Below are 270,491 nucleotides of genomic sequence, written 5' to 3'. Positions count from 1 at the left end.
GTGTGTGTGTGTGTGTGTGTGTGTGTGTGTGTGTGTGTGTGTGTGTGTGTGTGTGTGTGTGTGTGTGTGTGTGTGTGTGTGTGTGTGTGTGTGTGTGTGTGTGTGTGTGTGTGTGAGTGTGTGTGTGAGTGTGTGTATGTGTGTGTGTGTGTCTGTGTGTGTGTGTGTGTCTGTGTGTGGTAGAAGGTGACCATGGTGTCATTGGGTTCTCTGGAGAGAAAAGGACCAACAATGCATACAAACAGAATTGGTTCAGAGTTTGTTTTTTGATTCATAAATACTTTGTGTCTATGGCTAGACATTACTGTAAATGTTTTATTTATCAGATAATCTCTATCAATGTTATCTATGCAGTGCAGTAAGTGCCATGTTCATTTGGATAGGAGCTAAAATAGTTGGTTGAAAACATTCTAGTTAAAAATTAACCTGACCCACCCCTCCAATAAACATTTGATAAGAAATGCAATGCATTTTAAATTAACAATTTTCTGTTGTTTTTCTTGAAATCAATCAGCAAACATGACTTGAATTATTTGAGTTGGTAATCTTTTTAGCTAGTCAAACAGTTTTACCATGAAAACAAGTTACTTCTGAAAAAATGATTCAATCAGACCTTTAAGACAACCCCAATAGCATGAGAGAGAACAGGGCTTATAGAAATGAAATGCACATTTTATCTTGCTTAAACCATGTAAGTAAGTTGGAGGGAGGTGCATATGATAAATTCAATTTGCAACGATTGATGTCACCTCTTTAGTAAGTATGTGTTACACCTGTGCTGGCTTGTCCATTTCATTAGTCAGAAGGTGTTTCACCTGTGCTAGCCCAGATGATATTTAGTGTCTGGCCCAGTGCTTGAGAGCTTGAGAAATGTTGGGAGAGCTACACTTCACGTCAGCTGAGTTGCGATTTCGAGCTCAACCTATTTAAGTTTGAAAGACGCCGGATTTTTGTTGTTTCCCTTGATTGTTTTGCACCATATTCCAGTGTTGTGAGTTTTCCTTTTAGTTGCAAACCTAGTGGGTTTAGTGTCTTGGTGTTGGGTGTCCTTTAGAACCCCTTACTAGTGGCTTTGACAACTTTCAGTGGACACCCACATGGGTGCCATTCAGAACCCCTTTCAAACATCTTTCTGTTTTGTTTTGGTTGTCAAAGTAATTTTCTTTGTTAGTTCCCTTTGTTGTGAAAGACATATTGAGTTTGTCTTGTGGGAATATAACAATTGTACCTGAAAAAGGAGTGTGTGTGTGTGTGTGTGTGTGTGTGTGTGTGTGTGTGTGTGTGTGTGTGTGTGTGTGTGTGTGTGTGTGTGTGTGTGTGTGTGTGTGTGTGTGTGTGTGTGTGTGTGTGTGTGTGTGAGAGAGAGAGAGAGAGAGAAAAAGGGGAGGGAGAGAGTAAAAGAGAGAGAGAGTGACATGTAGCATCCTATCTCTGACCTAATACATTCATTAAATATAATTTAATAAATAAATAGTTAAATTAATTCTAGTTGACCAACTGCTATACAACAACATTCAGCTGGATTTGATTACCTACCTTAGGTTACCCTTCTACTTGACAGTTGTCAATCATGTTAGATTAGCTTAAAGCCTGAACACATATAAATAATCTCCCACATTTTCCACTACTGTTTCCCCCAAATGTAGCTGATTATTCCTGAAAACTCTGCATACATTTTTTATATAAAAGTATGATTGATAGAAAGGTCAAACAACTCCTGGGCATTTATTCATTGGTTTAATTTGCATAAGAACATTAGCTCTATGTATAATGAAGTATCATAAACTATAATTACTTTAGTGTTCTGTCATATTCACTGCCACATTTTCACATACTAATTGATGAAATCATTCTATAAAGTTAGGATAGGAGAGGAAATCCCTTCAGACTTTCCCATAGTCTGGTTTTATGACCAGTTGCAGAAACTCCGTTACAGATTTTTCAGAAATTCTTTTACGGATTGGTAACGGAATTTAGAGTTTTAATCGCTCAATAATTCATAAACAAAATTGATATCAGTAAAAACACAATAGCTAATTAACAGGTCTCCCTTTATTGTTACTTTTGTTTACTTTCATTATCCTCCCTCCACATGAGGGAGAGAAAATAGATTTTTGTAACGGAATTTCAAGGCAAAAAGCAATGTTTCTCCTAGAGTAGATGTCTGCATCTACACTGAAATTGAATTAGCATAATCAAACATCACCATCAAAATCTCTCTGTTTTTTACTTATCTTTTTTTATTTATTTTGCCTTTATTTAACCAGGTAGGACAGTTGACAACAAGTACTCCTTTACAACTGCGACCTGGCCAAGATAAAGCAAAGCAGTGCGACAAAAACAACAACACAGAGTTACACATGGAATAAACAAACGTACAGTCAATAACACAATAGAAAAATCTGTATACAGTGTGTGCAAAGGAAGTAAGGAGGTAAGGCAATAAATAGGCAAATAGTTGCAAAGTAATTACAATTTAGCAATTTACACTGGCGTGATATATGTGCAGATGAGGATGTGCAAGTAGAAATACTGGTGTGCAAAAGAGCAGAAAAACTAAAACAAATATGGGGATGAGGTAGGTAGTTGGTTGGATGCGCTATTTACAGATGGGCTTTGTACAGCTGTAGCAATCGGTAAGCTGCTATGACAGCTAACACTTAAAGTTAGTGAGGGAGATATAAGTCTCCAACTTCAGTGATTTTTGCAATTCGTTTCAGTCAATGGCAGCAGAGAACTGGACGGGAAGGCGGCCAAAGGAGGTGTTGGCTTTGGGGATGACCAGTGAAATAAACCTGCTGGAGCTTGTGCAACGGGTGGGTGTTGCTATGGAGACCAGTGAGCTGAGATAAGGCAGAGCTATACATAGCAAAGACTTATAGATGACCTGGAGCCAGTGGGTTTGGCGACAAATTTAAACTAGAGACTTCCGCTTGGGCTACGTCTCAATCCACCTCATCTACTGATGTCGGCCTTCTGAGTCGATATTCACGGAATAATAAGGAATTCCCCTCAACCACATCCACAAATTGGGGAAAACAAACATTCTTTCCCATTGAGCCCCAGGGTAAAAGAGCCAACTTCATCGTAGATTTTTTGTTATATAGAAATAACAAAACATGCCGAAAAGCTGCTGTATTGTTCAATGTACGTGTGACCAGGTAAAAAATTCTGACCTACAGTTCGCAATGCTCCCACGTAGGGAAATAGAGCCTGCGAGAAGAACCCTTCAGGCTATTCAGCGTGGGAGAGTGGGAAATGTGGGGACTTGGGGCCGGATTCACAAAACCTTCTTGATATTTCTCGTTTAAACACCTCTTAGGGATCCCTTCACCACCATTTCCGCTCGGATCCTGTTAACGGGATTGATTTGACAACATCCAGTGAAATTGCAGTGCGCACTAGCGACTCCTGTGGAGGGCTGGGCGCAGTGCACGCTAACCAGGTAACCAGGTGCACAGTGTTTCCTCCGACACATTGGTGCAGCTGGCTTCCGGGTTGGATGCGCGCTGTGTTAAGAAGCAGTGTGACTTGGTTGGGTTGTGTTTCGGAGGACGCATGGCTTTCGACCTTTGTCTCTCCCGAGCCCGTACGGGAGTTGTAGCGATGAGACAAGTTGGTAACTACTAACAATTGGATACCACGAAATTGGGGAGAAAAGGGGGTAATATTAAAAATGTAAAAAACATACAGGTGTTATATGTCAAAATACAGCTTAACTTCTTGTTAATCCAGCCACCGTGTCAGATTTCAAAAAGGCTTCACGGCAAAAGCAGACCATGCGATTATCTGAGGACAGCACCCCGCATACAAACACAAGGAAATACTATTTCAACCAGCCAGGTGTGACACAAAAATCAGAGATAATGATATAATTCATGCCTTACCTTTGAAGATCTTCTTATGTTAGCACGCCAAAATGTCCCAGAAACGTCATAAATGGTCCTTTTGTTCGATACATTTCTTCTTTATATCCCCAAAATGTCCATTTATTTGGCGCGTTTGATTCAGAAATACAGAAATATACGTTATTTCAACTCCCCAAATGCCTACAAAGTATCTAATAAGTTACCTGTAAAACTTGGTCCAAACATTTCAAACAACTTTCCTAATCCAACTTTAGGTAACCTAAAACGGAAATAATTGATACAATTTAAGACGGGATAAACTGTGTTCCTTCTAAACTGTGTTCCTTCTTCTTAGCAGCCGAATTGATGTCGGACCACTTCTTTTTAACGGTGTCACTGTCCTTTGCCATACACCCAACAGCAGAAACAGACTCGGCCAATCTCGCACATCTTCTCTTTTTAGAGTCTGCAGTGACCCCGCAGTTATCAAGTCTCCCCAACAGCAACCTTTTCCTGGCTGCTATTTCCTTCACCATCACTTCAAGCTCTTGTTTGCTGAAGTTTTTATTGCGCTTTCCTTGGTTATCCATTTTTGATTTTGATGTACAGTAGCTAATGTTAGTCTGCCTATAATGTGTGAAAAATAACTATTTTTTGTGTGTGTATAAACGGTTCATGAGCCAACTAAAACATGTTTATCCTCTAGACATAAAGCAAAAAAATAAATGTAATAAAATGTAAATATCAACACTTTATTATAGTGGGCCAAATCCTATCAACCCTGTCACATAGGCTTATTTATTAGTTTCAAGCACGTCACTAATGTCAATGCCACATAAGAAGATATTTACGAAGTTCTTAAGAAAGATATTTACAAAGTTCCTAAGATAACTACGAATTCCTAAGAACATTTTGAGGAATAGCATTTACGAACTATCTTATGAACTTCTCATTTTTTGTCTTAAGCGGCTTCTTAAGTTTTTTCTTAAGTAATGTTTTGTGAATCCGGCCCCAGGTAATGTGGAAAAGTCTTCTTTAGACATGTACTTTTGTTAAATGTAGTTTTGGAGTTGACTAAAATAAACAGACAATAAGAAAATTGCGTTTGAAAAAGGTTACATTTTTTGCTGTGAGCCAATGGGGTAACCTAGGTAACAACAGGTGGTTTTCCCCACAGGCGGGCAGGGCCTCGACATTCTATCTAATAACGACTGGGACTATGATGATAGACCAAAAATGCTTCTCCAATAGAAATTTCTGATCACACTTGTAAGCGATGTCATGTCAATGTTGGCTAGCTAAGCTTATGTGCAGGCAGTCAAATCAAAGGCACCCCTCCGATATAAATTTGTTTAAGACAAAAATTAAAACCCGTCAGTTTTTCACTTTCACGAGGTTGGAGTAATAACATGTTCAACTACTTACGTCATTGGCTCGAATCTAGGTTGTGCCTTTAGATATCGAGAAAATGAACAACTAAAGAAGATTTTTTCACAACTCTCATTGACTTCTCAAACCTCAAACCTCGGCCTGGTCTTCTCGGTCTGTTTCACAAGCGTTCCAGGAAGTTTCACGATGTCACGCCTCTGAGTTTCCAAACTCTGTGCTACAGCTGTGTTTGTCAGACAAGGAGACATCCCAAAAAAATCAGTCTTCTCACAAAAAGATCTGTCAATTCCGAATGGTTTGAGTTACAAAAGTCTCATCTGAAGTTCCTGATACTTTTTCCTATAGCTTTCCAATATCTCTTAGATGCATTTTAGACACCTCAAGCCATACTTCCTTTTGATTCATTTTTAACCATCTGTTTTGCCATGTATGAATGTGTTATTCAATATGTTGCTATGGGCTAATAGCAGTAAGGCCAAGCAAATTCAATGTTGCATCAAATAATTTCTAAATCTTTTTTTGGTGATACCTACAGGGGTCGTAAAATTCTAAATCAAATAGCTAAATGATCCATGCTATGACCGTTTTAAAACAGTTCCATGTTAGCTTAGTAGAGGCTTAGACTCTTAGAGTCCCCTGATTGATTATAGACCCATAAATTGAATAAATTGTTCTATTAAAATAATAACAAAGCTCATAAGCAATAGAATGGCAAAAGTCTTACCAGACTTGATACATATTAAAACAGACACTTATAAAACAAATACAAGAACCAGTAGTGGTGTGTGGGTAAAATCGCTGGGGAAGCCAATCCTGAAAAAGAAAGCCATATTACAACCTATGTGTGATAATTGCCTTGTTTGCTCTATAACCTGTTAGTTCATATGTCTTGCGACCGTGATAAATATGCCTAAAGCAGAGACAATAAGAAGAGACAGTGTCAGAATATATTCAACGGAACTGGAAAGCAACCTCTTTGTCCAGTGAAGTCCACAAAGCATATTGCGTTTAACAAACAGTTACCGCAGTTACAGCATAGTCAAGCAAGTTGTTTCTGACATTTTGGGACGACTAAATAACTCTTGATTAACTTCTTGGATATAGGGGGCGCTCTTTTAATTTATGGATAAAAAAACGTGCCCGTTTTAAGCGCAATATTTTGTCACGAAAAGATGCTCGACTATGCATATAATTGGCAGCTTTGGAAAGGAAACACTCTAAGGTTTCCAAAACTGCAAAGATATTATCTGTGAGTGCCACAGAACTCATGCTACAGGCGAAACCAAGATGAAACTTCAACCAGGAAATGGGCAGAATTTTTGAAGCTCTGTTTCCCATTGTCTACTTATATGGCTGTGAATGCGCCAGGAATGAGCCTGCCCTTTCTATCGTTTCTCCAAGGTGTCTGCAGCATTGTGACGTATTTGTAGGCATATCATTGGAAGATTGGCCATAAGAGACTACATTTACCAGGTGTCCGCCCGGTGTCCTTTGTCTAAATTGGTGCGTAATCTACAAGCTGCACGCAGTCATCCAGTGATTGAGAGGAGAGAGGAGGCTTTCAACGAACGATATATCATGAAGAGATATGTGAAAAACACATTGAGGATTGATTCTAAACAACGTTTACCATGTTTCAGTCGATATTATGGAGTTAATTTGGAAAAAAGTTAGGCGTTTTGAAGACTGAATTTTCGTTTTTTTTTGGTAGCCAAACGTGACGCACCAAACGGAGCAATTTCTCCTAAACAAATCATCTTTCAGGAAAAACTGAGCATTTGCTATCTAACTGAGAGTCTCCTCATTGAAAACATCTGAAGTTCTTCAAAGGTAATGATTTTATTTGAATGATTGTCTGGTTTTTGTGAAAATGTTGTCTTCTGATGCTAACGCTAAATGCTACGCTAGCCGCGCTAGCTGTTACACAAATGCTTATTTTGCAATGGTTGAGAAGCATATTTTGAAAATCTGAGATGACAGTGTTGTTAACAAAAGGCTAAGCTTGAGAGCTAGCATATTAATTTCATTTCATTTGCGATTTTCATGAATAGTTAACATTGTGTTATGCTAATGAGCTGCGGGGATAATTACACTCCTGGATACAGGTTTTTTTCGTAGCTAAACGTGACGCACCAAACGGAGCGATTTCTCCTAAACAAATAATCTTTCAGGAAAAACTGAGCATTTGCTATCTAACTGAGAGTCTCCTCATTGAAAACATCTGAAGTTCTTCAAAGGTAATGATTTTATTTGAATGATTTTCTGGTTTTTGTGAAAATGTTGCCTGCTAATGCTAATGCTAAATGCTACGCTAGCTGCGCTAGCTGTTACACAAATGCTTGTTTTGATATGGTTGAGGAGCATATTATGAAAATCTGAGCTTGAGGCTGTATTCACGATCCCGGATCCAGGATGGCTCGACGCAAGAAGTTAAAAACAACATAGATTTACTGCAAGTCGCAAAGAAAACAGGAGCTGCCTCCACTATTCCAGCACCATTTCAACTTCAACATTTCAACAACATAAAAAACCTGTGATGGAAATGGGCTTTTCTTATCATTCATTTCTGTGTTCTATTCATGTGTTGTTCTAATAACCAATTTCTGTATTCAAGTAACTGATTTAACTAAACCATGCAAACATTACTTGTCTGTGTATAGCCGTATATAAGACAACTGCTGGGACTTCCCAAGCAGAGCTCCTGATTGACATGTGTACTATGGTGCATTGAGTTGGTTGGAACCTCTCCATCGCGCTGACAATAAACAATGATTCATATTAAGATTTACTTCAAGTGTCCCTGTGTAAGAATTTCCTCAACTAACCTATGCTTAGTCTAATACAGTGACAACTAAAAGATACCAATAACAATTTAGTCCAATCATCGTAAGCTAAATATGATGTGGTTCCATGGTTCTGATTTCTGTGTGTGTGTGTGTGTGTGAGTGTGTATGTGTGTGCGTGTGTACATGCTTTCGTGCAAGTACAAAAAACATGTCGACTACCCCTACCTATAGAGAAACACTGATGCCATCCCCCTCTCTTTCATGTTGACAAAACGGTCTATGACTCTGTCATACAGTACACACTTTTATTTTTCGTTGTCCTAGGCTACCTGGCAAAAATGCTTGCTTGCTAGCCTAACTTCCTTTCATGGGCAACATTAACTAGTTATTGGATCAGAATCGCCACAATCGCCATTATAATCAGTGGCCAGTACGGAGAATTAAGTAAAAGTCCAAATCCTTATCTCCATTTATGGTTAATTTAGGAAAGGGACAATTTTAGCTACCGGAGGACAACAACACAACGAGATGCAACAATTCAAGTTGTTTCTGTCAATTACATATTGCTCTCGATGTGATGTGATTGGAGTGAAGCCAAATCCAAACTGGCTTCCCTTGGCACTTTTCTTGTTGCGCCCGGACCATTCACAGTTGAGCTCACTCAGTTCACCTCAATTCTGATTGGCTATTATTTTATTTAAAAAATGTATCAAGGGAAGCCAAGTGCTTGCTGTGTTCCCTTGAATTCAATGCTACAGGCGGCAACAATGTCATAGTCTTTTTGACCAGACAGCATTAGATAGATGGCCTACACATCGCTCAGATGGTTTTTCCGGTAAGAAACATTCAGCCTTTTGCGAATTGAAAAAAATGTATAAAACACAGATAGATGAAAAACGCATTATTTTCTATGTGTTTTCTTTTTTCTTGTTAATTTCTTTGGCTTCCCTTGGCATCCATCAATACATGCCACTGACAATAAAATGTTTCAGTTTAATACAATATGCAAAAAAACAAGATATAGATTTATCAATATTGGCTGTTGATGCCGAAAAGTCTTTTGACCAACTTGAATGGCCTTTTCTATTCAAAACTTTGGAAACTTTCAACTTTACAGCTTAAATAATACATTTAATAAAAATATTGTATAAATGTCCTGAAGCAAAAATATTCACAAATAATACATTATCTGATGTAATTGCTTTAGAAAGGGGCACAAGACGGGGATGTCCCCTCTCTCCTCTCCTGTTTGCAATGGCAATTGAACCGCTTGCAGAAAGAATTAGACAGGACCCAAACATAACAGGTATCAGTGTTGGTAAATATGAATATAAACTAAACTTATTTGCAGATGATCTCCTGATATATTGAAAACTCAATTACCCCTTCACAAAAAAATATTTCAAAATACAGGATATAAAACAAACATGAAATAAATAAATAATGGCTATAGGACGAAAAACAAATTACTCACAGCAATCCTTTAAGTGGACAACCATTTTATTTTTTAAATACTTAGAATGTTTCATAAGTGACAAACAACAAATATATAAAGACAACTTTATTCCATTACTCAACAAAATGTTAACAGATCTAATTAAATGGAGTAATTTTCCCATAAATCTTACAGGTAGAATATAATTGTATTTTTTTAGTGCTAGATCAGCTTAAATATTGCAGATAGAATATAGCTTCCATCAATGTAATTGTCTGCATAATTTCCAATCCCCCATATATTTTTGTAAATGTTTAATACTGCATATAAAATATCTTTAAAATATATTTTCCTTTATTATTTTCCTCTAACTCTACCACCCCTTCCCTAATTGGTGTACACTAATGGACAACAACACTTAGGCTTCTACTTCCAGCTTATAGAAACTCCATACATTTTATGAACACAATGTATTCTCTGAAGACTATGCATATATTTGCCATATATTTGTATCTGTTCTGTTTCACAAGAGTTCTGAACCTATATACATTTTACAGACACAGTATATTTTACATGAGTTATCTTGTTGTTTTTGTCCCACGCTTCAGCTCCACTCAACCACTCCACTCAACCACTCAGCTCCACTCAACCACTCAGCTCCACTCAACCACTCAGCTCCACTCAACCACTCCACTCAACCACTCAGCTCCACTCAACCACTCCTCAACCACTCAGCTCCACTCAACCACTCCACTCAACCACTCAGCTCCACTCAACCACTCCACTCAACCACACAGCTCCACTCAACCACTCCACTCAACCACTCAGCTCCACTCAACCACTCAGCTCCACTCAACCACTCAGCTCCACTCAACCACTCCACTCAACCACTCAGCTCCACTCAACCACTCCACTCAACCACTCAGCTCCACTCAACCACTCCACTCCACAGGTAGTCAGGTGGTCCCCCAAAAAAAGTTCGGACTCCGGCCGCAAAACCTAAACCTATAGGGGAGGGTCTGGGTGGGTGTCTGTCCGCGGTGGCGTCTCTGGCGCGGGACCATAGTCCTTCTCCGCCTCTTTACCCGCCTCCGTGGCCTCTTTAACGCGGCGACCATCGCCGCCGACCTCGGACTGGGGCCCCAAGCCACGGGTCCTGAATGGATGGGAGATTCCGGCAGCACCGGAAAGGCGGGAGACTCCAGGCAGCTCCGGACAGGCGGGAGACTCGAGCAGCTCCGGACAGGCGGGAGACTCTGGCAGCGCCGGACAGGCGGGAAAACCTGGAGGAAGGTGACGGAGAGACACAGCCTGGTGCGGGGGGCTGCCACCGGAGGGCTGGTGCGTGGAGGTGGCACCGAATAGACCGGACCGTGAAGGCGCACTAGAGGTCTCGAGCACTAAGCCTGCCCAACCCTACCTGGCTGGATGCTCCCCGTAGCCAGGCCAGTGCGGTGAGGTGGAATAGCCCGCACTGTGCTGTGCTGTTGAACCGGGGACACCATGCGTAGGGCTGGTGCCATGGCCCGAGGAGACGCACTGGAGACTGAGGTTCATGGAACCTGGCTCGATGCCCAACCTAGTCCGGCCTATACGAGGCGCTGCTATGTACCGCACCGGGCTATGCCTGCGCACCGGGGACAACGTGCGCCTCACGGCATAACACGGTGCCTGCCCGGTCCCTCTCTCTCAAGGGTAAGCACGGGGAGTTGGCTAAGGTCTCCTACCTGACTTAGCCACACTCCCTGTGTGCCAGCCCCCCAATACATTTTTGGGGCTGCCTCTCGGGCTTCCAACCGCACTGCCGTGCTGCCTCCTCATACCACCGCCTCTCGGCTTCCGCTGCCTCCAGCTCAGTCCCTTGCCGTCCAGAATCTCCTCCCATGTCCAGGAGTCCTGTGATCGCTGCTGCTGCTGCCCGTTACCACGCTGCTTGGTCCTTTGGTGGTGGGTGTTTCTGTAACGCTCATCCTCTTCTTCTGACGAGGAGTTGCAAGGATCGGACCAAAGCGCAGCGTGGTACGTGTTCATGACGATATTTATTCAACTCAGAACACTAAAACAAAAATAACAACGAGAATGATACGAAACAAAACAATCCTGTCTGGTGACATACACAAAGACAAAAATAAACACCCACGAAACACAAGTGGGAAAATGCTACCTAAATATGATTCTCAATCAGAGACAACGAATGACACCTGCCTCTGATTGCGAACCATACTAGTTCAGAAAAAAGAACATGGACTACCCACCCCAACTCACGCCCTGACCAACCTTAAACAAAGACATAACAAAGGAACTAAGGTCAGAACTTGACACATAGTGGCAAAAAAATGTCAATTTAGCAATTAAACACTGGAGTGATGGATGTGCAGAAGATGAATGTGCAAGTAGAGATACTGGGGTGCAAAGAAGAAAAAAAATATGGGGATGAGGTAGTTGGGTTGGCTATTTACAGATGGGCTATGATCTGTAAGCTGCTCTGACAGCTGATGCTTAAAGTTAGTGAGGGAGATATGAGTCTCCAGCTTCAGTGATTTTTGCAGTTTGTTCCAGTCATTGGCAGCAGAGAATTGGAAGGAAAGGCGACCAAATGAGGAATTGGCTTTGGGGTGACCAGTGAAATATACTTGCTGGAGCGCATGCTACGGGTAGGTGCTGCCATGGTGACCAGTTAGCTGAGATAAGGCTGGGCTTTACCTAGATAAGACTTATAGATGACCTGGAGCCATTGGGTTTGGCTACGAATATGAAGTGTATGAAGAATATGAAGGCCACATATGCTCTCTCTAATTCTCTCTTTCTTTCTCTCTCTCGGAGGACCTGAGCCCTAGGACCATGCCCCAGGACTACCTGACATGATGACTCCTTGCTGTCCCCAGTCCATCTGACCGTGCTGCTGCTCCAGTTTCAACTGTTCTGCCTTATTATTATACGACCATGCTTATGAACATTTGAACATCTTGGCCATGTTCTGTTATAATCTCCACCCGGCACAGCCAGAAGAGGACTGGCCACCCCACATAGCCTGGTTCCTCTCTAGGTTTCTTCCTAGGTTTTGGCCTTTCTAGGGAGTTTTTCCTAGCCACCGTGCTTCTACACCTGCATTGCTTGCTGTTTGGGGTTTTAGGCTGGGTTTCTGTACAGCACTTTGAGATATCAGTTGATGTACGAAGGGCTATATAAATAAATTTGATTTGATTTTTGGTTTGAAGTGAGGGCCAACGAGAGCATACAGGTCGCAGTGGTGGGTTGTATATGGGGCTTTGGTGACAAAACGGATGGCACTGTGATAGACTGCATCAAATTTACTGAGTAGAGTGTTGGAGGCTATTTTGTAAATGACATCGCTGAAGTCAAGGATCGGTAGGATAATCAGTTTTAAGGAAGGTATGTTTGGCAGCATGAGTGAAGGATGCTTTGTTGCGAAATAGGAAGCCAATTCTAGATTTAACTTTGGATTAGAGATGCTTAATGTGAGTCTGGAAGGAGAGTTTACAGTCTAACCAGACACCTAGGGATTTGTAGTTGTCCACATATTCTAAGTCAGAACCGTCCAGAGTAGTGATGCTAGACGGGCGAGCAGGTGTGGCAGCGATCGGTTGAAGAGCATGCATTTAGTTTTACTTGCATTTAAGAGCAGTTGGAGGCCACGGAAGGAGAGTTCTATGGCATTGAAACTTGTCTGGAGGTTTGTTAACACAGTGTCCAAAGAAGGGCCAGAAGTATACAAAATGGTGTCTTCTGCGTAGAGGTGGATCAGAGAATCACCAGCAGCAAGAGCAACATCATTGAAAAGAGTCGGCCCGAGAATTGAACCCTGTGGCACCCCCATAGAGACTGCCAGAGGTCTGGACAACAGGCCCTCCAATTAGACACACTGAACTCTGTCTGAGAAGTAGTTGGTGAACCAGGTGAGGCAGTCATTTGAGAAACCAAGGCTGTTGAGTCTGCCGATAAGAATATGGTGATTGACAGTCGAAAGCCTTGGCCAGGTCGATGAATACAGCTGCACAGTATTGTCTCTTATCGATGGCGGTTATGATGTTGTTTAGGACCTTTAGCGTGGTTGAGGTGCACCCGTGACCAGCTCGGAAACCAGATTGCATAGCAGAGAAGATACGGTGGGTTTCGAAATGGTCAGTGATCTGTTTGTTAACTTGGCTTTCGAAGACCTGAGCAAGGCAGGTTAGGATAGATATTCTCTTCTCATCATTCATCTTGAAAAAATGTATACTAAAAACGTAGAAATCAATAATTCTGCCATCATTAAGACAATGGACAAATCAAATGATTTATTATTCAAATATTTAAAGTGCGTGGGCTACGAGAGAAACAAAGTGGTCATGTGGAGGAAAGTGATGCAGGCCTAGAGATGGGTGTGTGTGCTTGTGGGTCTGGGTAGGTGTGATATAGTTGATGTTTGTATGATGTTGCCGTTTGTATGTGTATGTTTTGTATTATTTATAAAATATAAAAGAAAATCAGGGCTCTTTACTTTAACAATATTGTGTTTTGATATATTTTTCATACCTTCTAACACTTTTTCTGTTAGATGTTTTCTAAGACCCCTTTCCATGCCTTAATTGAAATAAAATATAGATTTAACTTTCATTTGAGTCCCAATTTGACATTCTCTTATTAACCTCAAATTGCTGCTCATGGGTCCTTTTACATGGAAATGACCATAACTCAAGTTAGTCATGGTGCAATGAGATGGGCTTTGAAATCAGAATATGCACATCATTCACTGAGTCAGGGCCATTCATATTCAACCCATAAGAGCTTTGGTCATCCACGGGTATATATGGCATTCCATGACTGGCATCCACAGATGAGTGGATGGAGAGGGAAATAGAGGATGCTACAGTGTATAACTAGACTACTACAGTGTTAACAAGACCACCATGATGATGATTAATTTAAAACCAGCCAGTTAACAATAGATAAGACGCTTGTAATAATTTCACTAGTTTGTTCTCATACAACACCAAGACAGCATCGCCCCTTATAATCCCAAAAGACACACTTCCTGCCTGCCTGCCCAGCCAATCAACACCTGCTCTGGCATTCACAGTCTGACCGTGTCTGTCTCTATGCAGCCCACAATCAATAAGGCCAACAGAAAACGTACATGGCATTTCCTCATCATCACTCGAGAGAGCAATGAACCGGACACTAAATCAATGCAAATGAAGGAGGCCACAGCACATCAGAATGAGAGATATGACAACTAGGCATCACACAATCACTAGGTCTCATTACAATAACTAATCTGCCCATCGAATTATTCAGCTCACTGGGACCAGATAGTAGACTTGTGTTTGGAAAGTTTCCATAATTATCCCAATCTTTTATTAGCAATTTTGAACTCCTCTGTAATTGTTAAAATGGCACCGGAGAGGAAGGCAGATGTTTGACATGTCCCCAACCGATTGTGTTTTTTGTTTGTTTATTTGCGTTGTTTGTAACTTATTTTTTTACTTATTTTGTACATAATGTTGCCGCTACCTTTTCTTATAACCGAAATACCTTCTAGACATCAGGACTGCGACTAATCACCACGGACTAGCAGAAAATATTTTTTTCCTTTCACGAGTCTGACGAGCCCAATGCGAAGGGTATACTGCTTTCTCGGGAACAGACCCAGATCCCCGGGATTTGTGTGAAGAGGAGGCGGAGAAAAAGGGGCCGAAGTGTGGGCTGACTTCTGAGAATTCGTAGGCGATCGAAGAAACCCCCACTTCCTTCCATGCTGCTAGCAAACATGCAATCTTTGGAGAATACAATCAATGACCTATGCGGAAGATTTAACTACCGAAGGGACATTAAAAACTGTAATATCTGAACAACGACACTATCAACTTACAGCTGGCTGGTTATACGCTGTACCAGCAGGATACAACAGCGGCGTCTGGTATGACAAGGGGCAGCGGACTATGTTTTTTTGTAAATAACAGCTGGTGCACAATATTGAAGGAAGTCTCGAGCTATTGCTCGCCTGAGGTAGAGTATCTCATGATAAGCTTTAGACCACACTATCTACCTAGAGAGTTTTCAGTCTGTGTTTTTCGTAGCTGTTTACATACCACCACAGTCAGAGGCTGGCACTAAGGCAGCATTGAATGAACTGTATTTCTCCATAAGCAAACAAGAAAATGCTCACCCAGAGGTGGCACTCCTAGTAGCCGGAGTCTTTAATGCAGGGAAACTTAAATCTGTTTTACCAAATTTTATTAGCATGTTAAATGTGCAACCAGAGGAAATACATTCTGGACCACCTCTACTCCACACACAGAGACGCATACAAAGCTCTCCCTCGCCCTCCATTTGGCAAATCTGACCATAATTCTATCCTCCTGATTCCTGCTTACAAGCTAAAATTAAAGCAGGAAGCACCAGTGACTAGATCAATAAAAAATGTTCAGATGAAGCAGATGCTAAGCTACTGTTTGCTAGCACAGATTGAAATATATTCTGGGATTCCTCCAATGGCATTGAGGAGTACACCACATCAGTCATTGGCTTCATCAATAAGTCCATCGATGACGTCACCCCCATGGTGAGCGTACGTACTGTGGCATACAGCAGGTCAGCCACCAGGGGGAGACTCGTTGAAGCCTGGTGACAGACGGAGTGTACATCATGAGGCGATGGCTCCATCTGCTGGACGTGTCAAGTCTCGACGGGATCTCCGGCCAGGACTAATTGGGGCTGATTGGGGATTGGTGAGTAATCAAGGGCTGATTGCTCACCAGCTATACAAGTCCCATAAAGCTGCCAGAAGGGCAGCACACAGGGGAGAGACTGTGGGAGGAAAGGACTCCCGTATAGTTGGGGACGGTACTAGAGGTAACAGGAGGGAGTACAGTTTTTGATCCCCACAGGATACAGCAAGACCCGAAGCCCAGAAGACGGTATCCCGGAGAGGGTCTCTTGGGGGAGACCTATTATTTTCTTTTGCACTATTATTTTAATAAACACCTTTGAAACTGAGCTAATCCTACTCTGTCCGTGTCTGATCTGTGTAAACGTTTTGACCCAACCCCCTGGTCTGCCACAAGTGGTGGAGAATGCGGGCACTCTGACAACGTGGTCAGATCAGGGTCGACATTTACGCAGCATCAGCATGGACGAGTTGATAGCTCAGTTCATCCGGGCCCAACAAGCCCAAGGGGCAGTGCAGGAAGGAACGCTGGAGGAACAGCGGCTACAAAACTTCCGCCTCATTGAGGAAATCAGGAAGCTACAAGGAGGAGCGTCTACTGAATCACATCCAAACCAGTTTTTAATCAAGCTAACAGAAGATGATGACATCAAAACCTACCTCTGTACTTTTGAACGGACAGCACTACGGGAAGAATGGCCAAAGCAGAAGTGGGCCAGTCTGCTGGCCCCGTTCCTCTCTGGGAATACCCAAAAGGCATATTGGGACCTGAACGATGAACAGGTGGCTAACTACGATGGATTCAAACGGAAGATACTCAGCCGCCATGGGTACAGCCTGGCCCATCGGGCTCAACTATTCCACAACTGAAGGTTCGTAGCCGACGCATCCCCCCGAGCCCAGACGAGTGACCTACTATGCGTCACCAGGGGATGGCTCCTAACTGACTTACCCACCCTCTCCATCCTACACAAAGTGGTCCTGAATCGCTTCCTACGGCCCTACCCCATGACATGAAGAGGGCAGCGAGTCTATGCGCACCCCAGACCTTGGAGGGCCTCCTGGAAGCAGTGGAGAGACGGCTGGGGTAGGGCCGACCCGCCACCGTCAACCCCAGGTAGATGGAGACCAAAGGCCTGGAATTGCCCGGCTCGAGAGGAGTCAATGCCATCAGCAAGCCCTGGAAGCGAGATGGGTCACGCAGTGAACTACATCACCTCCTGTTGGGCACACCACAAATCAACTGCACCCATGGTCTCGGTGAAGGTTGACGGACACGACACAGAAGCTCTATTAGACTCCAGAGGTATGGTTACTCTCATAACCACGAGCCTGCTGAACCAGGAGACCGAACGGGGTAGGGAGATGTCTATTCCCTGTGTTCACAGGGACACCAACCGTATGGGCCAACATCATGACGCCACAAGGGAACTGCCAGATGATGGTGGGTGCAGTACCAGAGTTGACGGTACCTCTCCTAGTGGGACGAGATTGTCCACCATTCGCGGCCCTGTGGGAGCACGAGCTGAGGAAGGAGGTACGAGCCATCCGAAGACGAGAGCAAGGACGACCCATCGCATGTGCGGCCCAGAATCAAACGGTTGACCAACCTGTATCTATGGGTCCGGAGTTGGAGGGGGTGCCGGAACCCGACCCCCCTGGGGAACCACAGGAGGAAGAGCCCAGCCTTCCCCTCCTAGATTTTGAAGGGCCAGTCGAGACACCCCCTGGGGGCCAACTGAGGGGACAATTTGGGACAGCCGAGTGGGAGGACCCTAACTTGAAAGCTTTCACAGCCCAAGTGATAGTGGTAGATGGACAGCTACTTCCGGGGGTGAGTGACTGGCGATACCCCCATTTCCAAATCAACAATAACCTTTTGTATCAGGTGTTGCGCCAACAGAGGGAACTTCGAGAGGCATTGTTTGTGCCCAGACAGTACGTGGGAACTGTTGTTCAGCTGGCCCACACCCACCTGTTGGGGGCGCATCTGGGAATGGAGAAGACCCGGGAACGGATCCCCGCCCAGTACCACTGGCCCGGGATGAGGAGGGCTGTGGAAGACTACTGTCGCAGCTGCCCGGCGGGTCAAATAACTGCCCCAAAGGCACACTTCCGAAACACACTGGTCCCCCTACCGATCATCGGGGTGCCCTTTGAACGCATGGCCATGGACATAGTGGGACCCCTGGTAAAAACAGCACGAGGACACCGGTACATCCTGGTAATAGTAGACTATGCCACCCTGTATCCCGAGGCCATTCCCCTACGGGCAGTGATGTCCAAGGGAATCGCACGGGAGCTGTTCCACCTCTTTAGCCGGGTGGGCATCCCGAACGGGATCCTGACAGACCAAGGTACTGAGTTTATGTCCCGTCTTTCACCCGCAGACGGATGGGCTCATCGAGCGGTTCAATACAACGCTCAAACAAATGCTGCGGAAGGTCATTAAGCAGGACAGGAAGAACTGGGACCTGCTACTATCCCACCTAATGTTCTCAATCCGAGAAGTACCCCAGTCCTCCACAGGGTTTTCCCCTTTTGAACTCCTCTATGGGAGGAGGCCACGCGGCCTACTGGACCTCGCCAAGGAGATGTGGGAAGCCCAACCGACCCTCTTACGCAGCGTGGTAGAGCACGTGGAGACGATGAGGGAGCGGATAACAGCCTTATGGCCAGTCGTGAGGGAACAAATGGAGAAGGCCCAATGCGCCCAAGCCCAGGTCTACAATTGGGGAGCCCAGCCCCGAGAATTCCAGGTGGGAGACAGGGTGTTGGTCTTGATCCCCACGGCCGAAAGTAAGTTCCTGAAAACATGGCACGGGCCCTATGAGGTGATCGAGAAGCTGGGACCTGTAAATTACCGCGTACGGCAGCCTGGGAGACGGAAACCACACAGATTTACCACGTGTTGAAGAAATGGCACAGGAGGACATCCTTGGCCATGTTATGGTCGGGACCCAGGACGCCAATGGTACCAGTGGTGGTCCCGAGCAATGAGGACCTCGACCTGGCCCAAAAGCAAGAGCTCAGGGAGCTAGTCAAACGGAAAACGCCGGTGTCCTCCGAGAAGCCTGGCCGCACGACCCTCATTGAACACCACATCCATACCCGAGCTGTGGAAACGGTACGAAAGAGGCCATATCGGATTCCGGAGGCCGTAAAACAGGAAGTGGAGGCTATGCTGAGGATGGGAGTCATTGAAGAGTCTCACAGTGCATGGTGCAGCCCCATCGCATTTGTGCCCAAATCAGACGGTAGCCTGCGCTTCTGTAATGATTGGGAAAGGCCCGGTACATCAGCACCCTTGACCTGACCAAAGGATATCGGCAGATAACGTTGGGAGCCTCCTCCCGGGAGAAGACGGCGTTTTCGACAACAGACGAATTGTATCAGTACCAGGTGCTCCAGTTCTGTCTCCACAGAGCCCCGCCCACATTCCAGCGATGTGATGAACAAAGTATTTTGACCACACCAGCAGTACGCAGCGGCATATTTGGATGATATCATCATCCACAGCCAAGGTTGGGAAGAGCACCTGACGTGCCTCCAGGATGTCCTGGACGCGCTCAGACAAGCCGGGTTGACCTCGGACCCCAAGAAATGCAAACTAGGGTTCAAGGAGGTGGAGTACCTGGGGTATTTGATCGGACGGGTAACCTCAAGCCCAGGAGAGGAAGGTTCACGCAATACGTGATTGGCCTGTTCCACGCACCAAGACACAGGTCAAGTCCTTCATGGGACTGGCAGGATACTATAGCCGGTTTATCCCCAACTTTGCGGCTATAGCTTCCCCCCTCACCAATCTAACCAGGGCCCGCCTCCCGAAAACAGTGAAATGGATGGACGAGACAGAAGCGGAGTTCAGCCACCTGAAGGAAGCGCTGTGCTCCCATCCGATTCTTGTAACGTCCGATTTCCAGGTGCCGATGTTGGTCCACACAAATGCATGTGACACGGGACTAGGGGCCGTTCTGTCCCAGATACACGATGGGGAGGAGAACCCCATCATGTACATCAGCCGAAAGCTGATACCCAGAGAGACAATATCTCTTTCATCGTCACTCTATGCACAGGTTTACCCCATTGTATTCACATCCTACCATACCTTTGTCTGTACATTATGCCTTGAATCTATTCTACCATGCCTAGAAATCTGTTATTTTACTCTCTGTTCTGAACGTACTAGGCGACCAGTTCTTTTAGCCTTTAGCCGTACCCTTATCCTACTTATCCTACTCCTCCTCTATTCCTCTGGTGATGTGGAGGTTAACCCAGCCACTGCAGTACCTAGCTCCACTCCTATTCCCCAGGCGCTCTCATTTGTTCACTTCTGTAACCGTAAAAGTCTTGGTTTCATGCATGTTAACATTAGAAGCCTCCTCCCTAAGTTTGTTTTATCCACTGCCCTAGCACACTCTGCCAAATCAAATCAAATCAAATTTTATTTGTCACATACACATGGTTAACAGATGTTAATGAGAGTGTAGCGAAATGCTTGTGCTTCTAGTTCCGGCAATGCGGTAATAACCAACGAGTAATATAACCTAACAATTCCACAACTACTACCTTCTACACACAAGTGTAAAGGGATAAAGAATATGTACATAAATATATATGAATGAGTGATGGTGCAGAACAGCATAGGCAAGATGCAGTAGATGGTATCGAGTACAGTATATACATATGAGATGAGTAATGTAGGGTATGTAAACATAAAATTGGCATTGTTTAAAGTGGCTAGTGAAACATGCATTACATAAAGATGGCAAGATGCAGTAGATGATATGGAGTACAGTATATACATATACATATGAGATGAGTAATGTAGGGTATGTAAACATTATATTAAGTGGCAGTGTTTAAAGTGGCGAGCAGGCCTTTCTAATTGACCTGGCCCGGGTATCCTGGAAGGATATTGACCTCATCCCGTCAGTAGAGGATGCCTGGTCATTCTTTAAAAGTGCCTTCCTCTTCATCTTAAATAAGCATGCCCCTTTCAAAAAATGTAGAACCAGGAACATATATAGCCCTTGGTTCTCTCCAGACCTGACTGCCCTTGACCAGCACAAAAACATCCTGTGGCGTTCTGCATTAGCATCGAATAACCCCTGTGATATGCAACTTTACAGGGAAGTTAGGAACCAATATACACAGGCAGTTAGGAAAGCTAAGGCTAGCTTTTTCAAGCAGAAATTTGCATCCTGTAGCACAAACTCAAAAAAGTTCTGGGACACTGTAAAGTCCATGGAAAATAAGAGCATCTCCTCCCAGCTGCCCACTGCACTGAGGCTAGAAAGCACTGTCACCACCACTAAATACACTATAATTGAGAATTTCAACAAGCATTTTTCTACGGCTGGACATGCTTTCCACCTGGCTACCCCTACCCCGGTCAACTGCCCTGCGCTCCCCACAGCGACTCGCTCAAACCTCTCCTACCTGACACTCCCCGTGTGCAACTCCCCCAGTAAATTTTTGGGGCTGCCTCTCGGGCTTCCAGCCGCGCTGCCATGCTGCCTCCTCATACCGCCGCCTCTCAGCTTTCGCTGCCTCCACTCTGCCTTGGGGCGGCAATATTCCCCAGCCTGTGCCCAGGGTCCTTTGCCTTCCAGGATCTCCTCCCATGTCCAGGAGTCCTGAGATCGCTGCTGCTGCTGCCCGTTACCACGCTGCTTGGTCCTTTGGTGGTGGGTGATTCTGTAACGGATTCTTCGTCCTCCGCCGACGAGGAGTATGAAATGTCGGACCAATGCGCAGCGTGGTATGTGTTCATGATGTTTATTAACTGAACAACAAAATACAAAATAACAACGTGAAATAAACGAAAACCGAAACAGTCCTGAAAGGTGCAGAAAACACTGGACAGAAAAGAATCACCCACAACTCAAAAGTGAAACCAGGCTACCTAAATATGGTTCTCAATCAGGGACAACGATAAACAGCTGCCTCTGATTGAGAACCATACCATGCCAAACACAGAAATCCCAAAACGTAGAAAAAGGAACATAGACAACCCACCCAACTCACGCCCTGACCATACTACAACAAAGACATAATAAAAGAACTAAGGTCAGAACGTGACACCCCCTCTATATACAGTAGTCTTGCTATTTTTGTTTTACTGCTGCTCTTAATTACTTGTTACTTTTATTTTTTATTCTTATCCGTATTTTTTTAAACTGCATTGTTGGTTCGGGGCTCGTAAGTAAGCTTTTCACTGTAAGGTTGTATTCGGCGCATGTGACTAATACAATTTGATATGACTTGATTTGAATTGGGTTCTGAGAATGCAATGTTGGCAAATACCTTTCTAGACCTATTATTATAACATCATGCATAATGCCTTACTCAGTACAGGCTGTGATTAGGCATAGACCGGTTTAGAATAAATTAGCATCTCTAAAACATTGGTCATATGCACGCTGTACTGTTTCTACAATATGAACAAAGGAAACATACTTATACTGAACAAAAATATAAACGCAACATGCAACAATTTCAATTATTTTACTGAGTTACAGATCATATAAGGATATCAGTCAATTGAAAGAAATGAATTGGGCCCCAGTCTATGGACTTCACATGACTGGCCAGGGGTGCAGCCATGGTTGGGCCTGGGAGGGCACAGGGCCACCCACTTGGGAGCCAGGCACATCTACTGGGGTGCTAGGCCCGGCCAATCAGAATGAGTTTTTCCTTACAAAAGGGCTTTATTGCAGAATGAAATACTCCTGTTTCATCAGCTGTCCGGGTGGCTGGTCTCAGATGATCCCACAGGTGAAGAAGCCGGATGTGGTTGTCCTGGGCTAGCGTGGTTACATGTGGTCTGCGTTTCTGAGGCCGGTTGGACGTATTGTCAAATTTTCTAAAACGATGTTGGAGGCGACGTATGGTAGAGAAATGGAAATTCAGTTCTCTGGCAACAGCTCTGGTGGACATTCCTGCAGTCAGCATGCCAATTGCATGCTCCCTCAAAATTGAGACATCTGTGGCATTGTGTTGTGTGACAAAACTGCACATTTTAGAGTGGCCTTTCATTTTTTACAGTTGCACCTGTGTAATGATCATGCTATTTAATTAGCTTATTGATATGTAAACACATTTGTGCACAAATTTGAGAGAAATAAGCTTTTTGTGTAAAATTTCTGGGATCTTTTATTTCAGCTCATGAAACATGGGACCAATACTTTACATGTTGCGTTAATATTTTTGTTCAGTATACATGGGAAAATCACTAGTCACATCAGTTAGGAAGCAATGTTTCCCCCGTCTATTGACAAACTTTCAGATTATTTAGATGTGCCATCATTATCTGAGGAAAATAATATTGAGATGTTTTTATCTCAAATATTGATCAGAGTATTTGAGTCTGGCAGTTTCATCATAACTTGGAAACATGGTAGATTCTGTTTGGTATCAGGGGTTGCACTGTATGTGCAAATAAAGGGAGGGAATTAGTTTAATATTATCTCAATGAGCTGTCAAAAGGAAAATTCTAACTCCCAAAAACAATACTTCCTTTGTATAGTCTGGCACCTTTCCCAGTAGATGAAAGCAGTACAGGGTGATTTGAATGAGGTCAAATAGAAAGAATTCTGTTTGATTTTACCGTTGTTTTCTTCTGCACATTTCTTTAGTGTCTCAACACTTCAGCTGGAGCGCTCACTAAACAGTTCTGACGCTCTTCCTCTCTCTCTCTCTCTCTCTCTCTCTCTCTTCATCTCTCTCTTCATCTCTCTCACCCTCTCTCTCACCTGCTCTCTCTCTTTCTCTCTCTCTTCCTCTCTCTCTTCCTCTCTCTCTTCCTCTCTCTCACTCTTCCTCTCTCTCTCTCTCTCTCTCTCTCTCCCTCTCTCTCTTCATCTCTCTCACCCTCTCTCTCTCTTCCTCTCTCTCACCTGCTCTCTCTTTCTCTCTCTCTTCCTCTCTCTCTTCCTCTCTCACTCTTCCTCTCTCTCTCTCTCTCTCTCTCTCTCTCTCTCTCTCTCTCTCCCCCCTCTCTCTCTCTCTCTCTCTCTCTCTCTCTCTCTCTCTTCATCTCTCTCTTCATCTCTTTCACCCTCTCTCTCTCTTCCTCTCTCTCACCTGCTCTCTCTCTTTCTCTCTCTCTTCCTCTCTCTCTTCCTCTCTCTCTTCCTCTCTCTCTTCCTCTCTCTCACTCTTCCTCTCTCTCTCTCTCTCCCTCTCTCTCTCTCTCATCTCTCTCACCCTCTCTCTCTCTTCCTCTCTCTCACCTGCTCTCTCTCTTTCTCTCTCTCTTCCTCTCTCTCTTCCCCTCTCTCACTCTTCCTCTCTCTCTCTCTCTCTCCCTCTCTCTCTCTCTCTCTTCGTCTCTCTCACCCTCTCTCTCTCTTCCTCTCTCTCACCTGCTCTCTTCCTCTCTCTCGCTCTTCCTCTCTCTCTCCCCTCTCACTTGCTCTCTCTCGCTCAGTTGTTCTTGATATGATTTTTGTACAAATATGAATTTGGACGAGTGATTTTTATGTTTCTGCACTTGCATCAGTGCAGGCTGTTAATAGACATCAGTTTTAGAGCCTCAATAGAGAGCCTCAACAAGAAAACCATGTTTCAAATGACTATTATTGACCTGTTTCTTTACTCTCCTCTCTATTTTGTCTACCAAACGCAGCTAACTTCACACAGTTGACTGGGGCGTTGTGAAATATTTATCATCATCATGGTAACTACCCCTGCTGAGCTTGTCAGCCCTTCACAGTGGAGAGGAGACATGTTTTATCTCTTTATCAGCAGTCTCATACACTGAATTGGAAACGGTTTACACACATACTTATAACAAATAAACAAGGCCAACAAACAACATACAGAATCTATGAAAATATGATTTACTAATCTGCAAATTGCTAAATTATTACAATGCAATGAAGCTCACTGAGATTCTGTGAAATTAGATGGCTGGTTTTGGCTGGTTACGTGTTCACCTTGATAACACGTTGCCTTCATTGCCTTCATTGCCTCTTCACGTCAACAGTGAAGAGGATTCTGGCCTTCTAGGCAGAGTTCCTCTGTCCAGTGTCTGTGTTCTTTTGCCCATCTTAATCTTTACTTTTTATTGCCAGTCTGAGATATGGCTTTTTCTTTGCAACTCTGCCTAGAAGGCCAGCATTCTGGAGTCGCCTCTTCACTGATGACATTGAGACTGATGTTTTGTGGGTACTATTTAATGAAGCTGCCAGTTGAGGACTTGTGAGGCGTCTGTTTCTCAAACTAGACACTCTAATGTACTTGTCCTCTTGCTGAGTTGTGCACCGGGGCCTCCCACTCCTCGTTCTATTCTGGTTAGAGCCAGTTTGCGCTGCTCTGTGAATGGATAGTACACATTGTTGTACGAGATCTTCAGGTTCTTGTCAATTTCTCGCATGGAATAGCCTTCATTTCTCAGAACAAGAATAGATTGACCAGTTTCATTAGAAAGTTATTTGTTTCTGGCCATTTTGAGCCTGTAATCGAATCCACAAATGCTGATGCTCCAGACACTCAACTAGTCTCAACTAGTTTTTAATCAGCACAACAGTTTTCAGCTGTGCTAACATAATTGCAAAAGGGTTTTCTAATGATCAATTAGCTTTTTAAACTTGGATTAGCTAACACAGTGTGCCATTGGAACACAGGGGTGATGGTTGCTGATAATGGGCCTCTGTACGCCTATGTAGATATTCTATAAAAAATCTGCCGTTTCCAGCTACAATAGTCATTTACAACATTAACAATGTCTACACTGTATTTCTGATCAATTTGATGTTATTTTAAAGGACAAAAAAAAAGTTTTTCTTTCAAAAACAAGGACATTTCTAAGTGACCTCAAACTTTAGAACGGTAGTATAAGTATAACTCAACTCAAATAACTCAATAGGTCTGCTTCAATAGCATTCTCCAGATTGACCAACAACCCAATAGTGAGATATTCTCAATTGGTACTTGGCCATTTCAGAATGCATCTTTGAGAGGAAAACATTCCTGAGTGTCTGACTAGCTAGTTAATCCACAGGGACAAAGAATGACTTTGCACCCCAAGGAAATGTTGATCTGTTGTAAGCTCTTGTATTAAGGGTCCACTGAGATTTTGCTCTCTAAAGTCATTATGTTTCTTCTTTGTATAAAATTGAACTCCACTCAACTGTGAGGCACAGAGCAAATTGACTGAAATATACACATTCAATCATAATGATAGATTGTGCAACACCACCTCCATTCTCAAATGGGAATTATAGTACACGTTCATTTTGGTTCCATTTTGAACATATCAATCCAAAAGCAAACTGTTTTTCTCAACATTGCTTGGTCCCTCCCTAGATCAAGTTATGGGAGTTGTTTCTTCTTCTGGTACTACTGGTGATTGCTTTTGAAAGGGGGTTGCCTCTCTCTGGGGTTTTTGTCTCTCTGTCACTCTGACAATGTGACAAAATTGTGAGACGTCTAAAACATGTCAAACTCAACACAATTTAAATTGAATTGAACATGTCCTTCCCTCCTCAGGGAAGTTTGATGAAATCAATCTTTAGCACCCATGCTATGGATGAATGTTAAGTTGGTGATGCGTCTTGCTTCATATTTCCCCAGTGAGATATCAGGTCCCAGTGGAACATATTGATGAAGCCCCTATGCCCATCTCACTCTCTATCCCTGTTCACATGTGCGTGCAGCCATTGATGATTGATAAAGCAATTATAGTTCAATCTGAACGATCCATCTGCCATACAAAAAAATAAAGAATAATCTTTCCAAAAAAAAGTAATGTAAAGTCACACAAAAACATTCAAGTGTAACAGTCTGTGATATGTGCGCTGTGTTGGAAGTGGATGGATTGGACAGTAAATAATGCCAAATGCCTCTAACTTATCCTAAACATGAATGACCTCATCTACAGCTGATGCTATATGGCATAAACACAACAGTCACAGACACTAAGTATTAGGGTTGAATATTTTCCTGGTACAAATGTTCAATTCCGAGAACAAACCGATAGTGTCATTCAAAAGCATTATAAAGCATATAAATGTCTGGATTTGACTAGAGCATTAAAACCTGATGCTACCTGAGCCTGATGAGACCTATATCAAATACTGTTATGAGCCCTACATTAACAACATTTAATGAGTCCTACATTAACATCATTTAATGAGCCCAAGTCCAAAAAAGCCCAAATGATCGTGCTGTTATCCAATACATGTATGATATAGGCTACTGCACATTACGCACTACAGAAAAACACAAGAGCAGAAGAGAACATGCGATTCTGCTGCAGCACATTCGGCATACATAGACACAGCTAGCTTCAGTTGAAGTAGGAAGTTACACCTTAGACAAATACATTAAACTCAGTTTTTCACAATTCCTAACATTTAATCCTAGTAAAAATTCCCTGTCTTAGGTCAGTTAGGATCACCACTTTATTTTAAGAATGTGAAATGTCAGAATAATAGTAGAGAGAATGATTTATTTCAGATTTTATTTCTTTCATCACATTCCCAGTGGGTCAGAAGTTTACATACACTCAATTAGTATTTGGTAACATTGCCTTTAAATTGGTTAACTTGGGTCAAAAACTTTAGGTAGCCTTCCACAAGCTTCCCACAATAAGTTGGGTGAATTTTGGCCCATTCCTCCTGACAGAGCTGGTGTAACTGAGTCAGGTTTGTAGGCCTCCTTGCTCGCACAAGCTTTATCAGTTCTGCCCACAAATTTTATATTGGATTGAGGTCAGGGCTATGTGATGGCCACTCCAACACCTTGACTTTGTTGTCCTTAAGTAATTTTGCCACAACTTTGGAAGTATGCTTGGTGTCATTCTCCATTTTGAAGACCCATTTGCGACCAAGCTTTAACATCCTGACTGATGTCTGGAGATGTTGCTTCAATATATCCACATCATTTTTCTTTCTTCCTGAGCGGTATGACGGCTGCGTGGTCCCATGGTGTTTATACTTGCGTACTATTGTTTGTACATATGAACGTGGTACCTTCAGGCGTTTGGAAATTGCTCCCAAAGAATGAACCAGACTTGTGGAGGTCTCCAATTGTTTTCTGAGGTCTTGGCTGATTTCTTTTGATTTTCCCAAAGAGGCTCTGCGTTTGAAGGTAGGCCTTGAAATACATCCACAGGTACACCTACAATTGACTCAAATGATGGCGATTAGCCTATCAGAAGCTTCTAAAGCCATGACATAATTTTCGGACATTTTCCAAGCTGTTTAAAGGCACAGTCAACTTAGTGTATGTAAACTTCTGACCCACTGGAATTGTGATACAGTGAATTATAAGTGAAATAATCTGTCTGTAAACAATTGTTGGAGAATTTACTTGTGTCATGCACAAAGTAGATGTCCTAACCGACTTGCCAAAACTATAGTTTGTTAACAAGACCTTTGTGGAGTGGTTGAAAAACAAGTTTTAATGACTCCAACCTATGTGTATGTAAACTTCTGACTTCAACTGTATACGCTCTCTTGGTTCAATAAATTAAACTTGCTCCAGTAGGCTTATCTTTTTGAGTGTATTACTGTACTGTATTGTATTATACTGTGTTATATGGGCTGGAATTACGCACATTGTTTAAACCATGATTAAGCAGAAGAGAACATGCGATTCTCCTGCAGCACATTCAACTTTAATTTTGAAATATAATAGGGCCTATTTATATATAAATTGTAGGCTGACGCATATATACCTTTCATAAAACTTCCCCTAATGTTATTAGCCTCCGTTTCTCTCTGTATTGTTGCTTCATTCTTCCTCGCTTTCAACAGTTAAATAAAATACGCTTTGTTGTCCTTGTCTTAATCATTCTAATGACATCCTTGAAAAATATAGGACTAGAATTATATGAAGAAGGCTTTCACTTCTCTTCACGAAGATTGAATGGTTATGGGTCTGAATAAATAACTGCTATAGCCTACCACGATCGGACATTCACTCTCTTTCAAACTACCCATAAGTTCTATTGGCTGCTGGATTTAACATTCAGCAAAAAGAGCTTGCGTCCCGCTTCGAAAAGTTTACTGGTTTAACAAATGCAACAACAACAAAAATGTCCAACAAGCTATTCTAGTCTAGCTTTTCCTGTATGGGACTCCAAGAGCTAAAGAGCGTTTTTTAAGGAGACACCAGCGGAGCACAGCATTCTTGCATATTGGGCAAGAGACAGAGGCTATAAATTAGAAGCTTATTATGCATAACCAGGGGCGCCACTTTGGCTTTAGAAGTGGAGGGGACATAATATATATATATATATATTTTATCCAGTGAATATGTACTAAAAGTATTTCAGCAGATTTTGTGCATTTTTGTGTGGCATAATTTGTGTTAAAATACACACGTTTTGTGCTTCTTAATTCGTAGAAAAATGCGTTTTAGAGGGGCAAACTTCGGAACAATCATTTCGAAAGTTATTGGTCAATGCATTTTGGGCAATGGTGTTCTACATCCAGGTTGTCACCGAAATACATAATATAATAATATAAATACTTAATATAATAGTAGCCTTAAGTTTTTTTATTTTATTATTAATGTCAATGCTTTTTTCTATGCTTGTTTTCACGTAATATTTTGGAATACTGGTTCTATGTTGGATTTTATGAGGGTTGCAAGATTGGAGTAAAAATCTGTATTTGCCTGTTGTTTTTTTGTGGTATCAATGAAGGAATTTGATTGGGGAATGGGGATACATTTTCATGATGGCAAATTAATTCATCAATAAATGTGGGAAACAGAAGACTGTTTAAATTCCCCTGGTGCAACTGCATGGTATTTGCAACTATAACAAGTCTGGATTATGATCAATTAAGCCATATCAATGCAGTTAAACAGGTTCAATAAAATAATGAATTATGTTGGCTTACACTTATGGCACTTCCAAGGCCATTTCATGATGATTATTACGGTCATATCAATCATGTTATGTACTTAGGCTGTTGTAACAAGGCATATGCCAGCATTGTAGGCCTACTGCCTCTGCCCAGAGGCCGACTGGGCTTTCATGTCAACGGCCGTTAGAGCTCACTTTGCTACGTATGAGCTCTGGTTAGAGTCCCTGTTGCAGCTTTCACTTTCTTCCGCTACATTGGTGGAAGTGTTGGGATCACGCCTAGCTCATGTCTAGTTATGTGATCTAGTGGTGGGAAGCATTCTGTTTTTCAACATTGTGTTGGGTTTAATTACATTGATATATCTAGTGAACAATGGATAAGCAACAATGGGCATGACGGATAGAAGTAGTCACTACAGATGTGATCAAGCCTTACATCAAAGTTGCCTGAAGCTGAATGGAAAGTGGTATGCCCTGACCAGTTATTCAGAAGAAAATCCTCTGTGATTGTCTAATTTACATAGTTAATTAACATACCAGCGTGGACCCAAAACAAACACATTCTACACATTTACAAACAATCTGTTTAAAGTGTTATTACAACCATGGTGTTCTTTTGTTACTGAAGCTTATACATCTAATAACCTGACAATGATCCACATCATATGAGTAGACAGATAATGTAAGTGTGTTACGCAGCAAAACACAACTAGCCTTTTTTTAGGATGCAAACCAGTAATATGTTGATCCATCCTGTTCTGATCTAATGAGATGGATGTGGGATCTTATATGGCCTAGAATCAAGACCAATCATAAAGGACGAAGCTAGGCCCCTCTTGGATCTCATTGGCGAAGACTGAACTCAAGTTAGGGGTTATATGTCAGACTCTCTTCTACCCCTTTGCCCAACATCTTATACCCCAGAGGTTATAAATACACCCTTTTTAAGGTGATAGAACTTGAATCATTATTATTGGGGTGGCAGGTAGCCTAGTGGTTAGAGTGTTGGGCCAGTAACTGAAAGGTTTCTGGATCGAATCCCTGAAGGTAAAGGTAAAAATCTGTCATCCAGCCCCTGATCAAGGTAGTAAGCCCACTGTTCCCCGGTAGGCTGTCATTGTAAATAAGAATTTGTTCTTAACTGACTTGCTTAGTTAATTCTCACCATTAATTTACGGAGAGCAAGTTGTGTCCATTTATTTACAGTAGTGTGTTGATAAATTATTGATTTTTTCAGTGGAAATACAGAATATGTATAAAATGACAAATATAGCAAAAGCTAATTCAAGCAGAGATTTACGACTGTTTAACCACGTTAATCATAACTGAAACATGCAAACTACAAACGTTAAACTAGATACAAATATTGAATTTAAAAGAGTTCATACAGGACCTCTCGAGTGGCGCAGCAATCTAATGCACAGCATCGCAATGCTAGAGGCGCCACTACACATGTCACGCCCTGACCTTAGAGATCCTTTTTATGTCTCTATCTTGGTTTGCTCAGGGCGTGAGTTGGGGTGGGCATTCTATGTTTTGTGTTTCTATGATTTTCTATTTCTATGTTTTGGCCGGGTATGGTTCTCAATCAGGGACAGCTGTCTATCGTTGTCTCTGATTGGGAACCAGACTTAGGTGGCTTTTTTTCCCCCACCGTTCTTTGTGGGAAGTTGTCTTTGTTTGCCTTTAGCTTCACGGTTTGTTTTGCATGGTTTATTGTTTTTTGTCGGCATCATTCTTTAATAAAGTAATATGTACGCTCACCACGCTGCACCTCACCCTTCAACAGCCGTGACAACACATATATAAAAAATATATAATTCATACAAAGTCAAGAGTTGACTATAACATGAGTACAAACAAAGTAAGTGTTTGTGTGTGTATTATAATTTCCCATGTATCCCCATTCCTTAATTTAATACCTTCATCGATACCACAAAATAAAAATCTGTCTTTTTCTCCAATCTGGCAACCCTCATAAAATACGACATAACCTTTTATAAAATGCATTATGAAAGAAATGGTGTAATGTACATGAAAAAGTGGAGCCTTGTATTAAAATATGTAGAAAGAAAATTGTTCCATGTAGGCTCCACAAAATATGAAATACTTTATGAAGAAAATTGTGTTGGCAACAGTGGCCTACTGTGATGGGTGTGTCACACTCTGACCATAGTTTGCGTTGTTTGTTTCTATGTTTTGTTTGGTCAGGGTGTGATATGAGTGGGCATTCTATGTTGTATGTCTAGTTTGTCTGTTTCTATGTGTTTGGCCTGATATGGTTCTCAATCAGAGTCAGGTGTTAGTCGTTGTCTCTGATTGGGAACCATATTTAGGTAGCCTGTTTTGTATTGTGGGGTGTGGGTGATTGTTCCTGTTTCCAGTGTTCCTGTGTTGGTATTCACGTTACGGGGCTGTTTCGTCTTCGTTCCTTTTGTCGGTTCATTGTTTTTGTTCGTTGTTTAAGTATCCCATTAAAAATGGATAATCATCACGCTGCATTTTGGTCCTCCTCTCATTCACCCAACGAAGATCGTTACACGGTGCGTGTTGGTGGCAAGGAAGTCAGGCGCAGGAGAATGAACTTGGTATAAAAGGAGTCATTTAATAAAAGTTAACAAAACTCCAAAAAACAAAATATATAAAATAATCAAAGTGGGTACAAAACCCGTCGCGTACCAACACATAACTTACACAAACATTACAATCAAACAATCACCGATAAGGACATGTAATTGATGGGATTGGAACCAGGTGTGATGGAAGACAAGACAAAACCAATGGAAAATGAAAAATGGATCAGTGATGGCTAGAAGATCGGTGATGTCAACCGCCGAACACCGAAAAATGGGCCTTTCTGACTACAAGTGCACCGGTATCCCAAAGTATTAAGAGAAAACAAGCAAAGAAAACAAATATGGGACACAATAAAAAAGCCAGTGTGGCACACCATTGCCCGTTATGCATTGCTCTAATAACTTTCAAAAGATTGTTCTGAAGTTTGACCCTAAAAACATTTTATTTTCCAACGAATTAAGTCGCACAAAAATGTGTCTTTTCGCACGAATTAAGCCACACAAAAACATTTGAAATCTGCTGAAATACTTTCTGCACAGATTTGCACGAATTGAGTGTGAGATTGTGTTGTTGTGTGACAAAACATTTTAGAGTGGCCTTTTATTGTCCCCAGTGCAAGGTGCACCTGTATAATGATCATGCTGTTTAATCAGCTTCTTGATATGCCACACCTGTCAAGTGGAGGGATTATTTTGGTAAAGGATTAATGCTCACTAACAGGGATATACAAAAATGTGTGCACAAAATTTGAGAAAAATAAGCTTTTTGTGTGTATAGAACATTTCTGGGATTTTATATTTCGGCTCATGGGACCAACACTTTACATGTTGCGTTTATATTTTTGTTCTAAATATAAGGCTAATACTGCATTGAATATATTACCTGAAAGAAGTATGCTAGGAAATGTAGGCCTATATATAGGGCTATAGTTTATTGATTATCAATCTAGAACACGATTATCTATTTTGGATGCAATTTGAATGGAGTTGATGGAGAAAGAGAAAGACTGTGAGAGAGTGCTCACACGTGCACTGATTTAAAGCAACCATATTCGAGTGATAGGCTGTTTTAAAACTCTACAGCTGCAAGGAAAAAATAATCTCTACAATTAAAAAACAAGGTGACCCCCGAAAACCAGATGGAGGTGGATAAATTAGACGCGCATTCAGTCTTTATATTAATGCAGCATAGGCTATGCTGCATCAAATCTAACCTACTTGTCACAAGAAAAAAAGTTATCATGAGATGATAGGTCTACATACTGTACATTGTGAACTGCACGCTCCATACTGTGATGGGTCTGTCCCCACAAGTGTTGATTCATCATGCAGAGGCCATAGAGAAGCCAGATTTAGACATTGCATAAAAGCTGTTTTCGAATACTCATACTAACCGTACTAATTGTGACTTGAATTGCGTATACTGTATACTGTATGGATATTGTTAGTATGCCAAAAGTTCCCGGATGTTGTACTAAATTCGCCAAAATATGAAGTATACAGGCAGAGGACACTATTTCCATACTTTAGGGCCCATAATGCAATTCTTCAGGAAATGGGCAGGGTTCACAACGTTTTCAGATTTGAAGAAAATGGCAGAAAATATGCAGCTGAAGTACAACGAGAGCAGATGCAAATTCATTGCTTTAACTAATAATGACAAATGTTAAGAAAATGTTGAGCAATGTAATATAGTAATGACTTCAAATAAGTTAACTTACACATTATGTTGGCTGACAATTTGATAGCTACGCTGTCCTTACAAAGCACATAGCATATCATTACAGCAGTATGTACCGGTATGTTAGCTAGCTACCTAATGTTAGTTGGCTACTTATACATCAAACTTGCCAGTATATTAACTATAGGCTATCTAATTACCCAATGTTTATCTTATCTTAGTTAAATGGTATAGTTGTTGTGCGTTTTTAATGGACATTCGGGTGCTTTTGTAAAGATCAGAATATTGAATTTACAGTGTGTCAACACCCGTTGAAAGAGGCCAGTGTCAGTAAATGATGGCAAAAAAAGCTAAATTAATTGTTGCCATTAGCACAGTTACAGTCACCAACGCTCTGGATAACATAAAACTGCCTAACCAGCTCTGCTAGGGCGAGTAAAATGGTCAGAGTGGTCTCTTTTGTGTCTGGAAGTAGCTTGCAAGCTAGCCAACTTTAGCTTGGATGCTTGACTGCCGTTGTAAGGCCAGAACACTCAAATCATCCCTTCTCCTTGGCCCAAGTGTCCCGAGAGCGAAACTCTCTGAATTTACAAGCTGACTCTGGCACTCCACATTGAATTTAAGAACACAACCGAAGTCCTAAAATGTCTAGCTAGTAATTTGTTATGCTAACTAACTAGCAAGAGGTTGCATAGCAGCAGCATCAACTTCCGGTAGACAGGCGAAGAGCTAGTACGCTCAACTGAAAGCATACTGTTCGTTATAGTATACTAAAATGAACTAATAGTATATGATATGTAGTATATACTCATGAAGTATGTAGTATACAGTATGTTAGTGTGGGTATTCAAACACAGCTATAATTTAACAGTTCCATTTCACGCCATGCTGTTCATATAAATCATTTATTATAATTGACAGGTTTCTTGCAGTTATTCATCCCGGGGAAAAGGGAGTTGTTTTGGGTAGTAAATCCTGGTACATATTGTTAACCGAGTTCCCGCCATTCAACCCTACTAAGCATACACAACCACACAATACTGAGTTACCATATTGCACCTGTAATTGCATCCTTTGAGGCGCTACCATAGAGAGCTCCTTATAAAACAACATTATCAATTGATTTGACTTGAAGATAACCTTGAGCTGCTCTGTGGCTGTGGCCATGTTCCTTTACTTGAATGGAAATGTAGGGGAAGATTTCAGAAAGGGACAGGCATGCACCCCCTAGATAAAGGTGACCTCAATTTATTAACTAAATGAACTTATAATAGTAAACTATTAATTAGAAACATGCTTTGCTTTAAGGTATGTAATTGTTGGCTGCCCAGACTCTATTCCCAATGGGAAGACAATAAAATACATTTAAAGGCAAATGAAATGCCTAAGCTAATCAGAGGTATCCATGGTTAAGACCAAAATAAGCTGCACATTTTTAATTACAGTTTTTACAACTGGTGTTAAAACTTTAAAACATAAACCTACAGAAGTTAGTTTTCTCTTCAGATGGGCCTGATCAAAGCATTCTGAGTTTAGTCTTAACGTTCTGATAACACAAATGTAACCTTTATTTCAGACTGATAATTGATTAATTATTTGTACAACAGATATATTAATCGGTTGAATTTCCAACCATCTTTATGTTGTTCTGGTTTACTAGTGTCCCACTTCTTATTGGGCTATATTTTCTCAGAATTTACTTGTCTATTATCCTAATAATTATACAAGCCTTATTCTTTCATTTATCCATTATAAAGGTACTCACACCAGATCTTAAGTATTATCATTCAATCTGAATAGCTAAATATTGACTAATATGAAACATCTTTATTAAAAACTGTGCTGTCCCAAATGCCACCCTATTCGCTATGTAGTGCAGTACTTTGACCAGGGCCCTGGTCAAAAATAGTGCACTACATAGGGAATTGGGTGCCATTTGGGATGCAGTCATGGATTTCTGTCAAATCTAGCATTTTTCCTTTCTCACCAGTCTCTTATTAAGTCTCTCTGTTAGAGTCTGTCACTCTTATCTCATACGAGACCAGAACTCAGTGATGGACAATACTGATAATGACACATCACAGGCCTCCTATGAGCCTCCTCAGTTGGTTTCAGCATATTCTCCATCCTTAATATCTGGATTCTTATCCGTAGGATAATGGTTTTGCCTGTATTATCCTGAATGGGATGAATCTGATGAGAACTGTCTATTTGCAGCTCTGCTGATGTGTTGTTTAGTATACTCTCAGTCCCAGCCACTGATGAGAAGCTCTGCTCTACAGGTTATTGGACCACACAGGGACTAGAAGTACTTCACAGTCACATACTGTATATATCATTTATTTTTGTAAATAATTGAGAACACGGTCAAGGGAGAGATTGCCTTAATCACTCTCTTATTACACACTACCAGTTTCGCTAATTCTGTTACCGTACAGTAGTCACATGAGAATATGCCACTGCACTTCATCAGTATTTTACACCCATCGTTCTTCATCAATCTCTCTCTCTCCCATCTCTCTCTCTCTCTCCCATCTCTCTCTCTCTCTCTCTCTCTCTCTCTCTCACCTAAGAGCAAATATGTGCCCTTTAGTGTTCAATATGTTGAGTTACAGTTTTTTTCAATTGCTAAAACACAATTTCTGAAACCTTGCTCCATTTCCTGAAAACGTTAAACACAAAACATCATCTTCAAGCACTATTTACATAACCTCTGACTCCTCTTGCAAAATTAAACATTCGCCTCAAAACAGTTTTACCTGTGTTCAAAATCAAACACTGCTCTCAAATCATAAACAAAGTGATCAAAATGATATACACTCTCAAGCAGTCAGTAAACAATACACCGAAAAATAGAAAACACATTGCTCAAAACATACAATTCTCAGGGAGAAGTACATTTTTAATCTAAAAAAATTCATATTTTTCCGTCATTGTCTTTTGATGAACGAAAACATGTTCTATCATAGTAGCTCAAAATTAATCAGAAATTACTACTCTGCTTTGCTCTTTGCAATTTTGTTTTTTGTTCTTCCTCCTCCTTGTACCCCTATTTTTACAGTACTGTACCCTGCATCTCACAAACTTGTCCTTTGTCTCTGTGATACTGTAATTCTTGTTCTTTGTTGATATGAACCTGCAACCAGTCAAAATCTATTGAGCAGTCAGTACTGTTAATAAATGGAAAGCACAATGTTCAGGGCCATACAATTTGTCCATTGTACAGTATACAGTCTACAATGCACTGTACTACAGTATCCATTCTCAGACTTTCCCCTTCCCACCTTCAACAACCTGTTTGCTCTCTGAACTGGCTTATATTGGTTGTGTCACATCATTTGAAACAAGTTGAAAACATTTTGAGTGGTTGTGTTCAATCAATGACATATGTTCTCTATTTGTATTTGATTGTTGGCACTTGTGTTTACCAGTATAGATGACATGTGCATTAGAGTGCAGAATGTGTTTTGAGAATGAGAATGTGTTTAGAGTTTTGCTGAGAAGTCTAAGTGAGATCTGCAAATTGTGTTTTACCATTTGAAATGGTTTAAGGTATTGACAACAGACTGCATAATTAGCTAAATGAGTCCAGGCAACTGAGAACTTTGTTCAGCCAATGGGTTTTAGTGTTTTAGTAATTGAGAAAAAATGTAATACAGATGGTTTAATATACTGTTATATATTTGCAATGGAATCATATTGTGGTAGGTTTGACTAGAATTGAGAACTAGACTTTAATATATTGAGGAAGCAAGCTGAAGGTGATGTGAATAATAAAGCTTTTAAACGGTTCATTTGTGACACATCAGTTAGCATATTGTTCACCTGACACACAACTCATATAGGTCTTTGTGCTACTGTATTAACATTAATATAACTTAATTGAAGTTGTCTGACAGGACATTAGAAATAGTTTAGTCTTTTATTCTGTGATGATCATTGAATTTCTCAGAAAAAGCATGAAAAGCTGGATAGACATAATTGATGGGGACAGAGCTAAATTCTAGAACACACCTTAGGTCTAGAAGACAATGAGTTCTCATTAGAAAATACAGCATCAGCAATTTGTTTGTATTATTACTGTTCGTTATGGAGGTGATTGACATTTTTTATCCATTTGCTATAGGCCTATATGGAGAGGACGATATTTGTATAGGCAGACACCTGATAGGATAAGATCAAAAATAAAACAATTGGATTAAAAAAATGCATGTGAGGATGATGAGGATGTGGATATGCTGACATAAGATGGTGTAGCTAGCTGACTTCAATGTAAGGGTTTTCCTCCTCTTCGTCTGAAGAGGAGGTGTAGCAAGGATCGGACCAAGATGCGGCGTGGTAAGTGTCCATGGTTGTTTATTTAAAAACATAAACTGAACACTCAATGAATACAAGACAATAACCGTGAACAAAACCGAAACAGTACCGTGTGGCGAACAAACACAGACACGGAAACAATCACCCACAAAACAACGGTGCAACCCAGGCTACCTAAGTATGATTCTCAATCAGAGAAAACTAACGACACCTGCCTCTGATTGAGAACCATACTAGGCCGAACACAGAAAACCAACCTAGAAACACAAAACATAGAATGCCCACCGAACTCACATCCTGACCAACTAAAACAAACAAATAACACAAGATCTAGGGTCAGAACGTGACATTCCAAGAGCAAAGTGACACATAAAGTACTTTGTCCATGTCCAATATCCATTCACTGGGAAATGAAATGTAATCAAGTATTACATAAAATACTTACAGGATCACTTAAAAGAAAAGCAGTCTTTTTCTGACTTCAAGTTTAAATTAATACTTTTGAAATGGGTACTGATTTCACTGACCTCTCTGTTTCAACATTTCAAACAAAGAGATTTGATCATAGTGCTCGCCTCCAAATAATTAATTCCTTTTAGTGTTTGACAATGCTTTCAGAGAAATTACCCATGACCAACCAATATCCAGCCACTGATGTTGCTAATGTGTCATCATGCAGCATGAACTAAAATACATAAAAAATATAACACATTAGGTAGGGGTTCTGTTCAAGTTAACACATTTGAAACAATGTAACTTTTCACACGCAAGCAAGCACGCATGCAAGCACGCACGCACACTCACACACACACACACACACACACACACAACACATACACACACACACACACACACACACACACACACACACACACACACACACACACACACACACACACACACACACACACACACACACACACACACACACACACACACACACACACGCACACACAGGTCCTCAGTACCTCAGTTGTTAGAGCATGGCCTTTGCAATGGCAGGATAGTGGGTTTGATTCCCAGGACCACACAGTCTTAAAAAATGTATTCACTCATGACATGACTGCAAGTTGATTTGGGATAAGGGAGTGTGGCTTAATTTGTGTGAAAAGACACATTTTTGTATGACTTCATTCACAGGAAAATGCATTTTTCTGGGGCAAACTTCTGAACAATCTTTTGAAAGTTATTAGAGCAATGCATGATGGGCAATGGTGTTCTACACTGTCTTTTTTGTGTCACACATTTAAATAAATAAATAAAAATATATTTTAACAACCCAATATTGTTAATCAACCAGGTTGTCACAGAATTACTTATAATGTAATAGTAGCCTTTTGTTAATGTCAATACGGTTTTCTATGCTTGTTTGTTTTAATACTTTTGGATACTAGTGCACTTGTAGTCACAAAGGCCCTTTTTTCATGTAGGCAACAGCAGGTCGACACGATTTTCTTCATAAAGTATTTCATATTTCGTGGAGCCTACATTACACCATTTTCTTTATAATGCATTTAATATAAGGCTCCCCTTTTTGTGTACATTACACCATTTATTTCATAGTGCATTTATACAAGGCTATGTCGAATTTTATGAGGGTTGACAGATTTTGTTTGGTATTGATGAAGGTATTTGATTGGGAAATGGGGATATATTTTTATGATGGGAAATTATAATACACACCATAATACACACACGCACACAAACACTTACACACATATTCACACACTCACTTTGTTTGTACTCATGTTATAGCCAACTCTTGACTTTTGTATGAATTCATTTTCATAAAACATTTGTATTTAGTTGTCATGTATTCATTATCTTCAACAGGTGAAATGTTAGTAGTTTGCATGTTTCAGTAATGATTAACATGGTTAACATGGCTTTTGGTATATTTAGCATATTTAGCATTTTTATACATATTCTGTATTTCCACTGAAGAAAGCAATCATTTATCAATACACTATTGTAAAACAATTGACACTACCGGTTATAAATTGGAAATTTCTCTCTGTAAATAAATGGTGAGAAATTCTGTCTGTAGCCACTCGGCTATGTGTTTAACAGCCCTACAGTTGCGACTGTCACACCAGCCTGCACTTTGGCTCCCCCTCCTGTTCGTGACTGAGGGTGATCTAGTTTATTTATTTCTAAGTGGTGTTCTAGTTTATTTTCTATGTTGGTGATTTGTATGATTCCCAATTAAAGACCGCTGGTAATCGTTGTCTCTAATTGGGGATCATATTTAAGTAGCTGTTTTTCCCACCTGTGTTTGTGGGATATTGTTTATGCGTAGTTGCATGTTAGCACGTCATTGTCGTCACGGTTCGTTTAGTCTTTATTGTTTTGTTGTGTGGTTCACTTATATCTAAATAAAGATGTGGAACCCAGATCACGCTGCACGTTGGTCCGAGTATGCTTCCAACGAACGTGACACTGTCCAGCTCAGGCATTCCCCTTATAATTTTATTCCCCTTATAATTTAGCCTACTGTTCTGACTTGGTGGTGCACATGTAGCCTATAGCCTGTTTCAGAGAAACGGAATCATTGAATATTGTAAGAGCCTTCATTGTCTGCATATATGCCCCCTTTATTTGTCCTACGGTTCTGACTTGGTGTAAAGGGAGAATGCTGTAAGAATGGCCCATGTTCTGAATTCTGTTGCTGTATATTTCAAAAGTGCTGAACAAATAATTTTATTGATTACGTTGTTCTAGCTTGTTCATTAATGTCTTAATCGAAATTACAGCTTGCCTTTTATCCACTCGTCATCCCCTTATGCCATAGTTTTTACATCTCCATTGTCAGTAGATATCACATTTGTTTAATATCAGCTATGTTTTTTTAAAGGCAGTAAATGAGGCTGAATGAACTGCTTCGCTGCCAGACAAGTCTCCGCTGATATCCAGGTATAGCAGTGGTAAGATGTTGGGACTGATGTTGGGACACTGCTGTTGGGACAGCTGTATGTAGGCCCTAACATTTTGTGGGAACCGTTTGTCACCGTTATAGTACAAATAATGTATTGTTTAGTACTGTGTTGTGTTGTATAGTGTCTTTGCTAGCATGTGCAAAATCTTGTTTTTTTTTGTTTGCCCCACCAAGGTTTACATGTTAAATCGCCACTGCAGCCCTATAATAATTATACAAGTAGGAGAGTCTGAAATGAATTAAATACCTTAACCCTAAGCTATGTTCAATGTCAGCAGCAATTCCCAGTGAGAAATGCTCAGTCTGAAGCCATTTGGCTATGGGTTTCACAGCCCAATGATAATGATGCAAGTTCTATCACCTTATAAAAATGGTTTATTTATAACCTCTGGGGTATAACATGTTGGGCAAAGTGGTATAGGAGAGTCTGACATATAACCCCTAACCTGAGTTCAGTTTTAGCCAACCAAGAGGGGCCTAGCTTGGTCCTTTATGACTGGGAAAGGACTTGATTCTAGGCCATATAAGATCCTACATCCATCTCATTAGATCAGAACAGGATGGATCAACATATTACTGGTTTGCATCCTTAAAAAAGGCTAGTTGTGTTTTGCTGCGTAACACACTTACATTATCTGTCTACTCATATGATGTGGATCATTGTCAGGTTATTAGATGTATAAGCTTCAGTAACAAAAGAACACCATGGTTGTAATAACACTTTAAACAGATCGTTTGTAAATGTGTAGAATGTGTTTGTTTTGCTGGTATTCACGCTGGTATGTTAATCAACTATGTAAATTAGAATGTCACAGAGGATTTTCTTCTGAATAACTGGTCAGGGCATACCACTTTCCATTCAGCTTCAGGCAACTTTGATGTAAGGCTTGATCACACCTGTAGTGACTACTTCTATCCGTCATGCCCATTGTTGCTTATCCATTGTTCACTAGATATATCAATGTAATTAAACCCAACACAATGTTGAAAAACAGAATGCTTCCAACCACTAGATCACATAACTAGACATGAGCTAGGCGTGATCCCAACACTTCCACCAATGTAGCGGAAGAAAGTGAAAGCTGCAACAGGGACTCTAACCAGAGCTCATACGTAGCAAAGTGAGCTCTAACGGCCGTTGACATGAAAGCCCAGTCGGCCTCTGGGCAGAGGCAGTAGGCCTACAATGCTGTCATATGGCTTGTTACAACAGCCTAAGTACATAACATGATTGATATGACCGTAATAATCATCATGAAATGGCCTTGGAAGTGCCATAAATGTAAGCCAACATAATTCATTATTTTACATGAACCTGTTTAACTGCATTGATATGGTTTAATTGATCATATTCCAGACTTGTTATAGTTGCAAATACCATGCAGTTGTGCCTGGGGAATTTAAACCAAACAGATTGTTTTTCCAGGTCTTCTGTTTCCCCACATTTATTGAGGAATTAACTTCCCATCATGAAAATGTTTCCCCATTCCCCAATCAAATACTGTAATCTATACCACAAAAAGACAGACAAATACAGGTTTTCAATCCAATCTGGCAACCCCCATAAAATCCGACATAGCACGAGTATCCCAAAGTATTAAGTGAAACAAGCATAGAAAACAGCATTGGCATTAATAAAACAATTATATGACATAAAGCTACTATTATATAATAAGTATTTCGGTGACAACATGGTTGATTAACAATATAGTTTTTTAAAATAGAAATCCATGTGGAACACAATAAAAAGCAGTGTGGGAAACCATTGCCCAAAATGCATTGCTCCAATAACTTTCAAAAGACTGTTCCAAGTTTGTCCCCCCAAAATGTTTTTTCCTGTAGTTGCACAAAAATGTGTCTTTTCGTATGAATTAAGTCACACAAAAACGTGCATATTTTCACCTGAATTAAGCCACACAAAAACAAACACAAAAACAAATCTGCTGATATCATTTTTGTACATATTTGCACAAATTGTGTGAGATTGCGATGCAATACTGCATCTGCTAAATAGAATATATTAACATATAACACACAAGATCATGGTATGCATTTATCAATAATGAAGGTATCAACCGGAGCCCGCGTTCCCACACATAAATCCAGTCTGTCAGATTGTTTGAGTCATGTTAAACTTTGTTAGACTTTTGTTTATTGTATTCTCACAAAATATTGCAGTAGTAGAAAAGCAGAGAAAAGCTTTTTTTCAGAAGAAAGATGAGAATTGGAAATGAGAAACAAATGATATTTTTACCTGCCCACAACATATCACATAATCAATGGAATTGAACAGAGGAAAAAAGAGGTCCCTTCAAAGTGCGGCTTATGCTGTTTGTAGCCTTTATTGTACTCTGAAGACTAGAGTTATGCGAGGGCACATGAATGAGTCATCACAGGCTTGTCTCTGACTTTTGAGTATGGGTATGGTTGAGCATGTATAACGTGTCTTCACATTCCCAGATGAGGCCTATCAGGGTTGGATTTGGTTGCTTTCTAAACGTAATACGTTACAGTTAATAGTTACCTGTCCAATGTTGTAATCAGTAATATAACTTTTGTATAACCCAAACTCAGCAACGTAATCTGATTACTTTCAGTTACTTTTGGATTACCTTCCCCTTAAAGGAAAACTCCACCCAAAACTATATTTTGGTGTTGGTTTCCTTCGTCCATGACATAGTCCCAAAATATTTTGTTTGTCAGCAAGCAAGTTTTCAAGATATGTTACTTTCAAAATACAGAACTCCTCCACATTTGATGCACTTTGCGCGTTTTGGGGAGGACGGGCTTGTGGTAACGACTGGAGCCGAATTGGTGGAATGGTATCAAAAACATCAAATACATGGTTTCCATGTGTTTGTGCCATTCCATTTGCTATGGTTCCGGCCATTATTATGAGCCTTCCTCCTCTCAGCAGCCTCCACTGTTTGAAACAACACCAGATCTTACCCATTATATCCACTATCAGAAAAAAACAATAGGCTGGGCAGCACCTTCTACTGGAGAGTTGATCTATATACAGATATCCATTTGGTCTCCCATCCAGGGTTTTAACCAAGCCCAGACCTGCTATGATATTTGTCTTTGACTACTACCACTACCAATGTGCTATCGTGATAATCGTTACTGAGAGATCTCTTAATAACTAAATAGATTCACTGTTGCCATCAAATTCAAATCAAATCAAATCAAACTTTATTTGTCACGTGCCGAATACAACAAGTGTAGACTTTACTGTGAAATGCTTACTTACAAGCCCTTAACCAACAGTGCAGTTCAAGAAGAAGAAAATATATACCAATTAGAATAAAATAAAAAGTAATAATAAAAAGTAACACATTAAGAATAACAATAACAAGACTATATACAGGGGGCACCGGTACCGAGTCAGTGTGTGAGGGTACAGGCTAGTTGAGGTAATCTGTACATGTAGGTGGGGGGGAAGTGACAATGCATAAGTAACCAACAAACAGCGAGTAGCAGCAGTGTACAAAAGGGAGGGGGTGATAGGGTCAATGTAAATTGTCCAGTGGCTATTTGATGAATTGTTCAGCAGTCTTATGGCTCGGGGATAGAAGATGTTGAGGAGCCTTTTGGTCCTAGACTTGGCACTCCGGCACCACTTGCCGTGCAGTAGCAGAGAAAACAGTCAACAGTGACTGGAGTCTCTGACAATTTTATGGTCTTTCCTCTGACACTACCTATTATATAGGTCCTGGATGGCAGGAAACTTGGCCCCAGTGATGTACTGGGCTGTTCGCACTACCCTCTGTAGCGCCTTGCGTTCAGATGCCGAGCAGTTGCCATATCAGGCGGTGATGCAACCGGTCAGAATGCTCTCGGTGGTGCAGCTTTAGAACCTTTTGAGGATCTGGGGATCTATGCCAAATCTTTTCAGTCTCCTTGAGAGGGAAAAGGTTTTGTCGTGCCCTCTTCACGACTGTATTGGTATGTTTTGACTATGATAGTTAATTGGTGATGGTGACACCAAGGAACTTGAAACTCTCGACCCGCTTCTCTACAGCCCAGTCGATGTTAATGGGGGCCTGTTCGGCCCACCTTTTCCTGTAGTCCAGGATCAGCTCCTTTGTCTTGCTTACATTAAGGGAGAGGTTGTTGTCCTGGCACCACACTGCCAGTTCTCTGACCTCCTCCCTATAGGCCGTCTCATCGTTGTCGGTGATCAGGCCTACCACTGTTGTGTCGTCAGCAAACTTAATGATGGTGTTGGAGTCGTGTTTGGCCACGCAGTCATGGGTGAACAGGGAATACAGGAGGGGACTAAGTACACACCCCCTGAGGGGCCCCAGTGTTAAGGATCAGTGTGGCGGAAGTGTTGTTGCCAACTCTTACCACCTGGGGGCGGCCCGTCAGGAGTCCAGGATCCAGTTGCAGAGGGAGGTGTTTAGTCCCAGAGTCCTTAGCTTAGTGATGAGCTTCGAGGGCAATATGGTGTTGAACGCTGAGCTGTAGTCAATGAACAGCATTCTCACATAGGTATTCCTTTTGTCCAGGTGAGAAAGGGCAGTGTGGAGTGCGATTGAGATTGCATCATCTGTGGATCTGTTGGGGCGGTATGCGAATTGGAGTGAGTCTAATTGAAGTGTCCGGGAGGATGCTGTTGATGTGAGCCATGACCAGCCTTTTAAAGTACTTCACGGCTACCAACGTGAGTACCATGGGCGGTAATCATTTAGGCCTAAATAGCATTTGCGAAGTCATCACCAGCTGTTGTTTCAATTCATCCCAGGGTTCAACTAAAAATAGACAATACATTCATGCCTCGGGTTTCAAGCTTTGGTTGTTGTCAAATGTAATCTTCAAGTTAATAACGAATATGTTGGATTCGCGTCTTAATTTCAACTGAAAATCTAAGTTAAAGAACAGGACAAAATCAAATATAAACTTTATTTAAAGTGAATTTAAAGTTTGATCTGATTTGATTTAGTCCTAATAACCATGTATCTGGTCTAGGAACAGATTTACAAAGTCCCAATCCTGAAAATATGAAAAAAACATGATCCTTCATCAGTGGTTATGATACACCATCCCCTGCAGATTGGAGGCCAACAAAAATTCCAGTAACTCATCAATATGGAAGTACCAACAGATATAATTGCCACCTACTCTGCAATCCCATCTGCTATCTTATCCATAGAGATGAAATGTTGATACAGTGGTTGCTACAAATGTGAAAGGTTGCTTTAAGATTTTGGTAAATACAATTCAAGAGCAAGCATGTAGCTGTGCCCAAAGGCATCATGCCCATAGGGGGCAAAAGGGCACCCCCTCACATTTGTCCTGTTAAAGAATACATACAGTACCAGTCAAACGTTTGCACACACCTACTCATTCAAGGGTTTTTCTTTATTTTTTACTATTTTCTACATTGTAGAATAATAGTGAAGACATCAACACGATGAAATAACACATATGGAATCATGAGGTAACCAAGAATGTGTATTTTAGATCTTAGATTCTTCAAAGTAGCCACCCTTAGCCTTGATAACCATTTTGCACACTCTTGGCATTCTCTCAACCAGCTTCATGAGGAATGCTTTTCCAACAGTCTTGAAGGAGTTCCTACATTTGCTGAGCATTTGGTGGCTGCCATTCCTTCACTCTGTGGTCCAACTCATCCTTAACCATCTCAATTGGGTTGAGGTCGGGTGATTGTGGTCAAATAGCCCTTACACAGCCTGAAGGTGTGTTTTGGGTCATTGTCCTGTTGAAAAACAAATGATAATCCCACTAAGCGCAAACCAGATGGAATGGCGTATTGCTGTAGAATGCTGTGGTAGCCATGCTGGTTACGTGTGCCTTGAATTCTAAATCACAGACAGTGTCACCAGCAAAGCACTCCCACACCATCACACCTCATCCTCCATGCTTCACAGTGGGAACCATACATGCAGAGTTCATCCGTTCACCTACTCTGCATCTCTGCGTTGGAACCAAAAAATCTCAAATTTGGACTCATCAGTCCACAGGGCAGATTTTCACAGGTCTAATGTCCATTGTTCGTGTTTCTTGGCCCAAGCAAGTGTCTTCTTCTTATTGGTGGCCTTTAGTAGTGGTTTCTTTGCAGCAATTCAACCACGACGGCCTGATTCACGCCGACTCTTCTGAACAGTTGATGTTGAGATGTGTCTGTTACTTGAACTCTGTGAAGCATTTATTTGGGCTGAAATCTGAGGCTGGTAACTCTAATGAACTTGTCCTCTGCAGCAGAGGTAACTCTGGGTCTTCATTTCCTGTGGCAGTCCTCATGAGAGCCAGTTTCATCATAGCGCTAGACGGTTTTTGTGACTGCACTTGAAGAAACTTCTTGAGATTTCCCATATTGACTGACCTTCATGTCTTAAAGTAATGATGGACTGTTGTTTCTCTTAGCTTATTTGAGCTCTTCTTGCCATAATATGGACTTTGTCTTTTACCAAATAGGGCTTCTGTATACCCCTCCCTAACTTTTCACAACACAACTGATCAAACGCATTAGGAAGGAAAGAAATTCCACAAATTAACAAATTTAACAAGGCCAACCTGTTAATTGAAATGCATTCCAGTTGACTACCTCATGAAGCTGGTTGAGATAATGCCAAGATTGTGCAAAGCTGTCATCAAGGCAAAGGGTACTCTGAAGAATCTGAAATATAAAATATATTTTGATTTTTTTAACACTTTTTTTCGGTTACTACATGATTCCATATGTGTTATTTCATAGTTTTGATGTCAATCAAGTTAGAATAGCTACCATAGTATGAATGTAAAATAGTGCAATAAGTGTACAAGCATGTAAAGTATGGTCTGCACGTGTAAAATATGAGTTGCACCTGTATAATCAGTTTTGTAGTTGCAAAAAAGATTTGCAAACATATATTTTCTTTTGAGAATAAATGCAACAACACTTGCAAGCACATAATGGGATGTGTGAAGAGGATGTGTGGACCGGGCAAAAGAAGATTCACAGAAGACGATTCACCAGTCGCAAGTTTAGTAAATTAATTGCATTCCTTCACAAATGTAGTTGCCTGCTTGTAAATCTTTCTGAACTCATTTACATATACACTTACATGTTTGCAAGTGTTGTTGCATTTATTCTCAAAAGATGATACATGTTTGCAAATATTGTTTTGCAACTACAAACTGATTATACAGATGCAACTCATATTTTAAATGTGCAGACCATACTTTACATGCTTGTACACTTAAGGCACTATTTTACCTTCATAAGATAGCTTGTATATATCTTAGCTGGCTTGCAATAAGTAAATGTACTGATATTCCTTTCAATCTTTTCCCCTATTTTACCAGAGATGCAGAGAAGCATATTTGATTTGTTTAAAGCAATAACCACCAGTCAGGAGGAAACAGACAGCTCAAGAGGTATGCTTATAAATACAGTATGTAGAAAAATACTGTATATATATATTTTTAGATATAATTAAGCAATTGATTACAGCTCTAGATTGCAAGATAAAGCTGTTTCATGTGTTTGAAATATGCAAAATTCCCCAATTCACGCACTAAGTGCCTTCTCAGATTTTTGGGTGCATGACACACCTGGCTGTGTCTCAACGTTTGTGAATGAATTACCAGTATTTGCAATGTAAGAATAAGCAATCAGCAAACAAAAATATCTGCTGAGCATGAATCAACATGAGAAACATTAAAACAAAGAGATGAATTTAAATTAAGTGAGTGGCTTGTCATACATCAGGAATAAACTGACAATCCCAGACAACATTCTGGAGAGATTGAAGACGTGAAACAAACATAATGACATTGCACATTAGCTGTGAATACTGAGTACAAATACCATATTTCTGAGGACTGTCGCATCTCACCAAAAAAAAAAAGATAAACTCCACTGCATTGTCCGTTAATCAATAATGTCTGTTATGTCCTTCATCCAGCTAGATCGGATCATTTGGATGCTTATGTTTTGACAGATTTACGATGCTAGACAGTTCTTCACCACCTGTTCAAACAACACAGCTGTGATGACGCCATTTTATGTCATTATCAGATTGTAATTTGGATCGGTATTTCAGTTAGTGTAATTTGGATTTATATTTCAGTTATCCATCACAATAATTGAGTGGCAAAGAATTACTTTTTTTTCTCCTCTGGTATGGCTGCTGCTGTGTGAGTGAGTGACTATGATTGTGTGGTAAGAGTGTTTGTGCTGTATGAGTGTGTTTGATTCAGAGGCATTCGCAGTAAGTTGTCCTGTATGGCTCAGTTGGTAGAGCATGGTGCTTGCACTGCCAGGGTTTGATGTTCACTTCAAGTGGCCACCCATGTGTTAAAATGTCTGCTAAATTGCATATATCATTATGAGGATACTACATATGGAAACGTGAGAGAAATTAAGAAATTATTTTTTATATAATGACATTGTTCTTGTTGTAAGGGGACAATGCACTAAGTGTATTTATGTATCAGAGAAACATTGATATTGAATTGAATTTAATCTTGGCTACACTCTTGATAATCTGAGGTAGACTTGTCAACGAACAGCAGTTATGTTTCTTCATATTCCACTGATTAGTAATTGGATGAAAACAATGCACATTTTCATTAGCTTTTTAATTTATGGACCCTATGATGGTGTCATGCGTTTTATTGTTTTGTTTTCAGACCAAATCAATGCTGCCAGTTAATTCAGTAGCAGTCTCTCTCGCTCATTCATTTGTCACTCCAAAGTAATTATTTTTTGGTAAAGCATGATAAGATTGCAAGGTTGTTTCAAACAGAGTGTGTCATTTATTAAATGGAAAATAGAATGCATTATCAGAAGGTAAGCTTTTTAGTCTCTTATTTAGAGTGCCATTTTGTCTCTCACTCTCTCTCACGTGTGTGTGTGTGGGTGTCAGACAGAAGTGGATGTTCATGTTGTTGGGATTTTTCAGATCCAGGGGTAAAGTGTAGAACCAGAGATGAGATCAGACAACAACATGAAAGAAAAAGTAAAGATTTAATGCATGGTAATGGAGAAAGTACATGGAACCACTATCTTTCAAGACAGCAGGACTGTTACAGTGGGTGGGTCTACAGTATATTTGTCTATGGATGTCTCTGTCTCAGGACTGCCCTAAATGTACCTTGTATTTATCATTGAAACCTATCAGTTTTCTATAATGAAAGTGTAGACAGCTGCTGCCCCCAAAAGACATCAAGGCAGCATTGCAGGAACATTGTAGATCCCTGCTGAATCCTATGGAAGCCCAGAGAAGACATAAAAAAACAATTCCCTTGTTATGTCGAGATCACTAATTATTTATCTCACGGTCACTACATAACATGACAAAAGTTGTTTTGTCGAGCACACAATATAAACTTTACTGGATGTACTGATGATAGATTGACAGTATGGCTGAGGCAGCTGAGACCACGGTAGATTAGCACATAAGTTTTATTGATTGCTACACTAAGGGATGGTACATTTCATGTTAACATTAGGCATTCATTTGTATTTATCAGTTTATAAGTTAGAATGTTAGCAAGCTAAATGTCCCCTACCTTGAGCTAAGAGTTCATGGGACAGCTAAGCTCTTGTGGGGCATTTAACCCCTGACACTGCCTGACGGGCAAACCAGTCTCCCAGGTTGTGTGCCACCCCCAAGACCACTGCCAATCGCATGCAAGCAACAACTCAGCTAACTTGGTAAATCTTGTGAGTGAGCGAGCTAGTTAGTTCGTTATATAGTCTTGTTATCTATTCTGGCTGTTTGCTTGCTTCACTGATATGTGTATAATTTAGTGGGTGAGCTCCATTCCTGACAGGCAGATCAGATTCAATAGCAGCCTCAGAGGCTGATAATTCACCATGCTGCCTTGTAGGATGTTTCATATGTAAAGCTCCTTGCATGCATTATGTATATGATCAAGAGAGGGTGTGATCTATTCCTGGCAGATGGATCAGACTCAATAGCAGCCTCAGAGGTGGATAAATCAGGATGCTGCCTACTGCAAGGAGCTTTACCTATGAAACAGCCTAAAAGGCAGCATCCTGACATCAGCTTTTTGAGGCTGCTATTGAATTTGATCAGCCTTCCAGGAATAGAGTTTACCCCCTGGATCATATACACATCTGCCAATAAAGCACTCTGACAGCTAATCTGCCTGCAAGAGGCCTTACCTACGAAACAGCCTGCAAGCATCCTGAAATTGAAGGCTGAAATGTAATCTGATCATCCTGTCAGAAATGGAGCTCACCCACTGTGAATGCAAATATTATCCACAAAATACAAAGTGACACATATCAGTTATGCAAACAACCAGTATAGATTTCAAGCTAGCTTGCTAGCTAACTAGCCAACAAGACTACCTAGCTAGCTCACAATAGCTGCGATGTGCCTTGCATGTGATTGGCTGTGGTCTTGGTGGTGGCACACAGCCTTGGAAACTTGGTTACCAGACAACGATACAACCATTAGGCTACCTACCGTCCTGAACAAATGAATGGCTGATGACAACTTTTGTTATGTAGTGATCATGAGATAAATGGGTCATGATCTCGACATTACAAGGGAATCGTTTTGTTTATATGTCATCTCTGGACTTCCATAGAATCCGAGATTCTCGACATGTTTATTTTCTGCAACAACTTGTGTGGCATTATACTACCACTAGATGGTAGCAGCAACTCAAAATGATATCTAAGTGCTGTTGAGTCGAGTGAGAAGCAGGCTCAATAGTAGTTCCTCGGTGCCTCTGTCCTCTGATTCTTCCTGTGCAAGGCCTGTCATATTCTTACGAGTTTTAATTAGGCTGAAACACAGAATTCAGACACAAACAAGAGAGTGGATGAAGGGGGATATAGTTTCAGTTGAATTGCCTTCAGATGTCTCATAGGTAGCTAGCTACATTGCTTTAAGATATTAAGATATTATATTAAGATATAACAAACACCAATGACAATCATAGTGGCAGTCTACTGTTTGGTGTAGCTTACAAAGTAGGGCATTGTATTTGGAGAAGGCCATAGGATGTCGGGACCATGGGCGTGATGAGGTCACATTCATTGCATTATGCTATGGGCATATTAACACAGTACCAGAAAATAAATTAATACAAAGAAGCTCATAAAAACATGAGATGCTCAAAGCTGCTAAGAGAACAGGTAATCTAGGCACTGAAAGATCAACTTAATCGTCTCTCTGTTTTGCCAGATTTGTTAAATGTTTCCCATATAGATTTCATGTAATGAAAACATGCGCAGGGCAGACCACACCAGTTGATGATTTCACATCGAAGTACCATAGGGTTATCAGTAAACTCTCAAAATAATATCCAAGCTACTTCACCAGTTCTGGATCGAACTGTAATGCATGCTTTTAACCTCTGCATTAACTGTGTCATGGGAGCCAAGCTTGTGTGCAAGTATTTTGGGCAACATTCATTATAAATGTAGGATAGAGCAGATTTGTTCCACAGAGGTCTATCTACAGCCGTGGGCCTGTATTCAAATGTAAGAGTGCTGATCTAGGATCAGGTCTCCCCTGTCCATGTAATCTTATTCATCATGATCTAAAAGGCCAACTGATCCTAGAATAGCACTCATACTTACGACGCTTTATGAATACGGGCCCTGGCACTGACCCTTTCACACAGCATCCATAAAGACAAACCCATGCTCTGTTTTCTAAGACGTCATCTTACCAACGGATACAATAGCTCTGGTAAGATGTAAAGCATTCACAGAATATCTGAACTGTTCTTTACACAACAACCCCAAACATGCTAGATAGGAGCAAAGGTGATGACATGTTTGGCATTATTATGGCTGACCAGTGAAACACTGGCCAACTATGTAGTGTAACGAAGAGCCCTCTGTCGACTGGGGTGATAGCTCTGGTAAGGGTTATCAGTAGGTAGCTTCCACCCGGTTACGTAACCCTGCAGCTTAAAAGCTGCTACCCTATATACATAGACTTGTAATCACTAGCCACTTTAATAATGGAACATTAGACACTTTAACATGAAAATACATAGTATAACCTCTAATGACATAAACATATATAACTCCTTGAGCTAGATACGACATCTCTAATTTGATGGTAATAACAAGCCAGTTGCAGTGATACCAGCTTCTCATTTCCTTTAAAGACTTAGGAGAATTGCGTTTGTGTTTGTGTGTGCATGCACGTCAGTGTGTGTGTGTGTGTGTGTGTGTGTATGTGAGACACAAGCAGTCTCCTCCAGTTCTCTGCCTCCCCAGATTAATATCAGGCCTGTACAAAGGGGCCCTCTATGCCCCGCAGGACGACTCCCAGGACAATGACTCCACTGTCTGACAACACCATCGCTAACTCCTGCTAACTGATACATGTGCCGATATCGCAGCTCTGAGATCACAGGGAATCTTATCCTTCAATTATACCTGTTCTTCCTGTGATACATAGTGATAACAAGGTTCATGATGATGGCGTGACCAAACCTTTCACTAGCGTATCAATTAATCAATTCGATTTGACAACAATACACGGAGCAAGTTGAATTATAGCACTTTGTGACATCTGCTGATGTAAAAGGGGCTTTATTAATACATTTGATTGATTGACTTTCTTTTTCATATGTATTACTTGTGCATTGTCTAGAAATATGAATTTTGAGGTGGAATAAGAGATGTATTCTGTTTTCTGTCAGAGATGACAAAGAGAAAGAATTTGACTTCACAGATGGAGATAAGATATGTCTATCTAACCATCTGATCTGCTTGAACTTCAGCTGCTGTATGTATGCCTGTTATGTTTAGGCTTTTACAGATGTTTTATTTTAATACAGCAGTCGTTCCCGAAATCAACAGTAGCTGTTGGAGAACGTGTGACAATCCTCCTTGTCTGCTCAGCAGCAGTAGCCTACACCTGCACACAAATCTACAAGAAATAAAGTGCATGAACTCAGAAAGTGTCAGTCTAGATCTTCCCTCTGTTAGCATCGTATCGCAGCTTTGTAGTTTGATTTGAAATTGATATTTTGAATACGTCAAAATGTTGAATAATGGTATGCCGATTCGAATAGACATTTAGTTTATGTTCGACCTATTTTGAATAAAAATGTAAGGTCCACGGACTACTGCGCATAGCGCACTATTTTACAGCAAATCCTTGTGATTCAGATTGGGCGGATTAATTCATGTGTGTATGGAGGCAGTGGCTTTGTCACTCATTCGTTGAACAGTGTGCTGGCGCAGGTCTTCTGCCTTTACTACATCGATAATAAACTAGAAATACTACCAATTTGCCATACAAAAAAATAAATAGCTAGCAATATGGGAATGTATTGTTTTTGAAAATATCAAGAACAACCACATACTACAGGGACCACATTCTTTATTAAGCCATTTGCGTGGTCTAATCAAGGAGTTGCAATGATCCACGCGAAAGATATCATTTTAGCCTTCCTTCTCGTGGGCTCTACAGGTAAGATGGCTAAGCTAATGTTACTGTTTTTCCTAATGGCTGCTATTCAGGCCAGGTATTTGATAAAATACTCGAATCGGGAAAAAGGTGGACTGTGCGTCCATGACAATCCCCATCCATTGAAGGACTGTGTACAGTACATGTGCCTCCCTCGGCAGTAGCAGGTGGATGGATGAAGGAAGATTGTACAATACAATACGTTTTTGAATGAGATGCTATTTTAATGTGAATTGGCTGGTTAGCTGCTGCCACGCAGTTAGGGATGTTGTTAACATATTCTGCCATGGTGTACACGATGAAACATTTTCTTAGTTAAGAATGCATGACTTTATTTGATATATAGCTGGTTGTTTTATCATATTCTTAGGACAATTGTAATTTTCACAACTGTTAGCTAACTAGCAACCCATCAGCATTGCTCCTTCCAGCAAGGCATTTACATTCTGGCATGCACGTGTGATAGGTTGAAGTTAATCTCATTACATTAGGGTTTATCTTTTATCGTCATATCACTGGTAATTGCATTGATATAGAATACAGTATGGATGTGTCTATTGGATGGATAGCGTTTAAGACACTGCTTACGTCCGTACATCAATGCATATGTTGCTACTCAGTAACTCCTCCTGGTCTTCTCTCCCAAACATCAGCATGACTCTGGTCCTCGAGCCTAGTATCCGTCCGTAGGCGGGAGAGCGACTGCACGCAAATTGAAATTTTGCCATCCTTGAAGGATTGTGTGAAATTGAGATTAAGCTACTGTCACAAGTGTGGCTACTTTCACTCACTAACATTTTATCAGCATCCATTTAACCTATGGTCCAGATCCACACCTGTGTGGTCCAGCCCTATCAGCAGTTTTAACAACAATTTCAAAGATTTACAGTTCATATAAGGAAATCAGTCAATTTAAAATAAGTAATTAGGCAGTAATATATCGATTTCACAAGACTTGGAATACAGTTATGCATCTGTTGGTCACAAATACCTTAAAGTAGGGGCATAGATCAGAAAACCAGTCAGTATCTGGTGTGACAACCATTTGCCTCATGCAGCCAGACACATCTACTTCGCATAGAGTTGATCAGGCTGTTACCTGTGGCCTGTGGAATGTTGTACCACTCCCCTTCAATGGCTGTGCAAAGTTGCTGGATATTGGCGGGAACTGGAACACACTGTCCTACACCTCAATCAAGAGCATCCTAAACATGCTCAATGGGTGACATGTCTGGTGAGTATGCAGGCCATGGAAGAACTGGGACATTTTCATCTTCCAGGAATTGTGTACTTATCCTTGCGACATGGATGGGTCATTGCATTATCATGTTGAAACATGAGGTGATGGTGGCAGATGAATGGTACAACAATGGGCCTCAGGATTTCGTCATGGTATCTCTGTGCATTTAAATTGCCATCAATAAAATACAATTGTGTTAGTTGTCCATAGCTTATGCCTGCCTATACCATAACCCTACCGTCACCATGAGGCAAACAGCGTGCCCACACAACGCCATCTGCTGTTGAGCTTCCCTGAGACGGTTTCTGACAGTTTGTACAGAAATTCTTCGGTTGTGCAAAGCCACAGTTTCATCAGCTGTCATGGTGGCTGGCCTCAGACGATCCCCCAGGTGAAGAAGCTGGATGTGAAATGATGTTGGAGGCAGCTTATGGTAGAGAAATGAACATTGAATTAAAAGGAAACAGCTCTAGTGGACATTGCACGCTACCTCAGCTTGAGACATCTGTGACATTGTGTTGTGTGACAAAATAGCACAGTTTAGAGTGGCCTTCTATTGTGCCCAGCTCAAGGTGCACCTGTGTAATGATCATGCTGTTTAATTAGCTTCTTGATATGCCACACCTATCAGGTGGATGGGATTATCTCGGCAAAGGAGAAATGCTCACTAACAGGGATGCAAGCATTTGAGAGAAATAATATTTTTGTGTGAATGGATCATTTCTGGGATCTTTTATTTCAGCTCATGAAACATGGTGCCACTTTATTTTTTTATTTATTTTTATTTCACCTTTATTTAAACAGGTAGGCAAGTTGAGAACAAGTTCTCATTTACAATTGCGACCTGGCCAAGATAAAGCAAAGCAGTTTGACACATACAACGACACAGAGTTACACATGGAGTAAAACAAACATACAGTCAATAATACAGTTTAAACAAGTCTATATACGATACTTTACATGTTGCGTTTTATATTTTTGTTCAGTATAGATTGTGAAGAAAAAAATTGTACTTCAATGGGTTGATATCACTCATGATGGTCAAGCAGAGATAACTCTTTCGATTTTACTGAGCTATGAATCCAGCAAGGCTTCTCATTCTCAACAAAGCAAAGCCCCTAAGATTACGATTAAGATCACTTTATTGGTCAATTGCACGCACACAAGGTCCAACAGAAATTTGACTTCAGCTTTTAACACACCCTCTCAGAAAGACACACATACTGTACACTACCGTTCAAAAGTTTGGGGTCAATTAGAATTTTCCTTGTATTTGAATGAAAAGCATATTTTTTGTCCATTAAAATAACATCAAATTGATCAGAAATACAGTGTAGACATTGTTACGGTTGTAAATGACTATTGTAGCTGGAAATGGCAGATTTTTAAATGGAATAACTACATAGGCGTACAGAGGCCCATTATCAGCAACCATCACTCCTGTGTTCCAATGGCACGTTGTGTTAGCTAATCCAAGTTTATCATTTTAAAAGGCTAATTGATCATTAGAAAACCCATGTTTGAAAACTGTTGTTCTGATTAAAGAAGCAATAAAACTGGCCTTTAGACTAGTCGAGTATCTAGAGCATCAGCATTTGTTGGTTCGATTACAGGCTCAAAATGGCCAGAAACAAAGAACTTTCTTCTGAAACTTGTCTATTTTTGCCTTACAAGTCTTCAACTGGCAGCCTCATTAAATAGTACCCGCAAAACACCAGTCTCAACGTCATCAGAGAAGAGGCGACTCAGGGATGCTGGTCTTCATTCAGTGGGGTGAAAATCTGTTCAAGTTAGTATACAGACACCCTTGTATGTTTTTATAGCCTACCCAATCTATTGGTGGTGCATAGGTGCAGGAATCCAAGTATTTCCCTACTTAATTACAAAACATGGCCGCTATTGTCTTGTGTTATAATAAAACATAGGCCTATGTATCGATAAATAGGCTTCTTATCTTGGGAATCTGTGATTGCATCTCTCTTTGTGTCTCACTTTGGCTATAAAATCATGTTTATGATGGTCATATACATGTAGCTAGAAGTGTAATAAATGCTTAGTGAACATACTAGATCGTTACTGAAGGTTTCAGTGGTAATGCTCACTCAACAGTACATGCTGTGTGTGACTCATCTCTGTGATGTCACCTCCTGATATGGTGACGAGTTACGGTCCTCAAGCTTTAGCTGGGATGGAGGCTGAGCCTGCTAATAATGCTGCATTCCTCCCAGGAGCAGAACACTGTGTTACTCCCCTGAGATTCTATAGTAGTGTGAGAAGGAGATGCTAATTGGAAATAGACCTTTGCTTATCATGTCAACAAGCAATGCTGTTGTTCCTCTCAGCATATCCGCCATTTGAGTATACATTTTGGCTAGAATATCCTCAAATGCTGTTAACTTTACTGTATCTTAAAAAAGTAGGCCTTTTGACGCTTTTCCACACCTGTCGATGGTTTTATATCAATCTAATCTCATAGTTTCACGTTGGAATTTGCTTTAATTGGATTTTTGAACGATGAATTATGCATGGTTACAGGGTTAATTCCATGTGGTTACAGGTAGGGATGCACGATATATCGGTGAACATATCAGAAATGGCCAATATTAGCTAAAAATGCCAACATTGGTATCGGCCGATGTCTAGTTTAACGCCCCGATGTGCAAAACCGATGTCAAAGCTGACGTAAAAATTTTGCTCTATATGTGCAACACAGCATTCCTAAACTAGGCCACATTGTCTGCTGTATGGATCGAGCAGTCAGCAAGTCAAGCAGTCATTTGAAAGAGTAAGAACATTTCAGCGAGACAACTCAAAGGCGAAATCCGTTAAAGCCAAGATAATGGCATTCATTGCCCTTGACAATCAACCGTTCTCTGTCGTGGGTGATGTTGGCTTTCGCCGACTGGTCGAGCACCGGTACACACTACCAAGTGAGCTATTTTTCAGATGCTGCCCTACCGGAGTTACACAGTAATAGCGTCACTGCTATTAGCTTCACAACATACATACTATGGTACGCCATTTGTGTCTTTGCGTGTCAAAAAAGATACAGTAGCACTGTCAAAGCTGTACAAAAAAGTCTGCAAACAAGCAAACACCGGCCACGAATGATGTGTTTACGATACCGCATTGGTAATAAAGCATCATTTGTTTGACCGCAACTTCTAGGGTAGCTAGTTTTAGCTTGGTACCTAGCTAGCACCAATACAACCCGCCTGAAAACAATGACCAGTGGAACCTGCAGTCATTTTCATTATTCTTAGTAATGATTTAGGAATCTTTGTGAGTAAGTACTCACAAAGTACTCACTTCAGTTCATGAAAATAAATAGCTAGTCAGCAACTTAACCCTGTTGCCCAAAGCTAACGTTATAAGCAGCCAGCTAGCTTCATCTGGCTAGTGAGGCTCGACCGCACTGGGTTTGTTGTTGTTGAAGTAAGCCACAATAAGGGTTAGCCACAATAGTGGAATTTGCAGTTTGCCTTCAAAATAAAAGCATGTCATTGACAGTGATGCAAATGAATACAAATTGTAGAATAATGCCATACTTTTATTTTGAAGGCTAACCACAAAGTCCACTATTGTGGCTAATCAAATAAGAACTGTCTTATAAATTAGTAGCTATAGTTAGCTAGCTAACAAGTCAAGGGGTCTGAACAATTTGAAAAGATGTCTCTGAATAACATCAAAAGCCAACTATAAGTCCAGAAAAGCGATCTTAATAGTGCAAGAATAAGTAATTGTGTCATCAGCATACAGATGGAGATTTGCAGAGTCAACAGTCTTCCCTATAGCTAGCTAACTATAGCTACTGAAACAGATGTTGTGTTATGTTGCATCTTTTTTGACATGCAAAGACCCAAACAGCGTTTGGGTCTGCATGGATGCAACTGAGGTGTGGATCTTCTGAGGCTGGCCAAATAATCCACAAGGAAATCCTGGTTGAGATTGAAACGATTGAACAAATGAACAACGAAACGACACACCAAGTAAGTGAAATAAATAGGTTTTGATTATGTTTTACTGGTAATGGGGACGTACGTAAATGCCAACAAAATAACTTTTGGTGTGTGTGTAACCTTTATTTAACTTGGCAAGTCAGTTAAGAACAAATTCTTACTTACAATTGATGGCCCGGACGACGCTGGGCCAATTGTGCGCCGCACTATGGGACTCCCAATCACGGTCGGATGTGATACAGCCTGGGTTCGAATCAGGGACTGTAGTGACACCTCTTGCACTGAGATGCAGTGCCTTAGACCGCTGAGTCCATGTGTGTGTTAACTATTTAACCGTACTAGAATGCTTAAAAGGCTGCTAAAATTGTAAATATCGGTATGTCGGCGAGGAAAATATTGGATATCGGTATCGGCCAAAAATGCCATATCGGCGCATCACTAGTTACAGGGTTAATTCCATGTGGTTGCAGGGTTAAAACAGAAACAACTCAGAAGGTTAAGTTTAGGTATTAATTCCAAGTGGTTAAGGTTAGGGCTATGGTTTGGGAAAGGTTTAAAACAAAATAATTGTTTCCATTAAGTACCATCAAGTACTTTCCCTGCTTGCTAGGGAGAGTGACCATCGGGTTCTTGGTCACCTCCGTGAGGCCATTCTCCCCGCTTGCTCAGTTTGGTTGGGAAGAGCTCTAGGAAGAGTCTTGGGGGTTCCAAACTTCTTCTATTTAAGAATTATGGAGGCCACTGTGTTCTTGGGGACCTTCAATGCTGCAGACATTTTTTGGTACCCTTCCCCAGATCTATCTGTGCCTCAACACAATCCTGTCTCAGAGCTTCTACGGACAATTTCTTCGACCTCATGGCTTGGTTTTTGCTCTGACATGCACTGTAAACTGTTGGACCTTATGTAGACAGGTGTGTGTCTTTCCAAATCATGTCCAATGAATTGAATTTACCACAAGTGAACTCCAATCAAGTTGTAGAAACTGCTCAGGGATGATCAATGGATACAGGATGCACCTGAGGTCAATTTCGGGCCTCATAACAAAGGGTCTGAATACTTATGTAAATAAGGCATTTCTGTTTTTATATTTTAATACATTTGGGGAAAAAAAATCAAAAAAATTGTTTTCGCTTTGTCATTATGGGGTATTGTGTGTAGATTGACGAGGAAAAATGTTTACTTAATCCGTTTTAGAATAAGGCTGTAACGTAACAAAATGTGGACAAGTCAAGGGGTCTGAACACTTTCCGATTGCACTGTAAGATGGAGAGAGGAGGTTGGAAATGACAGAAAGAGTCAATACGTAACCTGACTCATAATGCTTTTGGAGTAACATCTCCATTTCGAGGTTTGTGTTTAGATAAGTCAGCGGTATGGAGGTTGATGATTACAGTCCTGAACTTGGTGATGCTGGTTAGCCTTCTCTCTATCCAAGAAAGAATATCCAATAAGTAATATCTCAAAGTAGAATATTGGCAGAGGCAGACACAGATGTAGGCTATGCCTCATCTCTCCATGGACAATTTTAGTTCCTGCTGTGACTGTCTGCACTGTCTTTTGAGTGGTGATTATGACAACAACAACACTACAGCCAATCATGTAGGCCTAGGTCTATGTTTGTATTTCTGCTGGCTCCTGTCATAGGATGGTGACGACCCCAGCCAATCATGTGAGTGGATGTTTTTCTCCAATCTCAGTTGCCAGGGAATCATAGGATAATCTTTATTCAGATCATAGCTGACCACTTACCAGCATTATCTACTAAAGCTGTGTTTGTTTGTAAACACACTGAAATCAGGACGCAATGGCCAGTGCTCTTTCTTCATATTGAACAGCATGGACATACCTGCAGTGAGCTTTCACCCAGGGCTCCTCCATTACAACCTTCTCTGAGAAGAATAAGCATATGGACAGAACATTATAACACACTTACTAGCCTACACTTAGTTGCTGGACTGCTATCTTTAGTTCAGCTGGTGTTTGAATAGCATGTGTTACTTAAGCTGTTTATGGCTGGGATCCCTCTCAGACCAGCTGGTTGGCACCTTGGAGCACTTAGCATGTACAGTGAAACTTCTCTTTCAATATGGCTTTTAAGTAACGTTTATTAATCCTATTTTATGGCTGTATTATCAATATACCTTAATACCTGTATATTTGATGTTGTTGGATCAAGCCAAGATTCATATCTGCATTTTATCCTTAAAGCCCAGTTGGCATCTGCCTTTACTCATCCTCAACCCTGTATAGGCAGCTTTGAGTGTGTGTGTTTGTGCGTGCGTGTGTGCAACTGAGGTGTGGATCTTGTGAGGCTGGCCAAATAATCCACAAGGAAATATTTACCAGTACAAAATGATGATCTCAGATTGACAACCAGACCCAACTGGGATCATGGGGTGTTTGAATTCCTCTTGGATGGAGGAGCTACAGCAATGTATGGATATGGATGGAGGATCTAGGAGGACTGTATGGATGAAGGATTCATTAAAACCAGAGTATGCACTGTTTGATATTCTGGATATCCAGCAGAGCAGAGCCTCTCTCAGAGGGGTAGGAGAGGACTGCTGCAGCCTTCCTCAGCCTCCCCTTTGATGGTGAGTGGAGCAGACAGATCCGGGCCTCTGAGAGATGAGAGATGCTTGGCCCTAGGGGACTAAAAACATGACGTTACACATGCACACTAACTCAGTGTTCTGACTAACTCAGTGTTCTGACTACACACAAAACAACACTCACAGTGACTAGGGCTGTGATGGTCATTGGATTTTGGATGACAGTTATTGTTCAGTCAAATGATCGCGGTCACCGTTATAACCGTTAGAATAGCAAAGATGCACATTCTCTCCTCTCCTTCGCTCCTGACTGCATGTGCTGCTGCTGCAGGGAGTTTTTTTTGCCTAGGCAACCAAATACTCATTTGCTACAACACCTTGCTTGTTTCAGCAAGGAGCAACAAAGTTTCATCACGTTGTTAAGATTCCATGTTACCGCATAAACAGACTCAACCGCACAAATGCCATCCCATCTTTAGTCAGCTGTTTGTTTCACAAAACAATATATATATATAATGGAGGTCGACTGATTAATCGGAATGGCCGATTAATTAGGGCCGATTTCAAGTTTTCATAACAATCGGTAATCGACTTTTTTGGACATCGATCATGGCCGATTACATTGCACTCCATGAGTAGACTGTGTGGCAGGCTGACTACCTGTTATGCGAGTGCAGCAAGTAGCCAAGGTAAGGTGCTAGCTAGCATCTTATATAAAACAATCAATCTTAACATAATCACTAGTTAACTACACATGGTTGATGAAATTACTAGTTTATCTAGCTTGTCCTGCATTGCATATAATCGATGCGGTGCCTGTTAATTTATCATTGAATCACAGCCTAATTCGCCAAACGGGTGATTTAACAAGCGCATTTGCAAAAAAAGCACTGTCGTTGCACCAATGTGTACCTAACCATACACATCAACGCCTTTCTTAAAATCAATACACAAGTATATATTTTTAAACCTGCATATTTAGTTATTATTGCCTGCTAACATGTATTTATTTTAACTAGGAAAATTGTGTCACTTCTCTTGCGTTCTGTGCAACAGAGTCAGGGTATATGGAGCAGTTCCTAACAAAGACAGCCAACTTCGCTAAATGGGGGATGATTTAACAAAAGCGGATTCGCAATCGTTGCACGAATCTACCTAACCATAAACATCAATGCCTTTCTTAAAATCAATACACAGAAATATATTTTTTTAAACCTGCATATTTAGTTAAAAGAAATTCATGTTAGCAGGCAATAATTGAACTAGGGAAATTGTGTCACTTCTCTTGCATTCATTGCACGCAGAGCCAGGGTATATGCAACAGTTCGGGCCACCTGGCTCGTTGCAAACTAATTTGCCAGAAGTTTACGTAATTATGACATAACATTGAAGGTTGTGCAATGTAACAGCAATATTTAGACTTATGGATGCCACCCGTTAGATAAAATACGGAACGGTTCCGTATTTCACTGAAAGAATAAACGTTTTGTTTTCTAAATGATAGTTTCCGGATTTGACCATATTAATGACCTAAAGGCTCGTATTTCTGTGTGTTATTATATTATAATTAAGTCTATGATTTGATAGAGCAGTCTGACTGAGTGGTGGTAGGCAGCAGCAAGCTCGTAAGCATTCATTCAAACAGCACTTTACTGCGTTTGCCAGCAGCTCTTCGCAATGCTTCAAGCATTGCACTGTTTATGACTTCAAGCATATCAACTCCCGAGATTAGGCTGGCAATACTAAAGTACCTATTAGAACATCCAATAGTCAAAGGTATATGAAATACAAATGGTATCGAGAGAAATAGTCCTATAATAACTACAACCTATAACTTCTTACCTGGGAATATTGAAGACTGTTAAAAGGAACCACCAGCTATCATATGTTCTCATGTTCTGAGCAAGAAACTTAAACTTTAGCTTTTTTACATGGCACATATTGCTCTTTTACTTTCTTCTCCAACACTTTGTTTTTGCATTATTTAAACCAAATTGAACATATTTCATTATTTATTTGAGACTAAATAGATTTTATTGATGTATTATATTAAGTTAAAATAAAATTGTTCATTGTTCATTCAGTATTGTTGTAATTGTCATTATTACAAATATAAATATAAAAATCGGCCGATTAATTGGTATCGTTTTTTTTGGGGCCTCCAATAATCGGTATCGGTATCGGCGTTGAACAATCATAATCGGTCGACCTCTAATATATAATGGTTATGGCGGTTATTTTATTTTCATGATGGTTTTCATCCAAAGTCCTCGGTTACACGTTTATATGGTAATTGTACCAGTCCTAACAGTGACCCTCTCAGTAGTGATGGGGGAAAACAATGGATTCTGTTACATATTGGGATATTATTTTTGATGATATATCATATCGTTTTGACAATACCACATAATAATGCTTGGGCTAATTGGCTGTACCGGCACCAAAACAGTATTTTTCCATCACAGCTTGTTCTCCATCTTCTTTAAGTAGGGAGCCAATTTGTTTTCAGCACTTTTATTTCCATGATTGACCAAAACTAGTTTTCTCAAGGGTCTCTCTTGTCCTTCTGCAGCAGATACAGTGCATTTGGAAAGTATTCGGACCCTTTGACTTTTTTCACATTTTGTTACGTAACAGACTTATTCTAAAATTGATTAAATTTTAAAAAATCCTCATTAATCACACAATACCCGATAATGACAAAGAGAAAACAGGTTTGATATTTCTTTGCAAATTTTTCGAAAAACAACAACACAGAAATACCTTATTTACATAAGGTCCCACAGTTGATAGTTCACGTCAGAGCAAAAACCAAGCCATGAGGTCGAAGGAATTGTCCATAGAGCTCCGAGACAGGATTATGGAAAAAGTCAAGTGGTCTGAATACTTTCCGAATGCACTGTCTATGACGAGCAATATGTTTGAAACATTGAATCTCAATAAAATCACAGTATCGGCGCTAAGGTATCGTGATAATATCATATTGTGAGGTCCCTGGCAATTCCCAGCCCTACCTCTCAGACACTATCAGAGGGATGACTTCTGACCCCCAGGGTTGCTGTGTGCTACACAGTGCCTGCTGCTTTTGTCACTGATTAGAATAAGAATAGTCTAATCAGTGACTAATCCCCTGTCATTTTCATTAATAATATTATATAGCAAGGGCTAGTTTTCCATTGATCAGCAGCTATTATAAATACAATTTCTTGTTGTACTATTTTCTACCTTTCTACATAGTTGTCTTGTTTCACTGTTTGCCCTTCAGGCTGAAGGGAACATAATGTATATAAAAGCTGTCTGACTTGGTCGATGTTTTGTCAAAGCAGCAGCTGGCTGCCGATATAGTCTAGTTGGAGCACAGATTGGGTTTTAGCGCTTCAGATAATACAATTAGACATAAACGTATAATGGTATTCGCCATTTCACAAGTAATGGTTACCTTGGTATTGGCAGATCATTTGGCATTAGATCAGGATTTCTAATCAGACTTGGCAATGGGGCGAAAACAACCTGTCTTTTCAGAATAGCCACTTTCTTATTACCTGTTTGAGCTGTTGATTAGATGGTATTCTTATCCGATGTCAACATAACTCAGTGACGGTGTCAGTCAGATTGGTCATGTTCTTGAGCTTTGGGTTAGGGTCCACCACCAGCTCTGTCCTTTTGCGGCTTGTTTTGATGAGAGCATCCCATTAGTCCATAGTACATAATCGTATGATGATGGTTGTTATAGAGGAGCAATTAGAGAAGTATGGGCCATGATTAGGGCTGTTGCGGTGACCGGGTGGTGGTGACCGTATTACCGGCGCACCAGCAGTCATGAGTCATGACCTCAGTATAATTCCACGTGACCATTGAGTCATGGTAATCTCCTTTTATGCACCCTGGACATGCTTTGGTAGTACCCAACTTGCTAACTACCATCAGCTCCTAATGGCCTGCTACTCAGTTCTCTATTGTCCCTCTAACCACTCTGACATCAATGCAAATTAAATGGAAAATCACATCAAACACTCATCAAAACAGCAGGCCTATCAAACTCACCTCACTGTGATGATCAATTTGAAGAAAGCAGTTCAAAAGCAGGTTTAAATGTTGTGGATGTATTTTCAAACCACAACCCAACGAAATGGACAACGCTTTCTAAGGTGATGATTATTTCAAAACAGCCATATGCATATTAGAGCTTATGCATAGACTTATGATCCCAAGCCCCCAAAAATGTCCCTGAATTAAAATTAGGATTGTGCCCTTTTACCATACATAACCTGCCGCATATTGCGGATGGCAGAAAAACATAAAACAAAACTGATTTAAGAGGTATTTGGTACATAATTAGTCTAGCCTTTGAGTGTGGACTGTATTATTATGTACACTGGATGGACTGGTTACCTTATGCTACACTCCAACATTTCTATCCATGAGTCTGGGAGAGAACGTATAGCCCTAAGCGATGCTGTTGGTTCAAATTTGTATTTGATTTTGAATAGCCTAGCAATAGGGATTAAAAAAAATATTTTAATAATTAATTGGGTGACACATTACCTTTAGCTGTACAGAATATCTCAACACTGTGCATTTCCATCTCCTCTCTCTCTCCTTTATTCCTTTCTCAAGCGTGCAGACGGTCTGTCAACAATTTATGAAATGTGTTTCTTTGAGAAAACATGTTACTATCAATGTTCCCAAACAGATTTCACTTGGTTTCCTAAATTAAGCACTGGGTAGCTGCAGGAACAATGTTGGAGAGGTCATGGCATACATAGTTTGGGTGGAATATCACCTGTCGGGCAGTGAGAGCATGTTCCTCAAACAGGAATATCACCTGTCGGGCAGTGAGAGCATGTTCCTCAAACAGGAATATCCCCTGTCGGGCAGTGAGAGCATTCTCCTCAAACAGGAATATCCCCTGTCGGGCAGTGAGAGCATTCTCCTCAAACAGGAATATCACCTGTCGGGCAGTGAGAGCATTCTCCTCAAACAGGAATATCCCCTGTCAGGCAGTGAGAGCATTCTCCACAAACAGGAATATCCCCTGTCGGGCAGTGAGAGCATTCTCCTCAAACAGGAATATCCCCTGTCGGGCAGTGAGAGCATTCTCCTCAAACAGGAATATCACCTGTCGGGCAGTGAGAGCATTCTCCTCAAACAGGAATATCCCCTGTCAGGCAGTGAGAGCATTCTCCACAAACAGGAATATCCCCTGTCGGGCAGTGAGAGCATTCTCCTCAAACAGGAATATCACCTGTCGGGCAGTGAGAGCATTCTCCTCAAACAGGAATATCATCTGTCGGGCAGTGAGAGATTTAAATCTAACTAGGCAAGCCAGTAAAGAACACATTCTTATTTACAATGATGGCCTACACTGGCCAAACCCAGACAACACCCTATGGGACTCCCAATCACAGCTGGTTGTGATACAGCCTGGATTTGAACCAGGGTGTCTGTAGTGACACCTCTAGTACTGAGATGCAGTGTCTTAGACTGCTGCACCACTCGGGAGCCAAGCAGAGAGGAAGTCCAGTCCAAATCTCAAAAGTTTTTCAATAAAAACTTCAGCGGCAGTCTCAGTTTCTCTCTGAGCTGACATAATAATGACTGTGTGTCTCATCTGAGCTAAAATAATCCAGTGGGCTAATCTCCAGGTTGATGATGAGCGTTATGCGTCATTTATGTGGTGCTAGGTAGGGCTGGGAATTGCCAGGGACCTAACGATACTTAGGTGCCGATTATGATAGTATTGCGACTCTCAAGATTCTATAAGTATTGCGATCAAAGTTCCCTCAAATTTATTTCGGCACTGAGCCTAATGTAGGCCTACCAGAGTGGCCTAACATCAAAAACAATGGAGAAAATGCATCCCATAACCTTTTAACATGGAAATAGCTGTTCTATAGCCATTCAACCTACAGTAGCCATTCAACCTACAGTAGCCATTCAACCTACAGTAGCAGCAAATGTGTGGTGCTCAATGTAGGCCTATATGCCATGAGACTTTGGAAAAAAACATGCAGGGCTTGACATTAATCTGTTTATCCCACGTGTCCTTCAGACAAGAAGGTGACAGAAAATGTAGTTGTTTGATACAAGAAACCAGTTTACAAAATAAAGTGCATTATTATTCCCATACCATTATTACATTGCCTATTAAAAAACTTAGATTATTCAAGCCTGTCTCAAAATACAACACTGCCGCTTTATGACAGAAAAAAGCTTTTTAACTGACTTGCTTTTCAAAGATGTCTAGAAATATACACGCTTTGTGCTGTAGTAGTAAGCAATCCCTCCCCAATTGCTGACTACAAATGATCTATAACTGGGATAATAACTCACTAACTAGCAAAAGATATGAAGAAAAATTTGCACGTGGCTACATGAAGCTCTCGCTTTGATCTCAAAACAAGCGCATCTACTCAAGATCACAGCTGTAAACACAGTCCAGTTCAAAGTAAATGGCACAGATCCATATATGGCAATGGTCTATTTGTATATAGGCCTACTAGGGTTGCCCATTTTGGGGAATATTCAGAGGTGGAAACTTTCCGTGGGAATTAACGGGAATATATGGGAATTAAATGGATTATATGGGAATTTACGTGAATATATTGGAAATAACGGAAATATATGTAAATTAATAATAATTCTATTGAAATGTTCATGTTTTTTTGCATTGGATATATTTACCATATCATATGGAGACAGAAACATAAACATTTTACCTTATCATAAGTACACATACTTGCAAATGATTAAATTCTTCCAATAGAAATTTTAAAAACAATTTAGTTACAAATTGAACTTCAATTAAATGAGTTGACTCTTCACAATGGATGATTTCACTGAACAACAAAAGAAAATTAATATTGAATGATCCCCAATGATCCATTGCATCTCCCCCCAAAAATTTTTTAACATGAAAACTAAAATGAAACTAAAGAAACTGAAGCTTTGGTTGTCTTCCCCATGTCTTCTCCCTGGACCTCCTCAATGTCCACCTCTTGAACATCAGACTCTGAGGCCTCACCTTCACTGTCCCTTTCCAACCTTGTTGAGGATGCCTCGTTGTCATGCTCAAAAAGCCTCAAATTTACACTGATGGCCACCAATTTTTCAACCCTTGTATTGGTCAGCCTATTGTGTGCTTTGGTGTGTGTGTTTCCAAACAAGGACCAGTTGCGCTCTGAGGCGGTTGATGTTGGTGGGATTTGGAGGATGATGAAGGCAACAGGGGAAAGAGCCTCAGATCCAAAAAGTCTCTTCCACCAGGTGGCTGATGAGATATGTTGGCACGACTGCCATAATTACATCTCCATCCCAAAGCCCTTGCTTGGAGGTGTACTTCGCCAGACTGCCAAGAACCTTGCCCTCATGCAAGCCAAAGTGGCGAGAAATGGTAGTGATGACACCATAGGCCTTGTTGATCTCTGCTCCAGACAGGAAGCTCTTGCCAGCATACTTGGGGTCCAACATGTATGCTGCAGCGTGTATGGGCTTTATGCAGAAGTCTTCACGCTTTTTGATGTATTTCAGAACTGCAGTTTCCTCTGCTTGGAGCAACAATAAAGTGGGCAGGTCAGTACGGATTTCTTCTCTTACATCTGCAAGCAGAGTCTGAACATCAGACAGGATGGCATTGTCTCCCTCAATCCTTGCAATGGCTACTGCTATAGGTTTCAGGACTGTCAAAAATGATGACAGTGTCATTCTTCTCACTTTGCTTGGTGAGGTAGATTGCTGCTAGAACTGGATGACCCTTCTTATACCTAACCATTTCCTTGGCTCTCTTGTAGAGTGTATCCATTGTTTTTTGTTCCATGATGTCCTTGAGGAGCAGATTCAATGCATGAGCAGCACAGCCAATGGGTGTGATGTGAGGGTAAGACTCCTCCACTTCAGACCAAGCAGCCTTCATGTTCGCAGCATTGTCTGTCACCAGTGTAAATACCTTCTGTGGTCCAAGGTCATTGATGACTGCCTTTAGCTCATCTGCAATGTAGAGACCGGTATGTCTGTTGTCCCTTGTGTCTGTGCTCTTGTAGAATACTGCTGGTTGAGGGGTGGCGATGATGTAGTTAATTATTCCTTGCCCACGAACATTCGACCACCAATCAGAGATGATTGCAATACAGTCTGCGTTCTTTATGATTTGCTTGACCTTCACTTGAACTCTGAACTCTGCATCCAGCAAATTAGTAGATAAAACATGTCTGGTTGGAGGGGTGTATGCTGGGCGAAGAACATTCAGAAATCTCTTCCAATACACATTGCCTGTGAGCATCAGAGGTGAACCAGTTGCATACACAGCTCGAGCAAGACATTCATCAGCATTTCTCTGACTACGTTCCTCCATTTAGTCAAAAAACATCTAATTCCAGGAGGACAATGAGCTGTAATTTTCACCTCGAATAGAAGTAGAGTGACTTTTTTCAGAGATTGCTTGTTGTGAGCGCTGAGAGAACTTTTTAAAAACCCTAGAAGAACAAAACCAACCCTAGATGAACAAATCTAGAATACCCACTCTAGTCACACCCTGCCCTAACCAAAATATAAAGAAAAACATAAATATCTAAGGTCAGGGCGTGACAGCGAGATCTTGAGAATCAGCTGTGCATGTGATGGAAGAGTGCACTGTGCATGCAGAGGGTTGCAATTCCATTGAATTGGGATAGTTTAACCAAAATATGCCACCAGACCTAGAATTGCTTTGTGTATCCCACAAAAAAAGGTTCACTGTTATAAGATAACTTTTTTGATGAATTTAAGCAAAATTCCCATAGAAAATGTCCATCTGATTTGGTTATGCTGCACTGGTCTGTGTAGAGTACGGGCAGAGTCGTGCACAAAATAATCCTACTCCGGTGTGTTCTGCTTACCACAAAATCTCTTGAAATGTTGTTTTGTTTTGGTACAGTGATTGCTCCACTAAATGTTTTGTGATTATGCTGCGGTACTTAGAGGTAATTTGTTGTTTAGTACGGTACCCTGCGTCACCACTTCAATGCTCCAGACCAGCGCAAGGGGTAGTTAGAGCTCTGATTATGCTTTTGGGTCCTACTGTGTCTCTAACTGACAATGAATGGGTGACATAAACCTAAATAGAAACTGATAATTGTGCACGACTTCAGTATTACTTCTAAAACTGTTGTTACACTAAGGTTTTTATTATTTTATTTTGTTAGGATTATTTTGCTCTTACTGTAGTACTGTAGCCCACTCCCGATGGGTCACGTTGTACAGCAGCATACCACCCTGCATACCACTGCTGGTTTACAGTGACAGAGGGTCACAATGGTCTAAGACACTGCAGAGTGGTACAAGCTGTGTTGCTACAGATGCTGGTTCAATACCTGTGCTGGCCTTGACTGGGAGACCCATGAGATGACTGGAGGGTTTTGGTTTCTCTCCCTCTAAAAACATAAATAAATTATTCTAAATAACAAACTGGTTTTATTTACAAATTAGAAACAATGTCTCACCCCATGTTCAAGAATGGCCTTTTTCTCGCTCATTTGACATTATTTGAAAACAAAATAATCTCCAAAATATGATTCTTATTAAAAAAAAACGATATTTATTATTATTGTTATTATTAATTTAGAATGATATAAAATCCCCTTGGATATTCTCACAGATATATTATTAACCCTGTTATTAGCATGACAATATATATTGGTCATGGCTTCCAGGTGGTGCACAATGGGATTGCCTTGCAGTTCTCCAGCTGTATCCAATGAAAGTGAGCAAGGATCAAGGTACGAGGGCAGGGGGCACGGGATGGGCCACAGAGCCGCGCACAGAAGACAGACTTAGCCCATGGGAAACGGAGGAGGAGGGAGGGAGGGGGGTGGACCCCCACCCTGCCACACTAGGTAGCACAGAGCAACACTTTAAGGGGCATTGCACTAATAATGTTGCTGACTAGGGAAATGTTCCCGCTGCTCTAGCAGGTAGCAGGACAATATGGTTGATTGATTGGGAGTCCCATAGGACGGCGCACAATTGGCCCAGTGTTCCTCTCCCTCTAAAAACAGAACAAAAATGTTTTGGCCTTTATTCAGATTACAATCGCTCACAGTCATAAAAAAAAAAAGTTTTAAAATACCTAACGTTTTATTACAAAAGTAGTTTGAAATATTTTGGCAAAGTTTATAGGCAACTTTTGAAATATTTTGTAGTGACGTTGCGTTTTTGTAAGCTGTTTTTTTCTGGATTTATAAATGGACATTTTCAATATATATGGACGGAATTAATCGAACAAAAGGACCAATTGTGATGTTTATGGGACATATTGGAGTGCCAACAAAAGAAGCTCGTCAAAGGTAATGCATATTTTATATTTTATTTCAGCGTTTTGTGTAGCGCCTGCTATGCTAGCTCCTTTGTTTACTGCTGGTGCAGATGGCGCAGGCTATCAGATAATACCTTCTTATGCTTTCGCCGAAAAGCATTTTTAAAATCTGACATGTTGGCTGGATTCACAATGAGTGTAGCTTTAATTGAGTATCTTACATGTGTGATTTAATGAAAGTTTGAATTTTATAGCATTTTATTTGAATCTGGCACTCTGCACTTCCCCCAGCAATTGGCCAGTTGAGACGCTAGCGTCTCCCCTATCCATAAGAGGTTTTAAGAACAAAGTCTTATTTACAAGGACAGCCTACTCATTCCTCCCCATCAGGGAAATGAATCCCGGTCTCCCGCATGCCCACGTACGATACAGGGATTCTTTGGCTAAATAGCCCAGTACTGTGTAGCCTATCCCGACCGTCACGTTGTACAGTGCCATATTTTACATTCCATCCTAATGGAAACCCAGAGAGTTTTTCGTTTTTATGGAATAGAAACACCATAATATTAATCAAATGAATCCCAAACTCTAAAAGTAATTGGAAAGGTAGATACAAATTATTTGTGACATAATAAGAATATAAACAAGATGCTGTGTTTTTATTTATAGTCGTGATGGACAGCTGGTGGCATTTTGAAAACAGGTTTTCAAACACTTGTAGCCTAATTAGCAGAACAATACTCTTTCTATCCCGGCAACTGTATGTGAACATCCCCCTACCTGCAATTCGATGCTTAAGTACTCTGAAGTCTAACTCAAAACAGCGGTACAGTATTTCTTCATCAACATCTCTATGCTTTCGTTAATAAAATAACTAGAAAATAGACATTCAAAATGCAGATGGTTATTTAACTGCCTACTAACTGTTAGCTTGTTAGCACAGGCCTGCTAACCGTCTGAATCGCCGCGTCCCAAACACTCACTGGACCCATATTTACTTTCAATCTCTTTTCGATTTTTAATTTGTTTATACCTTCCGGTAACCTGCCTCACCCAATGTGATACGGAATCGCTATTATTTTTAATTTTTAGAACACACTCAAGAACCTCCAGAAGCTAACCAGCTAACTAGCTACAAGCTATTTAGTCATTGTTAGCCACTGCTAGTGGCTTTTACCTTACCTGGATAATACTCGCCAGTCCAGCTTCCCTGCTCCATCCACCGCTGCCCCCTGGACACTGATCACTTGGCTACATAGCTGATGCATGCTGGACTGTCCATTAATCACGGTACTCCATTCTGCTTGTTTATGTTTTATCTGTCGGCCCCAGCTGCACTCAGGTTCTGTGTGTAGTTAATCCGACCCCTCCCTGCCTAGTCATCGCCATTTTACCTGCTGTTGTTGTGCTAGCTGATTAGCTGTTGTTGTCTCACCTACTGTTTTAGCTACTGTTTTAGCTAGCTCTCCCAATTCAACACCTGTGATTACTGTATGCCTCGCTGTATGTCTCTCTCAAATGTCAATATGCCTTGTATACTGTTGTTCAGGTTAGTTATCATTGTTTTAGTTTACAATGGAGCCCCTAGTTCCACTCTTCATACCCCTGATACCTCCTTTGTCCCACCTCCCACACATGCGGTGACCTCACCCATTACAACCAGCATGTCCAGAGATACAACCTCTCTCCTCATCACCCAGTGCCTGGGCTTACCTCCGCTGTACCCGCACCCCACCATACCCCTGTCTGCGCATTATGCCCTGAATATATTCTACCATGCCCAGAAATCTGCTCCTTTTATTCTCTGTCCCCAACACTCTAGGCGACCAGTTTTGATAGCCTTTAGCCGCACCCTCATTCTACTCCTCCTCTGTTCCGCGGGTGATGTGGAGATAAACCCAGGCCCTGCATGTCCCCAGGCACCCTCATTTGTTGACTTCTGTGATCGAAAAAGCCTTGGTTTCATGCATGTCAACATAAGAAGCCTCCTCCCTAAGTTTGTTTTACTCACTGCTTTAGCACACTCTGCTAACCCTGATGTCCTTGCCGTGTCTGAATCCTGGCTCAGGAAGGCCACCAAAAATTCTGAGATTTCCATACCCAACTATAACATTTTCCGTCAAGATAGAACTGCCAAAGGGGAGGAGTTGCAGTTTACTGCAGAGAGAGCCTGCAAAGTAATGTCATACTTTCCAGGTCCATACCCAAACAGTTCGAACTACTAATTTTGAAAATTACTCTCTCCAGAAATAAGTCTCTCACTGTTGCCGCCTGCTACCGACCCCCTCAGCTCCCAGCTGTGCCCTGGACACCATTTGTGAATTGATCGCCCCCCATCTAGCTTCAGAGTTTGTTCTGTTAGGTGACCTAAACTGGGATATGCTTAACACCTCGGCAGTCCTACAATCTAAGCTAGATGCCCTCAATCTCACACAAATCATCAAGGAACCCACCAGGTACAACCTTAAATCTGTAAACAAGGGCACCCTCATAGACGTCATCCTGACCAACTGGCCCTCCAAATACACCTCTGCTGTCTTCAACCAGGATCTCAGCGATCACTGCCTCATTGCCTGTATCCGCTACGGAGCCGCTGTCAAACGACCACCCCTCATCACTGTCAAACGCTCCCTAAAACACTTCTGTGAGCAGGCCTTTCTAATCGACCTGGCCCGGATATCCTGGAAGGACATTGACCTCATCCCGTCAGTTGAGGATGCCTGGTCATTCTTTAAAAGTAACTTCCTCACCATTTTAGATAAGCATGCTCCGTTCAAAAAATCAAATCAAATCAAATTTATTTATATAGCCCTTCGTACATCAGCTGATATCTCAAAGTGCTGTACAGAAACCCAGCCTAAAACCCCAAACAGCAAGCAATGCAGGTGTAGAAGCACGGTGGCTAGGAAAAACTCCCTAGAAAGGCCAAAACCTAGGAAGAAACCTAGAGAGGAACCAGGCTATGTGGGGTGGCCAGTCCTCTTCTGGCTGTGCCGGGTGATTATAACAGAACATGGCCAAGATGTTCAAATGTTCATAAATGACCAGCATGGTCGAATAATAATAAGGCAGAACAGTTGAAACTGGAGCAGCAGCACAGTCAGGTGGAAGTTGAAACTGAAGCAGCAGCATGGCCAGGTGGACTGGGGACAGCAAGGAGTCATCATGTCAGGTAGTCCTGGAGCTCAGGTCCTAGGGCTCAGGTCCTCCGAGAGAGAGAAAGAAAGAGAGAAGGAGAGAATTAGAGAACGCACACTTAGATTCACACAGGACACCGAATAGGACAGGAGAAGTACTCCAGATATAACAAACTGACCCCAGCCCCCCGACACATAAACTACTGCAGCATAAATACTGGAGGCTGAGACAGGAGGGGTCAGGAGACACTGTGGCCCCATCCGTGAAAATGCAGAAATAAGAACAGATACAGCCCTTGGTTCACTCCAGACCTGACTGCCCTCGACCAGCACAAAGATATACTGTGGCGGACTGCAATAGCATCGAATAGTCCCCGCGATATGCAACTGTTCAGGGAAGTCAGGAACCAATACACGCAGTCAGTCAGGAAAGCTAAGGCCAGCTTCTTCAGGCAGAAGTTTGCATCCTGTAGCTCCAACTCCAAAAAGTTCTGGGACACTGTGAAGTCCATGGAGAACAAGAGCACCTCCTCCCAGCTGCCCGCTGCACTGAGGCTAGGTAACACGGTCACCACCGATAAATCCATGATTATCGAAAACTTCAACAAGCATTTCTCAACAGCTGGCCATGCCTTCCGCCTGGCTACTCCAACCTCAGCCAACAGCTCCGCCCCCCCCGCAGCTACTCGCCCAAGCCTCTCCAGGTTCTCCTTTACCCAAATCCAGATAGCAGATGTTCTGAAAGAGCTGCAAAACCTGGACCCGTACAAATCAGCTGGGCTTGACAATCTGGACCCTCTATTTCTGAAACTATCCACCGCCATTGTCGCAACCCCTATTACCAGCCTGTTCAACCTCTCTTTCATATCGTCTGAGATCCCCAAGGATTGGAAAGCTGCCGCAGTCATCCCCCTCTTCAAAGGGGGAGACACCCTGGACCCAAACTGTTACAGACCTATATCCATCCTGCCCTGCCTATCTAAGGTCTTCGAAAGCCAAGTCAACAAACAGGTCACTGACCATCTCGAATCCCACCGTACCTTCTCCGCTGTGCAATCGGGTTTCCGAGCCGGTCACGGGTGCACCTCAGCCACGCTCAAGGTACTAAACGATATCATAACCGCCATCAATAAAAGACAGTACTGTGCAGCCGTCTTCATCGACCTTGCCAAGGCGTTCGACTCTGTCAATCACCATATTCTTATCGGCAGACTCAGTAGCCTCGGTTTTTCGGATGACTGCCTTGCCTGGTTCACCAATTACTTTGCAGACAGAGTTCAGTGTGTCAAATCGGAGGGCATGTTGTCCGGTCCTCTGGCAGTCTCTATGGGGGTGCCACAGGGTTCAATCATCGGGCCGACTCTTTTCTCTGTATATATCAATGATGTTGCTCTTGCTGCGGGCGATTCCCTGATCCACCTCTACGCAGACGACACCATTCTATATACTTCCGGCCCGTCCTTGGACACTGTGCTATCTAACCTCCAAACGAGCTTCAATGCCATACAACACTCCTTCCGTGGCCTCCAACTGCTCTTAAACGCTAGTAAAACCAAATGCATGCTTTTCAACCGTTCGCTGCCTGCACCCGCATGCCTGACCAGCATCACCACCCTGGATGGTTCCGACCTTGAATATGTGGACATCTATAAGTACCTAGGTGTCTGGCTAGACTGTAAACTCTCCTTCCAGACTCATATCAAACATCTCCAATAGAAAATCAAATCAAGAATCGGCTTTCTATTCCGCAACAAAGCCTCCTTCACTCACGCCGCCAAACTTACCCTAGTAAAACTGACTATCCTACCGATCCTCGACTTCGGCGATGTCATCTACAAAATGGCTTCCAACACTCTGCTCAGCAAACTGGATGCAGTTTATCACAGTGCCATCCGTTTTGTCACTAAAGCACCTTATACCACCCACCACTGCGACTTGTATGCTCTAGTCGGCTGGCCCTCGCTACATATTCGTCGCCAGACCCACTGGCTCCAGGTCATCTACAAGTCCATGCTAGGTAAAGCTCCGCCTTATCTCAGTTCACTGGTCACGATGGCAACACCCATCCATAGCACGTGCTCCAGCAGGTGTATCTCACTGATCATCCCTAAAGCCAACACGTCATTTGGCCGCCTTTCGTTCCAGTTCTCTGCTGCCTGTGACTGGAACGAATTGCAAAAATCGCTGAAGTTGGAGACTTTTATCTCCCTCACCAACTTCAAACATCTGCTGTCTGAGCAGTTAACCGATCGCTGCAGCTGTACATAGTCTATCGGTAAATAGCCCACCCATTTTTACCTACCTCATCCCCATACTGTTTTTATTTATTTACTTTTCTGCTCTTTTGCACACCAATATCTCTACCTGTACATGACCATCTGATCATTTATCACTCCAGTGTTATTAATCTGCAAAATTGTAATTATTCGCCTACCTCCTCATGCCTTTTGCACACACTATATATAGACTCCCCTTTTTTTCTACTGTGTTATTGACTTGTTAATTGTTTACTCCATGTGTAACTCTGTGTTGTCTGTTCACACTGCTATGCTTTATCTTGGCCAGGTCGCAGTTGCAAATGAGAACTTGTTCTCAACTAGCCTACCTGGTTAAATAAAGGTGAAATAAAAAATTTAAAAATACATTTTAGTTGCACTTCCACCCTGCTCCACGACCACAGGTAAAACCTTGCTGAGATGATCAATGTATAATCGTCAATTTCTCTAGCCAAAACATCTTGATGGCCTCAAAAGTTTGGACACCTACTCATTCCAGGTTTTTTTTCTTTCCTTCCTCCACGTCAGGGAATTGAACCCCGGTCTCCCGTGTGCTCGAACAACAAGGGGATTGTTTAGTTAAATATCCCAGCACTGTAGCCTATTCCCGACCATCACGTTGTACAGCGCCATCTTTTCCATTCCATCCTAACGGATATCCAGAGGGTTTTTCATTTTCTTGGAATAGAAACACCATAATATTCATCAAATTAATTAAGCAAAATGTCTTAAAATCAGTCCCATATACTATGTTCTTACAAAAAAGGTTTTAAATTCTCAAGTACAGCCACTACTGAAGGCTATCAAATGCTTCTCAAAGATGCCCTCTGGTGGTCAAACTAGCACCAACGAGCATTAATGGTACCAGTGGTTGGCACTTAAATAACGTGCCATAGAATTCTGTGGCACCACGCAAGCTGTGCTGTGGTACACTGCAATATTTAAAGGACGAAACACTGTATGTTGCATTGGAAGTGGCTAATATTGCTTTGATTCCTTCAAAATTGCCTCAGTTAAGGGAAACGTTTATAGTGTTAACTAACAGGGAAAACTCTAGAAAGTTAAGTGAAGTTCTATCTTGTGCTTCTCTCCATGGGCTGATATTTGTTCGGAGCTCTGCGGCAGTCCTCTGAGGGAGCTGCGTGGCTGTCTCTGGCTACTGTGCATGTGCAGCTTAGAGGGAACATTGATTGCGATTCGATACTGTGATTTTTTTGCGATTCGATGTTCCAAACGTATTGTTCACCATGTGTGTGCTGCTGAGGTACAAGAAAGATCCATGAGCAAATTGGCTCCCTATTTAAAAATAACATGGAGAACAAATTATGAAGGAAAAATACTGGAGTTTTGGTGCAGGTACAGCCGACTACTGTCTTTTGTATTCATGCATCCATGCACAATACTGCTTTTATGCATTTAATAATAAAACACTATAGAAGATAGTACTGCCAGCCCAGCTGCCTGTACACAGGAAACATGGAAAATAGGGATTGTTCCCCCTCAGGCAGTTACACAGCAACATCCTACCCATCATCCCAGAGCTAAGATTAAACCTTTAGTCATCCCTTGTCAATGTATATTTCCTGTATATATACTGTAAACTAGCCATCCTAAACATGTTCAGGATTTTGCAAAAGGCTTATGCTAAACCCTGAACATGTTTAGCATGACTAGTACAACATTAGAAAATCAGTGAAGCTGAAAGCGCATATTAACTAATGGAAAATAACAGTGTATGTGGGCGATGTTGGGCCCTAATAATTAGGGTTTATTAGAGCTGCTGGGGTCTGGGAAGGCCATTCTAGGTGTTGACAGACAGGGCATTATCTCCAGAGGAGCAATAGTGTAGAGACTCTGCCCATCATTAAACATTAAAACACAATTATCCTGGCACACTAGTCACTCCAGCTGAATCCTAAATGAGTGTAAAGCTTAATAAGAAATCACATTAACATTAAGCCTGGTGTCTTGGAGAGACTTGGCAACTAATAATCCTGAAAATCTTAGCAGGTCAACTCCTGATTTAACTCAATAATAACAGTGAAAGTAATGATTAGGCCCCCCCCAAAAAATGGCACAGTAATTTATTCACAGTTTAATTATTCACACGTTTCAGTAAAACATTCTTCAGCATTTGGTCAAACTTCATCATGACATAACCGCCGTAGACCTTCAGGGTCCACTTTGCCCTTTTCGTTTCTAAAACACAACCATAGCTGTTGTGTTCCCAATGAATAATGAATGACTAATGAAACGGTTGTGGTCCTTCTCTCTCTCACCACCACCACTGTTTGCCTCTGTGCTTGACCACTCTGCAATGTTCAGGAGAAATACTGCTGTCACACTGAAGCTGTACGAAAGCCCTGTTGTTACTCACTGCTTCTTCATTTCTCATGCAAGCCAAGTGTGTGTATCAGCGTTTAATGCTCTTAGGAGAGTTGTGTAAAGCTAGGTGCCAGAGAATAACAAGGTCCCTAAAATAAACGCAACGTTACTTTGCGTCTGTACGCTGTGGCATTTCATATTTTTGCTACATCTGACCTTGCACACTCCATTAACAACATATGATATTGTTGAGGAGAAAGAATGGCTTTGAATAAATGAAACAAACAAATGGAAAAGTAACTTTTTTCCATCCGCCTGAAAATTGGATGTCCATGTGGAGGCTTTGTAGGGCTGATGAGGTGTTCATAGTTCTGCTCCACACACCAATGTTTGGCTGACTCAACCTTTCATTTGGCAGCTGAACCTCATGAATTATGAAGTGATGCTGGAAGTTCATGGCAGCTAAATGAAAGGAGAGAGGGAGATGTGGGAGAGAGACATAAGGAGAGGGGATGCTCTCAGAGAAGGATAAGAAAGTGGTAAGCCCTACACTGGTAAACCAGCTAGCATGGAGTAGATAGATGGAAATCTTCTCCAATCCAATCTTCTCAGACCTCTGATATCTCAACCAACCGGACTATTCTAAACTAGCATATTATGTTGTATATGCTTACAGTACTGTGGTTTGTGTGATACAGTACACAGCATTTATTTGACAGGAAAAGCATAGCATCTTTTAATGCCTTTTTAACTCTGAGAAATACTTGCTTAAACTCTGGAGCAGACATCCTCTACTTTAACGTGGGTTCTGGGTTTTTGCTGTATAGATGACAAATGCCTGCAGCATTCAAATCGCCGTGCAAGAAGTGGAATGTGATCTCTCATCTGAGTCATACAGGGCCAATAAATGCAGTATCATTGTCTTATCGCTAAAGGCCAAACATCTAACTTAACCTTTACTTTCATGTGTATATTTATTGATTGAGTACAACTCCCCTGAGAGGTATTTTTAAGTTAATATATGCCAAGTCTAGAGGAGAGCATCAAAGCATCTTGTCTATTAGTTATTCATGTTAATAACACATCACACAATTTGGTTCCATGCAGGCTTGAATGAACTGTGGTCCCCCAAACTAGATTAAAAAAGCTTTATCATGATGACCAAACCAATGTAATATTCTCTATGAGGAGTGAGATGATGTCTGAGAGGTTTTTAGTGACACTGCTTGATGGGCATTAAAGTCTGTTTTTTCTGCCTGATTATAGGATGATTCCATGTTTTTCATAATACTAGTTCCCTATTTTGACTAAATAAATTATTTGTTCAGCTGGCATGCCTCATCACCCCTCTTTTCCCCTCTCTCTCTCTTTCCATATCTCTCTCCCTCTTCCTTCTCTCTCTCTCTCTCTCTCTCTCTCTCTCTCTCTCTCTCTCTCTCCCCCTGAAGAGTCTGTCCTCAGTGTGACTCATTGCCCTACTCTGCCTGGAAGCCCTCTTGCTCTCCCCTCGCTCTCCTCTTGCTCTCCCCTCGCTCTCCTCTTGCTCTCCCCTCGCTCTCCTCTTGCTCTCCCCTCGCTCTCCTCTTGCTCTCCCCTCGCTCTCCTCTTGCTCTCCCCTCACTCTCCTCTTGCTCTCCCCTCGCTCTCCTCTTGCTCTCCCCTCGCTCTCCTCTTGCTCTCCCCTCACTCTCCTCTTGCTCTCCCCTCGCTCTCCTCTTTCTCTCCCCTCGCTCTCCTCTCGCTCTCCTCTCGCTCTCTTCTCGCTCTCCTCTCGCTCTCCTCTCACTCTCTCCTCTCTTCTCGCTCTCCTCTTGCTCTCCTCTCATTCTCCTTTCGCTCTCCTCTCACTCTTCTCTCCTCTGGCTCTCCCTTCCTCTTGTTCTCCCCTCGCTCTCCTCTTCTCTTGCGCTCCTCTCACTCTCCTCTCGCTCTCCTCTTATCTTGCTCTCCTCTCGCTCTCCTCTTCTCTCCTCTCGCTCTCCTCTCGCTCTCATCTTGTCTTGCTCTCCTCTCACTCTCCACTCCTCTTCTCTCCTCTTGCTCTCCTCTTGCTCTCCTCTCACTCTCCACTCCTCTTCTCTCCTCTCGCTCTCCTCTTGCTCTCCTCTCCTCTTGCTCTACTCTTGCTCTCCTCTCCTCTCACTCTACTCTCGCTCTCCTCTCGCTCTCCTCTCGCTTTCCTCTCGCTCTCCTCTTTTCTCCTGCCGCTCTCCTCTCCTCTTTTCTCCTCCCGCTCTCCTATTCTCTCCTCTCGCTCTCCTCTCACTCTACTCTCGCTCTCCTCTCGCTCTCCTCTCGCTCTGCTCTCGCTCTCCTCTCGCTCTCCTCTCGCTTTCCTCTCGCTCTCCTCTTTTCTCCTGCCGCTCTCCTCTCCTCTTTTCTCCTCCCGCTCTCCTATTCTCTCCTCTTGCTCTCCTCTCACTCTACTCTCGCTCTCCTCTCGCTCTCCTCTCGCTCTGCTCTCGCTCTCCTCTCGCTCTCCTCTTTTCTCCTGCCGCTCTCCTCTCCTCTTTTCTCCTCCCGCTCTCCTATTCTCTCCTCTCGCTCTCCTCTCCTCTTCTCTCCTCTTGCTCTACTCTTCTCTCCTCTCGCTCTCCTCTTGCTCTCCTCTTCTCTCGCTCTCCTCTCGCTCTCTCGCTCTCTTCTCCTCTTCTCTCCTCTCGCTCCACTCTTCTCTCCTCTTGCTCTCCTCTCACTCTCCTCTCGCTCTCCTCTCACTCTACTCTTCTCTCCTCTCGCTCTCCTCTTCTCTCCTCTCCTCTCGCTCTCCTCTTCTCTCCACTCCTCTCACTCTCCTCTCACGCTACTCTTCTCTCCCCTTCTCTCCTCTCGCTCTCCTCTCATTCTCCTCTTCTCCTCTCCTCTTCTCTCCTCTCCTCTCGCTCTCCTCTTCTCTCCACTCCTCTCACTCTCCTCTCACGCTACTCTTCTCTCCCCTTCTCTCCTCTCGCTCTCCTCTCATTCTCCTCTTCTCCTCTCGCTCTCTTCTCCTCTCCTCTCGCTCTCCTCTCGCTCTCCTCTTCTCTCCTCTTGCTCTCCTCTCGCTCTCCTCTCACTCTACTCTTCTCTCCTCTTTTCTTCTCTTCTCTCCTCTCGCTCTCCTCTCGCTCTCCTCGCTCTCCTCTTCTCTCCTCTCGCACTTCTCTGTTCTCGCTCTCCTCTCGCTCTCACTCTCCTTTTTTTTCGCTCTCCTCTCACTCTCCTCTCGCTTTCCTCTTCTCTCCTCTCACTCTCCTCTCCTCTTCTCTCCTCTCGCTCTCCTCTTCTCTCCTCTTCTCTCCTCTCCTCTCCTCTCGCTCTACTCTACTCTTCTCTCCTCTTCCCTTCTCTCCTCTCCTCTCCTCTTCTCTCCTCTTGCTCTACTCTTCTCTCCTCTTGCTCTCCTCTACTCTCGCTCTCCTCTCACTCTCGCTCTCCTCTCACTTGTTCTCCTCTTGCTCTACTCTTCTCTCCTCTTCTCTCCTCTCACTCTCCTCTCGCTCTCCTCTCGTCCTCCTCTTCTCTCGCTCTCCTCTCTCTCCCCTCTTCTCTCCTCTCGCTCTCCCCTTGTTCTCGTTCTTCTGTTCTCCTGTTCTTCTGCTCTTCTGTTCTTCTCTCCTCTTTTCTCCTCCCGCTCTTCTCTCCTATCTCTCCCCTCTTCTCTTCTCTCGCTCTCCCCTTGTTCTCGCTCCCCACTCCTCTTGCTCTCCTCTTCTCTCGCTCTCCTCTCACTCTCCTCTTCCTCGCTCTCCTCTCACTCTCCCTCTCCCCTCGCTCTCCTCTTGCTCTCTTCTCCTCTTCTCTCGCTCTCCTCTCGCTCTCTCGATCTCTTCTCCTCTTCTCTCCTCTCACTCTCTCCTCTCTTCTCGCTCTCCTCTTGCTCTCCTCTCATTCTCCTTTCGCTCTCCTCTCACTCTTCTCTCCTCTGGCTCTCCCTTCCTCTTGTTCTCCCCTCGCTCTCCTCTTCTCTTGCGCTCCTCTCACTCTCCTCTCGCTCTCCTCTTATCTTGCTCTCCTCTCGCTCTCCTCTTCTCTCCTCTCGCTCTCCTCTCGCTCTCATCTTGTCTTGCTCTCCTCTCACTCTCCACTCCTCTTCTCTCCTCTTGCTCTCCTCTTCTCTCCTCTCGCTCTCCTCTTGCTCTCCTCTCCTCTTGCTCTACTCTTGCTCTCCTCTCCTCTCACTCTACTCTCGCTCTCCTCTCGCTCTACTCTCGCTCTCCTCTCGCTTTCCTCTCGCTCTCCTCTTTTCTCCTGCCGCTCTCCTCTCCTCTTTTCTCCTCCCGCTCTCCTATTCTCTCCTCTCGCTCTCCTCTCACTCTACTCTCGCTCTCCTCTCGCTCTCCTCTCGCTCTGCTCTCGCTCTCCTCTCGCTCTCCTCTTTTCTCCTGCCGCTCTCCTCTCCTCTTTTTCTCCTCCCGCTCTCCTATTCTCTCCTCTCGCTCTCCTCTCCTCTTCTCTCCTCTTGCTCTACTCTTCTCTCCTCTCGCTCTCCTCTTGCTCTCCTCTTCTCTCGCTCTCCTCTCGCTCTCTCGCTCTCTTCTCCTCTTCTCTCCTCTCGCTCCACTCTTCTCTCCTCTTGCTCTCCTCTCACTCTCCTCTCGCTCTCCTCTCACTCTACTCTTCTCTCCTCTCGCTCTCCTCTTCTCTCCTCTCCTCTCGCTCTCCTCTTCTCTCCACTCCTCTCACTCTCCTCTCACGCTACTCTTCTCTCCCCTTCTCTCCTCTCGCTCTCCTCTCATTCTCCTCTTCTCCTCTCGCTCTCTTCTCCTCTCCTCTCGCTCTCCTCTTCTCTCCTCTCGCTCCACTCTCCTCTCGCTCTACTCTTCTCTCCTCTTGCTCTCCTCTCGCTCTCCTCTCACTCTACTCTTCTCTCCTCTTTTCTTCTCTTCTCTCCTCTCGCTCTCCTCTCGCTCTCCTCGCTCTCCTCTTCTCTCCTCTCGCACTTCTCTGTTCTCGCTCTCCTCTCGCTCTCCTTTTTTTTCGCTCTCCTCTCACTCTCCTCTCGCTTTCCTCTTCTCTCCTCTCACTCTCCTCTCCTCTCCTCTTCTCTCCTCTCGCTCTCCTCTTCTCTCCTCTTCTCTCCTCTCCTCTCCTCTCGCTCTACTACTCTACTCTTCTCTCCTCTTCCCTTCTCTCCTCTCCTCTTCTCTCCTCTTGCTCTACTCTTCTCTCCTCTTGCTCTCCTCTACTCTCGCTCTCCTCTCACTCTCGCTCTCCTCTCACTTGTTCTCCTCTCGCTCTACTCTTCTCTCCTCTTCTCTCCTCTCACTCTCCTCTCGCTCTCCTCTCGTCCTCCTCTTCTCTCGCTCTCCTCTCCCTCCCCTCTTCTCTCCTCTCGCTCTCCCCTTGTTCTCGTTCTTCTGTTCTCCTGTTCTTCTGCTCTTCTGTTCTTTTCTCCTCTTTTCTCCTCCCGCTCTTCTCTCCTATCTCTCCCCTCTTCTCTTCTCTCGCTCTCCCCTTGTTCTCGCTCCCCACTCTTGCTCTCCTCTTCTCTCGCTCTCCTCTCACTCTCCTCTTCCTCGCTCTCCTCTCACTCTCCCTCTCCCCTCGCTCTCCTCTTGCTCTCTTCTCCTCTTCTCTCGCTCTCCTCTCGCTCTCTCGCTCTCTTCTCCTCTTCTCTCCTCTCGCTCCACTCTTCTCTCCTCTTGCTCTCCTCTCACTCTACTCTTCTCTCCTCTCGCTCTCCTCTTCTCTCCTCTCACTCTTCTCTCCACTCTACTCTTCTCTCCCCTTCTCTTCTCTCGCTCTCCTCTCACTCTCCTCTTTTCTCCTCTCGCTCTCTTCTCCCCTCCTCTTCTCTCCTCTCGCTCTCCTCTTGCTCTCTTCTCCTCTCCTCTTCTCTCGCTCTCCTCTCGCTCTCTTCTCGCTCTTCTCTCCTCTCGCTCCACTCTTCTCTCCTCTCGCTCTACTCTTCTCTCCTCTTGCTCTCCTCTCGCGCTCCTCTCACTCTACTCTTCTCTCCTCTTCTCTCCTCTTCTCTCCTCTCACTCTCCTCGCTCTTCTCTCCTCTCGCACTTCTCTGTTCTCGCTCTCCTCTCGCTCTCACTCTCCTTTTTTTTCGCTCTCCACTCACTCTCCTATCGCTTTCCTCTTCTCTCCTCTCGCTCTCCTTTTGCTCTCTTGGCCAACATGAACCGGATGTGTCATGAACCCCATTGATCTGCCTTTGCACAGATGCCATGGAGTGCAAGATAGGCTGATGACAGCTGACAGCCAGGGCCATCTGAGGGAAATCAAACTATCTTACAGACAGTCACAGATCAAGCGACCACTGAGAGATGCCAGGGTCACTGCCTTTTGTCTTAGACGAGTGGAGCTCAACACAGTGAGCCCTAGTGTTACTAAGGCACTCTGAGATATGCACTAAGTGGGAAAGTTTCCCACAAGTTTCCCTTTTTTTCTCCTCCTCACATCTTTTATTATGGAAGCGAGTTGGTTTGAGGGAGCTGTTTGCGGCAGTCACAAATGTGCTTCTTGGTCTGCTGCCAGCGTAGTAGGAAGCCCTTCCATTTCTATGAATGGCCACCCGGAGGTCCCTACATCCGCTGCCACGAGAGGTTCCTTGGTTCATCAGGACCAACCCACATCCCCATCAAGAGGCAGAGGGACAGGAAGTATCCACGTCAGTCCCTTTCTGACCAGATCTAGTACAGCAGTCAGAGCACAGTGCTGCTCCTTCTGCCTCACTGCCCAGACTTTTGCACAGTGGAAACTTAATATAACTGAACAAGATCAACTTTATTTCTCCTTGACTAGAGTGTTGATGATGTAGACAAAATGTTGGGCATGGTTTATGCTACTGAAATGCTATGAATTCATATGGAGGAGGATGCATTGTGTCTGTAATGTGGCTATTTATAAGTCTAGATGCATTTGGTCATTAAACGCAATGAAAAAACCCTGGCATCACAGCATGAATGCATTTGAGGCATATGCTTGAGACCAGAGCATATATGTATGGTTCTACTTAAGACTAGCTTCTGTTGTGACTATCCTGCTGGGTAGAATCTCTCATATGGAATATTGGAATATTGTCTAGATATGGGAAATTTTTTCAGCTACCAGACCCATGTGACAACCACGACCCTCTGAAGGCGCCTCTCCTCTCCTGTATAGAATCTGCCTGTCTGCGTAAGGCAGTGCGGTCATGATACATGGCACCATACAGGCATGCCAAATGCCAAGATTTACTGTGGTACCATATAAGGACATTTCTGTACTGGTGCCCAGGTACAATGCTGTGCCAATGTGGGAAGGAATTGAAAAGGATTCTCTCTTTGTGGCCCAGACTCATGATAGTTGCTGGGGATTTTAGGTTGGTCTTAAAAGGGTCTGTGAGGTGATTTTAGACTGCAGTTTGTTTGATGTACGAGGACTCTGTATGAAACTTCAAAAGCAAAGCTTCACATCAAAGTCAAAATCAAGTAGCAACCAAGAGAAATTGGGGAGGAAAAACCTGTTTAAATGAATATCTTGCTACATGATGCGTTGGTTATTTGTTGTTTTTCACAGCTGAATATGGAAACAGGCTCTGAGATCCGTCGTTTGATCGAGGCAATTACAAAAATCACTTCTGAAATGGAACAGAACTTCAATTTCCAAACTTTGTGTTGTTGACTAAAGCCTCCTCATGTTTCTTTACCTTCTGAAGTTTTAGTTTTTTAACATGCAGCCCATGACTTTTTCCTTACCCACCTGCTTTTCCCTCTCGCTGTAATGAGCTCAGAATGTGTGTGTGTGTGTGTGTGTGTGTGTGTGTGTGTGTGTGTGTGCGCGCGTGTGTGTGTGTGTGTGTGTGTGTGTGTGTGTGTGTGTGTGTGTGCGCATGCATCCCGGCGTGCATATGATCTCTGCTGTGGGCATTGTGTAATCCTCCTTCTCAGGCACATCTTTTTCTTATTCTGTTTGATCAGTTTATATTGGCTAGCTCCTACAATAAGCAGAGCAGACCCATACTGCTGCTATGAATCCTAGCAGGCAGCAGTCTAATCCTGGGATAAAACCACCTCACAGACCTCCCCACTAAGACCTCCAATGTGTCAGTTGAGTCATCACGCTGCTCTGTAGTAGACTCACTAGACTAGTCAGTCAGTATTAGACTGATGTGCAGCTCAAATGGCACCCTATTCCCTATGTAGTGTACTACATTTGAACAGGGCCCACAGGGTTCTGGACAAAATAGTGCATATATACGTGCATATATACCGAAGAGTAGTGATGCACCGATATGATATTTTTGGCCGATACCGATATCCAATATTTTCCTTGCCAAAAAAAACGATACCGACATTTAACATTTTAGCGGCCTTTTAAGCATTCTGGTACAGTTAAATAGTTAACACACACATGGACGCAGTGGTCTAAGGCACTGCATCTCAGTGCAAGAGGTGTCACTACAGTCCCTGGTTCGAATCCAGGCTGTATAACATCCGGCTGTGATTGGGAGTCCCATAGTGCGGCACACAATTGGCCCAGCGTCGTCCGGGCCGTCATTGTAAATAATAATTTGTTCTTAACTGACTTGCCTAGTTAAATAAAGGTACACACACACGCACACAGACACACACACACACACACCACACTGACCAAAAAGTTATTTTGTTGGCATTTACGTACGTCCCCATTACCAGTAAAACATAATCAAAACCTATTTCTTTCACTTACTTGCTGTGCTGTTTCGTTGTTCATTTGCTCAGTCGTTTCATTCTCAAGCAGGATTTCTATGGAACGCCGTTTGGGTCTTTGCGTATCAAAATAGATATCAAATAAGCTTGTTGACCAATCAGGACCTGAATATAAATGCACGTCACATAATAATTTGACGCGTTCATACATTTTTACATAGTTATTACACATTGATTACACTACAACTCGTATTGTATATGTCACAGCGATTCATCGATACGTATGCTATGATGCTGGTAAAGTTGTCTCGCGCACCTACAGTGCTGGTCATAAAAAAGCTAGCTAGCTCATAGATGCAAACAATGTTCTTCCCCAAAAACATAGCAAAACTACATAATCTAGGTGTCGTCATCTAAAATAACCCTAATTTATAAGACAGTTCTTATTTGATTGATGCCACAATAAGGATTAGCCACAATAGTGGACTTTGCGATTAGCCTTCAAAATAAAACTATGGCATAATTCTACTATATGTATTAATTTGCATCACTGTCAATTACATACTTTTATTTTGAAGGCAAACTGAAAAGTCCACTATTGTGCCTAATCCTTATTGTGGCTAGCTTCACAACACATAACCCGGTGCGGCCGAGCCTCACTAGCCAGATGAATCTAGCTGGCTGCTTATAATGTTAGCTTTGGGCAACAGAGTTCAGTAGCTGGCTAGCTATTATTTTCATGAACTGAAGTTCAATTTCAATAGTCGAACAACAAGTGGCAACCTAGCTAATACTTACTCACAAGGATTCCTAAATCATTGCTAAGAATAATGAAAATGACTGCAGTTTCCTGGTCATTGTTTTCAGGCTGGTTGTGTTGGTGCTAGCTAGGTACCAAGCTAAAGCTAGCTACCCCAGAAGTTGCGGTCAAACAAATGATGCTTTATTACCAATGCGGTATTGTAAACACATCGTTCGTGGCCGGTGTTTGCTTGTTTGCAGACTTTTTTGTACAGCTTTGACAGTGCTACTGTATCTTTTTTGACACGCAAAGACACAAATGGCGTTCCATAGTATGTATGTCGTGAAGCTAATAGCAGTGACGCTATTACTGTGTAACTCCGGTAGGGCAGCATCTGAATGATAGTGCACTTGGTAGTGTGTACCGGTGCTCGACCAGTCGGCGAAAGCCAACATCACCCACGACAGAGAACGGTTGATTGTCAAGGGCAATGAATTCCATTATCTTGGCTTTAACGGATTTCGCCTTTGAGTTGTCTCGCTGAAATGTTCTTACTCTTTCAAATGACTGCTTGACTTGTTGACTGCTCGATCCACACAGCAGAAATTGTGGCCTAGTTTAGGAATGCTGTGTTGCACGTCTAGCGCCAAATTTTACGTGGCGTCATTATGTCATGTACCTACGTTATGTAGGCACGCACGGTAACTTTGACATCGGTTTTTACATCGGTGTTAAACTAGACATCGGGCCGATACCGATGTTGGAATTTTTTGTGAATATCGTACGATTCCGAAATGTTCACGATATATTGTGCATCCCTAGAGAATTTTATTTTATTTATTTTTTATTTCACCTTATTTAACCAGGTAGGCCAGTTGAGAACAAGTTCTCATTTACAACTGTAACCTGGCCAAGATAAAGCAAAGCAGTGCGACACGAATGACACAGAGTTACACATGGGATAAACAAAACGTACAGTCAATAACACAATAGAAAAATCTATATACAGTGTGTGCAAATGTAGTAAGATTAGGGAGGTAAGGCAATAAATTGGCCATCGTGGCGAAATAATTACAGTTTAGCATTAACACTGGAGTGATAGATGTGCAGAAGATGAATGTGCAAGTAGAGATACTGGGGTGCAAAGGAGCAAAATAATAAATAACAATATGGGAATAGGGTACAATTTGGGACGCACCCTCAGACTTTTTAGTCAGTGACTGGAGAGACAGTTGATGTAGATCTGACTACAGACACAAGCCCAGTGCGACCTAGAGTGTAGCCTACAACTCTCTGGAGGAAAGCCTTGTTCCCATTACAGACTATTTTTATCGCCCAGCTTCTGATTGGTCAGTAAGGTGTGTGTGGCTCATGTTGTGTGATGAGGTGCTTCTCTGCCATCTGTCGTCCTGCTCTCAGCCACACTGACAACAGACCATGCCTAGTCAGTCAGTCTCAGACCTGCAGGGAGGGCAGGGAATCTTTTTGGGTTTCCCTTGTTACTTGTTACAATCATTGTATTAAGAAGAGTGTAGAACAATTTAGTATTGTAACGCTCATGGCAAGGTGATGAATGTTACAACCCCATGTCACTCAATATCATGATATGTTTGGCTTGACAATAACAGCAATGGAGTAATCAAGAGCAGGAAAGATCTGGGACCAGGCTAAGGTTTAGCTGCTTATTATAAGCCAACCTGGGGTTTGTTTGGCAGTGACCGTATATTACAAAGTTACAGTAGATGTCTTACATTATACTACAGCATGTCTAATCCAGACAGGGACAAAGAAACCTCTTCTCAGTAGCACTGCATTGATCTTCAGATGAAGGAGGATGGAGGATGGAGGGCAAGGCAAGCCATCTGGTGCACTAACAACAGAGCAGCTCAATATGTTCCATCTGTAGCATGCTGCCATTTTGTACACACAAAGGGATTAGAAACCTTAACCCCAGCATGACTTCACTGAATCTCTATCACAATGAAACTATTGTTGCATTCTAACCAGCAAAATAGATACACATTTGACGTTTTAGTAGATGTTCTTATCCAGAGCGACTTACAGTAGCATTTAGGGTTAAGTGCTTTACTCAAGGGTACATTGACAGTGTAGGCCGTCATTGTAAATAAGAATTTGTTCTTAGGGCTGCAATCCCGTTAACGGGATTGATATGACAACAGCCAGTGAAAGTGCAGAGCGCCAAATTCAAACAACAGAAATCTCATAATTAAAATTCCTCAAACATACATGTATTTATACCATTTTAAAGGTAATCTTGTTGTTAATCCCACCAAAGTGTCCGAACAAAGTGTCCCGCCAAAGCACCACAAACGATTATGTTAGGTCACCGCCAAGTCACAGAAAAATTCAGCCATTTTTCCAGCCAAAGAGAGGAGTCACAAAAAGCACAAATAGAGATAAAATGAATCACTAACCTTTGATGATCTTCATCAGATGGCACTCATAAGACGTTATGTTAAACAATACATATATGTTTTGTTCGATAAAGTGCATATTTATATAAAAAATCTCAGTATACATTTGCGTGTTACGTTCACTAGTTCTAAAAACATCCGGTGATATTGCAGAGATCCACATCATTTTACAGAAATACTCATAAATGTCGATGAAAATACAATTGTTAGACATGGAAATATAGATACACTTCTCCTTAATGCAACCACTGTGTCAGATTTCAAAAGAACTTTACGGAAAACCAAACCATGCAATAATCTGAGTACAACTTTTAGACAACAAAGCAGCCAAAAAGATATCCGCCATATTGGGTAGTCAACAGAAGTCAGAAATAGCATTATAAATATTCACTTACCTTTGATGATCTTCATCAGAATGCACTCCCAGGAATCCCAGTTCCACATTAAATGTTTGATTCAGTTCAATAATATCCATCATTTATGTCCAAAGAGCTACTTTTGTTAGCACGTTTGGTAAACAAATCCAAAGTCATGAAGCGCGCTCCCAAGTTGCAGACGAAATGTCAAAAAGTTCCGTTACTGTCTGTAGAAACATGTCAAACGATGTATGGAATCAATCTTTAGGATGTTTTTAACATAAAACGTCAATAATGGTCCAACCAGAGAATTCCTTTGTCTGTAGAAAAGCAATGGAACGAGAGCTAACTCTCTCGTGACCTCGCCTCAGACCCTGTGGCAATCTGCCAGACACCTGACTCATTCCTCTCTCATCCGGTCCCACTTCACAGTAGAAGCCTGAAACAAGTTTCTAAAGACGGTTGACATCTAGTGGAAGTCTTAGGAAGTGCAACATAACCAATCCCACTGTGTATTCAATAGGGGCTGGGTTGAAAATCGACCAACCTCCGATTTCACACTTCCTGTTTGGATTTCTTCTCAGGCTTTTGCCTGCCATATGAGTTCTGTTATACTCACAGACATCATTCAAACAGTTTTAGAAACTTCAGCGTGTTTTCTATCCAATACTAATAATAATATGCATATATTAGCAACTGGGACTGAGGAGCAGGCCATTTACTCTGGGCACCTCTGGGCAACTTTCATCCAAGCTACTCAATACTGCCCCTGCAGCCATAAGAAGTTATAACTGACATGCCTAGTTAAATATTATTTTTTATTTACAAATTTTTCACTTAGTTGGCTCAGGGATTCAAAACAGAGACCTTCTGTTTGCTGGCCAACCACTGTAACCGCTAAGCTACCTGATGCCCACACACAACACAGCAGCTCTGTTGACCCAAGCTACCTACGATTAAAGGGATATTTCAGGATTTTGACAATGAGGCCCTCTATCTACTTCCCCAGAGGCAGATGAACCATGTTTATGTATCTGCGTGCAATTTGAAAGAAGTTGCTAACTAGCTCTAGTGCAATTAGCAGATTAGCATACCCATGCCAAATATTTCCAGTCATTGCACTAACGCTAGTTAGCATTGGCTCACAAACTACCTCTAACTTCCTTCATACTGGACACAGAGACAAAAATTGTATCCAGGAGTTCAGCTGACTCTGGGGAAGTAGATAAAGGGCCTCATAATGGGCAATCTGCAGTTGCCACATCCATTATTCAAATCAAATCTAATTGTATTTGTCACATGCGGCGAAAACCACAGGTGTGGTATTCACTTTACAGTGAAATTCTTACTTACAAGCCCCTAACCAACAATGCAGTTTTAAGAAAATACAAAAAAAAGTAAGAGATAAGCATAACAAATCATTAAAAAACAGTAGTAAATAACAATAGCGGGGCTATATACAAGGGGTACCGGTACAGAGTCAATGTCAATGTGCAGGGGCACTGGTTAGTCGAGGTAATTGCGGTAATATGTACATCTAGAGTAGAGTTATTAAAGTGACTATGCATAGATAATAACAGAGTAGTAACAGGTTCTGGGTGTGGGGGGGGGCAATGAAAATGGTCTGGGTATCCATTTGATTAACTGTTCAGGAGTCTTATGGCTTGGGGGTAGTATCTATTTAGGAGCCTCTTGGACCTAGACTTGGCCTTCCGGTTCTGCTTGCCGTGCGATAGCAGAGAGAACAGTCTATGACTAGGGTGGCTGGAGTATTTGACCATTTTTAGGGCTTTCCTCTGACATCGCCTGGTATTGAGGTCCTGGATGGCAGGAAGCTTGGCCCCGGTGATGTACTGGGCCATTCGCCCTACCCTCTGTAGTGCCTTGTGGTCGGAGGCCGAGCAGTTGCCATACCAGGCAGTGATGCAACCAGTCAGGATGCTCTCGATGGTGCAGCTGTACAACCTTTTGAGGATCTGAGGATCCATGCCAAATATTTTCAGTCTCCTGAGGGGGAATAGGTTTTCTCGTGCCCTCTTCATGACTGTCTTGGTGTGCTTGGACCATGATAGTTTGTTAGTGATTTGGACACCAAGGAGCTCTCAACCTGCTCCACTACAGTCCGGTTGATGAGAATGGGGCGTGCTCGGTCCTCCTTTTCCTGAAGTCCACAATCATCTACTTTGTCTTGATCACGTTGAGGGAGAGGTTGTTGTCCTTGCACCACACGGTCAGGTCTCTGACCTCCTCCCTATAGGCTGTCTCATTGTTGTCGGTGATCAGGCCTACCACTGTTGTGTCGTCAGCAAACTTAATGATGGTGTTGGAGTCGTGCCTGGCCGTGCAGTTTTGTACTTAAATTAGTGGTAGGGTTAGGGTTGGGCGGTATCTAGACCTTAGGGTTGGGGGGTATCTAGATTTTCATACCATCATACTGTTTCTGTACCATACTGGGGTATACAGTATTAAGGGAAGTGCACACAAGGGGCGCTATAAAAAAAATAGCGCCATAATTTTTCTCCTACTGTTAGGCAACAGGGATTTAGGCAACAGGGATCTTGATCCAGGAGGGGATTGAATGTCTCTGCTGTGACCAAGAAGATTCATCTTAACATTTACACACTTACTTAGCAAGTGGGCAAACCTGAGCTGGATATAATTTATTTGACACATTTTACTTTTCTTATAGTTATACTTAACTTATAGTTATAAGAAGTGGCGTAGTACTGTTTTTATAAATAAAAGGGTATTGAAAATCATACCGTCGGTATTTAGAAATACCTGGGTATACGGTAAAAATGGTATATGGCCCATGCCTAATGTACCCATTGATTCTTAAATAATCTATTTTACACTATAATGTACACTGAGTATACAAAACATTAAGAACACCTGCTCTTTCCATCACATAGGTTGATCAGGTGAATCCAGGTGAAAGCTATGATCCCTTATTGATGTCCCTTGTTAAATCCACTTCATTCAGTATAGATGAAGGTGAGGAGACAGGTTAAAGAAGGATTTCTAAACATTGAGACTATTGAGACATGGATTGTGTATGTGTCAGATGGTGAATGGGTAAGACAAAACATGTAAGTGCCTTTTGAAGGGGGTATGGTAGTAGGTGCCAGGTGCACCGGTTGTGTCAAGAACTGCAACGCAGCTGGGTTTTTCACGCTCAACAGTGATTGTACTGTATGTTTTTCAAGGTGACGCCAGTGTCACTGGTGGCTAATCAGTCCGAGCTCAACACATTTTTGAGGAGCATTGCAAAGTGGCCTAAGAGCACACATGGCCTGCTGTTGGGGATTAGCATAATGAGATGTGGCTTGGATTAATGAGGGTTGTCAAGGACAGGCTCAATTAATCCAGTGCAGGCAGCAGGCTAAGGTAACATGCTAGCTACAGTGTCACTCCAGTAAAAGTACAACAACACTAGAAGACATAGACGTTAGCTGATTCATAGCACAGAATAGTGTAATAATCAGTTGGTGTTAGCAGCAGGCGAACATGCTACAGTAATAGGCTGCATCATGTATTACAGTACAACAACACTAGGGCTAACCCCAATTACTCAACTGGTCTATTGTTTGGTCGACCAATATTTATTTGGTCAAGCAGTAGCAAATATATGTATTTTTTTATGGCACTTGAGACACTTGTTTGAATCGCGTCCATCTCAGTCAACTAATCCATTGCGGAGACCGAGACGAATCCATTGCGGAGGCTGCTGGGATGGCACAGTCCAAGCAGAATGGGAGTGTGGCTAAGATGTACAATGCATGTCTCTCTCCAGAATGTGCTCTCTCCCGCTAATTTGTGCACATTCATTGTTTCATAACTTCATTGTGTGAATTGTTTGCGTATTATTGTTAGTGTCTATTAATTCCCTGTTACATATATCACTAGCAGTACATCTATCATTCATTCCTATCATTTCTAATCTACAATGTTTGTTTGGTTACACAAATGTATGTTAATGCTTCAGTAAATTACTATTCCAGTCTTTTGCAGTTCTCATTGTCTGATTGGACACGTTGTTTTCAGAGTGCACAACCTATGCTTGTTGGAATCACGTTTTGGTTTATTTTATTCCATTTACTAGTTTTGTCCATTTAGTCATTGTCGTTTGTTTGGAGCGCTCCTGTCAAGGACGTGCATCTGATTACGCATAGAAGTAGGTATATAGGCTACCTGGGTACCTGGCTACATGGCCATTTATAGGCTACCTGCACATTTAGGGATCTGATAGTATTTCTGATTGGCTTAATGCACCACCACTAATGAGCTGTGGAGCACCTCAAAGTAATGTTTTCTTCACCTCAAACAGCAAGCAAACAAAGTCTGTTTTTACATCCATTGAGAATGACAATAGTTCCTCAAAGTATTTAAAACATCTTTCAAGCTCTCTCCCTTTCGATAACCACTCAGCATGAATGTGAAAAACGTCATGCTCTGATCCAGTGGAAACGTCATAAAATAAACCTAGCTTGATGACGTCTTATCCCTTGCGCAAATAGCCGAGAAACTCTGGTCCAGTCTAGACTTGACAGTTCATGCAGATTTTGTATTCTGATCATAGAGTTCTGATCATGGAATTCCGAATGAGTCATGCATCTTAACCTACATTTAAATCTGTCTACCATGTCCACAGTGTGTCCGGATTCCCCTTTTCCCGTGCTATGTTCATATGCATTCTACAAATGGTGGAATAGGCTAAATATGATAATAACAGAACAACAACTGATAGCAGTAGCTAACTACTGTAGCTAACTAGCCAGCTAACCTCTGTAGCTCCAGCCAAACATTTTTTTTATTCAAAATTTTAGCTAGCTGGCTACCATTGTTTGAGGCCAGCAAACACTTTCCTCACACACTATGAACGTATTTCCACCAACATTATAATGGGACCTCTCGGGCCCAAACACACACGTTTTCTGGAGACTTGTGGGAGGAGTGCTGATGATGTCATCCACTGTATACTCTTTCGGTAGTCTGAATGCGTCCAGACTGAGGATAAATCCATACACAATGCATCCCTGACCACCTCCTGAAGTTGTCAGCCAGATCTGAACACAATCAGACCACAAAGCGACTTCTGCGTGTATAGACCCGTCTTTTCAATGCGATCTTCATATTCTGATAGCAGAAGTCGCATGTAAGTGTAGACATGACCTCTGACTGAAGGCCCAGAATATTTCATACAATGTTACAAGTTTGCTAGTGCAAATTTCCAGCCAGGCCCAAGTTGATAATTGATACAATGTTTAAAGTTCATTGCAGGCAGGCCATGCGAAGCCAATGCGATTTATAGGATATCTTTTTTTATCGGGATATTTTCTACCTGCGGGCTGCAATGTTTTTATTTATTGGCTTTTTGTCTGCTATTTTTTTTACATAGTTGTCAATGGCAATAGAAGTACTTTTTAGATTTGTATCATTTTAATTTAGATTTGGATCGAATTTTGATTAAATGAAAGGTTCACACATTTTGAGTGTTATATTGTTTTTGTGCATCTCTGAGTGATGTTCTATCGATTCCCTGGGTCATTTCATGTTTTCATGTGTATCTGAGTTATTGTCGTTCAAAGCAGGCAGAAATCCGGCCGGTATGACTTAGCACTGTGATAACGTCGCTCTCACTACACTGGAAGTTATTAGGTATACGACTTTTAGATCTTGAAAACGTCTTATCATACATATCTTCTCTCGAATGAGCAATTGATCATATTTTTGTGATATTCTTACCTCGAGAAATGTGAAATTTAATGGAGAGTCTAGCACATTTTTCCTATTTGTCTGCCTCTTTAGTCCAGGATGCATTGCATGGTGCCATTGCCAGAGATATTATAGAAAGGAGATAGGAATCCAATGAATGAAGGAACTGATAACGCCCCACCCAGCAGACTGTCGACCGATTACGTTCACGTTGTCAAACTGCGTCACACGGTTGCTAAGCTAATCGTCATGCAATCCCTTCTCAAAGTCAGTGTATACAGTGCCTTCGGAAAGTATTCAGACCCCTTGACTTTTTCCACATTTTGTTACGTTGCAGCCTTATTCTAAAATGGATCTAGTAAAATAAAAAAACTCAGCAATCTACACACAATACCCTATAATGACAAAGCGAAAATTGTTTTTTATTTTGCAAATGTATTAAAAATAAAAAACTGAAATACCTTATTTACATAAGTATTCAGACCCTTTGCTTAGATGCATCCTGTTTCCATTGAACATCCTTGAGATGTTTCTACAACTTGAGCACAGCCAAGACATTGCAGGAGTGACTTTGGAACAAGTCTCTGAATGTCCTTGAGTGGCCCAGCCAGAGCCCGGTCTTGAACCCGATCAAACATCTCTGGAGAGACCTGAAATTACCTGTGCAGCGACTCTCTAATCGCTGCCAAAGGTGCTTCACCATAGTATTGAGTAAAGGTTCTGAATACTTATTTAAATGTGATATTTCAGTTTTTTATTTTTAATACATTTGCTAAAATGTCGATTTTTTTTTTTTGCTTTGTCATTATGGGGTATAGTGTGTAGATTGATGAAGGGAAAAAACAATATAATACATTTTAGAATAAGGCTGTAATGTAACAATTTTGGAAAAAGTTAACTGAACACTTTCCGAATGCACTGTATGTCGAGAAAAGTGCCAATTTTTCTCAAAAGAAACAATGTCACGATTCCAGAGCTGACCGATACTACAGATAGCAAGTTAATTGTCTCACATCTCGGAAAATATTTATAATGTTGTACTTCTAGTGGACGGAATTCGTACTAATGATGGGGTTTTGAGCTAGCAACCGATCCTTCCATTCACTCCTTGAAGGAGAACACTCCTTGTCCTAGAATCGCCCAGAATGCACTGCACGACCCATTGACATAATATGGGCAACGTTAGACTCCACTTTGTGAGGCACATTGATCTCCAGGTTGAACCTGGTGAGATTGTAGAATCCTAAATTGATAGTGCAGTTTGTTTAGGCAATTTTACAGCTTACTAACTTCATTACATGCTGATATTGTCTTTGATATTATTGTGTGTAGCGACATTTTCTAGCTAGCTAGCCAAGCAGCCCATAGAGAGAGCATTGCATTGTGGATGTTGTAGTCGACTTGAGCTGCAACAGATTTCCAAACCGATTTTTGCTTTAACCACATGACAATGATTTTGAGATATGAAGACTGTTCCATGAAAATGTGCCATACCATAACTGGAATGCAGATTGGTAGAAATTGTAAGATAAATTGAGAAAGGTTGCCGACTCCTCGTGTAGCCTATTACCGGAAACTTCAGGAGAGTAACGGCAGAATCTTCGAAAGCCAGCCGGAGCAAGAGGAGCATGGTTGGGTCAAGTTACATTTTTTTTTTTTCCGGTTATCTTAATCTTTGGCTCCCTCTTCAGTCATTTGTGTCTTATTTCATCAAACAGTGCTTAAACCATCAAACAAGCTCAATACATATAGTTGATTTTATTAAAACACATAGGGTGTATCTATATATAGAAATCGGTTGGTCAAAGGAACAGACGACTTTCGGTCAACCAAGATTTTTTTAGTCGGGGACAGCCCTAAATAACACACATAATTACAACACAGCATGTAGTAATCAATTGGTGTTATGCTCCATGTTTGCAACATTGTGTCACGCTCTGACCTTAGAGAGCCCTTGGTTCTCTATGGTGTAGTAGGTCAGGGCGTGACTAGGGGGTGATCTGGTATATCGATTTCTATGTTAGTGCTAATGTGGTTCCCAATTAGAGGCAGCTGTTTATCGTTGCCTCTGATTGGGGTTCATATTTAGGTAGCTATTTCCCCATCTGTGTTTTGTGGGATATTAATTGTTTGTTAGTGTGTTTGGGCACTACGTCCTCACAGTCTTTGTAAGTTTAGTTATTTAGTTTTGTTAGTTTCATTTTAACTTCTTACGGCTGAAATTCCGATCGTTTTGACAACAGCCAGTGAAAGTGCAGGGCGCGAAATTCAAATAACAGAAATCTCATAATTAAAATTCCTCAAACATACAAGTATTATACACCATTTTAAAGATAAACTTGTTGTTAATCCCACCACAGTGTCCGATTTCAAAAAGGCTTTATGACGAAAGCATACCATGCAATTATGTTAGGTCAGCGCCTAGTCACAAAAACCACAGCCATTTTCCAGCCAAAGAGAGGAGTCGCAGAAATAGAGATAAAATGAATCACTAACCTTTGATCTTCATCAGATGGCACTCATAGGACTTCATGTTACACAATACATGTATGTTTTGTTCGATAAAGTTCATATTTATATCCAAAACTCTCAGTTTACATTGGCGCATTATGTTCAGTAATGTTTTGCCTCCAAAACATCCGGTGATTTTGCAGAGAGCCACATCAATTTACAGGAATACTCATCATAAACATTGATGAAAGATACAAGTGTTATGCATAGAATTAAAGATATACTTCTCCTTAATGCAACCGCTGTCAGATTTCAAAAAAGCTTTACGGCAAAAGCACACCATGCAATAATCTGAGTACAGCGCTCAGTCACCATACAGATACCCGCCATGTTGTGGAGTCAACAAAAGTCAGAAATAGCATTATAAATATTCACTTCCCAGTTCCACAATAAATGTTTGTTTTGTTTGATAAAGTCCATCATTTATGTCCAAATACCTCCTTTTTGTTCGCACGTTTAGTCCAGTAATCCAAATGCACAAGGCGCGAGCACTAAGTCCAGACGAAAAGTCAAAAATGTTATATTACAGTTCGTAGAAACATGTCAAACGATGTATAGAATCAATCTTTAGGATGTTTCAACCGGACAATTCCTTTGTTTTTAGAAATGAAAAGGAACAGAGCTCGTGCTCACGGCCGTGCGCGTGACTAAACTCAAGGCTTTCTATCAGACCCCTGATTCAAATGGCTCGTATTCTCTCCCCCTTCACAGTAGAAGCCTGAAACAACGTTCTAAAGACTGTTGACATCTAGTGGAAGCCTTAGGAAGTGCAATCGTACCAAATTTACACTGTATATTGGATAGGCAATCACTTGAATAACTACAAACCTCAGATTTCCCACTTCCTGGTTGAATATTTCTCAGGTTTTTGCCTGCTATATGAGTTCTGTTATACTCACAGACATCATTCAAACAGTTTTAGAAACTTCAGAGTGTTTTCCATCTAAATCTACTAATAATATGCATATCTTAGCTTCTGGGCCTGAGTAGCAGGCAGTTTATAAGAGGTTAATAAATATGTGGAACTATACTCACGCTGCGCCTTGGTCCGCTCATTTCCAAGATCGTGACACATTGAATGATCTCTGTGACATTTACAGTATTACCCACATCATGTGCTACAGTACACATACAACAACACTAGGAGAAATTACACACAGCGGCACAAAACAGCATATAGGAATCAATTGGCGTTATGCTCCATGTGAGCAGAATAGAATGGTCCCCTGTGACTACTATTTGTTCCATAACCTTGAGATGCTATAGCAAAGCCACAAGCCACCAGCAGTGTGTCATACTGTGTAGGCCCATACTGTATAGGGGCTATATAGAGTTTTTTCCTGGTTAGGTCACGTGTGTAGCCAGGAACAATTGAGACCCTGTACAATTCTGAGTGAAGATATTACATGTACCGTACAGAACTGTGACTGCTCATTTAACAGTTAGCTTTTCAATGTGTTTAAATCTAATGGATGTTCTGTTTTAATGGTGGAAGAGATGAGCCCCATTGGAGATGATCCGAGATCTGAGGGCCAGCGTACGGTACTGTGGTACAGTGAGACTCAGTCTGCCTCCCAAATGACACCCTATTCCCAATTCAGTGCACTATTTTTTACAAGGGCCCATAGGGCTCAATTCAAAAGTAATGCACTATATACGGAGTATAGTGCCATTTGGGACAGAACCTGAGAGGCATATTTCGAGGCTTATAGATCCAGAGATCATGAAGATGAATGGAGCTCATTAGAGAGGGACTCCACGACTCTGTAGAGATGGGGAGATTCTCTTCTCTGCTCTGCTCTGCCTGAGGTGAGACTATCATTGGCCTCAACTGCCGGCAGAGGAAATGCAGCATCTCTGCCTCAGAGACGGGGTGTCAAATCTAAAATCTATATCAAACATGAATCTCTAGCAGGGAAGCGAACAGAAACAACGCGTCACATTACCTCATATTGCGGGGGGTTTTAGGTGGGAATGAGGATTGATTACTGACTAAGTAGGATCGTACACTGCTAGAGCTGTCAGGTTTTTTACTATGTTTGTCTTTTATCTCTCAAATTGCACCACAGAGAATTGACATGCCAGACATTGACATGCCTTTCGTCTAAAATTGAAACACGGCAGATGGTTCTCCCTTTCATTTTGATTACCAATCTGTTCACCTCCATCAAAATCAATTGTTGCGTTTGCAGTGGATGAGTCACGGCATTAATAATACACATACACTGAGTGTACAAACATTAGGAACACCTGCTCTTTCCATGACAGACTGACCAGGTGAATCCAGGTGAAAGCCAGGATCCTTTATTGATGTCACTTGTTAAATCCACTTCAATCAGTGAATATTAAGGAGAGGAGACAGGTTAAAGAAGGATTTTTAAGCCTTGAGACAATTGAGACATGAATTGTGTATTTGTGCCATTCAGAGGGTGAATTGGCAAGACAAAAGATTTAAGTGCGTTTGAACAGGGTATGGTAGTAGGTGCCAGGCGCAACGGTTTGATTGTGTCTAGAACTGCTGGGTTTTTCACGCTCAACAGCTTCCCGTGTGTATCAAGAATTGAGGCTGTTCTGATGGAAAAATTGGACGCAACTCAATATTAGGAAGGTGTTCCTAAAGTTTTGTCCACTTTTGTGTATTTAGCAAGTGTGCTCTGCTCTGCTAGATCTGGCCTTTAAGATGGTTCTCTTCAGCGCTTCATGTTCTTCTTCGCTCCTTGAAAAAGGGATTCCGTTTGCTCTTCAGTTGGCTACCTAAGTGGCATTCAATGATTCACCAATGACTGCTCGCAGTCAATCATCTTTCATCACAATTGAAGCACTGTTTAGGACTAATATGAAAGTATGACTCAGGCAGAGAAGCAGCAGACTGTGAAACCTTGAACTGAACTCTTGTTCTAAGGCAGACTGTGATGTTGTTCTTTTTTTAATTTAATTTTTTTATTTCACCTTTATTTAACCAGGTAGGCTAGTTGAGAACAAGTTCTCATTTACAACTGCGACCTGGCCAAGATAAAGCATAGCAGTGTGAACAGACAACACAGAGTTACACATGGAGTAAACAATAAACAAGTCAATAACATAGTAGAAAAAAAATATCTATATACATTGTGTGCAAAAGGCATGAGGAGGTAGGCAATAAATAGGCCATAGGAGTGAATAATTACAATTTAGCAGATTAACACTGGAGTGATAAATGATCAGATGAACATGTGCATGTAGAAATACTGGTGTGCAAAAGAGCAGAAAAGTGAATAAAATAAAAACAGTATGGGGATGAGGTAGGTAAATTGGGTGGGCTATATACCGATGGACTATGTACAGCTGCAGCGATCGGTTAGCTGCTCAGATAGCAGATGTTTAAAGTTGGTGAGGGAGATTAAAGTCTCCAATTCTCTGCAGGCAGCAGAGAACTGGAAGGAAAGGTCGGCCAAATGGGGTTTTGGCTTTAGGGATGATCTGTGAGATACACCTGCTGGAGCGCGTGCTACGGGTGGGTGTTGCCATCGTGACCAGTGAACTGAGATAAGGCAGAGCTCTACCGAGCATAGACTTGTAGATGACCTGGAGCCAGTGGGTCTGGCGACGAACATGTAGCGAGGGCCAGCCGACTAGAGCATACAGGTCGCAGTGGTGGGTGGTATAAGGTGCTTTAGTAACAAAACGGATGGCACTGTGATAAACTGCATCCAGTTTGCTGAGTAGAGTATTGGAAGTTATTTTGTAGATGACATCGCCGAAGTCAAGGATCGGTAGGATAGTCAGTTTTACTAGGGTAAGTTTTGCGGCGTGAGTGAAGGAGGCTTTGTTGCGAAATAGAAAGCCGACTTTAGAATTGATTTTGGATTGGAGATGTTTGATATGAGTCTGGAAGGAGAGTTTGCAGTCTAGCCAGAAACCTAGGTACTTATAGATGTCCACATATTCTAGGTCGGAACCATCCAGGGTGGTGATGCTAGTCGGGCGTGCGGGTGTAGGCAGCGAACAGTTGAAAAGCATGCATTTGGTTTTTACTAGCGTTTAAGAGCAGTTGGAGGCCACGGAAGGAGTGTTGTATGGCATTGAAGCTCGTTTGGAGGTTAGATAGCACAGTGTCCAAGGAAGGGCCAGAAGTATACAGAATAGTGTCGTCTGCGTAGAGGTGAATCAGGGAATCGCCCGCAGCAAGAGCAACATCATTGATATATACAGAGAAAATAGTCAGCCCTGTGGTACCCCCATAGAGACTGCCAGAGGACCGGACAACATGCCCTCCGATTTGACACACTGAACTCTGTCTGCAAAGTAGTTGGTGAACCAGGCAAGGCAGTCATTAGAAAAACCGAGGCTACTGAGTCTGCCGATAAGAATATGGTGATTGACAGAGTCGAAAGCCTTGGCCAGGTCGATGAAGACGGCTGCACAGTACTGTCTTTTATCGACGGCGGTTATGATATCGTTTAGTACCTTGAGCGTGGCTGAGGTGCACCCGTGACCAGCTCGGAAACCGGATTGCACAGCAGAGAAGGTACGGTGGGATCCGAGATGGTCAGTGATCTGTTTGTTGACTTGGCTTTCGAAGACCTTAGATAGGCAGGGCAGGATGGATATACAGTAAGTCTGTAACAGTTTGGGTCCAGGGGGATGACTGCAGCAGCTTTCCAATCCTTGGGGATCTCAGATGATACGAAGGAGAGGTTGAACAGGCTGGTAGTAGGGGTTGCGACAAAGGCAGCGGACAGTTTCAGAAATAGAGGGTCCAGATTGTCAAGCTCAGTTGATTTGTATGGGTCCAGGTTTTGCAGCTCTTTCAGAACATCTTCTATCTGGATTTGGGTAAAGGAGAAGCTGGGGAGGCGTGGGGGGTAGCTGCGGGGGGGGAACTGTTCGCCGAGGTTCGAGTAGCCAGGAGGAAGGCATGGCCAGCCGTTGAGAAATGCTTGTTGAAGTTTTCAATTATCACGGATTTATCGGTGGTGACCGTGTTACCTAGCCTCAGTGCAGCGGGCAGCTGGGAGGAGATGCTCTTGTTCTCCATGGACTTTACAGTGTCAGAACTTTTTGGAGTTAGAGCTACAGGATGCAAATTTCTGCTTGAAAAAGCTGGCCTTTGCTTTCCTGACTGACTGCGTGTATTGGTTCCTGACTTCCCTGAACAGTTGCATATCGCGGGGACTATTCGATGCTATTGCAGTCCGCCACAGGATGTTTTTGTGCTGGTCGAGGGCAGGTCTGGAGTGAACCAAGGGCTATATCTGTTCTTAGTTCATTTTTTGAATGGAGCTTGCTTGTCTAAGATGGTGAGGAAGTTACTTTTAAAGAATGACCAGGCATCCTCAACTGACGGGATGAGGTCAATATCCTTCCAAGATACCCGGGCCAGGTCGATTAGAAAGGCCTGCTCGCAGAAGTGTTTTAGGGAGCGTTTGACAGTGATGAGGGGTGGTCATTTGACCCCGGACCTGTAGCGGATACAGGCAATGAGGCAGTGATCGCTGAGATCCTGATTGAAGACAGCAGAGGTGTATTTGGAGGGCAAGTTGGTCAGGATAATGTCAATTAGGGTGCCCATGTTTACGCATTTAGGGTTGTACCTGGTGGGTTCCTTGATGATTTGTGTGAGATTGAGGGCAGTTCTAAGGCAGACTGTGATGTTGTTCTAAGGCAGACTGTTCTATTGTTCTAAGACAGACTGTAGACCGACTGTGATGTTGGTCTAAGACAGACTATGATGTTGACCTAAGACAGACTGTGATGTTGTTCTAAGACAGACTGTGATGTTGTTCTAAGACAGACTGTGATGTTGTTCTAAGACAGACTGTGCTGTTGTTCTAAGACAGACTGCTGTTGTTCTAAGTTGGGTTGCACGTTTTGAGGAATATTCAGAGGTGGAAACTTTGTGTGGGAATTAACGGTAATATATGGGAATTAACAGACATATATGCAAATTAATATTAATACTATTTAAATGTAGATGTTTTTTGTATTGGATGGTCCATGGTCATTGATGACTGCCTTCAGCTCTTCTGCAATGTAGAGACCGGTGTGTCTGTTGTCCCTTGTGTCTGTGCTCTTGTAGAATACTGGTTGAAGAATAGCGATGATGTAGTTAATTATTCCTTGCCCACGAACATTCAACCACCCATCAGAGATGATTGCAATACAGTCTGCGTTCTCTATGATTTGTTTGACCTTCACTTGAACTCTGTTGAACTCTGCATCCAGCAAATGAGTAAATAAAGCATTTCTGGTTGGAGGGGTGTATGCTGGGCGAAGAACGTTCAGAAATCTCTTCCAATACACATGGCCTATGAGCATCAGAGGTGAACCAGTTGCATACACAGCTTGAGCAAGACATTCATCGGCATTTCTCTGACTACGTTCCTCCATTGTGTCAAAAAACTTCTGATTCCAGGAGGACCATGAGCTGTTGCTATCGATAAGGTGTCTGATTCATCATTTTCACCTCAAATAGAGTATAGGGACTTTTGTCAGAGGTTGCTTGTGAGCCTGTGTCATTTTCTTGTAAAGATTACAGGAAAATTTTGTTTTAAAAAAACAAATACAATTCCATGTACAGATAAATATTTAAGCAGTTAGATTAAACAACTGCTTTGAAAGATAAATGTTTTAAAAGGAAACATGTATGGAAACAGGCGAATTAACTATCCTCAGATAGCGGGCTCAAGCAAGCTAAAAACCCACATGGTAGCAGAAATTGTTAACAAGTTAGAAATGATTTAAACACACTTTGCTGTAGGCTACTATTTACTAGTTAACAACAAATCATGTATTTCGTATAAAATATATTCACCCCACTCAGTATTGTAATCAAAACTTACCAGAAAGTATGTAGTCCTAGGCTCAGACAGTAGTGTGGGCTCAATAGCATCTCAATGGTGTGCAAGATCTTGAGAATCAGCTGTGTATGTGATGGAAGAATGCACTGTGCATATTTTAATTATTATAATAAAAAATAAAAAATGACTTCCTTTTTTCTCTCCAATTTCGTAGTATTAAATTGTTTTTAGTAGTTACTATCTTGCCTCATCGCTACAACTCCCGTACGGGCTCGGAAGAGACGAAGGTCGAGAGCCATGCGTCCTCCGAAACACAACCCAACCAAGTCCGCACTGCTTCTTAACACAGAGCGCATCCAACCCAGAAGCCAGCCGCACCAATGTGTTGGACGAAACACCGTGCCCCTAGCGACCTGGTCAGCGTGCACTGCGCCTGGCCCGCCACAGGAGTCGCTAGTGCACGATGAGACAAGGATATCCCTACCGGCCAAACCCTCCCTAACCCGGACGACACTAGGCCAATTGTGCGTCACATGGACCTCCTGGTCGCGGCCGGCTACAACAGAGCCTGGGCTCGAACCCAGAGTGTCTGGTGGCACAGCTGCGCCACCCTGGAGGCCATCACTGTGCATATTTTAACCAAAATATGCCACAAGACCTAGAATTTTCGTATGTGTATCCCACAAAAAAGGTTCACTGTTATAAGCTAACTTTTTTGATGAATTCCCCAAATTCCCGGGCTTAACTTACCATGGAAATTTACTGGAAAGTTTCCGACCCTTTGGGACACTACTTCTTCTGTTGTTCTAAGACTGGTCTGTTGTTCTAAGGCAGACAGTTATGTTGTTCTAAGACTGGTCTGTTGTTCTAAGGCAGACAGTTCTGTTGTTCTAAGACTGGTCTGTTGTTCTAAGGCAGACAGTTCTGTTGTTCTAAGACTGTTCTGTTGTTCTAAGGCAGACAGTTCTGTTGTTCTAAGACAGACAGTTCTGTTGTTCTAAGACGGGTCTGTTGTTCTAAGACAGACAGTTCTGTTGTTCTAAGACTGGTCTGTTGTGCTAAGGCAGACTGGTCTGTTGTTCTAAGACAGACAGTTCTGTTGTTCCAAGACTGGTTTGTTGTGCTAAGGCAGACAGTTCTGTTGTTCTAAGAAAGCGTAGAGCAGCAGCAGCAGCCAGAGGGGAGAGTGTGTCATGCTACACCCCATAATGAGTGCTCAAGTGCTCCACTGCCTTCCCATGCCCTCCACAGTCCCCTCCCTGCCCGCCTCCGTTCTCTCTCTCTCTGTCTGGCTACATCTGAATCAGTGCTTCCCCTCCTATTGATCCTCTCTCTGGTGGAGTCCCAGGCTGGCTTAGCCGACACGCCCCATCCTCCAGCTTCCCTGCCTGCCTGCCTGCCTGCCTGCCTGCCTGCCTGCACACTCAGAGAGCCATAAATGGTACCATGTTCCCTACATAGTGTAGGGACTAGGGTGCCATTTGGGATGCAGGCAAGGCAGCTTGTGGCTGAGTGGTCATTGTCCTTTCGCTCTCTCTCCCTGTCTCTCTGTGTTTTTGTTAGTCACCAGAGGTACAACAGAAATCTAAATGGCTACCTCAATGGCTACCTCAGCTGTCCTCAAAGAGAGGACAGCTGCTGCGTGGGCTCATGGTTTTGCCCATGTGATGGTGTCGTGACTCATGAAGAGGGACACTTTGATTACATTTTGGCAATGAAGAATCAGATGAACATTTTTATGTCTCTGCGTGCAATTTGAAGGAAGTTGCTAACTAGCGTTATCGCAATGACTGAACGTCTATAGTAACTGCTAGCATGCTAGTAGACACCAAAGACTTCCAGTCATTTTGTTAACGCTAGTTAGCAACTTTGTTCAACTTCCTCTAACTTTCTTCGTACGGGATGCAGCGACATAAAAATAGTATCCATGAGTTTATTGGATTCTGGGGAAGTAGATAAAGAGCTTCATTGCCAATATACCGAAGTATCCCTGTAAACCTCAGAATGACTCATCTTCTATAGCCAGAACAGATTTGAGCCGGCAAGGTGAACAAATGTGCTGTCCTACCCTTGAGCAAGGCAGTTAACCCCCAACAACAACTGCTCCCTGTGCGCCGATGACGTGGGTGTAGATTAAGGCAGCCCCCCACATCTCTCTGATTCAGAGGGGTTGGGTTAAATGTGGAAGACACATTTCAGGTGAATGCATTCAGTTGTGCAACTGACTAGGTCTTTCCTTTCAGGAGCTCTATCTCTATAAGTGCCATTTCCTGCCTAGCCTACCTATCATGGCCTGTAATTCAGCCTACTAAATGTTTTCTCATTACAGAAGAGCTCATCATGCCATGATGGGCTACAGACACTCTGCTCTCTCCCTGCTCTCTCCCTGCTCTGTCCCTGCTCTCTCTCTGCCTCCCTGGGCTTTTGTTGTGCTGTGCACAGCTGAGGCAGATGCTGAGGGGCACTCACACTAAATTGCCTGATTATTGGTGAATCTCATTGGCTACAAGCAGCAGCTCACAGGGCATTGAGTCACTGCTAATCTTCAACAACGAGGAGAAAAATAATCTGGCAATTATTCAGAGACTTCGAGGGGTATTGCTAGCTCTGATTTCTGTTAGTTTATTTGAACCTGGTCTGGCTCATGATACACTACGCAGCCAAAGTATGTGGATTCGGCTATTTCAGCCACACCCGATGCTGACATGTGTATAAAATCGAGCACACAGCCATACAATCTCAAAAGACAAACATTAGCAGTAGAATGGCCCGTACTGAAGAGCTCAGTGACTTTCAACGTGGCACCGTCATAGGATGCCACCTTTCCAACAAGTCAGTTCATCAAATATCTGCCCTGCTTGAGCTGCCCTGGTCAACTGTAAGTGCTGTTAATGTGAAGTGGAAACGTTTAGGAGCAACAACGGCTCAGCCGCAAAGTGGTAGGCCACACAAGTTCACAGAACAGGACTGCCGAGTGCTGAAGCTAGTTGCACGTAAAAATCGCCTGTCCTCGGTTGCAACACTCACTACTGGCTTCCAAATTGCCTCTGGAAGCAACATCAGCACAAGAACTGTTCATCAGGAGCTTCATGAAATGGGTTTACATGGTTGAGCAGCCGCACGCACACAAGCCTAAGATCACCATGCGCAGGGCCACGCGTTGGCTGGAGTGGTGTAAAGCTTGCTGCCATTGGACTCAGTGGAAAGAGTGATTTATCTGGCAGTCTGACGGACAAATCTGTGTTTGGCGGATGCCAGGAGAATGCTACCTGCCCGAATACGTAGTGCCAACTGTGAAGTTTGGTGGAGGAGGAATAATGCTTTTCATGGTTTGGGCTAGGCCCCTTAGTTCCAGTGAAGGGAAATCTTGAATCTTGAAGGCACTGCAGGAGGTTTATGATACAAGCGGATAAGGCTGGGAATTTCCAGGGACCTCACGATACGATATTATCACAATACTTAGGTGCAGATACGAAATGTATTATGATTCTCACGATTCTATATGTATTGTGATTTGATATTGCGATTTGATGTTCCAAACATATTGCTCACTATATGCCTGCTGTAGAGGGACAAGAGAAAACGAGTTTTGATCAGTAATGGAAAACAAAGTGCTGAAAACAAATTGTCTCTTAATTTTAAAAGAAAATTGAGAACAAGCTATGAAAGACAATGCTGGAATTTTGGTGCAGGTACAGCCGACTAGTGCAAAAATAACGTGTTTCATCCCTACATCCAGATCTACTGTTTATGCTCACCTTGTAGTGATGAGGTAAAAAGTCGATACAGTTACATTTCGGCATATTATTTTTAACAGTATATATTTCATTATATCGTTTTGACAACATTGCAATATTATTTTTGCACCAGTTGGCTGTACCTGCACCAAAATTCCACTATTTGTCTTTCATAGCTTGTTCTCCATCTTCTTTTTAAATAGAGAGACAATTTGTTTTCAGCACTTTTATTACATTTTTGAGATTTGACTGAGAAGGAATGGCAATAGAAATCAAATAGACAATCCTACACAATGATAGGGCTCAAAATGGTCCACATTGGGGCAGAGCAGTGCTTGGTTTTGACCCTCTTCCTTATTCTAATGTGCACAGCTAGGTTACATAACCTATACATATGCTGCCCTGTTATGTCAACTGTTGTTTTTATGCTCTCGTTCACTTACAGTACATGCAACATCCAGCTGCTACTGCAAACAAGATTGGTTGTCTGCTGATGATTGTAGTAGAAAATAATCTCTCTGAATGTAGTATTTTCATGTGTAAATATGAAAGCTTTTTCATGATAATGGATTTACTGTTAACAAATAACGTCTTCCTGGAATGAGCAGGCTGGGAAGCCTTGGGCGGTTGCTTTTATCTGTAATGACATTAAAGAGATTTGTTCTCTGTGCAAAGCTGTCATCAAGGCAAAGGGTGGCTATTTGAAGAATCTCATATATAAAATCAATGTTGATTTGTTTAACCTCTTGGAACCTACCCATCCCGGATCCGGGAGAATTGTCATCAACTACACTAATTAGCATAGCGCAACGGTCAAATAATATTACTAGAAAATATTCATGAAATCACAAGTGAAATACAGTGAAACACAGCTTAGCCTTTTATCAATCACCCTGTCATCTCAGATTTGGAAATTATGCTTTACAGCCAAAGCAAGACAAGCGTTTGTGTAAGTTTATCGATAGCATAGCATTATGTCCAGTTACCAGCAGGCTGCTTGGTCACAAAAATCAGAAAAGCAATCAAATGAACCGTTTACCTTTGATGATTTCGGATGTTTTCACTGACGAGACTCCCAGTTAGACAGCAAATTTTCCTTTTGTTCCATAAAGATAATTTTTTATACCCAAAATCCCTCCGTTTGTTTGTTACGTTATGTTGAGAAATCCACCAGAAAAAGCGGTCACGACAACGGCGAAAAAAAATTCTAATTATATCCATAATATCGACAGAAACATGGCAAATGTTTTTCATAATCAATCCTCAAGGTGTTTTTCAAATATCTATTCGATAATATCAACCGGGACAATTGGCTTCTCAGTAGGAGCGAGAGGAAAAATGACTACCTCTGTCTTTTACGCAATAATCACTCTGAGAGCCCTCAGCTGGCCACTTACGCAATGTAGTCGTTTATGCTCATTCTTCAACATAAAGGCGTGAAACTACGTCAAAATGTTGTAGACACCTTAGGGAATACGTAGAAAAAAGGAATCTGGTTGATATCCCTTTCAGCGGCCAATAGGGGTGCATAGGAACACAACGGTTTCAAAACAGGAGTCACTTCCTGATTGGATTTTTCTTAGGCTTTCGCCTGCAATATCAGTTCTGTTATACTCACAGACAATATTTTGACAGTTTTGGAAACTTTAGAGTGTTTTCTATCCTAAGCTGTCAATTATATGCGTATTCTAGCATCTGGTCCTAAGAAATAGGCGGTTTACTTTGGGAATGTTATTTTTCCAAAAATAAAAATAGTGCCCCCTAGTTTCAAGAGGTTAACACTTTTTTGGTTACTACATGACTCCATATGTGTTATTTCATAGTTTTGATGTCTTCACTATTATTTTACAATGTAGAAAGTAGTAAAAATACAGAAAAACCCTTGAATGAGTAGGTGTTCTAAAACCTTTGACCGGTAGTGTATATTGTTATTATTTAAATGTTGTTTACAGATTTTCTTCTCAGCTTCTGACTGCATGTGCTGCTGCAGTGACGGGGGCATTGCCTAGGGAACCAAAGTCTCAATTGCTACAACTCCTTGCTTGTTTCAGCAAGGATCAACAAAGTTTCATTACGTTGTAGAGTCCATGTTACCGCAGAAACAGCCTCAACTGCACCAATGCTCGGCTGTTCCTTCTTTAGTCAGCTGTATGTTCCACACACAAAAAAGAATGGTTATTTATTTTTTTGTTATTTTACCAGGTAAGATGACTGAGAACACATTCTCATTTGCAGCAACGACCTGGGGAATAGTTACAGGGGAGAGGAGGGGGATGAATGAGCCAATTGTAAAACAGTTATTTTATGTTATGGCTGTCTTCATCCATAACTGTCGGTTACATGGCTATAGTTATAGAGTAATTGTCCCGGCCCTGTTAATGCCGCTCATATTAGAAACCCAGTTATATGTTCTATCCTGCTTTCTGTTGTGCCACTTCTGTTTTTGGCTCAGAGTAAATGCACTAATTAAATGTCCTGGGTGTGTTTTGAGCCTGGTAGATATTGATGCCTGTGATTTCAACTGAATGGCACAGTATGTATTGACAGCACCGGCTGAGCCTCAAATGATACGTAAAGTATTGTACTTAAATTTGTGACTTCAAAGCGCATCGCACCCAGATTACATGTTCTTCAGAGTAATGGACCAGTGTGTTTTCTCCTGATCAACTTGTTCATACTTTGGACCATGAAACAACCCAATGCCCCATGATATTGACCACATGAATGTGTGTTAGATACTGCACACATAAACACACACTATCTACTAACACCCTGGCCTTGTCGATGTTAATCCACTTCCTTGGAGGCCGTGTCCTTGAATCAGACATGGCTGTGGAGTGAGAGGGAGGAGTGAAGGCAGATGAGAAGAGCGAGCTGGGAAACATGTTTCCATAGCAACTGGTAGCAGTGAGTATAACTGTGGTTGAGAAGCATGAGCAGCAAGCAAATTCCCATCCGCTGGCTCCCTCCCTAACCTACCCCTTTTAATACAGCCAACTAACTGCACTGTCAGATGAGCTTCGGGAGGCAAATGTTTACTTGAAACCTATGAGAGATCAGTGCAGTGGTTTTATTATTTTGTTAAACAAAACCTTTTGTAAAAGTCAGAGGAGTTCACTTCAAACAGTAACGATATTGCTTCTTTGCTGGTGTACAGTGACAAATTGATGGTATTTTAGCCTATTTTACAAGTCAGTAGCTACAAGCTGATATAACACTGAATTATCTGCTTCACAGCTGAGTTGAAAATAATTGCCCCAAAAAGCTGTTGAGATTGGATGCCCACATCATTCACACTGTATTAATTGGTGTCTTGTAAATTGATTTGTTTGATGGGCCACCCACAGAGAGGTTCCATCCTCCTCTCCCTGCTGTTGTGTGACCATTTGTGTTCCAAATGGCACCCTATTCCCTATATAGTGCTCTACTTTTGACCAGTTCCCAATGGGCCCTGGTCAAAATAAGTGCACTATAAAGGGAATGGGGTGCCATTTGGAACATACCCATGGAGTTCTGTGGATTAGAGTCTGTTTGACAGACAGAGTTATGTGACCTGGCTGTGACAGTCAGCCTGTCACACGAAGGTTTAGTCCGGTGAATCTGGGTGTCCCTGTCCCTGACCTGTATGCCTGAAAGGAGGCAGTGAGGCACATAGATAATAAGATTCATCCCAGCACACACAGCTAGGGGAGCAAGACGGGAGGAGAGTTCAATGCAGAATCCTAATAACAACATAACTAGGGCCTGTATTCGTGAAGCGTCTCAGAGTAGTAGTGCTGAATCTGATCCGGGATCAGTTTAGCCTTTTATATTATAGTGAATTAGGGCTGACCCCATTTAGTTGACTGGTCGATTGTTTTGTTGATAGGCTGTTGGTCAACCAAGATTTCTTTAGTCAAGCAGTAGCAAAAATAAATAAATCACGCCTGTCTGAGTGGAGGCCATGGAGATGACACAGTCCATCAGTCTAAATCAAAGCCTTTTTTTCATTAGACCAGCCTCTCTTATCAGGAATCAAGGTAAGACCCAAGTGCAGGCTGTGTGAAGTAACAATGTTTATTGTTACAACAGGGGCAGGCAAACGACAGGTAAAGACAGGCAGGGGTCGATAATCCAGAGCAGAGGCCAAGGTACAGGATGGCAGGCAGGCAGAGGTCGGTAATCCAGAGGTGGACCAAAGGTACAGGACGGCAGACAGGCTCAGGTCAGGCAGAGGTCGGTAATCCAGAGGTGGACCAAAGGTACAGGATGGCAGGCAGGCTCAGGTCAGGTCAGGCAGAGGTCGGTAATCCAGAGGTGGACCAAAGGTACAGGACGGCAGACAGGCTCAGGTCAGGCAGAGGTCGGTAAACCAGAGGTGGACCAAAGGTACAGGACAGCAGACAGGCTCAGGTCAGGTCAGGCAGAGGTCGGTAAACCAGAGGTGGACCAAAGGTACAGGACAGCAGGCAGGCTCAGGGTCAGAGACAAGCAGAGGTCGGTAATCCAGAGGTGGACCAAAGGTACAGGACAGCAGGCAGGCTCAGTGTTAGAAACAGGCAAAGGTCGAAAACCAGGAGGACGAGAAAAAGAGAGACTAGGGTCAAGTAACATCAATCCAAATATGGAGTTGATTTGAATAGATTTATGGTGATTGGACATTCTTTTTTAAAACATACTCACATGCCCCTATCACTTCCATTAATTGTTAGCTTGTGTGGCTAAAGTTAGCTGAAGTTTATAGTTGCTGTGTAAGGAAAACTGAACCATGCATTACAGTTTATCCTGGTCCATAGACTACGTTCTAACATCAAGTTGTAAAATAGTGAACTTCTCCTTTTAAGCTAATTTCCTGCAATTCTACATGTTTTGCCATGGAGCTGAAATCCTGCAATTCTACATGTTTTGCCATGGAGCTGAAATCCTGCAATTCTACATGTTTTGCCATGGAGCTGAAATCCTGCAATTCTACATGTTTTGCCATGGAGCTGAAATCCTGCAATTCTATGCTTTTTGCAATACTTTGTTCTTATGCTTTGTTCTTATACTCAAACATAATCACAAAATCAATGGGGGCCTGACTGTCTAGCTTTTATTTAGTTTATTGTAAATTCTCAAAGATTATAGGCTATTATTTTAAAATATATACAGTGCCCTCCGTAATTATTGGGACAATGAAGCATGTTTTCTTCTTTTGGCTCTATACTCCAAAATACTCCATTTGAAAATCAAACAATGACCATGTGGTTCAAGTGCGGACTGTGAGCTTACCTTTCAGGGTATTCATCCATATCGGGTGAACTGTTTAGAAATTACAACACTTTTTTGTACATAGTCCCCCCATTTTAGGGACGCAAAAGTATTGGGACTGATTCACGTATACAGTGCCTTCGGAAAGTGTTCAGATCCCTTGACTTTTCCACATTTTGTTACATTACAGCCTTATTCTAAAATGTATTAAATAAATACAAATCCTCAGCAATTTACACACAGTACCCCATAATGACAAAACAAAAGAAGGTTTTCAGATAATTGTTAACAGAAATATCTTATTTACATAAGTAGTCAGACCCTTCACTATGAAACTCGAAATTGAGCTCAAGTGCATCCTGTTTCCATTGATCATCCTTGAGATTATTCTACAACTTGGATTGGAGTCCACCTGTGGTAAATTCAATTGGGTGGGACATGATTTGGAAAGGCACACACCTGTCTATATAAGTTCCCACAGTTGACAGTGCATGTCAGAGCAAAAACCAAGCCATGAGGTCGAAGAAAGTGTCCGTAGAGCTCTGACACAGGATTGTGTCAAGGCACAGATTTGGGAAAGGGTACCAAAAAATGTATGCAACATTGAAGGTCCCCAAGAACACAGTGGCCTCTATAATTCTTAAATGGAAGAAGTTTGGAACCACCAAGACTCTTCCTACAGCTGGCCGCCCGGGCAAACTGAGCAATCGGGAGAAGGGCCTTGGTCAGGGAGGTGACAAAGAACCCGATGGTCTCTCTGACAGAGCTCTGGAGTTCCTCTGTGGAGATGGGAGAATCTTCCAGATGGAAAACCATCTCTGACACACTCCACCAATTAGGTCTTTATGGTAGAGTGTCCAGACTGAATCCTCACCTCAGTAAAAGGCACTTGACAGCCCGCTTGGAGTTTCCAAATGTCACCTAAAGGACTCTCAGTCTGATGAAACCAAGATTGAACTCTTTGGCCTGAATGCCAAAGAGGAAGGAGGAAACCTGGCACCATTCCTATAGTGAAGCATGGTGGTGGCAGCATCAAGCTGTGGGGATGTTTTTCAGTGGCAAGGACTGGGAGACTAGTCAGGATCGAGGCAAAGATGAACGAAGCAATGTACGTACAGAGAGATCCTTGATGAAAACCTGCTCCAGAGCGCTCAGGATCTCTGACTCGGGTGATGCTTCACCTTCCAACAGGACAACAAACCTAAGCACACAGCCAAGACATCGCAGGAGTGGCTTCGGGACAAGTCTCTGCATGTCCTTGAGTGGCCTAGACAGAGCCTGGACTTGAACCCAATCGAACATCTCTGGAGAGACCTGAAAATAGGTGTGCAGCGCCGCTCCCCATCCAACCTGAAGAGCTTGAGAAGATCTGCAGAGAAGAATAGGAAAAACTCCCCAAATACAGATGTGCCAAGCTTGTAATGTCATACCCAAGAAGACTCGAGGCTGAAATTGCTGCCACAGGTGCTTCAACAAAGTACTGAGAAAAGGGTCTTAATACTTACACTACCGTTCAAAAGTTTGGGGTCACTTCATCTGACTCTGGGGAAATAGATCAACCTCATTGCCAAAATCCCAAACTACCCCTTTAAGATTATAGTACACTGCATATTTTTTAAATGTATTTTATTTCACCTTTATTTAACCAGGCAAGTTGAGAACAAGTTCTCATTTACAATTGCGACCTGGCCAAGATAAAGCAAAGCAGTTCGACACATACAACAACACAGAGTTACACATGGAGTAAAACAAACATACAGTCAATAATACAGTAGAAACAAGTCTATATACGATGTGAGCAAATGAGGTGAGATAAGGGAGGTAAAGGCAAAAAAAGGCCATGGTGGCAAAGTAAATACAATATAGCAAGTAAAACACTGGAATGGTAGATTTGCAGTGGAAGAATGTGCAAAGTAGAAATAAAAATAATGGGGTGCAAAGGAGCAAAATAAATAAAATAAATACAGTAGGGAAAGAGGTAGTTGTTTGGGCTAAATTATAGGTGGGCTATGTACAGGTGCAGTAATCTGTGAGCTGCTCTGACAGTTGGTGCTTAAAGCTAGTGAGGGAGATAAGTGTTTCCAGTTTCAGAGATTTTTGTAGTTCGTTCCAGTCATTGGCAGCAGAGAACTGGAAGGAGAGGCGGCCAAAGAAAGAATTGGTTTTATATATATATATATATATCCCTAAGCCTGCCTTTCCCTGATTAGTGCTCCTCTGTTGGCCATCTACTGCCTATGAGCAAGTTTTTCTATTTGCCCTCCAACTGGACTCTAGCTAGCTGGAGAGACTTTAATTTATTTTAAGTGAACTGTTGATAGGAGAACAATTAGTATGCCCTCCATTCATCACTGTCTATGCAGTGGAGCTACGGTGAACGGAGATCCCAACTCTGGGTAGACTACAGCAGGTGTGATGGTGTTTCTGTATGTTAGTGCAATGGGGAATTGGGGGTGGAGAGAAAATCTTCAGATGCAATTCCTGTCATTGCCGTGTGTTTGACATGCAGTCCATACAGCAGGAGATGAAAAGTGTTACGAATGAATAATCTTAGAACATTTGTTAATAGATGAATAATGTTGAGGCGGAGGGCTAACATGTTGCTTCCATGTTGGCAGTTTGGCATCTCTGCTCCACTCCAGTGGTCTTTCTTTACAGTAGTGAGAGGGAGGGAAGAGCAGAGCTTGCGCCATGGGGGAGAATTTACTTGGCCAGCTGTTAATGGATTATTAAGCATGCACATAACCATTGTCAGTAATTGTGAATGGGATGAATTCCTTCCAAGTGAACTTTTTGTTTAAGTTGTTAAGAGTTATTGTATCACACTTTAGGCTGACAGGCATCATTCATTTCTTGGAGCTGTAAAACACATCTTAAACATACTCCCTTCACAGAACAGCGCAAACTGCCTCTAACCAGAATAGAAAGAGAAGTGGGAGGCCCCGGTGCACAACTGAGCAAGAGGACAAGTACATTAGAATGTCTAGTTTAAAGGCCAGCATCCCGGAGTCACCTCTTCGCTGTTGACGTTGAGACTGGTGTTTTGCGGGTTCTATTTAATGAAGCTGCCAGTTGAGGACTTGTGAGGCGTCTGTTTCTCAAACTAGACACTAATGTACTTGTCCTCTTGCTCAGTTGTGCACCGGGGCCTCCCACTCCTCTTTCTATTCTGGTTAGTGCCAGTTTGCGCTGTTCTGTGAAGGCAGTAGTACACAGCGTTGTACGAGATCTTCAGTTTCTTGGCAATTTCTCACATGGAATAGCCTTCATTTCCCAGAACAAGAATAGACTGACGAGTTTCAGAAGAAAGTTCTTTGTTTCTAGCCATTTTGAGCCTGTAATCGAACCCACAAATGCTGATGCTCCAGATACTCAACTAGTCTAAAGAAGGCCAGTTTTATTGCTTCTTTAATCAGGACAACAGTCTTCAGCTGTGCTAACATAATTGCAAAATAGTTTTCTGATGATCAATTAGCCTTTTAAAATGATAAACTTGGATTAGCTAACACAACGTAACATTGGAACACAGGAGTGATGGTTGCTGATCATTTGCCTCTGTTCACCTATGTAGATATTCCATAAAAAATCTGCCATTTCCAGCTACAATAGTCATTTACAACATTTTGATGTTATTTTAATGGACAAAAAATGTGCTTTTCTTTCAATAACAAGGATATTTCTAAGTGACCTCTTTGATTTGTAGCGTTTGTACATTTGATATTTACATTTTTTATTTTTAATAAATTAGCAAACATTTCTAAAATCCTGTTTTTGCTTTGTCATTATAGTGTATTGTATGTAGATTGATGAGGAAATAAGGCTGGAACCTACCAAAATGTGGAAAAAGTCAAGGGGTCTGAATACTTTCCGAAGGCACTGTATATGTATTAAACTAGTAAAAAGTGAAGTATTTGGTCCTATAATCATAGTACTCAATGACTACATCAAGCTTGTGACTACACACATTTGTTGGAAGCATTTGGTGTTTGTTTTGTTTGTGTTTCAGATTATTTTGTTCCAATACAAATGAATGGTAAATTATGTTTTGTGTCATTTTGGAGTCACTTTTGTTGTAAATAAGAAAATAATATGTTTCTAAGCACTTGTACACAAATGTAGATGCTACCACTATTATGAATAATCCTGAATGAATAGTGAATAATGATGAGTGAGAAAGTTACAGACACACAAATGTCACACCCCCTGCAAAAATGCTAACCTCCCCTATTGTTGTAATGGTGAGAGATTAGCATGTCTTGGGGGTTTGATATTTGTGCATCTACAACTTTCTCACTCATCAATATTCACAATTAATTCAGGAATATCCGTAATCATGGTAGCATCCACATGCTTTCTATTTGGTTTTAGTCATTTAAGTTAACTCTGAAAGCATTTTTTCAAAATATTATTAAATAATCATCCCATGACCCACCTGAACCCCTGTCACGACCCGCAAGTGGGTCCTAACCCACAGTTTGTAAGCCACTGGCCTAGACTTTCTTCCTAGTACTAAATACTGAATCTTATGGGCCTCTCAAAGAGGACAAACACCATGGTTATCATTAGTTCATTACCATACGCTATAGGCTACACACACACAGGGTGCCACCACTTAGCTGCAGCTAAGTAACAGAGGGATCCCAAAGGGAATGTGGGAGCTTGGAGCAGGGCATCGATGAACTTGTCCTTGTAAAATAGAAGGAAAGAAACCCTTGGGTTAAAATGTAGGCTACTTTACTCTCTCCTCTGTTCCTAGAATGGAGCAGGTACACTATGACAGTCAATTGATAAATTACTGCTGCAAAATTTATTTTACAATATAACAGGATACAAAGTAATATATTTAGTTATTTTCTGATGTAAACTAAGCCCTCCTCAATCCAATATTGGAATGGAAATGCATGTAGTGCCTATTCAGAATTCAGATGGAGATGCATGTAGTGCCTATTCAGAATTCAGATGGAGATGCATGTAGTGCCTATTCAGAATTCAGATGGAGATGCATGTAGTGCCTATTCAGAATTCAGATGGAAATGCATGTAGTGCCTATTCAGAATTCAGATGGAGATGCATGTAGTGCCTATTCAGAATTCAGATGGAGATGCATGTAGTGCCTATTCAGAATTCAGGTGGAAATGCATGTAGTGCCTATTCAGAATTCAGATGGAGATGCATGTAGTGCCTATTCAGAATTCAGATGGAGATGCATGTAGTGCCTATTCAGAATTCAGGTGGAAATGCATGTAGTGCCTATTCAGAATTCAGGTGGAAATGCATGTAGTGCCTATTCAGAATTCAGATGGAGATGCATGTAGTGCCTATTCAGAATTCAGGTGGAAATGCATGTAGTGCCTATTCAGAATTCAGATGGAGATGCATGTAGTGCCTATTCAGAATTCAGATGGAGATGCATGTATTCATAGAACCCTGAATTATTACAGACCGCCAGCTGTCAAGTAGGGGTTGCATGATCTGGCTGGATCCAAATGTGTCAATCCCCGTAGCTAAAGTGTTATATCACACTGCCAAGTCCTCTCGTGTTGGGATTCTTCCTGTGTTACTGTTTTACAGTATCTCTGTTCTGTACCTACAAGAAGCTCTTTACTTTACTTTACTGTCCTTTGCCTAGATTTCTCTGAAGGCTATGAAGTTTCGCCTAGCCCTCACTGTTAACAATCTATCTCAATATTCTCAGTCTGTTAACATGGGTCGATAGAAAACAAGTCTTAATTTGTTCTTCAGGAGATCAGGACCAGAATTATTCATTTCTGTGTGGATGATAGGCTAGATCTCCTAAAATGTTCATGCTAACCACGGGTTTGTGTACTTATTTTTTATTTCACCTTTATTTAACCAGGTAGGCCAGTTGGGAACAAGTTCTCATTTGCAACTGCGACCTGGCCAAGATAAAGCAAAGCAGTTCGACACATACAACACCACAGAGTTACACATGGAATAAACAAACGTACAGTGAATAATACAGTAGAAAAAGTATATATACAATGTGTGCAAATGAGGTAAGATAAGGCAGGTAAGACAATAAATAGGCCATGGTGGCAAAGTAATTACAATATAGCTGTCACGTTCTGACCTTAGTTCCTTTGTTTTGTCTTTGTTTTAGTATGGTCAGGGCGTGAGTTGTGGTGGGCAGTCTATGTTCTTTTTTCTATGTTGGTTTCTATGTTCGGCCTAGTATGGTTCTCAATCAGAGGCAGGTGTCGTTAGTTGTCTCTGATTGAGAATCATACTTAGGTGGCCTTTTCCCACCTGTGTTTCGTGGGTGTCTATTTTCTGTCTTTGTGTATGTCGCCAGACAGAACTGTTTCGGATTTCGTTCGTTCACTTTATTGTTTTTTCTATTTCAGTGTTCAGTTTTGATTCATGAAATATTACATCATGAACACTTACCACGCTGCAAATTGGTCCTCCGATCCTTCTCGCTACTCCTCAGAAGAGGAGGACGAGATCCGTTACAATAGCAATTAAACACTGGAATGGTAGACGTGCAAAATGTATATACATGTATGCATATATGTATATGTATACAGTATATATATATATATATATATATACATATATATATATATATATATAATTAGCACTTGAAGTATTTAAAAAAACATATATATATATATATATATATTTATATATATATATATATATATTTTATTTATTTTTTATTTCACCTTTATTTAACCACCTTTATTTAACCAACTTCGACCTGGCCAAGATAAAGCAAAGCAGTGTGACAAAAACACAGAGTTACACATAAACAAACATACAGTCAATAACACAATAGAAAAATCTATGTACGGTGATGGCAAATGTAGAAGATTAGGGAGGTAAGGCAATAAATAATTACAATTTAGCATCAACACTGGAGTGATAGATGTGCAGATGATTATGTGCAAGTAGAGATACTGGGGTGAAAAAGAGGAATAGATAAATAACAATATGGGGATGAGGTAGTTGGGTGGGCTATTTACAGATTGGCTATGTACAGGTACAGTGATCGGTAAGCTGCTCTGACAGCTGATGCTTAAAGTTAGAGAGGGAGATATAAGTCTCCAGCTTCATTGATTTTTGCAATTCGTTCCAGTCATTGGCAGCAGAGAACTGGAAGGAAAGGCGGCCAAAGGAGGTGTTGGCTTTGGGGATGACCATTGAAATATACCTGCTGGAGCTCTGGTGACCAAAATCCCAACTCTGGGTAGACTACAGCAGGTGTGATGGTGTTTCTGTATGTTAGTGCAATGGGGAATTGGGGGTGGAGAGAAAATCTTCAGATGCAATTCCTGTCATTGCCGTGTGTTTGACATGCAGTCCATACAGCAGGAGATGAAAAGTGTTACGAATGAATAATCTTAGAACATTTGTTAATAGATGAATAATGTTGAGGCGGAGGGCTAACATATTGCTTCCATGTTGGCAGTTTGGCATCTCTGCTCCACTCCAGTGGTCTTTCTTTACAGTAGTGAGAGGGAGGGAAGAGCAGAGCTAGCGCCATGGGGGAGAATTTACTTGGCCAGCTGTTAATGGATTATTAAGCATGCACATAACCATTGTCAGTAATTGTGAATGGGATGAATTCCTTCCAAGTGAACTTTTTGTTTAAGTTGTTAAGAGTTATTGTATCACACTTTAGGCTGACAGGAATTATTGATTTATTGGAGCTTTAAAACACATTTTACACCATGGGCTTGGGCTGTAAAACTCCAGTCGTTGCCATGGAGATGCCTTCTTTAGCCTAAATTCTGCTGTGTTGTTGAGCAGTTCTGATGGGCTGACCTTATTTCTGTATAAATACACTGCTAGCAAAATAGGGAGGAGATATGCTTGTCTGGGCATTGCTGAAGCAGCCATCTCTTTCTTGCTCTCGCTCTCTCTCTCGCTCTCTCACCCCCTCTCTCTTTCTCACCCCCGTCTCTCTCTCTCTCTCTCTCTCTCTCTCTCACCCCCTCTCTCTTTCTCACCCCCTCTCTCTCTCACCCCCTCTCTCTCACCCCCCTCTCTCTTTCTCACCCCCGTCTCTCTCTCTCTCTCTCGCTTTCTCACCCCGTCTCTGTCTCTGTGTGTGTGTGTGTGTGTGTGTGTGTTTGTGAGATAACATTTATCTGCTGGCCACTGTGCTCAGCCAGGGCTTGACTTCATATTGTATTTGGATCTTGTCTTTAAAGCCCCCTATCTACTGTAAACTATAAATTGCTCTCCTCTCTCAATCCAACACAATCTCACACTCAATTCGTACCAAAAGTATTTCAGCAGATATTGTGTGTTTTTGTGTGGCTTAATTTGTGCGAAAACACTCATTTTGTGCAACTTAATTTGTAGGAAAAGACACACATTTTTGTGCGACTTCATTCATAGGAAAACCATTTTTGGGGGGCAAACTTCGGAACAGTCTTTTGAAAGTTATTAGAGCAATGCATGATGGCCAATGGTGATCTACACTGCCTTTTTTTGTGTCCCAAATTTATTTACCAAAGCACTCACTTCTGTCATCATGAAGTGCTTTGAGAGACTAGTCAAGGATCATATCACCTCTACCTTACCTGACACCCTAGACCCAATTAAATTTCCTTACCACCCCATTAGATCTGCAGATGATGCAATCGCCATCGCACTGCACACTGCCCTATTCCATCTGGATAAGAGGAATACCTACGTAACAACGCTGTTCTTTGACTATAGCTCAGCCTTCAACACCATAGTACCCTCCAAGCTCATTATTTAACTTGGGGCCCTGGGTCTGAACCCCGCCCTGTGCAACGGTCCACCCACACAGACAGTGTGGTGAAGAAGGTGCTTTACTCATCTCATATGTACATACTGTATTCAACTGTATTTTAGTCAATGCCACTCCGACATTGCTTGTCCTAATATTTATATATTTCTTAATTCCATTATTTTACTTTTAGATTTGTGTGTATTGTTATGAATTGTTAGATACTACTGCACTATTGCTATCTGCTACATATATGTATGTGACTAATACGATTTGATTTGATTTGAAAACAAACGTGTTAACAACCCAATATTGTTAATCAACCAGGTTGTCACCAAAATAATTCTAATATAATAGTAGCTTTAGATTGATAGTTTTTATTCAGAAAGGCCCTTTTTTCTCCGACCATTGCCCCTGGTGAGACAAAACGCGACTTGTCAATGAAGAGCACTTTTTGCCAGTCCTGTCTGGTCCAGCGACGTTGGGTTTTTGCCCATAGGCGACGTTGTTGCCGGTGATGTCTGGTGAGGACCTGCCTTACAACATGCCTACAAGCCCTCAGTCCAGCCTCTCTCAGCCTATTGCGGACAGTCTGAGCACTGATGGAGGGATTGTGCGTTCCTGGTGTAACCCGGGCAGTTGTTGTTGCCATCCTGTACCTGTCCCGCAGGTGTGATGTTCGGATGTACCAATCCTGTGCAGGTGTTGTTACACGTGGTCTGCCACTGCGAGGACGATCAGCTGTCCATCCTGTCCCCCTGTAGCGCTGTCCTAGGCGTCTCACAGTACGGACATTGCAATTTATTGCCCTGGCCACATCTGCAGTCCTCATGCCTCCTTGCAGCATGCCTAAGGTACGTTCACTCAGATGAGCAGGGACCCTGGGCATCTTTCTTTTGGTGTTCTTCAGAGTCAGTAGAAAGGCCTCTTTAGTGTCCTAAGTTTTCATAGCTGTGACCTTAATTGCATACCGTCTGTAAGCTGTTAATGTCTTAACGAACGTTCTACAGGTGCATGTTCATTAATTGTTTATGGTTCATAGAACAAGCATGGGAAACAGTGTTTAAACCCTTTACAATGAAGATTTGGATTTGGATTTTTACGAATTATCTTTGAAAGACAGGGTCCTGAAAAAGGGACGTTTCTTTTTTTGCTGAGTTTAGTTGTCATGTATTCATTGTCTTTAACTGGTTAAAGTTTGTAGTTTGCATGTTTCAGTAATGATTAACATGGTTAAATAGTCGTAAATCTCTGCTTGATTTATCTTTTGGTATATTTGGCATTTTTATCCATATTCTGTATTTCCACTGAAGAAAAATAATGATTCATCATCAACATGCTACTGTAAATAAATGGACACTACCTGTTATAAAACGGAAATTGCTCTCCGTAAATGAATGGTGAGAAATGCTCAGTGTGAAGCCATTTGGCTATGGGTTTCACAGCCCTATAATAATTATACAAGTTATATCACCTTAAAAATTGTGTATTTATAACCTCTGTTTTATAACATGTTGGGCAAAGTGGTACAGGAGAGGCTGACATATAACTCCTAACTTGAGTTCAGTTTTAGCCAACCAAGAGGGGCCTAGCTTGGTCCTTTATGACTGGGAAAGAACTTGATTCTAGGCCATATAAGATCCTACATCCATCTCATTAGATCAGAACAGGATGGATCAACATATTACTGGTTTGCATCCTAAAAAATGGCTAGTTGTGTTTTGCTGCGTAACACACTTACATTATCTGTCTACTCATATGATGTGGATCATTGTCAGGTTATTAGATGTATAAGCTTCAGTAACAAAAGAACACCATGGTTGTAATAACACTTTAAACAGATCGTTTGTAAATGTGTAGAATGTGTTTGTTTTGGGTCCACGCTGGTATGTTAATTAACTATGTAAATTAGAATGTCACAGAGGATTTTCTTCTGAATAACTGGTCAGGGCATACCACTTTCCATTCATCTTCAGGCAACTTTGATGTAAGGCTTGATCACACCTGTAGTGACTACTTCTATCCGTCATGCCCATTGTTGCTTATCCATTGTTCACTAGATATATCAATGTAATTAAACACAACACAATGTTGAAAAACAGAATGCTTCCCACCACTAGATCACATAACTAGACATGAGCTAGGCGTGATCCCAACACTTCCACCAATGTAGCGGAAGAAAGTGAAAGCTGCAACAGGGACTCTAACCAGAGCTCATACGTAGCAAAGTGAGCTCTAACGGCCGTTGACATGAAAGCCCAGTCGGCCTCTGGGCAGAGGCAGTAGGCCTACAATGCTGTCATATGCCTTGTTACAACAGCCTAAGTACATAACATGATTGATATGACCGTAATAATCATCATGAAATGGCCTTGGAAGTGCCATAAATGTAAGCCAACATAATTCATTATTTTACATGAACCTGTTTAACTGCATTGATATGGTTTAATTGATCATAATCCAGACTCGTTATAGTTGCAAATACCATGCAGTTGTGCCTGGGGAATTTAAACCAAACAGATTGTTTTTCCAGGTCTTCTGTTTCCCCACATTTATTGATGAATTAATTTCCCATCACGAACATTTATCCCCAATCAAATTCTTTCATCGATACCGCCCCAAAAAAACAGACAAATACAGATCTGTATTCCAATCTGGCAACCCTCATAAAATCTGACATAGCACGAGTATCCCAAAGTATTATGCGAAAACAAGCAAAGAAAATAACATTGGCATTGAACAAATGTAAGGCTTCTATTATATAATATGTTTTTCAGTGACAACCTGGTTGATAAACAATATTGGGTTGTTAACACATTTGTTTGTTTTTTATTAATTAATAATTGTGGGGCACAAAAAAAGGCAGTGTAGAACACCATTGCCCAAAATGCATTGCTCCAATAACTTTCAAAAGAATGTTCTGAAGTTTGCCCCCAAAGAATGTATTTTTCTATGAATGAAGTTGCACAGAAATGTGTGTATTTTCTCATGAATAAGGCTACACAAAAACGCATGAAACACTTTTTGTACATATTTGCACAAATTGAGTGTGAGATTGAGTGACACAATCTTACATTGGTTTCAAGTTCCCGTGGCCAGAGCAGACTTTACGATAACTTACAGTATCTGGAGCCTATCTTCTCTCATGTATTAGAGGCTATCTCCCTCAGAAATCTGATCCTTCCCTTCCCTTGTGGGGTGCCTTAGTAAATTGACTTCCCCTAATCCAGTCTACTGCAGCCTAGACAACCCGACAGACAGATCCTTAATATCACCCATTTGGTAATAATGCCCTCTGCAATTAGACATATTTACATTTCAAAAGCAAGCTAATCTTGCATGCAGAAATGGATATCGCCATGATACCTAGCTACCGTTGTTTTTGTTTTGATGGGACATTCCATGCTATGCGCTTATACTGGATGACAGAGTGAGAGAACCTAATCTTACTGCACATCTGTAGCTAATACTCTACTGGTCATCTGGAGCTTTGATGTTTGCACACAGAGATATAGTATGTATCACAGAGGCAAGGATTACATGTCTCACTCTCCATCAGAAACCAACCGGACATGCATAGTTCATCTACTGCTTGGTACTTGATGTTAGTTTTGCTTGGCTTATGATGTTTCTGCTTGCCCTATATTGAAAATGACTACTTACTTGCTATTCTTGGTGGTGGAGACCCCATTATAGCTGTGTATCTTCCATACGGGCTGGCCCAGACAGAGGCTCCTTAGAGAAAACTAGCTAATTCAGGAGCCCTTTTGATAGGTCAGGGCTGAGTCCCAAATGGCAGCCTATTCCCTATATAGTGCACTACTGTTGACCAGGACCCATGGGGAATAGGGTACTATTTGGGATGCAACCCCAGGTCTCATATTGGCCCTCTCACCAGGCTCCTCACAGCATCACTCTGGATAACCAGACAAAAGGCTGGTGAATGAGACGATAGCTGCCTGGCCTCGGAGAGATGTCTTCTCCAGTCAGAAGTGGGTGGTGCTTATGGTGTGTGGGAGAATGCTGAACGTATGAATCTACCCTGTTAAGTGGAATGGAGACAGACATTTGCTATGAGTTTATTTTCTCGTGTGATATTGTTTATTTCCAAATGGCTCTATGTAAATTTGATATTGATGTGTCTTAATTTATTCTTCGAAGTGGACGAATATGTCATGGGATTTGTCATATTGAAAGCTGCAATATAAGTAAGGTGTTTTCCCAAAAGAATTGATATGAAATTGATTAGCACGAGGTTCTTCCAAGGGGCGGCTAATGAGTTTGTATAACCAGTTTGTTTTTATACCGCTCGTTGTCTTCACGATTCCAGGATACTTGGAATGTCGTTGATGTTTTGGTCAATTATCATTTTCCATACTCAGTGGACTATCCCAATCTGCAGATGTTTGGCTCTTAACTTCTATTTGGAGCTTTAGAAATCTGATATCAGAGCTGTTGACAGTGTTGTAAATTAGTAGTGCCATTTCCAGAATGTAATTCTCTGGGTTGATGCATTTGGCTTATATGGATAGTAGATAACATCTCACATCAATCACCTCTGATGCAATCAAATGTTTTATAGGAAATATCCAACAAATACAGATTGATATGCTGCAGGCCTTTAATACCGTGTGGCCTTCTCTTCTCAGCATATTACTATCAGATGGTTGATGTCTATTCCCTTGTCTTTAAAGCCTTGTTCACAGTGCAGGCCTTAATGCTCAAATTATTTTATTTTTTTCATCCGTTTTGTAATACTGACTTTCCAAACAGCAAGTTACAAGTGACCAGATCAGATATGTGTTCAGACTGACATGGCTACGCTAGTTGTCATAGTGATGTCAAGTGTGTGTGTGTGTGTGTACTCAAAAGTTGTAGTGTAGCAAGCTAAGGTGATAACAATGCCTGCCACTGAAGTCTCCCTGTTTCTTTGAATGTTTGAAATCATAGTGTAAGAGCAGTTTTAAAGCCTCAAAGGATAAGATGCAAATTTGTAAAAAAAAATATATATATATATATTAAAGTACCCTTTTTCGTCATATCCAATTGGTAGTTACAGTCTTGTCCCATCGCTGCAACTCCAGTACGGACTCGGGAGAGGCAAAAGTCGAGAGCTGTGCGTCCTCCGAAACACAACCCAGCCAAGCTGCACTGCTTCTTGACACAATGCCCGCTTAACCCGGAAGCCAGCCACACAAATGTGTCAGAGGAAACACTGTGCACCTGGCAACTGTGTCAGCGTGCATTGCATCCCGCCAGCCACAGGAGTCTCTAGTGCACAATGGGACAAGAACATCCCTGCCGGACAAACCCTCCCCTAACCTGGACGATGCTGGGCCAATTGTACACTGCCCCATGGTCTCCCGGTTGTGGCCGGCTGTGACAGAGCCTGGACACGAACCAGGATCTCTAGTGGCACAGTGGGCACTGCAATGCAGTGCCTTAGACCACTGTGACACTCGGGAGGTCCAACTTTCAAAACATGTCACTTTTGGCTAGCCACAGCAGTCAACTAGCTAACTAGGTAGCTGTTTAGCCTGCTAGCACATTCATTCATTGTTTGTAAACAATTAACAAGCTACCTCGTGTTCTTGTCAAACTGTCAACAGTGTAGCTAGCAAGCTACAAGGTATGCCAAATAACAGTAAAAATCATTTAAGGGCAATTAAATCAGATTTGACCATTCAGACTGTAACGGGATTCTTCTGTTGAAAGAGAGGCAGACCAAAACGCAGCGTGGTTATTGTGATACATCTTTAATAAAGATGAAAATAGAAGAATATACAAAAACGTGAAAAACCAAAAACAGCCCTATCTGGTGTAACAAACACAAAGACAGGAACAATCACCCACAACACCCAACACCAAACAGGCTACCTAAATATGGTTCCCGATCAGAGACAATGACTAACACCTGCCTCTGATTGAGAACCATATCAGGCCAAACATAGAAATAGACAAATTAGACACACAACATAGAATTGCCCACTCAGATCACACCCTGGCCAAACAAAACATAGAAACATACAAAGCAAACTATGGTCAGGGTGTGACACAGACACAGGTGACATGGCCATGAAGGTGGTTTAAAATGTGGTTTGAAATATTTGATTCCATGTGCTTTTTGTCTGTTTAGACTGCAAAAATATGAGATTCAAATCGGACGTGCAAAAGAAAATGTGTCACTTCATACTGCCAGTGTGAACAGGGCTTTACTCTCTGCGGGTGTCAGCCAAGTGTATCGTCTTAACGTGGCCTTTCAATAAAGCAAAGCCTCAATCAATCTGCCAGAGGTGCTTCTCTGAGACATGAGCCATGGCTTGGAATAGATTTCTGTGTTGTGATTGAACTATTGATTTGGAAGGGGCATTTTTTCTCCCCCCTTGCCTGCTCCACTGTCAATAAGAGCAGTAGAACCTTACCTACCTACCTGCTTGCTGCTATCAACACCACTGAGATGGAGGCTACTGTTTCACCTCAGGCATGGACATACCTCTTTCTCTCTCTGCAGACAGTTTTCTCTTTGCTGTGTTTTGTTTACCATTTCCTTTTCTTCCTACTGGTTCACCCGAGCTTGGTTTACAGTAGGATATTGTTGCTGTGGAGGGGTCGAGGTCTGCGTCCCAAAATGAATTCTCCTATGGGGATAGCCAAAGAACCCTTTTTTTCTAAGTGTAGTGCACTGTATTTTATTTTACCTTTGAGTGAGTTAAGAACAAATTCTTATTTTCAATGACGGCCTAGGAACAGTGGGTTAACTGCCTGTTCAGGGGCAGAACGACAGATTTGTACCTTGTCAGCTCGGGGGTTTGAACTCGCAACCTTCCGGTTACTAGTCCAACGTTCTAACCACTAGGCTACCCTGCCAACCCTAGGGAATAGGGTTCCATTTGGAACTCAACCCAGGTGATATACAGTAGACCCAGAGGAGTAGCCTATGCCCATGTGGTTGCAGTAGTAAAGCCAACTAGCTTTCTATTTCGTCTGTCATGGTTTGCTGTGGCAGAACTGGAGGTTTCCATCAAATCAAATTAATCTATCAAGCCCTTTTTACAGCAGAACTCAGCCTAAAAGCCCAAAGAGCAAGCAGTGCTTTCCATAATGACAGGCTGCTGTACTAGCAGAGAGGATAAGGAGACTACTGATAAGGAATGAATGAAGAACACTGGGAGACACAGGCACAGCGCCTGAATTATAAATTATAAGCAGCACTGCAGACATAAGCTTTAATATCACATGTCATTAATGAAATGTTGTCTCACTCTGTTCTCTATCATTCCCCCTCACACACGGGCATGCACACACACACACACACACACACACACACACACACGGACATGCACGCACACACACACACACACACGGACAAGCACGCACACACACACACACACACACACACACACACACACACACACACAGACACAGACACAGACACAGACACACGGGCATGCACACACACACACACGGACATGCACGCACACACACACACACACACACACACACATACACACACACACATACGTAACATATTGCTTCCAAGTACTGCTCTGTCTAATCTGATGTCTATTTTGTTCTGTTGTCAGTTTGTCTGGAAGTGGAGATCACCCCGACCCAGGGAGAGATCAGTGTTGGAGAGTCCAAGTTCTTTCTGTGTGAAGGTAAGCTTGCCCTTGTATCATTATACTGTAGTAGTCTACTGTCTCTTTGTAATTGTTTAGATCCCATTGTGCAGTACTGCATATACACTGACCTTTTGTGTCCTGTCCTGATATGCTGTGCGTAGACAACAGTTGTCAGGCCACTAGACAGGAACAAGGTAGCTGTAACCTTTTCTAGGATAACAGAGTACTATTTCCTATAAGGTGTACAGGTTGTTTCCTAGGATGATACTCTTCTTTGTGGCTCTTTATTTGTCTTGTAGAGCGACTCAACATTGTGATACCAATATGTGATCGTAATGATTTTCTAGTTAGATACAAAAACAAACACATTTAACCGTCTCTTGTCTCTGTGCAGTTGTTGGGGTAGCAAAGGAGATTGACTGGTATTCGCCGAGCGGGGAGAGGATAGAGCCCAACAAACCAGAGATCACCGTAACCCGAAACGACGAGTCCTCGTCCACACTCACGCTCTACAAGGCCGGGGTGGACAGCGCTGGGACCTACAAGTGTCTGGCCACCAATGGAGACCAGTCAGCAGAAGCCACCGTCAACGTCAAGTTCTACCGTAAACTGCTCCTCCTTCTTCATTCTCTAGGGATATGTCCAAAAGGGCATCCTAATCCCTCCCTATAATGTACACTATTCCCTATATAGCGCACAACTTTTTTTCTCTTCTACCCCCAATTTCGTAGTATCCAATTGTTAGTAGTTACCAACTTGTCTCATCGCTACAACTCCTGTACGGGCTCGGGAGAGACGAAGGTCGAGAGCCATGCGTCCTCCGAAACACAACCCAACCAAACCACACTGCTTCTTAACACAGCACACATCCAACCCAGAAGCCAGCCGCACCAATGTGTCGGAGGAAACACCGTAACATATTACACCTAGCGACCTGGTCAGCGTGCACTGCGCCCGGCCCGCCACAGGAGTCGCTAGTGCGCGATGAGACAAGGATATCCCTACCGGTCAAAACCTCCCTAACCCAGACGATGCTAGGCCAATTGTGCGTCACCCCATGGACCTCCCGGTCGCGGCCGGCTGCGACAGAGCCTGGGCTCGGACCCAGAGTCTCTGGTGGCACAGCTAGCACTGCGATGCGATGCCCTAGTCCACTGCGCCACCCGGGAGGCCTCTAGCGCACTACTTTTGACCAGAGTCCCATCGGAGTTCCGTGTACTATTTAGGGAATAGGGTGCCATTTGGGACGTAGGTTAGATGTCCCGTTCAAAACCAGTGTGTGTTTCCTTTATGAAATAGTATAATCTCAGGGGGATGTCCTGATCACAGAGCGTTAAATGGTTATATTAAGAACCCCAAGCTTTCTTTAAGGAGAATTAGATGATTACATTTCCTCAACCTTCAGTATAGTGTTGACGGAAAAGCTCGAACATTTTATTGAGGGCTTGAGGGCAAAATGTCTTTATTTTCTGTTTTTCAGCTGGAGATGGATTTTTCCATCAGTCAATAAACCCCTCCAAAGAGCATTAAAACAGGGCCTAATGAACCTGTCTGTGGTGCATGTCTTCTGACTAATGGTTTCTATAGCTAGACGCTGCCAAGCATCAGAAAACGTCCATCATCTCAACCCTTTATGGTTTCCCACCAGGCTCAACATGTTAATGTGATCAGAATGAAGGCAGTTAAGAGGCTGAGGTGTAGAGGAAAACAGTTAAATGAACCCATTGCTACATCTCTAATGGCACACTATTCCCTATGTAGTGCACCCTATGGGTCCTGGTCCAAACTAGTACACCATGTAGGGAATAGGGTGCCATGTGGGATACACCCATTATGTTCTTCATGGTTTTAAATGGTTGACTAACATTCTTGTATTTTGTCTTGTAGAAAGGATCACCTTCAAGAACGCCCCCTCCCCCCAAGAGTTCAATGAAGGGGACAATGCCAAAATTGTGTGTGACGTCATCAGCTCCCCTCCCCCCACCATCATCTGGAAACACAAAGGAGCTAAGATTCAGATGGAGAAGGATGGTGAGATAGATGCCATTTAGCCAGGAGTAGGGTTGCACAATTCCAGTAACTTTCCCAAAATCTCCATGTTTTCCAGTTTGAAGGAATTAGGATTTCCTGCTTAAATCCAAAAGCAGGATTTGTGGAAATTCTGGGAATTTGGGGAAAGTTATCAGAGTTGTGTAACCCTAAAGGGTACCTACATTTTTCCTGTTTCCACTCTTTTTTTGTCTTTGACTGTCAGTCTTGTCACCATTTTTTACTCAACCATGTCAGAAAGTCCCTCTACAGCTGTCAGACAGTGTTCCATTTGAGCGATTCTCTGACTAATATTATAACTGCTGGGTATGAATATGAAACTGTTTAAACACTTTAATTAAACAATTTACATAGAAAGGGAGATTTTCTGGTGTACAGGGATCTCTGTCTGAAAATCCCTTTTTCCCTCATCCATTACATATTCATTCTGATTTGATTCTCCTCTCAGTCCGCTTTAAGATCCTGCCCAACAACCACCTGCAGATCCGAGGCATCAAGAAGACAGACGAGGGGTCGTACACCTGCGAAGGCCGCCTCATGGCCCGGGGAGAGATCGACCTCAAGATCATCAGGGTCATCGTCAACGGTCAGCCTACTTCTTCCTCCCTCTCTTTTCCCTTGTCACTTTATTCATGGGTTTGCCAACATTTTGTGGTGTTAAGTCATCTATCAACATCCTAGACAGCAGACGACTGTGGGCTGGATTTCGCAGTAGTAACTTTGCTGACAGGGAGTTTTATGCATGGTCTCAGGTGTGATAATATGTCTCCCTCCCTCAGTGCTCCCTACCATCCGGGTGTGGCAGTCTGAGGTGAATGCCACAGCAGGCGTGGGCCAGTCTGCCATGTTGACCTGTGCAGCTGATGGATACCCAGAGCCAATGGTGACCTGGGCAAGGTAAACTGGAGCACATACTCTCTCTCTCTCTCTCTCACACACTTACACACTCACACACTCACACACACACACACACACACACACACACACACACACACACACACAACACACTCACACTCAAGCCTGGTAGACTGATATACCACTAACCACTGTTTTGCAGATATCCATCTGACCATGGAGCCCATAGGCTAGCAACACCAATGCGAGTGATAGTCCCCTGCACTTGGTTTTCTGTTGGCAGTGTAGTGTGTTGTTCTCACCTTCTTAAAAGAGTTAGAGGAGCTGTTTCCCTTGTTGCTAGGTGATGGAAAGGACTGGTGTGAACTCCATGTGACACTTGTCTTTGGGTTTGAGTCTTAGGTAAAGGGGGAGGATCTATTTTAACTCACCAGTCAAGGTGATAGGCTTTGCCCTCACTCTCACAATCTCTCTCTCCTGCTCAAGGTCCAAGAGACTACAATGTAATTATCTGTGGTCAAACCTTGACTTTAAGGGTCATTGTCATTGCCAAGAAGTAAATGGTTCTCTGTTGTAGACTCTGGAGAGATCATGATTGAAGACTGGAAGAAAAATATTCATTTGGAAAGAGCGATTCAATGTCACACTGAAACATTATTTTGATAAAACTGAGTTGTGCTAATATGAATTAAGTCTGAGTTAATTCAAGGGGAAAAATAATTCAAAATTGTTTTGAAGTCTTTTATTATATTTATTTGATACAAATGATCATCAAGCGTAGTTAGCAACTTAGTTGTGTCGTGAAGGTCGCTTCTCATCGTTTCATTAAAGCTGATTGTAAATCAGAGTGTGTGTATGTGTGTGTTCCCCGTCTCTTCTCCCCAGGGCCGGTGTTCTTCTGGAGTCAGGAGACAAGTACAGCTTTAATGAGGACGGTTCAGAGATGACCATCATGGAGGTGGCCAAGCTGGATGAGGGAGAGTACACCTGCATCGCTAAGAACAAGGCTGGGGAGAGCGAACAGGAACTCAGCCTCAGGGTGTTTGGTGAGGGACTCCTCTCACTTGGTACTGACAGATGATTGACTGTGTGATGGGTTTCTGGTGGTTTATCAATGGTTTATCAATATTCACTTTGGGAGGATTTTAACAAGGGATTTTTTGGGGGGTTATGTTGTGCTTATAGCCATAGGTATTAAGTACTAGCATCAGATATGGCAGGTGCTGCTTGTAATGGATGTGTGCACACTGTGAATGTAGCTCTACTGTAGGTCATACAGGTGAGTGTCACTGCAGGTTGGTTATAATGGCTCTGTGTGTGTCTGTCTTTGCTACAGTGAAACCTAAGATCACCTTCCTGCTGAACCAGAGCACGTCTGAGATGGAGGAGCAGGTGACTCTGACCTGTGAGGCGTCAGGGGACCCCACCCCCACCATCAACTGGAGCTTCGGCCTACGCACCTTCACTGAGGGAGAACAGGTACAGTCAGCCCACTGAGAGAGGCCAGCCTGGGGCTGTGTCCCTACTGCAGAGGGACACTCAGAGGATGTGTTTCACTTAAACATGGCAAGGCTCCCATAGCCAGGTTCATCTCTACTGATTAAGTATGGCCCCAGAGCAGCAGCTAGCTAATAGAAGGTCACACAGTGAAGTTCATATTACTACCTCGTAGCAAACTAGTTACCATCCCACCTTAGACCTTGTCCCTATAGCACCTTAGACCTACACTACATGACCAAAAGTATGTGGACATCTGCTCGTTGAACATCATATTCTAAAATCATGGGCATTCATATGGAGTTGGCCCCCCCTTTGCTGCTATAACAGCCTCCACTCTTCTTGGAAATGCGTTACGCTAGATGTTGGAACGTTGCTGTGGGGACTTGCTTCCATTCAGCCTCAAAAGCACCAGTGAGGTTGGGCACTGATGTTGGGCGATTAGGCTTGGCTCGTGGTTGGCGTTCCAATTCATCCCAAAAGTGTCCGATGGGGTTGAGGTCAGGGCTCTGTGCAGGCCAATCAATTTCTTCCACACCGATCTCGACAAACCATTTCTGTATTCGCTTTGTGCAGAGGGGCATTGTCATACTGAAACTGCCAGATGGTGAAGAGTGATTTATCACTCCAGAGAATGCGTTTCCACTGCTCCAGAGTTCAATGGTGGCGAGCTTTACATCACTCCAGCCGACGCTTGCATATGGTGATCTTAGGCTTGTGTGCGTGCGGGTGCTCGGCCATGGAAACCCATTTCCTGAAGCTCTCGAAAAACAGTTATTGTGCTGACGTTGCTTCTAGACACAGTGTTGCAACCGAGGACAGATGATTTTTACACGCTATGCCCTTCAGTACTCGGCGGTCCCGTTCTGTGAGCTTGTGTTTCCTACTACTTCGCGGCTGAGCCGTTGTTGCTCCTAGACGTTTCGACTTAATAACAGCACTTACAATTGGTGGGGCAGCTCTAGCAGGAAAGGTGGAAAGGTGGCATCCTATGACACTGCCACATTGATAGTCACTGAGTTCTTCAGTAAGGCCATTTTACTGACAATGTTTGGCTATGGAGATTGCATGGCTATGTGGTCGATTTTATACACCTGTCAGCAATGGGTATGGCTGAAATAGCAGAATCCACAAATTTGAAGGGGTGTCCACATACTTTTGTGTATATATAGTATATGTTCCTGTAGCAGCCTCTGCTTGTCCCCTGCAGACTGCTCCATACAGTAATCTATGGATCTTATATTTTCATATAATGCCCCATTGTCCACATAGCTAGTTCCCTATAGTACCAATGACCTCATCTAGTCCGATAGACAGGTAATGGTGGGGCCATTCCATCAGAGACAAGCTGTAGGTACCTGTACACTATAGGGGGAGTGTAGATAGGCGGAGCCGCCAGGAAGGTCAGTTTACATCGCTACATTCTCTCCCCTGCAGGCACATCTTAACAGGATCTATCAGGTATGAAATCAGCGTGGCACAGAAATGGAACAAAATCAATTGATAGAACAAATCACGTATGGGGTATGAGATTCAACAAAAACCCTGATAGAATCAAATAAGTATTTTTATGGAATTTTCCTGTCTGCTCTTCAGTCAATATTCCTTGAAAATCCTCAAGATATGATCTCATCAGGGTTTATGAAATCGATTCAAAGTTGCATGTTTTTCAAATATAGCCTGACTATTGCCTGACTGTTGCGTTGCAAGAGAGTGGTTCTGAATGGTTCAACTTTGGGGGTTTCCTCTGCCTTGTCTATTGAGGTCAGAAGAAAGCATGGTTACCGTAATGACATTTAAAAGAGGACCTCCTCATTTCTGTGTTGCCATTCCTGGTCCGATCATCTCCGTCTCTTTCCATCCACCGTGGCAGCCTAATGCCCTACTGCTGCTCAGTCTATGTCCCTCTCTGTCCTCTCATGTAGACGATCTGTCTCACTGCATATCTGTCATCAATCATCAATCATTCTGTCAAGGTTGAAGCTAAAATCAAAATGCCTAAGTCTGTATCTGTATCTGGTCTGTGTTGTACTACTACAGCCGTCTCTCCACGGTGGTGGGTGAAGAAATGATTAGCAGCCTCCATTGAATTATCATTAGGAACAGGAACTTTAAGGAATAGAAACCCTTTCACAGCGGTGGTCTGGCACTGTGGGTCTCGTGGACAATGATCCTGAGGTAATGTCTTTACTAGCGAGAAGCCAGGATAGTGTGATTTGGAAAACGGCTGCTAATTGTTTTTGAACCTGGCTGTGCCTCATCTGCCATGCTAACAGCACTAATCATAGGACAGGTGAAAGGGTAAGCTAATGATCAACTCTCACATGAAATATGTGCCATAGTCTTCTATCTATCCAGCTACTATGGGGACTTGTTTTTATGGGCCTATTATTTGAATCAGTGCTGTTGTTTTGGCTCATTGGCTATCAGCATGACAATTGCAGTTTTGTTTTCCCTGTGTGGAATTGGTGTTGAGGGATATTTGTGAGAATCGTGTCTGTGTTACAAGTGTGTGTGCATGTGCATGCTGTGGTGTGCTATTCACTAGTGTGTCATGCTACATATATCATTACCACCTCTCTCAGTGCTTTAACGTTCCTTTACATTCTCCAGTCTGCTGACTGTTGTACTCATAGAAATGAACGTATTCATAGTTCCTGCTGTAAAGAGGTGCTGGATTACCATTATCTCTGTTGACAGGGCATTCCAGTGTATTATTCCCTCAGCTATCTTCCACTCGTCTTCTGAGTCTGACTGTTGTCTGAGGAAATGTAGGCTATAGGCTGAAAGGTTTTATAAAGGATAGGGTTTCTTTTTTATTCAACACAGCATATTCTCTCCCTATACGTTTACGATAGTGATGGCAGACAAATGAACCCTGTCACATATTTTAGAACTACAGAGATATTGAGATGTCAACAGAGAGGATCAGATTGACAAAATGATTGAATCCATAGAATAGCCTAAATGTGGGTAACACATGCCATGGCAACATTGTGTTCCAAGAGGACACTATGCTTTAGCTATTACATAAACAAGTTTAAACCAGCTTACTCTTCTATTCTAGTGCTCTCATACTCATATTTGTTTTTGAGGAAAGGTTTTTGTTTTCAAGGGTTGTCATTACATTGTTGTTTCAGCCCCCTTATTTGTTGTAACAATTCTTAATAACTAAAATGTAAATGAAATGTGTATGCGTGCTTAGGACATTATCTCGCAAAATGAAAGGCTGGGTTATTTGAATATATATGAAATATTCTACTTGATTTACAAGGTTTGCAAGCTGCAATTATCTGAGAACATTCAGGCTCTGGAAAGGAGGAGCAAATGTGCTTGAAAATGGGTTTCTTCAAAGCTCATCAGAGCTCAAACGTGGTACAGATGACCAGATATTGAATTGTTCAGTTGACAGCATATGCTGTAGATTACTGTGTATTGAATCTTACTGGAGCTGCCTAATTTATGATAATGTGCTCCATTGAAGCACAATGAGATCGGTCTAGTATTCAGATAGTTGAGCGTAGGAAAGAGAGTAGGAAAGTAGCTATTAACTCTTGGGAATGAACATTTGAAGGTGAAGTGTTCTGAATGATCAGAGAGCTCAATCATGTGGTGCTGCTGGCTGCTGTTGGCTGCAGCACTATAATGTGATTGGTTCAGGGAGGGGTGTTGAAACAGAACAATGCTTTCAATCCAAGGGCCTGCTTTACTAAGCACTGGTAGAGTAGGGACCTACTATAGAGAGGCTCTTGTTCTCTAGCTACTGTTCCAACACAATGCTCATCAACAGTGGGCTCCAAAATTACTGGCACTTCTGACTGGCAATGCACAAACAATACTTTAAAAAAATATAAACAATATAATTATAGAGATAAACTCAAAATACCAACATGTGAGAAATACTGTACTTTATTAATGTTTCAATGGAACCCACCAAAATAATAATTGATTTAATTAAAAATCAATTTCCTCCAAATCACAATTTCACAATTAATTGCACCCTTACAGATTATTATAAATAACATCTACCAAAATTAAACCAGGAATTAAATTCCACTTATTGAAGTGTATCTAAGTCTTAAGGAACTATATTGAGCCATTACATCACTTCTTGTTCCACTAAATGAGGTAACACGCGTGCAATATCCCTTTGTCATCCAACACCATGAAGAAAACAAAAGAACTGGCAGTTCAAAAGAGACAGATGGTCGTAGACCTTCATAAATCTGGTAATGGCTATAAGAAGATCCACAAACGATTGAATATACCACTGAGCACTGTCAGGGCAATTATTTTTTTTAAATCCAAAGATATGGAACAGCTGAAAACCTCACAGGTAGAGGACGCAAATGCATTAAGCCCCCCAGGATAGGGTGGAGGATGGTGAGAGAAGCAACAAAATCCCCAAGAATCACTGTGAAATAATTGCATGCCTTGGTGGCGTCTTGGGTTCACCCAGGTTTCAAAAAGCACCATCAGACGCCACCTCCACAACCACAGGCTCTTTGGAAGGGTTGCCAGAAGAAAGCCCTTTCTGACCCCAAGACACAGACGTCATTTAAAGTATGACTGGAAGAAGGTGCTCTGGTCAGATTAGACCAAAATTGAATGTTTTGGTCAGATACAGCATCGGCATGTTTGGCATCGAAACAGAGATGCATACAAGGAGAGGCACCTCATACCCACGGTAAAATAGTGGTGGGTCAGTGATGTTTTGGGGCTGTTTTAATTCCAGAGGTCCAGGGGCACTGGTTAAGATTGATGGCATAATGAATTCCAACAAGTATCAGGCAATTTTGGCTGACAATCTGGTTGCCTCTGCCAGAAGGCTGGGACTTGGCCGTAGGTGGACTTTCCAACATGACAATGACCCAAAATATACCTCAAGATCCACACAGAAATGGTTCTGTGACAACAAAATCAATGTTCTGCCTTGGCCATGTCAGTCGCCGGACCTCAATCCAATCAAAAACCTGTGGGTTGAGTTGAAGAGGGCAGTTGACATGCGCAAACCCAAGAATGTGAAGGATCTTGAAAGGATCTGCATAGAGGAATGGTCCAAAATCCCTCCAAATGTGTTCCTTAACCTTGTCAAGCATTACAGGAACAAATGCTGTTATCCTTGCCAGAGGTGGTTGCACTAAGTACTGAATGAGGAGTGCCAATAATTATGAAACCTTGATTTTGGTTAAATTTATTTTCTATTAAAAAATTGTGTTATTTTGGTTCGTTCCATTGAAACATTAATACAGTACAGTATTTCTCACATGTTGGTATTTTGAGTTTATCTCTATAATTATATTGTTTATAATTTTTTAAGTATTGTTTGTGCATTGCCAGTCAGGGGTGCCAGTAATTTTGGAACCCACTGTATGTGCCTGTCTGGTCAGTGGTGGTACAATGTGGTTCTCTGGACATTGAATGGCAGTTTGTTCTCATGGTATGACAGTTGGAATGCTGCTAGCCAGGATAAATGATGGAGAGCTTCCTAACTGATCCTAGTCAGCGGTCATCAAAAAACACTTCCCCAGTCCAGTCCTGTAACCATACCCTGCTGTTGGGCTGTTTATGACTATAGAGAAGATGCCTTTTGTGTGGTGCTGGGTGAGATAGTTATGTGAGTGTTTCTTCTGGAGAATCTCCTCTACAACAGTGCATCTCTTCCTCTCCCCTCCATACCTTCATACTCTAGAGGGAGAGAGAGGATCGCTGCTCACTGCTTACCCAGGGATGAGGAGTGCTGCCTGGAAATTAGATTTGTCTGATGGGATGTTATTTAGTGCTGGTTGCACTAAACTGATTAGATGCATGGTGTTTACAGTTCTCACCATCATTTGCTTTTGGTCCACGTCCCATTGTTTAAACAAAAATAAAACATGGGTCTGACAGTGATGTGTCAACTCAATTGCATACCTCACAGTGCTGTGTCAGACCAGCCAGGACCAGGGGTGTTGTTAGTTATGCGTCTTGTAATAATGAGCAGCAGCTCCTCCTCTGCACTGTGGGTTCTGGTCCCTGACTGCTTTTCTGACATCAGGTGTTACATGTGCCTGTCTTGCTATGTGTGTCTCTCCTGTCTCGCCACACCCAGGTGCACCATGAAGAATAGTGATATCATATGACCCGTCCAGGGAGGACACAACTCTTGTTGTTAATACATTCACTATCTACATTAGCTACATGCCATGGCTCAATATGCAGTACACCCCTCCCTACTTAGGATGACTATTCACTCAGGATCTTTTACTTGACATATTATTAGTTTGTTCTGTTAATGTGTTTGGTTCTGCCCTGCAGTGTGACTGAAGCTTTCCCAGTGTTAACTAGTCTCTTGAGAGATGTGTGTGTTGTGTTTCTCTGTGACAGGCAGTGAGTCTACAGTGGTATAGGTTAGCCCTTATTAAAGATAGAATCCAGATGAATTCACTCATTATTCACTCATCTGTGAGTGATTGGAAGGCGTCCAGCTCTAAACGAGAGAGGATGGTCTGGAAGGAATGTTAAGATTGACTGTATTAATAATGAATTGAGTTCTGGGCCTTTTTGCCTGCAGTACGTTTCAGCAGATGGGACACTTGGTTGTTTTCTGCATCTGATGGAAAGCTGTTTACCGTTTTGCTTGTTGTCTGGCTTCCATACTCCTTTCCATCCATCACTACGCCGTCGTCCATTATCAATCATCTCTCCTTCGTGCCTCTTGTTTCTCCTTAACATTAGGAAACCCATAAAGCATGCTTTTTATAATATGTATTATGCCAGAATTCAGAGGAAATAAATACTCTGTAAGTAAATGTATTTCAGGTGGACAATACTTTTTAAAATCACGTTTAATTATCTTTTGTTGGACTGAATTAAGTGTTAAATGTTGTGTTGATTATATAACTTCATATTAAATGTGGATTCATTATAATTCATAATCATGAAAACAATTCTTAATAATTTGATTTTGAAGATGATATATGGAGAAATGTTTCTATGATTTTTCTCTCTTTCAGCATCCCTCCATGCTAGCTAACTCCAATGTTACGTCTATTATTTGCACATGAACATGTACCCAGCAGGCTAAAGGAGTTGAAAGGACGTCATTAAAACCTGTTTAGCTCGCTGGCTAGGCTATTTATAGGTTCATGCTGAGTAGTTTAATACCACTGAGGAGCGTAAAGGTTGATGAGTCAAATTGTGTCAAAAACAATGGAATGGCGTGCTTGGGTTATAGTTTTAGCATTAGGCCATTTCACTGGACTACAGCAGCACGTTCTGTACAGGAGTGGGGAAGTGTTGTTCAGTTGCATGCTTGTGCACTGTTGTTTGTTCCATCTGTGAGGTACTGGATAAGGATTCCTGTCCAAGGATTGCTTTGCTTTTTGTTGTTGTTCTATTCTGTCTGTGTCCTCTACAGGCCTCTTGGACTCGGCCCGAGCAACACAAGGTATAGCTTCTATAGTATACCCAATACCCATCACTATCTACCATATACCATGCCCATGCATCCTCTTTCACTCTATTGAATTCTCTTCAACACTGTTTTCTATGGTTGCTGTAGTCATGGAAACTGATGGAGAACCTCTTATCAGTCCTTTTTGGTTTGTTAGAGTGGCTTTGCTCTGTGAACCATCATGCTGAAAAATGATCCTTGAAACCTGAATGTTCTTTTTCCTAGCTCATCCATTTTGTAGCCAGGTATCAGACAACTGGTGAAGGATGTTTGTTCCCGTTCTTTCCAGGGAATAAGGTCTAGGGTGCACAAATGATCGAGCTAAGCAAAAATTGCTTGATGTTTCCAATAGGCACCACCACCCTGCATTATTAATAAACTCTCTGTTGTTGAAAACCATAGTTCTGAAACTTTAATGAATCTATGTTCTCACGTTGCATATGAACAGAAGGAGATGCTCTTCCTCTGGACAGAATGAGATTGTATATCATGGTCTGGTCTGCCATGTGGTTGTCCAGTCGTTGGCCACGATGACGATTTGCATTTGACCCTCTTTGACCTTACAATACAGCCCAAAAACAGGGAACTGAATGTTCTATCTACACTACAACAAGATTGTATTAATGTGCCGGGTCTATATTTCTTCATCAAGAAACACAATAGGACCTGCCTGTACATAAGGGGTGGCATATGTGAGAGCAGCACAAGGCTGGCGGGACACTGTCACACTCTCTGGCCACCCTTTCAGCTCTGATGTAATTATCCCTGTCAGTGTTTGGAGAAGGTGGGGGGGTGGAGGGAGGAGAAAGATGGGGGTGGAATGAAAAAGGGACTGACTGCCGTGTCTGTGTTATGTAAGCGTTTCCTCAGGCATACTTAATGCCCCAGACATGCTGCTTCTGTTGAGTTTGAATACAGAACTAATGAGCGCTACTCCTCTCTTAGTTAGTTTCCCAAATCATACCATATCCCCTTTGTAGTGCACTACTTTTGACCAGGGTCTATAGAGCTCTGGTCAAAAATAGTTCACTATGCAGGGAATAGGGTGCTATTTGAGCCACAGCCTTAGTTTGTCCCCCAGACTGGTCCCTACTGTAGCTAATTGAACAGCATGAGATGGTTCACTTGCAATGTGTGGGTGTTGAACTTCAAAGCCATGCAAAATAAAATGCAGAGGTCCCCAGAAGTTCAGCTCTTCTACGACACCTAACATGAGTTAACAGTGGTTTGGACTGGCGTGAGAGTAGCAGACCCAGACTGTTCAGTGTCAACAACAACATCAAGAGTAGCAGACCCAGACTGTTCAGTGTCAACAACAACATCAAGAGTAGCAGACCCAGACTGTTCAGTGTCAACAACAACATCAAGAGTAGCAGACCCAGACTGTTCAGTGTCAACAACAACATCAAGAGTAGCAGACCCAGACTGTTCAGTGTCAACAACAACATCAAGAGTAGCAGACCCAGACTGTTCAGTGTCAACAACAACATCAAGAGTAGCAGACCCAGACTGTTCAGTGTCAACAACAACATCAAGAGTAGCAGACCCAGACTGTTCAGTGTCAACAACAACATCAAGAGTAGCAGACCCAGACTGTTCAGTGTCAACAACAACATCAAGAGTAGCAGACCCAGACTGTTCAGGGTCAACAACAACATCAAGAGTAGCAGACCCAGACTATTCAGTGTCAACAACATCAAGAGTAGCAGACCCAGACTGTTCAGTGTCAACAACAACATCAAGAGTAGCAGACCCAGAGTATTCAGTGTCAACAACAACAACAAGAGTAGCAGACCCAGACTGTGCAGTGTCAACAACAACAAGAGTAGCAGACCCAGACTGTTCAGTGTCAACAACAACAACAAGAGTAGCAGACCCAGACTGTTCAGTGTCAACAACAACAACAAGAGTAGCAGACCCAGACTGTGCAGTGTCAACAACAACAAGAGTAGCAGACTCAGACTGTTCAGTGTCAACAACAACAGCAAGAGTAGCAGACCCAGACTGTTCAGTGTCAACAACAACAACAAGAGTAGCCGACCCTGACTGTTCAGTGTCAACAACAAGAGGAGCAGACCCAGACTGTTCAGTGTCAACAACAACAAGAGTAGCAGACCCAGACTGTTCAGTGTCAACAACAACAAGAGTAGCAGACCCAGACTGTTCAGTGTCAACAACAACAACAACAAGAGTAGCAGACCCAGACTGTTCAGTGTCAACAACAACAACAAGAGTAGCTGACTCCGACTGTTCAGTGTCAACAACAACAACAAGAGTAGCAGACCCAGACTGTTCAGTGTCAACAACAACAAGAGTAGCAGACTCAGACTGTTCAGTGTCAACAACAACAACAAGAGTAGCAGACCCAGACTGTTCAGTGTCAACAACAACAACAACAAGAGTAGCAGACCCAGACTGTTCAGTGTCAACAACAACAACAACAAGAGTAGCAGACCCAGACTGTTCAGTGTCAACAACAACAACAACAAGAGTAGCAGACCCAGACTGTTCAGTGTCAAAAACAACAGCAAGAGTAGCAGACCCAGACTGTTCATTGTCAACAACAACAACAAGAGTAGCAGACCCAGACTGTTCAGTGTCAACAACAACAACAAGAGTAGCAGACCCAGGCTGTTCAGTGTCAACAACAACAACAAGAGTAGCAAACCCAGACTGTTCAGTGTCAACAACAAGAGTAGCAGACCCAGACTGTTCAGCGTCAAAAACAACAACACGAGTAGCTGACTCCGACTGTTCAGTGTCAACAACAACAAGAGTAGCAGACCCAGACTGTTCAGTGTCAACAACAACAAGAGTAGCAGACCCAGACTGTTCAGTGTCAACAACAACAACAAGAGTAGCAGACCCAGACTGTTCAGTGTCAACAACAACAACAAGAGTAGCAGACCCAGACTGTTCAGTGTCAACAACAACAGCAAGATTAGCAGACCCAGACTGTTCAGTGTCAACAACAACAAGAGTAGCAGACCCAGGCTGTTCAGTGTCAACAACAACAACAAGAGTAGCAAACCCAGACTGTTCAGTGTCAACAACAACAAGAGTAGCAGACCCAGACTGTTCAGTGTCAACAACAACAACAAGAGTAGCAGACCCAGACTGTTCAGTGTCAACAACAACAACAAGAGTAGCAGACCCAGACTGTTCAGTGTCAACAACAACAACAAGAGTAGCAGACCCAGGCTGTTCAGTGTCAACAACAACAACAAGAGTAGCAGACCCAGACTGTTCAGTGTCAACAACAACAGCAAGATTAGCAGACCCAGACTGTTCAGTGTCAACAACAACAAGAGTAGTCGACCCAGACTGTTAAGTGTCAACAACAAGAGTAGCCGACCCCGACACTAAAGGTTACATACATGACTGTTTATTTAGACCTTGTGTATCTGGCGTTAATGAATTAAAGTAGTGTATTTTGAGACGAACATCAATTAGCCATTAGCAGGGTTTCTGCTCTAGTTTTAATTGGCAAGGACTTGAATGTATCGGCACGCAATGTTTTTGCCCTCTTCCCCATTTCACATGATTTCGTTCTCCTTCTGAACCCTTATTGTTCTACTTCTGAGTCTTAACCCTTATTGAATTTAGTCAGCATGGTGTTGCTTTAGAGTTACAGAGACAGTGACAGTTTGCACTGCTCTGACTAGGTAGCTAGTTCATTCTGAGGAATAGAATCATTTTAGTGAGTTGACATTTCATGGATCAACCACGGGTTTTGTACAGTATGCCTGCCCTATAATATGTATACAGTAGATGTATGAACTATACATCAGACAGTATGTTGCTGTTGGGAAACACAAATAATTCAACACTTAGTATGTCAATATATTATTAATGTCTAGTTGAATTTGACACGATAAAGCGAACCACTCAGCAGGCTGTGTGTGTAAAAGTGCAAGCTAGGCATGTTATCCTGTCTACAGGAACCACTACTATACACCAGTAGCGTTTAACAGGCTGAGACCTAATAAGCCTGCTGTAACTGATTTCAGCCTCCTCACTCTACAGCCATTGTGTGAAAAGCTCATGATGGCTCCATCCATACAGCTTCTTGAACCTTTCTCTACAGTATCTCTGTCTCTCTCGTAAGGGCAGGCCATGTGTCGTGTCATCACCTTTTGATGTTACAGCCATAGGAAAAGCACTCAGTGCTACAATGGTTTGTCTCCAGGCTCAGAGTTCAATGTTACTATGATATAACTACAGAGTGTTATAATGTATGGGTTCTCAATAATGCATGGATCACAATGGGGTATGAGGTTAACATTGATGTACTGCAAACAGAGGTCCTTTGTTGCTGGCTACCCTGTGATTTCCTGCCCTATAGAGTCTGGATGGGAACGTCGTAGTGAGGAGTGATGCTCGTGTGTCCTCCCTCACGCTGAAGTACGCCAAGTTCACCGACGCTGGCCAGTACCTCTGCTCTGCACGCAACGCCATCGGAGTGGATTCTCAACCCGCCTACCTGGAAGTCCGCTGTAAGAGCTCTACATGTCACAGGGCTGCATCTGAAATGGCATCCTATTCCCTATAGTGCACTACTTTTGACCAGAGCCCTACACCCTATAGTGCACTACTTTTGACCAGAGCCCTACACCCTATAGTGCACTACTTTTGCCAGGGCCCATAGGGTCCCAAAAGTAGTATATTATATAGGGAATAAGGACGCAACCACTGTCTCTAGTGTTCAGTCTTCATCAGGCCTGGCATACTGCCTGCAGCTTCCAACATTTGAGCCAAAACCTACTCTTTTAAATATTTAAGACAAAAGACAGCAATCTCTTATTCACATTGCTGGTTCATTCCTCCATAGATGCCCCTAAGATCCAGGGCTCAGTGACAGTGTATACCTGGGAGGGGAATGCAGCTAACATCAGCTGTGAGGTCCTGGCCCACCCCGGTGACGTGTCCATGCTGTGGCTGAGGGACGGGTTTCAGCTTCCCAACGCTAACGTCACCAAAGCCAAGGTTTTCCAGAGCCCCACAGCCAGCTACCTGGAGGTAGAGACCCATTCAAATACACACACACACTTTCATACACATAGGCATACTGCGCACACACACACACACACGGATGCATGAGCACACACACATGCTTGAGCACACACACACACATGAATACACACACAGAATTAAGAACACTACATGTCATAAATACATGTCATAAAGATTTAATGTGTGACAGCTAGTATTTGCAGGGTTCTCCCCCAGTTCCATTGTGGGGAGACTGAGTGTGTTTTCATTATTCAGTAGAGGGAAGCACAGAGACAGAGGAATACAAACAGGCATCTCTAATGGACAAACAACAGTGGAACAAACTGACTCATGCATCTTAGTCACCTTGTGTTTGTAATGCTTTTCTGCCCACTTTCATGCATCGATTCTCTCCTCTGTTCCAGGTCACCCCAGAGTCTGAGAATGACTTTGGGAGCTACAACTGTACTGCTTCCAATGAGATGGGCACAGAATCCAAGGAGTTTCTCCTCATTCAGGCTGGTCAGTCACAATCACAATCTGTAGCTAATTATCCAAAATCGTCATGCTTCTATACTGTGAATCGAATATTTAATGCCGTCATCGAATGAAATGTACTGTAGTTCTCTAATGAGTACCATTATGTGTGATTCCTCTCCTCTCTAGATGTCCCGTCAGCCCCGTCCCTCGGGGGGGTGGAGCCGTTCTCCAGCTCAGCCAGGGTGGAGTTCCAGGAGCCTGACGCCACCGGGGGAGTACCCGTCCTCCGGTACCGGGCTGAATGGAAGACTGTGGGCAGGGGCACCTGGGTGCAGAAGGTCTATGAGGTCCAAGGAGGTAAGTACAGGGGCAGGACGGGGGTGCTACGAGGGTAAAGAGAGAGGGATGTGAGGGATAAAAAAAAGGAAATGTGCTTCTTTATGTTTCTTTTTCTCATTCATTGGCCTTTTTTAAATGAAACATCCGTCCTATATAATCATTTATGCTTGTTGGATTTACCTCTAATGAGGAAAAAAAGCAAATGTTGTTGTCTGTAATCATTGCATCCCTGTTACTTGTCAAATGGATATTTCTGTCTGAGTGCAGTTTGTTGTGGATTTGTCAGTAATTGTAATTCTCACTTGTATCCTCAGGAACTCTGAGTGAAGTTACCATCATAGGCCTGAAGCCTGAGACCAACTATGAGGTGAAGATGTTAGCCATCAACGGCAAGGGAGAGGGTGAAACTAGCCCCGCTCTGGTCTTCAAGACAGAGCCTGTCCGTAAGTCACACTTCATACCTCCCTTCTCACCTCCCCAACAACCACCTTGCCACTGCCCATTGCACTTCCTCATTAGAATGAATCAATACATTCAGCCCTGTTGATACAGTCTGTTTGTCAGCTCCACCATAGACATATTGGTCAGCACTGACTTAGAACCTTCAGATCAAACATATTTGCCCTATGCTGTGCTTGTAAATCTAGGAAGAAGCTTTTACTGCACAACTGGCTTGATTTCTCACTGCTAGGATGATGAGACAACCCTTGTTCTCTCTCTCTCTCTCTCTCTCTCTCTTTCTCTCCCTCTTGCTCTCTCCTTACCCTTGATCGCCCCCTGTTGGTTGTAAATGTCACTGGAAGTGGAAAGTCTGCCCACTCCTAACTCAGGAATATTATGCCATGCACTGCATATGTAGAGTTGAACTGATCGTTTGGTATCCGAGGACATTCTGATTGGTTGATGCTGCTATCATAAAGCCTTGATAGTTTATTTTCTTTCTTTTTTGTCACACTCTTGTTGTGTAGTTTTCTGTTTATTCATTTTCTCTCATCTGTTTTTCTGTTGAACCGCTCAGGTTATTCTTACACAAGTAAGTGCCTCATCATCATACACACTCACTCTGAGTATTAGTTTGAACTTTGGACAAACTTTCTAAGTGTTTGCAAAACAGTCTGTCTCCAGTTCTAAAACGGTCCAGTCTATTTATACAGTCAGTGGATTTCATGTGGCTTTCATTTGCCTCTGCATTTTCCATTGAGATTTGGCAGTCATGAAATATTGTTTCATGTTTCCTTTGCTTTCTGTTCTCTCAATTTCACCTAAATAGTTGAATACCTTTAATCTGCAGGAATATTATATTGCAGATAACAGATTTGTACGGACATACTAACAATTTGTGTATATATATATATATATGACTTCTTAGATGGCATTTTTCATTTTTTCACTGAGGACTCAGGTTTGTTATGCGGTTATTAGGGATTACGCCAAAGATCATAGTTATTATGAGTAGTTAGCATGTGACTTAGACTCTGTTATACCAAGACAAATAGCCTAGAACACCCCCTATTACCTGCTGCTCTTCTTACTGAACAGTACCTACAGTAAGAAGCAATGGTCATTTACTGATACAACTTAACTCTCCCCAAATATTCTTGTGTTGTCGTCTCATGTGTAGGTTGTACATGTACAACTGATACTACAATGTCCGTCAATATTAGCAATACTAAGTAGTATTAGGAATACGTCTGTGTTTTTGTCCCCTTTTTCAATGCTGCTGTTTTCTGTCAGTATTTCCAATATGTATGTCTTTGTTGGAAATACCGCAGCGTTTCCTCTGTTGTCAATTATTTTGTCTTGCAGGAGAAGGATGGTTTGGGATGTACCCTTTTCCATTTATTACCATATTTTGAAAGTTATTTTATTTGAAATTACTGTAAATCTAGGGCATTAGCCACAGTAGCTGAATTCATCATTTCTCTCAGAGGAAAACCTGTCATTTGTCCCTGCTTGTGTTTTCAGTGTTGTCAAAAGTTCACTGTTGTTTTGTGTTAGTCTTCAGTCTCTGTTTTGTTTAATTTTGTCTTCAAGTCTTATAACTGTGTTTTTCCTGTCCATGTTTATGTTGTCTATTTTTATATCTTTCATGTTTCCACTTTCCTTTCAACCAATCACATGCGTGCGTTTCATGTGACTGTCATCATGTGGCTTGCATGGCGCTGATGATGTCATCACTCTGCAGAAGGTAACTTTTCGTTTCCAACTTTCATCAGAAGAATCTTAGTTTTACTGGAGAGTCATTCATAACATAAATACTAAATGTCCCAATTCAATAATATCCCATTTATTTCCATTTATTTTCCATCTTGTTAACCCATCATGTGTAGCCATTCACCTGTCGAGACTGATTGTAGCTCCCTGTAACTGTCAGTTATCTAGCAAGGAAGTGTTCCTACTGTAACTCCTCTCAGTACTGTGAATAATGTTCCTTGACTGACCTGCAGAGTTGTTAGCTCAGTGATATATTTCACTGGATTCTCTATCCACAATACTCATTTGTGTTAACTACTGTATATATCTGCAGAAATCCCATGTATTTCATTTTGTGCCACTCCAAAAAAATCCTTCCTGCTTTGAACAAAGCAGGCCTTTTTTCAACTCGAACAAATACATTTAAAATATGAGCCTGTCTTAAATGATTTTATCCTAAGCAAGTTTGTGATCTCAGAAGTGCATGTCATCCTCTCCTATGAGCGTGGACTTTTCATCCAACTTGTCTAGCAGTAATTATTGACTTGCAAGGCATTTGTGAAGTAAAATTGGCTTCTACACATTTTTTTGAATATCATTAGGCCACTGACTTAGATCTAAATCAAGTTCCCTGAAACGAGCTCTGATAGTCTTACATTTTGTCTCAATTAACTTCCTTGTTATGCGCCCCCCTATTCCCACTTTTCCTGTTTAGTGTGCTGGATGTTTGTTTCAGTCTCACAGATTGTAATGGGAGTTATTCATCCGAATAACGTATTTATTCATTAATTCAACAAACAAATACACCTTCTGATATAACTTTTAATTTATCTCAACAATTTCACCGATTTATCACATTGTAATAACTTTTTTTGCACTAACCCTCATTTGTCCCTCTCAAGTAGTTTACAGTGTACAAACATCTCCCCTACTGGCTGTGTCCTGACCAATCATGTGTAATTGCTGTATAAATACTACTTTCACTTTAGCACTCCACAGTAGTCTCACAGCTTGTTCATGAGCACTTTTAGTTGGAGAGGCAGACAAGTGCCTCTAGTAAAACAGTATGGAGGAAGGGTGCCATCTGGAGAAGACTAGGACAGAATATTAACAGCTTTCTTCACGTCTTTCAAACAGGTTTAGGAGAAACCAGTTAAGGGTTTAACAGCAGCTGCTGACCAGCTGTAATACATTCTACGTCTTCAGAATGACCACTTCAGCTCACCAACTAACCTTGATATCACTCATGTGTTTGTTTAGGGGAACCTGAACCGCCTAAGCTGGAGGGAACACTTCAAACCAAAGGCAACTCCCTCAAAGTCAACTGGATCAAGCAGGACGATGGAGGCTCACCCATCACACACTACCTAGTCCGCTATAAACCAGTGAGTACTCACACTACCTAGTCCGCTAAACCAGTGAGTACTGCTACTACCTAGTCTGCTATAAACCAGTGAGTACTGCTACTACCTAGTCTTCTATGAACCGGTGAGTCCTGCTACTACCTAGTGTGCTATAAACCGGTGAGTCCTGCTACTACCTAGTCTGCTATAAACCAGTAAGTACTCACACTACCTAGTCTGCTATAAACCAGTAAGTACTCACACTACCTAGTCTGCTATAAACCAGTAAGTACTCACACTACCTAGTCTGCTATAAACCAGTAAGTACTCACACTACCTAGTCTGCTATAAACCGGTGAGTACTGCTACTACATAGTCCGCCATAAACTGGTGAGTACTCACAATACCTAGTCCGCTATAAAGCAGTGAGTACTCACAGTACCTAGTTCGCTATAAACCAGTGAGTACTCATACTACCTAGTCCGCAATAAACCAGCGAGTACTCACAATACTTAGTCAGCTATAAACCAGTGTGTACTCACACTACCTAGTCTGCTATAAACCATTGAGTACTACCACTACTACCTAGTTTGCTATAAACCAGTGAGTACTCACAATACCTAGTCTGCTATAAACCAGTGAGTACTCACACTACCTAGTCAGCTATAAACCAGTGAGTACTCACACTACCTAGTCTGCTATAAACCAGTGAGTACTGCTACTACCTAGTCTGCTATAAACCAGTGAGTACTCACACTACCTAGTCTGCTATAAACCAGTGAGTACTCACACTACCTAGTCCGCTATAAACCAGTGAATACTCACAATACCTACAGTAGTCTGCTGTAAACCAGTGGGTTTGGGGCACTGTACAAAGCACCATAGACAGTTGTAGACAATGTGCATTCTTATATGCAAAAAAATGATGCTTATGTACCCATGTCCTTTCAAGGAATACATTCCTAAAAGAGGCTGTCAGGTACTGTATTGTATCATTAAGTTGACCATGGATTGTGTGTGTCCTTTAGAAGCATCAGACCGACTGGAAGCCAGAGATCCGGCTGCCCAGTGGCAGTGAGTATGTGGTTCTGAGCGGACTGGAGTGGAACACAGAGTACGATGTGTTTGTGGTGGCAGAGAACCAGCAGGGGAAGTCCCAACCTGGAACCCTGACCTTCAGAACCTCTCCAGAACCCGCTGCCATCCCAGGTACCCACACCATGCACAGGGCACTCACAATGGCACTGCCACACACAGCTGAGGCAGCAAACTCGATCATGTCCCAAACAGGAGCATTTTCTGTTCTCCCAACCACATAAATCTGACAGTACACTTCATAAGAATTAGACTTCTAGATGTTCTCAGCAGGCGAAATTAAGAAAATAGAAAAACAAGCCAGCTGTTGATCAGAGCTGTTCGTGGGTGTTCGCTGTGCAGCAGGAAATGTTCGAACTAGAACTCTCCACCGTTAGTCCCAGAGGGTATGTGAAGAAGGTATTGTCTGTCCCAGAGGGTATATGAAGAAGGTATTTTTGTCTGCGAGGACCACCCAAACTAACACTTATTTTTGACCATGTCCAGAGTTTGTTTTTAACAGTTTATTTTTTGTGATGTTGGCATACATCGCACAATTTGTTTCTAATTTCCAATCTGTTAGATTTAAACTCCTTCACCGAAGTTGTGTGTGACACACTGTATGAGTTTGCCTTCTCAGTGTTACAACAGGCTGCCTCCGCTATGGACAAATGCTATCCTGCTACAGTGATGGGTACAGTATGTAGATGGATGGTCTATCCTGCTACAGTGATGGGTACAGTATGTAGATGGATGGTCTATCCTGCTACAGTGATGGGTACAGTATGTAGATGGATGGTGTATCCTGCTACAGTGATGGGTACAGTATGTAGATGGATGGTGTATCCTGCTAGTGATGGGTAGTATGGATGGATGGTCTATCCTGCTACAGTGATGGGTACAGTATGTAGATGGATGGTCTATCCTGCTACAGTGATGGGTACAGTATGTAGATGGATGGTGTATCCTGCTACAGTGATGGGTACAGTATGTAGATGGATGGTGTATCCTGCTACAGTGATGGGTACAGTATGTAGATGGATGGTCTATCCTGCTACAGTGATGGGTACAGTATGTAGATGGATGGTCTATCCTGCTACAGTGATGGGTACAGTATGTAGATGGATGGTGTATCCTGCTACAGTGATGGGTACAGTATGTAGATGGATGGTCTATCCTGCTACAGTGATGGGTACAGTATGTAGATGGATGGTCTATCCTGCTACAGTGATGGCTACAGTATGTAGATGGATGGTCTATCCTGCTACAGTGATGGGTACAGTATGTAGATGGATGGTCTATCCTGCTACAGTGATGGGTACAGTATGTAGATGGATGGTCTATCCTGCTACAGTGATGGGTACAGTATGTAGATGGACAGTCTATCCTACTACAGTGATGGGTACAGTATGTAGATGGATGGTCTTTGTCCGTGTGTGTGGATGCAGTCTGCTTCTACATAGTTTGGCCTTAACTGATGCAGCAGCGTTCCTGTTCCATAGCAGGTCTTAGCTAGCTGAAACTGACTGCTGACACCCACAAACACCTGTGTTGCAACACTACACAGCTATGATGCAACAAATCCCTGCCAGGCCTCAGGCGATGCAGAGTGCTTTACTGAAACATAGCAGGACTTATCTCTCCTTCTCACTTCTCCTGTGCTTTCCTTTCTAACTCACCTCCCAGACAAACTCGCATCCCATTCACAACCGTTCAACCCCCAGTTTCCTTACTCATGGTTTGTGGCGTAGTCCTCTCTCACATGCTGTGCTTTTGCTTGAACTTGCTTTAAAGCTAGAATCCTTAGTTGCTACACAATTTTTTTAAACTTATAAATGAATGATAATACCCATTGATTCTTGACGAATATAACTTGCCTCATGAGCTTAGTTCAACAGTTGTAAACCATCAGAACCCAAAATATATATATTTTTTACTATACGTTTGTAGACAACTTAAATGTGAAAACAGTGTTTAGCCTCAAAACATGGTTAAAACTATAATTTTGATATAATGGATGGTCAGGTCAGTCCTTGCATCCATAGCTCTGTCTATGAATTTAAGAGTGGTTGCTTTTCTCTAGGCCCATCCCTTCGATTCTTACCAAAACAGAGGCGGGGTGCCACAATGTTATTGTTTGCGGATTCCAGATTTAACTGCTTGTCAGTTTAAAACTACTTCTTTAACTTTAATTTTTTTCTTGATTCAGTTTTGTTTTCAAACTTGACATTTTCTCTTCTCTCTCCTCTCCTCCCTCGTCCCATTTTCCCACCCTTCTGTCCATTTTCACTCCGTTTCCCTCTCTTCATTTCCCTCCCCCTTCCCCCTCTCTCTTCCCTTGTCTCTTTATCTCTCCCTATGTCTCTGCACTCTTGCCTGGTTTTGGAAACTGGTGGACTTCACTACATGAACATTTTCCTCATTACGTATTCGTCTTTTCTGAATCTGTGTCGCTTCTTTCGGTTGGTTTTGACTATATTTGGTTTGAGCAGCGACCCAGGGCTGTTCGTCTGTGACATACACTCTGATCTCCCTCGTCATGTCCATCGTAGCAGTTTTGCTGCTCTCATAGCTAGTTATATGAGGCGATGCTGGTCTCTCTCTCACACACACATGGAGGAAAGAAAGCTAGCCTTTCTCTGCCCTGGCTGGCTGTCTCTCTGGATAGATGCCTAGACAGACATGTCTCTCAGTGGGTGGGGGAGTAACTACAGAACAAACCAGCCCGATTGGCTGAACTAAACCAAAGGCAGTGGTATCAGCTTAGCTTGGTTCCAGATCTGTTTGTGCTGTATAGCCAATTCCTATGGTCGCTGACGACAACCATAGGAGTTGGCTAAACGGGACAAACATATATGGGACTAGGCTAGTATCAGCTGTCTCTTACAGCTCAGTACAGTACCACTCCGCTCAGCAACATAGCACAGCTAGTAGTAGCACTCCAGTTGACATTAATGAACACTAGGGTATTGAATGAGTGGTAATGCTATTTTGAATACTGTGGTAGAGTACTGAGTGAATGGTGGTGAGTACCAGACACTTTACATAAAGGATGTGTATTATTTTTTCACTACATTGTATGTACTGTAAAGATTTGTAATAACATTCATTTTTACATGGACAAAAGTATAGTTATTTAATTAACAAATAACCAAATTATAATATGCTAATATTAATATTGTTGTTTTTATGACACATTGTGTACATACATATAAGTGGTTTTGAAGCAGTTGGGAACTGCAGCAGTTGATTGTTGGTTATTGATTCCTGAACAACTTCAAATGTCATTGAAAACTAGCAATTGATTTTTTAATCAAATGAAGTTGTGATTATTTTGTTCCACAACTGCATCATAAATAGACCCTGAGGTCATTATTGAATTGTTAATAGTATTTTTTTGTAAATGAAGCAGACTTTCCAGAGAGCTGACGTTCAGGTTGCTTTCTTTAGAATGGCAACTAGACAGATAATGCTAGAGATCATGTATTGTGTGGGGTAGTGACTAGCTAGTAAATGGTTGTTTACAAAAGATCTCTTGAAGCACATATTATGTATTTTCTTCAGGTGTTTTTGGTAATGACTAATATCAAATAAAGTTGATTTATTGCATCTTAATGGGTTTGCATTTATTAGAGGGCAGGTGATTTAGATAGATGCCTTTACTGGTCCAAAGACAAGGTACAAGTCACATGTGATGCCTGTTGAGCCTTGTCAGGGAGACATTGATCTCCCAATTTGAGCACGTCAAGGTACCAGTATGCAGTTAACATCTACAAAACATTCGATTAGATGCTGTGATATCTTGAAACTATGAAACTGTGCATGACAGGTGAGTTGTCTGTGTTTTATGAAACCATTATGTAGAAAACAAGAGATATTTCCATATTCTAACAGTATGTCCACATGTATTCAGCTGTCTAACTGTGGTGCTATATGTTCCTAGTGAGTCATGCTGTGTCTGTACTGTAGATATAGACGGGGAGTCTGCCCTCTCCACGGGCATCATGGCAGGGATCCTCATCTTGGCCTTCGTCCTGCTGCTCCTGGCTGTGGACGTCACCTGCTACTTCACCAACAAGTGTGGCCTCATCATGTGTCTGTGTGGCAAGCCAGGCAGCGGGGCCAAGGGACACAACCTAGAACAGGGCAAGGCTGCATTCATGTGAGTGTCTACTGTCTCAATATGGCACCCTGTTCTCTATATAGTGCACTTCTTTGGACCAGGGCCCGTAGGGGCGGAAGGTAGCCTTGTGGTTAGAGCGTTGGACTAGTAACCGAAAGGTTGCAAGACTGAATCCCTGAGCCGACAAGGTACAACCCTGTCGTTCTGCCCCTGAACAGGCAGTTAACCCACCGTTCGTAGGCCGTCATTGAAAATAAGAATTTGTTCTTAACTGACTTGCCTAGTTAAATAAATGTAAAAAATAAAATAAGGAGTAAGGTGCATTTGGGATGCAGTAAGCTGAAAAAGGAGTCTGCACACTTCAATCAGATGCAATTTCACAGTTTTAATTTGCTAACTTTGGGTCCGTAATGACCTTTGTCTAAGATTTTTCTAATTGTGTCGTCCTCATTATGCAGTAGTTCTGTGTCATGGTGTCCATGTAATCATCCCAGAATCCTCTTTGGTCCACAGAAAGGACGAGTCCAAAGAGCCTATAGTGGAAATGAGGACAGAGGATGAGTGCACAGCCAATCACAATGCAGGAGGACCCACAGAACCCAATGAGACCACACCCCTTACAGAGCCAGAGTGAGTAAAGCTTGACATACAGACACACATACACACGTGTGCACACATACACACATATATAACTGTTAGGCTAAAGAATAGTTCACTCTTGTAAAAATCACAATATTCTTGCACAATTTTGAGTACATTGTAATGAATGTTTATGACTTTTTGAGCATAGGCAGTTGGTTTATACATATGTCTGTGATTCCTATAAGCATAGTGCACCGTCGTGTGCTCATGTGTTTATGCTTTTTGTTGAAATGTTTCTATAGTCACATTCACACTGCACTTAGCCCAGGGTTAACAAATGATTGAGTAAAAGGAGGGTTAGCTAACCCTAGGCTAGTTTTAACCCTGGTCTAACAACATGCAGTGTGAAAACCCTGTGTGTGTTGTTGTTTCCTCTGTGGTTGTTTTGGGGGGGGAAAGGGTTTTTGCTGCCATAATACATTTTTCTCAGGAAATTTCTCAGGAGATTTAGCTTTTCGATATCAAGGTTGAATCGCTACCAGTCAAAGACGACGTGGATAGATCCACTGTGCTTTTGTCCTCCTGTATATGGTGAACTTGATGAAACCAGTCTAAAAACTGAGACATTAAAAACTGAAGTCACATGAGATGAGTGTCTGGTACTATTCAACCCTTCAGGTGGTTGTGTGTAGTGATCCTTTCCTTTAGAAAGACCTCTGTGTTTTCAGTTCATTAGACCCTACATGTTTTCCATGTTAGTCTGTGCATGGACAGTGTCCTTTGTTATTTGATGTGCCTCACTGCATGGAATCCCCTGGTGTGTCCTTTCTCTCTAGTTGATGTTGGCTGCTCTGTGTGTGTGATATCTAACTGCATGCCTCCCCTAACCCTAACGTCCTGCCTGCTCCTCATGTCCACCCCTCCTCCCCAGTCCCCACATCGTGTCCCAGTCACCTCAGTGTCTAGTGTGTGTGTCTCTGCTCTCTCCCTGCTCTCTCTCCCAGGCTGGCTGCCCTGGCTCTGGACACCCTCTCATCTGTAGCCACCATCTCTGACACAGCCAACACAATCTATGACCCCGCCCAGGACAGCCCCTCTAGCGAGAGCACCGCACTCACCTGTAGCCTGTCTGCCCCCTCTACTGACCCCCTGTCTACCCCCGTTATTGACCCCCTGCCTGCCGCTGCCCCCGCCCCGGCACCCACCTCAGAGTCCAACACAGCCCCCCCAGCCCCACTCATCTCCACCTCTGACATCACAGCAACCCCCCTGTTAGACCTTCTAGAAGACAGCTCTCCTAGAGCAGAGGACAAAATGTCTGAAACTGCTGTTAGTGCCACAGATTGCCATAAATCTCTTAAAAAGTCCCCTATTCCAATACCACCTAGGCGTCGAAACTCTAACAGACCTGCTCCTTCTCCTCCCACTCCCAAGAGCCCCACACCTACCCACTCCACCACTGTGGCCCCCAGGAAATCTGCCCCAGACAGTCCCTCTCTTGCCCCCTCCACTGCCTCTCCTATCCAAAACACGAGGAAAGCTGCTCCCTCTCCTGCTCCTATGGCGTTCACTTTCCCAGCCTCTGACACCTCCACTGATAAACCTGCACCTACTGCCACCAGCACTGTTACCCCTGTCCCTGGTACCCCTACTGTCCTGGGCTCTAGTACACCAGCCCCTGACCCTGACAAACCTGACTCTACTACCAAAGACACTCACACTCCTGCCCCTAATATAGACCCCACTACCACTCCCACATCTGTCCCTAATATAGACCCCACTACCACTCCCACATCTGTCCCTAATATAGACCCCACTACCACTCCCACATATGTCCCTAATATAGACCCCACTACCACTCCCACATCTGTCCCTAGTGCTCCTACTACTGCCTTCAATGCTGATGTAACTGCTGCTATCGTTCATGAGGACACAACCAAATCTGCCCTTGTTTTCCCAGACATTCTCATTCCCACTCCTGCTCCCACAAGTGCCCCCACACCTGCCCCTAATGCTCCCACTGCTCCGAGCTTTGCCACACCTGCTGCCCCCACGGTCACTATCACACCTGCCTCTACTACCTACGACACCCCAACACCAACCCTGACCCCCCACATACCCATCACCACAGAGCCCCAAGCCCCAGAGATAGAGTTTGAGTTGACCAATGGGGTGGCGACTAAGAGCCCCTCCCTGCCCCCAGCAGGGTCCACTGGGTTTCAGAGTAGTCCCACTCCCTCCCCTGCCCCTGTCCCTTCCTCCTCCTCCTTCCAGGCTAACGGAGATGGGTTCGGGGCAGACCTCCAGGCCTCAGGCCCTCCTGCTCTGGAGGAGTTAGACAGTCTGGCCAAGGCTGCTCCACTCAACAACGAGTATGGCTCCCTCTAGAGGTTTATACGTGTCAATGTTTTTGTGTGCCCATTTAACTTCTATTCTATTATCGCTCAGTCACCAACCTTCCATTTGTCCTGTGAAGTGAAATTGTAGTAGTCAATTGTGGTAACAGTGGTGATAATTGTTAATTAATGAGACTTGTGTAATGGTGACAGAAGTGCTGTAGTCATTGCCATGGTAGTGGTTGTGTGTAGGTAGCATCATGTGGAGTGTACAGTGCTGTGTAGTAGTATGGTACTCCTTGTAGAGTGTGTTGTGGAGGTTGTGCAGTAGCAGTGTTGTAATGACAGTGCCGGACATTAATACTGCTCTTAGGCTGGGGAAAGGGCCAAAGACTAGATCTGGCCTTTCACTCACCCAGACACTGCAACAGACGATCATTTGGTTGTTATGTGGTCCTTAGTACTGCTCTATCACTTTTTATATTACTTGTGCTGGTATCAATCGTCTAACAATTACTACCTATGGCTATTGTCCAAAAATATATTGGAAAAGTAGCGTTAAGAAAGTTGGGCCCGTAACCGAAAGGTCGCTGGTTTGAATCCCTGAGCCGACTAGGTGAACAATCTGTTGATGTGCCCTTGAGCAAGGCACTTAACCCTAATGTATCCTGTAAGTCTCTCTGCATAAGCGTCTGCTAGAATGTAAATGTGTATTTGGGGTGTTTTTTGTTTGAACACAGCTGTTGTTGTTTCTCTATTACATTGCAGGTAGACTGTAATGACTGTTGATTTGTAATATTCTCTCCATTGCAGGAAGATATTTGGAGATGAGAAGAGTAAAGTGGAGGAGGTGAAGACAGCCCAGTCAGAGGTGACCACAGAACACAACGATGTCACACAGACAAGCGACAGCAAGGCATGATTGGGCAGCCTCAGCCCACCCAAGATGGCGGCGGCAGCAACACTCATTACAGTCTGCAGCAGTTTTTCTTTCCAGTGCCCTTTCTGCATTTTCAGAACAACAACATGCGTCTGTGCAATAGAGTCCATTAGAGCACAATCTGATTGTGCAAAAGTCAATTGTCACGTGTGATTTGTTTCGCTACACCCATTGAATACTAAAGAACACAATTTGAGTGATCTCAAGTGGTATAGGAAACAACATTTCTCAGAGTTATCATTTTTTTCATTGCGGTTGCAGATAAACAATGGATTATTCAGGAGCATAACACTGAGTGTACAAAACATTAGGAACACCTTTCTAATATTGAGTTGCACCCCCCTTTGCCATCAGAACAGCCTCAGTTCTTCGGGGCATGGACTCTACAAGGTGTCGAAAGAATTCCACATGGATGCTGGCCCATGTTGACTCCAATGCTTCTTACGGTTGTGTCAAGTTGGCTGGATGGCCTTTGGGTGGTGGACCATTCTTAATACACACGGGAAGCTGTTGAGTGTGAAAAACCCAGCAGCGTTGCAGTTCTTGACACACTCAAATCAGTGTGCCTGGTAAATACTACCATACCCCATTCAAATGCACTTAAATATTTTGTCCTCTGCAGTCACCCTCCGAATAGCACACATACACAATCCATGATTCAATTGTCTCAAGACTTAAAAATCCTTCTTTAACCTGTCTCCTCACCTTCATCTACACAGATTGAAGTGGATTTAACAGATGACGTCAATAATAGCCTTCACCTGGTCGGTCTGTCATGGAAAGAGCAGGTGTTTCTAATGTGTTGTACACTCAATGTATAATATATATATATATATATATGAAGAGATTGACTATATAGACATTACTTTATTATTTCCATGTTACATTGTTCAAATGTTTGAGGGCTAGTCTCATCGAATAGTCTCATCGAATAGTTTGTTTGCATGTCTGATTTGCAAAGGGTTCTTAATGTTTTGTTTGAAACATTTGACTGTTTTACTCTTTATGTCTGTATTAGGGTGGGTTATCATACAGATTGTTTTCATGTTTCAAACAGAAGTTCATTGACGGAGACTGACCTGTAGCAGCCCACAGTGCTGGGAATGCTCTGGTTTCAGAGAAACCGTGTATCACTCACTGTACCTGGGGGTTCATAAAATGAATACTATATTGTGCTAAATGGAGAAGTGCGTATTGAGCAGCTAATATTGTACCGTTATTCACAATGGAACACAAGATAGAACAGAGTGCAACAGATCCAATGGTTCTCACAGAGAAAGGTTGTAGAGAAGAACTTTAAGTGATCTAAGTGAATGTCTCATCATGCCCCAAGCTTCACCACTTCCATGTTTTAACATCAACTATGATGAGTATCTTATCATATTCACAAGACAACAAATCAAATGCCTGACTTTTATTGTTTAACATCGTGTTTTTGAAGCAAAAATCTTTAAAAGCATTTTTGTACTCTCTAAATGGAAAGGTTTCTTTTCCACTCCTGACTGCGAGCTTGTGCACTGTGACTGTGTCAGTGGATTGTCTTGTCGTCACTTTCAATAATATCTACATAGCTTTGTCATGAAAGGTTTACCTATATATTCTTTTAAAAATGGTATCTATGAAAACAGTACAGCAAATGACTTAATATGGTCATTGTGACACATACAGTATATATACAGTTGTTGATCTCTCCCCGTCACACAGCGGTCTACTGTGGCCTGTAACACAGCCTGGGGAGATATGTTGAGTTTTTGGCATGACGAATTCAAACTGTACTTTATAAAATATGTGTAACAGAAACCCAAATAGACATACCTATATTTATTTAGGCAATGTGAGTTTCATATTGAGTTATGAGAGGGAGTTATCAGAATGAGGTCTGTTCAGGCCTATAAAACGCTTTATTTTAGTCCCCAGTTGTTGTTCAAGTGTTCTGTAATGTTGTCTTTGAATTGATTTTGTTTTTGTACAATAGCAGGCATCATGAGCTTGTTGCCTGTTGACTTTATAATGCCAGAGACAGAGGGCAGGTTGGTAATCTGACAACACAAGAAAACAACACTCCAAAATGTTAATATGTTGTACTGCCACTTTCATGTAAACAATCATTCCCCTCAGTATTTCAGTGGCATAGAACAGTCATGCCAGAACCTGTACAATACAACCCTCTGCTGTTGTCATCCTCCCACCCTGTCCCTTGTCTCTGGAGCCTCTTGTTCTTATTGGGTCAAACCCAGTGGACCGTTCTGCTCTCAGCGGTGTACAGTCTGAATACTAACCCATTTACAAAATAAAACAAGGTTTTGGAACCTCACGCTGTTTACCATTGTTTTCATGGCAAATCCTTGTTTTATCTCATTATATTAGTCTGCCCTATTCCCCCATCTTGTTTGTGGATATAGTATACAAGTGTGAGCACTAGGTGGCATGAAATGACAATTTACAAGGGTAGTATTTTTTTGCCAGATTATATCAATGTCCTTGATGATAAAGTAATATGACTCCTTGATGAAGGTATTAAATTATTACATTCTAGATTAGGTAAAGAAATGGGAGAATGTTAGATGGTAACAGAGTATAATAATGTTTTGCTGTTGCTGTATTCCCAGAGTCCCTGAGTTAGTGACTGCTGTTGCTCCTCTCTCTAGACTAGAGTGACTAATACAATTGTAATGAGCCAAGGTCAGATCCATATCACGCAGGCAGATCTACCAGTATTTTTTAAATCTGAATTTATACTATTTCAGTAAGTGATTAATAATGGTTAATTGAACTAATTGGTTTCAATTGCATCTGGATCTAAAGACTACTGACTTTTATTCACCCTGCCCAAAACCTGGGTTGTGAGGACTGTTGCCCTGTAGATGTCTCTCTTTCCAGCCTTAATAGAACCGGGAACAGAGGACAATCATTCAAAGCTGTGACGTCGCCTGGGTGATGATTTGCCTACTTGGAGTGTGGATGAGTTTGGAGCGGGTTCTGTGAATTGCCTTGCCATTATGTTGCCTGAATGATAAAGCAATCAATCGGCTAAGTGAGGACATAACAGGCCACTAAGGTAAGGGGAATTATAGTGAAAAATATTGCAAGAATACTGCCATTGCACAGGTGATTCGAATATACTTTCCGAAATAGCTATTATTCAACCTATTTGCAATTCATGGACAATGTTAAATTATTAGTTGACATATTTACTAAATGGCATTCCCTTTGTGTTATTGTATACGTGTTCGCATTTCCGAAAATGTTATTGAGCCTAAAGTTTCTCCGCAGTTAGTGTAACAGGGATTTAAAAACTTGACTGCTTAGTATGCTCGCGGTACGATCAGACAGAGAGAGACGTGACTGAGCCGTGATGTGCGGTGCGCCCAGGCTATATGTTGTTCCTATACAGTTTAACATTATGGCGATAGTGAATTATTTCATGTTTAGAGATTTAGTAACTATATCATTTTAAATGCTGGTGTTTTGGGGTAGGAATTCGTGATTCCATCAAGGCTCAGTTTGCACCTGATGCGCTCTGTTGCTGAACTACCCAGGCTGAGTTTCAGCATTACCCATCAAGTGGATATGGGTCAGTGGTCACTGAAGGTCAGAAAATATAACCAATAATCATGTAACTATTTGTTGTAGCATTTATTTATATGAGCTATATTGGTTTAAGAGTGGCCACCCCTAAAAACATTACACCTTGATCACACCGACAGTGTCTGCGCAAAATGATACCATATCTCGATACACAGTACCAGTCAAAAGTTTGGACACACCTACTCATTCAAGGGCTTTACTTTATTTTTACTATTTTCTACATTGTAGAATAATAGTGAAGACATCAAAACTATTAAATAACACATGGAATCATGTAGTAACATAAACAGTGTTAAACAAATCAAAATATATTTTATACTTGAGATTCTTCAAAGTAGCCACCTTTTGCCTTGATGACAGCTTTGCACACTCTTGGCATTCTCTCAACCAGCTTCATAAGATAGTTACACAGAATGCATTCCAACTAACATGTGTGCCTTGTTAAAAGTTCATTTGTTGAATTTCTTTCTTTAATGTATTTGAGCCAATCAGTTGTGTTGTGTCAAGGTCGGGGTGGTATACAGAACATGGCCCTATTTGGTAAAAGACCAAGTTAATATTAGGTCAAGAACAGCACAAATAAGAAAAGACAAACACCAGTACTTTAAGACATGAAGGTCAGTCAATCTGGAAAATGTCCAAAACTTTGAAAGTGTCTTCAAGTGTAGTTGCAAAAACCATTAAGCGCTATGATGAAACTGGCTCTCTGAGGACCGCCACAGGAAAGGAAGCCCCAGAGTTACATCTGCCGCAGAGGATAAGTTCATTAGAAATAACTGCAACTCAGATTGCAGCCAAAATAAATGCTTCACAGAGTTCAAGTAACAGACACATCTCAACATCAACTGTTCAGAGGAGACTGCGTGAATCAGGCCTTCATGGTCGAATTGCTGCATAGAAACCACTACTAAAGGACACCAATAAAAAGAAGAGACTTGATTTGGCCAAGAAACACGAGCAATGGACATTAGACAGGTGGTCTGATGTCAACATTTTGGTCTTTGGTCTGATGAGTCAAAATTTTGTTTCCAACCGCCGTGTCTTTGTGAGACGCAGAGTAGGTGAACGGATGATCTCCACATGTGTGGTTCCCACCATGAAATATGGAGAAGGAGATGTGATGGTGTGGGGGTGCTTTGCTGGTGACACTGTCTGTGATTTAATTAGAATTCAAGGCACAATTAACCAGCATGGCTACCACAGCATTCTGCAGCGATACAACATCCCATCTGGTTTGCGCTTAGTGGGACTATCATTTGTTTTTCAACAGGACAATGACCCAAAAAACACCTCCAAGCTGTGTAAGGGCTTTTTGTCCAAGAAGGAGAGTGACGGAGTGCTGCTTCAGATGACCTGGCCTCCACAATCACCTGACCTCAACCCATTTGAGATGGTTTGGAATGAGTTGGACCGCAGAGTGAAGGAAAAGCAACCAACAAGTGGGAACTCCTTCAAGACTGTTAGAAAAGCATTCCTCATGAAGCTGGTTGAGAGAATGCCAATAGTGTGCAAAGCTGTCATTAAGGCAAAGGGTGGCTACTTTAAAGAATCTAAAATAAATATATATTTAGATTTGTTTAACACTTTTTTGGTTACTACATGATTCCATATGTGTTATTTCATAGTTTTGATGTCTTCACTATTATTCAACAATGTAGAAAATAGTAGAAATATAGACAATCCCTTGAATGAATAGGTGTGTCCAAACTTTTGACTGGTACTGTATATCAGCCAGCAGTGCTAATTTCTCGATCACACCGACAGGGTTTGCATTTCGGGAACACCAGAGTACATTCATTTCCAATAGAACGTTGTGTTTGCCTTACAGCATTACGTTGCAGAGGCAGTTGCAGTGCATTCTGTTTGGTGCATACTTTGGACAGAAATGGTAGCAGAAGGTGAATGTTTAACTTTTGCATACTATTTTGCGCAATTAAGCTGTCGGTGTGATCGAGGCATAATACATTTACAGCACATGTAATAGTGCATGGCTCTGTCTGCTTGCAGCCTATGGCATGTAGGCATACGTAACCAGTCTCAAACAGACCTCATGGGGCATTGCTGGATTTGGGGAGCCTATAAATCCCCTGTGTTTGCATCCAGTGTATTTCCTTATAGTGACATATTACTATACAATATCAACATTTTAGCCCCCTACAATTGTTGAACATGCAAGATATTGACAACATAATTCTAATGTTTTTACAAACACCATGGCAATCAACCAGACCATTCTTCATTACCATTGTCTGAGATGTAATATTTCATGTGGTTTCTCCTCTATCTAGACTTATAGACACACTGAAGGAAAGCAGGTGGGATAGAACACACCTCATGCGTGGGCTCAGAGAGGGTCCGAGACTGTACGGATCATCTAACTAAGATGGGTGTTCTCCAGCTCCACAACCCCACCCTCCCCGCCACGCTCCTGCACAGGGCCAATCATATGCGTCTGTCGGGAACGCTGTGTGACGTCATCATCACGGTGGATGGCCAGGAGTTCCCGGCCCACCGCACCGTCCTGGCCTGCACCAGCAAGATGTTTGAGATTTTATTCCACCGCAGCAGCCTGCGCTACGCACTCGATTTCCTCTCCCCCAAGACCTTCCAGCAGATCCTGGAGTATGCCTACACGGCCTCCCTGCAGGCCACGGCCGAGGACCTGGATGACCTGCTGTACGCCGCTGAGATCCTGGAGATCGAGTACCTGGAGGAGCAGTGCCTCAAGGTCCTGGAGACCATCCAGTCAGAGGAGAAGCAGGACCACCTGAGTCTGAGTGGGAGGAACCACGGGTCTGGAGAGAGTGAACAAAGCAGGGCAAGGCACTGGAGGAACATGCTAATCTCCAAGAAGCATGCAATGCAGGAGGGTGGCATCAATCCCACCGCCCTGCACCACCTGGCACTGTACCACATGACTGACAGGAGTCCCTCTGGGCCAGGGGTACTACCTATGGGGCTCCCTGTAGCCAGCCCAACACAAGATGGAGGGGTTAGTCTGGAGGGCCTGGGTCAGTCTCCACTGCAGTACAGCCTCAATGGAGCCCAGGAGCCCTTCTTGCCTCTGGCTAAGAGGATAAAGACAGAGGACAATAACATGCAGGTGGATGAAGCCAATGGCCGGTCCAACAGCGGAGGGGAGGGGGGCTGTGAGTCGGACCAGCCAAGAGAAGAGGGCCCGGGGACCCCCCAAAGAGGCAGTGTCATCACATCTGCTAGAGAGCAGCACTCGGGCCAAGAGGAGGGGGGCATAGTGGGGAACAACTCTCCTCTGGACAGTTTCCCTGGGCTGGCTGAGAAACACCTGGCCTCCCTCTACTCCTCCATGCCCTCCAACCACATAGGGGAGGTGGGGCTGCCTATGCCCATGTCGGTGGCCCCTTCCCTGGCCATGTCCCTGGACCTGAGGGCCTATGGGGGGCTCCTGAACCAGGGCCTGCTCCACAGGGAGATCCTCAGCAGGCTGGGACAGTTTGCAGCAGGGATGAGGCGGGAGGGCCAGAGTCAGACTCAGAGCAGTGGGGACTGTGGTCTCCAGCTGCACGACAGAGAGGTCATGGAGCAACACAGGTAGAGCACAGAGTTTAGCTGACTGCATACACCACTCACTGTTATATCTCTAGGGGTATACAGGTATAATGGATATCTAGGTATTATTGAAGGAGGTCTTTTGTTGGAGAGTGAAACAGCATTTATTTTAGCAGAATGCAAATTATTATGTTGTGCTAATTTAGTAAATGCTGGTAATCAAAGTAAATTGCAATTTGCTTATGTCACCCCTTCACCCACAAAGTGTTCTGTCTGGTCACTATACACTAGGAGGTCTGTGAGAGACAGACGGAGGGATGTGGAGTGTGTATGTGTGTGTGTGGTGAGTCTGGAGTCGCCATGCTAAATGGTTAATTGTTTTGTTAGGATGTGAAGGAAGAGATAAATTGTAGTGTACAACTTCTAATTTAAAGGTTGCCGTTTTTTTGGGGTCTTAATTAACTTTTAACACATTAAAAGACTTCAAAGGAAAGAGCTGGGAGCAATGATATTAAATATGTTAAATATGTTTAAAAGGACACCTGCTCTTGTGCCTGAATAGAAGGATTTCATAAGAGGTATGAAATAGGTCTTTGTTGGCAGCTTAGCAGACATGGTGTGGCATAATGAAGCTGTTTACAAAGTTGCAAACATTTTCGCAATTCTGTAAGATTATTTTTTATTAGATGTGCCTCGTACTTAAAACTGTCTCTGAGTGCATTTGGTATGCATTCCTTTGCATTAGTGAGGAGGGAGGAAGGAGAGTAGCTTGCCTGTACAGAGATCTAAAGGCTTCTCAGCATGTGAAGGTAGACGCCACTGGTTGAGGGTTTAAATAGGTTTGTGGGTCTGGACTAGTGTAACGGTTTTCTTCTTCCTCTGACGAGGAGTATGAAATATCGGACCAATGCGCAGCGTGGTAAGTGTCCATAATATATTTAAGAAACTGAACACAGAATACAAAAGAACAAGAGAAATAAATTAAAACCCGAAACAGTTCTGTATGGAAAACACAGGTACAGAAAACAACTACCCACAACCCATAGTGGGAAAAACAGGCTGCCTAAGTATGGTTCTTAATCAGAGACAACGATCGACAGCTGCCTCTGATTGGGAACCATACCAGGCCAAACACAGAAATACAAAACATAGATATACAAAACATAGAATGCCCACCCCAACTGACGCCATTACCAAACTTAAACAGAGACATAAACAAGGAACTAAGGTCAGGACGTGACAACTAGAGATTGGTGGGTTTAAACTAGAGCTTGGTGGGTTTAAACTAGAGGTTGGTTGGTTTAAAGAGGATGGTGATTTTAGACTAGAGGTTGGTGGATTTAAAGAGGTTGGTGGATTTAAAGAGGTTGGTGGATTTAAAGAGGTTGGTGTATTTAAAGAGGTTGGTGGGTTTAAAGAGTTTGGTGGGTTAGACTATAGGTTAGTGGGTTTAAAGAGGTTGGGGATTTTAGACTAGAGGTTGGTGGGTTTGAAGAGGTTGGTGAGTTTGAAGAGGTTGGTGGATTTAAAGAGGTTGGTGGATTTAAAGAGGTTGGTGGGTTTAAAGAGGTTGGTGGGTTTAAAGAGTTTGGTGGGTTTAAACTGGAGGTTGGTGGGTTTAGACTAGAGGTTGGTGGGTTTAAAGAGGTTGGTGGGTTAAGACTAGCGGTTGGTGAGTTTATAGAGGTTGGTGGATTTAAATAGGTTAGTGGGTTTAAAGATGTTGGTGGGTTAGACTATAGGTTGATCAGTTTAAAGAGGTTGGTGATTTTAGACTAGAGGTTAGTGTGTTTAGACTAGAGGTTAGTGTGTTTAGACTAGAGGTTAGTGTGTTTAGACTAGAGGTTGTTGGGTTAAAGAGGTTGGTGGGTTTAGACTAGAGGTTGGTGGGTTTGGGAGGCTGGTGTATTTAAATAGGTTGGTGGGTTTAAACTAAATGTTGGTGGGTTTAAGAGGTTGGTGTATTTAAATAGGTTGGTGGGTTTAAAGATGTTGGTGGGTTAGACTATAGGTTGGTCAGTTTAAATAGGTTGGTGTATTTAAAGAGGTTGGTGATTTTAGACTAGAGGTTGGTGGGTTAGACTATAGGTTGGTTAGTTTAAATAGGTTGGTGTATTTAAAGAGGTTGGTGTATTTAAAGAGGATGGTGATTTTAGACTAGAGGTTGGTGGGTTAAAGAGGTTGGTGTATTTAAAGAGGTTGGTGGGTTTTAAAATGTTGGTGGGTTAGACTAAAGGTTGGTGGGTTAAAGAGGATGGTGATTTTAGACTTGAAGTTGGTGGGTTTAAAGAGTTTGGTGGTTTTAAAGAGGTTGGTGCGTTTAGACTAGAGGTTAGTGCGTTTAGACTAGAGGTTGGTGGGTTTAAACTGGAGGTTGGTGGGTTTAAACTGGAGGTTGGTGGGTTTAGACTACAGGTTGATGGGTTTAGAATAGAGGTTGGTGGGTTTAAATTGTTTGGTGGGTTTAAACTAGATGTTGGTGGTTTTAAAGAGGTTGGTGGGTTTAAAGATGTTGGTGGGTTAGACTATACGTTGGTCAGTTTAAAGAGGTTGGTAATTTTAGACTAGAGGTTGGTGGGTTTAAAGAGGTTGGTGGGTTTAAAGAGGTTGGTGGGTTTAAAGAGGTTGGTGGGTTTAGACTAGAGGTTATGTGTGTTTAGACTAGAGGCTGGTGGGTTTAGACTACAGGTTGGTGGGTTTAGAATAGAGGTTGGTGGGTTTAGACTAGAGTTTGGTGAGTTTAAAGAGGTTGGTGGGGTTAAACTAGATGTTGGTGGGTATAAACTAGAGGTTGGTGCATTTATTGAGGCTGTTGGGTTTAAACTAGATGTTGGTGGGTATAAACTAGAGGTTGGTGCATTTATTGAGGTTGTTGGGTTTAAACTAGATGTTGGTGGGTGTAAACTAGAGGTTGGTGCGTTTATTGAGGTTGTTGGGTTTAGACCAGAGGTTTGGATTTAAATAGGTTGGTAGGTTTAAACTAGAGGTTGGTGGGTTTAAACTAAAGGTTGGTGGGTTTAAACTAAAGGTTGGTGGGTTTAAAGAGGTTGGTGGGTTTAAAGAGGTTGATGGGTTTAGACTAGAGGTTGATGGGTTTAGAATAAAGGTTGGTGAGTTTAAAGAGGTGGGTGAGTTTAAAGAGGTGGGTGAGTTTAAAGAGGTTGGTGAGTTTAAAGAGGTTGGTGAGTTTAAACTAGAGTTTGATGGGTTTACACTAGAGGTTGGTTGGTTTAAAGAGGTTGGTGGATTTAAACTAGAGGTTGGTTGGTTTAAAGGGGGGTCCACAGGTCTACAGACAGGTGCATAGGTCCCATAACTAAATCAATCACCCAAGCCATCATCAGTATCAGAGCACCAACCTCTACCCTTTCTCCTCCCACACAGACGGCATTTCTGGCCTGTGCCACTCCGGGTTTTGAAAGAGCCTGATGACACAGAACATCCAGCAGTGTGTTAGCTAGCCAATGCTCAGTCATGGATATAGGCAGAGGTTTGAAGGTTGGAGGAGTCAGTCCTTCTGGTGACTGCTGGTGTTGTAATGAAGCTAGTCCATGTCAGGAGACAGGTCACTGAGCATCATCCACCTCAGTCACATTGACATTTCTGAGTGGAGAGAACAGGGAGAGAGTTAGTTATAGCACACCTTTTCAGAACTTTTAACTTCAGGCTTTGATTAAGTGAATTATCTAAAGGAGAAAGCTAGGAATTGTATGAGGTGTCTGGTTTATAGTGAAACTCTCTAGTTTTCTGTTAAATCCTCTTTTCTGTTTTCTATTTTGATGTAAGTCGTGGGTGTTCTTGATTTAATTGAAGAGAGTTTTGTTGACATAATATTTTATTGGTACTATATATTAGATGATATGTCCTTTGACTGTGGTCTGTTTATAACTGTCTAGAGGACTGCTGTCTGGCCATTGTGCTGCAGAGGGGAATATTAGGATAATAGTGCAGATGATGCCTCGCATGACTGAACGTGTGTGATATGATATGATGGGGTTTGCTGCAGGCAGAGCGGCGAGTCCTTTTTTTGTACTTGTTATGAGAGGATTGCCTGTCTAGTTTGCATGTGTATATGTGTGTGTCTGTGTTTTTGTCTGTATGTGTATGTGTACGTGGGTGTTTGTGTTTTTGTCTGGGTCTGTATGTGTATGTGGGTGTTTGTGTTTTTGTCTGGGTCTGTATGTGTATGTGGGTGTTTGTGTTTTTTGTACGTGGGTGTTTGTGTTTTTGTCTGTATGTGTACGTGGGTGTTTGTGTTTTTGTCTGTATGTGTACGTGGGTGTTTGTGTTTTTGTCTGTATGTGTCTACGTGGGTGTCAGCACGTTTATTTGTATTGTGCTTTCTAAAATTATCCCTGAAATGTATATTGTCTGTTCTCCTTTTGCATTCGTACAGTGTGATACTGTGTGACTCACAACTCTTAGAGACCTCTCAACTCTAATGATGCAGCAGTACAAAGAGAGGGTTGCTTTCATGATGGAATGAAACATGCTTTTCTCTACAAGGACAATGATGCCTCTGCCTTTTGAAAACACTTCAGAGAAAAGCACCAAAACGTTTTAGAGCCCAATGTCGGCTATTTGTGTGACCTCAGTCATTGGTTCATCCGAGTCCTTTCTCCCCACAGGAAGCTGCACAGTGAAGGAGAGAAGGAACACGGCTGTGAGTTTTGTGGCAAACACTTCATGGACAGTGTACGGCTCAGGATGCACATGCTCTCTCACTCAGGTAACGCTGCCATGTAATGCCAATAATAGAGTACATTCCATTTACAATACCCATAACAGGACTGTTTTCACATGCACCTGTTCATGATGCCACACGTGTATTAGAAGAGTGAGGAACATGAGATATGTGTTAAAGGAAAGAGGCTTCTTCCTGTCTGTCGCCTGTCTGTATGTGTCAGTTCTTCAGGGTCTCTGTCTTCTCTTTGTCTTCTCTCTGTTGTATCTGTCTGTGTGTGTGTGTGTGTGTTTTCGGAGAGTCTGTCTGGCTCCTCGCCAGCTCTGTCCCTCTGAGTGATGACATCATCAGCTGCCGGCAGGCCTGGGTGTTCTGCCAGTGTTCCGAAGCGTGTGTGATGGCTCGCTCGCAGATGTGTGTCCAGGAACACACTGTACCCAAACTGCGACTTAATCAGACCTGACTGCTCTCCCAGCCACTTTATCCAAAATAGAGCAGGAGAAGGGGAGGGGAGAAGGCGGAGAGAGGGGCTAAAAATGAAACTAAAATATAAACAGAAACTCCACTCTGATGTTAGGAAGAATAGACACAAGGAATGCTATACCTCCCTGGCTTTCCTCTCCTCTGATATCTGTAAAAGTGTTAGGAGATGACAGACGGCTGACAGATGAGAGGTTCCCTTTCTCCAAACAGTGCTCATAAACTACCTGACCTCCTCACAGTAGACATATTTTAAATCCAGGTGTAGATTTAATGATGAGTTTGAAATTCCATGTTTGGAACTCCGTGATGGGAATACAATAGCTGCATCAGGTCTAGACACATTCTACTAGTTGGCTAACGGCTACTCTCCTTTACTCATCCTGTCTGCATCGGTATGACCTGATGAGACATACTGGCTATAGTGTGTGTTATATAGGCCTGTTACACATCATTTAGATACTTTGATCTTTCATTAAAAAATAGATTTCTGAAACCTTCTTTCATCTGGTTTGGATTCACACAAAATATATAGCCTCTGTATTGTACAAAGAAAGAGAGTTTGATCTTATTTCATTGTCATTGTGTGTTGCCGTATAGCCCATAGCAGCCTTTAGATCCTCTGTTGGTTGCTAAGGAGCCAGTGCTCCACAGCTCTAATGGGCTGATTTGGTATTCAGCTCGATGCTGGCTCGTATTTTGGTATGCCAGACAAAGTGTTTTGATGGAGGGCTATTGCAGCCGCGTCTGGAGACAGTTTGATGGTTTATGGATGAGAGCACACTCCATGCCTTTGACGGCACAAGACAATGTTCTCTTCTTCCCTAATCACACACAATCTCCCAACAGCACAACATAACACACTGGACACACTGTCACAGAACGTAACACATTGGACACACTGTCACAGAACATAACAAACTGGACACACTATCATAGAACATAACACAGCCAAGGACAGCCCTGCAGTACATCACAATACATCTAGGTAAAGGCTACATAGTATGCTGAAATGTTTTGTTTTCACAAAAATGTTCAAGGATCTGAAATGAGGTGAAATCTGTGGATGAGGTGGTTGTAGCTAGCTACAGCACTGGGACTAGTGCAGCTGTACAGGGAGGTGGGGAGAGTTGAAAGAGGACTGCATTTAGGCTGTAGCGCTCCCAGTTTCCAAAGCTTGTGGGCGTTTTAATGAGTCATTTTAACTTCATTTAAAGCCAGCTGAGCAGAAAATAGATCAGTGAATAAGCCCTGGGCCAGTATGGATCTGAAACCGATTTACATCTCACCGAGAGCCAGCCCACATCCAAACAGCTGGGAGTGTATATTCTGTGTGTGTGTGTGTGTGTGTGTGTGTGTGTGTGTGTGTGTGTGTGTGTGTGTGTGTGTGTGTGTGTGTGTGTGTGTGTGTGTGTGTGTGTGTGTGTGTGTGTGTGTGTGTGTGTGTGTGTGTGTGTGTGTGTGCGTGCGTGCGTGTGTGTGTGTGTGCATGTACTCACCCACTTTGTGCAGTATCACTATTTGTCAGAGCAACTGGCATCTCCTATAGCTGAGTGGTGTCATTGCCCTTGTCTCCTCTGATCTCTTCATAGGAACAGACAAGGGCATTCTAAAGGTGAGCAGGGTGCTGTGTGTTACTGAGGGATATGGCGAGGGAGTGTTGACTCGGGAAGGTTTCTGATAAAGGCCTATGCTGCAGGCTCAGAGTAGAGCGTCTGCTGTGCACAGAACACCCAGTCCTTTTGTGGCAACTCAGGTAGACAGGCTGCACACTGTTCAGAGCCTGATAACAGGGTAAATACAACTCTTCAGCTCAGCTCCTCACTGTGGAAGAGAGGGGCCACGGAACACTGTCTGGTGCCTTTGTTTGGCCAGAGTTGTGTTTTTTCCACTGGGTTTTGTTCTTTTGTACTGTGTGACTCCTTATGTAACTGTAAACAACCAAAAGTGTTTACAGAAGAGAATGGGTACTTAGGGACTTTTAAATAGAGCATTGCATTGGCTAAAGGTTTGATATGGATTTTAATCCAACAGCTTTCTCACCTATAAAAAAATGTGGTTTGATTCTGAAATAAAAGTGCATAGCCATCTGAGAATCAGATGATGATTGATTGCCATAACCATACATTCAAATTCAGTTGCACCCTCTACAGCATGATTCAAATAATTTTGTACAAGTTGCTGGCTGTTTTCTCATACTGTATACTTGAATGTTTACATCTCACAAAATAATGTACACCAAATGTTGAGCGTTTGATGATGACACATGACTGTGATTTCCCCCTGCAGCTGGAGCTGAGGCCCTGGTGTGTGATCAGTGTGGAGCTACATTCTCTGCTGAAGATGCTCTGGAGGCCCACAGACAGACACACACAGGTACTGTCTTACACACACACACACACACACACACACACACACACACACACACACACACACACACACACACACACACACACACACACACACAGGTAACACCCACAGACAAACATAGCTCACGGATGAAAACGTGCAGGTACCCAATGACTCAATGACACTCATTCACCGCCCTTATACAAGCAGGCTACAATTGACAGGATACTGTTTGAGGTCCGTATTTGTAATGTATTCTGTCTCTCCTGCTGCTCATTCAAAACATGTTTAATAAATATATGGCTCTGGGGTTTAACATTCTTGTCATTGTGCTGGCAGGGTTAAACTGTCCCTGTCATGTTGCTCCATAATTGATCAGCGAGGACGGGAAGGCCCTATCAGATATCACCCACTTATATCTCCTGGCATCCCATCTGGGTGCGTGCCTATTTACCACAGGGCTGGCAAGCCTGACACACCAGGCACGCCTAGGCCACACTGCAAGTACATGATATTGTCATAGATATGCCATGCATCTAGGCTATGTGCGTGAGGAGCTGAGAGGGTATTTACTCTATTGCTCAGACTCACATCAACAACTTGAATCAACACATTTTGTTTGGGAATGATCTCATGGTGATAGACTCTGAGTATTTATCCTCTCCAGCTCAGAAGATAATGGACATCAGTGCCTGTGAACTATTCTGAAACACAATGGTTCTAAATAGCTAGATGCTCCTCTAATCAGCTGACTGAGTATCTCGTATTAAAGTTATACAAGTGAAGTTGAAGTCAAAGCTGCCTGTATATATTCCAAATATTCAGACCCTCTCCCAGTGCCTGAATCCTAGTCATTATAGTATCTAAATCAAACTCTACATTTAATGATCTTAAACTAACCCTACAGTCGATCCACGCTGAGTGTCTGAATCCACACCTTTGCTGCTACTGTCAGAGAAAACTGATAACCTGCTCCGAAGTGTTGGGATGTAACTGTAACTCCAGGTGCCACACACAGTATGAATAGTTAATACCTGGAGACATGGCGGGGTGTTAACGAGTTTCTGCCTCCTCGCCCTCAGGTTGTAAACATCCAGGGCTCAGTCGTTGGCCTGGCAGCATATCTAGTACAGGGTACAGGAGGGCATTACTCACTCATTTTGTCATCATCTCAGCTTGGTCTGGTGTGACACATGACCCTCTTACTGCTACTTTGTACTCACAGGCTGTGCTCTGACTGGAATAGTATGATTTATTTGAGCTGTTTGGTGGTTTTAGGGAATTCAGTTCCAGTGGGCATTCTCTTTTAGAATATGCATTCACTGTACATTATAATCCTTCAAGTGTTTTTATACTTTCAACTTCTGCAAACAAAAAGATGTTGCATAAAGCTTATTTCTTAAAATATATATATATTTATATTCTGACATTTCTGCTTATTTACCTTCTTCAGTGTGTAACCTATACACTGAAGAAGGATTCATGGGTTTTACAGACCAACCAAACTTTTGGGAGAGCGCTATGATCCTCTTTTGATTATACTTTCAACACATCCTAGGTTTATAACCTTTGAGATCATTGGCTGAATGAATCTTGTTACCATGGTTTTGTATATCGCCATGTGACAGAATGCCAGTAAGCCAAACAAGTTTCCTCTTGGCACATTATCACAGGTCAGACCTTAGCAGCTGTAGCCCTTTAGTTTACTGATCCAGACTCCTCAAGAAGGAAGACACCCCTACTTGACAAAGACCTTGTTGGCTCTCATATCGATCACACTACAGGGACTGCAATGCAGAACCTAGCTTATTTCCAGTGAGTGAGAGTGTGTTTTGGCAATGTGAATGTCAGAGGCGAGTGGCCGTGGGTTGGCGTTATGGGAAGGGGGTGAGACCGTGTGGAAGGGGCTGGTTAAGGGGGAGTTCCTGAGGGCATTGGTTGTGAGGGTTGGTGGCATTGGATGCAAGGACTCCCAGGAAAACAACATCATGTGCTGCTGTTTACTCAGTCCCCACCACAGCCCTCTCTGTCACAGTCTCCGTTCGCTCTGCCTCTGACCTACTTGTGAGTGCCCAAAATAAAATAATGGAACCGTCTCAAAACCTCTCACCCAACAATGACTTTATTTCATCAGACCATGTTAGCAAAGTTCTCTGTGGTGTCATCTTGTTTGAGCAGTTTTGGAAAAACCCAGGAATTTGAGCAAATCATAGAGCATAGAAATGGACTGGATATGGTGCAGAAGATAGTGGCTAGCCATTCTGCCAAAATGCCTGCAGGAGGAGGCCCTAAGAGTGCTGTCTTTGTGTGTTCTTACAAACAGCTGCCCTTAAACTACACGTTAACACTTCCTGTCTACAGTACACATAACCAGTGGCGATTTTAACATGGAAATCTTGGTGGGGCAAAAAAACAAATGTGGGATGCATGCCAGCAAAGCCACTACACTACACAACACAACACTAAAGAATACACTAATTGCACTATAACTGTGACAAACAGTGCCCACAAACTGTTAGGGTCCCTATAGCAGTCCCAACACAATACCACTGCTAAACCTGGCTTTCAGCGGAGCCTTATCTGGCAGAGAAACAGTTAATTCAGCATAATGCACTGCTTAAAAAAAACAGCTGATATGGCTTACTTGTTTAAACAAATGTGGTTTCTACTGACAAATAAGATGTACAAACTATGGCATAAGGGGACAACAAGCAGATAAGAGGCAATCTGTAATGTCAATTAAGACATTATTGAGTGAGTGACGACGGACGTAGTCAATATAACTATTTGTTCAGCACTTTTGAAATGTAGAGCGACAGAATTCAGAACATGGGCCATTCTTACAGTGTTCTCCCTGTACACAAGTCAGAACTGTAGGATAAAAAAGGGGGGCAAATAAACAGACAGTGAAAGCTCTTACAATATTCAATGATTACATTTCTCTAAAACTGGTTATAGGCTACATGTGCACCACCAAGTTAGAACAGTAGGCGAAATTAAGAGGAGAAAATAGACCAAATTATTAGGGTGAGGCACATTGAACGCCGTTTGGGTCTTTGGGTGTCAAAAAAGATACACGTCATATAACAAACACCATTTTACCCATTAAATAAGCTTTTTTAAATGTTACACGTCAAATAACACGATTCTATTATAGAATGTTGTGTGTGCTGAATTTGCACATGCAAGCTAAGCACCACCACTACTATCAGTAGCACTGTTAAAGCTGTACAAAAAAAGTTAGTAAACAAGCACACACCGGCCAGGAACGATGTGTTTACAATACCGCCTTGGTGAAAATAGACCAAATTATTAGGGTGAAGCACATGAGCTACTAGGTATTCACCCACTTGGCATTTTTCCTATTTTATTGCCTTACAACCTGAAATTAAAATAGATTTTTGGGGGGGTTGTATCATTTGATTTACACAACATGCCTTCCACTTTGAAGATGCATTTGTTAAACAAACAAGAAATAAGACATGCGTAACTATCCCCCCCCACCCCCCCCCAAAAAAGTCAATTATTTGTAGAGCCCCTGTTGCAGCAATTACAGCTGCAAGTCTCTTGGAGTATGTCTCTATAATCTTGGCACATCCAGCCACTGGGACTTTTGCCCATTTTTCAAGGCAAAACTTTTCCAGCTCCTTCATGTTGGATGGGTTCCGCTGGTGTACAGCAATCTTTAAGTCATAACACAGATTCTCAATTGGATTGGGATTTGACTAGGCCATTCCAAGACATTTAAATGTTTCCCCTTAAACCACTCTAGTGTTGCTTTAGCAGTATGCTTGGGGTCATTGTCCTACTGGAAGGTGAACCTCCATCCCAGTCTCAAATCTCTGGAAGACTGAAACAGGTTTCCCTCAAGAATGTCCCTGTATTTAGCTCCATCCATCATTCCTTCAATTCTGACCAGATTCCCAGTCCCTGCCGATGAAAAACATCCCGATGCTGCCACCACCATGCTTCACTGTGTGGATGGTGTTCTCGGGGTGATGAGAGGTGTTGGGTTTGCACCAGACATAGCATTTTATTTTATGGCTAAAAAGCTACATGTTAGTCTCATCTGACCAGAATACCTTCTTCCATATGTTTGGGGGAGTCTCCCACATGATATTTGCTGAACACCAAACGTGTTTGCTCATTTTTTTCTTTAAGCAATGGTTTTTTTCTGGCTTAAAGTGGTCCTATGGACAGATACTCCAATCTCCGCTGTGGAGCGTTGCAGCTCCTTCATGGTTATCTTTGGTCTCTTTGTTGCCTCTCTCATTAATGCCCTCCTTGCCTGGTCCGTGAGTTTTGGTGGGCGGCCCTCTCTTGGTAGATTTGTTGTGGTGCCATATTCTTTAAATTTTTTAATAATGGATTTAATGGTGCTCTGTGGGATGTTCAAAGTTTCTGATATTTTTTTATAACCCAACCCTAATCTGTACTTTTCCACAACTTTGTCCCTGACCTGTTTGGAGAGCTCCTTTGTCTTCATGGTGCCGCTTGCTTGGTGGTGTCCATTGCTTAGAGGTGTTGCAGACTCTGGGGCCTTTCAGAACAGGTGCATATATACTGAGATCATGTGACAGATCATGTGACACTTAGATTGCACACAGGTGGACTTTATTTAACTAATTATGTGACATCTGAAGGTAATTGGTTGCACCAGATCTTATTCAGGGGCATTGCAAAGGCAGTAAATACATATGCACGCATCACTTTTCAGTTTTTTATTTTAATCTTTTTTTAAACAAGTTGTTTTTTTTTCATTTCACCAATTTGGACTATTTTGTGTATGTCCATTACATGAAATCCAAATAAAAATCCAAAATAGGTAAAACACCAAGGGGGATGAATACTTTTGCAAGGCACTGTACACTTAGTATTACCTTCTTAGCTACAGTATACATATCTCCCTGGCATATTACATCATTTATGCAGCAGCGTACAGTAAATTTTTGGATTCACGTTGTTGTGCTGTGCTTGAACAGGAAAGTGGCGAGGTGGTTCTTCCAGGGCAAATTTTGTCATTAAAGAGAAAGATGCTGGATTTGCAATTCTGAGTTGAATGACCGTTCAAAACATATTTTCCCAGTTTGAGCTGTGCATTCCTGACTTCCCAGTTGCAATGCTTGCAGTTAGCCACTGTCACTGATTCCTTCCAAACCACTCATTGTTGAATTTGCAATCTCCAAATGATATGTTTATGTCCAATGGCCGATGAGCACCGATACGTTTTATCTATATTTTCTCTTCATTATTTCTTTTCATATGACAATGATTAAAAAGGATTTGCCAGTAGACTTGATTCATGATGATGACTGCTAGCTAAGATTGTGAAAGTAAGTCCAATCAAAGCTACTGTACATATAACGTGATTTGACTTGGCCAATGAACTTGAGCCTTCTTGGAAGAGCACTTGTAATATAGCTTTATGGAAGCACGCAAAGGGCTGAAATGTTGGATGTCTACCCTTTCTAAGGACTTAAGCCTGGGATTGAGTAAGGTCCCCATGAGTGACAGAACACTGAGCCAATTACGGCGCAATGCTCCTATTTTCTGCTGGCCCGCCCCACCACCACAGAAAGCACTGAGCTAGGCTGAAACACCTGTATTTGGAGCTGCCTTACTCAAGAAAACAAAAAAGAGACCATGTTTCTTTGCGGCTTTGTTAACTCAATTATATATATTTTTTACATTGTTTGCAAACTCATATGTGACACGTATTAATGCCAAAATGACATGCAAAACAGGCAAGCCCCCCCAATTTGTATATATATACAAGTATATATATATATATATATATATATATATACATATACTTTTTTAACAAAAAGAATTGTCTCTGCCCCACCTGCCCTGAGTGACAGGTCGCCACTGCACATAACCCCTATTATACAGAGAACACATCCTACTCCATCACACGTTATTGTTTATTCAATACTGCCTCAGTGCATAATGAAATAGACCTCATCTAATTGCGCAATAATTATTGTGCAAGCTGCTTTCACAATAATGAATATGCAATCGGTTGAAATGTATACCCCTTATTCCACTTAGAATAGCTAATCAGTGGTACAGATCTTCATCTACTGAGTCATACTGTACTCTACTTACACCCCAGTCTATTTTGCTGGCTTCTAGCTATTTTGGGTTGTGTACACAGTACACACTACCTAGTGCTGGCCTCTACTCTGTCTGGTGAATGCTATTGGGAAAATATGCAAAAAATGTTTGAATCCAAACTATAGATTGGAGACAGCAGGTGACCTCAATGAAATGGGCCATGGAAGATGGAATGGTGGTTAAACACCAGCAACGTATCTCTTGTTGCATTAATTATTGAGCTGGTTGTTCCTCTCTCTGGTAGATTAGCAGTCTGCTAACCAGTGGCTGGCCTACTTGGAATCATCTGAGGTCCTGTATTTTTTTATTTTACATTTATTTAACTATGCAAGTCAGTTAAGAACAAATTCTTATTTTCAATGATGGCCTAGGAACAGTGGGTTAACTGCCTGTTCAGGGGCAGAACGACAGATTTGTACCTTGTCAGCTCGGGGATTTGAACTTGCAACCTTCCAGTTACTAGCCCAACGCTCTGTCTTTAGGCCTGTCATAACATTTAGCCTACGGGGACCCAGTCTGAACTAAGTGAGCAAAATTGGTTGTAAAACATCTTTCCTATGTCTTTTCAATGTCTTTTTTAACCACAAATAAATATTTCCAACATATTGAGCTCATAGGGAAGGCACTGGGTTTTCCCCCTGCAGGTCTGGTGCTCATTGCTCAGTGTAATGTACATAGTGTATGTGTGTAACTGGGTCACAGGGGCAGCTAGTGAGTGAACATGCTCAGGCGAGCCATACTAGGAGTTTTACTCATAGCACCTTCATGTTGAGCCAATCAGTTATAGCTTCTTTCAGTGAATCTGACTTAATCCAATAAACATGCTCTTTGAAGAGTGTGACATAGTACTTACAACTCTTTCACCGTTCTTAAGAAAATTAGCTCTATAACCATTCACATCTTCTTTTGTATACTGGTTTAAAGGAGCAGTCCATGGTTGCTTTGTAGTGGAGTTATGGTGAGACCTGCACAGAAACGTGCTGTTAACACAGACCAATGAGATTAGATGGAGATCTGTAGTGAACTAAACCTAAAGACAGAGAACGTTGCATAGATCTGTATAAACATTATGTAATCCCTTGTTCAATTTGTACTGGGGTTACTGTAGGATTCTCAGGGTGGGGAAACTTGTGTTGGTCTTTAGAAAAGGAATAGGCTTTGCTTATTTGTGAATGGAGGGATTAGTTTGAACACTTCACCCCAAGGAGGACCATGATTCAATCTGGTTGCCTAGAGACATATTTTTGTCTGTTAAGCCACTTCGTCTGTGTTCCCTGCCTTAGTTGGACTATTGACTGGCTGTTAAATGCTCCCATGTCATGTTCTGATCTGATGTATGATCTGATAAACGATTGACGTTTAATTAAACTACCAGGCTGATATTCTCTTCCCTTCTCCTAGCTAGACATTCTCCTGGCTCCTTTTTTCCCAGATTGGAACATAGGAACTCTGGAATTAGTTTAGTTCTGTGTACACTGTCTAAAGTTTACCGAGAGAAACTAAACTGAAGTTAAATAATCTTTCTCTGTGGAATGTCTGCAAGGTCCCTCCCCTGTGTGACTCAATAGTGAGGCACAATGCTCAGTCAGCCATCCAGCCTTTGAGGAATACCATTGATTACATGGTGTTTACCACATTGAGGACCTAGGGTCAAGAGGTCAGAACACCAAATCCCATTCTCTTTGTCTGGTTAAGGTTGAGAAAGCAGGGTGCAGTGGGGGCAGTGGGGGCAGTGGCATGCCTATTGGAGATCGTGTTTTCTTACAGAAGGGCTACTCTGCACTAAGGAGGAAAGCCTTCTGGAAAAGGCTGCTGTGAAAGCAAGTGTTTTTGTGTGAAAATGAACAGGGTGCACTGGTGCAGGTAGTCATCAAACTAATGAATGTCAGCATATATTATTAAATTATACATACTGTTTGTGCTGCACTTCTGACTCTGTCACTTTTATCTACTGCTTTTATTTAAGGGACTACATTGCCTTGCAAAAGTATTCATCTCGTTGGTGTTTTGCCTATTTTGTTGCATTACAACCTGTAATTTAAATGTATTTTTATTTGGACTTCCTGTAATGGACATGCACAAAATAGTCCAAATTGGTTAAGTGAAATGAAAGAAAAAAAGACTTCTTTCAAAAAATTCTAAAAAATAAAAACTGAAAAGTGCTACGTGCATATGTATTCACCCCCTTTGATATGATGCCCCTAAATAAGATCTGGTGCAACCAATTACCTTCAGAAGTCACATAATTAGTTAAATAAAGGCCACCTGTGTGCAATCTAAGTGTCACATGATCTGTCACATGATCTCAGTATATATTCACCTGTTCTGAAAGGCCCCAGAGTCTGCAACACCACTAAGGAAGGGGTACCACCAAGCAAGCGGCACCATGAAGATGAAGGAGCTCTCCAAACAGGTCAGGGACAAAGTTGTGGAGAAGTACAGATCAGGGTTGAGTTCTAAAAAAATATCATAAACTTTGAACATCCCACGGGGCACCATTAAATCCATTATTAAAAAATTGAAAGAATATGGCACCACAACAAACCTGCCAAGAGAGGGCCGCCCACCAAAACTCACGGACCAGGCAAGGAGGGCATTAATCAGAGAGGCAACAAAGAGACCAAAGAAGGCCTGTGGGAGACTCCCCAAACATATGGAAGAGGGTCCTCTGGTCAGATGAGACTAAAATGTAGCTTTTGGCAATTTAGGAAAATGCTATGTCTGGCGCAAACCCAACACCTCTCATCACCCGAGAACATGATCCCCACAATGAACCATGGTGGTGGCAGCATCATGCTGTGGGGATGTTTTTCAACGACAGGTACTGGGAAACTGGTCAGAATTGAAGGAATGACGCATGGCGCTAATAACAGGGACATTTTCAGTCTTCCAGAGATTTGAGACTGGGACAGAGGTTCACCTTCCAGCAGGACAATGACCCTAGGCATACTGCTAAAGCAACACCAGAGTGGTTTAAGAGGAAACATTTTTAAATGTCTTGGAATGGCCTAGTCAAAGCCCAGACCTCAATCCAATTGAGAATCTGTGGTATGACTTAAAGATTGCTGTACACCAGCGGAACCCATCCAACTTGAAAGAGCTGGAGCAGTTTTGACTTGAAGAATGGGAAAAAAAACAGTGGCTAGATGTGCCAAGCTTATAGAGACATACCCCAAGAGACTTGCAGCTGTAATTGCTGCAAAAGGTGGCTCTACAAAGTATTGACTTTGGGGGGGTGAATAGTTATGCACGCTCAAGTTTTCAGTTCTTTTGTCTTATTTTTTGTTGTTGTTTCACAATAAAAAAGATTTTCCATCTTCAAAGTGGAAGGCATGTTGTGTAAATCAAATGATACAACCCCCCAAAAAAAATCTATTTTAATTCTTGTTTGCAAGGCAACAAAATATGAAAAATGCCAAGGGGGGTGAATACTTTTGCAAGCCACTGTATTTGTATTGGTGCTTCTGTAATTGTCTTTCAATGAAGTTGAGTTGTTACTGGTAACTAGTGTATTATTCAAGGTGTTGTCACTGGATGTGGGACTGAGATCATTGTTAAGCGAGAGCATTTGTTTTGACAGTTTTACATTATTTTCATGGCAGTGGGATGAGAGGGTATTGACTGAGCATCTGAGTGTCTAGAAGCAGGAAATGACAAGCAGAACAAGAATGAATCCAGACTGTTTAATGGTTTAGTTATCAAAATAGGCCGAACACAGACTTATGGGAATGGTCATTAAATTGACATTTTGAGAATGAAGGAATGAGAAGATTTGAGGAATGACAGCGCATGTCAGAATGTTGATACTGAGTGAGAAAATGTACTAAGGAAAACATTTGATCATACAGAAGTAACTGATGGTGCTGTATCACTTGGGGTCTCCTCCAGCATGTTGGAGAAGAGTAGAGAGCACTCCCCCTGCTGGCTGCATTGAGATTGTATGGCTTGACATGTGTCTTAGATTATTGTTCATGTTGTACCACTGGATAAAGCAGCACAGAATGGATTCAGTAATTCCTAAAGGTCTTTTTGCTTTTTAGGATACATCTCTATTTAGCCTAGACTTTTGGTGCATTCCAGTCAAGGCTCTTCTTCTTTAGAAATAATCAGAAACCAAAGAAAGTAGCTGGACAGTGAGACTTGACAGAGAAACGTTCCTGTCTAGTTAGGGTTTGGGGCGGTACATGGAAGATCTTTTGTCCATCAGTAAAACATTGTGATCCGTGGATGAGAAAAGCCCTGATCATTAGGCTTATACACAAAGCCTGGAAGTGTAGGAGTTGCATGAGGAGCCTATGACTAATGGGCCGAGCCATTGGGGGTCTGTACCACATTGTGTTTCTATTGTGAAGATAGATGGCCACTGGAATAAAGCTAGTGAACAGGTGCAGTGCATTCCAGTAGGCTCGCTTTCTGATGTATGGTGTGGAGTGGATATCTCTCATCTTCTCTCTTCTTTGTTAATGAGTAGAAATAATGCTAAATTCTCTTAGTGCCGTTTAGGGCAAACCACAGCAAGCTCATAGCCTACTTTAATTCCATCAAGTCCCATGATCAATATCTAATAACGAGAGAGAAAAGAAAAATAACACAAATGCATGTAATCTTAGAAATATTCTGAATATTAGTAACACAATTCATCCTATAAATTAGGCCTGATGTAAGCTAGGCCTTTCACATTGTGTATTCCCAGTCATTTGTGAAGAGGACCACGTGTAATGTGAGGCACTAAGATACTGACTGACTCCTTCAGAGAAGGTTATGTAGTGATTCAATAAGTGAAGTGTATCGATGAATCATCATGACTAAAATAAAAGGAAAATGTTGGAGAATTTTTTAAAATGTATATTGCAGGAAAATGGTAAACAATAGAGAGATAATATGATTTATTGCTGAAATTAAATTAATGATTGAATATAAATATCCTTGTCTGTTAACTTGATTGAACTCCAAACACTGTCTGAAAATCTCCTGTCTTAGTATGAGTGTGCTGTATCTCATTCCCTGCACTAATTCCAATTTAATTGCCAGTTGCCTCAAGGCACTTCAATAACAGTAACAAATGATTTGATTTAGTGGACCTCATCAGACTGCATTTTAAATGCAACTCAGCAACCCCACTTGAATTCCAATGAAACGCTGGCATAGCCTCCTGTTTACTAATGATCCACCGCTGGAAATGTCTGATTGAATCCCAGTCGTGAGCAATGGGACCTGCGTTGTAAATGATCCTCAACCCGAGCAGACAGAAATACCGACCTCATAACCTAACATTAACCACCTCTCTGCAAGACTCGTACATTATTATCAGTGGAATTGATTACTGATGATTCAGTCCTACCTCACATTTGAATTTTCATGAGCGGGATAAGCAAAGGGGTCATTGAATTGTGATAAGAAAAAGTAAGAACCCTGTATGTTGTGTGTGAGAATTGAATGGTGGTTCTTCACAGATCCTGTGTGAGTAAAACTAGCCTGTGTTTCCCTATCTGTATTCCGCTCCACTCTCAGCGCAACAGGAGAGCAGCCCCAAAGTGATGCCAGGTCACACACGGGATTAAAAGGATTGTGTTTTTCCTGCAGTCCTGCCTTTAATGGCTTGATATCGCTACTTAACATTCAGCACATAGCTCATAGTGTAGGCATCGTTCAGGGTGGAGCTGCTATCAGCCTCTCTCTGTGAACAGACACAGACGACTCCAGAGGCTGCTGGAGCACAGGCTTGATGGGGATTGAAAATAATAATTCCTCTTTTAACATCCCATAAGGAGAAGGCATTGATTATGTGATTGACAGTTCTAGCATCCTGTGTATTGCGTAAAAAATACATCTCTCAAAGACAATGACTTCCAAGTCAACGTCAATCAGAAAAGTGTATAAAGTCAAACTGAATGTATTTCACGCCTGTCAGGGGGGTTAGTTTAGGTAGAAACACTTTGCTCTTTGAAAGAAGTGTTCTCCTCAGAACACTCAGAGTCTCAGGCTCAGAGTTGAGTGACCCAGTTTCCCCACTGAGTGTATGTTTGGTCCTGAAATAACTGTGTCTGTGTCTCTGTGTGGTCTCCAGGGACAGACATGGCAGTGTTCTGTCTGCTCTGTGCCAAGCGGTTCCAGACCCAGAAGGCTCTGCAGCAGCACATGGAGGTTCATGCAGGGATGCACAGCTACATCTGCAGCCACTGTGACCACCCCTTCCCCAGCCACACCACCCTCAAACGCCACCTGCGCTCACACACAGGTAAGGACTGCATCTGTGTCCATTGTCATCTTCATCATCCCAATCATCATTACAACTACTGTTTTCATCATCATCATCACCACTGTTTTCAACATCACCATTACCACTGTTCTCATCATCATCATCATCGTCACTGTTTTCATCATCATCATCATCACTGTAATCAACATCATCATCATCATCATTACTGTTTTCATCACAATCATCGTCATCACTGTCATATCCATCAACATCATCGCCTACTCTAACACACAATCCAAAGCTGCAATGAGATTCCCATAAACCTCAAGCCTTTAATCCTTAAATACCTTGAACTACTACTTCTCTCTTGGCACTAGACTGAAGTAGCATAAGACCAGAGTTTTTCAATTACAGTCAGTTTCACTAATTTGATCATGTCTACATTCACTTAACGTTAATAAACTCCGCAATGATTCACTTTCCTGATGACAGCAATGCTCCAATATGGCCAGTATTATGTTTGAGGCTATTTTATCCGGTGAATGTTTTTAGGTTCTGAGACACAGCCTTCTAGGCCCCTGCGATTCATGTCTGTCATTTCTACTGCAGTTCACCCCAAATGACAGAGCAAACCGAAATAAATATCTAAAGAACAGCAAATGTCTGTGTTATTCTCTGAGAGTTAGTCAGTGGTGCCCTAAGGGTGGGGGAGAGGGAGGGGGAGGGGGAGGGGGAGGGGGAGGGGAGGGACATTTTTACTGAAAGGTTGCCCCCTTCTTCAGATCCACGTCTATATTGAATAAAAACATAATTGATATGAAGAGACAGAAGGGAATCGGAGTTTGCCCATCGTTGTGTGTCTTGTTTATACCACGGTCATCTTGGTAGTGTCATTGTGTAAATGTCATGTGTCTTGTAGCATGGGGGGTTTTGTGAAGCACCAGGCTATAATGAGCAGTGCAGTGTATTGTCCCACTTGGCTGTTGCTGTGGACACTGAGCTAATGAGACACATAGGTCATTGCAAATGACTCAAAGCCACAGCCTCAGAGAGAGATGGATTAACTATGGAGAGACCCACATGTCTGGAAGACTTCTATTAGCTGTCAGCAAGCAGCCAGAAGGAGTGACATTATTATCATAACATTATTATATACAGTATATAATATTATATTATTATTATATATATATCTGAAAGCACAATCTTTTTTTCAGCCTGATATGCAAAAAGGTTCTGTTTTTATAGACCTGTACAGCTACATCTATCATATGCAAGTAGTAGTCACGTTAAAATAAGTCTTTGATACTGTTTCTTTGCTGATGAGCGGAGGCCTACCTGAACCGTTTGATACTGTTTAGCATTATGACACCTGTGATGTGTGTCCAACCTTTACCCAACCTGTGTCTAACCTGTGTCTTCAGGTGACCACCCGTTTGAGTGTGAGTTCTGTGGGAGCTGTTTCCGGGACGATGGCATGTTGAGGGGACACAAACGTATCCACACAGGAGAGAAGCCTTACGAGTGTAACGGCTGTGGCAAAAGGTTCAGCCTCAAGCATCAGCTGGAGACCCACTACCGCGTACACACAGGTTAGAGAGCAGTGTCTGGCCGTAATAACACACACTATCAAATCAGAACAGTGCATGGTCATAATAACAACACACTCACACGTCAGATTGTTTTGTGTTCATGACAGCATACACACAGGTCAAACCAATGTGTGTCAGATAGTACCACTGGTTTTAGCATATAGTCAAGGAAAGGTTTCACGACTATGCCGTTGTATTCCTATAGGCGAGAAACCATTTGAGTGCAAGATCTGTCACCAGCGATCCAGAGACTACTCTGCCATGATCAAGCACCTGCGCACCCACAACGGAGCGTCGCCCTACCAGTGTACCATCTGCCAGGACTTCTGCCCCAGCCTGGCAGCCATGCAGAAACACATGAAGAGCCACAGACCTGAGGATGTGCCCCCGGACTGGAGGATAGAGAAGACCTACCTGTACGTATGCTATGTCTGAGCAGGTCTTAGACACTAAGACACACTATCCTAGGAGTGGACAGGTTTTTCATCGTATTCTTTCCTCTAAAGAAGAGTAAGTTGATCATTTCTGTGGTTTGATTGGTTTTATCACTGCGTATGTGTTGAAGACTGAAAGACGACTGGTCAGGTTACCACAGCAGTGAAAGTGTTATCTGTTATTACATCAAACCTGCGTATGTGTTAAAGACTGGAAGACGACTGGTCAGGTTACCACAGCAGTGAAAGTGTTATCTGTTATTACATCAAACCTGCGTATGTGTTAAAGACTGGAAGACGACTGGTCAGGTTACCACAGCAGTGAAAGTGTTATCTGTTATTACATCAAACCTGCGTATGTGTTAAAGACTGGAAGACGACTGGTCAGGTTACCACAGCAGTGAAAGTGTTGCACTAGAAGGGATATTGAGTTCTATCTGCTGTGACTGTGATTGTGAGATGTAGAACCCAACTTCTCTGGTATAATTGCAATACTATACTACATAGATTGATTGAGATAAACAATCATTTCCTGGCTTATTATTTCCTGTTATAGATTTTTTGGGGTGTTGTTTGTTTTCTGCATGTTTTACTTGAATGTTGTCCATATGCTTGATTTAATTTGTGTCTTATTTTTCAGTGCGCATATTACGCATATGATTTTCCTTACCTGTCAGTTAGTCTGTCTGCTCATGCTGATTGACAAGCGTTAAGGTGCAACAGGTTTTGATATTTATGTCGTGCATCGTTTTTGTTACCAAACAGGTGTTGGTTATTTTGACCCAACCTCAAGGCCGTTTATTTTGTTATTAGAATAAGTGCTACCTCTTCAATCTTCACCTTTTGCACAGAGGCAATAGCACATCTTAGAACTGGTGTTTTTCATCGTGTTTTCATCCATCATCTGTAGCTTTAACTTCAAATGTCCTTTTATATTGGCGAAGCGGCTTGAAATGTTCTGAGAATGAATTAATGGAATTGATTCGGACGGTTGCTTGTTGGGTGGAAAAAAAGATTTGAAAGTCTTTAAAGTGACTTTTATGTGTATCATTTTTTATAAGTTGAATTATAGCAGTCTGTTAAATCACAGAATTCGATTTTTCTCTAAGTGATGAAAAAGACATAAAAATCTGAATGAAAGTGTTGGCTTTTTTACTAAACGTGAAAAGATTATTCTGTAAAGTTAAATGGCTAAAAGCAGGTTATCGTTAGTTGTCTGTTGCTGTAAATGTGATTGTATCTTATTTCTAGACGAGAGCCAGATGAGGGATTCTCTGATTTAAAGATGTTGTATTTTTGTATTACAGTGATCTGCAATTTGTTTACATTTGATTTGATTTAGGAAACATGTTTTCTTGTGTGTTTTGTAAGTCTCTGGAGTCTGATTTGAGTAAGAGCCCTCCCTGTGCCTCTTTTATAAATGGAGAATAGATGTGCTGAATACATGAACACAGTACATGTATGTTGTATTGATCGTTGTTGTTCCTGGTTGTTTGTTTATTGCTAGTGAAGAAATGACTTTCACTGCCATGCCGTAGTAGACCCTATTGTCTAAACATTGTAATTTGAAACAAGATACTTCTAATGACTATGGTATTATATGCCCCAGGCACCTCATGCCTCAAAGCAACGAGTGAGATTTTCTTTCAAAATGTTCTGTCATGTCAAAGTAAAATTTGGATTGTGAATTCATCAAATGGGAAACATGCACAGAAAACACAGAATACATAGTGGTATTGTTAATCATCTTTATAAAGCTAAACGTTGGGCATAATATGGGTCTAACATTATGGCCTTCTAGAACAAACAGCCAGCACTCAGTGCCATGAAAACTATTAAAAGTATCAACTCATCTTCACTGTACTGCTTTCTATTCTATACTGAACAGAAATATAAACGCAACATGCAACAATTTTAATGATTTTACTGAGTTACAGGTCATAGAAGGAAATCAGTCAAATACATTCATTGGGCCCTAATCTATGGATTTCACATTGCTGGTCAGGGGCGCAGCCATGGGTGGGCCTGGGAAACCATAGACCCACCTACCTGGGAGCCAGGCCAAGCCAACCAGAGGTTTTCACCACAGAAGGGCTTTATTACAGACAGAAATACTCCTCAGTTTCATCAGCTGTTCAAGTGGCTCGTCTCAGACGATCCCGCAGGTGAAGAAGTCGAATGTGGAGGTCCTGGGCTGGTGTGGTTACACGTGGCCTACGGTTGTGAGGCCGTTTGGAATTACTGCCAAATTCTCTAAAACGATGTTGGAGGCAGTTTATGGTAGAGAAATTAACATCCAATTCTCTGGCAACAGCTCTGGTGAACATTCCTGCAGTCAGCATGCCAATTGCATGCTCCCTCAAAACTTGAGACATCTGTGGCATTGTGTTGTGTGACTAAATGGAACATTTTAGAGTGGCCTTTTGTTGTCCCCAGCACAAGGTGTACCCGTGTAATGATCATGCTATATAATCAGCTTGTTGATATGCCACACCTGTCTGGTGGATGGATTATCTTGGCCAATGAGAAATGTGTAAATAACACGGATGTAAAACTATTTGTGCACAAAATTTGATAGAAATAAGCTTTTTGTGCATATGGAAAATAGCTGGTGTCTTTAATTTCATCTGATGAAACATGGACCAATACTTTACATGTTGCATTTATATTTTTGTTCAGTGTACATACACATGCACTATAAGGATCTTAGGATTTCCGTGGTGGACCAAAACTAACAGAGCACTTTGAAAAAAAGCTTTTCTTTGATCTTTCTATGTTGTAACAAAACGGAAGTTGTATTATTTGGTGTGTGTACTATAAGGATGTGATGATCATCATTTAGGTAGATATTATGTAAATGTTTGTCTACCTCAGCGCCAGTTCAGTCAGTGCTTGTCCTGGTGTCCAATCAGGGTTGTTCTTCTTGCCATGTGTGTTAAATCCTTTTGCATTACAGCTTTGTAACACTGTGTGTGCAAGTGTTTTCTCAGTGTGGTTTCAGACACAGCTCTCTTTACGCATCAGTGTTCTGTGGCATGATGAAAAAATAATAAAACTATTTCACAATGCAGATCTTTATTGTGTCAATCAGTCAAGTAAAGTGAGTTCTAACTGTCTGTTTTTTTCTGCATACTATTCACATGCACTACAGGAAAATGTTCAATATTTGAATAGGTTAGAAAATATCCAAATGTAAATCCATGACGGTTGAGTTAATAATAATAATAATAATAATACATTTTATTTGCGCCTTTCAAAATACACCAAGGAAACATAAAATAGCAAAAATGAACATGACAATAAAAAAGGGTTGTGTTTTCCTGTCTCACTGTAGCATGCAGCTGAAGTCATGACAGGTGGTTTGGTGACCCTTAGTGGCACGATGCCAGACTAACAGCTGGGTGGGTTTGACTAGCTGCTACAGATGAGGGAAGGGATCAGTCGCTGCCTCCCTGCCCTCTCTCCCTCTGCTCTACCACACACACTGTTGTGTCCAACACTAAGCAGAATGGCAGCCATACAGTAACTGAATCCAGTCAATAACAAGAGGGAATTCTTCATCACAGGTACTACCTTTGTTTATGTTCTTGTTTCTATGTTTATTTGTGGGTTTGGGATGTGGTGGTATAGACCATAGTGTTTACATTTTATAATGGAAACTCAGTAAAAATGTCATTCTAACTTACTGAATCGAAAAACCAGTGGTGTAAAGTACTTAAGTAAAAATGCTTTCAAATACAACTTAAGTAGTTTTTTGGGGTATCTATACTTTTTAAAATTTCTTTTTAACCTTTATTTAACCAGGCAGGTCATTTAAGAACATATTCTTATTTTCAATGACAGCCTGGGAACAGTGGGTTAACTGCCTGTTCAGGGGCAGAACAACAGATTTGTACTTTGTCAGCTCGGGGGGTTTGAACTTGCAACCTTCCGGTTATTAGTCCAATGCTCTAACCACTAGGCTACGCTGCCGCCCCGCTTTACTTTACTGTACTACTACATTCCTAAAGAATATTATGTAATTTTTACTCCATACATTTTCCCTGACACCCAAAAGTACTGGTTACATTTTGAATGCAAGAAAATGGTCTAATTCAATATTTATACTTTCACTTTTGATACTTAAGTACATTTTAGCAATTACATTTACTTTTGATACTTAAGTATATTTATAACCAAATACTTTCAGACTTTTACTCAAGTATTATTTTATTGGGTGACTTTCACTTTTACTTGAGTCATGTTCTATTTAAGTTACCTTTACTTTTACTCAAGTATGACAATTGGGTACTTTTTCCACCACTGCGAGAAACAAAATAAAAATGGTAACACAGCATTGCTATGGTCTATACCAACACATATACTTCCACCAGCAGAGCATAGTGACAAGACAACATGACTTGGATATAGTAAAGAAGCTCCTACTTTGTTTCCAATGATGGAAAAGTCCACTAGTGTATTATGATTGTGCTGACATAGAACTATCCTGTCCTGTTTATGTAGTTGATGAGCATGAGATCCACCAAATGTAATGGAGGCATTTTGAAAAGATGAAAGGTGGGCTAAATTTAGTTACACATGTGCAAAAAGGATTATCTCCTCTGTAATCTCATGAAATCCATTGTCATGCTCTGTAGACGAGCAGATTGATTAAGAGCTGGTGATAATGTAATCTCCTCTGTTTAATTAGTGTGAGCATGGTGGGCAGCTAAAGCAAACCACATTACACACCATCTGGACTGGAGACTGACTGGAGCAGTAACCCTGCTCTTATCCACCCTCTCCATCGTTAGTTTTTACAACAAGACACACACAAGGACATGTCAACGCTTGCTCTATGTTCTCAGACTGGATGCAAGTGTCATCCTGTACACATCATTAAAAACTATTATTGTTAACAGGATTTTTGAACCTGCGCAGGTGATAAACTTTTTTCTAGTTTGTCTTGTTGATGGTATAAACGGTGGACACTCCTATCGGTTTGTCTCGGTTTCCAGCCATGTTCTCCACGGTGATCTCCAACAGCTGTGCACTCTATGGGGACTATGGCAACTATGGACCTCCCCCATACCCCAGGAAGAATATCAGACCCAGAGCTTCACTTCGACACAACCCATATAACCCATACAGGCCATACCTGAGGAGGGTCAGTATAACATCCCAATATTCACTGCAAAGATGACTGGTTTATTATTGTGTTGTTATCAACATCTTCACTGTTCGATTTCAGATGACACCTTACTGTCTTGATGTCTTCATTGCAGGTGGACACAAGAGTATCTTTAGCCAATCCCAATAAAATCTCCAGGACCACCAGTAGGGGGCAGTATGTCACCATGCCTGTTCACCATCCAAAGCTGCATCCACTGCCGGTCAGTCAGAGGATCATCCAATCACAGCACAAAGCAAGACAGACCAGGAGTGCTGAGAGGTTCTCCAGTTATGATACAAGCTCCTGGATTGAGAAAGGCTCTAGTAAACCTAATAGAGGGAAGAAAACACAGAATAAGGCCACATCTTCTTCTTCCAAGAGTACAGGAGACATAAGACACAAGAGTTCCAGTTCTAATGGTCGCCAGCACCATCGCTACTTCACCAAGAATGGAATGTGTCGTGGCTCATCATACAGTTCCAAGAACAAGATGTGTGACCTGATCGGCACCCTGGTGGATCTGAAGTACAGCTGGATCCTATTTGTCTTCACCCTGTGCTACATCGTCACCTGGGCAGCCTTCGCAGAGCTCTACTTCCTGGGTGCCTGGCTGCGTGGTGATATGGAACACATACAAGACCCGCAATGGCAGCCATGCTTTGAGAAACTGGACAGTTTCCATTCGGCCCTCTCTATCTCCGTGGACAGCCAAATCATCAACGGCTACGGCTCTAGAGTGGCCTCAGCCAACTGCATGGACGGGCTGGTTCTCATGATGGCACAGTCCATCATTGAATCAGTGTTAGACACCCTGATGCTGGGCTGCATCCTGGCCAAGCTAGCCAGGCCTAAGAGGAGGCTGCCCACTCTGTTATTCAGTCAGCACTGTGTGGTCTCTGAGAGGGATGAGAGGCTGTGCCTGATGTTCAACATCAAGACTCTGAAAGAAACACACATGCTGGTGGCAGAGATAAGAGCCAAGCTGATCAAATCTCACCATACCAAAGAGGGAGAGTTCATCCTGTTGGAGCAGAGAGAGCTGACTCTGGGGATGGGGCCAGATGGAGCCAGGCTGTTCACAGTGGAGCCCCAGACCATGGAGCATGTCATTGATGAACAAAGTCCTCTCTGGGGCATCAGCGCTGACTCTTTAGAGTGGGATACCTTTGAAATTGTGGTCATGGTGGACGGAGCCGTTCAAGACGCAGGTTTGTGCTGAGAGGTGGGGAAATCTGGAGTTGGAATAAAATAACTGTTTGGGCTATTTCAATCAGCGCAAAAAGGACACCTGTCATTTTTCAAATTAATGGTTGTGAGTTATTTATATGTTATCATTATCAAAACATGAATAAAGGGACCTACAGTATCCTTAATGCCTGGTTCGGACAGCAGATGTATATAATATAATATGTATTTCTTCTCAGGCACAGCCTTCCATGTGAGGACCTCCTACACAGAAGATGAGATTTTTTGGGGACAGCGCTTTAAGTCACACAAGCCACTAGAAAAGAGGGGGATTGGTTCCAATCACAAGACCTCTGATAAGAACTATAAGGTCCAGACTGCCACACACAGTGACAGAGAGATGGCAGTGAGACAAAGACATGAGAGATCTCCTGGACATGACACAGACTCCGTCCCCTCCAACATGCCTACAAGGAAAGTACATTACCAGTATTTATCTGATCAAATGTTACTGTGCAACTCAGTCACTAATAACATTGGCAGAGGAACTAGGAAACTTAGTAAGAATGAGTTCTTTATATAAATATTGACATTTGACATGTTGGCATGGAAGTGTTCATCAAAGTTTATGAAATCAAGCCACACTGTACATATCCATGAGAATGTTTATACAATGTAAATAAACAAATGCTGATGACCAATATCTAAAGCTGCCATTTATACATCTAATTGATCAAACTTTCTGAATACTAATTTGTAAACGTGAGAACAGCACTTGTGTGATATACAGTTACAATTATGCTGATTGTATTAGTTCTTATTGGTCTCCTTACAGTATGAGAGAAATAACTAAAGGTATCTCACTGCCCATACATCAAGCTCTCCCAATTAAGATTGAAATTATGAGTGTCATTTAATGATTGTATTGCCATGTGCTGTGTCGATTTGATAAACGGACAAATGAATGTCAGTATTACTGTCTATTCACCAGCAAAGGAGATATCAAATTCACATACCATCATAGACTCTTGCCAAAGTTGATATTTATGTCAATTTACAGTATGTGTTACAATTCCCTTTAATTAATCCATTATGTTTTTTGATGTAAACCCACACTCATTCCCAGTCTGTATGTCAACACACAGTATTAGTCTGCCACATCCACCTCAGGTCACAGTATTCAGACAGACAGACGGACGGAGGGACGGACGTATTAGAGTGGGTTTGAATTGTACATCATTTAATCTGACAGTGATTCAGATGAACCAAAGAGATGCAGGCCGTTTCCGGGATGCTGCTTGGACAGTCTGAGTGTAAGGAATGTTTTCGCTGGCAGTTTTCCTCTTCACCTGGCTCTCCCCAGGCCTAATCCCATACCACGCCCATGGGAGACAGTGCATATCAAAGGGACCTTCTGCTGGCTGCCATTCTAGATGGCAGATTAATTCTACAATTTTTTATTAGGAACACTTTGATGTTCTCAACTTAAATAGATGAGACTGGATTAATTAAGCTTGCTGTAAGGTAGAAGATACACTTACCCATACTTAACTGTAAACAGATGAAAAAGTCCAAATTGTATCATGTTTTAATTAACATATTTATTTGTATATCCTTATCAAATAAAATATGATTCACTCAAAAAAATGGCGTAGGTTGGTTATTTTTTGTACTGCACCTGATGCAGAGTAAATTGTATATACTGTAACAGGTATCCAGAAATAATTGTTTTTTAATAATTCATAACAAAAACTGTACAAATGCATTTATTTGTTCATTTTGAGAGAGAAACTGAAAATCTGTCACCTCACCAGCAGGCAGAACAGTGTTCATTTTGTTCTGGAGTGGCCTGGTGAGAGATGTGATACCTTTGGATTCCAAATGAGTCTGACTGGGATTGACGTGATATGAGGCTTTTCAACAATCTGTAATTATGACCTTTGCTCATGAAGCTACAACGTTCAGCCAATAATGTTCTGTCTGCCAAGTGGATGCTCTGTTGGCACAGGTAAGGGTGTTACTAAGCAACCTGTGCCTCTGCCTGCCCTATCAGTTGCTTGTGGGGTATCTCTGGAGATGTTCCCTCCTACAAATAACTGGTTGAGCCTGCCTCCATAGGCCCCATGACCCCCTTGGCAAAACAACAGGTTCATTCAACAGCGCAGAACCACTGCTGACCTCACTGTCTCTTTGTGAAGGGAAAATCCAGAGTTGCATTCTGTGAAATGGCAAATGGTCGACCAGCTGCGAGCAGAGTGCATCTCTGTCTCTAACCTAACACAGGCCTACAGATGAGCGCTGAAGAGCCCACTGCCACACTCTCCTCTGGACAACAGAACATACAAGGGAAACATGGTAAGACTCCAGGCATATATCTATGTCTCTCTCCTTACCCCTATTTACTTTCATTATCACCTTGATACCTTCTCTGTTGCCCTCTGTCTTTAGGCTATGGACTCACTCATTGAGTGTCAACATCACTGATAACAGATGTTGTTTTCATAATGCCTCTGTCTATTTCCTTTACATGTACTAGCTGTTGTGCGTGTTGTTTAACAACAACTATGATGATTTATTAATGGGTTTTAATAATCTATTGTCAATCCTCATAATGTATTTCAAGTACATGTACATTGTGTACTTTTTACTAATGTATTATCTACTAGACAGCTAGAGGATAACTTAAAGAGAAATATATGCATACAATTACAATGTTTAAGCATCATGTTGGAGTAGATGGTTTTTAGATGGGATTTGTAAATATATAATGCCATCCTATTTTCCCACAATATCTCATTGCTTGAGCTAGAAATACCCTGTAGTATTTAACATTTTTGGTTTTAATTATGTCTTGCAATAGAAAACAATTGTAGGTAGTCTGATTCACCTACATGAGAAATACCTTCTGCATAGGTCTGGTACTGTGTAGAGTAAATTTGATTGATTTATTTGATTTAACCTTTATTTAGCTAGGCAAGTCAGTTAAGAACAAATCCTTATTTACAATGACGGCCTTTCCAGGCCAAACCCTAACCCGGATGACGCTGGGCCAATTGTGCGCCGCCCTATAGGACTCCCAATCACGGCCGGTTGTGATACAGCCTGGAATCTAACCAGAGTCTGTAGTGACGCTTCTAGCGCTGAGATGCAGTACCTTAGACCATTGCGCCACTCGGGAGCCCCAAATCCATATGTCTGCAGCACAAGTATGACACATTGGCTGGGATTCTCACATATGGCTATGAATGATACATTGTGCTTCAGTTCACACACCTGGACACCTGTGACATTATCTACGCACCGTTACACACCTGCCATTGAAATTCCATACACCTGGACAAACCCTCCGGAGATCTCTTGTTTCACAGTCATCCTAATTAAATATGTTTGATAAAGGGGATGAATAAGGAGGCGCCCGTGTGTGTAGAAGGGGAGGGGTAGTCAGCCAGGAAGAATAGGTTATCTTCATATCCAGTGTTTCAGAAGACTGATGAATAGTGTGTGTTCTATTCATCACATCTGTTGCAGAATCTTGATGGAGATACATTATCTGTGATTGAGAATCCTGTGGCTGTCAGTCATTCTTTCCACCCAGAGAAGACAGGAGTGGGAGAGGCCCGAGGAGCTCAGAGTCAGAGCTGCCATGCCTGGCTGAGAGGAATCCATTCTACAAACCACAGTAAGGTCAATGCCTGGGTGGTGCACTGTCTAATAGGGCTGAAACCACAGGCTATCATTAGTTGACAACATTATCCAATTAGTACACAAACAAGGCATGCTATAGAAAGTCTTATCTAGTCTTATCTATCTTATTTAGTACTTTAGTATCTCATGGTCTTAAGTTAAAGTTGTACAGTACACATCTACAACTCACAGCTGCCATGCAGACTTTATATACTGTAAATCAGTTGATTATGACACTGCCTGTGAAATGTTAAGCGTTCATCTTCGTCACTGGTCAAGTTCCCTACATGTGGAATGCTTTGTTCACATCCTTAGTTGTGTGCAAGTTGTAGACTGTGTAATGGCTGTTACATGCTGTGTCGCTATCTCTTCCACTCTATGTCAGTGTGACAGACAGCTAACATGCCTTTCATCAGTATACCCAGGCCAGTTGATATCTTATCAGTGTCTAATTCAGCTGTTCTCCAGTGTCAGCCAATAGACTGGTGAGAGTACTGGCTGCTGTGTGTGCAGTAGGACTTCTGGGAGGCTTAGCAGTCGGAGTGTGGTTCCTAGGTGAGACATCCTTCAAGTGTCAAATCATGGAATATGAAGAGAATGATGACATGTTCAATGTTCTAATGTTTGCGCAATACAGATTCCTTGCTGTGGTGGATGAAAAACAGAAGTAACCCCACATGTCAGAATATAGAGCACTGTATTTGAATGTTTTACAATGAGTCTGTTATTAGCTGATTAGTCTGTTATAGGCATGATAATCATGTCTCACACAATGACAGAGCTAGATTAAGAACATCTGTTTTACATCCACTACGACTATAATTCACTCTGCATGTTGTTGTTTTCCCTCTCACAGTCAGGTTGTTGTTGAGGCCTACCTCTTCCCAGAGCCCAGCTGGGCTAGGGGACACCAAGGAGACGTCCTTCTGTAACGTGACTGAGGACATCTCTGTGGCTGACCCCAGGAAAGGTCTGTGCCTCAAATAACAGCTTATTCCTATGTAGTGCCCCATAAGCTCCAGTCAAAAGTAATGCACTAAATAAGGTATACAGGGCCTTCAGAAAGTATTCACACCCCTTCACTTTTTCCACAGTTTGTTGTGTTACAGCCTGAATTTAAAAGTGATTAAATGTAGATGGTTTTCGTCCCTGGCCTGCACACAATAGCCCATAAAGTCAAAGTAGAATTATGTTTATTACAAATAAAAGCTGAAATGTCTTGAGTAAATATGTATTCAACCCCTTTGTTATGGCCTAAATAAGTTCACAGGTAAAATGACAAATGAATTTAAAAAAAATCTCACCCATCTACACACAATTACCCCATAATTACAAAGTGAAAACATGTTTTTTGAAATGTTAGCACGTTTACTGAAAATTTCATTCAGAAATATCTCATTTACATAAGTATTTCCACCCCTGAGTCAATACTTTATAGAAGCACCTTTGGCAGCGATTACAACTGTGAGTCTTTCTGGGCAAATCTCTAAGAGCTTTCCACGGCTGGATTGTGCAACATTTGCCCATTATTCTTTTCAAAATTCTTCAAGTAGATTAAAGTCAAAACTGTAACTCGGCCACTCAGGAACACTTACTGTCTTCTTTGTAAGCAACTCCAGTGTAGGTGTGGCCTTGTTTTAGGTTATTGTCCTGCTGAAAGGTGAATTAATCTCCCAGTGTCTGGTGGAACGCAGACTGAACCAGGTTTTCCTCTAGGAGTTTTGCCTGTGCTCAGCCCCATTCCATTTATTTTTTATCCTGAAAAACTTAATGATACCCATAATATGATACAGCCACCAAAATATGGAGAGTGGCACTCAGTAATGTGCGGTATTGGATTTGTGCCGAACATAACTATAAGGGCACAAGGCGAGACCCAGATGCAGACACGGGAGGCAGATGGGTTGAGTCTTTCATATTTATTATAATCCAAATGGGTATGCAAGAGAATGGTCATGGACAGGCAAAAAGTCAAAACCAGTTCAGAGTCCAGAGTGGCAGGCAGGCTCAAGGTCAAGGCAGGCTGGTACAGAGTCCAGAAACAGGCCAGGGTCAAAGCCGGGAGGACTAGCAAAAGGAGAATAGAAAAAGTAGGAGCATGGGAAAAACATGCTGGTTGACTTGAACATACAAGACGAGCTGGCACAGAGAGACAGGAAATACAGGGATAAATACACCAGGGAAAATAAGCGACACCTGGAGGGGGTGGAGACAGTCACAAGGACAGGTAAAACAGATCAGGGCGTCCTATCAGGGTGCATACCTAGCAGATCTACCCCCCTCTCTAGGGACGCCAATAGGCGTCCTATCTGGATGCATACCTGGCTGACTGGGGTGTCGGCAGTGAAAATCGGCAATGAGGGCCGGGTCCAGGATGTCTTTAGCAGAAACCCAGCACCTCTCCTCCAGGCCATAACCCCCCCAGTCAACCAGGTACTTGAAATCCCTGCCCCGTGGTTGAACCTTCAGGAGGCTTCTCACCGTATACGCTGGCTTGCCATCAATGACAGGAGGGAGGGCCTAGAAACAGAAGACAGAGGACTGTGAGACAATGGCTTAATCCTGGACACTTGAAAGGTCGGGTGAACACGGAGGGTACGGGGCAACAGCAGATGGACAGCAGTGGGACTAATGACTCTAGAATGGGGAAAGGACCAATGAAACGAGGGAAAAGTTTACAGGATTCTACCCGGAGGGGTAGGTCCCGAGTGTACAACCATACCCTTTGCCCAACAGCGAGGAGCCAGAGTCCGGTGGCGGTCCGCTTGTCGACGATACCTGGAGGTGGTCTTGAGAAGAGTCACCCAAGCTCTTTTCCAGGTATGCCGACAGCGGCGGACGAACATCTGGGCTGAAGGTATGTTGACCTCAACTTCTTGCTCTGGGAAGAGCGGGGGCTGATACCGCATGGAGCATTCAAAGGGGGATAGTGCTGTAGCCGAGCAGGGGAGAATGTTCCTGGCATATTCCACCCAGGCCAGTTGCTGACTCCAGGTGGTGGGGTTACTGGCAACAAGACACCGGAGTGCCGTCTCCATATCTTGATTGGCTCGCGCCGACTGGTCGTTAGATTGGGGATGAAACCCAGAGGACAGGCTGGCTGATGACCCGATAAGAGTGCAGAATGCCTTCCAGAATTGGGACGAAAACTCAGGACCCCAGTCCTAGATAATGTCAACCGGGAGTCCATAGATTTGGAAGACGTGCTTTACCATAAGCTGGGCCGTCTCCTTGCCTGAAGGTAACTTCGGAAGAGGGATGAAATGGGTGGCCTTGGAGAATCTGTCAACCACTGTCAGGATGGTGGTGTTGCCATCTTATGGAGGAATCCCAGTGACAAAATCCAGGAAAATATGGGACCAGGGGCAAAGAGGGACAGGGAGTGGCTGTAGGAGGCCAGAAGGAGCTTGCCGCGGACTCTTGCTTTGCACACACACCATGCATGCGGCAATGAAGACCGAGACATCAGGAACGATGGTGGGCCACCAGAAGCATTGACGGAGGAAAGACAGAGATCGACGAGTACTAGGATGACAGGTAAGCCTGGAGGAGTGAGCCCATTCCAGGACCTGAGACTGGACAATCAGGAACAAACAGCCGGTTAGCACCTCCCCAGGGTCTGACTGGGAACACTGTGCCTCAATTTCCCAAACAACAGAAGCCTCCAAACAAGAGGCAGGGAGGATGGTCTCTGATTCAGACGGAGTGGCAGTGGAACTGTACAGACGGGATAGAGCATCCTGCTTCACGTTTTTTGACCCTGGGCGAGAGAAAGTTCAATTTAACCTGATAAATAACATAGCCCAACATGCTTGCCTTGGGTTGACGCGCTTGGCAGTGAGGAGGTATTCTAAATTCTTATGACCCGTCCATACCAGAAATGGATGTTCCGCCCCTTCCAGCCAGTGTCTCCACTCCTCCAGAACCATCTTAACAGCTAGGAGTTCTCAGTTCCCAACATCCTAGTTCCTCTCTGCAGAGTTGAGGCAATGGGACATGAAGGCACAGGGATGAAGATGTTGGTCCTGGACGGATCGCTGAGAAAGAACGGCCCTACTCCCACGTCAAAAGGATGGCAGCAGTAGTAAAATGTTGCTTTAGATCCCCAAAAGCCTTGTCCGCTGCTGGAGACTATATGAATGGTACCTTGGGAGAGGTGAGTGCAGAGAGGGGAACTGCCAGGTTGCTGTTGCTCGGAATGAAACTGTGGTAGAAATGTGCAAATTCCATAAACCGTTGTAGCTGCACCCTGGATGTGGGCTGGGGCCAATCCATTACCGTGCTCATCCATCTGAACATTCCCCTCAACAATAATGTATCCCAGAAAGGAGATGGTGGAGCTGTGGAACTCACACTTCTCAGCCTTTACAAACAACTGATTCTCCAGGAGATGCTGAAGGACCTGTCGAATATGGAGAATGTGTTCCTGGGCAGAACGAGAGAAAACCAGGATGTCATCGAGGTAGACAAAAACAAAACGTTTCAACATGTCCCGGAGCACATAGTTGACCAGGGCACTATGAGTACCTGGTTATGCCATCCAAACGGCATAACCAGGTACTCATAGTGTCCACTGGTAGTGTTAAAAGCTGTCTTCCACTCGTCTCGTTTGCGTATCCGCACAAGGTGGTAGGCATTTCGAAGGTCCAGTTTGGAAAAGATAGTAGAGAGGTTCGAAAGCTGAGTAGAGGAGTGGTAAAGGGTACCGATTTTTAATCATAATGTCATTGAGGGCCCGGTAATCAATACATGGATGCAGGGTCTTGTCATTCTTCCCCATAAAGAAGAATCCTGCGCCGGCAGGAGAGGCAGAAGGGCGAATGCTCCCAAAAACCAGTGAGTCCTCAATGTACTCCTCCATGGCCTTGGTCTTAGGACCAGAAGAGAATATAGCTGGCCTCGAGGCGGTGTGGTGCATGGAAGGAGGTTAATAGCACAATCGTAAGGACGATGTGGAGGAAGGGAGGTAGCACGAGCCTTGCTAAAAACCTCCATGAGGTCATGATACTCTGCGGGCACGGCAGAGAGATCCGAGAACGTACTTAACCCTGGAGGCAGATGTTTCGGAGAAGGCTGTGCCCGGCAGTGTGAATGGCAGAACGAGCTCCAACCCAGGATGGAACCCCTAGTCCAGTCATTATCTGTGTTGTGCTTCTGGAGCCAAGAAAAACCCAAAACAAGTATGTGAGGGGACTCAATGAGGAGGAGCCGAATTGACTCACTGTGATTTCCAGATACCCGCATATTAATGGGAACTGTGCTGTGCGTGACTCTACCAATGGAGCGGCCGTCTAGTGCCCTGGCATCCATGGGAACAGAGAGGAGTTGAGTTGGGATACTTAGTTCTGAGACCAGAGTAGCGTCCATGAAACTCTCATCTGCCCCAGAGTCAATAAGCTCCCAGAGAGACTTAGACTGGTCTCCCAACAGCAAGCTCACATAAAGGAGTTTAGGTAATGGGACAGAGGGTTCCCAGTCAGACTCACCAGAGTACTTGTACCTACTAAGGCTTCAGGTCTCTTTACTGGGCAGGTGGCTATGTAAAGCCTACAGCTCCACAATGCAGACAACAATTGGAGCTTAGTCTGCGGGAACGTTAATCACTGAGCGGTTTCCTTCTTCTCCGGCAACTGAGTTAGGAAGGACACCTGTATCTTTGTAGTGACTGGGTTATTGATACACCATCCAAAGCCTAATTAATAACTCTACCATGCTCAAAGGGATATTCAATTTCTGCTATTTAATTTTTACCCATCTACAAATATGTGCCCTTCTTTGCGCTGCATTGAAAAACCTCCCTGGTCTTTGTCTTTGTGGTATCTGTGTTTGAAATTCACTGCTCGACTGAGGGACAAATGTGTGTGGAGTATAGAGATGACGTAGTCATTCAAAAATCATCTTTAACACTATCATAGCACATAGAGTGAGTCCATGCAACTTATTATTTGACAGCAAAATGTGGAACAAGTCAAGGGGGTATGAATACTTTCTGAAGGCACTATAGGGTATGATTTGGGACGCACTTGATTGGTCAGGCAGAAAGCCCTTCCTAATAGTTTTGTGGTTTATCACAACATTTGTTGTGATTTATTTCATTCAACCTTTATTTAACTAGGCAAGTCAGTTAAGAACAAATTCTTATTTACAATGACAGCCTAATCAAAGGCAAAAGGCCTCCTGCAGGGACAGGGCCTTGGATAAAAATAAAAAGTAAATACAATAAAAATATAGCACAAAACACACATCACAACAAGAGAGACAACACAACGCTACATAAAGAGAGACCTAAGACAACAACATAGCATGGCAGCAACACATGAGAACACAGCATGGTAGTAACACAACATAACAACAACATGGTAGCAACACAATATGTCAGCAGCACAGGGTACAAACATTATTGGGCACAGACAACAGCACACAGGGCAAAAAGTAGATAGTAGATACAACAATACATCACACAAAGCAGCCACAACTGTCAGTAAGAGTGTCCATGATTGAGTCTTTGAATGAAGAGATTGAGATAGAACTGTCCCGTTTGAGTGTTTGTTGCAGCCCGTCCAGTCCCTAGCTGCAGCGAACTGAAAAGATGAGCGACCCAGGGATGTGTGTGCCTTGGGGACTTTTAACAGAATGTGACTGGCAGAACAGGTGTTGTATGTAGAGGATGAGAGCTGCAGTAGATATCTCAGATAGGGGGAGTGTGGCCTAAGAGGCTTTTATAAATAAACATCAACCAGTGGGTCTTGCGACGGGTATACAGAGATGACCAGTTTACAGAAGAGTATAGAGTGCAGTGATGTGTCCTATAAGGAGCATTGGTGGAAAATCTGATGGCCGAATGGTAAAGAACACCTAGCCGCTCGAAAGCGCACTTACCTGCCGATCTATAAATTATGTCTCCGTAATCTAGCATGGGTAGGATGGTCATCTGAATCAGGGTTAGTTTGGCAGCTAGGGTGAAAGAGGAGTGATTACGATAGAGGAAACCAAGTCTAGATTTAACTTTAGCCTGCAGCTTTGATATGTGCTAAGAGAACGACACTGCACCATCTAGCCATACTCCCAAGTACTTGTATGAGGTGACTTCCTCAAGCTCTAAACCCTCAGAGGTAGTAATAACACCTGTGGGAAGAGGGGAATTCTTTTTACCAAACCACATGACATTTGTTTTGGAGGTGTTCAGAACAAGGTTAAGGGTAGAGAAAGCTTGTTGGACACTAAGAAAGTTTTGTTGTAGAGCATTTAACACAAAATCCAGGGAGGGACCAGCTGAGTATAAGACTGTATCATCTGCATATAAATGGATGAGAGAGATTCCTACTGCCTGAGCTATGTTGTTGATGTAAATTGAGAAAAGCGTGGGGCCTCGGATCAAGCCTTGGGGTACTCCCTTGGTGACGGGCAGTGGCTGAGACAGCAGATTCTCTGACTTTATAGACTGCACTTTTTGAGAGAGATAGTTAACAAACCAGGCCAAAGACCCCTCAGAGACACCAATACTCCTTAGCCAGCCCACAAGAATGGAACGGTCTACCATATCAAATGCTTTGGCCACGTTAATAAAAAATAGCAGCACAATATTGCTTAGAATCAAGGGTAATGGTGACATCAATGAGGACCTTTAAGGTTGCAGTGACACATCCATAACCTGAGCGGAAACCAAATTGCATACCTGAGAGAATACTATAGACATCAAGAAAGCCAGTCAGTTGATTATTTACAAGTTTTTCCAGCAGGAAACATTTTCTAATGTTGGGGTCACTCTAGCAAAAGTCATCCGTCTCTGCTGTTAAACATAGTAGCGGGTCATGTTTTACCCTTAAGACAACACAAGAGTTAAAGTAACTAACTTTCTCCTTCAGGATAGCCTGAGTGCACTTATTTCTCATTTGCCTGAACGATAGCCAGTCAGCCTGAGTATGCGTGTGCCGAGCCTTTTGCCAAATGCAATTCTTGAGGTGGAGTAACTCGGCAAGATCACGGTCGAACCAGGGGCTGAACCTGTTTTTAATTCTCATTTTCTTTATGGTGTCGTGTTCGTTAAAAACACCACTGAAAATATCAAAAGAAGGTCCAAGTGTCTTCGACAGAGCTGATTCTATACCATTTTACAAAGGCCAGTTCATGAAGGAAGGCTTGCTCATTGAAGTGTTTTAGCAAGCATCTATGACAAATCAGTACAGGTTGTTTCACTGAGCAGCCATTATGAACACAGGCTGTAAAACAGTGATCACTAAGGTCATTACAGAAAACACCAGACTGACACCTATCAGGATTATTTGTGAGGATAACATCGAGGAGAGTAGCCTTTTCTGGGTGTTTGTGGTAATAATCTGAGAAAGATTTAGGGAGTCCCATTGCTTTAGGACTTGGTCAGGTGTTATTTGTATGTCCCAGTTTAGGGAACATAGCAGGACAAATTCAGACTTCAAATCAAAATCAAATCAAATGTTATTTGTCACATACACATGGTTAGCAGATGTTAATGTGAGTGTAGCAAAATGTTTGTGTTTCTAGTTCCGACAATGCAGTAATAACCAACGAGTAATCTAACCTAACAATTTCACAACAACTACCTTATACACACAAGTGTAAAGGGATGAAGAATATGTACATAAAGATACATGAATGAGTGATGGTACAGAACGGCATAGGCAAGATGCAGTAGATGGTATAGAGTACAGTATATACATATGAGATGAGTAATGTAGGGTATGTAAACATTATATTAAGTGGTATTTTTTAAAGTGGCTAGTGATACATGTATTACATAAAGATGGCATGATGCAGTAGATGGTATAGAGTACAGTATATACATATGAGATGAGTAATGTAGGGTATGTAAACATTATATTAAGTGGTATTTTTAAAGTGGCTAGTGATACATGTATTACATAAAGATGGCATGATGCAGTAGATGGTATAGAGTACAGTATATACATATGAGATGAGTAATGTAGGGTATGTAAACATATAAAAGTGGTATTGTTTAAAGTGGCTAGTGATACATGTATTACATAAAGATGGCACGATGCAGTAGATGGTATAGAGTACAATATATACATATGAGATGTAGGGTAATGTAGGGTATGTAAACATTATATTAAGTGGCATTGTTTAAAGTGGCTAGTGATACATTTTTTACATACATTTTTCCATTATTAAAGTGGCTGGAGTATGTTGGCAGCAGCCACTCAATGTCTAACAGTCTGGCTGTCTAACAGTCTGATGGCCTTGAGATAGAAGCTGTTTTTCAGTCTCTCGGTCACTGCTTTGATGCACCTGTACTGACCTCGCCTTCTGGATGATAACGGGGTGAACAGGCAGTGGCTCGGGTGGTTGTTGTCCTTGATGATCTTTATGGCCTTCCTGTGACATCGGGTGGTGTACGTGTCTTGGAGGGCAGGTAGTTTGCCCCCGGTGATGCGTTGTGCAGACCTCACTACCCTCTGGAGAGCCTTACGGTTGTGGGCGGAGCAGTTGCCGTACCAGGCGGTGATACAGCCCGACAGGATGCTCTCAATTGTGCATCTATAGAAGTTTGTGAGTGCTTTTGGTGACCAAATTTCTTCAGCCTCCTGAGGTTGAAGAGGCGCTGCTGCACCTTCTTCACCACGCTGTCTGTGTGGGTGGACCAATTCAGTTTGTCCGTGATGTGTACGCCGAGGAACTTAAAACTTACTACACTCTCCACTACTGTCCCGTCGATGTGGATAGGGGAGTGCTCCCCTTGCTGTTTCCTGAAGTCCACGATCATCTCCTTTGTTTTGTTGACGTTGAGTGTGAGGTTATTTTCCCGACACCACACTCTGAGGGCCCTCACCTCCTCCCTGTAGGCCGTCTCGTCGTTGTTGGTAATCAAGCCTACCACTGTAGTGTTGTCTGCAAACTTGATGATTGAGTTGGAGGCGTGCATGGCCACGCAGTCGTGGGTGAACAGGGAGTACAGGAGAGGGCTCAGAACGCACCCTTGTGGGGCCCCAGTGTTGAGGATCAGCGGGGTGGAGATGTTGTTACCTACCCTCACCACCTGGGGGCGGCCCGTCAGGAAGTCCAGTACCCAGTTACACATGGCGGGGTCCAGACCCAGGGTCTCGAGCTTGATGACGAGTTTGGAGGGTACTATGGTGTTAAATGCTGAGCTGTAGTCGATAAACAGCATTCTCACATAGGTATTCCTCTTGTTCAGATGGGTTAGGGCAGTGTGCAGTGTGGTTACGATTGCGTCGTCTGTGGACCTATTAGGGCGGTAAGCAAATTGGAGTGGGTCTAGGGTATCAGGTAGGGTGGAGGTGATATGGTCCCTGACTAGTCTCTCAAAGCACTTCATGATGTTGGAAGTGAGTGCTACGGGGCGGAAGTCGTTTAGCTCAGTTACCTTAGCTTTCTTGGGAACAGGAACAATGGTGGCTCTTTTGAAGTATGTGGGAACAGCAGACTGGGATAAGGATTGATTGAACATGTCCGTAAACACACCAGCTAGCTGGTCTGCGCATGCTCTGAGGACGCGGCTGGGGATGCCGTCTAGGCCTGCAGCCTTGCGAGGGTTAACACGTTTAAATGTTTTACTCACGTCGGCTGCAGTGAAGGAGAGCCCGCAGCTTTTGGTAGCGGGCCGTGTCAGTGGCACTGTATTGTCCTCATAGCGAGCAAAGAAGTTGTTTAGTCTGTCTGGGAGCAAGACATCCTGGTCCGCGATGGGGCTGGTTTTCTTTTGTAATCCGTGTTTGACTGTAGACCCTGCCACATACCTCTTGTGTCTGAGCCGTTGAATTGCGACTCTACTTTATCTCTATACTGACGCTTAGCTTGTTTGATTGCCTTGCGGAGGGAATAGCTACACTGTTTGTATTCGGTCATGGTCCCGGTCACCTTGCCCTGGTTAAAAGCAGTGGTTTGCGCTTTCAGTTTTATGCTAATGCCGCCATCAATCCACGGTTTCTGGTTTGGGAATGTTTTAATAGTTGCTGTGGGTACGACATCGCCGATGCACTTAATAATAAACTCGCTCACCGAATCAGCGTATTCGTCAAAGTTGTTGTTTCACGCAATGCAGAACATATCCCAATCCACGCGATCGAAGCAATCTTGAAGCGTGGAATCAGATTGGTCGGACCAGCGGTGAACAGACCTGAGCGCGGAAGCTTCCTGTTTTAGTCTCTGTGTAAGGGGCCAGGAGAGAGCTTAGGGCAGGTAGGGTACAGGCCAGTGCTGATGGAGGACAATAGCACCCAGCAACAGTCAACAAAGAGCTATTTGAAAGTTTAAAGCTTAAAACCAGCTAATCAAATTGTTTGGGGACAGACTTGATGGAGACAACCGAGCACTGAAGGTGATCCTTGGTATAGATTGCCACTCCCCCACCTTAAGAAGAGCTGTCTTGCCGAAAAAGGTTATAACCAGAAAGGTTAACATCAGTATTCAAACACTCTTCCTTAAAACATTTTTGGGATAGGGGGCAGCATTTTCACTTTTGGATGAATAGCGTGCCCAGAGTGAACTGCCTCCTACTCTGTCCCAGATGCTAATATATGCATATTATTATTGGTATTGGATAGAAAACACTCTGACGTTTCTAAAACTGTTTGAATGATGTCTGTGAGTATAACACAACTCATATGGCAGGCGAAAACCTGAGAAAAATCCAACCAGGAAGTGGGACCTCTGAGGTTTGTAGTTTTTCAAAGCTTGGCCTACCGAATTGACATTGAGATATGGATGAGGTTGCACTTCCTAGGGCTTCCACTAGATGTCAACCGTCTTTTGAAACTTGAATGAGGATTCTACTATAAAGGAGGGGCTCATGAGACCTCTTTGAGTCAGTGGTCTGGCAGAGAGCCTTGGTCTCATGACTCCCGACAGAGTTACCTCTCGTTCCAGTGGTTCTCTGAAGTCAAAGGAATTCTCCGGTTGGTACATTATTGATGTTTTATGTTAAAAACATCCTAACGATTGATTCCATACCTCGTTAGACATGTTTCTAAAGGACTGTAACGGAACTTTTTGAGTTTTTGTCTGGATGAAGTGCCTGCACCTCGGATTACTGTGCTGAACACACTAACAACAAGTGGCTATTTGGACATAAATGATGGAACTTTATGGAACAAATCAGTAATTTATTGTCGAACTGGGATTCCTGGGAGTTTCTTTTGATGAAGATCATCAAAGGTAAGTGAATATTTATGGTGTTGTTTCTAACTTTGTTGATTCCAAAATGGGGGGTATTCCTCTGGCTGTTCCTCTGGCTTCTGAGCGCCGTTCTCAGATTATGCTTTTTCCTTAAAGTTTTTTTGAAATCTGACACAGCGGTTGCATTAAGGAGAAGTCTTATGTTGTCGAGGGGTTCCTGCGGTAGAAAGGTTAAACACGACTCACACCATACCTAAACCGGCTGCAAGTGTGCACTATCGTGTGCCATTGTGAGCAAATTGATTTTGTCCCCCCACACCAAACACGATCACGACACGCAGGTTAAAATATAAAAACAAACTCTGAACCAATTATATGAATTTGGGGACCGGTCGAAAAGCATTAAACATTTATGGCAATTCAGCTAGCTAGCTTGCAGTTGCTAGCTAATGTGTCCTATTTAGCTAGCTTGCTGTTGCAAGCTAATTTGTCCTGGAATATAAACGATGAGTTGTTATTTTACCTGAAATGCACAAGGTCCTCTACTCCGACAATTAATCAACACATAAAACGGTCAATTGAATAATTTCTAGTCATCTCTCCTCCTTTTGGGGCGGCAGGGTGGCCTAGTAATTAGAGCGTTGGACTAGTAACCGAAAGGTTGCAAGTTCAAATCCCCGAGCTGACAAGTTACAAATCTGTCGTTCTGCCCCTGCCTGAACAGGCAGTTAACCCATTGTTCCTAGGCTGTCATTGAAAATAAGAATTTGTTCTTAACTGACTTGCCTAGTAAAATAAAGGTAAATTAAAAAATTTCAGTCTTGTTCTTCTTTGGACTTTATATGGCGATTGGCATCTAACTTTCATAGTTACGACGACCAACCAAACTCAGTTCATCTTTCAATCACCCCCGGTGGGTATAACCAATAAGGAGATGGCAAGGGGATATCTGCTTCTATAAACCAATGAGGTGATGGGAGAGGCAGAACTTGCACCACAGTCAGTGTCACAAATAGAACTTCTATTTTAGCCCATAGCAACGCAGACACTCGTTGGCGCGGGTGGCAGTGTGGGTGCAATAATTGAATAACGTTTGTTTACATTTATTTTGCAACGCTCGACACATTAGCGGTGTGGTCAGCATGTTAGCCCTTGGCAACGCAGACGCTTGTTGGCACGTGTGAACAGTGTGGGTGCAATAATTGAATAGCATGTATGTTTAAATTTATTTTGCAACGCTCAGGCACGCGACGCAAGCGGTGTGGTCAGCATGTCAGTAATGACCAACACATCTGGATTGGAGCTGTGTAATATAAACCATATGTGTTTATATAACAGCTAAAATTGTCTTTATAACAGTACACATGTTAATTCATAAATTCTTTAACAACTTATACATGGTCACAGTCAGTGGAAAGGAGTGGAGGCTGTCTATCGACCGACATCAAAACATGAAATAATGATCTGTTTATATTGACTACATTATTTATTGGATATAAGCTGCTTAACATTTCCCTCTCAAACAAGACCACAGTTCATTACTGTTGATCTAGTTGGTCTCTGGAGGGATTATTTTCTATCAATCAGGTTCAGTGTTTTACAGAATCAGCCCGGAGAACTCTCTCTTGGAGATCCAGCTAGAGAAGGTGCCCACCTGGCTGCCTGTGTGCTATGAGAGATGGAACTCTTCCCTGGGGACCCTGGTCTGCCGCCAGCTGGGATATCTAAGGCTAGTCTACTAAGACCATTTTCTTACTACATAGCCCAAGCATCTTGGGAACATACTAGGCTATTCACCTAACCATAAGGCTGATTGCTCCCAGTTAATGATGGATTATTTAATGCTCTGTTAATACCTCGTTTATAGGCTTGCCTTATGCCCCATAGATCAGACATTACTTTTTAAAAGGAACACTCCCATCTTGCCTGCTTTTATAGAAGATATAACTGATTTATTTTATTTTCAGACTGACCAAGCAAAAGGGGGTGAACTTAACCGACATCGGACCAAACTACACAGATGGCTTTATACAGATTACCTCCGAACACAATAGCAGCCTGGAAAATATATGGCAGTTAAGGTATGGCAGCTGTCTGAGGAGATAATGCATTACCTAATGATGCAGAAAAAATGGATGTGCTATAACAAAGTTATCAAGTTTTTCTAATGTACCTACTTGTTTTTATTTAGGGGGAGTTGCGTCACAGGGAAGGTTATAGCTTTGAAATGTTTTGGTAAGTTTCTGCAGGGTACTAACAACACTAACATAATAGTGGATTAACTACATTGTACATTTGTGCATCTCACACACCGGTAGGACCCAATGACCTTCATATGACCTCTCAGTCATGACTTCATAGTGCTACACATTGGTAGGAAATCCTTCTCTTTCCATGACATAGACTGATCAGGTGAATCTAGATGAAAGCTATAATCCCTTATTAATGTCACTTGTTAAATCCCGTTCAATCAGTGTAGATTAAAGGGAGGAGGGTTAAAGAAGGATTTTTAAGCCTTGAGACAATTGAGACATGGATTGTGTATATGGGTGAATGGGCAAGACAAAATATTTAAGTGCCTTTGAACAGGGTATGGTAGTAGGTGCCAGGCGCACGGGTTTGAGCATGTCAAGAACTGCAACACTGCTGGGTTTTTCACTCTCAACAGTTTCCCGTGTGTATCAAGAATGGTCCACCACCCAAAGGACATCCAGCCAACTTGACACAACAGAAGGAAGCATTGGAGTCAACATGGGCCAGCATCCCTGTGGAACGCTTTCGACACTTTATGGAGTCCATGCCCTGACGAATTGAGGCTGTTCTGATGGCAAAAGGGGGTGCAAGTCAATATTAAAAAGCTGCTCCTAATGTTTTGTACACTCAGTATATACTGTACGGTGATGAGTTATCTCAATACAATGTACGTAAAGTGATCTGGGTAAAACATGTTCTTTACCATTCGGCCATCAGATTTGCCACTAATTCTCCTTACAGGACACATCACTGCAGTCTATACTCTTCTGTAAACTGGTCACCTCTGTATACCTGTCGCAAGACCCACTGGTTGATGCTTATTTATAAAAGCCTCTTAGGCCTCACTCCCCCTATCTGAGATATCTACTGCAGCTCTCATCCTCTACATACAACACCTGTCCTGCCAGTCACATTCTGTTAAAAATCCCCAAGGCACACACATCCCTGGGTCGCTCATCTTTTCAGTTCGCTGCAGCTAGGGACTGGACGAGCTGCAACAAACACTCAAACGGAACAGTTTTATCTCAATCTCTTCATTCAAAGACTCAATCATGGACACTCTTACTGACAGTTGTGGCTGCTTTCTGTGCTGTATTGGTGTCTCTACCTTTTTGCCCTTTGTGCTGTTGTCTGTGCCCAATAATGTTTGTACCCTGTGCTGCTGCCATATTGTGTTGCTACCATGCTGTGTTGTCATGTGTTGCTGCCATGCTATGTTGTTGTCTTAGGTCTCTCTTTATGTAGTGTTGTGTTGTCTCTCTTGTTGTGATGTGTGTTTTGTCCTATATTTTTATTTAATTTATTTTAAAGTTTTAATCCCAGCCCCTGTCCCTGCAGGAGGCCTTTTGCCTTTTGGTAGGCCGTCATTGTAAATAAGAATTTGTTCTTAACTGACTTGCCTAGTTAAATAAAGGTTCAATAAATATAATTTTAAAAATGCCTTCATGTTTGTTTCCTGTGCCTGTGTAGAGTGCGGGACCCGGGCTAAGCTGCCCAGGATAATTGGGGGAGTTGAGGCTACCTTGGGAAGGTGGCCCTGGCAAGTCAGTCTCTACTACAGCAACCGACACACCTGTGGAGGCACCATCATCACCAGCCAATGGGTGGTCACAGCAGCCCACTGTGTGCACAAGTAAGACCCCCAAGGACCCCTCGGGATAAGAGGTTAGATGTTTGAGGTCAAAGGTCACTGACTCATGACAGTGTAGTGATGACTAGGGACAGTAATAGCTCTCACTTTATTTTGCTCAAAGTCAGTTATACTTTATGCAATTGAGAATTGGAGAGCCATCTATTCGATATAAATTGCTTCGTGTCTTTTTTTCACATTCCAGCTATAGGCTACCACAGGTGTCCAGTTGGGTGGTCTACGCTGGTATTGTCACACGCAGTTCAGCTAAAATGTCTCAGTACATTGGATATCCAGTGGAAAAGATCCTCTACAACAAGAACTACAATCCCAGGAGCCACGACAATGACATTGCTCTGATGAAACTGCGAACCCCACTGAATTTCTCAGGTAACAGGGAACTTGATTGCTTCTGTTTTGAATGCACCACATAGTCCTTTGGCTGACTGGAACACTCAACTATATTATTACAGCAATCAGTTCCAAACCATGTTCCAATATTACTGAAATTATCTTCAAAATTACCTACACTGTTTTCTAATATTGTTAATATTCTCTTAAATTGTATTTTTTAGATACCATCAGGCCTATTTGTCTGCCACAGTACGAGCGTGATCTACCAGGAGGAACACAGTGCTGGATCTCTGGCTGGGGCTACACTCAACCGGATGATGGTAGGACTATGTTAAATGAATAATAGAACTTAAATAGAATAATTTTATGTATCTCTATCAGTGGTTCAATGTTTTTTTCATAGCACAAAGTCAGTCACGTTCTAAAAATAAGAGGTATATTTACATTAGTTTGACTTTCTTTGACAGTTCTCATCCCTGCCACGCTAAAAGAAGCTCCGGTTCCACTGATAAGCACCAAGAAATGCAACAGTTCCTGCATGTACAATGGAGAGATCACCCCCCGCATGCTCTGTGCTGGATTTACAGAGGGCAAAGTGGACGCATGTCAGGTTAGTTCATAAAACATACCTGAGTTCTTCCTCCTGTGGCTTGTTTTATGAAGAGATTTACCAAAGGTCAGAGAGTTGTTTCTTACAAAAGTAGAATTGGTTCTTGATAATGAGAATATTTTCCCCCAGGTGTCCCCATTACTGTTCTGAATTATCAAAGACAAATCTCATTAGGCATGCGGGCACACCAGCTTTATTCCTAGGCCCAACCGATCAAATTCAGTTGAGCTCAGGTTTCAGTATTTCACAATATCCCCTAAATCACTGTGACTTAACAATATCTCAAACCCTAGCAATCAGTGTGGTGGTCTGGTAACCAGTGTGATTGACAGCAGTGTGTATCTGCTCCTGTCCTCTTCCCAGGGGGACAGTGGGGGTCCTCTGGTCTGTCAAATTGACAATGTGTGGAGACTGGTGGGTGTGGTGAGCTGGGGTACAGGCTGCGCTGAGCCCAACCACCCCGGAGTCTACACCAAGGTGGCTGAGTTCCTCGGCTGGATCTACGACATGATTGAGGTAAACTTACACTAACTCTTTGTTGCATAGGCCTAGGTGTTGATTTTCTACATATTAGGAACACATCTGTTGTGCACTTCTGTTTCTCCTCTTGAAATGGCATAATACTGTATGTTACATTTTATTTTTCCATCCGCAGAGCTACTGAGGAGGAAGAGGAATAAGACAATGGATGATCAGGGAGACTCATGTATGACCAGAACAGGCCTAGAGCAAACTGAAACATAAGATGCTCCTGACATTCTTCCTCCTGTACTATATCTGTCATTTTACCTCCTTATAATGGCCATGTTTATTGCAGAAATGCATACATCATTTAGGAAATAATTTTATACTATTTGTTTGTCATACATTTTATTTTTAGCACCTGAATGAGAACATATTTATATCATATATTTGTATTGTAATGAAAATAAATTATGCTTCATATCTAAACATGTCATTTGTTTCCTCTGGTGTGATGAAACAGGTTTATGTGTCTGGGCCATCATGTCTGAAGGATGCAGACACTGTTCACCACTGAGTGCAAAGTAGTAGCACCTCTCTCCTGTCAGAAGAGGGCGTGCATGCACCCCTATCATCTCTTTTCTATAGTAAAAGAGGACACTCGCGACAAAAGTTGAGTTTGTCAACATTTAGCTGTAACTTTAGAACAAGGGTCGCAAAAACTTGAAGCAAGTTTACTGTGAGTGTTTCCATGTGTTTTGTGTTAAAAGGATAACTACTGTTCTCCATCTGATTCACAGCATTCGTACCAAATGGTTTGATTGTATTCAAGGCATTGCTGGCTGGTGTATTGGGGTAGCTATTTAGCTACACTACTTTAGCTAGCTAACATAAACGTTATTTAACCTAGCAAGGAATTATCTCCATGCTTGTTCATCTATAGCTAGCGTGCCTTGCCATACCATAATCAAATGCAAAACTCCAATGAGCTGTGTGTATGCTGAACTAAATCCCTCAACATATTTTCAGAAATATGTCTTCATCCCTGGTAGTACAAATTACAAAGCAGGAACAGTTCAACCAGTTCTGGTCCATGTTAGACGACCTGTCACAGAATGACCCCCAAAGCTACCAGATGTTTATCGAGGAACAAATAAAACAGGGAGCTAATAATAATGCACTACCTCAGCCTGACTCCTGCCTACTCACTGAAATGCTGGAACCACAAAAGACCTGCTTTCTATGAGCAGCTACACCCACACTGTAGAGTTTATAGATTAAAAACACACTTAGAACACTGGCCTACATTAAAAAAATAACAACTAAGTGTGTTGATAAGAGAATACTGGTTCATTTGTTTGACTGTGCAATGCTGGCTAATAATATGGAGGTGTGAACTATAAAGAGGCTGAACAGTTGCTTTATTGTTTGTGTCTGGAGACAAAGAAAGGGTTGCTGTACATCAATGCGAGTGGCTGGAAGCACATCCCTAACCCTGGTGATGAGAACAAGCCTGTGCCTGTATGTGGAGGGAAACTGGAGACAGACATTCATGAAGGAGGAGATACCAAGAGTCACTGTTTTCCTGCAGAACACAAACCTGTATTTCTGCATAATTACCTGGCCTGTAACCTGTTTCATAAGAGGTGCAGGGAAAAAAAGTTCACATTGTCCCCAAAAAATATTTACAGTTGAAGTCGGAGGTTTACATACACCTTAGCCAAATACATTTAATCTCAGTTTTTCACAATTCCTGACATTTAGTCCTAGTAAAAATTATCTGTTTAAGGTCAGTTAGGTACACCACTTTATTTTAAGAATGTGAAATGTCAGAATAATAGTAGAGAGAATTATTTATTTAAGCTTTTATTTCTTTCATCACATTCCCAATGGGTCAGAAGTTTACATACACTCAACAGTATTTGGTAGCATTGCCTTTAAATTGTTTAACTTGGGTCAAATGTGTCAGGTAGCCTTCCACAAGCTTCCCACAATAAGTTGGGTGAATTTTGGCCCATTCCTCCTGACAGAGCTGGTGTAACTGAGTCAGGTTTGTAGGCCTCCTTGCTTGCACACACTTTTTGAGTTCTGTCCACACATTTTCTATAGGATTGAGGTCAGGGCGTTGTGATGGCCACTCCAATACCTTGACTTTGTTGTCCTTAAGCCATGGGGTCATTGTCCATTTGGAAGACCCATTTGTGACCAAGCTTTAACTTCCTGACTGATGTCTTGAGATGTTGCTTTAATATATCCACATACTTTTCTTTCCTCATGATGCCATCTATTTTGTGAAGTGCACCAGTCCTTCCTGCAACAAAGCACCCCCACAACATCATGCTGCCAACCCCGTGCTTCACGGGTGGGATGGTGTTCTTCGGATTGCAAGCATCCCCCTTTTTCCTCCAAACATAAAGATGGTCATTATGGCCAAACAGTTTTATTTTTGTTTCATCAGACCAGAGGACATTTCTCCAAAAAGTACGATCTTTGTCCCCATGTGCAGTTGCAAACCATAGCGTGGCTTTTTTATGCCAGTTTTGGAGCAGTGGCTTCTTCCTTGCTGAGCGGCCTTTCAGGTTATGTCGATATAGGACTCGTTTTATTGTGGATATAGACACTTTTGTACCTGTTTCCTCCAGCATCTTCACAAGGTCCTTTGCTGTTGTTTTGGGATTGATTTGCACTTTTCGCACCAAGTACGTTCATCTCTAGGAGACAGAACGCATCTCCTTCCTGAGTGGTAGGACGGCTGTGTGGTCCCATGGTGTTTATACTTGCATACTATTGTTTGTACAGATGATCGTGGTACCTTCAGGCATTTGGAAATTACTCCCAACGATGAACCAGACTTGTGGAGGTCTACAATTTTTTTTCTGAGGTCTTGGCTGATTTCTTTTGATTTTCCCATGATGTCAAACAAAAAGGCACTGAGTTGGAAGGTAGGCCTTGAAATACATCCACAGGTACACATCCAATTGACTCAAATTATGTCAATTAGCCGAACAGAAGCTTCTAAAGCGATGACATCATTTTATTGAATTTTCCAAGCTGTTTAAAGGCACAGTCAACTTAGTGTATGTAAACGTCTGACCCACTGGAATTGTGATAGGCTGAACAGGCTGAATTATAAGTGAAATAATCTGTCTGTAAACAATTGTTGGAAGAATTACTTGTGTCATGCACAAAGTAGATGTCCTAACCGACTTGCCAAAACTATAGTTTGTTAACAAGAAATTTGTTGAGTGGTTGAAAAACGAGTTTTTAAATACTCCAACCTAAGTGTATGTAAACTTCCGACTTCAACTGTATACGACAGCTGATGTTCTTATCACTTTTTAATGGTTTTGATACCAATGTTATCTAACACTGTTTGACCTCAAAAGGTGTTTCATTGAAACAGTATTTTATTTATTTATTTATTTTTATTTATTTCACCTTTATTTAACCAGGTAGGCAAGTTGAGAACAAGTTCTCATTTACAGTTGCGACCTGGCCAAGATAAAGCAAAGCAGTTCGACACATACAACAACACAGAGTTACACATGGAGTAAAACAAACATACAGTCAATAATACAGTAGAAACAAGTTTATATTCGATGTGAGCAAATGAGGTGAAATAAGGGAAGGAAAAGGCAAAAAAAGGCCATGGTGGCAAAGTAAATAAAATATAGCAAGTAAAACACTGGCATGGTAGATTTGCAGTGGAAGAATGTTCAAAGTAGAAATAAAAATAATGGGGTATGAAAATTTCATATCACGATTATAGTGACCAAAATTATTACGGTTATCAGTATTATCGCGGTATCGTTAAAATGTGCTGGAAATGTGCCCGCTAGCGCTGAACACTCTCTGATGGCATGCTGGTTGCTTGGATGCACAAAAGCTTCCTGGCAACACTGGCAATTTGAGGCAGCTCTGATGCAGGGCCCCTCCACCACACCAGTGGATCCTCTTCTGCTGGAATGGTTGGCAGAGACAGGTAGACCTTGATCACTTCTTTCACTCTGTCTTCTGGGGTGGTTAGAATCTGACCCTCTGCCAGCTTCACGGCCTCCTGGACACAGCTGTCAGTGTCAACTTTTACAGCCTCAGGCTCATCTAAAAAGCGCCTTTTGAAGCGGGGGTCAATGAAACAAGCCATGTCCATGACTCTCTTTGCCTTCTCTGTGTATCTGTTGTTAACCTCTCTACGCACCGAACCCGTTAGCGGGATTAAATTCGACAACATACGGTGATCACTACATAAATAGTCATATTAAACATTCATGACAATACAAGTGTCTCAGATGGGTTGAAAGCCTAGAATCTTGCTAATCCAACTGCGTTGTCAGATTTAAAAAAGGATTTACATGCGAAAGAATACGATGCGATTATCTGAGAACAAACTATTTCAACCAGCACAGGCGTAACAACATCACAAATTGCAATAAAATAAATTGTTTACCTTTGACGATCTTCCTCTGTTTGCAATCCCAATGCTCATTGTTACACAATGAATGGTATTTTGTTTGTTAAAATCCATTTTTATAGCCTAACACGAAACATTTTGTGAACCGCTTGTGTCGTGAATTCCGTCTCATTCCATTTTCGACGACAAATTCGATGTAAAAACACACACTAAACGTGACTTTTCCAGTCATGTTTGGTTTCATTGCAATCAACTGGTTTGTTTGTAACACAACCAAACGTGATGGGTCATTTCGCGGGACGTATTGACTGAAAGAAACCGATTTTGAAGACAACAAGTAATGACATCATTGTGCACCAATGATATGACCGCTGTTTCGTTGATTGACTGTATTTTAACCCAATGACCACTGATCTTCTTGAAATCTAGCTGTGTAGATAGCCAATGAGCTGAGGTAAACAGCAATATGTAATGTTTATGTGTTGGAAGACCAACCCATGTAGTAAACTCCAGCGTAAAGAGGGTCATTCGCCATTGAAGTTTCATACCGGAAGGAGCCACGCATGTTACGCACAGCATTGTTTTGGTAAAGCGCATTTTCAGCTGTTTATAAATCAATCAGTATGGTGACTAAGTTAGGGAAAGCTAAATCTAAGTCTAGATATACAGATGTACACACAAAAAAAAAGTGAGACAGAGATTATTGGAGGACGATTCATTTAGCGATTCCCAAATTGAGGAATATTTTTTGAACGGAGAGGACATCGTTTTGGACTGGTAAGTTCTTCTCATGCTAATGCCTTTGTTTGAAATTAATAATATAAAATATTATTTGTGATTTTAATTTTTTTTAGTAGCAATGTATAAAAATGTAATGAAATGTGTAAAGTACACGTTGGCTATACATTGTGGGTGGGGGTATGTTTGTATGTATGTTTATGACACATAGCCTATGTTTGTGTGTGTATATACATATTGTGGATTAGAGGGAGCATAGCCAGGATGCGTGTGTCTGCCGCTCCACCCCACCCCCGCATGAAATAGCCTATTTGAGGCTGTTGAGGGGAGGGCAGGCCCACAACAATGGCCAAAGTGAAATGGAGACAGTAGATACAGCTGGTCTGTTGTAATATAATAAAGACAGTAGATCTAGCTGAAATGTCATAATATAAAATAGACAGTAGATCTAGCTGATCTCTCATAATATAAATTAGACAGTAGATCTAGCAGGTCAATAATAATATATTCAACCTTATGTTCCCTGTACTCTGTATATATATATATATGTTTATTATACCTGTTGATACAGGGCTCATATGTGAAACTATTCTAACTGAACATTTTCTTTCACAGTGACACTGACTCAGAATGGGAGCCCCCAGTGCCAAGGTGTCCATCCCCCACTGAAGCTGGTTCATCCAGCTCCTGCCACAAGAGATGTTCATCTTCCCAAATGTATTTCTGCAGGCATGGATGTGCCTGCAGGTTCAAAAGGGCACAGCATGGAGGTGTCGCTGTGTTCTTTGCAAAATGAAGTCCCCCATCACCTGCACCACATGCTTGGTGACCCTCTGCTTTACAGCAGAAAGAGACTGCTATGGCACCTGGCATCAGCAGCACAATATTGAGGACTGAGGGTCTTCCAAATATTGAGAGTGTTATTTTGTAAATGTATACATTTTTTTTCTTCATGTTTTTTCTCAATTTTTTTTTTGGGGGGGGGGTGTTAGAATACCATTTTGGTATTTTGTATATAGTTATTCCATTCAAAATGTTTAACTTCAATAATTTGGCCACTGGGACACCTGGGTGTGGGACACCTGGGTGACTTCATGATAAATGTCATGTAGCACACTCATTTTGGAAGTTATCATTCTGAAACTTTGCACAAGTACTGTTGCCCTGTTATGTTTTTCACTGAAATTGTCCCCATCATCCTATCTGAATGTTTGTTTTGTCTTGTTCATTTTAAAGATGATGATACAACAATAAAAATGAAAAAAACATACGTTTTTTTCATTGTATTATCTAAACCAGATCTATTGTGTTATATTCTCCTACATTCAATTCACATTTACACAAACTTCAAAGTGTTTTCTTTCAAATGAAACCAAGAATATGCATATCCTTGGTCCTGGGCCTAAGCTACAGATTTGGGTATGTCTTCAGGCAGAAATTGAAAAAAGTAGGGGTAGCTGTAAGAGGTTTTAAGGTATTCTCTCATTACCCTTTTCATCTCCTTGGCCACCAGAACATCACAGGTGATGTGGTCTAGGACAGGCTTGATGGCTGACAGTGTCACTTGTGTCTCTGAGGCTAATGCATTTGTAAACTTGCTCAGAGGTTCAAGGAGCTGGCACAGTTGCTCCATGACACTTATGTCGGCATCCTTGGGCATCAGATGCCATGTTCCTCTTTCTCCAGCCAGTGTCACTGGCTGCTGTTGGCTGAGGAAGCGCTCAAGCGTCTTGTGTGTAGATCCCTATCGGGTCACCACATCATGGATCAGAGCCTTCTGTGGCATGTTGAGGGCAGCTTGCTTTTCTCTCAGTTCTCTCCTTCTCTTCCAGCTCCGTGAGAAGCCTTGGACCAGATGACTGCAGGCCTTGACTGCTGTGTCAACTCTCAGAATTTTCAGAGCCTTTGAGATGGCCAGGTTCAAATTATGGCCAAAGCACCCAAGCCACAGATCTGGCAACTCTTCAAAAGCCTTGATCATGTTTGTTGCGTTGTCTGTGGTTATGCAGGCCAGGTCTTTCTTGTTGACCCCCCCCCACTCTCCCAGCATATTCTCAAAACACTATTTGATGTTGTGAGCCGAGTGATCTTCTGGGAATAACTTTGTTTCCAGGCAGTTTGATTCCAGTTGCCAGTCTGGGTTGAGGTAATGGTTAGTGAAGCTGATGTAGGGTTGACCACCCCCAGCTTTCACTGGTCCAGAGGTCAGTAGTTGCAGCAAACCATGTGCCTTGAGTCAAACTTTTTCCAACATCAGCTTTAACCTGGTTGTACAGGTTTGGGATTTCAGGCTTGACAAAGAATGTTCGTGATGGCACTTCGTAGTGAGGCACGGCATCCTTCATCAGCCTCAGAAAGCCAGGCCTCTCAACAATTTGAAATGACATCATGTCCTTTGCAATGTAGTATGAAAGGGCTGCAGTGAGGTCTTGAGCATGTTTTGATGTGGGTGCATAGGCAGCCTGTCTTTGAAATGCTTACTGGAGTGTCCCTTGTAAACAAGGGAATAGCAAATGTATTATTATTATTGGTGTTGTTACATTGTAATTATTATTACACACTCACCTCATTCTCACACACACACACACACACACACACACACACACACACACACATACAGGTCCAAACACTTAAAAGACACACCTATCCCCTCAGCCCTCAAATTAAGTGGACACTTCTGATGACGTATCATGACCTCTGACGAGTAAACAAGGGGTGGGGGAAGAAGGAATGATTTTTAAATGGACACCCTTCATCCCGCAACGATTGTGTTTTCAGCCTCCAGTAGCTTGTGGGTGCTTTATATGCGCTACAGTCAATTCTGAGTGCATGTCTACTTATATTAAATATATAATTATTAATATATGCCTACTGTATGATAGCTAGAAAATGAATTCGCTAACTAACGTCAGCCTGCCTAGCTGGAACTTCTGAAGAAAAATGTTTTATTTCTACAAAAACATATTTACTTTTTACGAGACGTGTTTGTGCCATCATGTGCATTAGTAGCACAATTTCTAACTTATTTGCATTCATTTTTACTTACACTTGTATGTTGACTTCTCCATTGATGTTGTTTTTAAGTTTTCGCTGACTTTTCTTAGAGGATGTGAACATAATTGTACACTGGCAAAGCCGACTAAAAATAAGGGCTGAGGGGCTTACATTGCAAACTTCCTTTGCTTGGCTAATCATTTGGACCGTCCTCCAAGATGGCGACGGGGATTCCCCCAAGGGCATAAGGCGAGGGTGAGTGGACGAGGGTGTGTCTTAAGTGTTTGGAACGCAGCCCCTGTCTGTCTTCTGTGTTGCATTTGAGTATATGCAATGACCCCATGCTCAATTTACAGAAATACAAATGTGTTTTAAGAAGACAGTTATAGTCATTGCAATGAGCCCAACAATTGACATAAATTTAGGAGTATATAGTGTTTTCCTGTTAGAACACTTTTACAACCAAGTCGACGACTGACAGATTTTAAATTAACAAAATATGTTGGTTGGGTGACTAAACTACCGTGTGCAATGGGTGAATAGAGTCTGCAGACACACAATGCATACAGCAACAGAACAACGTGGAGTCTTTTTATAAGAGTAGGTAACACTGAAAGCTTCAGTTTACATTATTGACAAGCTGTTAGCAAGTTAGACAGACAAACCATGACATTTTCCCCCATTCCGAAGTCCCCACATCATGCATTGAGCTAAAAGTTAACTTACCTTGCATTCGCTATAAAGTAGTGTGTGGTGGTCACGAAGATGACTCAAGAGATTTGAAGTGTTGCCCCTTTTCGCAGCAATTTTCTTTTGCTTGTTCTGCAGACAGGGTGACCATCTTCGATTAAGTTTCCCTCAGCACTTTAGTAAAACCCAAAAAACGACCACACTTCAGATTTGGTCCTCTTAGAAGGCTGAAAAATCTCCCGAGCGCTGTCACTGCCTTCCGCCATGTTTTTACCCAGAACAAAACCCACGTTGCATTCTGCGCCTGCGTCAGACTGTTGCTAACTTTGGTTGATGCTGGACAGGATTTACCGTGAGTTTTTCAAACCGTGTTTTAATGATAATTCAAATTTGAACTGGTAATACTAACCGTTGGGAATTTTACCATGGTTTATCGTGAAACCGGTAACCGTTTCAACCCTTACTGCAACTTGTCTTCCCTGTATTAGATGACTACAGTAAGGTGGATGTGGCGTTTAGTCCTGCAGTGCAGCAGCAGGCTCAGAAGGACAAGAGGGAGAAGGACCAGGTCCACCTGTTAGCCCTGAGCTTCACCCAGCAGCAGCATGGCCTGCGTCTGGCCCAGCAGTACAATGTCAGCAGCAGTAAGCTAAAGGGCAGCCTAGAGGACAAGCAGTGCCGCCTGGGTTCTCTAAAACAGTCCAGGCCACCAACACAGGTAAGGCCTCTACGTAATCATTCCTTGGTTCAAGGGAACAGTTTTATTTTTTATTAAGGTGACACCATCAAGATAAAGCCGAGATTATTTAGCCACAATGTATTGAGCAATACCTACTAACTATGTAGTATGAATATTTTTTTAAAGGTGTACTGTAGCTAAAGATTAATGTTTTGACATTCATTTCCCAGCCTCCCAGACCCCAGCTTCCCTGTTCCAGCAGATCTCCTGCGTGAAGGGCAGACCGAGGACAGTACACCTGTGCAGCTCATCACATCTGTCCAGCTATCATCTGGGCCAGGGGACCAAAGCAACAAGACCAAGAACCTGATCCAGGTGATCTCTAGCTCAGTGACAGCCCAGCCTCAGCAGCCACAGAACCAGCTCACTGTTAACTCTGACCCCAGAGACCTCTCTAGAATCCTGGAGCTGACTGTGGAGCTACCAAATGTTCACTCCATCACAGAGTGCCATCTCATCATTTCCTAGGTCAGGGACCTCTCTAGAATCCTGGAGCTGACTGTGGAGCTACCAAATGTTCACTCCATCACAGAGTGCCATCTCATCATTTCCTAGGTCAGGGACCTCTCTAGAATCCTGGAGCTGACTGTGGAGCTACCAAATGTTCACTCCATCACAGAGTGCCATCTCATCATTTCCTAGGTCAGGGACCACTCTGTTTCCCCTTTCCCTTGTGCTATGAATAAGGCCCTGTGACAGATTAGCAAAAATTATGTTGATTTTGCTTAAGCGCTTCCTATGTTGACATAATAGCCTATGTTACATTATAAGTTATCCTTTCTGTGGTCTTGTTGGTCTAAAAGTTTGTGTGTATTTCTCTATAATATGATATACTACTAGAAGTGGAGGAAATTCATCCATCTACACCTGGAGCTGCCTGAGACTGTGAATGAGGAGTCGGCCTCTGCCACGTTCAACAAGAAACGGACATTAACTTTGCAAGTGTCTATACTCTAGTGCCATTACTGCAGACACTAAAAGCACACATGTTACTAGACAAAAAAACAAAACACTGTCTGCTCTGGCATGTCACACTTACACCCAGTAGGTGATTTGTCTCTATGAAGGGACACGGCACTTTGGAAATATAAGAAGGCCATTAGAGAAGGCAGTAACTTCAGTTACCTCAAAGCAAATGGACCAACATAAATGTCATTTCTCCTATGCATCCTACAAGCTGTGGGTCTGAACCTTTGTAGTAGTAAACAGTACCTCAGTAAAGACATTCATAGCAACAATAATGACTCAAGTGAAGTTATAGTCCTCCATGATCATGAGTTACATTAACTGCATGTCTAGGAAATAGTTCACAAATAGTCAATATTCATGCAGTAATCCATGTTTATTAAAACGTAAAAATTGTATTCATTCATATTTGGCAACTAGAACTTGTACTTCAAACAGTTACTGTAAGTCAAATGTCCATAGGAAAGAGACATTTTTGAAAGTATGGTTTCATCTCGAAACAGTAATAAATAGATTGTTCCCAATTGTTATAATAGCTACCTCTTCAGGGCTGCTGTGAATACTGAGAGGGTGTTATGGCATCATAGTCCAGTGGTCACAGTTTGAGGCTAGTGGTTCCCTCTATGGTTGGTTGGTTCCCACTTCTACCGTCTCTCTCCATGGTCCTCCTCCACCCAGGCCACTATCTTCCCCTCCCAGCCAGGCACCAGCGCTCCATCCTGGAACACCTGAGAACACCAACCAGAACCAGACAGGCATGCTCTTATAATATAAACTATGACATATACAGCCACAGACAGTCTCTAAACACATACACTACATGACCAAAAGTATGTGAACACCTGCTCGTCGAACATCTCATTCCAAAATCATGGGCATTAATATGGAGTTGGTCCCCCCTTTTCTGCCAAAACAGCCTCCACTCTTCTGGGAAGACTTTCCACTAGATGTTGAAACATTGCTGCAAGGACTTCCATTCAGCCACAAGGTCAGGCACTGATGTTGGGCGATTAGGCCTGGCTCGCAGTTGGTGTTCCAATTCATCCCAAAGGTGTTCGATGGGGTTGAGTTCAGGGCTCTGTGCAGGCAAATCAAGGTCTTCCACACCGATCTCGACAAACTATTTCTATACGGACCTCTTTGTGCACAGGAGCATTGTCATGCTGAAACAGGAAAGGGCCTTCCCCAAACTGTTGCCACAAAGTTGGAAGCACAGAATGGTATAGAATGTCATTGTACGCTGTAGCGTTAAGATTCCCCTTCGCTGTACCTAAGGAGCCTAGCCCGAAGCATTATTCCTCCTCCAACAAACTTTACAGTTGGCACTATATACAGTGGGGCAAAAAGGTATTTAGTCAGCCACCAATTGTGCAAGTTCTCCCACTTAAAAAGACGAAAGAGGCCTGTCATTTTCATCATAGGTACACTTCAGCTATGACAGACAAAATGAGGGAAAAAAATCCCCAAAATCACATTGTAGGATTTTTTATGAATTTATTTGCAAATTATGGTAGAAATAAGTATTTGGTCAATAACAAAAGTTTATCTCAATACTTTGTTATATACCCTTTGTTGGCAATGACAGAGGTCAAACGTTTTCTGTAAGTCTTCACAAGGTTTTCACACACTGTTGCTGGTATTTTGGCCCATTCCTCCATGCAGATCTCCACTAGAGCAGTGATGTTTTGGGGCTGTTGCTGGGCAACACAGACTTTCAACTCCCTCCAAAGATGTTCTATGGGTTTGAGATCTGGAGACTGGCTAGGGCACTCCAGGACCTTGAAATGCTTCTTACGAAGTCAGTCCTTCATTGCCCGGGCGGTGTGTTTGGGATCATTGTCATGCTGAAAGACCCAGCCACGTTTCATCTTCAATGCCCTTGCTGATGGAAGGAGGTTTTCACTCAAAATCTCACGATCCTGGTCCCTTTGCAGAAAAACAGCCCCAAAGCATGATGTTTCCACCCCCATGCTTCACAGTAGGTATGGTGTTCTTTGGATGCAACTCAGCATTCTTTGTGCTCCAAACACTACGAGTTGAGTTTTTACCAACAAGTGATATTTTGGTTTCATCTGACCATATGACATTCTCCCAATCTTCTTCTGGATCATCCAAATGCTCTCTAGCAAACTTCAGACGGGCCTGGACATGTACTGGCTTAAGCAGGGGGACACGTCTGGAACTGCAGGATTTGAGTCCCTGGCGGCGTAGTGTGTTACTGATGGCAGGCTTTGTTACTTTGGTCCCAGCTCTCTGCAGGTCATTCACTAGATCCCCCCCCCCCGTGTGGTTCTGGGATTTTTGCTCACCGTTCTTGTGATCATTTTGACCCCACGGGGTGAGATCTTGCGTGGAGCCCCAGATCGAGGGAGATTATCAGTGGTCTTGCATGTCTTCCATTTCCTAATAATTGCTCCCACAGTTGATTTCTTCAAACCAAGCTGCTTACCTATTGCAGATTCAGTCTTCCCAGCCTGGTGCAGGTCTACAATTTTGTTTCTGGTGTCCTTTGACAGCTCTTTGGTCTTGGCCATAGTGGAGTTTGGAGTGTGACAGTTTGAGGTTGTGGACAGGTGTATTTTATACTGATAACAAGTTCAAACAGATGCCATTAAAACAGGTAATGAGTGGAGGACATAGGAGCCTCTTAAAGAAGACGTGACACGTCTGTGAGAGCCAGACATCTTGCTTGTTTGTAGGTGACGAAATACTTATTTTCCACCATAATTTGCAAAGAAATTCATTAAAAATCCTACAATGTGATTTTCTGGATGTTTTTTCTTCATTTTGTCTGTCATAGTTGAAGTGTACCTATGATGAAAATTACAGGCCTCTCTCATCTTTTTAAGTGGGAGAACTTGCACAATTGGTGGCTGACTAACTACTTTTTTGCCCCACTGTATTTATATATTCGTCAAGTAGCGCGCTCCAAAAACCAAAATTCATCCTTCAGACAGCCAGATGGTGAAGCGTGATTCATCACTCCAGAGAACGTGTTTCCACTTCTCCAGAGTCCAATGGCGGTGAGCGTTACACCAGTCCAGCTGACGCTTGGCATTGCGCATGGTGATCTTAGGCTTGTGTGCGGCTGCTCGTCCATGGAAAACCATTTCATGAAGCTCCCGACAAACAGTTATTGTGCTGAGGTTGCTTCCAGAGACAGTTTGGAACTCAGTACTGAGTGTTGCAACCGAGGACAGATGATTTTACGCGCTACGCGCTGCAGCACTTGGTGGTCCCATTCTGTGAGGTGTGGCCTACCACTTCGCGGCTGAGCCGTTGTTGCTCTTAGATGTTTCCACTTCACATTAACAGCACTTACAGTTGACTGGGGCAGCTCTAACATGGCAGAAATTTGACCAACTGACCTGTTGGAAAGGTGGCATTCTATGACCGTGTCATGTTGAAAGTCACTGAGCTCTTCAGTAAGGCCATTCTACTGCCAATGTTTGTCTATGGAGATTGCATAGCTGTGTGCTCAATTTTATACACCTGTCAGCGGATGTGGCTGAAATAGCCGAATCCACTAATTTGAAGCTGTGTCCACACACTCTTGTATATATACAGTTGAAGTCGGAAGTTTACAAATCAATCCAGAACAACAGCAAAGGGGAAACAGGTACAAAAGTATCTATATCCACAGTAAAACGAGTCCTATATCAACATAACCTGAAAGGCTGCTCAGCAAGGAAGAAGCCACTGCTCCAAAACCGGCATAAAAAAGCCAGACTACGGTTTGCAACTGCACATGGGGACAAACATCATACATTTTGGAGAAATGTCCTCTGGTCTGATGAAACTTAAATAGAACTGTTTGGCCATAATGACCATCGTTATATTTGGAGGAAAAAGGGGGATGCTTGCAAGCCGAAGAACACTATCCCAACCGTGAAGCACGGGGGTGGAATCATGTTGTGGCGGTGCTTTGCTGCAGGAGGGACTGGTGCACTTCACAAAATAGATGGCATCATGAGGAAAGAAAAGTATGTGGATATATTGAAGCAACATCTCAAGACATCAGTCAGGAAGTGAAAGCTTGGTCGCAAATGGATCTTCCAAATGGACAATGACCCCAAGCATACTTCCAAAGTTGTGGCAAAATGGCTTAAGGACAACAAAGTCAAGGTATTGGAATGGCCATCACAAAGCCCTGACCTCAATCCTATAGAACATTAGTGGGCAAAACTGAAAAAGGTGCACGCAAGGAGGCCTACAAACCTGACTCAGTTACACCAGCTCTGTCAGGAGGAATGGGCCAAAATTCACCCAACATATTGTGGGAAGCTTGTGGAAGGCTACCCGAAACGTTTGACCCAAGTTAAACAATTTAAAGGCAATGCTACCAAAAACTGTTGAGTGTATGTAAACTTCTGGCTGACTGGGAATGTGATGAAAGAAATAAAAGCTGAAATAAATCGTTCTCTCAACTATTATTCTGACATTTCACATTCTTAAAATAAATGGTGATCCTAACTGACCTAAAACAGGGAATTTTTAATAGGATTAAATGTCAGGAATTGTAAAAAACTGAGTTGAAATGTATTTGGCTAAGGTGTATGTAAACCTCTGATCTCAACTGTTGTTTATCAACTATAGAGAATCCTCGTCTCTATGATCTTAAAATAGTTATTGGGTTTCGGAACTATTGCCAATTCCATGTGTTTTATCTTTTCACTTTGGTCATTGTCATTTCTGCCTCAGTGGTTGACCCTATCTAAATGTAACCCCAAAGCTGTAATCCAAAACATGCCTACCTCCTCCTTCACAGTCCCAAACTCTGGGTCGAGGGCTTTGAAGTGGTACCTGAAGCTACCCTGGCGGTCCACCGCTGCCTTGAAGTCTCTCAGAGTCACCTCACCCAGCCTAACAGCACAGCACAGTCCCACTGTCAGATGGCATCATGGTACATTGATCTGTGCAGAGACACAGACATGCACATTCCCTCACAACGCTACGGCACATAGACACACAACACACACACCAATGACACACATGCATGCATTCAATACCCTAAAAATATACATGTGTACTAACATATACATTAACATCCAGGCAGCACGCAACCATACAACACAAAGATACACATGCAATGGACATCTTCAAGACCCAACGAGGGATTCTGGATTCGTACCTTTTGGAGATGTTGACCAGGAAAGGAGTGAGTGAGCGATCAGTGAAGTAGAGGACTTTAGTGGAGACTGTGGAGTCCAGGCCAGGGCTACTGTGGGAGTGAGCTATTTCTGAAAACAAAAACATATTGGTCGGCTTACTGGCTACAGCTTAAAGACAGGATTGATTGATTTAATTTGCCAATGAAAAAACATACACATAGTACATATATGAAAATAAAAATGACAGGGCCATCACAAGAAAGTCATACTTATTTCCATGGTGCTAAAACAGTATATTACATAGATACAGACACGTGACATAGATACAGACACATGACATAGATAGACACATGACATAGATACAGACACATGACATAGATACAGACACATGACATAGATAGACTCATGACATAGATACAGACACATGACACAGACACATTTTTTTATTTCTGTTTCTATTGCTCGATCATTAGCCAGCGTAAGATCCTTTTTAAAGTTGTGATTTTGATTTGATTTATTAGGATCCTCCATTAGCCGACACCGATGGCGACAGCTAGCCTTACTGAGGTCCGACACATTACGAAACAGACATTACAGGCAAAAGACCTTACAATTTGCATGCATTTAAAAACATTAACAAGTAGTGTGTGCATTGAATTAGTTAAACATACATGTCAGTACATACACACAACAAGTAGGTCACATGGGGAGAGGCGTTGTGCCTTGAAGTGTTGCTTTATTTGTTTTTTGAAACCAGGTTTGCTGTTTACTTGTGCTATATAAGATGGAAGGGAGTTCCATGCACTCATGGCTCTGCATAATACTGTACGTTTGCTTGAATTTGTTCTGGCCCTGGGGACTGTGAAAAGACCCCTGGTGGCACGTCTGGTGGGGTAAGTGTGTGTGTCAAGCTGTGTGTAAGTTGACTATGCAAACCATTTGGAATTTCCAACACAAGAAGTGACACAGTCAGTCTTTCCTCAAGTCTTAGCCAAGAGAGACTGGTATGTATAGTATTAATATTATCTTTCTGATTACAACAAGAGCAAGATGTGTCGCTCTGTTCTGGGTCAGCTGCAGCTTAACTAGGTCTTTCTTTGCAGCACTTGACCATATGACTGGACAATAATTAAGATAAGATAAAACTAGAGCCTGCAGGATTTGCTTTGTAGAGTGTGGTGTCAAAAAAGCAGAGCATCTCTTTATTACGGACAGACCTCTCCCCATCTTTACAACCATTGAATCTATATTTTTTTGACCATGACTGTTTACAATCTAAGGTAACAACAAGTAATTTAGTCTCCTCAACTATGGTCGGCATGGCTTTGAGTTGCTGTGATAGTTTGTTCCACTCAACAGCGTCAGTATATAAAAAGATGTTCTTACCAGATAGACTATTACATTTAAAACGGGCAATATCAGGGTCTATTGCTCTGGTGTTGTATTGGTGGAAATCTCTAATATAAGTCAAATAATTTGAGAGGTACCTGGAGGCTGAGTCTTCAATAATTATGTGGACCAGACCAAGTTGGATTAATATGACCCTTTTCTCTACAGATAGCCAGCCTAGCTAATTAAAATCCTCAATACCTCCTAACATGTGCTCAATGTAATTGAATTACACAATTATATAAAGTTGCATGAAGAGAATTAGCAAGGTTGTTGAGAACGGCAAAACAAACGGTACATCTTACTTGAGCTGGGTGGCCATGAGTCCCTGTCTGTGGGGTTGGCTCTTCGTCCTGGTGACTTGTATGGACCCTACAAGACGACAGAGTCTCAGTTAATAAGAGAAATGCCAATTCAATCAGTCACGATGTGCACACGATAAACACGATTATCACATCGGGTGCATAATATCACGCTAACAGCACACACACAGCACCCTTCTCTGTGGTCCTCTGTGTGTATTGCTGTGTGTGTGTGTGTATGTACCCCTCTGTCCTGCTGCCTGCGGCGTGTGTCGAGTGTGTATAGGCGGTCCATGAGACTGGCCACCCCTTGCTCCAGTGTGTCCAGGGTGTGATGCTGAGGGTCGTGACCTGAGAAGCCATCCCTCAGACTACGCAGGGCCTCCCTTACCAGCTGCAGTTCCTCCCCCTGCTAACACACACACATATTGACATAAACCACTAGAACTGGTGTCCAGGCACATTTGAAGGTTGTTGATCATTTGGCCATGGCCTTTAACCTCTATTAGGTCTCTAGCTCTAGAAACAGCTATAATGATGACATGAAACATATCTAAAACACACATTTAAGGAATCACCCCCTCCCTCCAACCAACATGTAAACACATGTAGGAAATGTTCATAGGTGTGCATGACTCACCGCTGTGTGTTGGAAGGCCGGACCAGGGGGTGGGCCCACAGAGTTACTGTACCCACTCTTTTCACTCCTAGATGACTGAAGAAAAACAGACATAATATATCTTACCAACTTCACAAGCTACAATGAATACATGTCATTTACTGTAAGTGACGTGGAAGCAGTTTGATTATGGTACCATACCCTATGGCTTCCTTCATTAGAGTTGTGCCGAGCATCGTCCAGTTTCAATTGCTGTTGCTGAAGTAGTCTATCCTTTTTTCCAAGTTTCTGCTGGTTTTATAGACATATCACTGTGATATATGTGATACTTTGATACATTTCAACCACATAATCATATCCAAATGTTAAAGTATGTTATAATTGAAAATGTTCTGATCTTACCTCATATTCACTGAGCAGTTTGTTCCGATCGCTCAACTTCCGTTTGAGCTCTGCCTACAAATATACAAATATATACTTATATTTGTAATGTGGATGAACAAAACATTTTGTGAATATTTGAATACATAAATAGATAGAGCCATTGAATATAAATGTCAAATATTCATTCTAAATGTCAATGTATGTATTATCATATAATTTGACTCACGTTCTCCCCCTCCAGTTGCTCTTTGTCCATACTGCACCTCAGTAGCTCCTGCTTCAGCTGCAGTACCGCAGCCTCCTGTACAGACATACGCTGCTGAAGAGCATCCTAATGAGGAAAGGCAGATCAAAGACAACGCTAGAGAGGCTGGCTTGCCTACCAAAGAGTAAGGACCCACGAATATGGATCATTATGAAGCCTTAAACAGAGCACACAACTCTTCTGTAAAGGAACAGTGGAGGCTAAAAGGGTCTGTTTCTCTACCCAGAGCTGGCATGAGAACTGAATAAAAGCCACTAATCTATGTAACAATCCAAACAAACTGAAGGGTTTGACTGGCAGGTTTTTACCTTAATGGCCTGAAGGTGGCGTGCCTCCTGCTTGTGCCTCAGAAGCTCCCTCTGAGATGACAGAGAGACAGACAGACTCAGAGACATTTCATTAGGGGAAGGTATGTGCTCTGAAAGCAGCTCATCCACATTAAGCCCAATTTCTTTTGCTTACTGTACCTTCAGATCAAGAGCCTCCTCCATGCTTTGGTCCAGACGACTGCGGATTAGAACCTTCAAAGCGAGGGGATGAGAGGCATTATGTGAAAATAGAGAAATGCCAGAGCTTATAAAGAGACGGTGGCCTGGCATGAAAGCAGGCTAAGCAGATAACAGACTCATTCACACTTCTACAGTATCTGCGTCTTTTCTGGACTCTAGAGTGACAGTAAAAACACTATAGCGTGCCAGAGTCTGACACTGCTACATCACAGTGAGTGGCTGAACATGCCATACTATCTAAAGTGAATGTAGAGAGAGGATGGGGGCGGACACAGTACCAACTGCTGCTCAGAGTTAGCCCTGCTATCCCCGAAGCCCATGGAGACATCCTGCTCGTCCTCAGGGAGAGAGCCGTGCAGCAGTAGAGCCTGGAGAGAGAAGAGAGGGATGGACACATACTGTACACATAAGATAAAGCCTACACACCCAGAATACATTTCACTGTATAAACACACACCAGAGAGAAATAAAGCTTGTTGACCACATCACATGCATGCATAAAAACATGTCAGACACACACACACACACCGATATGGATGTACGACCTCACATACACCACAAGGCTGCCAACCTGAACTGGACAGTGAACATAGAGCAAATGCTTGGCTTGGACATGATCACACTTTCATGTGATCATCCGAAGTTGGGCAGGGTGGGGTAGAGGTGGGGGGGGGGTGATTTTTATACCTAACAGGATAGATTAGATTGTGCTAGATTAAGAACACTCAGATCCTTGATACCAGATTATGTTTGGATGATCACAATCTCATTGTATACTTACCTTAGCTGGAGTCTTGGAGGGATACATCTTATACATACTAAAGATGTTCACATAAAGCTATGTTTGTATGTCTGACAGTGTATCTATCTGTGTGTATCTGTAGAGTGTGTGTGTTAAGGTTATTATAGTTTTGTGTTTTTATATTTGTTTTTCTTCTATTAGTTTAAACATTTTCATTTGAAATCAGTTTAGTTTCAGTTAGTTTTCAGTTCCATTTTACTCATTTTTATTTAGTTATTGTATCATAAAAACATTTCTATTTAGTTTTTATATTATATCGTTTTAGTGTTAGGGACAGAACGAAGCCTATGCGTGGGAGGCTAGGAGCCATTTATGTGTTGCAAAGTGTTTGGGTTTTTTGGGAGGTCACTTCTTGTCCCTGTGCGGCAGTAATGCATAAGGTGCTGGGTCAGGTCATAAGTTAGGATAGGTTTGAAGGTAGACTCAGCGAGATGACGTAGATGCACCAAGTAACAGTAGTAGTGGGTCAATTTCTGCAACATCCAGGAGCGCTGAAGCGCGAGGCTAAACTTCTCAGCTGATTCTTATCAGATGCACCTCCCCTACTTCACTCCTCGACTTTCGTCTACAGACGGTTGGTTTAGCCTTACCATTCAAACGCGCCCAATATCTGTGGTGCTGCTCGTGGCAAAGTCATCTCACTGAGTCTATCTTTAAATGATTAAGTAAATGTCTAACCCACCAGATTCAGAAGCTTGAAAACCCCATTAGAAAAAAAGCTTGTAAATTCTAAAACTGAACATTCAGTGCATTTGGAAAGTATTCAGACCACTTGACTTTTTCCATATTTTGTTACATTACAGCCTTATTCTAAAATTGATTAAATACATGTTTTCCCTCTCAATCATCAATCTACACACACATAATGACAAAGCGAAAACAGGTTTTTTGAAGACTTATTTGCATAAGTATTCAGGCCCTTTGCTATGAGACTCGAAATTGAGCCCAGGTGCATCCTGTTTCCATTAATCACCCTTGAGATGTTTCTACAACTGGATTTAGAGTCCACCTGTGGTGAATTCAATCGACTGGACATGATTTGGAAAGGCACACACCTGTCTACATAAGTTCCCACAGTTGACAGTGCATGTCAGAGCAAAAACCAAGCCATGAGGTCGAAGGAATTGTACGTAGAGCTCCGAGACAGGATTGTGTCGAGGCACAGATCTGGGGAAGGGTCCAAAAAGAATTCTGCAGCATTGAAGGTCCCCAAGAAAACAGTGGCCTCCATCATTCTTAAATGGAAGAAGTTTTGAACCACCATGACTATTCCTAGAGCTGGCCACCCAACAAAATATAGCAATCGGGAGAGAAGGGCCTTGGTCAGGGAGGTGACCAAGAACCTGATGGTCACTCCTCTGTGGAGAACCTTACAGAAGGACAACCATCTCTGCAGCACTCCACCAATTAGGCCTTTATGGTAAAGTGGCCAGAGAGAAGCTACTCCTCAGTAAAAGGCACATGACAGCACGCTTGGAGTTCAGGACTCTCAGACCATGATTAACAAGATTCTCTGGTCTGATGAAACCAAGATTGAACTCTTTGGCCTGAATGCCACATCTGGAGGAAACTTGGCACCATCCCTACGGTGAAGCATGGTGGTGGTAGCATCATGCTGTGGGGATGTTTTTCAGCAGTAGGGAGTGGGTGATAAGTCAGGATTGAGGGAAAGATGAACGGAAAAAAGAGATCCTTGATGAAAACCTGCTTCAGAGCGCTCAGGACCTCAGACTTGGGCGAAGGTTCACCTTCCAACAGGACAACGACCGTAAGCACACAGCCAAGACAACACAGAACACAGGAGTGGCTTCGGGACAAGTCTCTGAATGACATTGAGTGGCCCAGCCAGAGCCAGGACTTGAACCCGATCGAACATCTCTGGAGAGACCTGAAAATATCTGTGCAGCGACGCTCCACATCCAACCTAACAGAGTTTGAGAAGATCTGCAGAGAAAAGTGGGAGAAACTCCCCAAATACATGTGTGCCAAGCTTGTAGCGTCATACCCAAGAAGACTCCAGGCTGTAATCACTGCAAACGGTGCTTCAACAAAGTACTGAGTTAAGGGTCTGAACACTTATGGAAATGTGATATTTCAGTTTTTTTTATTTGTAATACATTTGCAAACATTTTTTTTTTTTTAAACAGTTTTTGCTTTGTCATTATGGGGTATTGTGTGTGGATTGTTGAGGGGGGGAAACAATTTAATCAGTTTTAGAATGAGGCTGTAACTTAACAAAATGTGGAAACAGTCAAGAGGCCTGAATACTTTCCGAATGCAATGTAATTCATGATGGTTTTTATTTATTATTTATTTTAGTTAGTTTTGGAGTCAAATACAATAGTTTCAGTATAATTTTAGTTTTTGAAACAGGTTTGTTAATTATTTTATTTCAGTTACCTAATTGTTTTAGTTTTAGTTTACTACAATATCGCGCGTGTGTGTGTGTGTGTTTGTGAGAGGAGTCTTTAGTTACCTGTAGACGGAACACCATCCTCCTGGCCTCCTGCATCTCCTTTTCCAGCTGCTCCTGGTGACACTCCAGCTGCTCCTCCCATGATCTCTCCTCCTCTGGCACACTATGCCCCGGGGTCGGACACAGGCCACAGAGAGACAACACCTCTTCTGGAGGGCAGACACACAGACGGACAGCCGGACAAACAGACAGAGGGAGAGATGGAGGCATGGACAGATAAACAGAGACAGACCGGGCATGATAAAACGTCATTTTTGTAGCAGATAAATCAAATGGAAACAGATTTCAGGAACGAGCAAATGAATGTGCAGCCAACCTGTATCAGATTTCCTTTCCGTCAACTCTGATTTGTCATCTCCAGGCTCGGCGTGGTCTTCAGATTGAGCTGAGATAAATACTTCTTTAGGAGTGTCTGTGGATTGAGCGATGATGTACTCTTCTTTAGGGGAGTGTGCAGGGCTGGCTGAACTGAGGCTGCAACAGTTCGTGGGAAAGACAAGAATAAGGAATGAGTTTGTTTGCTGCTGAGCCAAATTAAATTAAATAAATACATATTCATGGAAGACATTCTTCTTGAAATTACATATACTGTAAATGCCATCTAGACTAAGCAATATTTCAACAGAATGATACACTGAACATACACTCCCTCTGTATTTATTTGGACAGTGAAGCTAAAACTTTTAATATGGCTCTATACTCCAGCATTTTGGATTTGAGATCAAATGTTTCACATGCGACAGACATTATGTTTTAAAATACACTCAAATAAGAGATGACATTCTGTATAGTGACCAAATAGTGGCCCAAAATGCTGGAATTTAGAGCCAAATTAAAAGTTTCACTGTCCATCAACCAATCAAATCAAATGTTATCGCAGAATATAGCAGGTGTCGACCTTACAGTGAAATGCTTACTTAGAAGCCCTTAACCAACAATGCCGTTTTAAGAAAAATAAGTATTAAGAAAGTATTTACTAAAATAAACGGAAGTAAAATAGAAAAATAACAAATAATTGAGCAATAATAATAATAAAATAACATTAGCGAGGCTATATACAGGGGGTACCGATATAGAGTCAATGTGCGGGGGCACCGGTTAGTCGAGGTAATTGAGATAATATGTCAATGTAGGTAGAGGTAGAGGTAAAGTGACAACGCATTGATAATAAACAGAGTAGCAGCAATTTTTCGGGCCTTCGAATACGGAGGGGGTGTAAGTAAACACATAGATGGAATTTGTTTGTTCATTTATTCATTCATTCATTCAACTTAATTGACACAAACATAAGTGAGTGACTGTCCAAAATATTAAGTTTTACTTAAATTAAAATGCACTTTACAGGCAACTTCAGACAAATGGGACACATTTGAGTAAAACAACTAATTATTTCCTTTTTCAAACAGTCAGATAGGGGTGGGATTTAGAAACATGCTGTTTTAGTTTTTGTAACAACGCATTCTTAGGATAGTTTTTTCCTCCGGAGACATCAGTTCAAAACTGGCAATGATTTCAATGTCTCTGAGAGGATGATTTCCTCTTTCAGAATGTCCTGAGTCTGTTATGTACTCAGTCTGTATGTTATGATGATCTTTGGCTGTTCTGAGTACATTCCAAGCACCCTGAGGTCTGGGCCTTTTGTCATGTTCCCTCATGTGTTTTTTAGAAATGGGATCCAGCCACATGTGGTCTATAACCCCAGGCATTAGATATGGCTCCCAGAGGGGGGATTCCGTGATCCCTTTCTTCATATCTGTGGGAAAACAACCATGCTTCTGTCTGTGTGGACCAAATAGACCACCATTTGGAGATGGGCAGTACTTCTGTTACATGTATTTGAAATGTATTTTGCATATTTTTTCATTTGTATTTCACTGGCCTAGACTACAGTCCAATGTATTTTCTAACAAGATACTTCAGAGAGCTGCATTTTGTATTATTAAAATACTTTTCAACAGTCCTGCTAGACAATTATATAGAGCATATTTCTTACAAAATAAGTTGAAATGTCAAAAATGTTGTGTTCACAGATGTATTTGTTTGATTTACAACTGCACAGGACATTTGACTGAAATAGTCTATTATTCCTTTTGTGTTTTTTGCCTACTTTAAATGTATTTTTTGACTGACTTTTCTGTATTGTTGATAATAGTATTTCTTATTTTATTTTCATACATTCTTTTGGGTATTTTATAACAAGATACATTTCAATGTATTTTTGCCTATCTCTACAGTCATTCACATTTTTATTCAAATTTGGTCTCGTTCGGGGGTGGAGCTCATTAGAATAATAATATTTAGCATGCTTTGCAAGTGTGTCACACCCTGATCTGTTTCACCTGTCCGTGTGCTTGTCTCCACCCCCTCCAGGTGTCGCCCATCTTCCCCATTATCCCCTGTGTATTTATACATGTGTTCTCTTGTCTGTTGCCAGTTCGTCAGGTCTTACCAGCGTGCTTTCCCGTCTTCCTTTTGCTCAAGTTCTGTTTCCTAGTTTTCTGGGTTCTGACTATTCTGCCTGTACTGACCCCGAGCCTGCCTGCCATCCTGTACCTGCCTGACTCTGACTTGATCACGAACCCTGCCCTTTGCCTGCCCCGTGTGTACAATAACTCATCTGAGATCTGTACTATCTGCCTCCTGTGTCTGTATCCGGGTCATATCCTGAGTCGTGATAAAGTGTTTATTTTTACATCTACATTAGCATTTGTTATTTAGCATCGATAGCAACTTACAGTCAGTGCATTCAATCATAGTAGAAACAACCACATTATCACTGTCATAGCATGTAAAATGCTTTTGTTACCATTACTGAAAATGTTGTTACGGTTAAGTGTGTACTTGCAAATTTATTTTGTATTTGAAAATACAAGATACTTGTATTTTAATTCAGTACAATACTTCGCAAAAGTATTATGTATGTTATTTTGATACATTGGTTTTCAGGGTATTTTGTAATTAATTGTATTTTGTATTTGTATTTTATAATTGTTGCCAGTTTCTGCCACTATTAAACCTAAAACCCTTAGACATTACATGTTGAAAAGGGGAGAGAGACTATGTTCAAATCTTTTTTAAGAGAAATGCAAGATGGGTGGATTATGATGGATTGCATTTATGTAACCATATGTTAATTAGTGTGAAGCGTAATGTTGACATGAGTAATTAGACTCACATTACAGTCTGTGTGAGATTAATGTCTGGTTTAATGTAGTTAGGATGGCATCCATCTTCTTTAAACAAACCATACAACTCTATGCACAAGGACTACTTTTAAAAATGTCTACTGAAAATATATATATAAAATACACCTTTATTGAAGAACAGAATGAATGTTTGAATCGTCATTCTGTTCCCAAACTTTGCATCTGCACTGTTCTTCAAGTAAAGGTGTTTTTGTAAAATGTTCAGTGGAAATTGTTAAAAGTAGTCCTTGTGCATATTGTTATATGGTTTGTTAACTTTGCAATCACTGGTTTTTGTTTGACATACATTTCAAAGTGAAACATCTGAGTCTCAGCATCACTCTGTTTCCATGGAATTACCCTTTATCCACCCTTTATCCATTCACTAACACTGTGAACAGAGGGGGATTAATTAGGGTTCATTGGGCCACAGGAGGGTCTGTATGTGCTCTCTTACTGTGCCTCAGCTGTAAATGATTAATACTGTATGTGGAGGCAGGTACCATATGATGCTTGCTTGGATTGATATGTAATTGAGTTGGTAGGGATGTATGGTAGATACAGTATTATGACTTCAATAGAGTTGTGACAATTAGGTTATATACCATTTACATATCATATTCAGGAAGTTTGGGACGTTTTCTGTCATAAGGGGCCTACTTTGTTGATTCTACTGAACTGCTGAGAAACAGGGACAGTAGGTTACATAAGCAGAGCCTCTGTGGTCTGGTGGCCATCTTATCTGATTCAACTGAAGTGGTTATGCCTAAGTACTCACCATTGATAAACAATGCAAATAATTTCAAATAATCTTGTAATAAGAACTACAGGCAAAGAAGTATGAAGGACATGCCAACCAATTTGTGTGTAAATCTCTCATCGTGGCACCGCCCTTCCTTTGTCCTAGGTAGTTTTATCGCTACATATTCTACTTTCTGTGGATTTCCCTTAAAAGATGTACCCTGCTGATCTGTTGTGCCAACTGAAACAACAACATACAGTAGAGATACATAGATTAGCAAGAGATTAGCCTTTGAATGTCTTTTTTAATCCCTTTATATCAAATAAAGTAAATCTTCTTGAAATAACATGTTTTTAATTCAAATATGTCTTCAATTTAACTGAATGAGCATTGATTTAACTTTTCAATTGTATATCTGAAAGAGGATCACATGCACCTGTGGCCTATTTTACACTATAATGTCATTTGTGTATTTACTGTAAATATATTTTGGGTTGGAAATAAAACCTCCACTATGGTGGGCAAATATTAAACATAAATGATCCTAATCTCTGGAACTAAATACTGTATAACACTAAAACACCATGTGAGATTGGACAAGCCCATATACAGCGTGATGCTAATCAGTCTGATCAAAGTAAATCTGAGATGTAAGCCGATCTGCAAATGGAAATCACAGCAATGCCAAACACTGTAGTTAGCCGTTGCTAGGCAATATCACTGATTCAGCTCACATAGACTATATATTCTGTTCCAGACAAACAACTACACGGATGCACAGTATCCATACCAGAGAGGCACGCCCACACCTACATTCGGACAAAAGCCGAAAATGATGTGAACTACTCCATTTCTACGAGCTATCACACTATGATTAGTTTCTCTAAAACGTGTTACATAAATACATAGTGTAGGAACATAGGATAATATTGATTAGACAAATAAATGACATATTCTAAATGACATAGTGCTTGCACTGTATCGAGGTGTCATAACCACTCCCCTCACTGTAAAGGTAGCACCATACTGTCAAGGCACATGTAGAGGCACTGGTCAATGAATAAACACTGCATTTCTATATTACGACCACTGATTGTAACAACGAGAAGGAGAGAGACAGGTATGTTTTGTAAATCAAGAGATAATGCAAATCATTTGTGAAATCCAACTCTTACCATTTCATCTGTTTGGCTCCCATGCTGGTTAGTTGCACTCTTTACCTCCCATTCAGCCTCTGCCCTGCATGTGGGTGATGCTGCCCTAGTCAGTCAGAAACATAGCCCCCAAACAACCCCAGCAGCAGGGGTGGGTGCAGCACTGCCAACACTAACCAGCAGACTGAGCCTCCACGTCGCAGACACTACTGTGTGCAATTTGCAATAACAGCGAACAGCATACTCAAATCCTCTCCAGCATATTCCCTACATAAAGCTACAAATCCTAATCAACAGCCCTGGACTATTCTCTAAATCACTCCCTGGAAGAACCCAATGGAAATCCTGTCTCAATCCCTCCCAGCCTGTGGCAGAAGGGAGAGGATTGGTGTTCAGGCTCACCAGCGGCTGAATTCTGCCTGGTTTTTCAGAACACACTCCCCCTGTGGCTGAGCTCTCCTCCTCCATATATTTTTTTCTCTCACCCTCACGCTATATCTTCCTTCCTTCGCCTCACAGTATTTCTAGTGCTCAGCCACACAGACTTTTTTCTCTGTCCCTTGTTCTTTCAGTGAGCAGTAAGGCTGTCATACATAACTCTGTCGGAGTGTTTACCCTCCCCCTCCCACACTCTCTTTCATACATCCCCCTCCCACACTCTCTTTCATACCTCCCCTCCCACACTCTTCCCCTCTCACTAGAGGAGGGGGTTTGTATGTGCTGCTACTGTAGCTGAAATGGGACATATCTCCTTTACATTGGGCTGTTAATCTACAGTATATTCTAGGCTAACACTATGTGGTTTGTGGTTTACAACTGAACCATGGCTGATTCTAAATCACAGGTTTGCATGGAGCCACATCAAACAAGTTGAAGCATGTGTGAGTGGGAATGATATATTATCTTAGAGTGAGTACCTCAAACAACCAGATCGAGGATACTGGGACATATAATGCTTAAGCATGGATAATAATAGTATTTTAAAGCTATAATCATAGCATGTGACATTAACTATATGATTTGGATGAATAAGCATCCGTTTTCTATTAAATCAAATACTCACAACCTGAGTTTAAATTCATTTTTTGTTGATTGGAGACAGATATAGCACTTGCACAACACAGTATTATCAGCCTGACCAAAACTGTGGGAAATTTGGATCATCTTGGTTTGAATAAGGGAGGCAATGAAGACAAAAGGCCTTGTTTGACATGGAATGCTAATGGTAGGTGTTTACTCTTTTGGGCCCTAGCAGCATCAGCAGGGGAAAGGGATTGAGTTGTATCATATTTACCCCATTAAATCAAATCACATTTTTATTTGTCACATGCTTCGTAAACAACAGGTGAAACTAAGAGTGAAATGCTTACTTACGGGTCCATTTTCTAACAATGCAGTTAAAGTTGTAATAGAAAATATAATATTGACACAAGGAATAAATACACAGTTAATAACAAATAACAATGACGAGTAAAAAAAACATGGCTATATTAATATAGGAAGTACCAGGTAATAACATGGCTATATTAATATAGGAAGTACCAGGTAATAACATGGCTATATTAATATAGGAATTACCAGGTAATAACATGGCTATATTAATATAGAAAGTACCAGGTAATAACATGGCTATATTAATATAGGAAGTACCAGGTAATAACATGGCTACATACAGGGAGTACCAGGTAATAACATGGCTACATACAGGGAGTACCAGGTAATAACATGGCTACATACAGGGAGTACCAGGTAATAACATGGCTACATACAGGGAGTACCAGGTAATAACATGGCTACATACAGGGAGTACCAGGTAATAACATGGCTATATTAATATAGGAAGTACCAGGTAATAACATGGCTACATACAGGGAGTACCAGGTAATAACATGGCTACATACAGGGAGTACCAGGTAATAACATGGCTATATACAGGGAGTACCAGGTAATAACATGGCTATATTAATATAGGAAGTACCAGGTAATAACATGGCTATATTAATATAGGAAGTACCAGGTAATAACATGGCTAAATACAGGGAGTACCAGGTAATAACATGGCTACATACAGGGAGTACCAGGTAATAACATGGCTATATACAGGGAGTACCAGGTAATAACATGGCTATATACAGGGAGTACCAGTACCGAGTCAATGTGCAGGGGTATGAAGTAATTGAGATTGCTAGTGTGAAAGTGTGTGTGAGTTAGTTAGTGAGTGAGTGTGTGTGTGTGTGTGTGTGTGTGTGTGTGTGTGTGTGTGTGTGTGTGTGTGTGTGTGTGTGTGTGTGTGTGTGTGTGTGTGTGTGTGTGTGTGTGTGTGTGTGTGTGTGTGTGTGTGGCGTCAGTATGCATGTTGTGTGCATGTTATGTGTGTGTGGGCATATGTGGTGTGTGTGTTGTGGTGTCAGTGTAAGTCTCTGTGAGTGTGTGGGTAGAGTCCAGTGTGTGTGTGCATAAAGTCGGTGCATGAGAGTTGGTGCAAAAAGGGTCAATGCAGGTAGTCTGGGTAGCCATTTGATTAGCTATTTAGCCGTCTTGTTTAGAAGTCTTATGGCTTGGAGGTAGAAGCTGTTCAGGGTCCTATTGGTTCCAGACTTAGTGCACTGGTACCACTTGCCATGTGATAACAGAAAGAACAGTCTATGGCTTGGGTGGCTGGAGCCTTTGACCCTTTTTTGGGCCTTCCTTTGACACTGCCTGGTATAGGGGTCCTGGATGGCAGTCAGCTCGGACCGAGTGATGTATTAGGCCGTACTCATAACCCTCTGTAGAGGGTTATTACGGTCGGGTGCATTATAGTTGCCGTACCAAGCGGTGATGCAGCCAGTCAAGATGCTCTCAATGGTGCAGCTGTAGAACGTTTTGAGGATCTGTGGGCACATGCCAAATCTTTTAAGCCTCCTGAAGGGGAACAGGGCACATCCCTTGACAAAACTATCTGTTGTTGTTATAAAACCCATACCTTGCAACAGTCAACAATGACTTGTTTCTCAAACACAGATCATTGCTATCTGTTTTATACTGTGTCCATAACAGTATGAAAAGTGTATCCTGCTTCTATACACAACAGTAGCGCAACAGTCTCAACGGTTCTTAGAGTCTACACTTAAAAGTTATTGATAGGCCTTCTGTATCGTTGTGTGCCAAACATTCTGTGCTAATTAGGAAATAGGTTATTGTTAGAAATATAGTCAATTATAATAGGCTACATAACTACTACAGGTAATCATTGCATTTTATTCAGATTAAATCCAATTTTATTTGTCACATTCGCCAAATACAACAGGTGTAGACCTTACAGTTAAATGCTTACTTACAAGGCCTTAACCAACAATGCAGTTAAGAAAAATAAGTGCTAAGGAAGTATTTACTAAAACAAACTGAAGTAGAAAATAGGAAAATAACAAATAATTAAAGAGCAACAATAAGATAACAGTAGCGAGGCTATATACAGGGGGTACCGGTACGGGGGCACAGGTTAGTCGAGGTAATATGTACATGTAGGTAGAGGTAAAGTGACTATGCATAGATAATAAACAGAGACTAGCGGCACCGTAAAAATGGGGGTGGGTCAATGCAAATAGTCCAGGTAGCCATTTGCTGTTCAGGAGTCTTATGGTTTGGGGTTAGAAGCTGATAAGAAGCCTTTTGGACCTATGATGATATTGGCCCTAAAGACCTAGCTGTGATGTGGATAGTGGCTAGTGAGATGCCATGTAGCTTGGCCTTTAATGGCCATTTGACTAGAATTATGAAGTAAGAACAATTGGCTCACAAAGAGTGAATTTGTGCAGTTTCTCAATCCCCACATCCACCACCTTTTAGGACCCCCACCAATGATTGACAGACACATGGCCAATCAGCGTCCTAGTCGTCCTGTGACGCAACAACCCACACATGGGCGGGATTATGCAGAAGGATATTGCGCATGTGCTTCTTCCGCTATACGCCACGGACAGAGAAGTCAGCCTGTTGTGTGTTTTTATTCGTAAACGTTAAATATCAAACGGTAATTCTGATTCATAAATATTTAATCAGGGTTGAAATGAGCGTCATAGGATTAATATCTAGCAAAGCTCCTGTTGATAAAACTACCCGTTAACGCGAACCAGCTGTAGCTTCATAGCTAGTATGTGCTTTTAGCAACGCGGGTGTATCTACATACACTAGCGTAGCCTTTGATCTTGCCCTTCCATTAAATTACACATAAATCATTGGACGTAGGGGGAGTTTTGTCTGAACATTAATACGCGTCGCTTGCATCGCATCGGTTTTGAAAGCATAAGGACCTTTCAAATCGGTGATTATATATATTTTTAAACATGGATAAATTGATGCTCATTGATTTGGGTTCCTACGCGGTCATATTTCCATTTTACTGAGCTTGTTCACAGAAAACATACGGAAGAGTGGACTACCTGTACTAATTCGCTATCTGCGTCTCTGAACACCTGTGTGTAAACGGAAGACAGACGCAACAAACGTGTTGTCACAGAAAAGTATTGTCTGCTGCACCAGTGTTAAACCAGTGCAGCACAGGAGGTTGGTGGCACCTTAATTGGGGAGGACGGGCTCGTGGTAATGGGTGGTGTGGAATATGATCAAATACGTCAAAATTGTTTGATGCCATTCGCTCCGTTTCACACATGATTATGAGCCGCCCTCCCCTCAGCAGCCTCCACTGCTGAGTAAAGTGTATATTTTTATGTTTGTATAATTATTTTGATGTGATATGAAAGTACAATGATTTATGTTTCTAGAATCATACTGCAATTGATTCATGTTTAGATGGAGTATTTGGCTGTTTTGGCTTCCAGTGGCAATTCCCCCATTAAACAGAACATGTAAGGTCACTGGACTAAGGAACAACATTAGGCACCTTTAGTCCAATATTGTGCTAACACTAGAGTTGCTTTCAATTGTATTCGGAGCACAAAACAGTCCGTGGGAAGTTAAATGCTATTCCATTTCAACTTATTGTGCTGGTTGGCAGGATGGTCGGTCATTATGATCGGGGAATTTGAAACAAAATATATTCTCCAATGCACTTGTCCTGATCTGTTTGTATTGTGACTCCAACCCCAGTATGTTGCTGCCAATGTAATTCACAGTGTTGTGTGTACAGTACCTTATACCTTTTCTCTTCTCAGGTGTCATCATGTCCAGGGTGCCAATGGGCAAGGTGCTGCTGCCAAATGTTATTCGTCACACAGATGCCCACAACAAGGTGAGAGGCTAGCTAAACAAGGCTAGCTAAATGTGTGTGTGTAGCTGTGTTCTCTCCTCATGATAGATGTGGTCTGTTTCAGATCCAGGAGGAGTCGGAGATGTGGAAGTTGAGGGGGATGGAGAAGGGGCCATTCACCAGCCACAGATCGATGCCACAAGCCTTAAATCCATCCAGGTCCCCCCACTGTTCGAGAATGGAAGTAGTGTAGCCTGAAACATCAGCCGGTGATGACTAGCTAACACTAAGGCTGTGTACCGTCTGAGACACTGCAATGTTATTTGGATTGTGTAAAACCACGTGCACGAGCTCAGCTAGTATGCATGGCATGCACACACTTCAGGTGATAGAAATCTGAATGCACTACTAGTGTTTTGAAAAGTTTATTTAATAATGCTTTCCAGTGGATATGGGCTATTGTCTGAAATTTCAGCTGCATAAGGACCAACCACCCAGACAACCGATAGAATAAGTTAAAATGTCCTTTTATTCAACATTCCAGCTTGTAGAGGTCCTGAGAGGAGCCTTTCTAAATAACGACATTGCGTTGTCTCAGACGGTACATAGTGTTAGTGTTAGCTATCACCAGCTGATATATCAGGCTGTGTCCCGATTCACCACCCTTTTCCCAAAGTGTGCACTTACTTCCCGGCATGGATATAAAAGCAATGTATTTGTGTAATCATTTGTTGGAGTCAGTTTCCACCATTTTAAGATTCATGACGGGAAGTGTGCAAGTGCACGTTTTGATAGAAGGGTGGAGAATCAGGATGCAGCCTTACAGTAGCTTAGAAGCGTGTTATATGGAACAGGTTGACAGACATCAGAATTAGAGTTCACCCATGTTGTCTATTCCTCAGGAGTCACATGCACTGTGATCGTGTGGAGGATGGGTCTGTAGACAGACTGGGAGACTGGCTGCGGGAAAGAGAACACGATTCCAGCCAGGACAAGAGGGAGGCACGCTACTGGACCAAGAAACTCGACTTTGAGGCCAATGATTCAGACAGGTGCATCTTTTTTCTGTTTACAACTCTGTAGTATTATAGCCTTGTGAGTTCATAAGTTTGTGTTTGAGTTGACAAACGGCGACATGCTATGAAAGGTGAATCTCATTGGCACTGTGCATGTTTCCTCTACAGATGGGGACACAGAGGTTTTAAGGAGCTATACCCCGAGGAGTTTAAAAGTGACTGGTAAGAAATGAACTGCATTAACATGAAATACCATGTCCCATAACTGTAGTAGCTGTAGTAAGGATCAAATCAAAGTTGGCCTCCCGGGTGACGCAGTGGTTAAGGGCGCTGTACTGCAGCGCCAGCTGTGCCACCAGAGACTCTGGGTTCGCGCCCAGGCTCTGTCGCAGCCGGCCACGACCGGGAGCGGCCTCGTGTCGTCCGGGTTAGGGAGAGTTTGGCCGGTAGGGATATCCTTGTCTCATCGCGCACCAACGACTCCTGTGGCGGGCCGGGCGCAGTGCACGGTAGCCAGGTGCACGGGGTTTCCTCCGACATATTGGTGCGGCTGGCTTCCAGGTTGGATGCGCGCTGTGTTAAGAAGCATTGCGTCTTGGTTGGGTTGTGTTTCGGAGGACGCATGGCTTTCTACCTTCGTCTCTCCCGAGCCCGTACGGGAGTTGTAGCGATGAGTCAAGATAGTAACTACTAACAATTGGATACCACAAAATTGTTTACAAATATGCACAGACCGCCCCCCCGTCTTACCGGAGTGTGCTGTTCTATCTTGCCGGTGCAGCGTATATCCCGCTAGCCGAATATCCACGTCGTCATTCAGCCACGATTCTGTGAAACGTAGGATATTACGGTTTTTGATGTCCTGTTGGTAGGATATTCGTGATGGCACCGTGTCTAATTTATTGACCAATGATTGCACGTTGGCGAGTAGTATTGACGGTAACGGCAGCTTTCCCAGTCGCCTTCGCCAGTTCCTGACCAGGTATCCGGCTCTTTGTCCTCTGTACCTGCGTCGCTTCCTCTTGCAAGTAACGCGGATGTTGATCCTGTGGGGTGTTTGGAGAAAGTCTTGTGCATCGTCTTTGTTGTAGAAATCTCATTATTTGCTTCAATACAATAAATGTTGCATTGTTATAATGCCTGATTTGTCTTTTCAGGGATAGAGACCGTGGTGATGATCAGAATGGGCATTGGAGAAAGAAAACGTCCAGACTTAAAACAGCCAAATCAAAACATCTGAAGAAGTCCTCCAAGAAGAAGAAAGAGGAAAAGCGAAGGATAGGTGAGTCAGACGGTGAGTCCAGCAGCGACAAGAGCGACAGTGTCAAACAGGAACAGAAGAGGAAAAGCGAAGGATAGGTGAGTCAGACGGTGAGTCCAGCAGCGACAAGAGCGACAGTGTCAAACAGGAACAGAAGAGGAAAAGCAGCAAGAGCAAACATAAGAGAAAAAAGAGGGAGAGAGAGGAGGAGAGCAGCTCAGAGGAGGATGAGGAAATGATAGATGGACTCCCACAGAGACTCAGGACCAGAGTCACACAAGAAGAGGAGGAAACACTGGAAAGCAGGAGAGGACAAATCGGAGGACAGTTCTGAGGATTGAACCTTTTTCCATTGGCAGCCAGTAACCTGTACCCTCATACTGCGCCCTTTCAGTTGCTGAAAGTGAGTGGGCAAAGCTTTCACAGTTACACCCCACTTCCACTTTAGTGTCCAATGTTTCCCACTAGATTTGTTGAGAACACGGCATCACCATAGCTAATTGCTGGACATGTTTGTGATTTATCCAATAACAAGACAACTGAGGAATTGGCTAAAGTAGAAATAGAACTTTTGAACAGACCTACTGGCAGGGGAAAGCATATCGTTCTTCCCTTAACAACGTTCCTCTGCAATACTCTTCTGTGCTGTACTTCTCTTTCTGTGTACAGCTGAGCACAAACCTGTGTTCTCCCCTAAGGGCATTCAGCAGTACCTCACCTTCTGTTACTGGTGCTGCTCAAGCTGCAGTGCTCAGACAGTGAGCTGACACTGCACAAATATGGACTAAACGAAAGCCACCTAATTCCACCTCATGACAAGTTGTTTGACTGCTGAGCCTCATAGTGTCCTGGCTTGACTTTAGCTGTTATACTATGGAAAATTATGAAATTTTCAGGATATCAGGATATCTACATGACTATCATTCACAAGTCTTCTCAGTAGGCCTATAGCCTTTCTATTTCATGAGCTTGAGCATGAATTTGACTCTTCATGCATCAAATTCTATGAAATAATATGCCCCTTGGGTTGAACATGTCCAGAACTGGGTACCATTTACCATATAACATTGTATAAATGGTGTACGGTTTCCCTCTAGTGTTAAGTTTCTACAGTACTCACTGTAGATGTAATGTGCAAGAAAATGGAATAGGTCAGCACTGAATGAGAATTTCTACATAATTTCTACATCACTATATAAACTCCTTTTAAGAGACCTGCTGAAAAAGGTGCTGTCGTCTAAAACAGGTTTGAGCGGCATAGTTTTATTCTTACGTAGAGAGCAGGCCACTGCTATATGGTATCTTTTCAAGTTCATGCCTTTCTCCTTAATGATCACGCTGTACAAGGTTAATTTATTATTTAGTGGAAGGGCTAGGAGGCCTACAGGGTCTAATATCCTGTTATCTATGGTGCGTTGTCTCCACCTTGTGGCTCAATCAGTGTAGTAGACCCTGAGGATTGATTGACTCATGGCCTCTTTTGACTTCATCAGAATAAATAGTTTATTTGTGACAAATAAAGGAGTATTGTTTCTGACCTGATGTTTGTATACTTTGACAACAGCTTCATTTGAGACCCTTGAAGTCCCCCACATGTTTGTCTCAACAGGCACAAGATATGATATCTTAATATATATTTGATAAGATGCATGCCTTAATGCATATAGGCCTTCCCACTGATCCATGTGCAAGCAGCTTTCATGATTTTGACGAAAGGATCCAGGATCACCATAAGAAAAGGACACGGCACAAACGGTACAGTTAACCCACACAAAAAATTTAATACCCTCTCATAAGGGATAAGTGGTCCAAACCTTGTCATACTAAATAGGGGGAAGTGTGAGGACACAGGTTTTTAATGTAAAAACTTGTGGCCAACACCCAAATGCTCAGTAAAAAGTTGTGACATATGACTTACATAATACACATACACCAATGTTTTTAATATACTTCTATATGTATTTTTTTTTGTTGTCTTTTTATCTAGACCAGCCAGATACAATACCGATTAATATCATACAGTCACATCTGGAACAATACCTAGTAATATCATACAGTCCAACCAGCATCAAGGAGTCCACAGGTTTATCAGGTCCATCCTCTATGCTAACATTTGAAATCGGCATGTGTATAGTTCTATATTTTTATTAATGTATAGACTGGTGTGATACTTGTCCTCGTATCGTCGTGTCTTCGTGTGCAAAAGTCTTTGAAAGAACCCAAAGGATGATCAACATACAAGATACCTGGTTGTTCACTTTACAGTGTGATCTTTTTAACATTAAAAGGAAAAGTTACAAATGCCCCAACCCTTGGCATGTCAAAGAACAAAAAAACTCAAAGCATCACTCCCCATGAAACGGGGAAAACCATGATAGAAAGGAAAGTTTATGACTACAATGAGCAGCATCCTCCATTCGTACATATTTTAGAATAAGGCACTGCTGCAGAAACTAATGAAATGTCCAACAACTCTGTCGCTCTGGGAGTATGAGGGGAGGCAGGATGAAAGGGGACTGTTTTCTTCTCCAGCAACTCTCTGAGTCTGTGTATGCATGTAGATTTATTTGTTAGATATGTAAATGTGTATGCATGAGGGTGTATGTGTCAAACTGTTGGTGTGTGTGTGTGTGTGTGTCTTTGAGAGAGCCAGAGAGGCCAGGCTGTATCTCTTACACTGTGCTCTCCAGCATCCATTCAGTGCTGCTGAAAGTGACTCTCCGGTTGGCGAGCGGTGAGGACTCCACGTTGAGCTGGTTTGTAGACTTGTGCCGCCTCGTCCGCGCTCTGCGGGGGTAACTGTGGCTCTGAAATATGGAGTAGTCTCCCCCGTCAAAGCTGAACCTGTGCCTAGTTCGTGCCAGCTCATTATTAAACCCCATGTTGGCCAGGGCGCTCTTGTCCTTGAGCCTGGGAGCCTCCTTGGTGCTGGCGTTGGGACCTAGGAGACACAAGGATATGGTGGAGCCCATCAGGCTGCTTTCTGTCTGTGTGTCCTCTGACGGGGGGCCAGATCCAGAGCGCTGGGCGTCCAGGCTGGTCCTCCTCACCTTGTCCGTGGGCAGGGGGGGCAGCTCCACTTCCAGGATGGCCGTGGTGGCCAGAGGAGTGTCCCACTCCCTCTTGTCACTGTCGACCTTCAGCACCAGGGCCATGCACTCCTTGGCTGCCACCGGTAGGGCTTCTCTCTGGTGGCTCTCCTCGGCAGGTTGTTTGGAGGTGGAGCGCTGGAGTCTGTGCTGGCTGCCGTTGGTCTGGGAGTGCATGCTGGAGCTGACCTTGACCTTGCTGTCCTCGGGGCTGCTGTGGGCTTTGTAGCGGATCATGAGGATGATGATAAACACCAGCACTGAAGCCACGATGATGCCGCCAATGATGATTATCATGGTGCCGCCCAGAAACTGGCTGTGGATGAAGCGACACTGGCTGACCTCGCTGGCTGTGTGGAACTGGACACAGCCCACCACCCGCGTGGCCGTCAGAGAGGTGATGCCGTCGTCGTACACCGCCAGGACACACAGGTCATACTCCCGGCCCGCCGCTAGGTCGTTGATCAGGAAGGTCTTACTGGTGGACGGGATCATTCTGCAGAAAAAATGAAGGAATTAACAGGAGTGGTGAAGGTTAGCTTTGCCAGGGTAGTTTTGAGCTCCCCCCTCAGTTACCACCAATATGCTGTATGGAACAAAAGAGTGCCAGACCGTGTCACACTGCATTACATTAACGACATGCACGTAAGAAGATTTAACCTGACACTAAGGTGTTTGAAAAAAGACAGCCATGCCAACTTACTTCAGCTCCAGTGAGGCTTTAAATATCTCCCATATATTTGGGGCCCAAGTAAAGACAACAGTGCTGACACTTGACTTAGACACTAGGCAATGTTACATGGTGACAGTGCAAAATATCTCCCCCAGCATTTTATGTATACTATGATTGCAAAAGGTAAACAGCAAGGTGACAAACAAGCCATCACTATATATATATATATATATATATATATATATATGTCTATGTCACAACATCTTCAAGGAAAGACAACGCAGGCTTCTGGCCAAATGCCCAAGTTTGATGTTGTGTGAAATAAACACATTGTCTGTAAACATGAAGGAGAAAGACATTGTCTTTAGGCGGACATCTGTGTTAATATAATTAAAAACATGCCCATTTTCCCCTCAAGGAATGCTTTGATGGTTGTCACTTGTAGGTAATAATATATCACCTAAAGACTAAACAACACGCAGGTCACTGTTTAAACACAGGGGAGAACATTATACAGGAGAATAGCTCATTAAATCAGAAACGATAAAATTAGCAAAGTCAACCAACAACAACAGCTTTAAACTTGACCTTTTGATTCCTTTGAGAACTTTCCAGTTCACTTTTTTCATTTGTGCCCTGGTATTGGTGGTGCACACTGGGTCAAATAGACACACATCCAATAGACCTAAGTACTCTCAATTCAATAAGGGTATTTGAATGAGTAATACAAAATGGCAGTGTGAGCACAAACAGTGCAATCAGAAAGTATTCAGACCCCTTCCCCTTTTCTACACTTTGTTTGGTTACAGCCTTATTATAAAATTGACTAAATAAATAAAAATCTTCATCAATCTACACACAATACCCATAATAACAAAGTGAAAACAGGTTTTTAGAAAAGTTTGCAAATGTGTTACAAATAAAAAACATATCTTATTTACATAAGTATTCAGGCCCTTTGCTATGAGACTCGAAATTGAGCTCAGGTGCCCCCTGTTTCCATTGATCATCCTTGAGATGTTTCTACAACTGGATTGGAGTCCAACTGTGGTAAATTCAATTTATTGGATATGATTTGGAAAGGCACACACCTGTCTATATAAGATCCCACAGTTGACAGTGCATGTCAGAGCAAAAACAAAGCTCCAAGACAGGATTGAGTTGAGGCACAGATCTGGGGAAGGTCCCCAAGATCACAGAGGGAGAAGGGCCTTGGTGACCAAGAACCCGATGGTCACTCTGACAGAGCTCCAGAGTTACTCTGTGGAGATAGGAGAACCTTACAGAAGGACAACCTTCTCTGCAGCACTCAACCAATCAGGCCTTTATGGTTGAGTGGCCAGACGGAAGCCGCTCAGCCACTCCTCAGTAAAAGGCACATGACAGCATGCTTGGAGTTTGCCAAAAGGCACCTAGAGGACTCTCAGACCATGAGAAAGATTCACTGGTCTGATGAAACCAAGATTGAACTCTTTGGCCCCCAAATGCCAAGTGTCACATCTGGAGGAAACCTGGCACCACCCCTACGGTGAAGCACGGTGGTGGCAGTATCATGCTGTTGGGATATTTTTCAGCGGCGAGACTGGGAGACTAGTCAGGATCGAGGGAAAGATGAATGGAGCAAAGTACAGAGAGATCCTTGATGAAAACCTGCTCCAGAGCACCCAGGATGAAAGTTCACCTTCCAACAGGACAACAACCCTAAACACATAGCCAACGCAGGAGTGGCTTCGGGACTGTCTCTGAATGTCCTTAAGTGGCCCAGCCAGAGCCCAGATTTGAACCCGATCCATGTAAATTACAGCCTCGAGCCTTCTTGGGTATGACGCCTCAAGTTTGGCACACCTGTATTTGGAGAGTTTTTCCGCATTCTTCTCTGCAGATCCTCTCAAGCTCTGTCAGGGTGTATGGGGAGTGTCGCTACACAGCTATTTTCAGGTCTCTCCAGAGATGTTGGATCGGGTTCGAATCCGGGCTTAAAGAAATATCACATTTACATAAGTATTCAGACCCTTTATTCAGTACTTAGTACTTACAGGCTAATCTCTACCAAAGGTGCTTCAACAAAGTACTGAGTAAAGGGTCTGAATACTTATGCAAATGTGATATTTATGTAAGCTGTTTTTGCTTTGTCATTATGGGGTATTGTGTTATGGGGTATTTTAGGGGGATTATGGGGTATTGTGTTATGGGGTATTTTAGGGGGATTATGGGGTATTTTAGAATAAGGATGTAACGTAAACAAATGTGGAAAAAGTCAAGGGGTCTGAATACTTTCCGAATACACTGAATTTCTCTTTTAAGATGGACTGAAATTAATGATTTCATTGGATTAGACATGAGTCATTCATCAATGTGAAATAAATTACATGTTGTAATATCTATCATATTAAACAGGGTCCCCTAATGTTCCACTGATAGTAATTCAAATGTGAGAAGCCTCTATCTGCAGAAGTTAGCATGCTCATGTCCCAGAATCTGACTCACAGGTGTCCTAGGAACAATTATGTCCTATTGGGATTATGTTAAGGGAAGGGGTTATTGTTGGGTTGGGGTTAAGGACTGGGACGTGATAGTGCCTGCTGAACCTGGATAATATCGAGACAAAATGGTATATTTAAGCAATAAGGCCTGAGGGGGTGTGGTAAAGGGCTGTTCTTAAAAAAGGCGCAACGTGGAGTGCCTGGATACAGCCCTTAGCCGTGGTATATTGGCCATATATCACAAACACCAGAGGTACCTTATTGCTATTACAAACTGGTTATCAATGTAATTAGAGCAGTAAAAATAAACGTTTTGTCATACCCGTGGTATAAGGTCTGATATACTACGGCTGTCAGCCAATCGGCATTCAGGGCTTGTACCACCCAGTTTATAATTACACTCTAAAGGCCAAGTCATATGTCTTAATCGTGTAATCTTTCTTTTCTCATAGGCTTAGAGCTAATAAACTGGAAATGTAAAGTCATACTATGAATTTTTATCAATTGAAATCAACATATGGTCTGTTTATACCCTCTTTTATCCATAAACCATAATACATTTTGTGCGTACTTAAATGTAGTGACATAGTTAATCATACAGCACCTATTCAGCTCTGGGAGTTATGGATGTATTATAATGGACTTTCATGCCATTCAGCAGATGGGCATTCCAGATGGCTCAGAACGTCTCCAGAGCTGGTTCAGAACCCCACCCCACTGCAGCCTCATCCCCACCCGCACCCTCTTTTTTTGTTCAATTGAATGCCCTTGTCTATAACTGTTCTGTACTTGTCATGTATTTGTATGTTTTATGTGGACCCCAGGAGGAGTAGCTGCTGCACTAAACCCCCTTTCCACCAGCTCCAGTCCTCCAGCCCTAGTGCTCCCATTCCCCCAGCACCAGCCCCCACATGGCTTACCTGTAAACCAGTGTGTCGTCTGCAGTGCTGTTGTACTGAATCTGGTACATCCTGATGCCTGGGATGTGGCGCTCGGAGGGCCAGCGAATCACAGCCGAGGAGGAGGTCAACTCGACCACCACCACCCTCCTGTCCTGGTGCTTGTCATGGCCCTTGGTGTCGTTGCCTGACTTGGAGGAGGTGGTGATGTCAGAGAGGCCCCGATCAGCCTCGCGCATGTGATGCAATGTGTTGTTTACGAACAGGGGCAGAGGGATCATGTTGATCTCCACGGCAGCTGTGGCGATGCCTGCAGCATTGGAGGCCACACAGTTGAAGGCACCGCTGTCCTTTAGGGTGGTGATGAGGATGTCCAAGGTACCGTTGTCATACAGGATGGTGCGGGAGTTGTTATGCACCAGCTTGCCGTCTGGGAAGCGCCAGTGAATGGCCGGGTCTGGGTCTCCCATGGCCTTGCACTTGAGAGTGACCCCCTGGCCCTCCATGACGTAGGGCTTGGTGGATAGGTTCTTGGTGATGAGCGGGGGCTCGCAGATGAACTCCTCCTCCTGGATGGACCAGAAGTACTTGTCCATGAGGTGCTCCGGGGAGGCGCATGTCTCCAGGTCGTCGTGTCGTGTCAGTCTGCGGAGCCACAGCAGCTCACAGTTACAGTGGAGAGGGTTCCCTCCGAAGCTCACTGCCAGGGAAGACGGGTTGGAGCCCTTGGCGTCTGACAGCACCTGGGCGTGCTGAAACAGGCTGTCCGGTGGTAGCTTCTGCAGCCGGTTGGAGGTCATATCTAGACGAACCAGCTTGGTGAGGAGTGTGAAAGTCCCAGCTCCGATGTGATCGATCAGGTTGTGATCAAGGGTGAGGATGTTGATGTGGCTCATCCTGCCTATCTCCTCCCAGGGCAGGGTCCTCAGGTTGTTGTTGGACAGATCCAGGTCCTCGATGGTCGACACAAACTCATCAAAGGAGGTAGGGGCCACGTGGTGGATCTGGTTGTTCCCCAGTATGAGGTGGCGGAGGTTGACCAAGCCTTTGAAGTGGTCGCTCTTGATGACACTGAGGCGGTTGCCGTCCATGTGGAGGGCTCGTAGGGAGCGCAGTCCCAGGAAGGCATGGGGCGTGATCTGGCTGATGGTGTTACGGGACAGGGTGAGGTGGACCAGGCTGGTCATGTTGAAAAAGTCTTTCCTGCGGATGATGGTGATGAAGTTGTCTGTGAGGCGCAGCTCCACGGTCTTGCGGTCGATGGTTGGGGGCACAAACAGCAGACCGGTCTTAGCACAGAGCAGAGTCAAAGTGGGGGAGAGGTGCTGGCAGATGCAGCGGCCGGGGCAGTTGTAGCCTTTCACCAGCACCGCACATAGAAGTACACACAGCAGCACACACACAACCAGCCGCTCCATGGTCTGTCTGTCTGTCTGTCTGGGTGTCAACTTCCAGATCCTGGAACAGATAGAGATAGAGAGAGAAATGGTAGAGATACGTTAAAACTGGTATATTTGGGGGGTTTAAAATCATATCATTTATAATGAACAGATGTTACACAAATGGAGTCATCAACCAAGATGCTAGTAGGGTACCGATCACCAGAGAGACATGTGAGACATGTTACAGGTTGTTGTGAGATGATAGAAGACTGAACCCCAGCCCACCCATTATTCCAGTAAGAAAACACAGAATCGCCAGCAAAACAAACACAAACTGGATAATATGCCAGCAGACTGCTGCATCAATGTCGATCCCTTACAAATTTGAATAATTAGTGTCGTTTTTACACGGAGCTAATATGTCATAAACTTCCCTGTCATACCGTATGGTTTGTGTGTTTTTCTAGCTCTGAACTTCACAACAGTGTAGGGAATTATTAAGGGGAGAAAGGGTGTTTGTCAGCACTGCTTAAGGATTTATATGACCTTTTCATGCTCCCTTCACTCTTCCTGCCTCAGAAATGTGCTGCAGAATTAGACATGAGTTTGTCAAGTAAATCATAGCAACAAAACATGAAGGTGAAAAGTGAGATGAGAGACATTGGTTCTAAATCCATCAGATGGAGGTATTATTAGATGGTTCTGAGGTGTTGAGGCTGATCTTCAGAGTCTCTGAACCCCATTTAGTGCTATTGATTCCAGCTCTGTGAGAGCATAAGTGACAGGTGTAAAAAGAGAACCTTGGGTGTAATAACCACCAAATCCCAATGGAACCCCATTCTTTCATGACAGCTGCCATATTGCCATGCAATAGTTTTTCCTATTTTCGGCATCAATCTTTGTTGCTCATGCATTTAACCCTGGATGTTTATCACAGATGGAGCCCATTCAGGGATATGATGATAACTGACTGTTATCCACAGGTAACCAATCATTCCTGGCTATGTGTTTTGAAAATAACTGTCTCGACTGCCAGGCTTTTGATTTGTCCTTAGCTTGTCTTTTCCTGTGGATCAGATGTTCTTTCCATTTCTTTATCGTATATCACACATCAAGTGATTCATACCATATGACATGAATCTTTTGATTGTTGTACTGTATTGAGAAAACAGATATTAAACGTTTTGTTCAATGAAACTCAAGATATGGAGAGCAAAACATTAACAATATCTACTAAGTTTGACTACAACAGTCTATTTTATTCCTATGCATATATCCTATATGTACATTTACATTGAGGTCAAATCTGTTCTTGACAATCAGGGAATGTCACCGGGGGTTATTCTATGAGAGAATATCTTTCTAAACTCCAGATAGAATCCATTTATATAGAAAATACCCTTTATTGCTGGCAGCACACTATGCCTGGCTTGTGTAAATTAATTATCCCAATGTGACCTTTTTTTAGTAGCTGGGGAGGTTACATTACTGAAGTAGGTTATAGCTAAACTAATCTTATATCATACAACAAAAGTCTTACACAATGTGTTCTTGGTTGGGCTGAAAATATGTTTCATCACTGCAAAAATAACTTTGTCTCATATACTTTTAGGTAGAATATTGTTCTCCAATAATTGTGTAAGCATTCAAATGGTAACTAGGCCACAGAGCTCATGGTTTCTCTGAGGACCATCTGTGCTCTAGCGTTTCCTGCCATCACCGTCGCGGATACTCTATTGATCTCTCAGCATCTCCGGTGAAGAAGAAAAAAACTTTGTTGCCATGGCAACTCCGGTGTAGAATGTAGGTCTTTGAATCACATTAAGATGTTAAGCTGCCAGAAAAACGAGGCTTCAATCCTAATGGAGATAGGGAAGATAAGGACATTTACAAGACCTTGTATCAGCCAACCCCTTCAAAACCACACTAAGTGTGTCTATAGGTGAGGAGTACGTGAGGAGCATATAAAACTATGCATTGGAATTCAAGTGCAAACTGAAATGAATGAAATAGTAATACACTGGTGGCAATGCTGTCTTTGTATTTGATCAGTGGCGACCCGTCATTCAGGGCACCTGGGGGGGGATAGTAATACACTGGTGGCAATGCTGTCTTTGTATTTGATCAGTGGCGACCCGTCATTCAGGGCACCTGGGGGGGATAGTAATACACTGGTGGCAATGCTGTCTTTGTATTTGATCAGTGGCGACCCGTCATTCAGGGCACCTGGGGGGATAGTAATACACTGGTGGCAATGCTGTCTTTGTATTTGATCAGTGGCGACCCGTCATTCAGGGCACCTGGGGGGGGATAGTAATACACTGGTGGCAATGCTGTCTTTGTATTTGATCAGTGGCGACCCGTCATTCAGGGCACCTGGGGGGCATAGTAATACACTGGTGGCAATGCTGTCTTTGTATTTGATCAGTGGTGACCCGTCATTCAGGGCACCTGGGGGGATAGTAATACACTGGTGGCAATGCTGTCTTTGTATTTGATCAGTGGTGACCCGTCATTCAGGGCACCTGGGGGGGATAGTAATACACTGGTGGCAATGCTGTCTTTGTATTTGATCAGTGGCGACCCGTCATTCAGGGCACCTGGGGGGGATAGTAATACACTGGTGGCAATGCTGTCTTTGTATTTGATCAGTGGCGACCCGTCATTCAGGGCACCTGGGGGGATAGTAATACACTGGTGGCAATGCTGTCTTTGTATTTGATCAGTGGTGACCCGTCATTCAGGGCACCTGGGGGATAGTAATACACTGGTGGCAATGCGGTCTTTGTATTTGATCAGTGGCGACCCGTCATTCAGGGCACCTGGGGGATAGTAATACACTGGTGGCAATGCTGTCTTTGTATTTGATCAGTGGTGACCCGTCATTCAGGGCACCTGGGGGGGCAATGCTGTCTTTGTATAGTAATACACTGGTGGCAATGCTGTCTTTGTATTTGATCAGTGGCGACCCGTCATTCAGGGCACCTGGGGGGGATAGTAATACACTGGTGGCAATGCTTTCTTTGTATTTGATCAGTGGCGACCCGTCATTCAGGGCACCTGGGGGGATAGTAATACACTGGTGGCAATGCTGTCTTTGTATTTGATCAGTGGCGACCCGTCATTCAGGGCACCTGGGGGGATAGTAATACACTGGTGGCAATGCTGTCTTTGTATTTGATCAGTGGCAACCCGTCATTCAGGGCCCCTGTTTTAAGCACCACACTTTTAGGGGGGGGGGGGCTTGCCTGTTTTGCTTGTTATTTTGGCATTAATACGTGTCACATATAAGTTTGCAAACAATGTAAAAACATTATTTATTTGTTTACATTTCATAGAGACATTTCTTGAGTAAGGCAGCTCCAAAATGCAGGTGTTTCAGCCTAGCTCAGTGCTTTCTGTGGTGGTGGGGCAGCTAGCAGAAAATACAGAGTGTTGCGCCTGATTTGCTCAGTTTTCTGTCATGATTGGTTGAGTTTTCTGTCACTCATGGGACAGTAGTCATCCCTAATTCTAAGGTTAGAGCTCGAAAATGTTTGCCCCTTGGGTTCTGCCATAGAGTTGTATTAGAAGTGCCCATCCAAGAAGGCTCAAGGTCATTGGCCACATAATGACATCAAATCACGTTATATCTACAGTAGCTTTGATTGAACTCAACATCTTACTTTCAAAGTCTTAGCTAGCAGTCATCATCAAGTCGACAATCCTTTTTAATCCTTGTCATTTGAAGAGAAATAATGAAGAGAAATTATAGATAAAACGTACTCATCGACCATGGACACAAAGATTACACAACAAGTTGGAAATCCAACTTTGGAAGGAATCAGTGGCAAACTGCAGGCGTTGCAAAGAAACCACTAACGTTAGCCTGCTATTCAATGGAGTGGCTGTTCCCCCCCCGAGTTCCCGCCATAAATCCAGAGAATGCAAGACTCTGATGACAAAATTTCCCACAAAGGACCACTGCGCCACCTTCACAAGGTGAGTCTCGGACTAAAATGCCTGTTTGAGTTAACTCAAAGCGACTTGCACATATTTATCTTAAAATAGTCATAGATTTAGCCTGTTCTGGATTAAACAAAGCCGATTGCAAGACGGAGGATTAGAGCTACTCTAGGACTAATTTGAAGTTCAAATGAATCCTTCAGAGAGGCGGAAGTGGCAAGATGGCGGACTGAAAACTGCTATGTAGGCCACCTCAAGATAAAAACATAATATTCAATATTGGTAAATTAGACTAAATATTAGCACTACACAATCTGGTGGGTAATAACCTTCAATCTGGATAACAGCACAAAACAAATAATGAGATGAGAAATTTATCGACAAATATTATGAAAACAAATATTACGAAAACAAGCAACACCTAACATGATGGAGAGTAAGACAGGGGAACCTATTTCAAAACGAAAACGCAACTATTCTACAGACACGGACAATTTAATATGTTCATCCCCGGGAATGGTAAAGGTCGAAACCGATCTGTTAAAATCAATAAATGACAAACAGGGTATACTTGAACTAGTCAGTAAGGATATAAAAGAGTTGAAGGCCTCGGATGAGTGACGAAAAAGCTGTGACATTGGAGAAAGACACAAACAAGCTAAAAGGGACAGTCTTTAAGATTGAAACAGAAGTTAATGAACTTAAAAAGAAGAACATTGTTCTGAGAGAAGCCTTACTTGACATACAGACTAGATCCATGAGAGAGAATCTGGTACTTACAGATTCCAAGAGAAAGAAGGAGAAGTTCCTGAATATGTAGTTAGAGAGTTCCTCCTTATCGGAGGAATTGAAAGGGATACGCGTAGTTCTCGTCGTCGATAAACATGACAAAGTTCTCATAGAGTTGGCAAATAAGGAAACACACAATTCTAGCCTGGTTATGGATTATAATAATACAACAAAAAATATGGCTTTTCTATCTATCATCAAATATAACTAATTGGAACACAAAAACACTAATTCAACATGGTGGAAATAAAAACTCAGTAAACAGAAGGCACAGTATATGTGGATGGTGTGGTGTGTGTTTTTTGGTGTTTGGGAAAGTGTGGCGTTGAGTGAGAAAGGAAATGGTTGCATATCCCAGAACCAATGTATTGCTGTGAGCAGGTCAATGTTGTTCAGATGAGGGATATACATTTTATAATGAATTATACATCTTATTTATCATGGTGGAACAGCGTTTTAAAACAAGTTATACATATAATTTATTTATTGTCCTATCATGGGATCTAAATTGGTAAAATAAATTATACATATAATTTATTTATTTATGGTCCTATATTGATGGAACGGTCCACAACCCTATACCCTAGACACCCACCTGTATGACCCAGATACTAAGGAGAAGACCCTATCTGTTTTATGGGCCTGCTGTAAGCGGCCTGTATGCAGCCAAAATGCAGTCAGAGACCAAGAGCAGCACTGCCCCCTCAAGATTCTGAGCCTGCTTGGCAGGGTTGGTCCTGCAAAGCCCCCTGAAGGGAGAGCATAATATACAAGGAATTTATCAAAGCTATTAATGAGAACCTTGACGACCTTGTACCTAGCCGGTGGGGATTCCGGTGGGGTGCCCCAACCCAGGCAGTGGCAGTGCTGGCAACACTAGCTGCAGTGACCCATGGGGAAGAGGGTCACACTCGGACATTCAGAGAAGGGGCATATTATTGTGGCACTGGTGGCACAAAATCACAGGTCTGACTGCATGGAGATGCTTGGGAATATGGTCACTACGGGGGACCATGTTGTGAGTGTTTCAGGGGAAGGGGGTATATCTGACCTCCATCATCTAGGACGTGATGGTTAATCAAGTCTCCCCATTTCTGACCTTTTTTTTTTTTGCATTGTTTTGCAGGCCTTCTCATACAGCTGCAACTGTATATGCATTCGTAAATCAAGACCTTTCTTGAGTTGGGCTCTGGGATGGTGCAACTGTTGAGAATCTGAATCTATGGTTGTTGTGGGGAAAGGGGTTGAGTGTGTGGGTGTGTGTGCATCCCACAACTTTTGCGAGGGATTGAAAGATGTTAGGGACAACAGGACGATTCACAATAATTGTTTGCTAATATAATAATTGCTTGCCATAATGTAATTTTGGTAATGGTGAGACTGGTGAGAGGTAAAAATCCTTTGCTTAAATTGCCTTCATTACTACAAATATGAATTATGGAAAATAAAATAAACAGGATTTTTAATACATACATACATACTGTACATACATACATACTGTACATACATACATACTGTACAGACAGACAGACAGACAGACAGACAGACAGACAGACAGACAGACAGACAGACAGACAGTTAGTTAGTTAGTTAGTTAGTTGAAGTCGGAAGTTTACATACTTACATACCTTACATGTTTACATACCTTAGCCAAATACATTTAAACTCAGTTTTTCACAATTCCTGACATCTAATCCTAGTAAAAAAATCCCTGTTTTAGGTCAGTTAGGATCACCACTTTATTTTAAGAATGTGAAATGTCAGAATAATAGTTGAGAGAAATATTTATTTCAGCTTTTATTTCTTTCATCACATTCCCAGTGGGTCAGAAGTTCACATGCACTCAATTATTATTTGGTAGCATTGCCTTTAAATTGTTTAACTTGGGTCAAACTTTTCAGGTAGCCTTCCAAAAGCTTCCCACAATAAGTTTGGTGAATTTTGGCCCATTCCTCCTGACAGAGCTGGTGTGACTGAGTCAGATTTGTAGGCCTCCTTGCTCGCACACACTTTTTCGGATTTTAGGATTGAGGTCAGGGCGTTGTGATGGCCACTCCATTACCTTGACTTTGTTGTCCTTAAGCCATTTTGCCACAACTTTGGAAGTATGCTTGGGGTCATTGTCCATTTGGAAGTCCCATTTGCAGCCAAGCTTTAACATCTGATGTCTGACTGATGTCTGTGATGTTGCTTCAATATATCCACATACTTTTCTTTCCTCATAATGCCATCTATTTTGTGAAGTGCACCAGTCCCTCCTGCAGCAAAGCACCCCCGCAACATGATGCTGCCACCCCCGTGCTTCACAGTTGGGATGGTGTTCTTCGGCTTGCAAGCGTCCCCCTACTTGCTTCAAACATAACGATGGTCATTATGGCCAAACAGTTCTATTTTTGTTTCATCTTTGTCCCCATGTGCAGTTGCAAACCGTAGTCTGGCTTTGTTTTATGGCAGTTTTGGAGCAGTGGCTTCTTCCTTGCTGAGCGGCCTTTCAGGTTATG

The 270,491-nt window shown here is 42.4% G+C and overlaps 7 protein-coding genes across 27 annotated transcripts; 5 read left to right on the top strand and 2 right to left on the bottom strand.

Annotated features, from left to right (window-relative positions):
- The first annotated feature begins 54,603 nt into the window (after positions 1-54,603).
- LOC112265549 (neural cell adhesion molecule 1) lies at positions 54,604-163,774 on the top strand. 11 transcript variants are annotated; one of them, XM_024442937.2, is made up of 23 exons: positions 54,604-54,892; positions 133,083-133,157; positions 133,516-133,725; positions 135,009-135,152; positions 135,619-135,756; positions 135,950-136,067; positions 136,911-137,071; positions 137,362-137,504; positions 138,960-138,983; positions 144,922-144,951; positions 149,303-149,453; positions 149,789-149,976; positions 150,375-150,471; positions 150,616-150,786; positions 151,083-151,211; positions 151,787-151,801; positions 152,954-152,956; positions 154,222-154,346; positions 155,333-155,513; positions 159,348-159,540; positions 160,015-160,131; positions 161,088-162,455; positions 163,233-163,774. In XM_024442937.2, the coding sequence occupies exons 1-23, from the start codon at positions 54,841-54,843 to the stop codon at positions 163,339-163,341; spliced, it is 3,942 nt and encodes a 1,313-aa protein (XP_024298705.1). In that variant the 5' UTR covers positions 54,604-54,840; the 3' UTR covers positions 163,342-163,774. The 11 variants fall into 11 exon arrangements, with proteins under 11 accessions (XP_024298705.1, XP_024298708.1, XP_024298706.1 ...); XM_024442940.2 differs by lacking the exon at positions 144,922-144,951; XM_024442938.2 differs by lacking the exon at positions 151,787-151,801.
- Positions 163,775-166,289: 2,515 nt separating this feature from the next.
- LOC112242800 (zinc finger and BTB domain-containing protein 16-A-like) lies at positions 166,290-195,889 on the top strand. 4 transcript variants are annotated; one of them, XM_042296222.1, is made up of 9 exons: positions 166,290-166,417; positions 166,837-166,950; positions 169,236-170,517; positions 175,104-175,204; positions 177,929-178,015; positions 190,173-190,343; positions 191,726-191,893; positions 192,099-192,309; positions 195,662-195,889. In XM_042296222.1, exons 3-9 carry the CDS (start codon positions 169,331-169,333, stop codon positions 195,678-195,680), a joined length of 1,944 nt encoding a protein of 647 aa, XP_042152156.1. In that variant the 5' UTR covers positions 166,290-166,417; positions 166,837-166,950; positions 169,236-169,330; the 3' UTR covers positions 195,681-195,889. The 4 variants fall into 4 exon arrangements, with proteins under 4 accessions (XP_042152156.1, XP_042152155.1, XP_042152153.1 ...); XM_042296221.1 differs by lacking the exons at positions 166,837-166,950; positions 195,662-195,889 and adding an exon at positions 168,776-168,845 and having other exon boundaries at positions 192,099-195,397; XM_042296219.1 differs by lacking the exon at positions 195,662-195,889 and having other exon boundaries at positions 192,099-195,397.
- LOC112265547 (G protein-activated inward rectifier potassium channel 3) lies at positions 195,804-200,294 on the top strand. Its single transcript, XM_024442935.2, has 4 exons — positions 195,804-195,893; positions 197,325-197,473; positions 197,592-198,687; positions 198,904-200,294. Exons 2-4 carry the CDS (start codon positions 197,327-197,329, stop codon positions 199,245-199,247), a joined length of 1,587 nt encoding a protein of 528 aa, XP_024298703.1. The 5' UTR covers positions 195,804-195,893; positions 197,325-197,326; the 3' UTR covers positions 199,248-200,294.
- Positions 200,295-200,807: 513 nt separating this feature from the next.
- Positions 200,808-220,272, top strand: tmprss5 (transmembrane serine protease 5). Its single transcript, XM_024443607.1, has 13 exons — positions 200,808-201,019; positions 202,193-202,343; positions 202,817-202,903; positions 203,205-203,318; positions 216,068-216,209; positions 216,448-216,561; positions 216,672-216,715; positions 218,204-218,366; positions 218,569-218,753; positions 218,939-219,037; positions 219,185-219,327; positions 219,691-219,843; positions 219,983-220,272. The coding sequence occupies exons 1-13, from the start codon at positions 201,017-201,019 to the stop codon at positions 219,989-219,991; spliced, it is 1,407 nt and encodes a 468-aa protein (XP_024299375.1). The 5' UTR covers positions 200,808-201,016; the 3' UTR covers positions 219,992-220,272.
- Positions 220,273-230,684: 10,412 nt separating this feature from the next.
- On the bottom strand, positions 230,685-247,880 carry LOC112265545 (dixin-A). Of its 5 annotated transcripts, none has more exons than XM_024442932.2 (15): positions 247,287-247,880; positions 242,501-242,658; positions 242,185-242,333; positions 239,185-239,274; positions 238,865-238,918; positions 238,706-238,756; positions 238,359-238,463; positions 238,151-238,204; positions 237,950-238,036; positions 237,770-237,844; positions 237,374-237,541; positions 237,133-237,199; positions 235,459-235,567; positions 235,082-235,190; positions 230,685-231,055 (listed from the first exon to the last, which is right to left on the bottom strand). In XM_024442932.2, the coding sequence occupies exons 1-15, from the start codon at positions 247,307-247,309 to the stop codon at positions 230,972-230,974; spliced, it is 1,383 nt and encodes a 460-aa protein (XP_024298700.1). In that variant the 5' UTR covers positions 247,310-247,880; the 3' UTR covers positions 230,685-230,971. The 5 variants fall into 5 exon arrangements, 4 of the variants coding, with proteins under 4 accessions (XP_024298700.1, XP_024298701.1, XP_024298698.1 ...); XM_024442933.2 differs by having other exon boundaries at positions 237,950-238,039; positions 242,185-242,330; XM_024442930.1 differs by having other exon boundaries at positions 237,950-238,039; positions 247,287-247,879.
- Positions 247,881-251,185: 3,305 nt separating this feature from the next.
- Positions 251,186-256,267, top strand: LOC112265544 (uncharacterized protein NKAPD1). 4 transcript variants are annotated; one of them, XM_042296217.1, is made up of 7 exons: positions 251,186-251,277; positions 252,419-252,495; positions 252,578-252,672; positions 253,356-253,505; positions 253,638-253,691; positions 254,627-254,735; positions 254,813-256,267. In XM_042296217.1, the coding sequence occupies exons 2-7, from the start codon at positions 252,427-252,429 to the stop codon at positions 255,062-255,064; spliced, it is 729 nt and encodes a 242-aa protein (XP_042152151.1). In that variant the 5' UTR covers positions 251,186-251,277; positions 252,419-252,426; the 3' UTR covers positions 255,065-256,267. The 4 variants fall into 4 exon arrangements, with proteins under 4 accessions (XP_042152151.1, XP_042152150.1, XP_024298693.2 ...); XM_042296216.1 differs by having other exon boundaries at positions 251,199-251,810; XM_042296218.1 differs by lacking the exon at positions 251,186-251,277 and adding an exon at positions 251,817-251,956.
- Positions 256,268-256,486: 219 nt separating this feature from the next.
- On the bottom strand, positions 256,487-263,394 carry LOC112265543 (leucine-rich repeat and fibronectin type III domain-containing protein 1-like). The gene is made up of 2 exons (XM_024442923.2): positions 261,896-263,394; positions 256,487-258,315 (listed from the first exon to the last, which is right to left on the bottom strand). Exons 1-2 carry the CDS (start codon positions 263,290-263,292, stop codon positions 257,403-257,405), a joined length of 2,310 nt encoding a protein of 769 aa, XP_024298691.1. The 5' UTR covers positions 263,293-263,394; the 3' UTR covers positions 256,487-257,402.
- Between the last annotated feature and the right edge of the window lie 7,097 nt (positions 263,395-270,491).

The sequence above is a fragment of the Oncorhynchus tshawytscha genome, linkage group LG13, assembly GCF_018296145.1.
Source record: "Oncorhynchus tshawytscha isolate Ot180627B linkage group LG13, Otsh_v2.0, whole genome shotgun sequence".
NCBI classification, from domain to species: Eukaryota; Metazoa; Chordata; class Actinopteri; order Salmoniformes; family Salmonidae; genus Oncorhynchus; species Oncorhynchus tshawytscha.
Note: the sequence above shows the minus strand (reverse complement) of the source record. Positions and strands in the feature narration are given on the sequence as shown.

Bases quoted from the DNA above. Each gene is read 5' to 3' on its own strand.
- LOC112265543 (XM_024442923.2), bottom strand. From the start codon at position 263,292: ATGGAGCGGCTGGTTGTGTGTGTGCTGCTGTGTGTACTTCTATGTGCG. The intron at 258,316-261,895 runs GTAAGCCATGTG...TTTTTTCTGCAG, and splicing joins GACGACACACTGGTTTACAG to AATGATCCCGTCCACCAGTA.
- LOC112265545 (XM_024442930.1), bottom strand. From the start codon at position 247,309: ATGGGAGCCAAACAGATGAAATG. The intron at 238,464-238,705 runs GTAAAAACCTGC...TTTCCTCATTAG, and splicing joins GCCACCTTCAGGCCATTAAG to GATGCTCTTCAGCAGCGTAT. The intron at 237,845-237,949 runs GTATGGTACCAT...GTTTTTCTTCAG, and splicing joins CTAATGAAGGAAGCCATAGG to TCATCTAGGAGTGAAAAGAG.
- LOC112265547 (XM_024442935.2), top strand. From the start codon at position 197,327: ATGTTCTCCACGGTGATCTCCAACAGCTGTGCACTCTATGGGGACTAT. The intron at 197,474-197,591 runs GTCAGTATAACA...TCTTCATTGCAG, and splicing joins ACAGGCCATACCTGAGGAGG to GTGGACACAAGAGTATCTTT. The intron at 198,688-198,903 runs GTTTGTGCTGAG...ATTTCTTCTCAG, and splicing joins CGGAGCCGTTCAAGACGCAG to GCACAGCCTTCCATGTGAGG.
- tmprss5 (XM_024443607.1), top strand. The intron at 218,367-218,568 runs GTAAGACCCCCA...TTCACATTCCAG, and splicing joins GCAGCCCACTGTGTGCACAA to CTATAGGCTACCACAGGTGT. The intron at 219,328-219,690 runs GTTAGTTCATAA...TCCTCTTCCCAG, and splicing joins GCAAAGTGGACGCATGTCAG to GGGGACAGTGGGGGTCCTCT.
- LOC112242800 (XM_042296222.1), top strand. From the start codon at position 169,331: ATGGGTGTTCTCCAGCTCCACAACCCCACCCTCCCCGCCACGCTCCTG. The intron at 170,518-175,103 runs GTAGAGCACAGA...TTCTCCCCACAG, and splicing joins GAGGTCATGGAGCAACACAG to GAAGCTGCACAGTGAAGGAG. The intron at 191,894-192,098 runs GTTAGAGAGCAG...GTATTCCTATAG, and splicing joins CCACTACCGCGTACACACAG to GCGAGAAACCATTTGAGTGC.
- LOC112265549 (XM_024442937.2), top strand. From the start codon at position 54,841: ATGATCCACGCGAAAGATATCATTTTAGCCTTCCTTCTCGTGGGCTCT. The intron at 136,068-136,910 runs GTAAACTGGAGC...TCTTCTCCCCAG, and splicing joins CCAATGGTGACCTGGGCAAG to GGCCGGTGTTCTTCTGGAGT. The intron at 144,952-149,302 runs GTATAGCTTCTA...CCTGCCCTATAG, and splicing joins CTCGGCCCGAGCAACACAAG to AGTCTGGATGGGAACGTCGT.
- LOC112265544 (XM_042296217.1), top strand. From the start codon at position 252,427: ATGTCCAGGGTGCCAATGGGCAAGGTGCTGCTGCCAAATGTTATTCGT. The intron at 253,506-253,637 runs GTGCATCTTTTT...TTTCCTCTACAG, and splicing joins GAGGCCAATGATTCAGACAG to ATGGGGACACAGAGGTTTTA. The intron at 253,692-254,626 runs GTAAGAAATGAA...TTGTCTTTTCAG, and splicing joins GAGGAGTTTAAAAGTGACTG to GGATAGAGACCGTGGTGATG.